This window comes from Numenius arquata, chromosome Z (assembly GCF_964106895.1).
Source record: "Numenius arquata chromosome Z, bNumArq3.hap1.1, whole genome shotgun sequence".
Taxonomy (NCBI): Eukaryota; Metazoa; Chordata; class Aves; order Charadriiformes; family Scolopacidae; genus Numenius; species Numenius arquata.
The window spans coordinates 26,716,645-27,005,002 of NC_133616.1; the positions used below are offsets into that span (position 1 = coordinate 26,716,645).

At 39.9% G+C, this 288,358-nt stretch overlaps 4 protein-coding genes across 5 annotated transcripts; 1 reads left to right on the forward strand and 3 right to left on the reverse strand.

Annotated features, from left to right (window-relative positions):
• Nucleotides 1-7,208: 7,208 nt before the first annotated feature.
• Nucleotides 7,209-15,134, reverse strand: F2R (coagulation factor II thrombin receptor). The gene is made up of 2 exons (XM_074166602.1): nucleotides 15,047-15,134; nucleotides 7,209-8,401 (listed from the first exon to the last, which is right to left on the reverse strand). Exons 1-2 carry the CDS (start codon nucleotides 15,132-15,134, stop codon nucleotides 7,209-7,211), a joined length of 1,281 nt encoding a protein of 426 aa, XP_074022703.1.
• A 5,336-nt stretch (nucleotides 15,135-20,470) lies between these two features.
• On the reverse strand, nucleotides 20,471-128,107 carry IQGAP2 (IQ motif containing GTPase activating protein 2). 2 transcript variants are annotated; one of them, XM_074166862.1, is made up of 35 exons: nucleotides 128,016-128,107; nucleotides 83,846-84,002; nucleotides 82,819-82,896; nucleotides 81,007-81,083; nucleotides 75,959-76,026; nucleotides 75,481-75,594; nucleotides 70,853-71,031; nucleotides 70,136-70,223; nucleotides 66,170-66,333; nucleotides 65,471-65,631; nucleotides 63,028-63,152; nucleotides 60,724-60,887; nucleotides 52,161-52,251; nucleotides 47,563-47,724; nucleotides 46,206-46,348; nucleotides 45,029-45,199; nucleotides 43,369-43,452; nucleotides 42,627-42,698; nucleotides 42,392-42,461; nucleotides 41,866-42,074; nucleotides 40,973-41,122; nucleotides 40,072-40,235; nucleotides 39,194-39,418; nucleotides 38,442-38,582; nucleotides 38,013-38,097; nucleotides 36,924-37,156; nucleotides 33,790-33,922; nucleotides 31,020-31,122; nucleotides 29,999-30,140; nucleotides 26,505-26,592; nucleotides 25,415-25,627; nucleotides 23,870-24,030; nucleotides 22,885-23,028; nucleotides 21,890-21,998; nucleotides 20,471-21,406 (listed from the first exon to the last, which is right to left on the reverse strand). In XM_074166862.1, exons 1-35 carry the CDS (start codon nucleotides 128,078-128,080, stop codon nucleotides 21,293-21,295), a joined length of 4,647 nt encoding a protein of 1,548 aa, XP_074022963.1. In that variant the 5' UTR covers nucleotides 128,081-128,107; the 3' UTR covers nucleotides 20,471-21,292. The 2 variants fall into 2 exon arrangements, with proteins under 2 accessions (XP_074022963.1, XP_074022964.1); XM_074166863.1 differs by having other exon boundaries at nucleotides 20,534-21,406; nucleotides 22,885-23,016; nucleotides 66,170-66,324; nucleotides 70,847-71,031.
• Nucleotides 54,326-58,376, forward strand: F2RL2 (coagulation factor II thrombin receptor like 2). The gene is made up of 2 exons (XM_074166864.1): nucleotides 54,326-54,563; nucleotides 56,187-58,376. Exons 1-2 carry the CDS (start codon nucleotides 54,506-54,508, stop codon nucleotides 57,272-57,274), a joined length of 1,146 nt encoding a protein of 381 aa, XP_074022965.1. The 5' UTR covers nucleotides 54,326-54,505; the 3' UTR covers nucleotides 57,275-58,376.
• Nucleotides 128,108-171,270: 43,163 nt separating the features above from the next.
• On the reverse strand, nucleotides 171,271-254,637 carry SV2C (synaptic vesicle glycoprotein 2C). Its single transcript, XM_074166040.1, has 12 exons — nucleotides 254,058-254,637; nucleotides 233,231-233,411; nucleotides 218,621-218,772; nucleotides 194,467-194,600; nucleotides 194,221-194,310; nucleotides 189,734-189,844; nucleotides 187,430-187,518; nucleotides 186,896-187,060; nucleotides 183,977-184,110; nucleotides 182,509-182,712; nucleotides 181,436-181,595; nucleotides 171,271-171,454 (listed from the first exon to the last, which is right to left on the reverse strand). Exons 1-12 carry the CDS (start codon nucleotides 254,635-254,637, stop codon nucleotides 171,271-171,273), a joined length of 2,184 nt encoding a protein of 727 aa, XP_074022141.1.
• Nucleotides 254,638-288,358: the final 33,721 nt, after the last annotated feature.

Here is a 288,358-nt window from a genome sequence, read left to right on the forward strand (position 1 = left end):
TTTCCAAGTTAGGAAATATTTTCACTGCTTTAACAGAACATGTCAGGAGTTGTACAGTTTGATTCACTACTGATCTTAGTTTAGAAACTAAGATAAGAAAATAAAAACCTGGAAAACTACCCGGAATGGTTTAATGTACCCAAAACACTGTCTTTTTTTTTTTTTTTCCACACAACTATGTATCAGTTGGACTAACAGAAAATAATATTCCTTTAGACAAGCTTGTCCATGTAGTTCACAGCAAATTTACAAATACGTTTCATCTAGCAAGTGAAATGCAGTAAGTCTCTCCTTTCAAAAATTTTTACTAAAGATAATATGCAAATAAAAATAGGAAAAAATGTTAAAGCAAAGTAAGAGATCTAAGCTAAATTTCAGAGCTGCTGTAAATATAATATTCAGTGGAAGGAGTACTATTTTCTTGGTCCCCTCTAGCTTGTGTTTGAGTGATAGAACGCAGAAATCTTCAGCATATTTTTCATTTCATTGGACATTAAAGCTGTGGCAACTAACTAGATATATTATATTCTTTGCTGGATAGAATTGCATGTACCTCTTAGATTCAGCAAAGGTGGAAACAAAAAAGATGTGAAAATAAATGGAAAGAAATTTTACAAGTGGCACTGATACACAGGTTTAATTCTTATGTGATCTATAGGAAAAACATGCAAGAAAAATATTCTTGGAATTAGTCTGAAGGAGGAAGATTTATTAGCACTTTAGCAGGCAGATAAAAGAATGCAAAAGTTTGCGTAGCAGTTCTCCCTCCCTCTCTGTTCTCCCCCATCTGGGACTGAGTTCTCAGTACTACATGCTTTAGGCAGCTGTAGAGCTTTATCCACAGACAGGCTATGGAATTATTCTGGTTATGCTAGCTGACCCAATTTTTGAACTTAACAAATTTCTCACTTTTTATGGTTCCTGGAAAGCATGTCAGATGTGAGTGGTATCACTTTACAAATCCACGAGTTTGATGCAGGCAAAAACACATCTTCTATTTGGGTTTGCAACAATATTGATGAGCAATGAACATTTCTAATAATCAGTAAAAATTGTTCGTTGTAAAAGAGAAAAGAGAAAAGGAAAATCACAGGAATAACCATATCAGAAAAGAAACATTTAAATCAGTGTGTTAAGTCGTAATGAGTAAAGACTAACTAGTCTTGGCAGTAAAACCCATGTGATTTGAAAGTAGGTCCCCAAGGCACTTTGCTGTGTAATTGGTGAGGAGGACCGTGTGGGATATTGTCTTGGACAAGAAATGCTGAGCGTTTAGGGATTTTTCAGTAAACAGGACATTATAGTGGGAGGTGTTAGTGACAGAACACAGCCTCCTGAGCTGGATGCCTGGTTCCAGTTAAGTGTTCTGCAGGAAAGGAAGCAGATTCCTACACCGTGTGTTTGGCAGCATAATTTCCCACCAGAGGTACCACTAGCTTCTGTACCAATGTATCCCCTTCTAGCAGGTACACAGGGTCCAAGGGAGTGTCCACACTCACTGGAGTATAAACTGAGTAGATGGACTTCGGTGCCTGGCTGAAACAGAGATTTGAAATGTTGAGTCTTAGGATCCTAATCTGCTTCCCACGTTGTTGATGCTACTTGCTCTTTCCTGTTTATAGGCCAAAAATTTGAATTATTTAAACATATATCTGGAAAAAGAGCAACACGATAAGGACCCAATAGTGATGTTTATAGATAGTCTGACTCTGAAAGTCTATTCAATTCTTTTTCCTTTTCTGTGTTCAGGCTTCTGAGAGAAGCAGCAGTGTCTTGCCTGCCATCTCTAGCTGAGTCAAAGGGAGGAACAGGGCAAGCCAGTGTAAGCAGGCTGTGAGCGCCGTGGGAGGATGACCTGGGAGAGAGTCCTGTGCCCAGGCCCATCTTTCCTGCTGCCTGAGCACATGCTGCCCCATCCACAAAGATGAAAAAACATATGTGAGAACTCCGCAAGGATTACTGCCTCTAGTACGTAACAGTGTGTCACAAAAAGACCCCAAAGACCTCAAATTTCTAACACAAAACCCAGAACTGATCAAAAAAAGGCAAGGCCAGTGACTTTCCCAGGCTTCCTATGGAATGCAGATGAATTTGACTTATTTTTATTTTGGTGAGGGCACACAAAGCCAGATTTTCATTGTAGGTTGATTTTCTCAGCTCTGACCTTGAGTTGTGTGCAATGCGTTTGAGCTTAATGCCATGCTTTAAATGTCAAACCTTGCTTTTCAGGAGAGAGGCTTGGTGGTGGTACTACAGGCACTGCTATTCTAAGGCTGGTAGCACAAAGATAAGAAAAATTATTCCCCAAAACTTTGCTGAACCTTTTTACAGGTTCTGTATAAAATAAACTCATCCACTTTTCCACTACAATTCCAATACTTTTTCACTTTTCCAAGTCCACATTTCTTTAGAGGGCTAATCAGTACTTCGCAGTTCAGTGTGATGTTCAGATCTGGTTCCTAATGGTCTCCTCCCCAGCAAGCCAAATTAAAACAGTTCTTTTAATGCTCTCTAGTGTTGGCTTGGATTATAGCATGCTATTTGTTCAGCTTCTCCAGCTCTACTAGCTATCACTAAATCATTTCTATAGCACTTGCAAAATACCAAATGCCGTGAAAAAGCACTTAGATAGGTCATTAATTCTAAGAATGAGAGAGGTTAATTTTTTTATTTGCTCAGCATCTTGGAAGATCAAGCTGTGGTCAGATTAAAAAAGACCAATGTGATCAATAAAAAAAAGCTTTACCCAGGAATTTACTTAAATATTACACCCAGCACAACAGGCCCTTCCCTTCCCTGCCCCTCCCCCCCCCCCCCCCCCCCCATCTCATGGAGAGCTCCAGTATGAGGCCATAGCTCGTGATCTATTACCCAGCTCATACTCTCTTTCCATGTCTGGATCCCACCTCAGGTAGGGAGGGATCCGGTGGCCTGATCCAATTTGCCTGACGCAAAACATCATGAACACACTTTGCAGTCATGCTCACATTTTTGGCTAGGATTCAACTAAATAGGGCAACTGAGCTAACAGCCAGTGGACCATTCTCTGTCTGCAGTCAAGCAGCAGGGAGCAGGTTGTAAGGCAGATGCATGCTTGGCATTAACTGATAAAATGCCTCTAAGTGTGAAGACACCAATCCCTGCAAAATCCTTGCCATGCTAAATTAAGCAAACCTTCCCCTGTGAAATAAGTTTTAACCAATGACAGCCACTATTTGAGGTGTTTTGCCAATAGAAACCATGCTGATTACAAATCTTGCTCCTGCCAATATTGCCACAAGATGAAGCTGGCATATCTGGAACATTAGCAAGCTTTTGAATGCATGTTTAGTGCCTGACACCTTCTCGTCTCCAAATGTTATTTGGCACATGTTTGTTAGCTTGCTTCATACAGAAAGTAATGCAGCTTAACCTCGACATTATGAAAAAAAGAAGAAAGAATGAGGAGGAGAGGATACGGGTGAAACAGCATGTAACATCGATGGGTTTCATTTCTTTTGGTCACATTTTCACTTCTTGCCCTTCCCCCTGAAACAAGCCATTCATTTTCTTTCCTAGCTAGCCGTGCAAGGGTGCATCAAGCATGAAGAGATGGTTAGCTTTTCCTATTAGCTTAACCATGTCAGTCTAAATTGCAGCACTTCTCTGGTTCAGTTTCCTCAAAAAGGCTACCACATGCGCTTTGCTGCATGGCCATGCTCAGCAGTTACAACCTGTTTTGCAAATGCTGTTCATGCCTAAGATTGTCTCTATAAACTGCTGCTGCTTGAGCAGGTCCTGCCCTTCTTCTTGCCCTCAAATACTCCAGCAAAAGCAGACACTGAGAACTGTAGCACCTAAGTGGTTGCAAAGAAATGCCAAGTTCAGAAAGAGCTGAGCTGCCATTGCCTTGGTATGAGACTCCTCCAGTCACGTAGCAGTTTGCCTATTCTTTTGCTTATTCTTATTCTATTTTTGCAATCCAATCAGGCTGAAGCATCAACAAGATACAAACAGAAAGCAGAGATGAAACACTAGCTGTGGGATCTTAAAAGAAGGAATAACTGTTAATGCTTTATTTGGTATGAAAAGGTGGTATTTGCTGTACGTTTTAGCAAGTATTATGCTGCATGGCAATTGACTTGTTAATCACCTGTCCATATGTAGCAGAAACATGCATTTGCAGGATAGCAAGAAGCTTGCTAGAAGCACTTGCTGAGGATCAATGTAAGTAGGATGCCTATGCATGTATCATTGAATGGTTTGTGTTGGAAGGGACCCTTAAAGGTCTACTCCAACCCACCCCTGCAATGAGCAGGGACATCTTCAGCTAAGATCAGGTTACTCAGAGCTCTGTCCAACCTGACCTTGAATGTTTTCAGGGATGGGGCATCTACTACCTCTCTGGGCAATCTGTGCCAGAGTTTCACCACCCTCATCATAAAAATTTTTTTCCTTGCATCTAGTCTGAAGCCACCCTCCTTTAGTTTAAAGCCATTACCCCCTTATCCTATCGCTACAAACCCTAGTAAAAAAAAATCTGTCCCCATCTTGCTTAGAAGCCCCCTTTAAGTATTGAAAAGCTGCAATAAGGTCTCCCTGGAGTCTTCTCTTCTCCAGGCTGAACAATCCCAACTCTCTCAGCCTTTCCTCATAGCAGAGGTGCTCCAGCCCTCTGATCATTTTTGTGGCCTCCTTTGGACCCACTCCAACAGGTCCATGTCTTTCCTGTGCTCAGGGCCCCAAAGCTGGATGCAGTACTCTAGGTGGGGTCTCACCACAGTGGAGTCTTCTCTCTCGACCTGCTGGCCTTGCTTCTTTTGATGCAGCCCAGGACATGGTTGGCTTTCTGGGCTGCAGACGCACATTGTTGGCTCATGTCCAGCTTTTCATCCACCAGTATCCCCAAGTCCTTCTTGACAGGGCTGTTCCCGATCCCTTCATCCCCCAGCCTGTATTGACACTGGGGGTTGCACCAACCCAGGTGCAGGACCCTGCATTTGGCCTCATTGAACCTCATGAGGTTCACATAGGCCCACTTCTCAAGCTTGTCAAGCGTTGTGTTTTCAAACATGCTTAGGCAACATAAAAATACTTCCCAAATGCAACTTCAGCACTTTAGCTAGTTACCCAGACTTCTAGTTACCCAGAAGTCAAGAAGTCTACTTAGTTTAGTTTTGTGAGCCCTCTTTATTTCAGGGTTCTGTGTTGTAACTGCCTGTTTTTCTTTTTTTTGTGTGTGTGTGTGTTTTTTGTTTGGTTTTTTTTCTTTTCTTTTTTTTTTTTTTTCATTTGCATGCAAGCCAGCATCATCAGCAAACCCAACTTCAGCAGTGTGCATGGCAGAGCTGGGATACTGGTTTACAAACATGCATAAAATCTTTTTTAGGCATTCTTATTCAGGATCTTTGTTGATGCTCTTAGCCATGAGGATAAACAGTTGCCTTCAGCCCTCATTTTTTCACCCTACAAGGTAGGAAGAAGCTGCTTATTTGCAAATGTTCTCTAGCACACAGAAGTTCCAAGTGAAATGACCCAACCACAGAGCAAAATGAAGTAAATAATCACTGTGATTGCCGAGCTGTTTCTCACGTACATTTCCTTCCCTCTTAGCATGTAACACTGCCCCTTGCGAAGCAGACTTGTGGTCTCTTATGGCTACCTAAAAATAAACCACTATCACGAAAAGACAATTTCATGACATTGAAACAAATCCCAACTATGTAACAGACCAAAAAACCAGTTCCCCCAGTCAGTAACTACAGGACGGACAGAGGTAATTTTTGTCTGCTAGCAAGAAGCAAATGTTGATAGTTTTAAGATGCATTTGGATTTTGTTGAAAACCAAAACCACCCCTAATATGATATTAAACAAAATGAGAGTGTAACAATATGTAAGTACTTGTGGGGTTTTAGCCTTACAAACCACATATAGATACATTTTTAGTACTCATGTACTTGAAAGTGTCAAGTACTTGAGAACAAAAATCTAGAGAGACCCTGGTAATATTTCATTATGCTTAAGTCCATTAAGGAACAGACCCAAACCAGTAACAGATCATTGTTAGAAATAAGTTTTTCACTGTCACACTGTATGCAGAAAGATTAGGTTTCTTATCACTTGTGCTGGACTGAAGACAGCTTCTATCCGTTGCTGTCTTCTTGGCAGACTCCTGTGGCAAATCCTACATTAACCAAAATCCTACTTAATTTGATTTCCATTTTCCTGTACAGTGCTATTACCTACATGCTTTTTTCTAAAACTGAATTCCTGTTATTTGGCTTCAGCATCCCTTGTAAAAGCATGCTACACAGAATGGAGCTATTGGGCTCTACACCACAGAAATTTTAGTAGATGTGGAATATAAATGTAGATGTAAAATGTAAAAAACATCTAGACTTATCAGGGATAAAGAATATTCCCAAGTCCTAAAGACGTGCATGATGATTAGTCATGTGCACAAAAGCACACATTTGTGAACTACATAGCAAGATGATGAATATGTTTTCTTCAGTATATTTTCTGGAGAGTCATTCAACATTGATTTATTATGAAATAAAATTAATATCTTTTTGTGAAATTAATTGTGAAAAATACCACATTCCTAACCAAGATGCTTAGCATACACTAATGGTAGGAACAACTAAGGAGAATTATCTAGCTGCTGAGAACTATCATCTCCCCTGATACATTCCACCAATCAACACCTGATTTTCAGTTGCTCACATTCCTAAACCCATGCAGACTGTTTTGAAGTGGAATACATAAGAATGTAAAATAAACCACTGTAGTGTCCAAGATGCAAAATAATACCCACCTGGAAAGATATTTTCATTTTCTTCAGGAAGCACTGGACAGGTGGAGTGGTTCCATAAGTAAGAATTTAATCAACCTGATACAGTTCAAAATCCTAATCTGGGATTTCATAAAACCCCTGCAATAAACTGAACTAACAATGCAGAGGATTTGTCTGAAAAAAAGGAGTTTATTTGAAAAACAGTCAGGCACATTATTAAGAAATTACTTTTCCACTCTACATTAACTTATTTACATATGCTATATATATACATATACATATACAGAGTTATAATTTGACTTGTGCATTACCATAATGAATCCATAAAACTATGTATTGTACAACAACTTGGTTTAAGGTTTTGTATTTCTTGGATATAATACAGTCTTTGTTTGAAATTTTCTAAAAATTAAGCATGTGTAAGACACTATCTCAATGCATTGCTAGTAATTTCCTGTAGACACTGTTACTCACATTAGTAGAGCATGTAGCCCTTCTACTAGTGGTAGACATTGACTGGCCACTGCTGTTACTACTGTTAGGATCGAAAGTCTTTTTACAATTGAAGAGACTGAAAAGTTGTCTCTGATACTGAGAAGAAGCATAGTAGTAAATAAAGGGATCAATGCAACAGCTAATGCTGCTGATACAAACACAGAGTAGATAGGCAAAGTAGAGGTACTCTAAGCTGTTGTCGTAAGAAAAATGGATATAGTGAACTAAGAGGAGGACATTTGTTGGTCCAAAGCAAATAACAAAAACAGAAAAAACAGCCACACACAAGAGCAAGGCACGTGTCTTCTTATTTTGTTTTGCAACAATAGTAGAAGAACTAAGACATCGAATGATACACACGTAACAGACAGTAGAAATTAAAAATGGCACGACAAAAAACACAGAAGAGAAGATGGAGAAGAAGTGGAGGTAATAGCCGTGAAGTTCAGATTCTCTTAGCACATCGTGGCAAGTAGTTATATTTAACTTGGGTATTTCCATCGTTTGCTCTCTGATGAGAAAAGGTATAACCCCAGTTAATGCTACAAGCCATATGATGAAACAAGTCAGCGAGGCACGTGTTAACGTACGCCACCCAAGAGACTGCATAGGATACACTACTGCTAAGAAGCGATCGAAGCTAATGCTCGTCATAAGCATTATTGAACAGTACATGTTACAGTAGAAGGCAGCAGTGATGAAACGGCACATTTCAGGTCCAAAAACCCAGTTGTTTCCAGAAAAGTGATAAGCAATCTTAAAAGGAAGCACGCTTACGAATAGGACATCTGCAAGGGCCAAATTCAGCATGTATACTACAGCTGGCTTTTCAATTTTCATTTTTTTCAGGAACACGAGTATCGCTGTAACGTTCAGAGGGAGACTCAGGACAAGCACTAAGGTGTAAACTGAAGGAACAAAACGCGTCAGCCACGGACTAGTGAGGTATCTTGCTGTTTGCACTGACACTGTTCGTTGTTCGCGTAGGGATGATCCAGTCTGATTGGTGGCTCCTGATCCAACTTCCAAATCATCTTCAGTATCACCTTCAGTAGGTATATGGTCATCCTCATGTACGCCAAAGCTTATGAAACTTCTGATGCGTGGTATGCTGCTGTTATGTGGAGGGGCTGAAAAATAAGAAAGTACTAAGATTAATAAGAAAATATTTACATCCTATGGGGAAGTGAAAACGTATTTCAAAAAAGGAAAGATAAGATCATATTAGCCACACAAAATAATAATAAGGTTAATTCCTGCTTCAAAGTGCAGACTGCCCACAGATGTTAGTCCAGCCCTTTTTATTTTAGTTCCAAGTTTGGGTACGTCTTAGCTTGGAAGCTTTTTATGGTAGGGGCTCTATCTGTGCTTAAGGACCCAACCTCATCTGTGTTCTCTTTGGGCTACTTTAATAGAAATACAGCAGCAAATCTGCCACCCTTGATCTGCCTTTGCCAGACCCTTCATAGAGTTTGTAAAAATTGAGGTGCTGGGATAAATACTAGTATTCATACAAAAAATTCCCGTTAGAAGTACTCATCATCAAAGTAACAAAAAGTTACATTGCATCAAGTTACTGAAGTATTTCTGTGTGCTCTGGAGACACCGTACTCAACCTGATGGCTCCCATCAAGACAGATGGCAGAAGTCTATATGCAGTTTCCAAGATGGACGTGGATCAACCTTTTGCTTATATCAGCCAGGTAGCCACAGACTGCACTAAAACAATTCCTTAGTTCTACTTATCCTACCCCAGGCATGCATCATCCAGGACAGCATGTCCTGAGTGTGCCTTGGGGCACTTCTGAAACTTGACACTAGTGTTTCCTCTACAGCTGGGTCTTCTGTGGCACCTTTCAGTGACTTTGACTGAGAAGAAAGGTGTCAGGACAGGTTATCTCTGCTTTTCGAATGTAGCAAGCTACTTTAGACATTATTTCAGAAAAGTTGTTTGTATGGAGACTTACTCTGGAAGGCTGTCTTTTTCAGCTTTGGCTTATAAGTTAGGCGTAGGATAATTCAAGCGTATTATGGGCAGACAAAAGTGAGAGACTTACTACTGCTCCTTAAGTAATCAAGCATCTACACGTGCAACTGATCCCTTGTTGAATCCTAGACAACTGAAATAAAACTGAAGGTGTGTTAGCTTAAATCAGTGACCTGAAAGTACATGGCATGATTCACTAGTCTAAGATGCTACTTGCTAGACGCAAGTATTTGTTCTACAGTAATTCAGAACATTTTTTTTATGCAGATGAGAACAAAAGCATTTGAAGGACGCAGGTGGCAAGGAGTGGCTGCAGCCTTAAGCAGGCAGTTACCCCTTTGTGCACAGGCTGTGTGAGAAGGGCCCTGCCCAGCTTGAATTTTGGTGAAATGCAGACTTGAATGTGGGGGGAGATCAGAGGACTGGTAGGCAAACTTGGGGATTTTTTAAAGCTGCTGCGCTGCACGTATCATCTGTGTCACAGCAGCGTTCTGGGGTCAGAGGGGAAGTGTTTTCGTATGCAAAGTGACTAGATTGCAACCTCTGCAGACCAGAAAAAAGGGTTCTGGATGAGAATTTCAGCCTGGGAACTTGTTGCATAGACTGCAATAGGAACAATTTAACACTTTTACTGAAACACAAAAGCACAGAAGTGTGAGATTCAGTGTTTGCACAGAAAGGCATGAAACCAATTTATACGAAGATCTGTTCTACTGTCTAAAACCAAACACTAACGAAAGGCAAATCCTTAATCTTTAACTCTACTTTAAAAGTTTAGTCCAAGCAGTTGGATGGCTCAAGGAGTCAGCACCTGGTTCAGCAGGTCAGGTGCAGCACAAGTCATATTTAACACCTCTAACTTCAATCTGTGGCTGTCATCAAATAGGTTATTTTCAGTACTTAATGATCACTGCAACAGAAATCTATCACAACTGACACCATCAGTATTCATCCCTTTTTGGAGCACTGTAATTTCACTTGAATGAAAAAACCCTAATTTCTCATGCCCAGAGGCTTGCCTCCATGGTAAAGACATCAGTAAGAGTGACAAAAAAAATCTTGAACAATACCTCTGGTATCTCCCACACATACAAGTTTTATGACTTCCAAGACTTTGAATGTGGTTAATACGTATTTCTTCCACTGACATTTCTAAAATAGAAAATTTCTGAAATAGAATACAATGATGATTCTAGTCCTTCAAGGTCTACATGTCCTTCTTGGTTTCTCCACCACTGAAGGTGTGGAGAACCAAATGAAGATGTGACATTTTTTCACGTTTTGGGGGAACACAGATACGAATGAACTTGATGAGAGGGAGTGTAAACCTGTGTGTGAAGTCAGGATCTGTACTGCCCAGGTGACCTCTGCATGATGTGGTAACAGAAGTGCTTCCAGCAAACACCCCTCTCATCCCAGTATCCCCGAACTTTGAAGGGCTCCGCCCGTGCAGCCTCACTGAAGCTAGCAGTGCTGCAGTGCCTCGCTTTTTGAGGACTAGCGAGCAAACCAGTCAGACCCACTGACCCTTAGTGACTGAGGTTAAGTCACTTAATGTGGAAGTCCTTGGTGGTAACCAACCCATTTATCATCAGTGATTCCAAATTTACAACAGTAGGAAAATATGCTAAAGGAAAAAAATTATGATTGAGCCAGTTACCTTTTATTGACTACTGACCTTTGTCTTAACTATTGCTTATAGTTACTTGAACATTAGTAATAATTTTAATTATATCCTGAATTCATGCAGCTAACTTATTTACATCTTTCTTAGATGAACAGATTTATTAGAGTCTGCATTACTCCATTATCAAACTTTTCTAAAAGTAAAATCCTATTACAATAATTCAGGACAAAAACATTTCATAAATAATTTTAGTTTAGTTAAAATTCTCTGGGATAACACTTTAACTTATAGAAAATTATGTGTTCTTTGTATAAGCTTCATGCTGTTAACACCTCCCTCAAGACCCGCCTGGATGCAGTCCTGAGTAATGTGCTCTAGGCAATCCTGCTTTAGCAGGGGAGTTGGACTAGATGATCTCTAGAGGTCCCTTCCAACTCTGACAATTCCATGATGCCGTGATGCTGTGTCTTGTGCTCTCTCCATGTCCCCACCCTGAACTTAGATGACATGAGGTACTACTTGAAAACCAGTGCTATGGAAAAATGCAATGAGACCTCAAACTTGCTATTTCTTTGCACTTGATAATACAGACAGCGTGTATTTAAACTTTCTTGGTGAAATTCAATTTAATTTTAATTTAAAAAATTGATAGCCACATATCAGTTCATTTCCTTTTGCTAAGCTGCTTGTATGTTTGTATGATACCATGTCTGTGTATTATTAAACAAAACAATCGCGCACGTCATGCTTTCTAAAACAGAAAGGAAGATAGTTACTGCCCTGAGGTTCTGGATTCCTTTTGTGTCAGTGTTTATTTGAAAAAGCCAACGATAAGAGATTTATACACAGAAGTGAAGAGGATGAAATGATGTTATATTATTTCAAAAGATCTTAATGAACTTTGACAATAAGCACAGAGGTCAGTAATGGGAAACAGGCATTACCTACAAGCTGAGATAGTACAAGACAGCAAATACAGTAGTTCTAAGGAAAGATTTTAAAACTACTGTTACATAGCTACAGCTATACCAGAATCTGTCCGATGTTCCTTTCTAGCTGTTTTAAAGCTGTAGATATCACTTGTCTAAAGCATATTTCACTACAGCTTATGTAATTTTTAATAGTACAAATAATCCGTTAGGAAAAGAAAGGTAAAGCTTGTATAATGATCATAAATGTTCAAACAGTCATCCTGTTTTTGCTAGGCTGTTATACGATCCTTTTGGAAGAGGTCAAACCTGGTAGATCACTATTTTTATGACTAATAATATTCTCATTGCTGTTATGATGAAGTTAACAGATCTATCAAACATAAAATATAAATAGGTATGAAAGAACAGGACTAAGAAATCAAGAACAAAGAAAGAACAGGATAAAGCATTGAGGTTTTATCCTTGTAGTGTGCAGTAAGGACACTGAACAGTATATGTAAAGTCTTTTCTTTGCTTCCAGTAAGGAAATTGAAAGGCAAAACCTAGGTAGAATCCATACGATACTCAAATTGCCTGAAGTTTTCTTTTATTGCCTGTGGTCTTTGCACTGAGTCTCCAACAAGGACATAGAGAAATGGTATAGAAAGCTCAGTAAGTTTGGGATTGTTTGATTTTAACAATCTATACTGTGCTGTTTTCCATCAAGTACTACATATTGTTGGTCTCATGATCAGCACATGTATATACTGCTTACCCTGAAAGACACTGTTGTGTTTTTTTCATAGAGCTATAGTTTCCTTTTACGTCACCTTTCATATGCAAAGGGCTACTGCACATACTGTTCTGTGAAAGAAGTAGAGAGCAAAAAATACAACAGCTTCAATCACTCTTAAAAAGCACCCTTGAGCTCCAGAAGAAAATTTCAAAGTATTTCTGTAGACCCATAAATCTGGACAGGATGTTACAAACTGGCAATGTTCATGTCCCAAAGGATATCTTTGTGAGGCGGAAAGCTAAAGAATAGTCTCCTACTCAAGCCAATTAAATAGGTTACAAATTTGCTTCTGGACAACAATTAATCCCAATTTCTGGGCATTAGTGATGACAGCTGCACCGACACTGATGGCTTATAACAAAAAGTTGGTTTTTCTTATCTCCCCTCTGTATAATCCATAGTGATAAGCATCTAAAATCTAAATTACTCAGTGGGCCATAAATTAGATACACTCAGAATGTGACATGCGCGACAGACACTTCTATAAACAACCTAAGACATAATCAGTGTCCCAACACAGGAAAGTTGGGGCGGGTTCAGACCTCAGCCAGCCACCTCAGCAGCACCCGGTCAGCTAATCCGCAAGCACCCAGTGACAACCCACTGCCAAGCTGTTGCTTTTTCACCTGTCCACAGGACCAGCACACGCCAGTAATGTGATAACTGTGGATATGGAAGGACCAAGGGAAAAGCAGGGGAGAAGCCACAGGTCCAAGGGCAGACAGCAGTGCATGGGCAATGGGAATCAAGTATGTTGTGGTCAAAACAGGGAAGGCTATCCAGGACAGTGGGGAAATGGCATTATTACAGGGGGAGCACGCACAAGGACAGCAGAAGACATGTTCCGATAGCCAGGCTTTATTAGTTCTACTGCACATGAAGTAACTTGCTTTGAATTTTTCTTTTCCTAGTGATGTAATACAGTAACTATTTCAATCATTATTTCCTAAGGAAGTACCAAATAAATAGAGTAATTCAGAGTGCACTTTAGTGAAGACTGTAATTGCAAAAGGCAGGAAAACAAGTTTGAATGTTTCCATAAACTGGAAGAATAGCACCCAACAGTACAGTACAATCTTTTTTCTAGCATTAACACATGTAGTTTGTCTTTTACACCACCCCCCTCTTTTTTTTTTTTATAAAGACATTTTCTCTAGACTTCCAATACGAACATGACTGCGATCTCTTCAAGGACAGTTGTCCTTGTGCTAAAAAGTTGTTTAGCCAAAATTATTTGCCCTCTCTGATACTTCCCCTCCAACATAATTATAAACACTAGCTCTGTCCCCTTTCAGCCTTCATTTTAGCAGTCAAAGTATGCCATGCTCTGAAATTTCCCTTTAGCTGTTCCTCAAATGAGCCCTTCTCTGTATGCAGAGCTTGAACTGAGTCTTCCCAGCAGGCACTGCATGTGGCTCAGCTATTTGTACAGCAGCATTATGATTGCTATGTGATTGAAAGAAACGTTAAACTGAATTTAACAGATAAAAACGTTGCTAATCTCTAAATGCATAATGCACCGTTGTACCTCTACCAGAAACTGGGAGGTTACATGCATGCATGTCTTCTTACCTTCCTTCCCTCAGCATCCGCAGTCAGACAAGCTCTGAGCTAGATGGAACCATGGTCTCGCCAGTTATAGCACTGCTATTAGTGCTATTTCTAATTGAATAACCATGAAGATCATCTACTTGAGGTGCAAATTCTGAACTATTTTGCGTTGGTAGATCTTCCAAACTTTGCGCTACCTACAAATGCAGCTGGCACTCTATTTTCTGAAGTTGTTAATGAAAGGCAATGCTAGCTTTTTAAGGAAGTCCACCAGCACCAGTCTTGCCTGCCTGGTTCACTCTTTTCCATCATAACTTGCTATTGCCCAGCCGCCTCCTTAGCCATAGGATAACTGTAAACCTTTCTTCACCATCGATAACCTTTACCCATGGCATTGCATCTTTCTCAGATCTATGTATTTCAGATCTATGGCATTTCCTATATTAAAAAAAAAATAATTCTCAAAAAGTATCTGTCAGACGTTGCTTCTGCCGAGGCTAACTTTAGGTTGTGACCTGTTCTCTTGCCGCTGCTTGGAGAACAAGCCAAGAGCGGCGTCTCACAGAAGGCCAAGGGAAACTCCATCCCGAGCGCCAATTAAAACTTCAAAGCGGGAGCCCCTTCACCCGGCTACGTGCAGCCCAACGATGCCGTGGGCTAACGCGCATTTTGTTCATGTATTTCCCTCTGCCAAGGCGCACGGCTCCGGCCCCCCCCTGCCAAGGCAAACGGTTTGGCGGTGCCACCGCTCGACGGGGCGCCGGGTTCCTCGCTCCGTCCCCCCGGGTCGCCCGGCCACCGCCTCCCGGGGGACCCCACGCGGAACGGGGACGCTCCGCTCGCCCTCCCTTTCCCTCCCCTCCTCTCCCGACCCCCGGCAGCCCCCCAGGGGCAGGCACTCACCGGGTCGGGCGGCGGCAGCGGACGCTGGGCGCGGGCAGCTCAGGAGAGCCAGTGCGCAGAGCAGCGCGGCCAGCGCCCCCGACCCCATGGCCGCCAAACCGGGGGGGGGGGGGGGGGGCCGCCAAGCTCCCTCCGCTCCTCTGTCCGTCCGTCCGTCCAGCGCAGGGGGATGTGAGCGCAGCCGACGCGCGGCCGCTGGCGACCGTCGGGAGCCGGCGGAAGGGCCGCCCCGGGGCCGCCGAGGCTTCCTCCGGCGGCGGGGAAGAAGTGGAGGGGTGGGCGCCTTCCTGCCGCCCCGCCCCGGGGAAGGTTGGGCCTCGGCGGCATGGGCCGCGAAGGGAAGGGGAAGGTAGAGCCTGCCGCCTCCACAGCACGGCAGCCCGGCCAGCCGCCCCCCGCGCCCCCCCACCCCCCCCCCACCCCTCACCCCCGTTCCCGGCTCCGGCCGCCCTTCCCGCGGTGCCAAAACGGGAGCGGGAAGCGCCGCATCTGGGTGGGAAATGGGAGAGGGGTGGTGGGCTCGGCCGGAGTGAGAAGGCAGGATTTGCGTAACAAAGGGTTGTTCTCAAGGAATCAATCCGGGCGAAGCTTGCCAAATTGTGTTCGTGCGATCCAAATTGGTAGTGCCCCGTGGGAGGACAGTTGTGAGGCCGCGTGGAATGTCCACGTTACTTACAACTGAAAGATCACGCTCATTCAGAAAAGCGTAGACACGTAGCTACGTATCTGCATGATGTAGACAACGTCAAGCCTGCTTGTGTTGCACGGGTTCCAGAAGCTGAGTGCTCTACAAATACAGGGCAACCCAAAAGCGATTAATTACCCGCCTTTGCCATCCTCGTGTCTGTTCTTAACACGACCCGTGGGGAAGTGGTGCCACTCCTGAGCTCCAGTGGCATGTGCCTTGGCCCAGAGGAAAGCTCGTTCTGTCCTTTGGAGCTGCTCACGAATCAAGAGCTGGTTAAACTGAAACGTATGTGAAAGCTATAGAGGAAAATATTTCGCTGACTTTGCAGCTATTAATTAGGCTTTTTTTATTTGAAAATACATATTCCACTGGTGGTTTGAGTGCTCGGTATTTCTTAGGCCTATAACTCAGTCAAAAGCTTTACAAGTGGACACTTGCGTTTCCTAGGGTATGCTGTTCCTTCCTCAATGTGTATCCTCTGTTTACAGCAACACAGACAAAAAATGTGCGTGGGGAAGCTCCACTTAAAACTTGTTCATGTATTACTGACGAAGCACTGACCTTTACTCTTAACTGAGGGTGAAAACTATGGAAAATAAGTACTCCTGATCGCAAGTACTGGTTCCCAGTACATGCTAATCTTTGCTTGCTCTTTGATTTTCTTCCCACAATCCTGCCACTTGCTACATGTTACAGCACTGTGTGAGGCTGACTCCAATTTGTGTAGAGCAACGGCAAGTAATAAATACAAGTTTTACAGCTGGTCAACCTTTCCATGGCTCTGTTCCAAAACTACTAGGGAACCCACACAAAACACCTTCTGCTTAATCATCGACTACTCTATTTCAATTATTTAGAAAACACCTTAATCAGAGATAATTTCTGCTCATCTATTTGGGGAGAGAAAATGAAGCTGGTTTTGGGCATTCCTGTGGTCTCACAGCTCTATAAACATATGCAAAGGTGACACTTAAAAATTTCTAAACCCAAAATAGAAGTCATCTAAGTATCAGTCTTTCTTAAAATAAATGTCTATTTTTAAATGTTATACCAGACCTCAGAAAAGCATACATTTTCAGTATTTGTATTTCTTAAGTTTCAAGAAACCTAAACTAGTAGGCCAGTGCTTGAGGGATAGTCTACAGAATTCGTGAAAGATATAAAGGAAAACTCAGATTGTATGCAGGGGGTACCTTAGTTGCTGATACAAGGAACACCCATAGGGCTATGTCCTTTCATCTTCATAAATTAGTTTATTGTAAATGTAGCAAGTGAATAAAAAAACTTCCATGTTTGTTAAATTTTGTCTGCATATGGGAACTAAATTTAAGTTAATTTTTGTATCCTGTAGTTAGGCGAGTCAGCTTGCTACTTCCTCTCTAGATAACGATTGGAGTGGAGTTAAAGAGTTTGTGACTTCTAAAGCTTTTACCTGTTAGCACTTTCTGATTCTACTTCTTGTACCTTTTTCAGAACTTTGTTTTTTGGCAGAAGCATGTTATAGGACAAAACTTCATTCCTATTAAACACACTATGTCTACCAAAAAAAGCCTACAACTATCTAGTAAGATTGCTACATCATTACTGTTTGGGGAAGGAGCCATCTTTATGCTGTTTAATACACTGATTACCCTGGTGTGCCTGGGTTTGTAGTTACTGCTCAGACAGGATGAGGTTAGAAGCATCTCTCAGAGGCAAAATCAGGCCTCCAAGAAGAGGGTTTTGTATCTAGTTATGAACTTTTTGAAATCAGATGTGAGTGTCATTTTCTGGATTTGCTGTTAGAGGTGTGGCTTCTATATTCTTTTTAAAAAAGACAATTAAAGGAGGTTTGCAGATGAGCACAAAGGGAAACAGCACAAACCTGTCACTTGTGGTGGTGTTTCTGTCCACTCAGCCAAAGAAGATGGATGTTGTTCTCCAATTTTGTGGGTAGTTTTGGATCTTCAGAGCCTCATCAGAAAGTATAAATTCCAAAATAAACTAAGTTCGCTGCCAAGCACTCTTAGTCAACTCTAAAGACATGCAGTAGAAAAATGCAAACTGCAGGACTAACAGGCTAAGACTATTGGCTATTATAATTTCCGTTCACTATCACTGGTTAAGGAAGACAAAATTGAGAGATCGGTAAGTCTTTCAAGGAAAGATACATTTTCTCCAATGGTGACAACAATATGTGGGCTCTATTCAGCTGTACTGGCATTTTCCTCAGTATTTGCACCAGCAATGCAAGTCTTCCCACAAGACCATTTAATGAATGAAACTGGTTTCATCAAGTCCCATCTAACCTTACAGACCCTAAATTGCAGTTTACAGCAGCCTCCAAAAAGCCTTCATCTTCTCTTGTATGTAGAAGCTGTCAGCAGCACAGAACAGCAGTGGATGGGCGCAGAATTACTTTGCTCATTTGCACGGTACTTGGTACGACCCGTCAATCTTACGTTTAGGTAGGAATCATAGTGGTCAGTCCTGTTTAGCAGGGTTCATTATTGGTTCGGTGACAAGGCCCTAAACTGAGCTAGTTAATTAAGAAAAAAGCTTCTAAAGGAGTTTAAAGTAATTAAATGGAAATTACTCTTTGATGTGCACTAGAAGAGCAGGAAGCCCGAGAAATGGTTGGAAAAGGTGAGTGCTAGCACAGACTACCTTGCATACATGTCATTACCAGGGGACCAAATTAGCTTTCCTAAGGTTGTTTACATCAGGAAATAAGTGGGGAACGCACTGTTTGCGTTAGAACTGAGCAGTCACTAGATGTGTGAAGTGTGTTACACAAAACAGCCTATCCAGGAGTGATGGACTTCCACAAAGGTTGTGGGGCTCTACTATGTCTCACCAGCAGAACCCCAGGCTTTTGACACATTACTTCAAAGGTCTGGTCTCACGATCAACATCCCTCCTGTGCAGACTTAGCTGCTCAGCTAGAATTTTTATAAAAATATGTCAGGATTAGACAAATCTGTTACAAATAAAAAGGGAAACAAAAGATTGTGAGTTTAATTCATGTTGAAGTACAATTCACTTATCTCCATTGGAAGTAAAAGTAAAGTACTTGCTTTTACCTTCACAGAATCACAGAATCTTTATGGTTGGAAGGGACCTTTGAGATCATCGAGTCCAACCAACAAAAAAAACCAAACCACCACACACCACACCCACCCACAAACAGTCGCAAACCAACAATCTTGGGCACTAGAGCATGCCCTGAAGTGCCACGTCTACACGTTTCTTAAATACCTCCAGGGATGGCAACTCCACCACCTCCCTGGGCAGGCTGTTCCAGTGCCTGACCACCCTCTCAGTAAAGTAATTCTTCCTAATATCTAACCTAAACCTCCCCTGCCACAACTTCAGAACATTTCCTCTGGCCCTGTCATTATTCCCTTGGGAGAAGAGGCCAACACCCTCCTCTCTACAACCTCCTTTCAGGTAGTTGTAGAGGGCAATGAGGTCTCCCCTCAGCCTCCTCCAAACTAAACATGCCCAGTTCCCTCAGCCTCTCCTCATATGACTTGTTCTCTGGACCCCTCACCAGCTTGGTGGCTCTCCTCTGGACACGCTCCAGCACTTCAGTGTCCTTCTTGTAGTGAGGGGCCCAGAAGTGAACAAAGTACTTGAGGTGAGGCCTCACCAGTGCCGAGTACAGAGGCACCATCACTTCCCTACTCCTGCTGGCCATACTATTCCAGATACAGGCCAGGATGCTATTGGCCTTCTTGGCCACCTGGGCACACTGCTGGCACATGTTAAGCCGGCTGTCCACCAACACCCCCAGGTCCTTTTCTGCTGGGCAGCTTTCCAGCCACTTCCCCAAGCCTGTAGCGTTGCCTGCCAATGGGTAAGTGGGTGAAACTCTGTTCTTACTGTGGTCATTTTAGAACAACTAAAGATACACACAAACTAAATGTATGGGTTAATATCAAATGGGAAGTTACCTAATTTGTATCGCCATCATGGAATTTCAACAATATTGAAATAAAACCAGCAATAACTTGGTCCCATCCTCTTCCTTTGGTCCTGTCCATAGGCATTTCTCATCCAACTATTTTAAGTGAACAAGGGTATTAATATTGCAGCATTTATGTCATGTTAAAATGGTTTATAAGTCACTAGGTAGAATAAAAATGGAAGCACATAGAAGCTGTTTATCTTTTAATTCAGGATATTTGCTTTTTTAAAGTAGCCAAGAGTTTAAATTTAATGCCATGCATAAATGAATGTCTAGTAGGTGTAATCATTTTTTCAGCTTGTATAGTACCACAGGTCAGGATGCCAACTAAACTCAGAGTCTTCATATCTGCCACTGACTTTTCACCATTTTTTTCCACTTTCAGAATGAGTACTTGTTTAATACTTTCTTTTACAAGGCATTCCAGAATGCCTCACTATCCATTTTTTAAAATGTTTGTCACAAGGGAAGTGAGAGTAGGAAATATTTTCTCTTGGGTTTATGTATTTATGACATTATCAACTGTACACACTTTTGCTCTGTGGATATAAATTGGTAGTTCATCAGCAAAATCATCATCATGCTTAATGGCAAAAAGGTCATGAAATCTTCACTGCTGAACAACCTTCCCAAAGTGTACTGTGAGGACAATCAAGCTAAATTATAAAATTATATTATATTATAAAATATAATAATTTATAAAATCACTGAAAGAAGCTCTTTCACTACCATCTGAATTGCTGCTTTGACGACTCTTTTAAATGAAATTTAGGAATCAAGACAGTTTAATTAGGTAATGTTTATTTCACATAGAACAATCTCCAAAGAATATTTAAAAAAAAAAAACCAATCTAAATACTGATTTTATTGCATTTATTTTTCTTACAAAAAAGACAGACAGGCACAATTTACGTATTCAAATACTTCAAACTGAACAGCAACTGTTCACTGTTCAGATTCCCCAATACCACTCCAAAGGCTGTGAAAGTAGAAAATGTCGTTTTACATGAGGCAGTAGTGCATTTAGTAGGAATGAATCACAAAATATATTTTTGTACAGTAAAACGTTATTGTCACTTTATAATTACCTATAAAATTTTTTGAATTGCACAATACGTTTGCTTTACAATTGAAAACTGCCAGAAAATAGGCTTAGTATGTAACTAAATATTTGCCCAAACTATCCCTTAGAAACAAATTAGGATTTCTTTTGGTAAATGCTTAAAGTCTAATAAGAACTATGTTATATATTTGAGGTCATTTAGAAGTGTTTTAATAGGAAGAGGTTTATATATTCAACTAAAATTAATTTCTGCCTACCTTAAAATCCATACAACCACAATAGCTGAGTGTCCTAAGCAATATTTTGATTTGAAAGTACCAACACCAATAAAATCTGCAACTGTTTAAATTAATCTATTTCCTATTTTTCTGCTTCATTATCAATGTTGGAAAGGCACTGTGTACATTCCTCTGAACATTTGGTGTTTTAGGGATTTTTTTAAAGTTGAAATGCCTCCAATGACAAACTAAAAACAAATGTTTAAAAGAAAAAGAATACTGAATAGACTTCCCACTGATGGATGCAGTCCATAATATGTGAAGACACTCATTTTCCATAGAACTTCTTATTCAACAAGAATATGAGCAAATTCACATTCACTTTAGCCTTGTCAAACATTTTCATTACAGCCACACCTTCATACTGCATCTGAAGCAAATCCTGTAGTCAGAAATAAAATAATTAGTCTCTGTTTGAATCCATACCTTACAGCAACAAGATGGGGTCATTTTCATCACGTGATAACAAAAACTCCAGGTTCTCCACAACTGAAACAATTGCAGGCAACTCTTGGATTGGTGTAGAAAACATTACGTGTCCTCTAGATCCTGAATTGTAAACTGTCACTAACAGTAAACTAGAAGTAGTACTGTTTTCTGTGCATTTTCATTTTCTCTTGATATTTGCTGCTTGCCGCTGAACTAATGTGGCTTTTGGTTTCATGCAGTTGCTCTAATGTAAATGTTAACCTGACACAGCGCCCAGCATCCTGTGGAAGTTATATAGTTACTCCCCATAGGATCTGCTGCTCTGTGCCAACTGAATAGTTGATGAATACATATTAAAAAAAATATCTGAAATAGTTTATATTTAGAGGAAATGCAGCTGTGACTATATAGCAAAGTAATAAAATTCAAACTCTACCTGGAAATGGAGCTGCACTTTTTCCATTTCAACCCCCAAAAATTTTGCTTTGATTTCAAAGTCGCCCACTTCTTCTCCAGGTGTGATATCAAACATCACGTTCTTAAACCTTGAAAGAAAAAGAAGGGTAATTGATTATGTATGCTGTGCAGTTTTATGTAGTCCAGAGACAGTATTGGGGAAAGAGCCTGCAGAACACAAAAGAACTTTGACTGTAAGCAGTGTGAATGGTGTCAAATGATCCACTCCATCCCTACTGCAGGGCCTTTCAGAGAGGTTCTGGTGTACATACAGTATGGAATATAGAGCTCACAAGTCTTTTATATTGGAGAAAAAAAAAAAGGGGGGGGGGGGGGGCGGGGCTGTGGGAAAATTTTTGTTTTGCCATGCCCGAGTATCTCCTTGCAGGTGCGTATACACTCTTCCCTGGTTTCAGTTTACCTCATGTGGCTTCCCCTGCCTGATGAACCCACTTGGGAAGAAATTGCAGCCTGAAAAAACGTTTTTCCATGCAGAAGATGGATGGAAGGGTACAGAGGATGGAAGACTTTTTTTTCACTACAGCAGCCTCAAAATGGATAGATAAAAAAGGGATGTTAAACCACCCCATCCATCCACCTTGCTATAGTGAGGAAGCGCAGAAAACCAGGTCTTTGCTCCGTTATAGGGAAGTGATTGGTCAGTAAACGAAAAAAAAACCAAACTTCTTAACACGTCAGTCATTAGCAGTGAGTGTGCTGTCAGACTTGTACTGGTTCCATCTAAGCTAATGCCGAAACAAGCTTATTCAAATATTTTCCCAAGGTAATCATATAGCAAGGTACAAGGGAAAAAGTGAATTATGACAATAAGGCTTTATTATTCTTCTGAATGTAAAAGTCTGAGGTAATTTTAGGTGTGGTACAGGAAATTGCAAAGATTCTTTAAAGAAAAGCCAGGTCCCTTAAGAAGCTATTGATTAGAAAATGCTCTGAATTGTTTTATACTGCACTTACTGGTTGGTTTGAAGATCTTCAATTTCTAGGATGACACCTTTTTCATGCAGTCTTGCAGCCGTATACTTTAATGAGGCTTGCTTCAGTTTTTTGCTTCCCTTCACCTCCTCTTTTCCATCTAGTTTAATTGACCTCCGTGAATTTCTGGGAAGAGAACAAGAAAAATGGCTTTTGATTTATTTACCAGGTCTTTTATACTTCAGCTAGTTTTCTAGCCGTATTTAGCTTTCCTTCACTCTTTACCTTCTTGAACTCCTATTAATAAACAGAATTAACATTCAAAACAAATCTAAGAATTAGAGGGATTTTTAGCACATAGTGAATAACCTAAATATTTTGGCAATGATTTTGAATCAACGTTTTTCAGCCTTTGTTTATACTCTATTGTGAAATGCGACCCTGATCCAAGAGTCCACCATCATCACTTTAAAATAGCGATTTGTAAGCATACAGTGACATAGGTGTTAAATAAGATTGGCCATTAGGGTTTTTTTGGATCAATGAGGTATGCACTAGAAAAGCTCCTGTTAATGTCAGTGAATTGTTTTCATTTTGACACTTCAGTGGCACTGGCGTGGGAGCTTGTTCTTGAGTAACTGCATCATACCTGAAAACTAAAATTCTTTAGGCATTTATTTCCCATTTCCAATCCTGAAGACATAAGCGAATCCTTTTAATGAAGGAAGAAAATCAATAATTACTTCTGTAAGCTGCATGACTTCAAAGCGTGCTACTGGATCTGCGAAGTTACACCAATTAAATATGTTGAAAACACATATACCTCTCAGGCTTCTTTTTGTAAGGCAGCTTTAAATAATTGCTAGACTTTACTTTCCAGGTTTTGACTCGGGTCACAGTGACAACTACCATGGACTTTTTAATCTGTGGACTGTCAATCTGTTGGAATCAAAACTTTCAACTACAGAGTAACACCTGCTCTCCCTTCTGATAAAACACAATTAAAAGACAAGAAGACTCAACTCACTTTCTTGTTAAGTTGTCTAAACAAGTTTTTATATAGGTGTTGTAGTAGTTAATTTGCTCTTCATAAAATGCTGTCTTGGAGTTAAGTGCATTCAAAGTCTGCTGGAGTTTTACCAGTTCAGCTTTTCGATGATGTCTGTATCTTCTTTGATTCCGGATATCCTAAAGAAATTAATGTAATTGGTATATTCATTTGATATTTTAAAAAGTCTCAGTTTATTACCATTCAAATCTGTAATTACATAACCTGACTTAATTACTGGGGGAAAGTATGAACTGTCTTGTTAGCTCTCAGAAGCACGGTACCAGTAGTGAGTACTACAGTTTACATGACTGTACGGAAGACAACAAGCACATTGCTACTCTATACAAATGGTGGTATCTTGAACTCTACTGTCGTGTTCAGGGCAGGACAGACACAGAAGTCATAAGGAAGATGTCGTCTTCATGCTGTAAATGGAAGCTTTCTCACAGCTATTTTCTGCTGAGAGGCCCAAGAAATGAGAGCCTGGGCTTCTACTAGGTGGGAACTAGCTACTGCTAAACTAGAGCTTGGGTTGAAGGTAACAGTTGAGTTGATGGAGTCAAAAGTAAATGCAACTTCCACTCCTATGGCTCATCCCAATCTTCAGATTGCCTTAACGCCTCAAAAAAAAGCATCTGGGCTTATAGATAAGAAAAAGAAAAAAAGGAATGGGGCACTGAATACATACGTAGAATGGTTTTGTCTCAATTATAAGCAGATGCAGACACCTGAACCAAGCAGGGCTTTAAAATGGCACTTCAGAGTAGGTGCAACATGACATATTTAATTATATTAGAGACTTAACTCACATAAGTAATTTACTCATTTATATATTCAAAACATATTTGCAACTTAAAAAACCATATTTATAATATATATATCACTCGTGAGCTTATATATATATTACTCATGAGTAATTAAAGATAATCCAATATTACTTGTGAGTAACTAAAGGTAATCTAATACACTAAGGTTCTTACAGCCAGTGCTGGGTGTGGATTTGGATCAGGATCTGCTATTTGTCCACAACAGGCCTGGTGCTCTATCAACCCCAGTACGGGCACCACATTGGCCCACTTTTCTCCTTGTGTCTTGCCCAACCAGTGCAGATTTGTGAGATTAGTGTTAATACCAAGCAGGGAATGTTTTTTTAAGTCTTTTTAAACCTTACCAAGACTACGTACATTATTTATTGAAACACTGATGGGTAATTCCGATTCTTTTTAAAACATAAAAAGCTATATTGAAATACATTGTACTGGAGAAGTTGAAATAACAGCACTATCAAATCTGGATAACAAAGTCTACAGTAGTATGTTATTCAGTTCAGGTGGTTATGCATGAGAGTACTGTCTTTCACTTATTTTGTCAGCAAACAAGGATGATTTGTTTCTTATCTTGATGCTTCAGCAATTTAGCATAGTGTTCTCTGGAAAATGTATATTGTACATCTCTAGCTGAAATGGTTTTAGGCTAGATACCTAAAAGCCATCAATATACAGGGTAGCATGCTCCATTTACCTTAGCAATCTCATTTATAATTTCTTGGTACTTAGTTGCTGAAGACACTAGTCCTGCTTGTTCCAGTGTCCGGAGATTTCTCTGAATTTTTCTTTTCTTTTGTTCTATAGGTAGCTGCCCATCTTCAAAAATAGATTGACTGTGCTTCATTTTCTCTGGAGTTTTGGAATCTAAGATGGCACGTTTTTCTACAAGTTTCAAGTGAACAGATTCCTGGGTAGAAAAAAAATAATCAAGAGTAGTTATTTTCCGGCTCATAACAGTTAAGTATTCATTGAATACTCAAATTTGAACTATTGAATTCTCAAAGGAGGTTATAAAGAACCAAGGTGCAGGCCTTATTTATATCCTTCTACTACATGGTCTGGAAGTGCTTTATTTACTGTACTTTTTGACATACCTTAAGTAACTAATCACAACACATAAACATGTATTTCAGTTAATCAAAACATGTCTAAAATCAGCCAGACAACTCTATGACTTCACTTAGTTTTGAGAATACTGTCCGTACCTTACAGGTGTCCCCTACATACACACACACAGAGGAAAGCTAAAATATGTACATTATTGAGGTGTAGCTTTGTGTATCAGTATCTGCAGGGAAGTCTTCAACTGGGAGCTCTTCCCACTCAATTCCCATGGCAAGGATAGCAGTGGTTCCCCAGGCAGATGTTTGCTTGTAGTACTTAAGCAAATAAACTAGGTCTCAGGGAACTTCAGTTAAGATACTCAAGTCCGTGAGAAAAAGAAAATCTAGCAGAAGGATTCATCTCAGGCTATTTGACTGTATTATAACATAGGAGAGAAAAGACCATGTTTTCAAAAAACCTAAAGAAATAAAATATTATTCTAGTTGTGTTAGTTGATAGCAAGACTTTTCCTCTGAGGCTGTCACCAATTATTACACAGTAAAAGAAAATTTGCAAGTCTCACATTTTGAAGGCTCTAGATGTGAATATTCTAGAAACAGCAGCAATGATTTCATTGTTATAAAGTAGTGGAGAAAGCTGTCAGAGATCTGTTATGGCTTTCAGTTATCTCTAATGAAATATGTACTTTCTTCCCTATTCAGGCACAGTGTAACACTTACCTGTTGTGCAGTGGCTGGTGTTTCTAATATTTCTAAGAGTGTATCCCCTGGCTGTGTTCGTATCACATCCACAATAAGTCTTTTGGTCCTTTAAAAAAGTATTTATAGATATTACAAAACAGTTGTCATTGGATCACTTGTACATTTCATTTCTTCCACAGCAAAACTAGCAAGCTTCCCCTTTATTATGGATACTTGGTAATGTTTATGTTTCCTAGATTTTTATGTTTCAGAGCTTTCATTAATAATAATGTTGAACATCTACACAGGTCTGAACAGAGAAATACATGCATAGTTTTCTCCCTTTTATTTTAGAAAACAGTTACCAGCTAGCACAGTAAAACAGTTACTGTTAGCATAATAAAAATCCTAGAAACAACTCACACATGGGTTTAAATTACAAAACAGCATATAGGAATGTAATCTTTGCAAAGCCTGAGCTATCCACGGTCCCATTAAGGGTCATATTTACTGAATAAAGTGGAAATGCACTCAAAACTGCTGAACTTACGAAGGAATTTTACATCTGACTCAGTTCATTTAAGCACACCACTTGACAGCAGATATTTCTCTAGTGGCAATGGACATGGAGCATTTCCTTGCTAAAAAAGGGAAGCTGCTACACTCCGATATGTAAACCAGTTCTTTTTTTGGAAAGAATTTATCTCATTCCTGCTGCCTCTTCATGCATAGTGCTTCCAAGAATGTCCTGCTATAGAATTCTGTTAATTTAGAGGACACTGTTGCGAATAAGATATAGCTCATTTTTCTTAAAAATTAACAGAAACTTGAAGATACAGCTGAAGTTTCCCAGGAAAATGTCTAAATACGATGAAGACTTCTGTGAGTAAAGCCTGATGACTTGGTGTAAAATTATAGTTTACCTATGTACATTTGGGTCTTTTGTTGGCCTTTTCAGGACTAGAAGTTCTCACAAAAATTCAGTGAAATGGGGTAAAAGGTTTACTCATATACAGGCAATATTATCCAAAACCACTGAGTATTTGGGTATGATCCCAGCTTCCACAGAAGGGGCAGCAAGGTAGGAATGACTGACAGCACAGGCAGACCTAAAGCCCTGCTCGTTCCACCTTAGGAGGCAACTTGCTAAACCTCCTGGAAACTGGTTTGCTTATCCAGAGCTGCTGTTAACTGCACCGAGCAGTTCTAGAACATTCATCAGCTTCTGAAGGACTGCTGTTGAATGCATTTTTCCTTCACAAACTCTTCTTCACAAACACAAATTCCTTCCAGTTTGCCAGGGAGAAAAAATAAACCTCCCAAACAAAACAAAACCAAACCAGAGAGATTTCTTAAAATTGGTTCCCCTGGGCTACATCAACACATTGCTGGCTTTCTCTGACTCAACCTTTGCCAGTCTTTGGTGGTCACCACCACAGTCTACATTAATGTCTGTAAGAGAGCGTTATCGTTTTATGCACGGCCGTAGAAACAGGCACTGATATGGCCGATAAGACATAAGGCTTATTTCCTCTTCCTCTACTCATGTACCAAGCCTGCTCAGCTCTGCTCTTTTGCAGAAACACCCCACTTGGGGCTGGATGGCTCCCCCTTCACCTGCCGCTTGGCACCTGCGCACTCAAACCATGCAGACCGGGCTCCTCAGATAGGGTCCTCTACACAGGGGTACCAGCAAATCTTATGGCTCTTCAGAGGAGCCTTAACAAAACCATTTAAAAAACAAATGTATCTGCATTTCAATAGAAGGGGCATGTCACTTGCAGAGAAAGAAGGAACATTCAGTGAATCAGCTGTGACTTGAAATTTTAGCCAGGTGCCTAACATTTCACAGTTGCAGTAAAAGACTTCACTGCAGCTAAGGCAGGAAAGTAAGCATTTGTATTGACACATCTCTTGTGTAAAAGGTAGTGGCGAGTATTTTAACTTTTGATATTGCTGCAATTTAACACAGGTTAGTAATTATTCTTCTGTCAGTTTATTTACTAAAATTTCCTCAAAATATGAGAAATACGAGTTGAAAGCACTTATGCAGCAGCAAATTTAAATTCTTTTGTTAATTCTCATGCTACTGTTTCAACATATTTCCACACACAGTGTAAAGGATTAAAGACATTTCTTTTGGCCTTTATTTTGCATATTTTTAGAAATTCCATTCACAGGTAGCATTTTACTTGTACACAGAGGGGGAAAAAAAAAGGACAGGAAGCATAATTTTTTTTTTTTTTTTTAAAGGAACAGTGGCAGGCATGTTCTTGTTACAAAAACATCACAGGAACAGCTCTAGAGCCTGGTCTCTGGAATACCAAGTGACTAACAGAGTTTTGATTTGACATTGTCATTGCAGTCCCTTTACTTTAGATGTCAAATTATATTTGATATCAAGTTACAGGAAAACCTCAGTTTGTTCTTGTTCAAGATTCAGATCAAATATGCACACAGTGGAAAAACTCCTCTTCCTTTTGGGGTAAATAGTAAGAGTTTTCTTGCACTCAAAATTAGATAGTTTTTTTCCCAGACCTTTAACAGTCATTTATGGCTTTTATAGAAGTTGCACTACTTACTATAGACATTAGCTAAGAACTTTCTTCAGAAGTAAAACTTCACATGTTACCCAATGAATTCAGTTTACTGATGTTTGATTTGGAAAACAAAGTAGTAACAGATTAGAGTTGAATTACAGCCTGTATCTGCACTGCTATTGCTTGCAAAAGTGTAAAATTCTTATGCTGTGTTTCCCTTTAAAGTGGGCTTCTAACCTTCACACTGGTAGGGTAAAAATAAGCATAGTAATAGGGGAGAGCAGCACCCTATTCCCTAACTTGATCAGGAAGCACCAGGATTTAAATATTCCAATCTTTATTCTGGACAGCTAGAAATAACTTCAAAAGAGAGGTGCAAATACTTTCATACTAACTGCTTTTATAAAAATATTTTTGACTATAAAGTAACCTATACCCCAGGGTATTCCAGTAGCCGTTTCTTAATTTGCTCACCAAATAAAACAAACGTAATTTTCTTCCCCTGGATAAAAGCTTATACTGTTCCTGCTGAAGTGACAGTCACATCCTGTCCAAAGGCCTGATGGCACGGAAGTGTTTTCCTTTGAGGGAGAGGAGAGGACAGTGTGACACTTTCCATCCCTTACATGGCTAGACTGCTTTTCTTCTCTGTTTTCCCAAGGCTATGGTGTTTTAAAGCAGGATGCTTTTACAGCTTCATGGAAAAGCACTTGCTAGGTTAGATAATGATCCAGTCACAGCCCAAAACGCAAGTGGCACTATGATTATCTTTCTGTAAGCTTTTTGGAAGAATCAACGGTTTCTCTGACTTTTGCAAAGATTTGGGTAGGACTGAACACAAACTGGCTTTTGAAAGTTGAGTGCACTCAGTGACTCAAAAATATACATAAGCAGGGCAGCAGGGTGGAAGCAACTTTTTTTTTTTTAAACCAAACCAAAACCAAACCAAACCTGAAAAGCATCACCAGAATATAGGTTTTGAGCAAAACTTACTTTATCATCAGGCTTTTGAGATCCTGATCTTCACCTTCTCGTAACTCATATTTGCTTGTTAGAGACAGTGAAATCTCTGTTTTTGCAAGTTGATTCAGTGTACTTTCCCTGTTGGGGTCATTGGGATCAACAGCTCCTTCCCCTGTAAGGAAACATCTTTTACTCAAGTTTGCCAACTTTCCCATGATCAATGCATGAACCAAACAAGAACCCACATAATATTTCTGCTGATTTACAGTGATTTAAGTTTATTAAATAGCACACCCATTCCTACCATTTAGAAGCAGTCTTTTTTTGGACATGGAACAATCAAAACCGTAAACTGGGAATTTATAAGCCCAGTTCGAATATTTTGGAAATGCCACCAATTCTTGCTTTTCAAGCTACTGATGTGCGAGAGACTCACATATCTTCTTCGCAAAGAAGAATACAAACAACTTAACATCTTTTGTCTTAACATGCAGTGATAGTGAAAAGTGAAGGAGTAGCAGCTACGTTAATAGGCTGTTCACTTGGAGGCTGGTATTATACATGACATCCTAGCTACTTTGTAAACAGTTCACATCTTCCTACAGTTAAGGCAAATCAGTCACATTTGTTTCTTATAACTTTCTAATAAATTTGTGTTATTTTTAAAACCTCGTTTTAATTTGGATAATTAAGTGTCAAAAAATGTCTGTTTTAAGAATTCTTTGTGCGCTTTTTGTAAGTTTCTAGGCAATGCTAGCAAATCTTAAGATCAGGTTATTAAAAGTCACTTGTTTTCTGTCTGCAATTTGAGCACAACTGGATCATTCAGCTCAAAATGTTTTTAAAGTTTTGATTTTGAATCACACCGTTAGTCTTTAGAGTGACATGCAGTTAGAAGAATGTTCAACTGTAAGAATGTTCAAATGTTTCAAGTCTTCAGAAAATAATTCTACAGTAAATGAAGCTGTCAGTATGAGAGACATTTAAATCAAGCCTCCATTTAATCCTGCCCCTAGAGTGAAGTTAACCATAAAGACAAAGAACAGCGTACCAAGGAATGACTCCACATCAGGAACAGGCCCCAGCCCTTCCAGCAGTTCATTCAGCAGGTCATTCGGCTCAGTGGCAATGGCATCCTGGTGTTCTAATAATAGCTGTAAACAGGTGTAAATGAAATCATCGTCCAGAAAAAAAGCATTCCCAGTATCTTTATACTTTAAATCTGGAGACTAAATGCTGAAAAACACAGACCTAGCGTGATCAGGATTATGGAGGGCCCAGAGGGAGGAAGCATTCTCAGTTCTGGACTATGAGTTTAGAATTGCTCTCGCTGTAAGACAGCTTGCCAGGCTCCTCTGGCAATCATCTCTGGAGTGCTGAGCACCACAGCTGAGCATAAGTGTAAGATTTTCCTTAAGGACTAACAAAGCATTACAGAGTAAAGGACAATAATCCTAAACAGAGCATTTCAGTGATCTATCTTGAACTGTGCACACAGGAATGAAGAGAGGGTCCATAGAAAGATACCTGTTTTCTGCATATCCATTCCAGTAGCTTACAATAGCATCAGTGGTACCTTTGTAAGTGAGAAACTAGGTTTGCAACACCTCCAGCACAATTTCAAGTAGACATGGAAGTTGCAGGAGATTTGTGAACATATTCATAACAACTTCCACTGCACCTGGGCACATTCTCGAGGCTTTAAGCCACAAAAATACTGGTAAGCCAGGTTAATAAGAAGCATGAACAGGGCAATAACATTTTCTTGAGAACAGGCCCTTTCTATCTCTGAGAAAAGTAACTGCATGCTGTGTTAGATAAAGCCAGCAGCATAAGTGACTGCTAGATTCAACAGTCCACTCCCCATAGAAGCAATATCCCTTAACTTGGGGGATTGATGGAAAGACAGTGTCACCAAGCTTTATTGAAATTTAGCTACAGCAAAGCATGGACAGTAGCCAAAAATTCCAGGATTCCAAGTATTTTAAACACTGCAAGTTACAGTCAGTCAAAAGTTCCTGGTTTCTAGAAACTTACTGAAAACTAAAAAACCTATATCCAGTAAAGAAAGGCATTTCAGATGTACTTACAAGACAGAAGTTAACATTATAATCCCATAGCCATTAATTTGTTTAAAACAAGTTTCTCTTAGATGCAGCAGCTACCCCACATGGTATGTAATGTTGACTATGATACTGTCAGAACTGCTGAGATGAATTATGTGTACTGATTAAAACTCCACTGTGCTTCGTGCTATACAAGCATAGACTGAAAAAGACATTCACAGGACGAATTCTTTGGAGCAAAGGCAAGAGGTACATGGGGAAGCACCAAAACACAAAGTTAATGAATCCAACAGATCCCTCATTCCAGTTACAGCCTACAGAGATGTGCAATGAAAATTAAGCTTAGGCAAGTGCCACAGGATATGATGACTGAGGGCAGACTTGAGAACTTTTTCTGAAGCTGAACTGCAAATGACAACAGAAAAAATATTTATGCATCTCCTGTTATTCTAGCTATTTTCTTTATTTTTTTAAGCTGTATGACCAGAATGGAATGTTTAATTTACAGTTGCAGAGAACATGCAGTGGGGGAAGACAACTCAGATGAAGGCTCAGGCTCTCAGAGGAAGTTCGGTGGCAGAGGTGGCATGGGACAAGGAGGATCACCTGGTACGTATGCTGCATGTAGACAATGTACAGTCTTCAGACATAATTGCTTGCTTCCTCTAGGCAGGCAAGTGTGCATAGTCATGTTATTTAAAAAAAAAAAAAAAAAGACTATCTCCTTGACCTCCTTTGTTTGGCAATTCATTTTCATTAAATTGCTTCATATTTTGTAGTGTATTTTATTGGCTATTGTAAAATTGCATAGTAATATTTAGTCATATTAGGATCAAATAACATATTAGACATGCAACAAACTGACTAAACAGAATATTTGACCAAGACTGGTGTTTAAATTTAACCACTGATCATAAGCATGCAGGCACAGGACTGTGCCTTAAAAAATTAAAAGGAGGAAATAGGCAGAGACAATCCAGCAAATATGTTTTTAGCAGATTAGGCTATTAGTTTTTCACTTGAATAAAGCTAACTTGTAATGTGGTGTACTGAGAGCTGGGTATTCTACCTTTTTCATAGTGCATCTGACAATATTTGTGGGAGGTTCGTTGTGGGGTTTGTGGTTTTTTTTGTGGGGTGTTTTTTTCTGGGGGTAAAGGGGGGAAGGGCAGGGGGCAGTTTGCAAGCCAGGAAACAGATAGTAATATCCCAGCTTTAGGAGGACCATGTGGTAGACATTTAACTTACACCCTAATGAGTCATACTGCAGACTGAAGTTAATCTGTTCTTTACCCACGATAAACAACTGGCAGGATGCCACGGCTTCAGTCCTTCTAAATCAGACCTTGGCATCTGCTTCCAACAGAACATATGACAGAATGCCACAGTCATGAAATACACTGAATCTTCCTCTATTCTCAAAGAAGCTTCTTCAAATTGGTGTCACTTTCTTAGCCAAGACAGGAGAGTATTTGTAGGTATAAATAAGCTAGAAATGTCATGAGGAAAAAAAAACACATTCATCCCTCCCATCAGAAAATGTTATATTCTAATTGTTATTTAAGATGATGATTTTTCATGGAAACTGTCTTCTGGGAAAAATGAAATCTAATACTCAAGTCCAGACCATTTCAGAGATGAACTGAAGAAATTATTTTGAAAGGAAGAAAAAACACTAAGCCTTCTCCAGAGACAGCTTGTTGCCAGTATTTCATAATCTTTAGTCTGATGACTAGTATATTTTCATTGACTTACTGAATGGGTATTGATAATTTCTTCAATGGAGATATATATGACAGGTTTGCTAAGGGTCACCATGTCAGAGTATTCATCGATATTGAATTTCTCCTCTGGTTCAGGAACATCACATGCTGCTTGAAAAAAATTCCTAAGAGAAAATGAGAAAGACTTCAATAATTGTCCCTTGTAAAATCACTTTAGTTAGGCTGTATAAAAAACCCACAAGTCTTTGACATACATTATGTTTCTCTTATAATCTGCAATCTACACTTAGTGTTTGAAGGAGCCTTTTGGAGGCAATGCATTTACACATTAATACAAATGATGAAGCGCTCCATCTTTCCTGGACACCTAGTGGAAGATTACTTTAAAGGTAAACTTTTTTCTTATTCAACAAGAAGCAATTACTTGTGAATTTTAAACACTTAGGAAGTCTATACTTAATGCTTTAAAGTTCCAAAAGGATTTTCACAGACTCTCAGATTTTATTAAGGGAGTTTATTATAAAGCGTGCAGAGAAGAAATTATTTGAAATAGCTGTACAAAATTACCACTTGGCCTACAAATGTTTAAATCACTGTCTCAGAAATTGAGCTGCTCAGAATGACAGAAAATGTGGTATTCTTTATAAATGCAAGAATCTTGAGGGGAAAAAATGCAAACGATGGTTGAATGTCACTTCGACATGACTAGCACATACATGAAGAGCTGAGACCTGCTCCCAAGACAACAAAGGGTGTCTCTCCAAGCTACTGACAGCTTCAAGGATGTACACACACAACTGAGAAACAGCAAGGTCCTCCTATCCAAAGAGGACCACTGTTTTCCAAAGTGACAGGACCTGAATTGGAGCAGCTGCGAGAAACGGGTTTTTTCAATGAGACCTACATGGATGCTACAGGAGCCATGCTGCCTTCACTGTGGCAACCCTGTGCTATTTAGGAAGGTGCACATTTCAGGCTCAGAGGACTTTTACAGTTGATATTAGAGGAGAAAAAAAGAAAGAAAAAGAAGAGGTCTGAGATTCCTCAGTTTGGAGAGGAAAAGCTAGGGGTTATGTTCAAGTTGTACAAAATCACAGTGGTGTTGCATAAGATGGGTGCAGAATTTATTCATCAAATCCCATAATAAGGGGACAAGGAGGTATGCAATGAAACTAGCAGGAAAATACTAATTTAAAATAAATGAAAGGAAGCACTGTTTTAACTGTCAGGTAGCAAACTTTTGAATATTGCTACAGGAGGTGGCTGTGGAGGTAGACGATCTCAAAGGTTTAAGAAGGGCTTGGACAAATTTCTGCACAACTTTGTAAATGCACAGTAAAAGGTCTAAGTAGGGCTAACAGCTTTTAACGTAGCTAACATTGCAATTGCAGTTGCTGGGTGAGTACAAGGGGAACAGGCGGTGGAGCACAGCCACCACTGGTGTCTAAGGAAGGTTTAGTTAAAGGATGCAGAGCACAGTCACCCAGAGACTCAGTTTTGTATAAATTTAGCTTAATTAGAAGAGGGATTGTTCCTTTCATAGTGATCAAAGGGTCAACTAGAGTAGGCTCTCTTATTAGCTTTTGTTATTCTTGCTATAACACTTTCTACCCTGTTGTTTCTTCATGTTTATGTCATGCCCTTAAATACTCCAATAGACAGAATGACTAAGTTTAAGTATCTTTGTGTTCATGGCTCATCTCTCATTATATGAGCAGTGCATTTACTTTCATGGAGGGCAGACACTAAAGATAGAAGTTCTGAAAGTGAGTTTGTCACAAGACTCAATAATACTTCAAGCTAATAACAGCAATCACCAAAAAAAATGGGCAATAATCCCAAAGAACTTGCGTCCTGGAGTGTAGCAAAACATGCAATTTCCTATGACTGTGCAAGATGAAAGAATAAAATCTGTGTGGAATCTCTTGGCAAAGATGAAAGAATAAAAATGAAAAACACAACTTTTCTCTGACCAATAAGTTTTTCCTCAGACAAAACATTCAGCTGCCCTCCTGACCCAAAGAACGTATTGTTACTCCTGGATAATGTATCTCCCCACACTGTTCTCACAATCTATGACTGCAGTAAGGAAGTCTTACTGCAACCAAGCCAGCAGAGATGATCAGTTTTCAAAGTAGTGTTCAAGCAGAAATGCAGCCTGTTACCCCTGCTTCAACTTCCTCAGCAGTGAGGATTGAATTGAATTTCACTGAATTGAATTTCGCTGTATTTTTTTTAGAGTTGGAAGGGACCATAGAGATCATCTAGTCCAACTCCCCTGCTGAAGCAGGATTGCCTGGAGCATGTTAGAGCATGTTACTCAAGACTGCATCCAGGAGGGTCTTGAAAATCTCCAAAGAAGGGGACTCTACAACCTCCCTTGGGCAGCCTGTTTCAGGGCTCTGTCACCCTCACGGTGAAGAAGTTTTTCCTCAAATTTGACTGGAACCTCCTATGTTCCAGCTTGTGCCTGTTGCCCCTTGTCCTCTCACTGGCAACCACTGAAAAGAGTCTGGCTCCATCCTCCTTCAACCCACCCTTTAGATCTTATAAGCATAGATAAGGTCTCCCCTCAGCCTTCTCTTCTCCAGACTAAAGAGTCCCAGCTCTCTCAGCCTTTCTTCATAAGGGAGATGCTCCAATCCTTGAATCATCCTCGTTGCCCTTCGCTGGACTCTGCAGTAGTTCCCTATCCCTCTTGAATTGGGGAGCCCAGAACTGGATGCAATACTCCAGTTGTGGCCTCACCAGTGCAGAGTAGAGGGGCAGAATGACTTCCCTTGACCTACTGGCCACACTCTTCCCTATGCAGCCCAGGATTCCGTTGGCCTTCCTGGCCACAAGAGCACACTGCTTGCTCATTGTCATTTTGCTGCCTACCAGGACCCCCAGATCTTTCTCTTCAGAACTTGACTCCAGCAGGTCCACGCCTAACCTGTACTGGTGCCTGACATTCTTCTTGCCCAGGTGCAGGACCCTACACTTTTCCCTGTTGAACCTCATGAGGTTCTTCCTTGCCCAGCTCTCCAACCTCCTGAAATTCTCCTGAATTTCCCAATATTTTTGACTCTGAGCAGGTAATTCCTATAAATGAGGAGTCCACCTGCCTTACTTATCCTTGAGAGGAGCCCTTACTGTGTAGGTATTTGTGAGGGCTTTACATACCTGAACTTCTGGTATGTCTGTGAGAGGTAAGTGTTCATAGATGACAGATGTTCGCTCTCTCCTTCGAAGAGTTTGTTAGAAGCAGCGTGCTGAAGGACTTTTGCCACACAACCTAGGTTCCTCCTCTGGTCCGGGTGTATCTGGCCGCCGGCTGTCATATCAATTATATCAAAACCATCAGGAGCGACAATGGCGGGGTTCATGTAGCGATAGTACAGGAGGTTGCCGACAATCTAAGAGAAAAAATTAAGAGATCTTCCTTTTGCATACAGTAATTACATTATACAAAACAAGAACAATCATTTTTACTTCTGAATTAGACCACAGGAACCAGTGCTAGAAGCACTCTTAAGATATACATGTTAATTATGTGGCTACTTAAGGAGCCTGTGGTCTTTTTTAAGGTGTGCCTCTTACAACACCTTTGTGAACACCAGTTACGGACTTTTACAACCACATTTCAATTTGGGACTGGCTTTAAGTCAGCTAATGCAAGGCATTGAGTTGAACACTAAGACAAATACAACTCTTCTTTCTTCTAGATTTTGCAAGATTCAGCTCTAGAGACTCATTTTTTGAAGTGCTACAGATACCTGCCAGCGTGTAATGCATTCATTGACAAGGGACCATTGTTTCTCATGAGGGTCCCATGCAGCCCTAAAAGACTAGAGAGCAGATTTTCCAAACTGCATTTTTTATAATGGATTCTAGTAACTTGTATTGTGCAGACAGTGGCAACAAAAACCAACCACAGGGTTCTCCATGAAAGGATTGCTGGTGCTAAGGACCATAGTACAAAACCAAAACCCAGGCTGATTCAGATAAACTCCAATCCTCTAACATTTACTAGCCAAAACAGGTTGATCACTGTTTTCCATAAGAGTTGCTGAGCACCCAGATTAAGATAGCTAGGCTGTGGCAACAGAGTTCCCTTCTCCTCCCTTTCCACCACCCCTTTGCAACCCAGTAAGTGCCAAATTCCATCAGTAAATGATGGTGTTCTCAGTTCCTTAGAATGCTTAGCGTCAATAAAAATCCCCTTTGGCATTAAAAGAACAAGATATTGGAAGTTTGCCCTCAGAAGTCTACCTTTAACAGTTCATCTTCTGTTGCATCTGGGAATTTCTCATGGAGTGAGCTCTTCAGAACTTTGGCTATATATCTCATTCCGTAACTACACGTAGAACAAATGAAAAGGAAAAATATTGGAAAAACTTAGATGAAACACAAAACAATCATTCTAGCCAGCCAAGTTATTGGCTTTTCCCCCAGCCACTTAAAAAAGAAAACAAGATGATAATGGAAAATACAAAAAGTTTCAAGTACAGGAGTTTCAAGTACAGGGAGACACATTCGTGAGGCTGCTAATGCAGAGTAGGAAAGGTGGGGACACTACTCCCTCTACTGGGAAGTCATTCAAGACGCACGTATCACAAGCCGTGTAATTTGAAAGCATCTCCATCACTGAGTTTCAAGTGAAGTTTCACTATGCACAGAGAGTCCAAACTCAGCACTTACGGCATCATATTGAGAGAAGAGAATATGGTCGTGAGAACTTTGTCAGTTACTGCTCGCAAACTCTGAATTGATGATTCCAGTTTATTGACCACTTCTGTGTGTGTTAATGCTTGTTCTGTGGTTACATCATATGGCAATTTGCTGCAAAGCAAACAAATATTAAACCAGGCTAAAAATATTTGAGAATAAAATACAATTTCTTTTTTTTTTTTGCTTCATAAGGGCCATCAGTGAACAGAAAAAAACCTTTAGACAAATACAGCTGAAGTCGTCTGTAACAGAAGTCTCAGATGCATTAGCTTCCCTTTTTTTTGAGGGGAGCAGTTTGTTTGAGTAGGGGTGCACATGCCATCACGTGCCTTCCTTTAATTACAAAAGGGAATCCTAATTTAAAGCATGCATCTCCACATCCCAAGCCCAGCGTAAATTCTCAGGAGCACAATACACTACTAACTCGCTGTTATAAAACCTGAGAAAAAGGCTATGAGTTCTTCCAGTCTACTACACTTGTAAAGACTAAGTGATCAACTTTTGAAGTTCATTACCGGAAAAAGTGATCACTTTGTTATTCAGAACAGGCTAAAGTACCTGTGTTTCAAGCATCTCTCCCCAAAAAGTCTCATTGTGCTGCAGGAAGATGGGGAAGGGATGCATGGGCACAAGTACAATTTGTCAGAGAAGGAAAGGGAGAGCAGAACTGAGGGATCCCTCAAGTATTTAAATGCTGCAGTATGTCCAGCTTCCTCACTCACCTGGCCTCACCGGTCTGCATCTCTAGCTGGTTTACCCATGACTTGTACACATCCACAGGACTAGTGTTGATTATGAGGGATTTGTCCTCCATGATCTCCTTCACCACTGGGGACAGGAGCTGGCGCAGAGTGTTCTGTCCACGGGCACCTCGATTGAAGCTGACCACCATCTTAATGACGGTAGGGTTTCCAGTAACAATATCCTGTATCTGGTCTACTTTAGAGCTGTATCAAGAAGAGAAGAGTTCTCAGATCTGACATATAGGCAGTTATCCATGCTGTCAAAACACACACTTTTAAAATTACCCTATTTCTATGTTAAAACATGTTTATGCAGTCCATTTCTTAGGCTTTAGTATAAAAAAGATTCTAGAAACTACTACCTGAATTTTATGTGTGTTATAATAACACCCCCGGAACATAGCACAGTTAGTGGCAGTGAGTATATACCTGGTTCAGGCCCAAATATCTGTTCAACAAATACCTGCTAAGGGCATAAAACAAGATTTTATTGTTTCAGGATAAACCACTATTCTGCACTTACAGAACAGATATTTACATAGAGAAAGAAAAGACTTTCTCCGCCCTTAAATACTCAAGCACAGAAGCAAGAAATCCTAGTATCTATTTTTTTGCAAGCAATTTTTCATACAAAAATATTGTTCACCATAGAAATATTTTCTTTTTTTTTCTGAAATGGAAGTAGCTTGAGTTAACGAATAAGTTACCCTGAAAACTAATTTCTCTAGTAACAAAAAAAATACATCCAATTTTACAGCAGTTTAAAGATTAACCATCAAATTCTTTTAGGTATGAAGTATTCATTTAACAATCTGCAACATAAATTAACTAAAAAGTCTTCTTGTGAGTGCACATACTTTATCTCCTCTTCTAGAGCAGTTTTGAAGAGTTTGAGAAGCAGATACTCTTCTCGTTGATTGGAGGCATAGTTGTATAGAGTGAAGATGACTGTATCCATAAACTTGGTTGATTTGTTTTGTGGCATCTGGAAAATCAGCTTTGCCAGATACGTGGGATTAGTCTACAAAACAAACAAATGACTTAAATTCTATTGTCCAGGACAGACTACCCCAACTTGGGGGGTAGCTCTCTCTACATTTCTGTTAATACCAAAAGCATTTATGTTGATTCCCATATATGTCACTTTCCACATTGGCTTTGCTTTTTTCCAAATCCTAATGCATAAGAAACAGTGAATACTGCACAATTAAGTATCTTTGAGTAGCACCAGTAAGGATTTCATTTGTAGTGTCCAAACAGTACCTCTGTGCATCAGGTCTACGTATCCAATCACAATGACAGTTTACCAAATGACAATGGCTATCTAGCAACAAGATGTTGCATACTACACGTCCACTTAAACTTCAGGGAGATAAGATAAAAAGGAAACAGAACAGATGCGCTGTATGCTGTCAGCTGCATAACAGACATCTTCCTTTCCACCATATACAATGAGCAGTAACAGTGACAGTAATTTACAAGGACTAAAAGATATATGGAGGAAAACATTTATCTTTGGCTTCAGTACAGACTGAAGTTATTCTCAAGAAAAACACAGCTATATTTCTTGCACAGTTTGAAGACAGTAGGGATTTTCTCAATGACAGGAAATATTAAAAGTTGATCATGGTATTGCAGTCTGGATATGACTTCAAAAATCTTTTAATAATCACTACTACAATCACTAAAACAAAGCAATATATTTCCAGTTTTCCTGTAGCAATTTGCTGCCATGATAATTTTTACATTTAGATTTACCTGTAAAAGGTAGAATAAATGTTGATAAGCCTCCAGTTTTTTCCTTCTCTCTTTACTCAAAGCTTTTATACCTTGTTTGTCAACCATAACCATCTCTTCCAGCTGAGTTTTACTCTTTTTGTTAAGTTTCTTACTGTGCAGTACCACATCCTGCAGACAGATGACCAAAAGTCTAGATTACATACTCACAAAAAGGTAAATTGAAAAAATTAACATTTTCCCAACCATCTTAAATGCAATGTTCTTCCAATGACCTTTATTAGAAATGTTGTATATTTTGCGGCTCTATTGACTAAGCAGTTTTTTAAACCTCTTTATCTTGTCACCAGTATGGCTTGCCAGCAGTGACCATCAGGGAAACCTTATCTCATGTACAGACTCATTCATCATTTACTTAACAGTGAACAAGCTTTTAAGTATGATGAGAAGCCTACTACCTTCTACCACAGAAATGATGCTTAAAATCTGCCAAGCAATTACTATTGTCCACAAGTAGCAAAACAGAGTGTGACATTCAGTAGCAAAATGACATACCACTCAGGACAACAGAACAACCTCTACCACAAGGTATTTTGACAAGATTACTTAACACATACAAAGAACGCACTTAATTTACCAGGAGTATTTTAACTACTTGAGGGTGACCAAGTGCTGGCACAGGTTGCTCAGAGAGGTTGTGGAGTCTCCACCTTTAGAGATATTCAAAAGCCACCTGGACATGGTCCTGGACAACCTGTTCTAAGTGGCACTGCTTGAGCAGGGGGGTTGGACCTAATGACCTCCAGAGGTCCATTCAGCTTCAACTGTGCTATTATTGTGTAATCCTGAGCTCCTTCAACACACGGAACTGATCAACACATTCTACCAAGGGAGCCTGAACAGACACTGCTGACCTGAAGAGTGATTCTGTTTTTCACCAGCAGTCCAATCTTTATATCCATTAAGTTCAAGTCCTTCTCCAGCTGTTGATTGGATCGAATTTTTGTAACCACTTCTTCCCTTAACCTTGTAACTTCTAGCTCTTCTTGAAAATCTAAGTCACTTTGGTCCAAGAGGTAGGCAAATTTGCGCAGGACAGTCAAGGGTGGATTTTCAGCACCAACTATAGTTGAAGTAAACAGGCTTGTTAGTTGACATAATACTAAAACCCTCAGGAAACTAATCACTGTGCAGAAAATTTTGGAACTGCAGAGAGAAGTTTATGCCAGTTAGAGCAATATTTGTGTTATACTGTGTAAGTACAGCTATGCAAAATAGTTTCAGCTGTAAAACAATGGGTTTACAAACACTTGCACCTGCTTTTGATGGGCAATAGGAGGCTAAGAAATCCCAAATGAAAGTTTAAAGAAAAAAAAAAAAAGACTGAACACAGTAACATACTTCTCCCCAAATATACAGCATTCAAATGTTACCACTTACTTAGTGTTCTGTAGTCCTCCCTGGCTTTGTTTGCTCTGAGAAATGCTTGTATCTTCACAATTTCATCATTCTGGAAGGAACCAAGATTAGGCAAAATAATCTATTTATGACACATTTCTGCTCAGAAACATACTGCAGAACCTGCACCCTCTTTCCTGAGATTCACAAAACTGCCCGTGCAGTCATAGTGCCCTATTTTAATGCTTCACGTTCAAAATAGAGAAAAGAGACTTACGTGATCCTTGAAGTATTGTAGCCGTTTCCTGTAAGCTCTCTTTGCTAGCCACATTTTGACCCATGACTGAATCTGAAAATTAGAAAAAATTAAATAAAAACTTAACAGACACTGCACAAAATGGTATGTGTACATTTTAAACTCCCTTCTGACAGTCCTCTTCTGCAGGCATGCTGTTCTCACATGCTCAGTGCCATAGATGACTGTGCCACTGGGCTCCTACAGTCCAGTGACCAGATTAATGGGCTTTGACTGAAATAGCATGGTAAATTCAAGGCTCTACCACCCGAAGTCTTTTCTACCTTCAGGTCTCAGCTATCGGTTGTAAACCAGTGTCCTTCAGAGACAGGAGATCAACATCCCATCTGTGATCTACTCATGACATAGTATCCCACTAGCATCTCACAAAAGTGAACAATATTCAGACAGATAGACTTGACAGCTTTTAATGAAATGATAACACACTGTCATCTCAATTTTTTTCTAATTCCTTTCCGCAAAGGGTGCATAAGGAACTCTCCATTATCAGCCACTCAAGTTCAGCAAAGCCTGATAAAAGTCAAAACCAGAGCTTTCAAGAAGCAATTCACTTAAGCTGCCAATGAAACAACTCTCAACAACATGCAAATTTCTGGAGCACAAGTCCCTCCAGTTTGTGTTCCTAGTTTCTGATTCCCAGGTGGTGGGGGACCAAGCCAAGGGATAAAGCATACTCAGGCCCCGTAACAAAATGTGATCTTACCTTAATAATAGCAGCAACATTGCCTTGAAGCACCTTTAATCTGTCAACATAGCTTTTCCTTTGTTTGAATCCTTTCCAGAAAGCCTGTTTTATGAAAAGCAGGAGACCATAATTACTAATAAGAAACTAGTATTTATTAAAATCTACATATACACACTAAAATAAATTACAGTGTTTATTTTATAGACGAAAAACTGTCATTGTAATAAAAAGATAACTAAGGTGTAAGTAAGCTTGCCTCTATATTTGTAAGGTGTCCTGATACATTTCATGTTAATTTTGGCCAATCTCAGCACAAAAACTTTGTTGTCCACTACCATTTCCTTCCTTCCCCTGAAGCCATCCTTACTGTTATTGCCAGTATACCCACATCCTTTAACGTTCCAGTCACTGGCTTCTTCCCACACAAGGAACAGTCAGCCACATCTTGCCCATTACATGCAAAAGCTGTACCCTGTCTAGCTGGACCCACATTGTTCTTGGCCAGGCCTCCTTCTCAAGTCTCTGGTCTTCCAGAGTCACTCAGGATCATCTTCTACCACAGATAACAGCCTCCCAGTTCCCTCACTTGCCTGTCTCTTTGCGAGCTCAGAAGCAAACTCTTGGCAAGGAACCCAATGACAGGGACAACACAGGTACTCTCACCGCCTTTGCCATATTTTGCCTTTCATCTCTATCCAGCTAGCAACACCAGCCTTGTCCCTACTTGTCTTTTTACAAGTCATTTCTATTTTAATGCCCATAGAAAACAGAGAAAAAACTTTATTTGCCTACATTTCTCCCTATTTTTGAACCTCTTCATAGACCCTGAATTCCTCAAAGAAAAATACAGTCCTTTACTGGGCTCAGGCACCATGCCAGAAAATGAAAAGCCAATTCCAATGCCAGCTGCTAGTGGTAAAGGTATTGATCATCATGAATTATTAAATTAAGTTACCATAGATTAAACAAATCAGTTGTACATTTTTTCTATAATTTTTTTTGGGGGGGTTGATTGATTATTTTTCAAGACTGGAATAAATTGCTAACAGGACGTGGGTATTTCACCATTTAAAACCAGTGTGCATGCATTTGTCAGTGTTCACACTCTCAGCAGAAAGTTTCCTTTATACTCCTTTTGGAGTTCAGCAAACTGAAGACATCCAAGAAATACTGCCAGAGCCTCAGAACACCAAGGCAGCTGCCACTCCCTACCCAGCTATGACTTCATGGAGCAGAAGCAAACCACTTCCAAGTGGGGATAGTCTAGAAAGGAATGTATTTCTTAAGTTATGCTTTGCCAAGGAATTTTTGCTTCAATATTCAACAAGTATCTTCTGATCTTGTACTGTGCGTAGTTAGGTGCACCATGCAAAGCCTGACCACCTCAGAATAAAGCCAGGGCTACGCATTTCTGAGCTTCCCCCACTGAAGTAACTTAGACTGCAGTTGGATATGAACCATTGTTTTAAAACTGGATATTAGCTATTTAAAAGCACAATTACTGCAATGAGGACAAGAACATATTTGCAGCTGTAGAAGTTGGAAATGCTGCTGAAATGAATGAAAACAGTGAGACAGACCTATTTGAGAATTTTATTAGTGGTAGTAATCAGTCACATTGCTTGTCACATGCAGAAAGTTGCCCGAGCCACATTACCTACTTGTTCTAGAACAATACCTGTATTTTGATGGCAGATGGTTCCTGGTTTTGAAGGTATGCTTTTCTCTCCCGATAATTTTTTCTGACTAAGAATCCCCTTGCTCGGGCTTGCAGCTGAACAATCAGATTTTCATTAGCAAGCCACAGCTGCTCTCGATTGTAATCTGCTGTAACTTGCCCAACAATGTTCTGTTAAGAGATCATGGAAAAAGGTCATTTAAAAGCAAAAAACCTCAAACCAAAACCATCGTGGAATTTGGTCTATTGCTGCATCATCTGCACAGTTTATGTTCATCCTATCCAAGCCCCTCTGATTTACCCATAAATTTTAATCAGTGTGAAGGAAGAGCTACTTTGTTACCACTGAATGTTGTATGAAGGGTAACTGAACTCTTCAAGCCTCAGTTGTTCAGTTGGATATGCTATTTTGACAGATTTTTTTTTTTTTTGATACTTTAGGAGAGTTCTGCTTTCCTAATACTTGCAAGTTTTTTGTAAAGTCAGACATATAGAAATACTAACTGAACCAGGGACCTCTACAGAGAAGCAAACTCAACTGTTGCTGCAGTCAGGATTTCAGAAGGGCCTACACTGTGACTTGAGCTGTTTGTGCAGAAGAGTAAACCTGTAACTTAGATGGGCTGCATCAGAATAAAAGAAAATAAAACAAATTGTACATTAGCTTGTGTAATCTAATTTGTTCTAAGTTATAATTCGTGCTAATGAAAAACCTCTGGATTAAAGAAGTTTAAGTATCACACTCATCCTATTGAACTTGGAGATACAAGAATGCTGTCAGATGGTTAGATTTAAACATAAAACAGTGCTTCCACCTGCCCCCAAATATGTCATGAAATTCTTTGTCATAGGCCAATGTGAAGTCCAAAAAATATAAAAGGATATGAAAGCAATCAAACTTTCCTCTATTGGCATCTGCTGATGGCCGTTAAAAGGAATGCCGTAACTTCCAGTTAGGAAGTCCCTGAATCTTTGTCAGGCATCAGACCGGAGGCTATGCTATCACTGTCTGCTTAGACTTAGGTTGCTGCCATTGTCAGAAGCAGATACTGAGCTAAAGTGGTATTCAGTCTAACCAAGAACAACCTCTTCCCTTGATATTGCCGTATCTTGCTGTCTCTTTCTCTAAAATGTTTATGCTACATGCACAATAAAAGCAAACATTTCAGACACCTACCTGGATTTCTTCACCAGTTAACCATGAACTTTTTGGTACAGCTCCTTCAGGGGCAACACAGGTACCTTCCTCGGTGTCCACATTGTAATAGTAAGCATACATGTTTTTCATTACAAGTTTAATCCATGGACTTCCATTAGAATCTAAAAGCAACACATGCCATTACTACACATTTGTGCCCTGTTTCACTGATAAATTACAGCTCTTTCTACCCATTTCCCATCTCCACATTTTCTACAAAGCTGTTTTACATGCAAAGTCCCTATATATGTTGGGCCAGTTGGTAGTAAGAATCTTTTAAAAATATCCTGTTAGATGGATCAGGACCATTGTTCTAGAATGAAAGAGCTATGAGGTTGGCACAGATCCACTGGCAGCTTCTCCAAACCCCAATGTGCCAAGTTAATGCTTACTCCTGAAGCAGTGTGTGCTACATCTTTCATCACTCACATAAGTGGAACTGAGACTGTGTAAAAAAAATGTTGTTTTTGTCTTCTGGCCAAATGTTGGCCTTATTGACACTTAGCTCACATGGGACATTTCCTACATCCACATCATTGTCTTCTTTAGTGCTTTGGTAAACAAGGCTGTATCCGGACAGGCAGGAAAAGGCTCATTTCCTCATGGACAAAAGGCCCCCAAGGTAAAGCTAAGGTCAGTTGTGCAAAATGCCCTCTCAAAACTCCTGTTGCAGGATGAAACATGCCCGTCTTCTGTAGGAGAGTGTACTACATTGATGGTAACTTTTTTTGGGTATAATTGTTAGCTAATCTTGGCTGCATTAGCTATGACCAGCTTGCAGCTCTAATATGACAAAACATCCCATCCTTTTGCTATGGGCAGATTCTAGCCCCAGCTTTTCCTGATACCTGCCGCTCTGGCAACACGCAAGGACCTTAAGTTGGCCATGGACACTCTGGCAGAGCCTGGCTTGATCTTTGACAGTAACCCATAAGGCTGAAGTGTGCAACCTAACCCTTCTCTGCATCTGCTAACAGAAAAAAAAAAGTATAAATCACAGTAATATGCTTTTCTGAGAGGATGTACTAGTCTACCAACAGTCACAGCGAAGCTGCCCTAAATTCACTCAGAGTCTAGTTTGAGACTTTGGAAAGACCTAGCTAGACTGGAAGTAGCTAGACTCATTTCTCAGCAGGTACTATGGTCTGGATGATGTGTGCAACAGTTCAGCATCATGTAAAAAACACTTGGCCAAGTATAGCATTTCCCAAAAGATTTTAAACGAGCAGCTGTCTTCCTCAGTTTAAAATAATTTTAGGTAAGCTTTCTGTATTAGTTTTCTAGTTGCCTTGGTGATATGGACATATGGAACTGTCCTATTCAGGAGGGTTTTCACCTTCTCTAGTTTTCAGGTTCTTGGCTTCAGAGAGGTTCCTGAAGTAGGTTTCAGCACACTCAGGAATGACTCGTAATCCAAACTTGGACTGCAGTATCATCAGGATTGGCTGTGAATCACCCTTCTCCAAGCTCTTGTTAATCATTGATGTTCCAACAGCCACTAGGGTAAAATAACGACATAGAAAATTAAGTGGTTTATACTCCATGTACCCAGAACTCTGGCCTCCAGCGACTTTGATAATGGACAGCATGACATACACAGCAATTCAGTGCTTCACCCATTTGCAGCCTCCTTCATGCTTGTAAGAACAAGTATTTTAGAGAACAGCAAGCTTGTTAGATAGAAAGTGTACACTCCTTCCAGGCTGGGAAGTGTACACTTCCTTCCACAGCACAACCCAGAGCGGTCTGAGGGCATAACTTCTCCTCCATCAAAGAGACACACCAGATGACACCAGGGCAGAGGCTGAGGATGGCAGGTACCACCCCCACACGGCCTGCCCTAAAAGATGGGCCATCACCTGCTGATCATGTGGGAGCCTCCTAGAGATGCATGAAGTTTTTAGGTTACAAGCTGTAAACCTTAACATTCACTTTTACTGTTGAAAATAGAAATAAAAGCTGGTTGCCTTGAGCAAAATCTTGTAACACTAACAGCATTCTAGTTGGGATCCTGAAGGGACCCTTTCTTGTCCTCACCCACTGGGAGCTTACTTAAAGCCGATGCAGCAAATTCATGCTCTTGAATTTGCCGGAGATGAAACTCTTGCTTCCAGGGCACGTAAAAGTGCCCTGAGAGGTGATGCTAAGAAACATGTTCAAACTTTGAGGTTATACACCATTGCTCACACTCTGATTCAGGACTTCCTAAGCGTCTTTTGCTTTATGTAGGTCCCACCATCACTGAAGAAGCTGATACCACCACCTGACCGCATGTAGCAGCACACACCACTTCAGAGTACCTTACACACTAGAGGTATATGCTGCTTTAGGGACTGCTGCTCTGGACTTTAACGGTGTTCCTTCACATCTAAATTCAAAATCCATGCACAGAGGAATAAGTGACTAGACATATGGCTAGAACATATACATTACATACTGGCTTTGGTCAGCCTGGGTACCTTTGCATCCCACAGCTGCTCTTCACGCTGCAACACCAAACACTTTTCCTTATCTTGTGTATATCTAGATCGATACAAAAAATGTCCCTCCTCACACTCAGTGCTCTGCCTACAAAGCTGGCCCAAAAGGTGCTCAGTATTAGGAGCTTACATACAGGAGCTAGCAGCGAGGAACTGCATGATTCTGAGCTAGCGAGAGAAACAGGTTTCCTTTCTGGTTAGTTTGACTAAGGGGGAACGGGTAGCTTTGCCTAGACTGCAACAGATCAATCACCAAATATATTGGCAGCTAGCTGAGAAACAAAGTGAATGCACAGCACCACACCACCACCGTCTGGATTGCAACCAGATAGCATCCTGCTATTTTTCTCTGCTTTGCAAGAGACCCCTGCCAAGCACACACGTGCTCCCCATGAAACTGGAGATGTTTTGTATAACAGCTGTGGTACCATGATGCCCAGGCATCCAGCCTCAGCATGGAAGAAGCAGGAAGGACTGGGAAGCCACAGATTACCAGCTTGCTGCTGCAGGCCCAGGTGGCTCTGGGGGCTCAGCCCTGCTCATACACAGACCCATGTGCCTCCAACTCCAGTCACCAGTATTTGAATGCTTTTCTTCCTCCTTGTCATCTTATAGTTATGGGTGCTGGAAGCTATTGTTATAAAGACAAAAGAGCACACAACCTAGCTAAAAGACATTTCTGTGGGTCCCCTGCTACCTGGCTTTTTCTCATCTTTTAATTAATTATCAATTTTCTTTTGAAGGAAAGTGTAAGAAAAATGTTCAGTAGGAAAAAAAAAAAATTCAGCAGAAATTCTTTCCTTTGAAGTGCTAACAATTACTACTGAGGCTGTTGCTTTGAAGAAGGCCCATGTGAACCCTATAAAATTATAAGCTAAACAGAGCTTAGCCGTCTCCAGCTGCAGGAGAACTATTGGGATGCCAGTACCAGCTCAACACTGTGAAGGGCCCTTTTCCACACCAATTGTCCCTTCAAACAGCTATCATATACAAAGTTGCAGCTGTCTGGTGTGATAATGGGGCCAAAGATCAGCTTTTTCCTATAACGTGGACTCTGTCATGACAAATGCAGCTTTGACAGATGGACTCTTCCTGTGCACGACTAAGGTTGGTATTAATGTCTATTCCTGAAGGCTGTACAGCTGATATTTGGCCAATCTCATTTTGTCCTCCATGCAGATAAGGAGTACAATGGTTGAACTGATTCAAGAAGTGAAGCAAGGTGATGCAAACTACACAGCAAGCATCAAAGAGAATTAGGAAGTGCACCAGCATTTACTGAACACATCTTCCTAAATGAAGATATAAGACAGAGTCCTTTAGTGACAGGGAAACTGTGTGTAAAAGTCTTTCAAAATTTTAATAATGTAGTATTTAACATGTATATAAGGCATAAAAATTATGGTTGGGAAGGAATCAAGACTGTTTCAGTACAGCTGTCAGTACTTTCTCTTATTTTACTGTTTATTTTATTGCCATCACTGTAGCAATCTCAAAAATACACTTTCTTCTTACTGAAAAATAAATCTTTGACTACCTTACAAAAGTTTTGGAGTGGGATGTTCGGATTTGTTTGCCTTTCAAAAATAGTGTCTCTGAGATAGATCAAAATGAAAGTTCATTTCCAAGTTATGATCAAGCTGAACTTTAAGTTTAGACTGCGTGAACACAACATACTAACTTCCTGAGACAGGATATGTTTGTTATAGGAAATATCAGGTTCTGTGCTGTGGGGAAATTTTAGATCTCAGTTTTTAGCTGCAAAACCCTAGAGCTCTTCTGAAGAATGTGCTGTGCTGACACTGCTTCCTTTCAACCCAGAGGGCAGAGTACAGGAGATTAGTAGTTATTTCCACAGGTGACTTGTTCAAACAGTTCTACTGATCATACTTGATAGTGAAAAGCTGTGCATCTACTACAAACACAGTTTATATGAAAAGATTTTACTACAACGATTAGCTAGTGGATGGAGCAGTGGCCTATCGTTAGCAACATCATATGGTATCGGTATATGGATAATGCTGTGCTAATTTCTGCAGGCCATTTATGAGATACATACTTAATGCTTTTACTCCAGTGGGCACAAATGAGGAGGTTTTCAAGTTGCTTTTTAACTTTAACTTACATCTGTTTATAAGCTATGCATTTCCTTCCCTTCTCTGCACTCAGATGTTTCCTCATACCTCTGGGTGGCATTGATGGGAAGCAGTTTTTGTCCACAAAAGAAGGTATCAGCATTCCAGAGTACCAGAGCTCATTTGGGACAATTTGTGTATGTCTGACCCCAGTCTCAGAAAACACAAACCAGGTGCTTTTCACTACAGATGCATGATTTAGAAAAATAGTTCAAGTGTCTTCAGTGTATCTGACTGGTTACATTAAGCCTGTATTAATTGATTAAATAAATCCTAAAGTAACAGTAACACTAAATGCAATATATCTGTAGCAGGGATAGGAGATTTTGTAATAGCTAGCTGTGTTTGTTTTCTTCCATCCACAACTTCCCAAGGACTAACTACGGACATGGCCTGCCTGTAAGCAAACAGGCTGCTGCACTTCACTAACGAAGGCTGAATGCAGCACTGCAGGAATGCACCGACTTCAGCAGTTGTATTCACAAGCTCCTAGGGTGCAGAAGACGGTGACACTGACTCACCCAAAGCCAAGTCAAGCAGAAGATGAACCAATACCCAAATGCCACGTGAACAGCCTCGGCTGGTCTGTGCTGGTCCCAGGCAGGAGCAGGTAGGAACACCACCATGCTGCCCAGTGTGCCCCATACACCCAGCTACACTTGCTTCTGCATTACTTGCCAAAGTTTATTATGTGTTATGGATATTTTTCTAAAATTATTGTATTCAATCCAAACTTTGACAGAAGGTGTTGAGTGCATTCAGCACACAGTGCTCTGACAGGATAAGCCTCAGCATTTTTCCTGCAGATTTTCTCCTCTTCACATATTGGAAGAGCATACACCTCTCCAAAAAGCCCGTGTGTTCTTTTTGCACTATTTTTAACTTTTGTTTGTTTGCATTCAATAAAAGACATTACAATGAAATAGGAATAAGCAAAGCTATAAACATATAAGAATTTGCTCTTACAACATGCATCAAGATTCTAGTCTTATATAAGCAAAATAAGTTCCTGAACAGTATATCCCTTCTCATTCACATATCTTTCTGTTTCACCAGTTATGTCAAGACACACTGACACCAGAAGTCTTGGTCATGGTGCTACCTTTATATAATCAAATCCACTAAATTATTAGCCAAGCCTTAAGAATTACCACTTTAGATAAAACCAACACCACCCCTGGAGATTTAAGCCACCCTAACTTCAATATGACAAAGAACATGCATTTATTTATTTCCTGAAGTGGAAAAAATAAATTACCAATTTCAGTTTTTCAAGACTAAGAAAAACAAGAGCAATGCAGACGCAGGTTAATGCTTACAGATTGTTGCTTCTTTTATATTGTTATTGGCATCACTGATTCCTTTTTGTATTTCATCTAGCCACAGAAGCGCTGATTCATCTTGGGATTCCTGGAAAAAGGATAGAGAAAAGCCTTGAAAAAACTGAATTATAACAAAAGTTGTCTGAACATACCAGAAGAGTTCCAATATACAACCTCCTCTCATAAAGCCCTTGGACACTAAAAAGAATTTGACTGCTTAAAATCAGCAACAAAACATGTCAATATTCTATTTACTTGAATAAATACCTGTTCAAATGCAAAGTTATGAAAGTTTTTATCTATAGAAGCCACTGCCCTGCTAAAGATCAATAAAAATTTTGAGCAAACGTAGAAACGTTTTCATTTCCATGATACAGAGACAGAGTAACCTGAATGTCAAATAAAATCACACATTATCAAGCAGCTCTGTGACAGTGCATAAAGAACACAAAACAGAAGACTGAAGGGAGCTGGCTTTCAGAATCCCTTATTTGGAAACGATCCAGATGTACACCTGGGTATACATTACTCAGAAAATAACAACGAAAACCGACGTAGAAAGACAGCTCAGTTTTAGTAATGATGACTTAGCTCAAATGTGGTGAACATTTCAGGAATTAAGCAGAGCAGGTCTCACTCTTTCTACAGGTTAACAGTGTGTGGAATTAAACCCAAGTTAAAATAGAAAGTGAAGGAAAGTGGGCTCAGCATCCCCCACTAACCAGTCCTTGGCTGCCCAGGTTCACGTTGAGAAAACACCTCCGCTGAGAAAATAGGGTTTTGAAGCTAAAGTGACTTTCAAAATCTAATCCAGTAGGTGGGGAAACAAAACTCATTCTAAAGAGGAAATAGGAGTGCCAGGTCTATAATAGACTAATGATGAGACAAACCGGAATGTAGTAATTCGATAAAGATCTAGGATTACATGCACACAAATATTACAAGGGAAAAAAAAGCCACAGAAACTCACTCAAGCTAAAAAAGTACGGACAAAGCACCAGCTTTGCAATGAATATCCCTGGTTTTGCACCCAATTCTAGGCTAAAAAAAACCCAATAAATCTGTTATCAGCAGAAATTATGAAGAGAAAACAGGGTAAAAACACCCTAAAGACAAACTCTTGGGTTTGTATCATATATGTAAACAAGGTAGCAAAATATGTAAATAAAATCAAGTAGGGTCAGGTAATCACATGACAGTGAATACACACTACAAGATTTTCTAACAAGAAAGTTAGAGTTAACACTAGAGACGGCATATACTAAATTCCCAAACTACAGCTGTTGATTTTGAGAAAAGGATTGAGAAACTGAAAAGAATTCCTTATCTGGTGTCCAGCTTTTGCACACTAAATACAAGAACAGAGACAAATACTGCTCTGGAGCTAAGTACAGCTTATGCTGAGCCTTGCTGCTAGCTTGGAATCTGGACCAAGACTTGGGGCTAGTTTTGTCTGCTGAAGCAAGCTATTATTTGGCATTGAAGGGAAGAAAAAAGAAAAAGAAAAAGAGAAAAAAGAAAAAAGCAGAAAAAAGCAGAAAAAAGCAGAAAAAAGCAGAAAAAAGCAGAAAAAAGAAGAAAAAAGAAGAAAAAAGAAGAAAAAAGCAGAAAAAAGAAAAAAGCCAGGCAGAAAAAAAGGAAGGGATCAACAAAAGAGCAGATGAAAATAGGGGAAAGGTTTTAGAGGCTGCAGTCTGTGAAGGGGTGGGAACTGTCTGAGCGGAGCCAGCAGCCGGATTGAAGGAGCACAGACAGCCTAACAGTGGGCAGGGATGTAGAAGGCAAAGCAGAGCACAGTTTTCTTCAGGCATGTTTGCATGTGTGGCTTGCTTTCACCTTTGCATTTGCTAAACCCAGATCACTACACTCTTCTCCAAGCCTTGCTTCTTCCTCGAGAAAGGGACAGAGTTCAGCAACTTGGCATTTTGGTCTGTGGATGAGATCCTTGAGGATTTACTAAACACGGCCTTTGATTTTTCCAGAAAACACCTCTTTACCCCAAATATCTGAAGCACAAATTCCAGTAGAAACCCCTACATCGGCTTCAGGCTTGTGGTAAACTAGGAGTTAAACTGCTGCTGTAAAGCAGTTTTATCTCTGTGTTGGGCAGAGGCTGAAACTGAGTCATGTGTGCATATTTGGATACGTCACACCCTCTTGCTGTAGTAGACAAAGAACAAACTAGCTCCTTACCATAAACCTCATGCCTACAGGATGCTTCTGGAGGACAGATCAATCATTCTTTAGTCCTTACAGAGGGGAAAAGAACCCCCCACAAAACACCTCTTGAGATGAACTAGAACAGTGTCGTTTTTTTGGCTAGCTAGATTTCACATACTACAATGAAGATACTGGTTTTCACTGGACTGCTCTCTCTTACCTCCAATCTTTTCACAACAGGTGAGTCTTCCTTACTGTATTTACTCCATATTTTGGTCAATAACATAGGCTTTTTGATAATGTTGGCACTTTGTCAGCTTAAATGGGTCATACATGCATAAAATTACAGAAAACTATACTCTAGGGAAGTCTCACTTAAGGCAGATTTTTATTGCTCCGTTTCAGTGACACCTTACCTCCCCCCAGTCACTTTCTATGAAAAATTTTATTTACGGGATCTTTCTTCTCTCTAGTATTTCTGTAGTGTATGATAATCATAAACCTGTAGAGTCTTGTTCTTTCTGCTTTAAGAGGTTCAGTAGAATTACTTCATAGACGGTGCTATTAGAAGGAAATGCTCAGATAACTATTGTGACAAAAATAACCAAAGGAAATGGTCAAATAAGGCCATTTTTTTCCTCACTAGGATTAAAGCTGTTTTCAAACCAAACTCATTTTCAAAAGCTGTTTTATATATATATAAAAAATACATGTATGCACATGCATGCACATATATGTCATTAAAAAAATGACTAAAATTCATTTTCTGGATTAACCATCCAGAAAATTACTAAAAGTGATTTCAAAACATTCTGTGGTAAATCTGGCAGTGAGCACTGATAAAACTGTTTTCCATATTTAATGCCAATATGGAAAAGTGAAAGAAAAACCCACAGGTTTTCACACGAATTTCAGTTTGCCTCTGAAATTGTTTCAAGACGCATGTTCTAAACTTTACTCTAATTCTTTTTGCATTAAAGAAAGCTAAGATTTTAAAATGAAAATTAGTTACACAGATATTAGAAAGTATTTTGAACACATTCGTTCTTTATCTGGAAATGTCAATGTCTCTACATTCTCTACTAAAGACTGAGGAAAAGACATTAATAAAAGTTGTGCCGTTGGTTTTGTCCAAATGCTAACAGTATTTACTCACTGTAAATTTTCCTGCTGCATGAAAAGTTTTATTCACCCAGCAATAAATTTTATCTAATATCAGGCCAAGCATGTGTCTTCATTTCTCAAGACTAACAGCCTTTCCTTGTGAATGAGAAGTTGAAAAGATCTAGTTTGCTTTAGTCAGAAGCTGAAGAATAACATTAGATATGACACCAAAAAGTTGTGGGATATTTCAATTTTGTAATTTGAAAGTTTCAGCCTGTGTTAGGCAAGACAGTGCTTTTTACATCTTTTATAGTCGTGCATTTCATCATGAAATGACAAGGATAGTACTGCTGTTTGCTTTGGAAATTCTGATCAAGCTCAGACCAAGGCTGCTGCGTGTAAAATGAATTGCCAACATTGCTACTACAGGGAAAAAACCCTCTACAGGTGATAAACATTACACAAGTGTCTGATATTTTTTTGCCAAAGATTACTGAAAACATACAAAATGTGGAAAGATCAGCTTAACACTAAATCCATGCTAAATTTTCAAGATTGAGTATAAGGTGGCAAATAAAGTGAAGATTGCACTTTAGCACCTTCGATAGGAACACTCAAAGCAAAGGCAAATGCCACCAAATCTTTTAAACATATATTACTTTTCGCATGGAGATGTTTACCTTTTTCTGTACTTGAAGGTGAATTATATTGCTAATCCGGTAGTTTGCCTTTTTTAACAATCTTAACTTTTTTTTTAAGCTTCACAATTTTCACTGAATGGCTCTGCAATCAAAACCGTGTCTCTTATCAAGACTTTCCGTGGAATTTCAGCAAGAGACTACGATTACATCCCCCCTTATGCTATAGAAGGGGAGACAACGACCATCCATATCAGAGAACACAAATGCTCTTCAAAAAATCCAAATGACTCCACTTTAACAGAAGTGAACAACACCACACTGAAGTACCTGACCAGTTCTCTGAGCACCAAGCTAATACCCACCGTCTACCTCAGTGCTGTTTTATTGGGTGTACCATCTAATGCCATCATTTTGTGGATGCTGCTCTTCAGGATCCGGTCTGTGTGCACTGCCATCCTCTACACAAACTTGGCAGTTTCAGATCTGCTCTTCTGCATCATGCTGCCCTTCAAAATAGCATACCACATCAATGGGAACAACTGGATTTTTGGGGAAATGATGTGCCGAACTACCACTGCGGTGTTTTACGGCAACATGTACTGCTCCATTCTGCTGCTCACATGCATCAGCGTCAGCCGCTACGTGGCCATCGTTCACCCCTTCACCTACAAGAGCCTGCCAAAACGTGCCTACGCCATCGCAGTCTGCGCTGCCGTGTGGACCATCGTCTTCTTGTACATGCTCCCACTTTGCATAATGCAGCAAAGCTATTATGTAAAACAACTGGGCATTTATACTTGCCATGATGTGCACAATGCCTGTGAAACGGTATCTTCCTTCCAGTTCTACTACTATGTTTCTTTGGCTATCTTTGGGTTTTTAATACCTCTTGCAACTATTGTTTTCTGCTATGTCTCAATTATACGAGCACTCAAGACTCATGAATGGTTCTGGTACGTCAAAGTCAGCCTTTTGATCCTTACCATCTTTGCTATTTGCTTTGTGCCAAGCAATATTATTCTTATCATCCATCACATCAAGTATTACTATTACAATACAGATGGCTTGTATTCTTATTATCTAATTGCTTTATGCCTTAGCAGCTTAAACAGTTGTCTTGATCCTTTTCTTTATTTTCTGATGTCGAAAATTAGAAGTCAATCCAATATTTATCTAACCATGGTTAAAATATCCAGGGAAAAATGAATTTATTCCCATATTATTGGATTTATGATTTTGTACACTATTAACCGAGGCAGCAATAAACCTCAGGTGCAACAATTAAACTTAAAAAATTAGAATGTGTTAAGAAACACAATCTCAGTAAAATTTACTTTCTTGCACACACCACACAAGGAAAATCTTCAGAAATACACTTCTCCAGCTCTATAATTTTATCATGCATATTGCAACATCTGGTGTACCTAGACTTAGGGAAGTGGCTCTGCACCTCCATTTCCTTCTGAGAAGATCATTTTCATGGCCACGGAGAAAAAAAATGGCGTATCAGTCACCACAGCCTCTGAACACCAGAAGAGGAATCAATATCAGAGCAGCACTTTTAGGCCCATGCATGATTTCCAAATACTTCAAATTAGCTATCAGCCCACCATCACTGCAGGAACAGTGATGTGAAAACAAGTTTTTGACCGAGTGGAAATGGGGAATAAGTAAAAGCACTTTCTATATGCCCAGGAGCTGTCGAGCTTTGCAGAAGCTCCCTGTCACATAGCCAAGAGCAAATACTGCCCTGAATGTTGGGAATAAAGAGACTGAATCCCCATAGATTCAAGGAGCAGTAAAATCTACAGCCGTAGACACTGAGCCTGACACTTCCAAGGCAGCTTCTCCTATGAGGCTGTTTAACCAGCTTTGCACTAGAGACTTGTTCTTCCACTTCATCAGCGCCTGCACTCCTCTAGCCCATGAGGATTGCTAGGAGCTACCCCTTATCAGTGTGAATCCAGGCATGTATTATTCTTGCTTGGTAAGCAAAACAGGGAAGCTGTTTTGTAGTATTCTCTATTTCCACATCCTTACAGGAAATACCTACAGTGTTACAAATACTGAAGCTAGTTATGATTGATTGTCCATGTTAAGAAAGCAAAGGGTCAGCTTTTATGTTTACAGCAACCCAAAAGATACCTATATACTGAGTGTAATTTCCTAGAAAATGAGCTCAGTGGTTTGCATTTGTATTTGTAACTGCAGCATGTAAGACAGTGAAGAGAAAAAAAAAATAAATGTATTGCATCAGTTTGATAATAGCATTGTAAAATCTTTACTTAAATAAAATCATTTGCACTTGAAAATGTTTTCAATGAATTTAAGTTTGTTCTAATCATGCCATTCCCTCAACATGCACAAGAACAGATTTTAAAGATAATTTTAAAGTAATCCGGATGTTTTACTGCTATTATACATATAAAAACTGTGAACCTAACTGTAAAACCTGGGTGCCTATCACTCAAAAAGTTAAACAACACAGGAACCATTTCAGAGTTCGGCACATCTGTTTAACTTTTCAGGTATCCACAAGCACTTGCTAAACACAGGGTTTCTCTTCACTGGGACCTGAATGCACTTAGTTTTAAATGGCCTTGAGAAGCTGTGGTTTAAGATTACAGGAATAAATAAATTCCAGGTTTGCATTCTCAATTTCAAGCTAGTAACAAGTAGGTGGATCTGAGATTAAGACGTGTAACAGGTAGTGGAAGATTTGGGTGCAGACTACTTCCTCAAAGCCACCACAGCTACAGGGACGTGACAGCAGGCTGGTTAGAACAGTGAGCAGGTTTGACCCATATGTTTTTCCAGATGCTGGGGAACACAGGAAGTTCACAGGCAGACCTGTCTGATCCTTGTAAATCAAATACTTCCTTTTACTATGCCTCACTTTTAAAACATGCTACATGCAATTGAAGGCAGATCTGCTTTATAAACAAGGCTCAGAAAAAGTAAGGAATAGACAGACTTTAGACATTGCACTATCTAGTCCATTTTGTTTGGATTTTTTTTTTTTTTTTTTAAGGAAAGTTCAATCTAAATCATAACTTTACCCAAAGAATGGTGATATCTGTGTGATTGACCAACATAGACAGCGAGTCAGACTAACGCATATGAGAGTTTCTTTTGGGAGCACACATAGTACAGTGTCTTGCTCTCTTCCTAAGTAGGAACAATGCTCCTGTTTACAGAGGAGATGTTTTAAGTCATCGTCAAAGGACTGCATAAACAAAATACCTCATGAGGGAAAGGACAGCGGAAGTCTCTAGGAACATGACAAGTTTTTCAATGAGAAGATTTCAAAGAGATTGCACAATCTTTGTTCCAAAACGTGGAGACACATGTTTGCTTCCTATCCGCCCATTCACACAGGGACAGGAGTAGGCACTAGGTTTGTGCCTGGGGAGGAGGGTGGCTGCTGGTGGGAGCGAGCTAGAACAGGGCTGCTGTGAGCAGGCACATGGGTGACTGACTGTAGGGTAGTATCTGCCTTGGGGACATGCACACATGCACAAAGGGTCTGACATGTCTTGGGTCAGCACTGTGTGGCCACCCACATGCACGGACACTCTCTGCACGCAAATAACAAGCCTGGCCCTTCCAGGACAGGTGAGGTAGTCAGCATGCACTCAACTCTCCCCAGCACACATGGCAAGGGAGGATGTTTTTCAGGATCCAGGGCACAGTGAAACCAGCCCTCACCGGGCGAAAAATCAAGATGTGCACACACCTTTTAAAAGCTCTAACAGTGAATTGCAGAAACACACTGTTTCACAGCCAGTACCACAGGTGAGGTGGCAAGATAGCTGGAAGATATTTCTACAAACCAAAGTTCAGGGACTTTCTCCAGTTGACCATATTACTTTAGGAACACATTATGTGAATTTTAAGCATCTTTTTCAGGCAGTGAGCGTTTTAAGTGCTGTGCTAGCAGCTTTAGCTAATCTTGTGTTCAGTCACATCCTGCAAACTGTTAGGCTGATCTTTGTTTATGCTTCCCTGAGCTGTGATGCTAACCAGGGCACTGTTTTTGGGGAAGCAGATAACAATATCCTGCTGAGATAGGTTTAAACTGAAGGCACATACAGGATGGCTAGTATGTTATTGCGTGATAAAGTCAGAACAGAAATATGTGCAAAATTCCACTATTATAGAGCACCAGATTCAAGTAACTGAGACTCCTTAAAGTATGTCCCAGAGGTTTGTTAATGAACACCATGACTCCTTCAGAATGACTATGACTCCTTTCTGGCAAAAATCTCAGTTCCGGACTATATTGTAACTACCTACCCGACACAGACTAGTAACTAGATTCTTGCACAAATTCATAACTATGTAAGGGCTGCTGTTGCCTACGTTTTGTAATAGTTGCAGCAACCTAGTAGAATTAAAAATAAGCAAAGTTACATCAAGTCAGTAATGACGTGCAGAATATGGCTTATTATTGATACACTGAGCATTAATCCCTTTTGCCAGTCAGAATAAACTGCAGTGGAAAAGTTCTTAGTGCCAGTTTGTCGCCATTGGCTTATTTACAACCTCATTGGCACAGCTAATCCAAACATTGGGGGAACAGGATAGGGACGCACATGTAAGTGAAAAGAATTGGTATTCAGGTTCTTTCAAACAGCAACAGTCAAAGCTCTAACCTTGCGTTTCTGTGCTTTGGCATGGTGCAGAACATCCTGATAATGCCTTGCATTTACTGGTCTCACGTCTTGCAGCTTGGCTGTGGGCAACAGTAGGGTTTCTAGAGTTTTCTCAGGATTTCCTTGGTCAATTGCTTCATTAATGTGGCCAATTGCAATGATTCCTATGAAATGGAAAAGTTATTAAAGACGTAGTTATCAAAGAAATATGCAACATACCAAGTATGAGGTACAAACAAAGCAGTAACATGAAGAACAGAAAAATCAAGAAACAAGAAGCAGAGGCAGCAACAGCAGATGATTTAAAATTATTTTTGCTCAAATAGTCATGTGAAACTATTAAGTTGTACAGTTTTCCTTTCTGCCACAGTTATTGATTTATTGATTCACATGAATCTATCACTTCATAAAAATTGAATTTATCATTGCCGAAAAAAGGAAACCAGACTTCCCTGCTTTAAGGGCAGGAGTGTCTACATGAAGCTTATGGAAAGTTTGGGCATCATATCTAAATATATTCACCTACATATTAGCTCGCAGTTCTGAAAGACTTATTTTCAGATGATTTCAGACCATATTACTTGACACCCTGATTTGGACAAATACTTACATACTGACCTTTCAGCAACAGCATTACATAGCAGCTTAACCTCATTTCTTTAAATTTCTCCTTAAATAACCAATCTGATAATGTTGACCTTATGAAAAATCACTTGATTGTTCAGACCAGTGGTACTCAGCACTTCAGTCAGCAAGTAACGTGGCCTGGTATATCTAATAAAATCTCTAACTCATTTTCTTCAGACTGGTCTCAACGTTTTAAAAATCAGTTTCCTCCTACCACCAAACAGTGGTGAAACACACTTCTTGGGGTATTCTCTCCTTAAGGCCACCCTAGAAGGGTGTCAGCCAAGGGCTTCTTCCCTATCACCTGTGAGGGATGGCATCCCTGCTGGCAGCAAATCCTTTCTCACCAAGTCTCTCCCAGACCCACCACAGCCCAGCTGGAGGGGGTCACAGATCCATGGCCTCATAAGGCTTTGGGAATGAGCCTTTTTTCTGGGGTGCTACCAAAGAGGGACCATGCAGACATATGGGCTTGCTTATGGAAACAGGGGCCACCCTTCATTCTCTCTTCTCTGCCCCAAATAACCATCCCCAGGCAGAGGTCAGTGTCACTGAAACCAAATGCAGCTATTTCAGCACTAAAGACAGACTCTCCTAACGTAAGACCACCTTTCTGAAGGCCTGTGTCAACTCCTAGTGACTGCAGAGATTCAGACAAAAAAGTGACAATATCAGTCACACAAGCCAGCATCCCACCCTGCCTGAGGGCACATTTTGTGAGCAAGCCACAAGGGTCCATGGCAGTTGCTTAACTAGATTTAGGAAACAACAATCCAGGCAGTTTTAGTATTTCTGTAATATAAACCTTCACTTGCCAGTATGAAACATAACACGCACGACACTGATGGCAGCGCGGATAGGGCACATGCACCATGCATCAGTGTCACCCTAGAAACACCTTGCGCCTTACGAAGGTTCTCAAACTGTACTCCAGACGGCTTCCCAAAGGGCAAGCAGTCTGAAAGCTGCCCTCTCCTTTCCTTGCTCCAGCAAATCAGATGAAACTTGACAGCCCCAAATTTAAGTAAAAAAAAAATAAAAAGAGTAAAAATAATAAAAATCATACTTCTATATCCAGTGGAGAAGCTTCATCCTTTAGCATTTTCGAAGCCCAAATGACCAGCTATCACATTTAATATAACACCACCCTTTTAGGGCAACCCATTTTTATTAGAAAAGTTGGGTATAATGAACCACTCTCAGGTAGGAAATCAAGTTACCTAAAGGGAGAGTAGGACAGATAATTGCACTGCATAACTTCTTACCAACTCCTTGTGAAAAACAAGGGCTTGGAAATAATTTAACATCAAAATAACCTCATTTCCACAGGGCTCTGCCTGTCATTTCATCCCCTATCCCCCAATATGCTCTTTGCTTACAAGTTCTGCAAAATCCCCAAAGCAAAACCATCCAGTCCAAATACAGAAAGACACTGCCAAATGGGCAGAACCCTGGGATTTGTAACACTGTAGAAGGCAGGCATCCTACCATACCTTTCAGCCAGTCAGAACATAACCAGGAATACTTCAAGGACATTTAAAGACCATCAGGTGTTTGAAATTATGAAATGCTCTTCTCTCTTGAGGAGTGTCTGTATGCAGCCATTCAGCACAGAAATTTATGTACTATGGACTAGACTGTCATCTCTGTGGGTGATGTAGAGGAAGAATTACTTACTTTGATTTTCTTCTTGAATTTGCATATTAACCATGTCAATGCAGTTCTGGATATCATTCCAGCTTAAATAATCTTGGCCTTGAGATGAAGCCTCTGACTTAATAGACAATAGTGTATCAGCATAACTATAAGAAGATATAAAATACATAAGTGTGTTTCATATATAAGAAACTGACATAAAGTATTAGTCAGATCATTTAGTGCCTATTTTTTTTTTTTCAGTTAGTGAACTTCAGACAAACCTATCTGTTGCCAAAATTATGGAGACATGCAAGCTGCCTTGCTGGTTCTATGCATGCATTTCAGCATCTGAAAAAAATGACCCTGTACACCAATTCAGAGCACTTTTCTTGGCAACATGGACTGATGGCAATACATACACTGGACATACAATTTGCTGTATGACACTATGGATAAATTTGGGAGAATCTATGGTCAGCTTCTTGCTACACTAAGTCAGAGACCAGAATTTCTGCCCTAGCATCGGGTAGCAGCACCTCCTGCTACTTCCATGCAGAGTATGATGGGCCATGGGCAGATGATGCTCCTCTCCCCACAAATCAGGGTCCATCTAAGCACAGGCTCTGTACCCTGTGTCTACTCTTCTTAGAAGGATGACAGATCAAGATAAGTTGGAAACCTTCACTGTAGTGTAAACTCAGGTATACATAAATGAAATAATTTTCATATTCCTGAATCAATATACAACTGCCACAATATGTCAGATCAAATACCTGTCTTTCATTTCTCAAGTTTCTGCTGGAAATAGATGATTGCCAAAAAAAAAATATTGGAGAGAATCATCATTTCCTGCTCTGATTTGCCCTTCCAGCATTCAGTAGCCTGCATTTAAGGGCTTCCCAAGCTGGAGGCTGCATATCACTTTAATAGTTGCAAACAATATTGTGCTCCTTAAATTTACCTACTCTAATTTGAAATCTTATATTCTTGAGGAATGAATCCCACTATTTGTTTTGTGAGATAGCAGTTCCTTATGTAAATTTTCAACTTCATATTTTATAGTGTCTAATCTATTCTCGCTCCAATTCTCATAAGAAAATAAAAACTAAAGATATAAGAAAAGCTAGTAACTTCCTTCCTTATAATACTCACGCTTTTGCAGACCTATGTCATATTTCCCCTAAATTCTGAAACACATTCTTAACAAGTTGATCTCTTCTGGTAGAAAGCCACTGACCACCATCTCTTTCAGTGAACTTTTTCTAGCTCTACTGTATTCCTTCTGGTATTGTGTAATCAAAGCTTCCTGCAATATTTGACATATGGGTGGCAGCACAAATTTACATAATAGCATTTTGTTTTATTCTCTACTCCAACTAATTCCTAGCGTTTCATTTTTGTTGCCTGGCAGCTTAATCTACAGCTCGGGTTGTCATAACAGCAGCCAAAAATACTGCACTTGGACACCTTGGGGCCCATTTCTGTATATTTATAACATTGCTTCTCTAGACCACAACACCGCCTCACATTAGTAGAGGCCAAGTGGCAGATTAATTTTACGCTACCTTGTGGCATTCTGCTTCCTATAACCAAAATACTGTCCTCTTATTCCTATCCTGACTGCCCTCCTTCCAGCTTTGAGACACCTAGCAAGGGCCACTCTCAGATTCCTGTCCCTGGCAGGGTGGTGAAGGTCTTCAGCCACTGCTGTCCCTTTTGCCTAGTAATGTCTTCCAGCAGCACATGGAGATTTCCACCACCCACGACCAAGAAGCAAGAAATGGCCCATGCGCCGATGCTCTCCCCCACATGCTGGGGGGTCAGGTCTCTCACAAATCATAGTGTTGCCTGATATTTTTTGCAGGTACACAGAAGAGCGCAGAGGTAGCAGCCATGTGCTGCTACAAATAGGGCATGTGGCAGTGCAAGCAGCTAGCAGCTGATTGAAGTTTATAATTTAGTGTTGAACGAGCATGTGTGCCACAGCATTGTACTCAGATTTTTAGCAAGCAGGACTGTGCTACATTCTTCAGACCTTTACAATTCTCAAGCTAAAAAGGGGTCAGCTGTGGTTTTAGGGAACTCCTGGACCTTAAGGCATTAAACACTACCTCATTCCAAAGTTCTTTCAGTATTGCAGAGAGGTTACTGATTAACAGTTTCCAGCTACAGTTGGTTCGTGTTTTAGTGCCTGAAAAAATTCTAGTCAGATCTTAATGTTTACTTTCCAAGGATATTTTCCCTGCACCTCACACATCCTCTGCCCTCAAACATCTGGGGTTGCGTGCTTGCTTATACTTAGATACACAACTAGTTCAGCAATTGTCACATTATCCCTTATTAACTTGGAACACAGATGTTTATCTTGTAGCTCTTTCGACTTCATAGCCACAACACAAGACAGCCCACCTAGCAAAATGCCTACTTATCCTATTGCAGAAGTTGCCAAGTCTCATCCAGACAACACAAAATGAACCTTTACCGTTGAAAGTTTTCTTCTTCCAGATTATTGAAGCCAATGCATGGGTTACTAAGATGACTCTTTATCATTAGGATGTCCTTATTTTCCAAGGCCTGGTTTAGCAACACAACAGCTGACAACATTTCTACTGCAATAGACAGTTCATCATGTGCCAGGTAGTTCTGTAGGACGATAACGTACTGCAGTCAGGAAACTAAATAAGCAGTGTAACGAATCTGAGTTACACAGTCTAGATACCATCAAGGAGATGGCCTTGATTTAAAAACCTGGCAAATTTCCAAGTCACAGGCATGTCAGATTAACACAACACTGGTGGTAGAGATTACTGGGTTTGCTACATATCCCTTCAGCTTTTCCTTCTTTTTCCCCACAATCCCATCTATTCTGGTTTTACCCTCATAGCAGGGAACTACTTTTCTACACAATATATAGAACGGAGTTAGTCCTCATTAAGGGCATGCAACAATTAAAAAATGTCAGTTGATTTGTTGTGACACAAAAGCTCAGCCAGAGCAAAGTGTGTCAAGAAACAAGTTCTGTGATTCAATATTGCTTATCCAACCAAAACCATTCATGCAATATGTAACACTATGGCAAGAGAATTAAGTCTGGTTTTACACAACAACATGCTATGTTTGTGCTCTTTCATGGTTTGACTACATAACATCAGCGAGCAGGTTGTAATCTTTTCACTCTTACCACAGCATTCTGTTGTTGGAGGTTGAACAGCTCAGTCTGATAGACAGCAGCAGCAAATGAGTGAACAACAGGCAGCTGTGCCTCCGGTTTCATCAGTGCAACCAGTGTTTTACTAGGATCACAGTTACGAATTGCAGTATTGATATTGTCAACTGCTATAAGTTCTAGAGAACAGCAGGGAAAGAAAATCCTATTAATTTTCATATGCCGTTTGCTCTTTATGCCATATAGATGACAATTAGGTTATTCCAAAGAGTATCATTTACTGTCATTAGAGAAAAAAAACCAACCACGTTTGTGTGAGATTCTTCAAGACACAACTGCTGAATGTTGCAAAACCAGTGTCTGTTCAAAGGTATGCAGCAAATAATTTTCTGGATATTTGGATATTAGAGAATGCTTATTGTACCTTTAACTCAAACCCAAGGAGCTGACCTTATCCTAGCACTGAGAAAGCCCCAACATCCCTCCTGGATTTGCTTGCAGCAAGTACTGCTGGATATGTCAGATCCAGTGCCTCAGTCTTGTTTCACCCCAAGTGCTCCTTTTCTTCTGGGCCGTATTTCCTTCCTTGCCTCCTCCTTTTGCCAGGATCTAACTCAGCTAGCTAGAACAAGCCTGTCCTGACACACCAATGACATTTTTATTGTGCATTTCAGGTATAAATTAGCCTGGCAGAAAGTAGCCAAATGTGTTGGGGGGTTGGGATTTTCAGTAGCTGGTGGAAAACCACATGCTACAGCATCTACAACTTCCTCTGTATGCAACCTGTTTGTTTCTCTAACAGCGTGGAAGATCAGTCCTCACAAGCACAGCCATTTAGAAATGGCAGCTTCTCTACAGCTCGAATTTCAAATTAAACACACCACCATAGAGGAGTACGCGTGTAACCCTTTTTGGTACCTGAACAACTCGCCTGTTCTGCTTTTTGCTGAACTGACTTCAGCAGAGGTTTGAATCCCCGCAGAAAAGTGCTGAAAAACACTTCCCACTTGGGCAGCTGCAGAAACCTTACAACACCCCTTAGCTTAGTCACAGCCACCGTAATTGCACACCTGGAAGAGCCAACTCGGAAGAAACCCAGGCCAGGACACACCCAGGAACACGTTGCACAAGGGACCGCTCTGGTCTTGCGCAAAGGGAAACAACCTTGAAAGTCCGAGTGCATGTGGCAGAGTAAAGAATGACAATTATGTAAATGTCATTTCCATCAGCAAAATAACCCCTATCTCCTCCGCCTTATCTTATGGCTTTTCTGTATACTATTATCCAGGGAATGTTTTTAGTCACCGCTGACTGCTCAAGTTTGTACAACACTGCTTGTACAGCAGACACCATCCACAGTTCATGCATGCAGAAGCACTGAGATATTGTACAATGCAAAGACTTAGACAACCTTTCTAAGTAACCAGCCCCACCTAAATAAGCCTCTCGCTTCTCATTTCAGTTGCTCTGAAGCGTGGTCATATGGGGCCATGTTGTTCTTGAAGGGTTTGGCTGTTCCTGAGGTTAGAAAAAGGAAAGGCTCTCAAAGCTGTGACGTGCATGCTTTTTTAAAGAAAAGAGCAGAGGAAAGGAGTCATAGCCCACAAACGGACTAGACTAGCTCTGAAGTCAATAACCAAGCTACTGGTTTCTAATTCAGGAACTGAGCATGCAACTGGCAAAACACATTTTACATTGTTCACATTCCAATAACAAAACCTACTATTTTTTCCCTTTAAAACCAAATACAAGAAATAAGTTGCTCTCCAGATCACCGTTACTGCTTTTCATACATCATGTCTTCCCTCCTCATTTCCTTTACCAAGGAGCAACTCTTTTAGAGAAAGTACTGCTTACCATGCCTAACAAATCTAAAATAGTCTAACCTTTGAGGTAGCAAGTTAGACTTATTTTCCGACTTCAGTTCACCTCACAGTACAGCCTTTAAGTCACATTACAAAAGCAGTCAGCCCAGATTCAAGGCACCAAAATAATACCAGAGATGAAACATCCATTAAGCCATGCCCAGACGTAGCACGAAATGACAGCAGTTTAACCAAAGCTGAACTTCCTAGCAAAGAAGTTTCCAGTCAAAAGCAGCAATACATGCACTGCAAATTTAGATCCCCCTTAACTATATTTTTTTATAAACTGTAACGTGTCTTGTGACATTCTTAGCAGAGTAAAAACAGGTTGGATTTAGATACATGTTACAAAGTGAGAGTAATTTTCCTCTGTGGTAGAATGATCACATGGAAGAATATTTTGTAATCCTATTTTAATTCTACAAGGATGGTCATCGTTCCCAAGTGAGGATTAATACTGCTCTGATTAATGTTTGTTCAAGCCATCAAGGCATGCATTGTCTTCCATTTTAGCCAGCGTGTTTACCAGTGACTCAAGTTATTCAAAGAAAAAAAAAAATACCTCAGATAAGAGTATATACAATGCAGCACAGATTGGTGACTTGGCAATTGTGTCACTGAGAAGAACAGTTACAAAAATAAAATGCAATGCATGTGGTTTCAGTTTGAGAAACCTTGTTGACGTTCAAGAAATGGTGGATTCAATTAATCAGCTTAACATAATTAAACAATGATAGTAAAAAACGAGTATTAAAACAGTTACTCACTAAGCTTGTGAGCCTCAGCTTCTGCATTGGCAACACTAACTTCTTTCTGTATTTCACTTTTGTCGAGCATATTTGGAACCCCTGCTATCTAACAGATCAGAAAAAAAGATTTAATTATGCTTTTAAGTTTGATGGGAGATAAGGGATAAAACCTTTTGATGGGACACTAGGATTTGATTGTACTATCACCTGTGCATCAAACACAATGTCACAGTAACCATAGCATTAATCTTACCCTGTGATTTTCATCTTACTCAAAATGATGGATTTTCTCCTTAAAACCCAATTGAGTCTTTAATTTGCTGTTAATGATTCGATATTACCTTTTGTTGGACTCAAATTATAATTAATTTTCAAAGCAAACATAGGGGCTGCATGCTATAACTCAAATTTTCTTCTTAAGTCTTAATAACTACTTATAAGAGCATCATGCTCTTTAGTGCAAATGCAACCACTTTGGTGTCAATTAGTACATCAATTATTCTAAAACTTTTATAGAACAGTTCCATAAGTGTTGCTGAAGGCAGAGTAAAGGCAATTTCCCTCTGGATTAAATTCAGCTAAAAAAATGTCAACTGATGCATAATGCCTGTTTCATTCAATTACCTGCATTTTCTGTTCTTTAGAATCACACAATTGCAATAGGTACCATGAGGAATTTTGTGGCAGAACTTCAAGTAGGCTCAGAGCAGGACGGTTCAGACCTGCCATCAGTGCCACTTCATCTTGCCGGCCAATAGCCTCATTCACTTGGACTAAAGCTATGTGAACTGAAATGAAAACAATGTTTATAAAACAGCAAATACGCTTTCGCAAAAAAAAAAAAAAAAAAAAAAAAAAAAAAGTCCATCGCTGTCAGCATCTCACTATTTGTAAAAGCCAGCTAGGGCAGCAATCATTGTCCAGCAGAGGATTGTCTACTTCAAGACCAAATCCTACAAAGGGAGACTCTGTGCTGTGCAAGCCCATGTGGGAGCAGTTCAGCCACAGCTAACTGAAAGCTTATGAATTAATTTTGGCTCTATATAGAAGAGGGGGTCAAAATTTACAGTATTCTGCACACAAAAGGAACTCAAACGTAAGAAAACAGAGCAGGCAATAAATGATTTGATTCTGAACCAAGGAATCCTCACAGCAAAAACCACAAACACAGACATTAGCCCCGCAAAAGATTAGTAGAAAAGGAGCAGCAAGAAAAAACTGTTGTAGACAAACATTAACTACTTTTGCATATTTTAAAAGTTTTCACAGAAATATTTGTTTTGTTCATGTGGATTCAAGTCGCATTCAGCTGGAATCTGGGAGATCACGTTATGTGCAGACTTCTATAAGGATCCAGAATGTCTTACTGTTTATCTTATTGATATTGCCTTGAATCTCAGCTTGTGTCAGCAACTCCTCGTAGACGTCTCTCTCTTCTTCAGAGATCGTGCCATTCTAAGAAAACAAAATTGTTGCTAGTACACACAAAAACTTTGCAGAGAGAAAAGCTATTAGTGGGAGTTATTAAAACTGTATCAGCTGAAATATTTACTGGAGGTATTTGTAAAGGAATTTGTTGACCACATGAACTAAAGTTATTAGTACTTCGCGGTAACTGGCTGACCAATATTTTCTGCTTCCCGTAAAATAGCCATGTAAATACAGTGTAGCATTTTTCAACTACAAAAAGCATTAGCTGTCATGTAAAAAACAAAGCAAATAATTTTACATTAAAGCTCTGTGGCAGAGGTTATACTTAAAGGTATAATTCTTTTTGCAACTTTTTAAACAGAAAATTTGTATTTTCTAAAGCAGTTGATAGGGGAAATATTTTTTTCTTTCTGTCTTCTGATATTTTATCCAGTTAAGCTACATCACACTCCTAGTAATCATTTTCTTATGAAATTGGCTGTCAGCTTGTTGTATTACCATTATTTCTCTTATTTATCTTAAAAGTGTTTTTTCCCCCTAATTGCACTAATTTTTAAAATTAATTTAAGTTAATTTTTAAAACAGTAATACCACAACATGGAAAGCAACATGAAGGAATACGTACACTAGGAGTGCTAATAAAATACCACTACCTTAAGTCTTGCATTTGATTCTTTTCTCCGTTTAGCTTCAAGGAGTTCATTCTGATAGTCCTGTGCAAGTTCCTCGTCCACGTTTAGCAACATTGCATTTGGGTTCCTCAGAGTTGCAATGGTTTGCTCAGCTATTCCCTTCTCAATAGCTTCATTAATTGCTATTACTGCTGCATGCACTAGAATTAAAAGCACACTCCTAAGTGTCAGGAAGCAAAACATATTCAAAACTGTTGCTCTTTCCACTGATTTATTTGAAATGTGGGTTTAATATATGTAGAACAATTTACATATTCCCCTTCAAATATCCCACTCCTAGTGTTTCCCCTACACTGCAGCAACAGAAGCACTCAACGCTTGTTTGAAGGTGACACATTGCTCTCTGTTCCATGTTCACCCTTCGCCCAACTAGGGGTTACTATTTTACTGACAGAAAATAAAACATGAGTTGCATTTTATTGTTGAAGTCCTATGTCATTTAAAAGGTGATTACGTGCAGGAACTGAAAGCATTTTTGGTAGTTTTTCTCTTAAAGCTGCTCTTGTGTCCATAAAGATACGAGACATATGAAAGTATTGTCTAAAGTAACTATATCTGAAAGATGCAACACAAGAATAAGGAAATTCAAATGCCATGAAACTTGTCCTCCAGAAAATATAGTTAAGACTCCCCAGGCAGGGTGCTGCCCTATACGCCACATCTAAGCCTGCCTGGAATGAACCAGCTCCTATCCTAACTGAGGATCTCCATGAGCAGTTGAGGAACCAGAGAGGTAGTGATGTAACGGTCCCTACTTCTATCACCTGCAAAGCCACAGGACAGCAAACTTTAAATGGGGGGGGTGGGGGGGAGGAAGAACACCAAAAGGGCCTTGCAGGGTTCTCAAAATGTTATTGCACAGGAGAAGGGGAAAAAGTGCCGTAAGACCCACTACAGTCATTGACCAGCTGAAGTTTCCTTTTGACCTTTCCTTTGAGAAAACAAGAAAACTTCGACTACTAAGCAAATGCTTGACTTTAAGAGTCATAGAATCATCGAATGGTCTGGGTTGGAAGGGATCTTAAAGATCATCTAGTTCCAACCCACCTGCCATGGGCAGGGACACCTCCCACTAGACCACTAGAGTCAGAAAAGTCAGCAAATTTCCATGAATGCACAAAATCAAACCCTCTTCCAACTGAATTAGGAGTCAAGTAACAGCTAACACCCTTCCCAGGTATTCCCTGCACACATTTGGCCCTAAGATCACTCTAGATGAAGGACTTTCACTAGAGCTACTGTTTATCTGAACCTTCATGCCACATAGAGACTCTAATGACTGGTGGCATAGTTATCTCAAAGATTTTACAGGCATTACTGTATACAATGTGATTCCCGATCAATGTTTATCTAGATCTTACCCCAAAGGAGGAGCACAGCAGCTCCCCATTTATCATCACAGCAGCTTGTCTAGGTTTTATTTTCATGCTGCAAATGAGATGTGCAAGGCAAAACACAAATGCCATTTTTCCTTATTCTATCAGTATTTACTTGCTACATGGCCCTGCATGGTTTTGCTAAAGTGGAGAATAGCATTCAGTAAAAAGCACTTTTTTGAATTAAGCTTGACTGAGGGTCTATATATCTCAGTTTAGAGCCTTCCGTTTCTTCCAGTATATGAAAGAAATGAAAGATGCTTGTCAATGATCAGGAAATTTCAGTTTTTAGAAAAACAAAGAGTTATACTAACGTAGAACTGAAGAGCGGACCATTGGAAACTCAAGATAGGCAAATAAAGCATGAAGTGTAGCTATATATTCTCAGAGACAGAAATTACTGGAACAACTTGTCTAACTGTTGGTGAATAACCCATTGCCTAGCATTAAATTCATGCTAGAAAGTTGTTCTAAAATGCTTTTGCTCTAGCTCAGTTCAGCACAGCATCAGATGGGAAACACAAACAGCAGGTATGGTGGAGGAGAAGCAAGCAGAGAGAAACACTGGTTCTTTTGACACTGAATTTTACAGAGGAAGTTCAGATTGGACATTAAGAAAAGATTCTTCACGGGGAGGGTGATCGGTCACTGAAGCAGGGTCCCCAGGGAAGTGGTTGCAGAGCCAAGCCTGTCAGTTCAAGGAGCCTCTGGACAACACTCTTAGTCCTATGGTTTAGTTTTAAGTCATCCTGTGAGGAGCAGGGGAGGTGGACCCAATGACCCTTTATGGGTCCCTTCCAAGTTGAAATATTTGGTGATAATATGAAGACCCAAACCAGCATGAGGAGATAAGAGAAGACTGCCATTCTTAGACACACAAGTCACACCCACATCCTCATATAACAAAACACATAGGAAGGATGTAATCTCTTCCACAGCTGTGTAAGAGGCCTCACTGATGTAAGCAGAGCTAGCAAAAAAATAGTAGGTTCAAGGTTAGGAGAAATGTGAACAGGTATTGGTGGATGTTGTGAACCCATCTACCAAGAGAAACAGTGAGAATCATAGAACGGTTAGAGTTGGGGAAGGGACCTTAAAGATCATTGAGTTCCAACCCCCCTGCCATGGGCAGGGACACCTCCACTAGAGCAGGTTGCCCAAAGCCCCATCCAGCCTGGCCTTAAACACTTCCAGGGATGGGGCATCCACAACTTCCTTGGGCAACCTGTTCCAGTGCTTCACCACCCTCACAGTAAAGAATTTCCTCCTAAGATCTAATCTAAATCTCCCCTCTTCCAATTTAAAACCATTACCCATGTCCTGTCACTACATTTCCTGGCAAAGAGTCCCTCTCCGGCTGCCCTGTAGGCTCCCTTCAGATATTGGAAGGCTGCTATGAGGTCTCCCCAGAGCCTTCTCTTCTCCAGGCTGAACAACCCCAGCTCTCTCAGCCTGACTGGACTTGAAAGAGTAGCCTGGAGGCATGGAATAACAGAGAGGGTTACTTGCCAAATAAGCTCACTCTGAAAGTGCTCAAGCTTACTCTTTGCATGCTGATTCCTACTACTGCTGACAGCACAGCAGGAGTCATCAGCAGCCGTTTCGCTTCCTATCTCCATTTTCTTACTCCATTTCGCAGGCAGAGTGGTAGAACCTTTCCTCCAGCAGGATCTCCGTGTCCAGTCTCACTAGTGTGTGAGGGTTCCCATAGCAGACGTTTCCTGTTCTGGGGCAGGGCACGTTATCTGCAGCACACTCCTTGCCCAAAGGGACACCAGCTAGCATCAGCAAACCCTGCTTTTCTATGGAAGACTGAAAACACTTCAGAAGTTAAAGGAAAACCTACACACACTATAAACAGCTTTCAGAGAAGGAAGTTGCAGCCCTTTCATCTTCCAGGGAGCTTCCTTCCTTCCATGAAAAGTGCTTGGGAGACACTAAATTTCTGAAAACTTGCTAAAAAAGGAGACAAACTACCCTGACTTCCAAAAGCAGTATTTTAAGAGCTAGCTTTGCAGAAGCGTGCACGTATTAAGCTACAGCAGGCTCAAAAATATACAACACAGACAATGTAAAACAACATGAAGTGTGTTTTAAGTTAAGGTCTGGAAATTTCAGCACACTAAATAACATCATGAATCAGCTTGTTTCAATTATACTACTTTGCAAGGTTTAACAAAGTTGCAATGGAATTTAATTATAAGGCAGCCTTTATTCCTCCCACCTCCCGGTGTACAGTCTGCAGTACTGTTACTGGTTTGTATCAACGACCTACTGTGCCAGCCCCTCTGATTTTCAGTTTGCCCCTCTGAAAAAGGCTAGGATTTTGAACAAAATATCTAGAGCTCGTGTGGATTTAAGTGGACACACTTCATTTCAAGTCATTTAAGTTCAAGCAATTATATTTTTTAAATTATTTTTAAAATTTATCACTTCATTCCACAAAAAAACCAAAACAAAACAAACCAACCAACCAAACAAAAAAACAAACCTGAAATGGAGAAAAAAAACCCACCCAGATTTACAGATGGATAGGCTCGGGCAGCAAAAAAAACCCATTTAATTTTGTTTTTGAGTGGATGTTGTTCAAGACAGACTCAAAAGGACCATAAATGCGCATCAGTCCCCCCAGAAAGGAAAGCTTCTTTTGGATGCACCAGCAGCATGTGCCCTTCAAGCAGGGTTCTACCTGGTGTGTGAGCTACAGCATGCAGTTAGAGAGACTGAAAACTGCCCACAGAGGCAAGCGGTTGCACTGCCATACATAAGAGAGTTGCTTGTCTGGAACAGTGCCTTGTCCTCACAGCAACCTGATCGGAAGTATGAGGAAAACTGCAAGAGCCCAACAGAGGGATGAGGCTCAAAAAAGAAACCTTGTTCCCGTGGCTATCTCCGTCGTACCCTCTATGGTGCAGAAGCAATTTGTCACTCTAGAGGAGCACTAGCTACCAGAACATTAGATCCATGCAAAAGATTGTAAGAAATCTTTGTTCCTGGTAGCACTTCCTATGGTTCAATGGAGATGCTTGAAAGTGCAGACTGAAAAACTGCAAGAGGTCTTGTAATGATGAAGTGTGATAGCCAATGAAAACTTGCTTGCTTTTCCTCTTATTTATCAATAGGTGGCAAACTAGGTGAATTGAAATACAGACAATATTTTGTTAGGATTCTGTCATATTTTCAAGTAGAAAAGAAAACAAGAGCCACACTTACATGCAGCTTCATCCACTGATAATTCACTGGCCAGAATCCCACCAATTTTACTAAAAGATGGCATCTGTATACCGTATTTCTCTAGCTCCTTTCGCATGTTGCTGATTTCTTCCTCTGTTCACACACACAAAAAAGAAATATTATCAGAATAAAGTCGTAACAATTTAATTATGAATCACCATACTTACAAATATGGGTGCAATGTTTTTGAAAGTGCTTGTGGCCAGGGATTCTTAGCAGTTTTTCCTCCCCATTTTGAAGGAATCTAAGATACGACAAGTATTCCATGCAAATTCACTCCCTTCTGTCCTTCAGGGACTGATATTCATTAAAAATAGCTGCCTCCTACCTATTTAATTAGGATGTGTCCAGAACACCCTTGCAGGAGGAGAAAGACCATAATAGAAAATATGTACAATGTTAGCAGATTTACTGGGTGAAGAAACCATCTAACGTGATTAGATAAGCAGTTTATTACCTGTGAAGTCTACTTTTCCCAGTAGGTCCTGGATCTGTGGTGCTAATCCTAGTTTGAACAGATATAAACTGCAAAGAAGAAAATTAGAATTTAAGTCCTGCATGTGGTTGAGGTGTTTGCTTTCCGTACAAGAGAAAAGTGCTTTTATGAAGCTTGTCCTTTAACCCTTGACTTTCATGGGCCAATATGGAATAAATTAACCCTACAGTTTCCTTAATACTGTATTTTTAAGTCTTACAGAAAGAAAAGTCTTTTTTGACATGATGTTTCAAAGAAGCATCTCTAAGAGGGGCACTGTAAGTGTATCTCAGATCACAGAAAGTATGTAAACAAATAGAAAACCTCAGTGGAAGACAGTTAAAGAAATTCAAAAGTAAATATTGGGGTGGGATGGGGGAAATCAAGATGTGAATGCACTTTAGTACAGCTTATAGCTTTGGATCTATGTACTGTTTTGACTTGCATTATTACATCCCTGTAATTAATAGCTGAAGACACAGAAATCACTGATGCTCTTCTTACTAAGTCTAGAGGAACAAGGACCTGTAAGTCTATCCAAGCCCATTTCAAGTGTATTTGCCATTAGCTATTTAGTTTTGGAAAACAAAGAAAGCTCAATTTAAAGTGCTACCCAGGAACTAATTTTTTTTTTTATTCAATATAGCATGAAAAATAGCACCCCAGAACTCTAGGAATGATAAGTATAGCTATCTGAAAAACATCTAAGTTCATACATATTTTCTCAATTTTTCCAAACACAAGGTATGTATTTATGTACAAAAGACTGGTGTCTCTATAATTTATCAGTGAAATTCAATAAGCTCATGAATTTTGAAGCAGGGATCAAAAAGGTAAATATTAAAAACAAGACTTAAGTAAAGCATTCCTCCAAAAGGATTATTTTGCACCTCTTCTAAATTACTTCACCCCAACTTCATACGTTGCAAATGTGCATTGTGGCTTGTTTTTTTGTGTTTCAAGAAGGGCACATTTCTCTCTTGTGTTTTGTTGTTGTGGTTTTTTTTACTGTTAGAAAATTATGGGATGATATTTCAAAGCAAGTGTTTGCAGCTGTCACGTTTGTTTCAGAGCACACAGAGTCACCATTTCATCTTCCATGTTACCACAGCTTCTCCTCTGCCCTGTCATAACCTGGATGCACACAACAGCACATCTCATGTAGGTTGACACTGTTTTGACTGCTGCAGCCCCTCAAAATCATTGCCGCTGCCATTCCCGCCTTTCAAAGTTTTAAATGCAAGTTGCTATAGCAGGAAAAAGAGCCACATGACTATAGTAATGAACCAGGTTACTCTGTTACCCTGATCTACCTAAGTGTCTTTCCCTGTGTGCTTTTGAAGAGATTTTAGTTTAAGTTTGAGATAGGGGACACAGTCCTGGGTGAAGCGCTGTGCATCAAGCAAACAGTTACGGGGATCAGCAGCATTGTGACCATCAGCCAGCTATGCTGGCTTTTCAGGGAGTCACCACAACAAAAGACAGAGGAAGAAAAAGTTATATAAGCATGAAAGACTCACATTTTTGCTGTTGAGCACTTCCAGAAGGATATTGAGCCATGTGCGTTAATTCCTAGGCTCCTTTGTTTGGATAAACTTATTAACCACCAGGTGGTGCTGAAAATGTGTTTTAAGTCTTGCAGGGAACACAAAGACTCTTCTACTCTTTATTTTGGTATAATTTCACTTGAAACAGCTTGCTTAATGCTTTTACAGTGTAACTTGAACCTCAGGGAACCCACATAAAGCCAAAACCAGGGAGTCTTGGCATTAAGAAAGCTGGATATGAGACATCAGGAGCAGGACAGAAACAAAGGGGAAAGAGCAGTTCCCAGGTGAAGTTCCCTGTGCACCGCCCACACAGAGCTGCAGTTCATATCAGGCAGAGCTTCCTGGGTCTTGTTTTATACTTAGGTCATGTATAACATGCTGTAAGAAACACATCTGAAAATAACATGTTTTTTTAAAAAAAAACAAACCAACAAACAAAAAACAAAAACCACAACAAAAACAAATCACGTGCTTGTTATTCTACTGATTCTTAGGAAAACAATGTTTTGAAGCTATTCAACTTCAGAGGGATAGTTTGTCTAGGATGTAGCAGTAATCTCCTTGCAGATCATGCGAAAACTAAATTTTTCAGGGAAAATAAAAATCTCGTAAGCACTACTATTTATGAACAAGAATCACTGTTAACATCTTAATTTACATGAAACAGTTCTTAACTTTGTTTAGTCCAGGAAGATGTGCAAATAGGCTTTCACAAGAGAAATGGTGCAAGAAGTGAGACCTTTGTCTTTGTATTTTTCAAGTTAGGCTTTAAGTATTTGTGTTTCAACAGGAGAAAAGCATTATAATATAATAATTATATTCAACAGGAGTCTAGAAATTGTTTGCTAAGTCAATCCTTTCTGGCCAGAGTAGTGCTGTATTTGACAGTACAAGTTGTTCCAAGTACTGTAAGTGCAATGGTCTTCATTTCAGACTTGAACCAGGACATATCCATCAATTTTAAGCACTTAAATTATGTACACTGACTGTGCATAAATGAATTCATGTAGGAAAAATCTCAACTAAAGATGGATTCAGGATTTCCACAAATGAGAATAAGAAAATATTTTTGTTGAAAGTTGTTTTGTTGGAAAGCTCAATAATCATGTTGCTTTGGAGTAATGACTTCGTAACAACTAAGGAAGAATGGGAAGTAGGTCAACCCCACACCTCTCTGAGAAAGCGCTCAGTTTTCCCAAGTTATAAGCCCTTGAAATTTGAGCATGTGCTCCAAGATGCATTAGAATTCAGCATTTAAACCCAATGGTGATTCTTCATGCAGCAGTCATGTGCATACGCTACAGCTGCAGAGGTGAAAAGCCTGCTTGCAATTTCTGTTTCCAGATCCTGTGATGCTGGACCCTGAGAACAGGGACATGGACTTTTCCAGGGTCAGTGAACCCTGTACTGACTTCCTGGAGAGGATCCTCTGACTATCCCTGTATCCCAGAGGGTAGAGTGGGTAGATGCACAGCATGGAGCTCTGGGGACAGACACCAGCAAGGTCAGTAGCTACAACCAGAGCAGAAGGGGAACAGAAATGGACTCCTGCAGCTTATTGTTCCTTTGACGTCAACCCAACTGGGAATGCCGCTAGCCAAGTAAGCACCCTGTCCTTAATTTTTTTGTTTCCCAGACTGCTTTCAATGTAGGCTGTGTGCCGTTCAATACTGACACTGGAGTTTGTTTTGAAAAACTCCAGTGCAGGACTAATGACATATATTTTTGGAAAGGGCATGGAAATAAATGAAGATCAACAATTGTTTCTTCAATTCTTATATCCTGTGTGGGATACAGGCACAGGGCCCTACACTTTCATGGGAAAGCATCATTAGTGAAAGCATTGCAGGCCTATTCCCCTTTAGTATGGCATGACACATGACACATACAAAGTCAAGTTCTAAAGTAATAGGTTGTAAGTACAGAGTTATAGCTGTGTGTTGATATACAGCAAGAAAAAGTAATTTAAACAAGACAAATTTGGAAGTGAAAGCTGAGACAACCAGACTAATTCTGATACTGGCATAAAACCTTGGGGCGTGTTCAAGAGGAACAAAGGAAAACTTCTATCAGAGGTCAAATCATGGCAGAATTCAGCTCAAGATGAAAAGACTTATTGCCATTGCAACAATTAGGCAGATCTTAAAAAAATACCTATCTGATGGGCTCATAGTTCATGTAGCATTCAAATCTGTAGTTTATAAATTCCTCCTCCATACACGAGGAAGCAAATATAGAAAAACCTCATTGTGTTCTTCCACCTACTGCAAAACATCTGAGCAGGTCCATAACATGGCCAGAGGGGAACGCAGACCACCATGTCAGCCTGAGCTGGTTAACATCAGTCCCATGCAGGCACTTCAGGAAATCACTTCAAGCTTATGCAAGACACTTGCTGACAGAACAGATTGCATTACCAAGTTTTAGGTGACAGCTACCTTCAGACAGTCCCGGTGATACTGTCCAGTAAATATTAAACCAGACATAATAATCTCAAGTGGCAAAACTTGTGAAAAATGACAAAAAATACTAGGGCTGTCAACTCTGGACACCTAGCATTTGAAAGAAATATGATGAGTTTTGGTAGTTTAACCTATTTCTTGGCAGTGAGTGCACATAGAGTGCAAGAGTGGGCACATCATTTCAAGGATTAGACCTTAAAACATTTCAATTACAGCATGTATTGAATAGTTCCTGATCTATAGTGCTGGATGGAGCAGCAGACGTGCCTTTGAACACCATTAGGAACATAGAAGAGAGTTTTGGGACATAAGTTAATTACGTTCTCTGCTGGCTTAGTTAAAAGAAAGTAACGAAAGGAAAAGGTCTCTGCGTGCAAGAAATGAGCTAGGAGAGCCACAAGAAGGAGGATCTGTCTGCCTTACACTAGGGACACTACAAGGTAGATGTTAGTTCCTTGTAGTGCTAAACATCAAGAAAATTCTAAAGGCAGAACATAAAAATTTAAGCTCTACCTTCAGTGATGAGGCCAAAACCTTCCTGACTTTACATTCAAAATCAAGTTGCTCAGAACTTTAAAATCTTGGAAAATTTGAATTTTTACATGGATAGCCTCAGAATACAGTAATTATTTGCACTTTTGGAACAGAAAGGTGTCAGTTAATCATTTTCACTCTGATTAGCATATTTTACCACAGTTATACTAGTATTTTGCCAAGTTTTTGTTCATTTATTTGGTTTCTGATGCAGTATGTGTTTTGAAATGGTATGTGCACTTTGTGAGGGTGCTGTACTCATTGAGAGGAGGATGTCTACACTAAATTCAGCAGTCCTTCATTTCTATTTTGAAAATAATTTGTTCAATAATCCTGAAAAAGTTGGACCTTTTTTCTCCAACTTCAGATTAATGAACTTGTAAATTCTGACAGATTTTGATATACTGGTTACCCTAAAGCCATTTTAAGACTTACACTCCTATATTTGGCAGTTACTTTGACATTTACTCCCGTCACCAGTTACCTTAGAGCGTGAATGCAATATATCATCCTAGGGATGTTTTTCCTATCGTAGACATCTGTAGTCTCTGGATAAAAGATCTAAAAAACAAAGAGCACACAGTTAAAGGAGAAGACATATTACTGAGCAGAAAAGTAGCTAAAATGAGCTCTCTGCAGACCATACCTTAAACTTACATAATTTTAACTGTTACTTCTATACAGTTATGAATCAAGTCTCTTCTGATGTTATTTTAGCTTTATCAGTAGTTTTCATTAGGAAGAATTTAATAAAGAATAACAACTACTAAATAAAAAGGAGGGAAAAAGGAAGATAAGCAGACAGCATTTCAGCAAGATTTTTAGAAAAGTTCCTTTGGCACAAGCTCAGTCAGTAGGGCTTGTCCTCTTACAGATGCCCAAAATCTGGGATGCAGTTACAATTTGCAAAGACTCATTTGCCAACCAAACCTATCAAATGTGGTTTAAAAATGTAAAATTCTATTTGCCAACACCCTTAACTTCATGAATACATCATTTACAGAGAGGAATATTAAACAATTTAGCCAAAGAGTCACATCATAAGTTCCAATTCTGGTTCGACCACTAATTTGTTTCTGGCTTTCATCCCAGTCACTAAACACTGCTTCTCCACAAAAATAAAATAAAAGACCTAGCTAACTGTGAGAGTTGGCAGTGTGCTTCCAGCCTAGGCTGGGCATTCAGGGCTGCACCATCCCACGGTTAATAGGACAAGAATAAGTAAGTCAGGAGCACAGTGCCCTGTGGGGACCATCCTCCGCAACAGAATCGAAACCTTTCAGAGGAGAGATGGCAGGGTGGAAATCAGCCAGCCAAACAGAGGACTCAAGTTAGACTGAAAAAACGGCCTGACCTGGGAAAGGCAGAACCCTTCCCATCTCTATGTCATTTCTGATGGCAGTCATGGGTGCCCTTTTCTGCTTATGGGCACCTGCGCCAAGTTTGCCCTCAGTAACTGGCCAGTAGTCCCTGCAGCCCTTCAGGTAGCCGTCTGAGCATCCCTGTTGTGCTGAACCACAGCGCATGGGGCAGTGCTGGGGGTGTCCCCACCCAGGCACCCTGGGGTGGTTTCTGGGCAGCCTGGGAAAAGGGAGTACTAGCCACAGGCTGTATGCAGGTGCCGAAATGTCCAAACAAGCAGAGTAGGTGTTTCCACACAGTCCTTTCTTAAAGGATTTTCATCCAAAAAAAGACTCACTGGTACCCAGAAACAGCAGCAGAGGGGGGAGATGGCAAGCGAAGACCCACAAGGAAGATAAATATGAGAGGTGACCCAAGAAAGCAGCTGGTGGAAGAGGAGCAGCAGCATAGCCACGTAGAGGCACTGGAGTGTGCAAGGACAGTCTGGAAACATGGTAGAGACAGAGAAACTAGGACGTACATTAAGAGGAAAAGGCAGCAAGAGACACGGTGAAGGTAGTAACCTAAAGGAAGCAAATATTTAAATTTTGTGGTTTAAACCATATTCCTTTCAGGCCCCCACAGAGACTGTACTAGCAATAAGATCTAGGTAAAACACTGCTAGCACTCTTGTTTGTCTTCCCACAGGAGAAGCACCCTGAGCATTTTCACGCAAGCACTCATCCACAGCAGCCTCAGTCCGATCACACCGACAACAGTAGCTCAACTGACACTCCCACTGCTTTCAGCATTACTTTCTCTTCAGATTTGTTTCCTGAATTACCCCTTCCCTGTAGACCTACTGTAAGCAACCATTTATGCTCAAGCAGATGAAAGGGAATCTCAGTGAGTAAGTGTCTTGAGCCAGTTTCTTCGCTAAAATTTAAAGGCTTACCTTAGGCAGACCAATGGACTCCATTGCTCTTAACCACTGCACAGTGTTGTCAGTGTGACGGAAATGAAGCCCAGATCTCTATTGGAAACACAAAGAAAAAATGATAAAAATCACAAAGAAAATTCTCTAATTATTGATCCTCCTGTTGCTGCTCTACCAGAATACCTGACCTTCCCTACTGCCTATGCAAACAGCAGTTAAAAGAGCAAAGTGGGAACGTATGGGGTTTTTTTCATTTTTAAAGAGTCAGGGTAAAGGGGAAAAAGAAGCCTGAACTCAAGTTTTGGAGGTTTTCTAGAGAAGCATTTAAATGTAGCCATTCTTAACCATGTTTCTCTTAACCATATGGGACCTAGAACAGCTTAATTTCTCAACTCCCAAACAACAGCCAGTGATTACACCTTAGAAATGTTCATTTAAAATTTTTTCTCTGCCCTCTACACGGTGAGATTATACATTCCATAGTGGGACTACTGCATATGCATGTATATATTTCTATAGTATTGTATATCTTGGAGTAAATGAACAGCTCACACAGGTAGCAAGCTAAGTTTAACCACTAGTAGTTTGGGGGGGGTGTGTGTGTGTGTTTGAATCTTTTTTTTCTTTTTGCTTCTCAGTGTTAAGTTTGGTAAAATAAACACACAGATCTAATGAAGTGAATGTCCTTCCATACAAGATGAGGAAAATTTGTAATAGTTATCAATTTTAATTACTGAATTGCTTTTGGCTCCTATTCCTAATGAGAAATAATTGTGTAAATGTTAAAACTCATGTTTTCCCTGGAGCCAGAAGTGTAATTTGCTTAGCTTTAAAAACATTAGGTGACACTAACATAGTTTTTCTAAGGGTAAGACATTTCTAACTTATCATGTTGGCTTTAGTGCTGTGTGTCTTCTGTCTAGTTCTGACAGTCTTATGAAAGATGCAGAAATGTAACTAACTATGCTCGGATAGCCTTGAGCGTTGGAAGACAGACATTACAATTTTTTTGTCTAGTTGGTGAGAGAACTGAAAAAGTTATTACCTTATAGCGTTCCTGCTTCACATCATAGATCTTTTTGTCTGACACCACATTAGGGGCAAAGAATTTTGCTAGCTTGGCAAGGTAAACACCGTTTCTTAAGCCTTCCTCCAGCTCCGTAGTCGGGGGCAGCTCTTCGTCCAAGCAGACCTCCATCCATCTACAGAGACATCATTTGCCAAACATTGTTATTTGTGATTTTAATAGAAGCCACACCTTTCACCCACAATCATTGTACTTTTAATGTCACTACCACAACATAATCATAAGAGGAAAGGGTGCAAGCTAAGGAGAAAATTCTTTAATTCATTCAAATGGCAGATCAAAATGACTAGAGAATAGTATCTGCACTGTGTGGTCGTGACCCATGAATAACCAAACAACATGCTTTGAAGTATACAAACCCTAAGGGGTTCGGACTCAGATCTTATGAACAGCACTAGGCTTTTACACAGGCAGTAATTTAAGATGAAACTAGAAAAAAAACAGAGTGCTGTGCATTATTGATGTTTGCATTCAAAAATTTCTGTGATAACTATGCCAGGGCTGAACCTCAACATCCTCAAGGCCAGCAATGTGCTGGGTGAGGCTGGTTCCTGCAGCTGATGTGCTTGCAATCCAAACTTGCAGCAGTGTTCATCTCAGTATGACACTGAGCTCATCCTCCTCCCACAACACACAGCAGCTCTCCACATTCACCCGTGACACACACTTTATGCATTTGAGATCTGCCTGGCAGTGAGTTGGCTGAAACATTCCTGCTGCCCCATCAAGTGAGACGGCTTCTAGTCCAACAGTCACTAAATCCTTCAAGGTGGTAAATTAGTGATGTTATGTTTTTGAGACTTTGATGTGATAGATATGGTATGATAGATAGATAGAAAACAGTAATTATCAAATATATAACCAGTTCAGAAGGCCAGTAACTGACATAAAACCATATTATCCACTATGTCTATGTTGAGTAGCCAAGAGAAACTGCTACCAAAGCACTCCTGAAAAAGTTTACTATCCTAATCACTGGACCAGAAGTTCCTTACATGGGTGGTCTAAATGTTTCAGTCCTGTGATATTATCCTTATTCCTAGCAGCTAAATTACATTACGAGAGCTATAAAACTGGTTAGTTCTTTCCTTTTTCTTTTTTTTTTGGTGCTTATGCAGTCTCTGCTGTTCTTAGGACATTAAATACCATTACAAATGGACAAGAACAAAGCTGAAGACATTGGTTCACTTTACTTACTGTCACTAAGGCAGCATTGCTGCATGCTGCTTGAGACAGCATTACAAATCTAACATCACCTCCACAGGGGTGACTTCAGAAACCAGAAAGCTGGGATTCAAGTTGAAATTGAGCCAGTTTTTCCCTTACCACAGAGAAGAAAAAAGTTCACTACATCATTTTGTTCCATGTTAAAACTCAAGACAAATTACCTACCCCATTACACTTTTGGATTTGTTACAGGACATATGAAAGTTGTTTCACTGAAGCACAGACTACCCAAATAGCTCTTCAGGAAACCGTCGGCCATAAATCTGCAATAATATCACACAAGACTGCACAGAGCGAATGTCATTAAGAGAACTGTAATTGGCAGTATAAAAGCTGGTTCGGTGAGGAGAATCGTACCCCTGACAAGTTTTCCTTCTCTATCCTGCTTTGCATGTTCATGTGTTATGGGTCCATGCCAAGGGTCACAAAAGTCATCCTTATTGATGACATTTTATAGGCTAAATAGATATACACACTAAGGCAAAACATCACAACATCTGTCTTTTCCAAAACAGAGAAGAAGGAAGAATAAACAAAAAATGTGTACTCCCAGCAAATGTGGGTTTCACCTGAGCCAGTTAGCTCTTTATAGAATTTATTTCCTAAAATGTGTCTTCTAGAGAAAGAGTTGCATGGATAGGAGGAGGAGCTTGCTGAGCCACAGGAGGTATTCACCATGAGCTGAAGCTGAACCTATTGTCCAGTGGACCCTCGCCAGTGAGATGAACTGTACGTCCTCAGAGCAGCATTTGGTAATTTGCACTGGATCATTTACACTTCTAATTCTCAATTTTCTTGTGAAAACATTTTTCTGACATCCTCAGTCCAGGGCACCAAAAAACCAATTACACTGAAACTGTCTTTGAAGATACACACGTGTCCTCCAAAATAGCTTTTCTCTGCTCTGGTACAAAAATTTGTTACTTAGAGTCCACTTTCCCACGGCCCAAAATTAGCTGGTGCAGGAGCTCCCCATGAAAGCCAGCCATGCCTTGCTATTTGCCATTTCATCACAAGCAGCTCTTCCTCAGGCTTTTCTTCACCATACAACTGAGGTTCACCAGCAGAAGGACCTCTGTGTGTCAGCACTGGCCCAGGTATTAGATTTAGCAGCCTTACAGGTCCATTAGCAAGGCATCCCTTAGTGCTAGGAAGGAAGGGCTAATAGCAACCCGAGCACGACAGCAGGACAGAACGGCAGCCTTCAGAGCAGGTCTAGGTTATAATTTATAACCCTCCAAGTTCCTCTTCTGGGGACACAAAGAGCTGGTTTGGGGAGGAAAGGATGCATTTGGGTGGGTAGGGTCTGGTTTTATAAAAGGGTCCACGCAAAACTGAGTTGTTCCCTAAGCTCTAAATGAGATGCTGATCCAAGGTGAAAACTACTCCTCAGCTTTTTAAACCTCCTGTTACTCAACAGCAGCAAAGCTGGTTTGGATTTGTTTCCACCGTGATGATGAGCCTTTAAGATTAATCTGGAACCATCCTGTTCTGGATAGGGTAGGGAAGCTACACTGTCCAGTGGGTAACTGCAATACACTGAGGAACAAACAGGAAACAGTATGAGGAAGCAAAGAAACCAGCAAAAAAAAAAAAAAAAAAAAAAAAGGGCAATAAAGAATACAATTGCCAAACCAACAAGTCCAGATAAACATATAAGCAAACAAGCCTCTTTTTAAAAGAATACTAGCAAATCAGTGGGGAAAAAAGGAAAAACATAGAGAGGGGTAAATGGAACAGACCTAGAAGATGCAAGGAGTTTCTTTCCATTTATAGCTAAAAAAAAAAAAAATAAAAAATCTGTGATACACATTCTAGAAAAAGTCACAGGTCTGCAATAGGGCAACTGTAACTTTCATTTTTTGTGAATCAGTCTCCAAGACTGAGAACACAGTTACAAATGCATTATATACAAGACAGGTTTTACGAATATCCGGAAGTTGCAGAACTTAACTACTGCAAGATCTACTGTGAAAGTATTTACTCCATTTTGCACAAGTTTAATCAGAGGAAGGAAAAGCCTCAGGATTTTCATGAAATCCTGCAAATATACAAACAACCTTGTAAGTTTTAGTTATGCATACAGCTGCCCAACTCTGTTACTCACTGTCCTAGTATTTATTGAGATATCTGTAGTACTTTTCTCCCCAGTGCTTGAAATTACAGTAGTTTTGTTCCCTTTACACTGATTCAGTTAAAAGGGAATTGTGGTTTTAAACAGAAAGAAGCATTACTTTAAGGTTGTGAGGTTCTGCTTTTTAAGATACAGTTCAGTAAGTTTATGAGAATTATTATATGACATGGTGCCAACAACAGGAGTACACTGGGCTGGAAAAAAAAAAAAAAAAAGATAAATCCTTCTACTTCTGTTTCTTTAAGTGAAACAGAGAATATCCACCTGACAATAAGGATTTATAGGTACCTTTAGAGCAATTTATTTTTCTTCAGAGCTAAAAAAGCAGCATTGCCTTTGGCTCACCCACTGTTTTCCTGAGCACACTGTACTGCAACATCAGCATCGGATTTTAAGTCTGTTGTAGAAACCGTTCCGCAAAAAAACTGGTTAATACCATGGCTATACAAGAGGAAGAGCCTATAACTCAATGTTAGAGAGTATGGTTTTTCTTCAGTATGAAGCTTATGGAATAAGACCATTGTAGCTATGAAATGTGCATGTGCGTTTCCACTATTTCTTTTTCTACAATGCAATCCTATAACTAATAGTGTATTCTTAACAATCCTCACTGACAGATGTATGCCACGAAAAACTGCTACAGTGGTGAACGTGATGGTTGCCTTTAGCTGATTACAGCTAACCCCAAACCCCACCCCATGGTAGAGGGACAAAAGGCAATCTCAGCAAGCAGACCAAAACATGCAACATCCCAGAAGTGCTGGGCAGCACCATCAAAAATTAGTTATTATTAGAACAATCCCAGAGCTACCCATGCCAGTTTTGGTCTTGTCGTTTGGGTTCAAACATGCCTTGTTTAAACAGGTGTTTTCCTGAAGGGACATACTTGAGATCATACAGCAGTATGCATAAATACAGCTTGCTTTTATTTTCATAATAATGCAGTATTATGCACAGAAACAAAGCATTTGCCTTAGAAAAAAAACCCAAGTCCAGACCTGATCAATGGAAATATATCTCCAAACTTTAATTCCAATACATAGAACTGGAAAGCCTGCCAGGAGCGAGTATTGAGGTACAATTTTCTTTTGCTTTGCTCAATTCTGGTTTGACTCCTGGCAATTTGAGGCAGAGCAGTTCAGCAGTGAATTTCTGGCAAGATAACAATGATGACTTCTGTGCCAGATGGACGAACAGTAAACAGCATGCTGCTCACCAAGAGATTCCAGTTTCCACATTCGACCATGTGAAACAGCAGCAGTACGATGAGTTCAGGCTTGCACTTTAAAAACATAAAAAAACCTGAATCTCATTCAAGGCAAGGGTCAAGCGAACTGGAAGCACCAGCGTTGCACTATGAACTTAACCAGTTATGAAGCTGTCATTGACAGTCTGTGTGGTCAGCAAAGCACACATGGCTGGCTAAGGGACTGAAAATGCTAGAGCCAGCTTTCAGCAGAGAAGAGAGAATACATTGTATGACCCACCCAAAGCCCATCACATTTGGCACACACTGGATTTTGCAGCAAGATTTATACTTGCTCTAAGCTGCCCTTTCAGATTTATGCTGCAAGATGTGGATTCAAGGGCACCGAGTTTTCACCTCCTGGGAAGCAGTCCTTTGGAGAAGCAAAGAAGGGACTCCAGAGCAAAAGCTCAGACCGCTAGATGCTGCTATGAAAAAGGTATAGTGAAGACACGGTAAAGTTAAGTTACCACGTTTTTACTGCCTCCCTGGCTCTCAACCACAGCCTTTCAGTCTGGTTCAGCACACACATACTGTGGGGAAGTGAAACAGACTGTTGACCTAGAGATTACAATACAGGTATCTTATTCCAAACAAAGGGTGAAAAAGTCTTGTTGCTAGAAAATAAGAGTAACAACAATCAGTCCCAAAACAAAGTGTTAGATTCTAACTTTAAAAGTCTGTGAAGTGATGGGATTATTTTCAAGTCAAAACTTTTATTTGAAGATATGCAGAAATATACAATAGTCTGAAGCATGAGAACTCACCACTTTACTTCCACATTATTATGCTTCTAGTTTCTGAATTTAAAGATTTAAGAAGACTCGGCTCTTAACTCTTCATTTGCTTTTGTTTTTTAACACACACAAAAAAAAATATGTTTTCACCCACCAACAGTCCCATAAATACTGATTTAAAAAGGAGAGCAAGAGTGGCAGAAGCAAGAAAGGTGAGTTGCTTGGCTGGGCAGGAGTGGCGGTGGCACTGATCTATTTATCAAGAAAGACTGTGTGTTAACTTTGAAATTTGTTCTCTTTAGACTGCAAGTTTAGCATGATACATCTCCTAAACCAGAAGTCTTAGGAAAAGACTGTTCCACAAACTGTAACAGGCTATTTCCAGAGCAAACGCAGAGAAATGTTCCAGCCATTCCATGAAAATAGGTAAAGACAATTTGAATACAATGACAGCAAAAAGTGAGTTGTATAAAAAACTGCAGAAGCTTGGACACCCTACTAAAAGGCTGTGGAGAACAGTGACAGAGCAGGCAGCTAAGAAAACTACTTTCTTCAGACATTTTTTTCCTCACATTCTGGTGCATTCAGGCTCAAATCACTTGGGAGCCTTGGCTGAAGTCTGGGCTAGAGCCCTCTGCTGCCAACTTACTCCTGGAGCCAGACACCCTGGAAATATCAGCTTCTAAATCTGAGGCTTTAGGTTCACACTCCAGTGATAGGCTCTACTGAATCTCAAGTTTTACTCTTTGTTGGGAAGAACTTAATATTTTGTCATCATGGGTCACCAGAGAATTGTGGGGAAGGAAGGCCTGATGCAGGTCATTTCAGTCACCCCTTCTCTTATGTTGCATACAAGAAGTAACGTGAAGAAAGAGTCACGGATGACACTGTGAATCCCTTGGTTGCACAAGATCTCTGAACTTCAGCACATAAAATGAGCCTCATTTCATTTAGCAAGAGATTTTGGATTAACTTGTAGTGCTCTAATTTTTTTTTTACGCTTCCATAAGTCAGTTCAAATTTGAAGTTGCAGACCTCTGGGTCTCCAGCTAGCATTAGATTTAGCAGCATCTCAACTAATTTTTATGATTATGATTGCACCGGGGAGGATACTGACTTTCAGTAATAACTACACTGCAAACTATGAAACATTCATATATGGATTCTTTGTGCATAAGTATTACAATAATATGAGTCTCACTGCACATTACTACATTTTGTTGAGTTGTGCACACCTGCATGAAGTTTATTGGAATATTAGTTTCCCTGATCGAAGTTCTTCTTTCTGATGCACTTCATATTCAACTTAGATGAGTAGAAGCAAGCAGCAGTGATAACTTGCCCACCCTGTATAGTGCACTAAATCAGCAATAAATCATTTCAGCAACATTTTTCCACACCAGATTTCTGCTGCCATGGCAACACTGCCATATTTACAAAATAACCTTAAAGGTGTTATAAGATTCTGGTTCACAAGATGGCAGCACAGATACTATTTGTTGTTTTAATCTGTTTTATTCCAGTCTTCCCTTATGTGGGTTAATCAGTGATTAGAGTCCACAAGGCAAGGTGCTGCTCAGGAAACCCTCTCTGGAGCCCCGTCATTGCCCCACAGCCATCGCAGGCTGCTGGACACCTAGCAGCAGCTAAGTCCTGTTTCCTCAACACTGCTACAATTGGGAAAAAAGTAGTTACAGACTCTCCAGCAGCACCCCAACAGGCAACAACAGCACACCCACCTGTGTTTTGTGACAGCCCCAACCTTTGCAATCAGAAAAGCTTTATTTTGCTGTCTTCTCTGTTTGCAGATACATTAAGATTTAGCACCTAGTATCAACCACAAACCCAACAACTGCTCTGCGAGATAATGAGGTCAATGCTAACAAAGCCCAGGCTGATGGTGAGAGGGATGCCTCACCTTATCCCCCTGCTCTTGGCCTGGCGCTCCAAGCTGCCACGGGCTGGGGACAAATGCTGAAGAGGCAGGAGAGAAAGCAGTTTGGGGAAGGGAGCTCACTCCCCTGGTGAAGACTGAGTAGCCACAGCAAGTGTCTTTCCCTAAGAAACCTCACCTAATTCTTCTCAGAAAAAAGAACAGTATCCAACAGATTACCTGAGCAAATGAGGCAGAAATATTAAGTCAGTGTTCAAATGTCTCGGGGGTGGTGGTGGTGGGGTGTATCTGGGGAAGGTATGGTCTGAGTCTGAAGTATCCCTTTTTACAGGAGGAATTCTTTTTTCATTTGGATGAAAAGGGGAAGGAGGATGAAACGGAGTAGTCCTCTCCTAAAAACCTTGCAAATTCTGTGCGACTAAATTAACACAATTCAGATTGATGTGCATCATCCAGCTGCAGAATATCAACCTGTTTTAATAACCCCCTTTCCAACAGCCAGCAGAGACCACAGCAACAGAAGTATAAGTCTTTCCTGTGTTAGTCTGGCAGTGGTGGCTCAGTAGCTCCTGGAAAGCTTAATTTCAGCTATACGACAAACTCAAACCACCAACGAAATTTCTGGTAGTGCAGACACAAGCTCCATAGCAAGTCCCATACACAAGCAAAGGGTCTCCCTCCAACCCTACAAATCAAATACTGCTTTTACCTGAAGAGGAGGCAATCCAAATTTGGAATGTGAATTTATCTAACCTTAGTATTTCACCAGTCTGTATAGACACCGATTTGATAAACAGAAGCAGATACAGCAATAAAAGCACTTTTATATAGTAGAACATTTGTTGGTGTGGAAATGTTGCAAAACAAGTTATTCCCCCGAACCCATGATATTTACTTTAGAAAAAACACTGTGATTGCAGACTCCAAGATCATAGTTTAGACTTGCACATTATACTGTCTTGCTACATGCTACTGCAGTTTGCTTTGGTCTATTATGTTTGCTGCAGCTGCAGTAAGGTAATATAGTTTAAGGTCCCCTCTCAAAAAACCCAGAATATGGTATTTCAGATTTACCATTTTAAAGGTTTCTGGCCTGGCATAATCTAATAGTCCTCTAAGCACTTCCCCACTTGAGAGGAAGAGTAGCAGAAAATATGTGCCCTTGGTAAGCCACAAGAATGTTACAGCCAAATAACCAGTAATGGGCCCTTCAGATAACCTTCACACTTTCGTCACACAGTAGCCCTACTAACGTTGTCATAGTTGCAGCAAGTCTTTACCCAAAGTCTTCACACTGCCATGGCCGTAACTACTATCCAAATCCACGGAAAACAGAGCTGGAGTCTCTACAAACTGATCTATCCAACAGTGACTTTGATGAAGCTACTGCTACCCTGTCTATCAGGGAACTTGCATCTTTTGTTCACCCGCTTGCAAAGTCCCGTGCATTTTCAGACATACTATTTGTAGCAGCTGTCAAGCTAGCCGCCCATGGAAGGGCAGCTAAAGAAACATCAAAACAACACAAGTCATTTTTACATCAAGATCTGGTATTTTATGTGTTTGCCCATTACCACTGCACAGTGCCTTCCATGTAACTACTAGTCCTCAGCTGCTCAGAGGCATATACTATTACCTTTCTTTGCAGATAAGATGACAGGCACAAACATTACCACCATGTCTATAATCAATGCACTTTTTCTAGGACAGAAAACTGACCCTGGGGAAGTACCTCTACTCTAGATCCAGCATAAAAGTTTGTACGTTGTGTGAGTGTTAAAGTCAAGCCCATGATTCAAGACCAGCAACAGAGAGACACAGCTCTACCTGCAGGTCTGTGTATTTACTTGGCAACTGATGCAGCTGGGTCAGCAGAAACCCTAAAAGGAACGTGCAGACTAAACAGCATGTTGAGGCCACATGGGATACTTATGGTAGAGCAAGAAATCAAACTCAAGCATGGCAGGATGCTGTTCTGACTCCTTGGACCAGTTCAAGTCCACTGGATCAGATTTGAGTATTTGTATTTTAGTGTGTAACATCTGACAGGTTATTTTGTGAAAGTAACTAGCAGCAAGTGTGCAGGTACAGAAACCACAAAAAGGTCCCAAGAAGTACATCTACTAGACAGGCAGCTGAGACTCTTCAGGAAAGGTGCAGGACAGCAGCCAAGTAAGAATTAAAAGACATGGATGAGAGAACAAGATGTTAAAGAAGTGAAAAGACTGAAACAGCCAGCTTGTGAAAGGCTGAGCTGTCGTTAAAAGCATTTAGTGTTATGTAAACACTGCAAAACAGCAGCAAGAGGGAGTTTGCAGTTTAAACTTTGTCCTGTGTCAAAAAGAAACACAAGACAGAGAACAAAGGTAAAACGAAGGCATTTAGGTGAGAAACTCCATGCACAACACCAACAGTTACCTTTTTCTGTTTTCTTCTTCCTATAGTTATCCAAGTAATGTTCTCCATTTTCACTTTCAGTGGCTGGAAAGACAGTACTCTCCTACCTACTCAATAACAATCTATAAAATTTTGAAAAGTGCATGCATACAGATCAGGACTGCAGTAGATGAGAGAAATGCAGGCAGCACTATAACAGCATTTAATAATACACAAAAAAATTAAAACCCGAGAAACTCATGGTATTGCTTTATACTGGTGGAGATAAAAAGTCTTTCTATAACAGAGAACATTAAAAAAAATTACAAGTGCTCTGCAGCCTGACATTTATCATCAGAACATAAACCCAGAATTGTTGAACAAAGCTTTGGATCCTCCAGGACCATATCATTATCCCAGTTTCAAAACTACATAGTGTTTTCTACAGAGAGTTGAGGCAGCCAGTTAACACCAATATATACTAAGGGCAATATGTAAAATTTCTATATGATATGTAGATAGGAGATCTTGATGAAGACCTGACTACAATTTTATCAGTTCAAGTTGGAATTTTTATTGAGGACATACAACTAAAAGCTGCCTAAAATAGTCATGGGCATCTCAAACACATCTTTCTAGGCAGTATTTAAGAGTCAGCAATAAAACCATTCCTTTAAGAAAATGGACTTGAGAACAAGCTGCAGAACTCTAAAATCTTCCTTTGGAACAGCTTATATTAATGCACTAAGGTAGCAATAGGACCAAGTGAAAGCGAAGCTGTAGTTTGAAGACTACGCTAGGGAGAAAAAAAATGATTGGGATCAGTGTAGTAAAAATTTAACAGTGTAATTAATAGTATCTCATGCAACAAATACCCAGTGTCTGGTGACAGCACTTCAGTCTAAGGGTTTTTGAGATCACCATTCCCAACAGTTGTGCACAGAAGACAATCTCGTCTCCAGGAACAAACAGTAAAATATCCCTATCAATCCAAGTAATCACCAAGTGATAAAAACCTACCATCCATGCGCAGTGTTCAGGTTACTCGAGACAGTAAGATAGGTTCAAGAAATACTTAATCAGCTAAGAGCCTGCTAGTCACCAGACAAGACATTAGACATTGGCAAAAGCGAGCTACCAGGACACCACTCGATTCAAAGGCAACAAACAGGTCAACGGTATATCAAGTCTGGCTTATGGCACCTAGCACCAACCAAGAACCCCCACACCACATGACTTAAAGTATCAGTGCATAAAAATATCTTCTTTTATTCTGCTGGAAAAAGAAAAAAAGAAAAAAGCTGTTTTTCAATAATTTGAATGGGCAAACCAGCTATCAGCATCTATGACACTGCTGACTTCCCCCAGCCAGCCACATGCTCTGGCTATCTCACCCTGTAACACAACCACTGCTTGTCCACAGCTGACTCAGGCCCTGCTGCCCTGTAACACCATTCCCAGATATCCAGATGCCTCTGGATATTCAGTGATATTATGTCAACCACCAGCAAAAAAGCAAAGAGACAGGCTACCCCTTGCCAGTGGTACCCCAAGCCAAAAGTATTGCATTACTGGTCACCCTGTTTAAACACAAGATGCCATATGCATGAACAGTCTCATTGAACCCACTTTTGGATGTTTAAGACTACTTACGGGAAACCTCAGTGGTTTACGCTAAGTGGTAAATGTAAAACAAAGTGCTCCTTTGTTTCCTTCTTTGTGCATGAAGAGGAAATAAATACAGAAGAAATTTAAAATCAGAAGGAAAAACTTGACAAGTTTTAGAGACTGTTTCAAACTAGTTATCGAGCTTATGTCCTACAACAACTGTGTTTCCAGAGAGATTTCAGCTTGCACTAACCCTCTAGCAAACCTTTAGGTGCATGAACCCTGGAGAATGGTTTGCTCATTGATTTCTCTAGCAGCTGTTTCTCTGAAAAAACAACTACAGAGAAGCTCAATGGAAACAAATCTTCAACCAATACAGTGCCCTATTTAGAAATACTCCTGTACCACCTACTCCAAGATCTCCAAGTGCTTTCAGGCACAAGAATTAACATAAAAATCTCCACATTAGAAGATGGAAGTAGCACCAGTCATTTTTATTTTGAAACCACCAAAGCGAAACATAGAACAGGCACCCAGGCATCCTGATTAGCCCCCTTTTATTAGGAAACTAATTTTTAGGCTGGTAAAGCCCACTTAACTATTGCCACAAAAAAATTACTCCATATTAAAAAGTCATAAGGGGCTACCATACAATTTCACATTAAAAAGATGACACGTTACTGTTATACTGAGACTCCTCCAAAGACACTTAGTGCAACCGTGTTTACTGAATTGGAAATTAATAGGACAAGAGAAACGATATTAAAATGCTTTACAGGAGAAATGTTTTGATCTTCTTAATAAAGAACAGTTAACTCGAGGTTTCTGATCCTCAGTCAGACAACAATTTAACACAACAACAACAAAAAAATTAATCCCCTGCACTGGTGAACTTGAACCAAAAAAATATATTAAGTCTATTTACCTCACCGCCAAGCCTATTAATGACCTAGATACTTTGATCAACTTAATCAGTGAACCATCACAGCTTGTTAGCTCTCAGCCCTACACCGAGGCCTAAGTGACTTAGGTTGCTATTTTGACCTGCAAATTTGCTCCTCCTTTTTTCTTTTCCCATTTCTCTGCACTTCATCCCAAGCAAGTACAGCACCTGCACAGTGCTGGTCACAGAGACTGGGAGGATGCTGCTGCAGTTACAGCCAGAAACCACACAACCCTAAAACTAGATCCCCACTTCCCCCTACCATTTTTTAGGGCAATTTTTTTTATAATTTTAGCACGGCTTGCATATTTTGAGCTACTGGTAGTTGCAGCCTGCAGAGCCTGACTGTCATGGGCAGTATGAGTGTTCGTATAAGAGATGGCCACAGAGATGCTACTAGCTTTCACAGCAATCTCTCCTGCAACATGCTGAAAGCTTAGCAGAGAACATTAAAAAAACAATACAATAACAAAGCGACCAGCCTGCACAGTGGCAGGCAAGGCAGCAACGGAGAGCTTGGAGACGCTAGTGACCCACCAGTGCTGGGAAAGCAACTGCCATGGGGGAGAGGAAGAGGAGTACAACTGTCACCATGCCACACAGTTCCTGTTAACAAGAGAAAATGGGCAGGAAGAGCCGACCGCAACAGCGGAGACATAAGGGGGACCAGCAGGATGGATGCCAGGATAGCAAGATTTACAGTGGGGAAGAGAAAGCTTGGTAGACAATGTTGACAGAGGTCTGAAAGGGGGTGTGGAGGGGTGGTGTCCCTTAGCCCAGGTCAAGAACAAGGAGAGTTGCCTGTGGTCACAGTAGATTTTGCTGAAATATTGAATCTAAAATTGCTCAAGAAATTCTTATGAAAAGAGAGGGAAGAGCCTAAAAAAGAACATAAGAGTATGTGCACAATTACACTAACAGATACAACTTGAAACTAAGGAACACACAACTCTGACACAGAGCGCCTTCATCCTTAGGCATTTGCCTTCATCTAAGATTTAAAAAGTATGTCTTGCAGAACTTCTGCACACTTCCTTTGATACCCAGCCAAATCCTTAAACAGCATGTTTTACTTCAGCTTTCCATATGAAGATGCAACATAATCAAAATGTCTCCATACTTTCCTCTTCCTCCTCAAGAAAACTAACATGTATATTCAAAGAAACTTAACAGCCCAGTTGCTCCTAATTTTGAACATGAGGGTTACACTCCAAGACTGCATTTCAGGATTGCAAGTGTTCTTGCAACGAAATGAAAAGCCCAGCTGAAGTTCTGTGTCCACAGATACAGATATTTTCATGTTCAGAGACGCAAGTCATTTTTTCTCACTAGGCTGCAAAACCACCCGAAGTCTCTCACAACAACTTCCTTCTAATTCAAATGGAAAAAAGAGAATGAGCATAGTTCTCTTACCATTCTTGCTCCCTCATAACAGCTTCAGCCACTTAAAACTTCAACTGCTTCTAGTACCAGCTTACAAGCAGAATACATTTCTGGAGACAGCCATTTCCAAGTTACCTAGATTGGTGGTGTATTTTCATCACCACACTACAGTAAGTAGTTTCTCCAAAGTGGAAAAGCAGATCTCCATCTCGTTGCCAAGTCGTATCTCGACCAAAGGCAAAGTGACCCCAACTCCCACGGCATCAAGTCCTCATACAAACCAAAGCTTTGCAACAAAATCCAAACTTAAAATTAAGCATTCAGCTACTTTCAACATATTTGCTATCAGAGGACTGTAGGTTTATCCTAGTGTCAAATTCCCAGCCCCTTGAAATTTAAAAGCTGTGTTCTGAAGATAGCTGCGTGTGTCCTTCTTTGTACCCTCCTGCCTCAACACTGCACATAGATTAACACCTATTGAGTCTATGCAGTAGCATGCTAAAAGCTTCATTAAAAAATAAAAAATCAAACCCACTTTTCAGGTGTTATGGATCTGTCAGACATAGGCTTCTCACAAAGGGAATGAACAAGCATTCATACAGAAGAAACCAAAACCAGCACTAATGAATTCTTTAAGGTAACTTGAAAATCCAGTATCTAGGTGGGAATATTGTTTATAGATGTATACATAGAGACATCTGAGGAATTTTGATGCCAGCGTACAAGACAAGTGTCTGAGGCATGGCAGTCAAGCAAACCAAGTGGCTGGGCAAAGGGCATTCAAGATCCAAGCAAACCCCAAGTGTTGCCCACCCGGTGACTCAATATCTGACCAACACCTGCCACTCATACCATACCTCTGCTGGGCACTGCTGTGAGGAACAGGCAGTCTGCAAGCACATCAAGGTGACAGTTTAAGGTGGGAGGCACGGAAAGCCTATGAAAGTAAAACAAAACATACATCCAACCTAATGAGCTAAACGCTCTTGGGAAATAAATAGGCTTGATAAGATATGCACAGCTCCTACCGAGGCAGCAAGTTTGATGAACTCACTTCATAGCTGTTGGAAACCAAAGTATTTAACAGCAACTGTTTTTCCACTAATAAATACTCTTATAGCTTATATTGTTATTCAACAAGCCTGATTTACGTTTATGCACAGTAACAGACAGTGAACCTGGTATTGAGAAAAATCCCAGACTAATTCTTTTGTCCATCAACTGATCGCTGCAAGTACATGGTCTTTACTCCTCCTATCTCTACTGAAAAATAGTAGAATGTGCCCAGCATACGCACAGCATAATGTCCTAACTCAAAGATACCCCCCCTTGCCCAGACAAAGGGCTGGGAATTTTTCTTTTCTAGATATCTGCACAAAAGTGCTTTGTGTTCAGTATGGTTGGCCAGGGAAAGAGTGTAAGCATTTGTCCTTCAGAAATAAGGGGATTTTTCTTTGCCAATTGATTCTTTTACAAACATGTTAAATGAAAAATAAGCTGCTCTTTTCAATACCACTCCAGTGGCAGATGTAGTCTTTAGATAAGAACAGCTTGTTAGCAAAATCCCACGTAACTTAATTCTACATTTATAAATATATATGTTATTCCTGAATTATAGCACACTCCTTTCACACAGCTTACTTTACATAAACACTGCCTCTCTGGTCCATTCTGGCTTGCTTTGAAAAAAACACCCAAACCTCTCCTGACACCGCAGCATTGTATGACAAACACACTACATCTCAGGCTAAAGTATTTACAAAAACTGGATAGAGAAACACTGTGTGCAGCAAGAGTGAGTCAAGGAAACTCTAGCTTTAGCGGGAAACTAAGTTCAGATTTTTCAGAAAGTTTTCAAGTATTTTTTCATGCATTGCATTTTTAAACTAATTGCAGTAAGTGTGTATTCTACTACTAGCGTGCTTTCTGGCAAATGATCAACTCAAATCTCTCTCATGTTGGGTTTTATGGTTAATTAGACCTTCCTATATGCAAATTTTTGCAGCATTTCTATGGGGTTCTGAGTCAAACAGATTTTGCATGCACAATCTTTTTAATTAAAATGAAGATATTGGCTTACTCAAGGGGCAGCACCATACATTACAGTAATTGATATATAGCAGTAACCACACATCTGCCTTTACTTTGAGGAGTTTTATTAGAAAATGATGGTAAGCAAAACCAAAACACTGTCTTTATATTGCCAAATTACCACCATTCAACAGTGGCCAGAACTCAAATGTTGCCTTTGTATTATTATGGTTGGACTCGATGATCTAAAAAGTCTCTTCCAACCCAGACAATTCTATGATTCTACTATTATTTGTTTTGTATGCATTTCTGCTATTTAGATGAAATGGCAGCACTGTACATAAGAACAAAAACTAGCCAGTAAAGAATTGTAGTTCTTTGGTTTAAAGAAATCTTTTCCAGTCTCTGCTTGGTCTTCTGTCAAAGTGACTTAATTTTCAATCACAAAATACCTGCACAAAAAAAATTTAACCCTATTTGTTTTCTTAGTTTTCAGCAATTGCCACTGCCTTCATCTTGCTTCTTCTCAAAAAGCTATAAAAGTTGAGGGGTTTTGTTTGGTTGTGTGTGTTTGGTTGGTTTTTTAACAGAATTCTCACTCAGTCTATTGCTATTTTACCAAGACTAAAAATAAATTTATATTGTTAGAGGAACTTCCATTAGTAATACATACACTGCCTAACAGCCCTGCAGCTACCCAGTGTTGGATCCACAGATCTTCTCATAGCGAAGCTTCAGTTTAAGTGTTGGAATCGTTTCAGCTCTGTTCAACACATGTGAGTTCGCATTGTCAGAGTTTTCAGAGAGGAGACTATACATGTCAAGGGAAAGCAGAGTGTTTACTGACATTCAAAAGCATATAGAAACATTGAAGTAATGTGGATGCAACTCAGGATCAGGACTTTAAATAAATGACTGAGAAACTGAATGCATTGCAACCCATTTTAGTTTTGTAGAAATTGTATCAAGTAGTTCAGTACTTTGCTCTCCTAATGCCTCACACATTTGATTTATATGTTTGGGATTTTTTTACACCTATTTAAAACCATGCGCTATGGACACCTCTTGGGCAATGCATTTCTGACCTCTGAAGAGCAAAGATCTGCATCGGGATGAGCAATGCCCGATGTTCAATGCTCTTTGATAACAGGCTGTTGGAAGAGTAACCTTTTCTGATGCTACCTGTCACATCAACGCATAAGTGGGAAATCCCACTCCAAAAGTGGAAGGCAGTGCACTAATGACCCCTTCTAACTCCTTTTAAGTTACGGGTCCAAGATGTGATCTGGGTTAGGGACAGTCAAATGGCGAAGACCTCTTTCAGAAAGAGTTTTAAATTATGATGAATTTGAGTTCAACGCTATATTTAACAGTCTTACCAGAAACATCTGTTTGTATTCTGGTTGCAATAATCAGGAGCAGCAGGAGCAGCGAAGCATACTGCTCTAAGAGGCAGAGCCAGCACTGTATCACACAGGGAAATGAAGTGCACAGGCTGAACATGTAGACTTATCTTGCTTAGTGCCGTGCTTAATACAGGTGGGTCAGTTTACATGCCAGTTTCTATTCACTGTTTAGTTTTTAATACAGAACACAGAGATGAAGTAATAAGAAACATGCTGCTCAGTTCATTTATCTTGGGGATATACTGTATACTATATTTCCAGGCCAAGATCAGACATCTGAAAGTATGATGGTTAGTAGCAAATGAAATTCCACATACATTCCCAAATACCAAAAGATACATATGTTAGTGCTTGACCAGATCAATTCCCTGGTCTGACATAGCTTGGCTGTGTGAACTACTGCTGGCACAAGGCAGACGGCAGGAGAACAGGATTACCCACCCTGTGGTCATCCGAAAACATGGTTCAAGGAACATTGCAGCTTTTCTTTATGCCTTTTGCACTACCTCTGTGTTTAATAAGCACACACAATTATACTGATTTAAAAATTGAGATATGCATCTGATATGCAGCTATTTCCTTTTTGTTCTTGTCAGCCCAATTTCTAAATAGCTTTTGGTTTGTACGTCATATATTACATTATCCAAATTACATCATTTTCTGGCAACTATGGCAGTCCTAGCCTGTGAGTCACTTTCCAAAACGAGGGGAGAGCCACACTAGGGAAGAATGCACGATTCAAAGGTTTCTATTGTTCTGATGGACCATGGGGTCCACACAAATTCAGTCACTGCTCAGTACAGAAGAGCATCTAAAAATCTCACTATCGACTTCAGTGAAAAGGAGTGCCTTAGAGACGCAAACAGGCAGATACAGTCCCCAAAACTAGACATACAAATCATGTGCTTGCACGTATTGGTTTATTAATGGTCAATGCATAGCAGGTATGTAAGCACACATTGAGCTGCAAGTTACTTTACCTTACTGGCATTTGCCAGCTGAGAGTTTCCACAGCTGTAAGCAGCAGTTTCGCCAACACTGTGCACAGGGCAGGGCTGAGAGATTACAACAAACCTTCTCTACTCAACCCTGTTCAATCCTTCAATTAATCAATCTGAGAAGTAGACCCAATAGACTATGGAAACAATTTCTCGTTACAGACTGTCTTGAGGAATAATGCTAATTATCACAGAAGTGTTTCCAGTTCTTCACCGTATCCAGACACTTATCCACCCCAAGAAGAATGTTTCCTCTTTAGTCACTAATTGGATCTTGTTTGTAAAGCCAATCTTTGTTTCAAAGTCTGACATAGTTTGGGAACCAGGGTACTATGGGGCAGAAGATTAAAATGCCTCTCCACAGCTGAGAAAGACACTAGAATCATTGTCCATACATAAAAGGATGGGGCACATTAACATATGCTCTTTTCCTTTCTGCTTCTATTTTGTAGTTTAGGTAAGATCTGACACTAACTCTCTTTGAGGTATATTGGAAGCATCTGATCTTGCACAACTGCAGAGTCTCATTTAAAGTATTTACTAACTATGAAGGGGAACTGCACACTGAATCAGTCACTTTAAGTGATAGGTTATGTAAATGACAGATTTATTAATTGCTTTAATTTGGGAAGTTTAGGAGACAGCTACTCCATGAAGGAACAAGCACTGCTCATTGAAGGTGGTGCTGCATATGGGAGCAAGATACAGATTTGCAGTACTGTCTCCCTGCTTCAGGCTCAAATGGAGGTACCTGAAAACACTAGAAATGGTGTGACCGAGTTTGCTGCATGTGTACATCTCCTTCATGTGATACCAAAACCTCAGACTTTTTCCAGTATTTGCTACCTGTGGTCACTAAAGTAATAACTACTGCTTAAAATTAACCAAGTTTATGACAATTTATATCCAACTTATGTACTCTTCATGTGGTTCCACTCTTCCTGAAGTTAACAAACCAACACAATTACCATGACAAAAAAAGCCACCCCCATGCTGCAGTATTGTATAGTGCTCTCTCTCTTTTAAGACATCTGCTACCTCACCTTTTTGACTTCTAGTCAAGAAGACGCCAAATCTACACTATGTTCTTTCAACTCTAACAAAGAGAGTTCCTGATGTATTTTGGGCTCCAGTCATAGAACACAGTGATTTCTCCCAGGCAAGCAGCACTATATCACTATTCAGACCCATGTTCCAGATCTCCTCCATGGGCCAAGAAGCCCTCAGCAGAAGAAGGGTACAAACCAAAGCAGGTGCTAAGCTAAGCCAGCTCTTCCCTGTCCCATCTCCACCCTACCGTGAATCAGTCCACCGCAGTCACTGACATGGTCTCAACCTCTCCCCTCTGCTGCAGCTGGGCTTCTGATAATGAAGCTCTTCTGCTCTTCTGCTATCAGGGCCTTTAGACCCATATACAAGAGTGAACTCTCACGTGCTAAGCTGTCACATCAACCGCAGCACCACTCTGCAGAACCTCAAAGCTGCCAGGTCACAGCCGGACCAGCAACCCTCACTGGTTACCAACACCACTTCACATTTAGTTACCAAAAGCACAGAGGCCTGCATCATGTTTTGTTGTCTGTATCGTGTTCAGCTACCAAAAGAACCTTTCAGCTCCACCTCTTGGTTTTTGTTATGCTTGTAGAATGCTACATTAACAGCACATTTCTTTTAAAAAATAGTCACAAGGAAGGCTCCTCAAACTAAGCTGGTCTACATTTAGATGCTTTTAAAGCTCTGTTTTTGAATGTTAGAAAAAAGTTATTCCATCAAGCCATGGTGGTGTGTTTTCAAGCAGGGGTGGAAAAGGCTTACCAGTGTACAGTTTGCCTTTTAACAAAAATAGAAATGAGGATTTCTGAACATTAGTCATTTCAATGACTAAGGGCCAAGAAATACTATTGGTTCCTGTATTTTATATCAAATTATTCAAAGCAAAATGCTTCAAGACAGACAAATTCAGGGTTTGTTTTCTCTCTGCTTTTCTAAAACGGAAGACCACTGCTTGTGGCTACACCCCAACACACTAAAATTGCATGGTGAGCTAAAAAGCAGTCAGATAGACCTTAACTTCTCAAAAGGATGTAAAATGGTTTTTCTCCACACCTGTGATGGAGGTAGAGGGTGAGAGGGAAGCATGACTTTCAAAGGAGCAGAGGGAAGGCTGTGCTGACTGAATTTGGGTGCAGCAATCCCCCATGCCCTTACAAAGCAGATCAGGCCTTTGATTAAAGAGCAATTTCCCCACAGGTTGCTTGCTGGCTGGAGAAGGAGCAGTAACCAATGCCCACCTGGGGGAGTCAAGTCTAATCAGTCAAATCTGTCATACTTACATACAAGTTAAAACCACATGAAGAAATCACTCTATTTCCAATTAAAAACTGGAGATCTAGGAGAGCTAGTCAGCAGTACAATTTGGGGTTTTGTCAACCAGAATAAAGTGTTGCATAGTTTTGTATGTACTGTTTATCCTTACACTCAAAAGCCAGTACTCAAGTCAAACCATTAGACTAGCCAGATCTGTTGCCTGCTTTGTTAAATCCTCTCCTCTTACAAAAGCACTTTTAGTCTGACTACATCTGAAATTGTTACTTTTAGGACCAGGTTCTCATCCACTTCTGTGAGCAAGTATCTTAATTTCATATTCCTCTTATGCCACCCTCAGCAGAGTTTGTCACCATGACTAACTGTATTGGGCTCTCAGTATCCAAAGGTGAAAGTTAATTGCATGTTTTACAGAGCAAGTCCACTGCAATGCAGTTTCCTCCTGCTATCAGGACAAGGCAGGTATACCATCAGAAGGCTCAAAGCAAATACTTTAAGACAATTCCAGTCCTGTATCTAAAAGGTTGCCTTCTGAATAGGATATGTTTGTTTTAATTTCAAACTTCATTATGAAAACCAGCCTGAATATCAGAAATATGCCAGAGAATATAAATTGGAGTGATAATAACACAGACTGGATGACAGATCCCTTAGCTCTATACTTTGCTCTCCGGCATGTTCAACACAAAGATGTGCAAATACATTTACTAATTAGTCTCCAAACCCTTCAAGTCACAATTTCTCAGAACTGAGCATTTTTTTTTAAAACATGTCATTTCTCTGAACTACCTACTTCAGAGGATCAACTCGGAAGACCTATGGACAACTTGTTGATTCAGGCATAACCAGAGCTTGAAGAAACGCAGCAGGTTTGTAACTAGCTTCAGTTCTGAGTACCATTAGCCCTAAATTTAAGGTACAACAATTCAGGCTTCTTTGCACACAAAGAGTATTGGACACTATTCAAACAGCTGTTGGAGAGTGCAGTCATTTATTCCAACAGTTGCACTCTGAGAACACACAGGTGTGTGCAGATGGTGCTCAAGAAAAGCAACGTTCCCAAGGACTGAAGCCTCAAAGTTACTTGGTTGCTTCCAAAGGCACTGAAACACAGCACTTAGAGCTATGTCAGGCAGAAATTCAATCAATACTTTAATAATTGCGTCTAGACATTTTTCTGTGCATTTACATGGAATGTACAAATGACTAAGAGGGACTAGTCTAATTATCCTTAGGAGAGTTGAGCTGCTGCTAAATTTCTTTGGCTAGAGCAACAGATGAGAACCCCTCAGTTCTGTGGAGAACGAAGTCTTTCACCAAATTATAGGTCATTACCCCAATATCTTAAAGAAGATTTATGCACCTGCTCTCTGTTGAACAGGTCAGTGTGTTTCATTAGGAGATATTCACAAGTCAGCTGTTTTATGTAATTTGAATTTTTGTTTTATATGTGCTTGCTGTTAGCATCTCCTTTACAAACATAGGAATTGCCATGAGTCTGAGGACAATGGTACTGATAATCTTTTGAAAATGCTTTACTTTCAAGACACAAATGGCCAGAACCAGCTAAGCTGTTGTGCAGCTCAAAGTAAATTTACATTCTTGCCTGAATTCTTAGCCTGGGATTTATGGGTCATATCTGGATTATTAACAAAAATGTGGAACCACATACACAGCATCTGAAGTTGACCATCTGGACGCAGCAAGTTAGATGCTACGGCTGTGTAACCCATCCACCTTTAGCAGTGAGAACAAGTACAGAAAATGTGTGCCCCTATAAGGCAGTGTGTCCCTGTCACTACTCCTTCGAGTGATGAACACGCTGACCTGCAAGGCTGCTTTCCAATAAACTGGCTCAGCACTATCACTGAACACTCCAGATATATTGCTTTTTTTATGCTTAACCTGTATTTTAAGACTTCTTTTTTTTTGGTAAATAAGTGGTATTTAATTGCATCCTGGATAGGAATAATTTTAAAACAAGAATTATTTTCCTAAGAAACCAAAGCTGATGGTTTGTTATCCCTTAAGATTGAAAAGGAGAATGTGGGTGGGCTTTTTTACTTCCTTTCAAAGCCCTGACACAACCCATTCATGATAGATTTTCATCTGCCTAATAGTGCTTGCATAGAGGTCTTCTCTAATATATCCATTTCAGAGGAAATTAATCTTGGACAGAAAGGAGTTTGGCAACTGTCTCTAACCAAGTGTGGTTACTGAACCAAACTAAAGAAACTAAGCCTAAACAATTCTGATCCAGAACAGGCTCCTACAACTGCTGAGATTCCTCCAGATCCTCACAAGTACCCTGACAGAAGAAGCAATAACCTCAAACAAGTCATTAGTACCTAGGGAGCAACTTTGGCATCCAGCAGAAAGAATGAAGCAGAAAGTTTCATTATTGCTTTTCCATGTATACCAAACCAACCTTTGACTTACTACTGTAATTTCTAGTGCTGATCTCCACTGTACCAGAGCTCTCCAGTAAAAGGGAAGCCAAACATCTCCTTTCATTGTTTGAGGTAACACTTATGAGTAAGACCAGTTGGGCCATAAATATGGGATTTCATTACACACTTCCTACTTAATCGTAACAATGTCTTATCAGCAAGTCAGTGATGGGTATGTGGACTTAAGCATATATGCATGCATAGGGAGAATCATATGAGACAACAACTTAGAAATACCAAATGCTAATTTGATTTCTAGATGCAATGAAAGCCACAGCCAGCACTATTTTTCTTCACTGCCCAGCACACTGACTGTATTGCACCACTCACCATTCCTGCATCAAATGCTAAACTGAAATACCAAGTGAATTGCAATAGCTTCCAAATTCAAGGATAAAAGGCAATCATTGTTTTAATGCCTGGAACTTGTGGGATGAAGATTAACAATGACTAACATCTGGCTACCATCAAATCACCCTTTGAGGATCAGAGGAGAGCATTAGCAGAACCAAAAGTATCTGGTGTTTATACCTTCAAGCACAGCAATTGGAAAAAATCAGTCATCAATAAAACTTCCCTTCTGCTCTCCACATTAGAGCCAAAATGTGTTGCAGGGATTAATAATCCAAGGACAGATATAAAGGAGCATTGTAGCAACAAAGAGTAAAAAGCAGATGTAATTTGACTCTGGATTTTCATTTCAGGATAACTTCCCAGCTAAAAAGAAATTCCAGGTAACTAGCAACTGATCTCTTATCCCTCCTTGACAAGGCTGCCTGCAGCAGGAATGAGGGAAACAGGAACTGCACAAACAGAAGTGAACCTAACCTGCATCTCTGCCTATTTTAAGGATGGCTACATATAGCTTACACCTTCAGTTTAGCAAGGGTTTCCCTTGCCAGAATGTATTGGTACCACCACACCAATAGTACCTGCTCCACACAAAATAATGAATGGCTGTACTGAATCCAAATCAATTCTCTTTTCCAGGGATAAAAAAAAGTGTCAGCCAGCAAGAAGCATGGTGCAGGAGCCACAGCCGTGCCAAGACAGCCGCTTCCTTCCCCAAGAGCTAGTGGCTGGAACCAGGAGGAGAAAATCTCTCCCAGGTTGCATCACAACTGCTTCTCTCCCAGGTTTCTTCACAGCTGCTAGGGTTCGACTCTGAAAGAGGATGAAAGCCATTCAGGCCAGGGAGGCTTAAGCTGTAGTGAGCATGATTTGCATGAAAAAGAAACCGTGTAAACAGACTACACCAAGGTGTAGACACATGCTTATTAATAAATAAACCAAATGTCTAGATGACTTATTTTGACAAATTTTGCACCTATTAAGCCACGGCCTGAACATCAAGTGAGAATCAACAGATGCATATCTGTTTTCCATGTCATTAAACTTGTTCTCATGTGAAAAGTGCCATACTTGAGTTGACAGCATGCAGTTGTGGGGTAGGATAGTTTAAAAGGACAAATATTGCACAATGATTCCTTTCAAGCACAGCATGTTGGCAAACCTCCATCCCTTGCAAACAAGAAGTTTGACCTGGGGGAATGAACTTTCCTAGAATTTAAGATCTCATTAAAATCTATAGTTACTGTTTCTCATTACAGCAAAAAGCTTAAAATGTGAAGGCAACGTAACTTAAAAGTATCACCAGGTTTCTGAGCATGCAAAGAGACTGCTACAGTTCTTAGTAGTCATTTACTGTCTTTACAAAACCAGGGAGATGTTATTGATTCTGTACACTGTTGCTCCTGATGCTCAGGATGAAGATAGACCCACACCTGTTGGAGGCAAAGCAGGGAACACCAGTGAAGGGTGGGAGACTAATTATCAGTTACAAGCAGGCAGCAGGTCTCTTAACCCTCCCAAAAGCAAAGCTGAGGAAGATGCAATAGTGGGAAGAAATAGGTTTCACTCTATGAAAGAGGAAATAGGAGGAAGGAAGCCAGAGCAAAAGCTCCTCTTTCTTAAACCAACATGAGGAGGCAAAATAGGAGTTAGAAAACTTTGGGAGATTTGAGCATTTTGGGTTGGGTTTTTGTGGTCACCTCCTCCTCCCCCCCAAAATATAGAAAGACACTAGCTAAACTTCATCTAGAGTTGGGAACAAGAACTGCTGAAAAATACAAGATCTCACCCCCACAGCCACCTTCCTTTTTGATGGCGCGGCATGCTTCTTAAAAAGATGCTTCCCTGAGCACGTTAATTTTTGTGTTTGACAGTGTCTAGCAAGTAGGGTTTTTTTAAATATTACTACCCAAATACTCAAGGATTTTCAGCTTGCTTTAGATCAGGCCTACTAATTTGAGGCAGATGGGAAAGACAGCATCAAGGCAAAGCCTTTGAAGCAGGTATACAGCAGGCAATGCTGTGCTTACATGGGAGTAAAACTACTTAAGTTAGTAAATGGCAAATGAGAAATACAGCTCTTGAATTTTAGGATTCCTTTAAAAATGGAAGCACAGCATAAAGAAATGCTCAGTATTCTGGCACAGATTCTATTTCTGCTTCTCAGTGTTAAGCATAACCAGTATAATTAGAATAACTGGTAAATACAACAGTAACATAGTAAAACCTATGTTTTACTCAGTAAATATTGCTTGAGTTTGCACAAGATACATCTACAGAAAGCCAAATGCTTGAAGTTCTTCTCCCATGCAAAATCAAAATACGAGAAGACAAAAACCACAGGACAAGGATTGGAATGTAAGTTTTCACATTCACTTCTCAGAGATGACAAATAGCAAATTAGGAGCTGATTCAAAGTTAAGCAGGAGGCAATGAGTGATCCTGAACAGCTGACCCATGGAACACATCACATGAGGCTTTGTCTGGCTGAGTTTTCATTCCTCCCCCCCCCCCTTTTTTTTTTTTTTTTAGACAATTCACAGGTCACAGATTTTACCAGGACGGCAGACTCCATTCATCCCCAGAATGATCGTCATCCCAAGCTTTGATGACTCCTTAGGTTTTTTCATCTCTCCCATTCCCAGACTACTTCATAAGTTTGATGGTTTATTAACTGTGCTTCTATAAACAGCACAAGTCTCCATCTTTCAAGTCCTATTTTGGTAAATGTCTTGTTTTGTTCACTTTAAGTGTCTTGGCTATTCAACCCTTGACTAAGTATCATCCACATCTTCAAAACAAACAGCAATGCCAGAAAACACATTTACATTAAGTATATTAACACCAGGGTTTTAACTGTCAAAATTACTGTAGAAAATCACCATTTGATTATCAGGTAGCTTGGTTATAGAAACTGTTTCATCTGACATGCTCAGAAATTGTTTAATTCTAGGGATCAGTGACTGTCAGGTCTTACGTACTCCAAGATATTCAAGCTAGAGATTCACTGCAAGGATAGGTAGACCTTGTTCCCCTCTCAGTAGGTAGGTCCCCTAACAAGTATATAGTTATTGTCCCCTAACAACCACATAGCGTAAATGTGTTGATAGTTAAAGCACATCTAAGCTACTTTAAGAGAGCGAGGAACACAGTGTTCTTTAGCAATTCACTATCAGATGCAAATAGTTGTTTACAGCATGAGTAGACAAAGTACAGCTCAACATTCGGATGGAGCAGAACAAAGATATTCTTATCCCTACAGAAGTGAGCGCTCATTAGCACTAGCAATGTTTGAACTGTACCTATTCAGAATTTCCAAAATTGCAATGAATTAAAAAAAAATAAAAGTAGTCAAGACTAATATCACTGTTCATAGCATTACACAAAATATTCCCACTGCAGCTGCAAAACAGAGAGGGTTCCAGTAAAACTATGTTCTGGCAGCCACCAGAAGACCACTAGGCAGCAAGCCTGCTTCACTAGGCATGCAGGCTGCCATTTCCCTGTGCACCATGTTACCTTCTGAGTCTTTGTCCATCCCTTTTATTGCAGCTCCAACCAGACAAGGTGAAGAAAGAGGGCAAGTCTCATCACTACCAACCCTTTCTACCCACTCCTCAACAGCATAGCCTCACACTCCTGTCTGTCCAACTCCTGCCTGCCTTTTTAAGACAGGGAAGGAATAACACATTTTCATTCTCTGAGGAAGCATCTTTCCTCATCCAAAAAGCCTTCATCAGGCACCCATCCTCTCCTTCACTGCTTTTCCAGCTTCTTGGACTGCTTGACTCTGATCCTGTTGGGACAGGCTCTTGGCAGAGGCTTGCAGAGTTTGCTGGAGCTGTTCCTCTGCTCCCTGCTTGGACCACCCCTACCCCCAAAAATACTATCAGCCCACATTTGCCCCTGCTCTTCATCTTTTTCCTCTCCTTCAAGCTTGCACTTCAGTTTGCCTCACATCATCCTGGTCTAATTTCTGCCATAAAGACCATTCCCAACTTTGTCAGCTATTTTCCTGCAACTCCTGACTCTGTCCTCAATCCTCAGACCCAGCTAATGGGACAGAAGAGCCCGATCAAGCCTCACACCCGGAACAGATCTTTCTCTTCCCTCCTTCACTGTTCACAAAACCATTTGGTTGCAATATCATCAGAGGGAACATCTGAATATCTTTCACCTGTTTCTTTTACCAATGCACATCCAGTCTAAGTATTGCTATTTCCTTCTCCAAATCTTATGCTTTGACACACACAATGACAGCAGTAAACCATCTGCACTGCACTGTGTTCAAAAGTTTTCATTCTCCGTCTGCCTAGCAGAAAGCCATATGTGTTACAGCAGTGCCACACTTACTGTGCAATGTCTTTTATAGATACTGAGACAGGATATTCACTGTATTCATCCCTAATCTATTCAAATAGGTCACTCAAAGTTCAGAGTTGCACATATCACTGTCAGACAGGGTATCTGGAATACAGTATTTTCTTGAGTACTCTGAAAAAGCATGACAAAGGCAGAGCTCAATCAATGTGACTGCCTATTAAAAAAAGTAGATTTAATCAACACAATAACTATGTCAAAGTCTGAACCTTTTGCCCTCCCATAGATTTATATCTTCAGTTGTAATACGGTGTTAGTGAAGTGCTTTTCTAATGAGACCTAACAGGATTGGAAGGACAGAAGTGGCAGAAAAAAAATATTTCAGCAGCTAGCATCAGGTCTGTATTAAAAAAATATTTTAGTCCCTCCAACACAAGTGATCAAGGGCAAAGACTTGCCAGCTGTAATTCTTCCACACCAGAACAGAGCTGCTACTGACTTTGATAGGGCAGACACAGAGATGAACATGTAAACGGTTAAGCCTAAGAGATTGCATTTTTTTTAAGTTTTAGAAAAAAAGTTATTAATGGGCTCCTTACCGACCTGGGTATGCACTTCTTTACCACTCACACCATGGAAAACTGTCACGCCTGCTTAATACAAGTCAAACAGAACAAAGCTATCGGTCCCCTTTCACATATCCTGACCAGGGTGAGAGGAAGAACAGGTAGGGTGCAGTACAAAGCACCTACTGAGTGTTTCTCACACAGTTTCACTTAAAGTGGCAGGAGTCCATTTTTGACTCCTGTGCAGGTATACCAAGTTTATAATTCAGAACACTTCTTCCAGTCTCCAACCTTGAAAATCCACCGTGGGACTCAAGCTATTTCACCTATTATTTGCAGCTGTTAAAAGAACACTTCTGCAGATCAACTAATAAATTGTTAATCTGTCTTGACAGGTTTGCATCAATTAATAAATTGTAGTTGAAGTCTTACCTCTAGGAAAACCCATTACAATGGGTAGCACCATAAGCCAGCATAACTAACAGAAGTGAATTACAACAAAGGCTCATTTTTATCACCAGCTCAAGCACTTTTGACCTTTAAAACATGACTTCTATTCAAGTTAGGATTGCACTTAAAACTCATTAAGCCACTTTCTAGGACATACTATGTCAGGGTACTTCATCACAATTTCTGAATGTGAGCCTTGAGAGAAACTTTCCAATAGATGATACAGCAGGAGAAAAAATGCCAGAGGCTATTCAGTTTTTTGGCTCCTTAATCAGACTCCTCAGAGTAATATAGTCATCATGAAAACATTCTGCAACACTGACTCAATAGTATTTCAACGTTTAAATGTCAGAAGTGGATGAAAGCGGTATTGTGCAAAAGCTCTAACAACTGTTATTTTAGAAAATGCTTTATCAGACGTTACCAAAGCTGTACTTCTAAACAAAGCAGTTTTCTTGTTTTACTTGCATGCTCTAATGCTCCCCAGACAGAATTTTTACTAGTAGGCAGCCATGTGAAAGGCAGCCACTGCTTCAAGGTGATAGCCGTTTTACACTAGACACATGCTTATTTTGATAGCTGCACTCAAAAAGCAGAACGCCTCATGTTAAATAATTGGACGCCTAGTTAAGCTAACAAATTTGCACATCCTTTTCCCAAATCCTTGCTCGGCCAGTCTTGAGAAGAGCAGATGTTCCTCTTCTGTAGCAGGAGGAGGAAAACCCCAGCTGTGGCTTCTTCTGCTGTATCTTCTTCTACTGCTCTGCTACAGATGCTCAAGCAAACCCATGCTATGTCTGCAAAGTGCCTGCTCTGTCAGACTGCTACATGTCCCAGAACAATTATCTGGCCAGGAACTTTGTTCACCTGCCTCTTAAAATGAAACTGAGAAGTGGGAAATCTAAAGTCTTATAAGAGTAAGTATTTCCTTCAGTGCCTTCTTAGCACAGACATCAGCCAAGACCTCAAGATTTTTGTCTTCAAAGAACTGGACTGGTTTTCTTGCCTGCCAAAAGAACAAGAAGCTGTCATAGCATTTATCGCTCTGATAAAAAAAAAAAAAAAGGGTTATTTTGGTATACTTAAAGCCTTCTGGAAGGCCAGAAAACCATTTTCATAGCAGTTTTATTTTCTTCAATTGCAGGGCAAATGGGGGGAGAAAAGTGCCAAAAGGAATTCAGTCTTCCTTGGCAATTCGCAAATGGTCCGCATACTTTCTCTCAGCCCTTTTCCCTGATTTCTATAAGCAAGAGAAAGTTAAAAGCAGATAAAAGCAAAACATTCTACAAATTTCTTGTAATGTTCTTTTTTGTTGCTGATGAACCATAAGCCTTTGGTATGTTGCAGGCAGAGACAATTTTTAATACCAGTCACCTGCTTATTCACATCCTGGGTTACTTGAAAGGCCACACAGCACACTCAGTATTAATTATTAATCTAATCATGTTATCAAAGTACCAGCTAAGCAGGACCTTCACAGAAGATACAATTTCTCCAGTGACACCCAGTTCACAGACAGCACAGAGTAACTAGAGATCCCTGCAAACTCTGCCCTGAGAAAATGGTGTCTTTTGCAACACGTGGATCCTGACATTGGTGTAAGTCAGAAGCCCTGCATGCACGCTTCATCTTTGAACTTGCTAGAAGCTAAGGGATTGATGAAAATTCTGCACTGAAATGTACGTATCAGTGTTTTTAGGAAGCCTATGAAGCAACAGCAGAGTTCAACACTGTAGTTTTAAATCTAATGAGAAGCCACAAGAACGGAAAAGACCTTAGAGATGGACAGATCCAATTCTTTCTGCACTAAAGCATAATCCAAATGAAAACTGAATCAAATGCAATCTTTTGCCAACATACAGGTTTTGGCCTGACTTTCAGAAAGCAGAAAAAATACAAATAACAGCTTTGCTGACCCCAGCAACTGCTCAGTACATCAGGAGCCCTTTACAGATTTCAGAGGAGGTCTCAATTCAGCAGCTGCAGTTTATTGCCTATTCCTTGGCATCTCAGGTTATTAAAGGTCAATCCTGTTAAATCCTCTAGTTACCCCTGCTTTCCTAGTCTTTTTTTTTTTTTTTTTACCCTGCAATGGACAGGTTCAGTCTTTTGTTAGACATCTTTACAAAGGTCTGAAAATGCTCATTAACATGTTTTCCTAAGAAGTAAAATAATTATTGTTGACATTGAAAATACCACTGCAATCTTTGCCAGTAACCAACACAGCAAATGGGTTAGTCCCTGCCAGTTTCAGGCACTGAAAACTCAAGCAGACACCATCTTTCTTACTTACAGTCTTCTCTGACAGTTAACAGCTTTTAAAAGGAATACAAGATGCTAGAAAAATATTGAGAAGTCTTCCTGTACTCCTAGTTTCTCCTTAACATAGTAAGAGTGCCTAAGCTCACAAATAAACAACACCTTCTGGAATAAATTCCCTGTTTTAAAGTATGTTCTCTCCTATTACTTCTCATTAAGGAAAAAAATATGTGCTACTAACCATCATGTGATACCACTTTGACCTTGAGGAAGTGGAGAGAATGTTGAAATTGGAATCACAACAGAAGTATATTTATTTAGCAGCAATAGATCAAGGTCTCTCTCTGTGGGGACAGAAAACAACAGAAATATTCAAAAGTGTCCATCAGCTTTATAAACCAAACACAGAAATATCCCCATATGTCATGGTTTAGGCTGAATTGGCCTATGATGGCAACAGATGCTCTTCCCCTACTTCTCGGTCCAGGAGAAAAGGAGAAGTAAAGAGATTTATGAGTTTACAACGAACTAAACCACTTTAATGAAATATTAATAATAAAATTAAAAGGAATAATGAAATACATACAATATATACAAAACTGTATCAAGCTCCCAGGATGACGTCACTGGTGGACACTAGGGAAGTCCCAGACTGGACCCAGCTATGGATGGGAACTGGATTCCAGCTCTGTATTCAGGAACACATGGATCGGGATCAAAGGCAGATGAATAGACAGGGTCCTCTTTGGACCGTTAGAGAAGCCATTGAAGAAGAGAGCTGACACTTTGATCCCTCAGGTTTTATACCGAGCATGGGGCAGATGGGATGGAATACCCTGTTGGTCAGGTTTGGGTCACCTGTCCTGTCCACTCTTCCCTGCCGGTGGGACCCCTCTACATCTTTCCATTTCCTACCTTCCAACAGGGCAAATAATGAAATTAGCTGACCTTGGTTGTTATAGCAATAAGTATAAGCAAAAGCCTCTCTGCATACCATTCCTTGGCATGAAGTACAAACATTGGTTTTATCACTCTACAAGCAAACAGTTTTCTCCACAATATGCTGTTAATTTCAGAGAGTTAGAAGAGACTTAGCTAAGATGTAAAATTACTGAACAGAAAGTTGGTTCTATTTTACCTCAAACCGGAACACCATACCATTCCATGCTTTACTCTTGCATTTACCAAGACTTCAACTAAAGTATAAGCTCTCCCCAAAAAGATTGTGTTAAGTACTAAGCTAATCACAAGGTTAGATCATTGCTCTTGGGGAGGAAAGCAAGGGGAACACAACATTAACAGAGATGTGAAAAATACTGTAAAAGCATGCTATTAAAAATCCAAAAGCCTGCAAGCACAAAGCTCTTTCAGTGACATTAATACTTTATAAAAGAAAAACCACCACATTTTCCCCCTCTCCCAACAGCTCATGTTCAACAAAGAAGTGAAGAGTTTTGATTTCTCTTTTTGAAAGCAGCCAAAGAAAGTGCGTCTCAAAAGTTACTGGGTGTATCAAGTTGACTCTTCCCTATTCTGTAGATGTTCATCAGAAAAATGGGAAGCCCTAAAACCAGACTTCAGTCACGAATTCCATTGAACTCTGTTCCAGCAAAGAGAGTGCAGCTGAGACCAAGGGCTGGCACTTTTCCAAACATGCTTTGCAAAGCAAATCCCACATGACCAAGTCTGTACATCACGTAAATGCAGACACGCTTGAGTAAAGTGCACTATTCTTTCCTTGGGCCATGGCAAAGTAGGTGATGCAATCCACAGCTTGGAAGCTGTCAGTAAAGGAAGATGTTCCAGATTTTAATGTCCACCGATGCTGTATTATTTCATTGCTTTTTTTTGTTTAACAGAGAAAAAGAAGTTTGGCACAATGTGTAAGTAGATGGTTGATATATATGATGCTATTTAACCATCTTAGAGCAGCCTGTTTTGGCAGTCATGCTTTAAAGACTCTCTTGCCACAGAGTGTGGCTTATGATGCATTTGATGCTCTGAAGCTTTCCATAAGACCAGTGACAGGGTGTCCTGTGGGGAAGCACGGCTGGCATACAGCAGCGTTCTCCATGCACCCACCCAGTCTCGCAGCCCAGGAGAAGCAGCCAGGGTCCATATCCTGCATTCAACGGTCCTCTACAAATTCCTCCCACCTTTACGCCTCCAGTGCAGGGTACTTTTTGCACGCCAGTGCATCCAGTGAACTATTCCCCTTTCTCTCCTTGTTTCCAATGCTTCTGAGAGCACTGGAAGACTGGGAGACTGTGAAACAAACATATAACTATGCCCAGGCAATTCCTGTGCAGTGAGGGATGCTTGGCTGCAGGAACCACTGCGACTTTTATTGCCTTCATGTGCAAATTCTGCCTTTGACCCTGCAACAGGCAGACTGTTAGGGAGCAGAACGATATCGGCAATGAAAAGCATTGGTTTTAAGGCAATTTAATTCGTTACAAGAGTTTCTCTTATGCTCACTGCACCAAATTTTATAACGTTCCCATCTGCTTTGATGGTGACCAAGTTTTAGAAATAGTTAACAAGCTATAGATGGCGGAAGAGCTTGAGTTGTCAGACTAGCTCTACCACTTCCCTTGCGGAACAAATGCACCACCAATAATCCAAAAGCTTTAATAACCCACATGGGAGCAAAAAGAGCCAGGATTAGAATTCGGGCCCTCATGTCCACTGCCTCAGAAGAGAGTAGAGTACTCCTGCACCACAGACTTTTATGGCACACCGTTACAATTGCAAGTCTGAGTTCTCATCCCAGGGCAGCCTAGCTGTTTGTCCTCTGAGTATCTGGAAAGTTACGCATGCAGTTAACCATCATCCTGCCAGAATAAATCTGTACTCAACGCTCTAACAACTCACTTGTCAATACTTCTCAATTCAACTTGAATAAAAACAAAAACCTGCAAGATTCTCTTCCCTTCAAGCTCGTAGAGCTGTTACACTTGCAGCTACTGGAGGTCTCTGCTTCCAAGCCAGAACCTGCGTAGCACTTATAGTCACTAGAAGTCATGTGAAATCCTTCCTATCACTTCAAGCTCAAGAGCAGCTGAATTCATTCACTTGAGAGGATTCATTCACAGGCCTTCTCCTAGACTCAAATTTGTCAGCTCAAAACCCATTCACAGCTCTCAGTCTCTACTTCTGAAACCAATTTCAGGCCTTAGTTGTCAAGAATGATGCTAGCGTGCAGCAGAAAGCGTGGAATACATTAAGCCTTCAGAGGCCATGTACTGCTGCCACTGCAGAAACAGACAACCACTATTTCACTCTTTATTTTGCAGCTAGTGGAGCTAATTCTGAATGCATGCACTATGGACAATTATAGCAAGGATACTTTGGGCTACCATTTCTCTTTTTACAAATAGAAACAGGTAACTCCATGGATTTTTTTTTTCACCTACATATGCGCTGGTATTTAAGAGGTTCTCTGACAACCTCATGTGATTGGAACTCCAACATGAAAACCTTGGCAAGGAATATTTTTTTGTTTGGGTTTTAAAGAAAACATTCCTTCATACATGCGACTGGATTAGTTTAGGTTGTACTAATTCAAGAATGCAAGCCAGTTCCTGAACTCAGCTGAAAAACAGATACATCGCTTAATTTTCCAAAGAATGGCTTTGCTAAGAGAACCTTTCCCCTGTCAGTGTTATATCTGGGATTGAAGAGATTACCCTGAAATCTCTCTTCCTATCCACTACAGAAAGTGCATAAGCGATTAGAAGAAACATGGTGTCGTCGTTTTGGCTGAATTTACCAAAACCGGACCGGCAGATGGCCCTTCCCCCCCCCTTCCCCCCCCTAAAAGAGGAGAGAGGAGGAGAAAGAGATAAGGAGATTCAGAAGTTTAGAATGAACTAAACTACTTTAATGAAAAATTAATATTAAAATAAAAATAAAGAAGAAAATAATGAAATAGATACAATATATACAAAACTGTATCAAGCTCCCAGGATGACAGTCACATCACCGGCAGGCACTGGGGAAGTCCCAGACTGGACTCAGTGACGAATGGGAACTGGATTCCAGCTCTGGAGTCAGGAACACACGGATCGGGATCAAAGGCAGATGAACAGACAGAGTCCTCTCTGGACGTCGGCCATCGCAGGAAGGGGGCTGACCCTTTGATCCCTCAGCCTTTATACTGAGCATGGGGCAGATGGGATGGAATACCCTAGTTGGTCAGGTTTGGGTCACCTGTCCTGTCCACTCCTCCCCACTGATGTGACCCCTCTACGTTTTTTCCGTTTCCGACCCTCTAAGGGGGCAAATAACGAAATTGGCTGACCTTGGTTGTTACAGCAATAAGTATAAGCAAGGGCCTCCCTGCATACCATTCCTTGGCATGGAGCACAAACATTGGGCTTATCACTCTGAGAACGAGCAGTTTTCTCCACAATATGCCGTTAATTTCAGAGAGTTAGAGGAGGCCTAGCTAGGATGTAAAGTTACAGAACAGAAAATTGGTTCGGTTTCACTTCAAACCGGGACACATGGGCAGCTAGAAAACAAATGAAGAGTGAAGCACTGAGAGCCATTTTCACAGCCCTCCCGTACCTCGAGTCAGATGGAGAGAATGTGAGGGTTTTACTTGGCCCCACGCAGAGGCCTGCACATGCTTATCTCTATGTCTATCAACAAAAATAGCAAAAACTCTTATGGGAGGCTGTCACACTGTCAGCTTCAAATGATGGTGGCTCCAGAACATCAAGAAGAGGTGATCTCACAAATATCCAAGCTCCTGCAAGGTGCATGCATGCAACTTTGGGACACTGCTGTGCCCCACCTCTTCATAAATCCCTGAATTTAAATGCATGTGAGCAGAAAGCCGTATTTCTTAAAGCACGTGAAACAGACTGACAGCAATCAGAAGCACCATGCAGTACACACACTAAAACAGACACCCGCTCTACTTAACCAGCTTGGTTATGAATCTGACCACGTGTTGCTTTAAAAAGTACCTTCCAAAATTCTGTCAGCAACCAGTTCCCTCACAGAGGGCTGCCACTGATCTCATGGTGGGGAACACTGCGGATTTTGCAATAGCTGTATCTACTAACACAGGATTCATGTGGTCTGTAGTGAGCAACACCAACAGTCAAAGCACTTTCTAGCATTACTCTATGCCTAGAGATAGGAGGTACAAACTGTGGCAGTGCTCCTTCTCCAGTCAGTGAATTGTTGAGATATTTTCACCAAATGTGATTTTTAAGGGAACCCAGACTTATATCCCTCAGCAGCTGCTTTATCCCGTTAAGTGCTTGCCTGCAGTAGCTGGTAGGCAAAAGCTAGGTGCAAGGTCACATCTACATGTTCAGTGTGCACTGACCCCTCCACTCCCTGGGTTGTTTTTCCAGTCCAGAACTGGAGGTACAGTGTCACACTGGTTACTTTGCAAATCTCAACAGTTACTGGACCAATTTTAGGATCACCAGCCTGAAAGGAGCAGCTAAGCAATTTGTAGGGACCTGAATTTCTAGCATCCACAAAACTATAGCAAAAGCCTCCTGCTCTAGAAGTGTGTTTCTTGTGAACACTCAGTTTCTTGTTTCCATCACAATGAGATCCCACCAGCGCTACCTGTGGGCTCCTCACCAGCAGCAGTGGTCTGCACAAAATAGTGTTACAAAAGTCACCAAGTAGAGTTGCTGCCTCAGCTTTTCTGATCTATGGAGAGCCATTCACATCTCCCCACAGCAGTTTCTGCAAAAGCCTGAATAAACACTTCTTCCAAAGATCAACAGCTCTCCAGGACATGGCAGTTGGGAAAGGAGGATCTCAGCATGTGAAAAGTACACTCCTGCAAGGGAGTTGTTAAAAAGCAAGTTCCATCAGCCCAGGTAATTTCCTCCTCCAGTCCACAGCAAACAGACACATGACAACATATCAAAGCTTTCTGAATGCTACACAAGAGTCATAGAACAATGGGATACATGCCAGGCAGAATGCACCACTACCAGTAGTGTAGCATGCAACCTCCCCACAGCCCACAGTCAGTACGAGTGGCGTGGGCATACAACATATGTGCCCTGGCACCCATGCTGTGATTTATTCCGTCATTAACATACAGGCAAGCAAAGGCCTTGGCTGCTCTCAGATGAATAGAATCTACACTCTGACTTACAGAGCAGAGTCCACAGTGCAGAAGGGCCTACCCAAACGTTAAAAGCAACAGTTAAGACCTTTAACATTAAGCAAAGGATGAAACAGTGACCTTCCATCCCACAGTTACTGTCACAGGTTCTTCCCAACAGCAACTTTATATGAATCCCTTAGGTAAGGTGCAAACTTCAAGTCCCTCTGCCACCTCTAATAGCCACAGCTGTATTCCTCCCTGAACAACTCAACTTCAATCTTTCCTTTGCTATCCTTCCAGATATTTAAGTTTTGGTCAGTGATGTGCAAGAATCCCTTCCAGCCTCCTCTGGTAGCCTGCTTCCCTATTCCTTGTCTTGCTCCATATGGTACCATAATGACTCAGCTACTACTGATACCTTGGTGAGGCCACCTTAGGTTACACTTATTATTCACTAGGAGCTACTCAGGGTGCAGAATGAAGCCATCTGTTTGATTGGCAAGCAGCTAGTCTTATGGGTGGAGTGTAAAGTTAAACAGGCTTTCGAGTTGCACCACGGATAATCCAAGCTCCAAAGGGGAGAGTGAAGGAAAAATGAAGATGCCATGTGCTCTCTTGGTGAAGCTGAACCTACACAATACACAAATATGAGGGCATCAGAGTATGAACTAGTTTCAAATTTGTCAATTTTCTATTAAAAGAAAAATAAGATAAAATAAAAATCACAGTTTCTTTTGCAAGAGAGTGATGCCAAAAATAAAAGTGGAAAACTTTGGGAAAAAGAACTGGCCCAGAAGTGGCTGTACTGTTAGCTTCAGTGCATGCTACGGGATAAGTGCCATATGGTTTACTCTCCAAAAACAAAGGTCACATCCATCATTACTCAGCAGCATTATTCCGCAACTATACACACTGAGCAATGACCCATAACATGTGCACAAATTACCTCAACATCCCAGTGAGCAGGTCAATGCATCCTGTACAGAAACTAGCACAAAGGTTTCTCTCTCCTTCAGGTTTTACCATTATGACTTTTCATATGCAAATACCACTCACCAAGCAGTTATCGGATTGATTGATATCACTGACACTTCCATATGAAAACTCTGGCATATCTGTACAATTGTATAACTACATGGAACAAAAAACCTGTTCAACTCAATAGCTGGCAGTCTGTCTGCTAGGTGAGTACCCTCAAGGACCAAGACATGAAACAGCAAGTATACTGGCTGATCAATACCTCTGTGCGGACTGAGTTACTTCAGGGACCTGTATACCCTGGCTAAGTATGATTCTCCCAAAAATTTCATCTCATAAAGCACCCTAATTTTAAACATTTGGCCTTTACAGACCTGCTGCCAGCTGTGTTGACTGGTGCTTTATCATGCTTAAAGCAGACAGAGGGGAAGATGAGCCAAAGTTCATAATCTACAATGTGTTAGTAGACTACCACTCTCAGAAGAATGATTTTTTTGGACAAACTCATACAAAACAGGTTCCTTAGAAGTATCTTACCATTTTCTGCCAGCTAGTTGTACAGCTATATTACAGTTTTATGTATTTACCTTTAAGCACAAAGCTTTAAAGATTTCCAGTCGTCTGAAAGAAATGGACTTAAAATAGAGCATCTGAGTGGCATTAATTCATTCATGAGCCTGCCAGGGCTGCACAGTTGCCACAACTTTGCTCATGGAGAAACAGCAGCAGGAAGCCTGGCAGAATTCACTTGTAGTACCAAGCCTTCATAAGACCCAGGTGAACAGGGTGAGCTCCAAAGCAACCCTCTATGCTCCCACGGGCTTAACAACTGGAGCAGCTTGAGCTTTCTATGGTGCTATGGTACTGCAAAACTTAACTTTAACTGAAGCCAATTAAGCATTCAGTGTTTGACCTTTTAAGTATGTTAAACTGCACGTACATTTTTACACAGCAGCTTCCAACTGTGATCTCATCAGTGACCAATACCACAACTAGCCATTGCAAACTAATTTAATAAAAAACAATTCAATGAAGCAGGCAGGGTTTGGAATGTGAAATGGATTATTTGGTTTTCTATTATAAAGATATTGGAAAAGAATGAGGTTTTATGTTTTCAAAACAAAAAATTACTTCTCAAAAAAAATTTTCCTGGATAGTTTCCTTCACTGTGTCTTCATTGTCCTAACATTGAAGTGAAAGCTTCAGTGTTTCATGAAGTTCCTATCCCGTTGAATGGCTGAGTAAGAAAAGTAAAAAGAAATAAGACAAATGCTAGCGGTTCTGGTTATGAAAACGCAGCATCTACTTTGTGAAAAAAAGTGTATTCCATTTCATGCAGAGACAAGGTTAGTAAAATGAGGCCTGCCATGGTTCAAATTCAAGCTTAACATAAGGTATAATTTCCAAGAAGCCAAGAGAAATAGTGTCTGCCTAATTATGGATGATTATAACCCTAGCCAGCCACAACAGATTTACTGTGAACTTGGTTTGAATTATATGCCAAAGCTTCAATCACAGTTTAAAACCCCTCAAATCTGTATTATCATTTACAGCACGATAATTGCATATCTGCAAAGAGACAAGCAACAACAAAAGCCAAGCTCAAGACAGAATCTGACATTCTGGGTATTACAAAAATAATCTTTGGACAGGAGGATGCTGTGGTAAATTTTGTCTATTAAAACTAACCTAATCCAATATGACATTAGGGCTTGTGTCACAGCTGTTCATATTCACCTTAAGACTTTGTTATTTAACAGAAGAATTTCGCAAGTGATACTGGAAGTGTATTGGTATGTCTGGAGAGCTTCTGTTAGAGGCACCCATGGCTACATTACTTGGGAGTGAAAAAAATCCCTACTCCTAAATGCTTGATATTGATTTTATTCTTCTCAGGAGTTCAAGGATACTGGTAACTATCCATTTTTCTCTACTTTTTTTTTTTTAATATGCAATAAATTTTCTTTAAAGACAAAAGTAATAAATCAAATTACATATATGAGCAACCAAAAACTCGATTTATCAGATGAGTGATTCTGGGGAGAAAAGGGCCAGTAATCTAATAGAACAAAATGATTTTTCTCCAATATCAAATATAACACTCTATTCAAACATTAATGACCTCTGCAGATATTACTAGCCTGCTCATTGTGTTTAAAAAACAATTTCCTATACTGTATATATACAAAAGATCCTGTGCCTAGTACAGAAGGCATTTGCAGGAGCATCAGCTACCAGTGACAGGATTCTCCTTTCATGTTAAACTTAGAAAGTTTTTATTAAAGCTGGGCTACAGAAAGTAAGTGTGCAAACAGTGGTCTGCAAAGCAGCTGAAAAGTACACATTCTTCACCCATTTAATTAACTTTGGCATTTCAAAATGCAGAGCTGCTACAGAATAATATTTCCATTACAAATACAATGAGAAAAAAAAAACATAACCCCTACTATAGTACTGTCCCAGCCAAGCTCTGCCCCAATCTTTTGCTATTTATTGCTTATTTCAATATTTATTACTCTTCAATATGGGCCACACATTGTGTTTGCACACTGTTGATTAACTGAAACTGTATTTGCTGTCATTTCAGCAGCTGCCAGCTGAATGGAAAAACTCACCTTACTCTACCCATTTCAGTCTATTTATTGTCATTGCTATCCACGGTGTTCTGAATACTAAAACATCTTCTCTGTGCATTCAAGTTTTATAGAAGCAAAAAACAAACAAAAAAAAAAGCTTGCAACTGTAAACAGAAATCAAATATGTCAGAGAGGCGTTTCTTGCCCCCAGGTTTCGCCCAGGAGGGCGCTGCTGGGAGCAAGCAGGCAGCAGCCATAGCTCAGGCAGTTCCACAACCAGCTGCCGCACCTGGAGCCAAGGGCAGCATCCTGCCTCCTCCGACCCAGCCCCGCTGCCACAATCACACAGCCAGGGAAAGGGGCCTGTGCATCCCACGAGGGCTGCTCCAGTGCTGGGGAGCAGGGGTGATCACCCAGCTGGGACCTCTCCATTCAACAGCAGCAAAAAGCTGACCCATCAGCTGGTGCCTCCTGCGAAACTGCATCCCAGTACAGCTGAAAGGCAGGACCCACCATGTGCTGCCGAGGTAGCACACCCTACACCCAAGCCTCCCAAGCTTTTGCTGGTCTTGTTTCACTGCAGTTTGAATTACAACCACCTTTCTCCCTCCAAGGCTGCTATCTTGCTTTCCAGAGTCCCCGGTTTTGTTCAGGCTCTTGTGACAAAGAAAATGCTATAAATGTACCAGTAGAGAACAGAGACTGTATGCCAACCTGTTTCACCCCTAATCAAGTACACAGAGAGGGCGATAACTGTGCAATGAGGAGAGATACAACATTTTCTCATGCTGCCATTTCGCCAGGTCAGAGCAGGGGAGAACACAACCGTGCACCTTTACCACCCCAGCCTGTCCCTGCAGCTGGCCTACCCTCCCCAGACAGCCTTACTGGCCTCCAGAGGGAGCAGGGCTAGGGGCTACACAGCCATGAGACACAAGCATTTCTGCTTGTTTCTGCAAGTTTTTTTGTACATAGAATCATAGGGACCTTAAAGATCACCAAGTTCCAACCCCCCTGCCATGGGCAGGGACACCTCACACTAGAGCAGGTTGCTCACAGCCCCATCCAGTCTGGCCTTGAACACCTCCAGGGATGTTCCGTCCACAGCTTCTCTGGGCAACATGTTCCAGTGTCTCACCACCCTCATAGGAAAAAATTTCTTCCTAGTATCTAATCTAAATCTCCCCTCTTTCAGTTTACATTTAACATGTTTGTTGCCGGGTTGTTTTAACATTAGTAAGAGTCTGTCTGAGGGCAAAGTCTCACGATGCCACTGAGTTACCCCAACAGTTTCCCTCACCCTCTCTTTACCCCTCCAGCAGCTCTGTCCACCTGAGAGCACCCGCAGAATCACCACCCACTCCTCCCTAGTGAGTGCTGGGGCTGGTGCGCTGAGGCACAGGAGGAGGACATTCAGCAGCATCAGGCTGCCACATCAGCTCCACCCATGACAACCCAACCCCTTCGTGGGGGAAGCACAAGGCTCCTTACACTACAGCACTCATCTCCACCTCGTGCAGTAGGAGGCACTGGTCATTAACATTACCAGTAAATTCCAATTTTCCAAATGAAGATCCAGAAATGCTTCCAGGTAGCTAATAGCCCTGGGAGGGACTGTTCTGGCTGCAAAGTCTCATCACCTCTAGAACACTGCTGTGGCATGACCCCATATGAAAATAAATACAAGGAAGGGGAGGGGGCTACTTATAGCAGATGTTAAGTCATTAGCTGTAAAAAGAGCTTCACATTTCCTTGTGAAACATCAAGGGAGATGCTTCAAATGAACTAGAGGACTTGACTTCGAAGTGACAAGTAGCCCTGGGAAGGAGGGAGGGTGAAAAAAGCAAGGAAGATAAATTAGTAATAATAGCAATACAAGAGAAAAAGTTGGATTTGGAGACTGAATTTCACTGAATTTTTTAGAGTTGGAAGGGACCATAGAGATCATGTAGTCCAACTCCCCTGCTGAAGCAGGATTGCCTAGAGCATGTTAGAGCATGTTACTCAGGGCTGCATCCAGGTGGGTCTTGAAAATCTCCAAAGAAGGGGACTCCACAACCTCCCTGGGCAGCCCTCACCGTGAAGAAGTTTTTTCTCATATTTGAGTGGAACCTCCTATGTTCCAACTTGTTCCAGACTAAATGTTATTCCTATCTTGCCAGAAGCCAGCAGGTAGGCAAGTTGCAAACCAAGGAGGAACCTTGAGTAAAATCAAAGCCTGACTCACTGAGGTTTCCCAAGATGGTGGAGCTGAACTAATCTCTCAGCAAGTGAGGTGGAGACTTGCTCCCTCCTCTCTCTCAAGAGTGCAGCTGCACTCCGTCCCCTTCCCAGCACTGAGTCTCCTCTGACCCCTTGATCAGACTAGTCAGCTCACTAAACCACTAGAAAACTAACTCAGCAAAAGAGGTACAAATTTCCTGCCAGCATAGTGAGCTGACTCAGCTGACCAAGGGCAATCTCGTGCAACTGCACAACGAAGGCAACAGGAACGCTCGGAGCAGGACAGCACTCTCTGGCAGCAGTAAGACACTTGCCATCTTAAATATATCAATGGGGAATCACTCTGCAGTTGAAAGAGGAAGAAAGAGCAAAGGAGGCAACGTTTGCTACAGCAAATGGGGCAGCATAGTGAATAGGAAGTAAGAATGGCTGATTTTTATAACAACAGCCATAGGACAAGATCATTGGCAGCTAGCTGACCTGTGACTGCTGAGTAGGTAATTGTCAGTGCCACACAGTGTTGGTGAATGGAGCAGTGAGGAAACAAAGCTCAGGGAACAGTTGATTCCTGACTGAAGTACGCTGGGTTGCTTCATTCTAAAGATCCTGTGATTTGTCATCACACTGAGGTTTCCCAAGCTTGTACTACGAATCAGTTTTCTTTTCTCCACAGAAATTCCTAGGAAAGTGATCTAACTAAATTTCAGGACTAAAACCACCATCAACAAATGCAGAGCAGAAGCAAAACACTTACCAGTGGTGCCCAGGGCAATAAATTGAGTACAAGAGGCATCTTTGAAAAATTCTGACCACACTGAATGTAAAATATGCTTTTACATACAACGATAGCAGCACTTCAAGCTACTCCAAAAATACAAGGATATTGCACCTTGTTTCCTCGCTCAGTAATTATGAAAATATTGTTGAATATTTGTTTTGAGAATGAAGTGTACATAGCATACAAAGGTGATAAAATCCCTATGTACTTGCAGATCTGTGACTCATGACAGATTCTCGCTTCGAGACATGAGTAGTCCTGACCAACGGGTTAGAGGTACTAAAGAAAGAGCAGAGTCCAGGTTATCTTATTGCCCTGCACTTACCATTGAAACACTGAGATGATATGGATCGTTGACCCAGTAAGAGCCCAGGTGATTTTCTGCCATCTTAGCAATCTGAGTCGTTCCACAAGCACTAGGGCCAAGGAGGGAGCACGACCACACAGTCAAGAACAAAAGACTTTCCCCAGTTAGTCACATAGGTCTGACTCAGCTTCTTACAAAACCACAGGCCTCGGTTTTAGTATCCAGCCCCTACTTTCACTGAAGATGGTCACCACAGCAACTCTGAGGAGGTTGTCTTATCTCTAAACCCTTCTTTGAATTAAATTTTTTACACTGGGCATTAGTTTCTCATATTAAATGCTATAAAATTCCAAAATTAAGTTAATCTAAGTAATTTAAGAGGTTGAATTAGAAGTTACAATGCTCAAGAACACAACAGTCCTGAACTTCCATATTTAAAGGCCAGGTATAAGTGTGCTTTCATTTACTTACCTTTTTGCTTCTTCTAAGTGGCACAGATACTCATAAGCAATGTTCTGACGCCTCCTCTCATCCATTTCCTCTGCTGAAAGCCTTTCATCATCCACAATAGCTGCAAACAGAAACCCATATCAAGTTACACATGAGTCAAGGGTGATTCTTAGAGTAATTTTCCTGAGAACCTAGGCAAATTACTGCAGAAAATAAATTAAAATATCCCTCCTCCTCAGAAGAGGCCTTTCACAACATGGTGCAGAAATATTTAGATCACCAAGAAAATGCTGTTCTCTGTATGGTGAATTCCTCGAGTTTCACTTGTTCAAAACCAGGCACGCATTGTTCTTTGTATATCGAGTGGTTTGGGGGCAGGATGGAGCACTCAGACACGTGGGACCAAGGCTGGGACCCAGCAGAGTTTCAGCTTTCGCATCCTGAGGAGTTTGAGGACTCCCATGTGGAAGCTCGAAGGAGCAGTGGGTGGAGCAGCCCTGTGCTAAGCAGAGCCTCGGCAGTAGAGATGAAGACAATAACACACTGCAGATCTATCTCAAGGGAAATTTGGGAACCAGCTGCAGCTTCAGCAACCTGTGGGACTGCAACAGACTGAGTTGACTCCCACTGACGGGGCTGATGAGGGCTGTAATCAAATGAACAAGCCGTGGTATTCACACCCTACTTACTGCTGCAACCACATCACTTCCCATAAAAACACTCTCCCAGACTATTAAGGATGACTGATTCTGTGGACATCTCCAGCTGCAAACAACCTTGGTTACTAACAACTACTACCCCACGACTGGTGTCCCTCTCTTTGTAGGGTACAGAGGACCTCTGCGAGCAAATCTACAATTCTTCAAAATGTTACTAGCAATGAAGCTGAAGGACCGTACAGTAGCACTGACTTCTGAATGAGTTTCAATCACAGCATGTGAGGCTTTGGAAAACAGCCTTCAGCATAAACCAGTTACCAAAATGACACCCTATTTGTGCTAGCAGCTGCCAAAAGGACTGTCCCTGCCCTCGTATTTCCCAGCTGTGTTCTCCCATCACCTCTCATGTCAGAGCCAGCAATCCTGCAGCTCTGTTAGTGAACCAGACCAAGGGGCAGCCCTCACCAAAGAGTGACGGCTGCAAAGAAACCTGCTTCTAGGAAGATCAGGTCCCTGATCTGAGCCACTGCACACCTGCAAGCATGCTGGTGCAGGCACAAGGGAGGGGACGGAAACGCAGGGCTGGGCCAGCCACTTTCTGTGGCAGCCCACGAGCCGGTTAGCTGACAACATCAAGATGCATCCTCAGTAAAAAAAAACATGGACCCCTCTCCTCCTAAAATGCACTGTGAGGTGCTTTTCGAGTTCAACTGCCACACAGAGTGCACATGCCACAAGCAAGTTTTCAGCATTTCCCTGACACAGCTGCCTCATGCCATGGGTAAACACCTTCAGTAGCTGCCAGGGGCAACTCAAGTAAAAGACACCATAGTTAAAGCAAGAAGCTAGGCTTTACAAGCGCATGCATACTTTGAAGGCTACACCTCAAAACAACCTCCAACACAGAAGTGATCCCACATGCATTTACTGAGGACACAAAAGAAGTTACACTGTTCACCCACATTTTGAACTGTTGCTACCACACATTTATTAACATATCATATAGCTGCTTTAAGCTTTGTAGTTTCAGTTTTAATCACCATAAGCATTGATATCTCTCATCTTCCTTTGCTTTTAAGATGGCTCTTCCTAATTACCCAGAAGTTTCATACACCGATAAAACGAATACGTGCCTTGCACTGAGTCCTTTTAAGTCTGGTAGCTCCATAAGTGTGACTCACTCTAAAACGAGCCCTTAGATACTGTAATCAGGCCATCCCTTGCTGTGAACCAAAACATTAGTTTGGAGGCAAACATGGAGATGCAGATGATAAAAATACTGAGGCTGGCAAACAGGCCATAGAGGCTGCTCTACTGCTGCTCTTGCCCATGCCACCACCAGCACGTCCACTGGTTGCTCCCACTCCCTGACAGAGCTCCTCTGCCGCAGAGGTGGCCTGGCTCTCCAGAGAAGTATTGATGAGCCACCACGCTGAAATTTAATATATCACTTTATTACTTGTGACATGGAACTCTAAAGCCACTTTTTAAACATCATATCACTCCCTCAGCTATGAGGACTCCACAGATGAAAACAAATGCCACCAGAGGAGCCCTAGCTGGCCCTATCAGCCAGGATGGGGCAGCCAATACTGGACAGAGCATTTGTCCCTCATGACACAGCTCCCATGCCCTGCTCCTGTTAGCTCATTAAACAGCCATTTACTCCTGCCTTCCAAACACAACTCACCACAGCCACAAGCAAAGCAGCAAAAAAGGCAGTTTGTCTGGAAGTAGGAGTAAGAAAACCCCACAACCCATTTGATAAGTATCAGTTTAGGAGTTTACCTGAACAAGACTAATGCTTTATAATCTAGTCCTGAATCTACACATCCACAGGCTCCTCCCATCCTCAACTGGCTAGCCGCAAGTCTGTCATTACAATTATTTGCAAAGATTGATTCAGAGGGTAGATGAAGGCACTGACAATATCGTGGGATTTTAACAGTTGTTCTGCTTAGGTAACCCTCCAATAAGGAGGGAAAAGGGCAAGAGGCAAGCAGTAGTAACTTTTTGACACTGAAAAGTGGAAAACACAGACCTTTTCTAAAAGAGGTACTGTATCCAAAAGAGGTACTGCTCACAGGTAGGAGATTAGGCTTCTTTCCTGCCACAGCCAAAGAAGCTGTTCCTGGGCTGAATACCTGAGCACAGAAAAGGCAGAGCACAGGGAGCCCCAGCACTTACAGTGCTTATGCTGGGAGGATTCTCTTGCAACACTGGCTTCTGATAAGACTGATTACACGCTTTCCCCCTCCAGCACATACTGGCTTCAAAGTGACAGTGCTATCACATCAAATAGGCAGTTACAGACACTTCTAGAAACAACAGTGACAACGTGCAGGACAGAGGTGCAGAGGAAACTACTTTGAAGGCTTGGGTCCTTAAAGACTAGTCTGCTATAATATATTTTGGCAAAGGCTTCAGTCTTTGTCTGGAGCCCTGCATATAGCTTTCCACAACTTCAGACAAACACCCTACGAGTGCATCCATCAATCCAGCCACACCAAGTTCAATATATAGATGAGCTTGGTTTGAAGAGAGAAAGCTCAGTCTTTCTGCCTAACAGGAGAAGTGTTAGTCAGAAGACTTGGAGATGGATGAAAGAACACTTACATCTCTGCTGTATCACTGACTTCTTGATAACACTCCACTCACAAGGGAAGAAGAGTGCTGCAATAAAGATGTTACAAGGCAGAGGAAGCAGGGCTGGACTTCACCTGAAGACCTCCAGCCCACTGGTAAGGCAAAGTAGGACAGAGGCAGTCACAAAATGTTGCAGCTGGAAAGATCCAAATGCCACAGAATAAGGCATGCGCACACTACGTAGAAGCTATGCAGGGAAAAAAAAAAAAAGGCATCTAAAATAACATCATTCAATTAATCAACTTTGTGACTTTTGATTTGGAAATAAGATTAAAAATATCAAATATTGCCTCAAATAAGGAATGTTAAGAGTATATCTGGACTACTAAGAAGAACTAATAAAAATGCCATGTATCTAGCGTAAAAGCTATCGATTTCAGTTCATTTCAGACGTTGCCCCCCCTGTTAGCCAACAGGCAATACTTATAGAGCATGTGAGCTAAGACACCAAGTTCCCTCATAGATATTCCTTCATGGAAAAACACTAAAGGAAAAGTGTGTAGGAAATACTGCATGGAGCAGTGAGCAGTACTAAAGCTTGTATTGCCACACCTAATTTTGAACAAACATGTGAAAAGACTTACTCTGGCACTCAGTATGATGCAGCAATTGTCTCTAAATTCTCACAATTGATTCAATAGAAATAAAAGTCATATTCTACTAGCAACTTCTTACATATTCTCATTCCACATATTTCTCACAAAAATAAGTCTCTTTAGCGAGGAATGTTAGTAACTTGAGAGACTTAGCATCTCCCATCAGCTGACGTATCACATTTACATCCACCCTCATCTTTGTGTGAAGTATTTGCCCTGTGTACCACCACCACAAAAGAAATAGAAGATCAGGCAAGGCAGTAGCTAGGACTAGTGGATGTTTGGGTTTGGTAACGGATTGTAAAAACTTTCTGATATTCCATGATCCAAGACAGTCACTCCAGTTGTTGGCAAATACTTGGAGCTCTGTCAGCTGCTGACCACAGGGCTAGCAACACAACCCATGTGCCTACAGACAACATGGCACAAGCAGCATTTACTGAGTCTGAGTCAACATTAGTAGACAACATAAAAGCATTTCAACCTTCTGGATTTGAGTAAGTTTTCAAAAATAGGGCCACCACTTTTGAAGCTGCACTATAATTACCGAAATTAGTAATCAGCCCAGGTGTGCAAAAGTCACTGGAGTCATGACCTTACTAATCTTCCAGTGTCTGGAAAGAGATCCAAAATTTCAGGTTCACACAAGATATACTCAGTTTACACAAGAATTTTGAGAACAAGTGCTGGTTGTGTAAATGTTGTCCAAGTTCAGAGTTAACCCTCTTATCACAGCCACAGCAAGGATTTTGGAGGTCCCAGGGTCACGGAGATAATCCACATCAACTCTGCGCTGACCAGATCTCTCCCATTAGTATGTTTGTACTTGAGATGACATTAAATAAGAGGTGTTTTACAGGTCTAGTTTGCAAGTTTGACAGTTTTCAAATGAGCCTGTGGATCCATGGACTGTATTTTTAAATGAAGCTAAACTTGAAACTTCTTTACTAATACGGAAGCAAAAAACGTGTAAGGAAAAGTAATGTTTGTTTTAATTCCCGAATGCAAATTTATGGAACACTTTACAAGGCATAATTCTAAGTTATTCCAGGATAACAATTCCCCAAACAAACATATTTTGTTATCTTAAAAAACTGAGGCTAGGAAAAAACCCTGCAAAACCTATAGCAGTATTTAAGGCTTCATTGTCATTCATTTGCACTCAGACATATGACTATCTGCACTAGCTCAAGAACAGCACGTGGCTGCTTCTAGCAGGCACACCCTTTAATAAGGCGTCTGCCACAGACTTACCAAAAGACTTCCTATACTGAAGGCGGCAAAGAAAGAAACAGAGGCTTTTATTTCCCAGGGCCAATCCACCTCAATTTCCTGCCATCAGAGACTTTTTCCCATGGAAAGTGAGACGTGAGCAAGGAGGAGGGCGGCCCTTTTGGCACCACAGCAAGGAAGCTCAATACACAGGACATAACAGAGTACGGAGGGAACAAAATCCTCTTAGAGTGACAGAAAAGAATTTGTAAAGTCAGGATTGAGGGAGAAGAAAAGAGATACATGAGCGAGCACTGTAAAATGTTGGAATAAAAGTTTTTCACCGGAGTATTTGAATTAAGCATTAGCTAAACCACATTTGTCAGTCCCAGCTGTTTGCCATCCTGGCCACGCAGTAGGCAAGGCAATGCAGTGCTCCAGTCTACTGGTGAGAAATTCTGCAAATTCTGCGTATCCCTCCCCACCCCCACCCCGCTGTTCCTGTCTCCCCCGCTTGAGCCCATCCCCACATCCCCAGTATTAGCACACTGAAAAGCATTTAACAGAGCTGTGCTGTAACAGCTGAAAACGCAAAAGCCGAGCCCCTCTTGCACAAAAACTGACTGACACTTTGCTGGCCATAGCCAGCCCCAGTGAAAGCTGAGCCTGGTAAAACAAGCTCTAGGCAGCATCCCATTTATGTCTGCCTGTACCATGAGGACAAGCTGCAAACGTGAAATATTTGCCTTCCACTTCAGTGATGTAGTTTCAAGGAAAAGGTAGTTGCATTTTAGATGGTCAAGGTGACTTAAAACCTTAGGTTATATGAGAGCATATAACTATTTTGTCCTAGTGTGAAAGAGGCCAATAAATTCAGTGCCATATTCTATTCCTAGTAAAATTTCTACTTTCAGGTACCCAGTAACCCAGGAGTGCCTGCCCAGGGCACTTCAGCTCTGTGGTCATTCCTAGGTTGGCAATTCAGGTGCTGCTACTGCACCAACGCAGCACCAGCCAACCCCCATAACTGGAGCGGGTCTGATCTGGTGCTTTTCTGATCCAGGCTTACTGCTGCCTGAGCTGCCCCGACTGCAGTGGGGCGGGATCTTACAGCACTGCCAGGCAGCTGGAAAAATAAGTGGACAGGATTACATGTACAGATATCAGAAAAATACTGCTCAAAGCTACAGAGGCAGAAGAAGTTCCCTCCCAAGCCTTCACTCCCAGTATCAACTCATAGGCATCTAACGCAAAAGTTTATTTAATATGCAGAAGAAAGTATGCCAACTTTAATGATGTTAACAGAGAGGCTACTAAGAAAAAATGTCTTTACAGCACTAAACACCTGTTAAAGGTGTTCTGCTATTAAGGTATTTAGTACCTAGTGGTCTGTTGTTACACTGGAAGACATTTATCTTTAAATGAAAAATTTAAGGCTTCAATCAAAAGAGCTTTCTATAGACTTCCTCTGTCAAAGAGCACAGTCACAAGCAGCTAGCGCATGTCTCACAACAATGAAACCAGATGGCCCGAGCCTTTTTCTATGGCTTCGGTTAAGGGAATTCAGTTCATTCCCTGAACATTAGCTCCAAGAAAAGGCTCTGGACAAAGGCAGACACTGCAAGCACTCAAAAACATACCACAGCTGTGAACTTGGAGGGCAAATTCACTTAGACTAATACACTTTATTAAATTATGAGGCTCTAGAATATGGCATTTTTCATATCTTTCCAACATGGAAGTACTCTCCCCCTGCCTTAAAAATGACTATGTCTCTCCTAATCTAGTTATTACATTGTCTGAAGCATACAGGCTCAGGTTTTCATACAGAAATACACACACATCTTCTGGCCAGCAGACAGACATTATCTGCTCTCAGAAAGATCATACAGGATCTACAGGACCACTGTTCTGGGGCAGATTTCCCTAACAGACAGTGCACAAACAGGGAAAACAAACAAACACTATTAGCATGGGAGTGTTGACAACAGAAATACAGTAAAAAGGCATCCTGATGTAAAATTAAAAATGTTTACTAAACCAGTCTTTCCCTTGAGCTTTCTGATGGAGCCTCATTCCTGTGCATTCACTCTCCCTAGTCGTCCTCCCTCCATTTCCTTGAAAAAGGTCTTATTTCAGCCTTATGTATCTGCTACCACAAGTCCAACCTCATCCATTTACAGAGACTGAGCATTATTACAGCATATGAACCTTAGGACTGTCATACCAAGGGGAGAGTGATGCAACAGCAACCACAGCCTGTGCTTCTGAAGCCAAGTGTCAAAACTGTTTGATTTCAGTCTGTCAAGTGCCAACACTGGCAGAAGTCTGTAGGACATCTTAAGACATGTCTTAACATACTTGAATTCCCACAAAGTTTAGGGAAAGTCTCATTTAACCTCGCAGACACAAGATAGCTTTGGCATTCAGCAAATAACCACATGTGCTAACAGAATCTTTAACATTCATTTTTCTGCTTTTAGATATACACATCCTTTACTCTACTTTTAAATTTCAGGCTTTGTACAGTCCCATCAAGTGAGATTTTAGTAGAGAAAATACGTTAAAAGGCATTAAGTCGTTCTGACAATATCTTATTGTATAATGATACCACAGCATGGCCGTCTCTACTAGTAGAGTCCTTTAACCTTGTGCAGAAAAATAATGTGGTTCATTTTATTTTAACTTTAGTATAATTGTTCTGTATGCTTGGAAGAACAAGGAGATAGAGTAATGGAGCTGAAGGAAGTACATGAAAATCCAACTCCAAACAATTCCAGTTAGATTCAAGTGTTGCTATCTGCAATCACAAACAAGAAATGCAATTTATCAGCCTATTGCCCAACCACTTCCACCTACATATAACTGCCAGTCTCACAGTTTCCAGTAATACTTTACATAACTCCTAAATGAAATTGTAACTGTTTATCTGTGCATGCTTTGCTAGTTGGTCACCTCAAGGCATAACAGGTTTCCCCGAGATTCAGGTTCTCAAAGAACACCTTTCAGATTCTAGTTCCTTTCTATGAACTATACCATTGACCTTGAAAAAGTTGCAAGCCTAAGGAAGCAGTGATGGATCCTGAAGAGGCAGTGAACACCAATTACAAGTTATTTCTTTCCCTTACAGGCCTTCCTATCTCCGCTTGCCTAGTCCAAAAAGCCATTAGCACAGCCAAGCTGAAGGTAGCTTAGAAAAGGCTACACTGGCAAGCAGTCAGTCTGGTTGGAAGATTTGCTTAGTTTCCACACGCTTACAGCAAGAATGACATTTTTCATGCAGGCTTTAAAAAAACCCAATTTTTTTAAAAGGCTAGTTGGTCAGATTAGCACATCACTGGAGGCTCGAGGCACTCAAAATAATATTGCACATTCCAGCAGGAATTTCCAACAGGCTTTCCTTCTCCAGAGGTTAATTCATGAAGAAACAAGTAGTAAAGTGTGAAAGGTTCCTCTGTCAGCTTTATACATTCAGTGCTTTCTAAAATAAAGGACTTGTGATTTGAATTCCATGTATTTTGACACATTTACCATTTGCTCTGTTCATTTCACTGGAATTACTTTAACTTGTTGGCTTTTTATTAGCAATATACATTAACAATCTTCAATAAAAGAGCCAAGATTTTTACCACATGGATTCCATTTCCTAACATTTTACCTACTGTGACCTCAGTTCAACTTAACAAAAGTGGAGTGTAAATGAAATAATGAAAAGGACAGTTTAATATTGCCAGGCTAGTAAAATACACTACTCAACTATGAAAGACATAGAAAAATGTTAGTGTCTACAGCATGTCTCAGTATCCCTGTAACTGGGTTTAATCAGAAGAAAAATTCTAAGTCTCTTGCCTACAAATGCCATTAAATTTATTTCTAGCATTAGAAAGTTTATATTTCATTCCTCTCTGAAAAGAATTGCAGGTATATCAATAAGTCAAATGCATACACACACCTACATAAGGGGAGGAGTGACTTGTGGATTGTAAAATACTTTGAAGACTACTCAAAAAGGGTGAAAAGCTCATCTGAAAGGCATTCATCCCTATGCAAGGAGCTGGAAGCAGAGACAGAACAAGTTAACAGCAAAAGGTGTGGTACCCACAGCCTTTCTGCTGAACACCAAAGGCAACTTACACTATATGTGGTCACACCACCACTGCCACCTGTGGCCACAACCCCACCCATAAACATTTGTGGATCAAGTACGGGGCAGAAAGCCACTACAGAAGCAGAGCGGAAGAACAGGAAAGAGGGGCTTGAGACCATCAGGAGGAAGGCCAGGGAGCAGACTGCACTCACCACAGTGGTGGCAGTAAAGCCAAATTCAGGTTTGTCCACCCCTCATCTGTTTGCATACGTTGATGTTGACCCACAGCTCTATCACACTCCTGCTGCTGCTGCCAGTTTAGGCACTCTGCTGTGCAAACAACGACTAAGATCACCCTAAGTTTTTTGAGACATCTTAGCCAACACGCAGGACCAGAATAAAGTACGAGGCTTACAGTGGCAAAGGGAGGGCCTAGAACTGAAGAGACAGAACATGTCTGACAAGAGCCACTGATGCTTCACCAAAAGGCAAAATAGTTGAAGTCCACAAGGAAGACCATTAACACAAAGGGGTTTGGTCACTGTTGTTATTCTTTGGTAGAAATTCAAGAGGCTGATGGACATTTAAACAGTAACCAATTAAGATATGTCCTGCAAATGCTGCACAGGATTTTTGGCTAAATCAGAATCTTGTCCCATTTCTTTTTCAATTTTGAAAGTGTCAAAAAGTTCATCTGCATTACCACCTGAGACCAGAACAGTGATTTATAGATACACTTGTAGTAAATCCGTACTACCTGGAGGCTACTCTTGGCTGTGAGAAAGGAGAAAGACAAGAGCAACAGGGATGGAGGAGTGGAAGAGAGGGGAAGGGGAGAAGCCCTTATACCTCCTGAAAAAAGTCCAACATAATATTCTATTTGGGAGAGAACACCTGCCAAATCAATTCAATATTCAGATCACTGAGAGGCTGACATCAAAAATCTTCCTACCAGCAAACTTACAGTACAGTAACCAGTTGAAAGAAACGTGGTAAGGTATAGCTTAAACAACATAAAAGGAGGATGACAAGTAAGAACACTGCAGTGGCAGACAGAGAACCTGAGAAAAAAGCTGTGTCTGAGTGTCACTGAGAACTCAGACAAGAGCTACACAAGTCTCAGGGTCTGAACCATAAGACTCAGGAGGACTGAAACACCTCTACAGGAAAAGTCATAAGCAAGAGCACCACTTAAGCACTGATTAAATTTGAAATCACCATGAGAAAGACTGCAGTATAGAAACCCTCAGCCATGGCATCTGGTCTTAATTCTTCCCTCGATAATTCATCATCCCCTACTTCTTCCCCAGCCAGTCTGTTGCAGAATCCTTCTTCTAACAAAGTCTGAAGAAATCATCTGCTTCGCTCTCTCCATACTCTGAAAGGACCTCCAGAAAGCACCAGCAACGTTGCAGCACATTTTTCCTTCAAGATACAAATACAAGCATGTGAATAAAAAAAAAAAAGTATGTATGCCATAAGGTTTGCAGCCTTAAACTTGGAGAACACATTTCCTTCTACCTGCCTTGCTTTTTGTTCCTAAATATTACTGTCATAGTATCTTTGAAGTTTGCAATTCAAATTCTTTGATTTACAGGCTCAATAGCTTTTATTATTCTCAGTGGGGAGAAAAAACTTAAGCATTAGGAATAATACATCTGAAAATTTATTTGGCACCTACAGACCCATAGCATGAAATTAAACAATTTTAATACAAAAAAAGCGCTTAAAATTCACAAAAATGTAAAGAAATGCTATAGGATGCAGAATATCAGCATATAGGTATGGTAAATTTAGGTGATGAGCAGGACCTCTGGGCACCCAGAGTCAGAGACAGAACAGAGCCATGGTGGTTCCTGCCCTCCATCTGACATTCCCAGCTCCCTTGGGAAGGCAGCTGAGCTGCTTGTGAAACAACTCCCAAAACTGCTGTGCACTCACCAGCTGTTTCTGCAGCTGAGATGACCCAGCACAAGCAGGAACCACAAAAAGTGTGGAGGTGCAGCATCAGTCTCACAAGCTAGGATCTCACCCTACAACCCACTGTGCTGCTTCACACAGGTGCAGAAAGGCACAGGGGATGGAGATATTTCTTGGTTCCTGCCTCACAGGCGAGATATGTTCTTGTAGAAAGAAGGCAAACTCAGTGTACTCATGTAGGTAACCAGTTCAGAGGCAGTCCCATGTCAGCAATGACCTGTTATCACCTGAAGCCTGCTTGGCTGCCTCCACTCCACAGTAGGCAAGCAAGTGCTTGCAGAGTTATTAGAGCTGGCACCACTGGCTCTAAGGTAACCTCATCCTAGTGCTCCCTGCTGGGTCACTTCAGGTGCACACCACACAAGGCTGGGAGATGTTGCTTGCAAGACAGTTGCTCATACTGCTTTTCAACAACTCTAGCCCTTATTTCTCATTTACATACATACCCAGTAATAAGACTTAATTCTTCCTTCATCATGAGGAGTTAGAACCATAGGAGAGAACAGACCTTTGAGCAAGGTTTGAAAAGGGCAAACCCACACCCTTTCTCTCAGTACATCCAGTACCTAAATACTGAGACTCAAAATGCTCAGAGTGACAATGACATATCTAGCATTGTAAATATCACTGCAAAATCATCAGATACATAATGAGCCAGATGTTCCTCCTAACTTATCAATAAACCGAGTACTTCCATTTCCAGAACAAGTCACTGACAGCTGCACTAACAAGATAAGTTTTCACCTAAATCATACACTCACAAGTATTAGTTCCACTAAATTCATCTTTCCTTTACACAAAAATTCATCAATCTCATTTTGAAGAACGTAATTTTTCAGGTTACTTGCTTGTGTGTGCTCCATAGCCCACTCCAAAATGTAAAGTTTGGATTAATGCATCAAGTACTGACCACAGGACAGCCACCTCCTTGCCTTGAATGCATTTCCACTAATGAAAGAACCACAGTGACAAGACTAAATACCAGTCATGAATAAAATATCAGGAGCATATCAGAAGCATTGTGTAAACATCTTGAAACAAGCATTCTGCTTGAAACAGTAATACCAAAACCACTAAAATAAAGGAAGCTTAACTAGCTTTCAGTGACTGTTATGGCAACCTTAGTACAAGCAACAGACAAACTTAACAATAAATTAAGCTATGTATTTGCAAGTTTTTAATTCTCTACCCAACAAGGAACTTCACAACCTCAAGGGCTGAGCATTAACTTTTATCATCTTTTGCATAGCTGCAGTCGGGTTCCTTTGTTGACACACTATTTTAAAAAATCAAGACTTTTGCTAGGACTTATAATACTTCTTCCCCCAAGCTTTGCCCTATTTCTCAGTTCATGCTCTTTAGCCAGCCTCCTTATAATAACACATTTACAGCTGCTACAAGAAGCAAAGCAATCTGAAAAAATAGCTACTCCATCATCAGTATCTTGCCCAGGTGAGTCTGATTCCTGTTCTATATGGGAACTATTTCTGTAGACACGCAACATCACAGCAAGCCTTGTTCATCAGCAGTATTTCTACGTCTCCTGGCCTGCACACTAACGGCTGTCAAAAGTGAGCACAAGTGAAAATACTTCTACCTAATTGGTAACAGTTTTCATTCAAATGGTGAACTTCCAAGAAAGTCTATACTTTATAAATTGAGGAAATTAAATTGAAATAACTTGATCAGATGTAAATTTGCATCTCAAATGTGCCCAAGAAGCTGGTGCAGACCAATTCTGCTACTGCTATAGGAGCCCAAAAGTCTTGGCTACTCATCCCTTCATCCTTTTAGGGAGTCCAGATAGGCCTGTCAAAAGGCAGCATTTGCAACCTGGACTGAAGCAGCCTACCAATCAGCACCCTCCCGCTATAATTTCAGGAAAAAATGGATACAGGTGGATGTCACAGAAATCCACCTGTATTTTTATCAGAAGCCTCTGTAAACATTTATGGAGCTACATAATCTTGTTCAAGTGTGGGGAAAAAAAAAAAGGAAAAAATAAAAGAAGAAAAAAAGGGAAACTGCTGACTGTTATTGCCATGGTTCAGAGTTATAGGAAACACCAGCCCTTGTTTTGCCTGTTACTAGCCACAATACTAAGAAATCAGTGAAATCTTCAGCAAAACCATGTGGTCTTACTTCTCGTGATCTGTATGAGGATAGAAATAGGAGTGCAAGCAAAGAGCTTGCTTTACATGTGATAAAATCTGAATATTTTCTGGACCATGGTAACTCCTAAACACCATTACCATAGTCAGAGGTGATGTAAATTCAAAGTGGCAAGCAGTCACATCCAATCCTTGAAGGTAAGCTGTCTACCCACCTTCAGTAGCCAGCTGCTATGCAACTTCAAATGACAAACCAAGGCTGGTTCATCTCCACGAAATCACAGTGGAGAAATCTGTGCTCTGCAGTGGCCTGAAAAGCAGTATTCAAAACAACTTCTGAGCTCAGATGTAGTGAAATCATGTTTACTGTGTGCCTGGTTTTGTAAAAGCAGCTGACCATTTTTGCTTTGTCCCAGATTCATCTAAACATAATCCGTGCTCTCCCCAGGACTCCTTCATGTTCCTTTTCAGTTACACCACCACATAGCCATGCCGATATTTCAATGCATTATTTATTCTGCTATACTGTATTGAGAACATATGGAATTTAAGACTTGTTTACCACTGAAAAGAAGCCAGGCAGCTATTGATTGGGTAAATTAGTTGGGCCTGAAAAACTAAAAATCCCAGAAATAAGCAGTGCATACCACAAGTCACATCTCATCCCTACATTTTTGAGGCCCTGCAAATCAAGAGTATTTTTATCAGCAGAAAAGGGTTGGAAAAGCATCTTTAATCTTACTTTGTGTGCATAAAAGCATTTCTTTTTCTTTCTTGCTCAGGTAGTTTAGTAGTTTCTTACAATTTTCTTTGTCATTGCCTGGCGAGCACTGCAGTGCCTTTACTGACACTTAATGGCTCTATGGAACTTCAGCGCTAGAGACGAAATTCCCTCAAAAACATTTCTGTAACTTAAAACTTCCCGGGCAGAAGGAGAGCTGAGAGTAACTCCAGCCCTGGCAGGCAGCTGGGCACCAGGGTGGCAGCAGCAGAGGCACCCATGAGGACACCACGCTGACACACACTGCTTGTTCCAGTGCACCCCAGTCCACACCCCTGTGCCACCTGCACATTTTGCTGCCTCACCGCACACACACTTTCCAGATCTGTATGTGCAGCAGTAACACAAATCCACTCAACCTGCCGTTCCCTCAACCGCTTGTGCTCATCCCTGCTCCAGCTACTACATCATGTTGGCAGACCTGCTTGCGGGTTTGTGCTATGAGCCAGACCAGGGACCTAATCCAGCCAAAAATAATCCTATCGAAGGAGTCAAGGTTGCTTCTTCCACCAGCAGATCTGACTGAAAGCATGTGCAAAACCACAGCTTCAGGGTGCGGTTCCAGAGCAATTTAAACACATTTAAATTCTGGCTGCCACAGTTCCACCTGGCCAGAAAGTCCCCTCCGCATCAGGACGGCAGGCATGGCTGTGAGATCTGCAGCCCCTGCAGAGGCCTGAAGTGACTGCAAATCCAGGAATGCAAATCAGCTCTGCAAGGAGAGATTAGCTTCCTGGAAGATTAGCTCTCCGTGCCATCATATGCACGTTGGTGAGAGGTGAAGACCGCAGCAGCCTGACAGAGCAGCTGGAGGCACCTCAGCAAGTTCAGGCTGCTGAAACCTCACCAGTTGCAACAGTCTGCAGCAAGGTGGGAACTAGGATCTCAATATAACTAACACCAGTTAAAAACAGCAGCGTCTCTCATGAAAGAAGATGACCCTAGATACAGGACCATGTTTTTGGCAAAGCAAACCCATGTGCTTGTTTAGTTTTCAAGCTTTTTACTTTGTTTCTGATCATTTCTACCAGACTCTTAGACGGAGATATCCCCTGTACTTACGTATGATTCCTCAAAATGCCTTTGAAACACACCTTTAAAAACACAAGTAAAACAATTACTGGCCTATACTTTGACATTACAACCCTGTGAAAGAGTCCTTGCCTTAATGAAGCACATTTCTGTACAGAGTTTGGGCATTTCCCATTCCAGCCACCCCTGGATTGATCTGTACTATGCTCCTGGAAGCTGTGAGGCTCTGATTATGCAAATATAACCACTGTTCTGACCACCTTTACAAACGAAGTACAAATGCAAGGAGGATACCCTTAATTTTCAGGAGGAACAGCCAGTAGAGGATGGATAGCATGAATGACTACGTATTTCCCAGCAGACTTTGGAGCCTGGTAAGAATCAGTTTAAATACCTTCTAGATGCCACAAGAGCTTTTACTGCACTTTGAAAGAAGCAGGTCAGAGTCCACAGGCGAGGACTGGCAGAGACCACATCCTTCATCACCCACTTAAGCTGAAGCCACAGACTGCTTAGCCTGATACACCCAACGCAAGAGAAGAACCCGAGATGAGGGTGGTAGTTTCAAGGCAGCTTTAGAGCCTGGCTTGGAGGCAGGGCAGGCACCACACCCTGAGGCAGCAGGTCCTTTGGGGCTTGCAGTGGTTTGCCAACAGTTGCGAGTCAGAGCTGCAAGGTGCTCCTTGAATCTGACTCCTGAAAAATTTATACCTGGCTGACCGTTTAACTTGGGCAATAAGTGATAACAAAGAACTGACATTATTCCTCCAGGTAAGTGTTCCTTGCTGGTGCATACTCATTTGAGCAAAACAGTAATTTAACACTGAAATTGGCCACCAGTACAGGTTCTTAATGGCTGTGTATTTGCTTAGACATTTCAAAAGGTATTTAGCAGCTGTGCAGAGTTTGTATGAACACCATGATTCAGTAACTCTCTTGATGGGTAGGGAAATTGATCTCCAAGGGAAAGCACCCCTTTTCTCAACTCCAAAGACCTCCATGAGAGGACCGTGGCCCCATCCCTTCCTTCTCCTGCCACATGGCCTACTCCGATGCCCTACCAAACACAGCACCCTGCTGCAGGCACTACCTGCCCCACCACTACCATGGACCAGAGTACCATTGGACAGTGTCATAGCAGCTGGCAAAACACAACTGGAGCAGTGCCAGGAGCAAGGAGCTGGTCACCAGCACAAACCTGCCTCTGTGCTAGGTGCTCAGCAGGCCCCTTCTCCCTGCAGCTGTGAAGATAAGGCAGTACATATCCTGCAGACAACCCTCCTCAAAGCCCAGATGGCACCAACCCGAAGAGGACACCGGTGTTTCTTCTGAAGGTGGATGCAAGCATTGAGATGCAGGAAGTCCTGATCCATTAGTGAGCTGTGCAGGACCCAGCTCGTGTCCCAGCCCATCTCATCAAGGATAGGCAATGTTCCCACAGCAGGAACTCCCACAGCAGGAACTCCTCCCAACTTGCCTCCCCTCCCCAGAGTGTGGGCACCCAGACCCTGTCCTCCCTGATTGTGCTCCCCAGGACAGGGTGGGCATCACTTCTCCCCCATCCAGCACCTGCTCGTTCATTCCACAACACGCAGCAGTTCAAGGATACCTGTTCCAAAAAAACACTGAAACAGCCTGAACAAGTGAAGCAAACATAGCAGGTTAATCATTTCCTGCAAGGAGCAGAGCACAGGAGAGCACAGTCGCTTATCATCCCACTGAAATATGACCCACCAGTCCTGCCTATCACTGCCAGGCATTTTTTTTTTCCACTGCACATGTAAGATTATTCCTCGTAAATCATAGTCAGCTTGAATCAGCAGCAGTATCAAGCAAATCAACAATTACATTACCAAAACGCCACTTAACAGAAGAGGCGAGCTGCAAATCTGCAAGCTTCCTATTCCCTGCCTCAAGTATTGGACTAGATCTAACACACTCATGTGTTCTATAAATCTCATTTCCAGCACAGTAATAATATTTCCTTGTTTCAACAACATTCAAGTAGCTTTAAGCATGCTGTAACATAGCTTTGTCCTTTCTTTACCAAGAGACTTCAGGGGAGATGAGCCTGCTTTGTACAAAAAGCACACAGAGAACCACTCCTACAAAATGAATTATGTACACTTGGTTAAACAAAGCAGTTAAACTTTTCAGGTTCTCATTCAGCTGTTTAATTATTAGCAACCTACAAAAGAGTGGAAGAGATAAACAGTGTATTTGGTTGCCAAATTACACCCATCAATAAAAAAAAAAAAAAGTGTTCTTATAAGCCACAAGTACTGCAAAAAAGTATACACCCAAAAGAATATATATGCATAGGATACAGTTAAGCTTTATTTCTTTAGCTTTAAAAAACCCCATCTGTTTTCACTTAGAAAAATCCTATGAAACTTTTACCAAAAGATTTTTTTTTCCCTTCTTCAGTTGAAAAATAGCCATTTGTTTCTCTGCACTTAACAGACATACAGACAAATTTATAGTTTCTGAAGTTAAGCTCTTTTTGAAAGCTGCTTTGCTAGCTTTCACATCCTGCCGAAGTAAGAAGCTATGTACAGTTTCATAGAGAGACATCAGCTGTGTTTCACTTTAGGTTTGCCCTCTCTGTCTCCACAGGCAGGGCAGCTCTACCTCACAAAGCTTCATGCTGCTTATTTGTCTCATCTCCTAACTCCTAGTGCCAAACAGAAGCAGTCCTGGGGGCTAGGACCAGAAGCACAAGCAACACCCTCATCACTGGATACCCAAGTCAAGTTTCTCCCATATTTACCCACCTATGCCCAGTGAAGCTGGCTTTTCAGCTTCAGCAAGAAAGCTGAAGATTTCTTTAGCTTCTTGTCTCCAAGTGATGTGTTTGATGATGCTGAAGCATCTAGTTTCTCTCTGACTCTCTATACAGGGACCTGGGGCATACGCTAATTCAGCTACTCTGAGCATGGAAATGCCTGAAATCCTTTACAAATCCAGGCACTCATGGCCTCACTCACTGTAGCTTTATTGCATTCCTGGAAGTGTGGTGAAGCCATTCAGACATTTCTTACAAAACTTAAGTATTCGTTTGTGCACACAGGTTTCAGGGACACCTAGCTATAAAGGACTTGAGAGTGTTTGGGAAAAGGCACTCTCCAAAATACACTGCTGTATGTTTTACTGTCTTCCGATGTTCAAAACTTTACATTTCATCTGTGAGGCACATCCAAGATTCACAGTTTTTCTCTTCATAATCTTCAACAGCACCAAGCATTTGTATTGTAAAAGTGGCTCATACCTCAAGTTGTAATACAAGTCCCAGTTCTCTGTGATTCTGTGAACCTCTGCATCTGATTGTGCTGGGATTGAGAAATAAACCAGGCAACAGCTGAAGCCAGACTGGAAGCCAGCTACATAAATTCTGTTACAGTGTGCCTGTTAACATGGTTTCTGCTGTACAAGTTGCTTTCTTGTACTTGTATGATCTCAGATGTGTTGGTGCTGGGCATTGATAACTGAAAGACTCAATGGAGCACCAACAAGAATCTCTTATGCATCGTTTTAGCTATTGACAGCGTGCAGAGTTGGAGGCACCTTTCAATAAGCAGTCCAGGAAGCCACAAGGCTAAGAGAAGACTCAACAGCTTTGCTCTGAGATCCCATTTCTCCCATGAACCATGCTTATTCTGATCTAGCACCCACCCAGAAAGACATTCTCATTTGGTTTCATTCAATCATTTCCTGACCTTAAAGATGAAAATGATCAGCTCTAAGAATGTTATCTAGATGCATATCTCTGTGTTACCACATCAAAATTTGTAATGCAAAGCTAGTTTTTATGTTAGGCATATGTCTTCCCAGTTACTCACTTTGTACTACAAGGTCTTATGCCCATGGACACTTTTTTGCCCAGTGGTATCCATCAGGCTACAAAACGTAGCCAGGATTTGCATATGTCTTCCTCTCGAGTAATCAAAATAAAATGCTACAGGTAATCGTGCACCAGTTCATATATTTCTTAGCAGACAATTATCATAGTAAAGTGCTAGCCTTCTTCAGACCAACGCGCTGTCTCTGCCAGGAGCCTGAAGCCAAAGTCAAAAGTCCAAGTTAAACGTTTAAAACAGTACTAGGTCGCTAGAGCAAGGAGTCTTAGCAATTTGATAGCCTAACTTGGACAACTTATTAACTCTTCTAGGAAATCCAGTATATATGTGGTGTTCACCATAGGGAAACATTTGCCAGTCATCCAAAGTGCAGTTTTAGTTATACAGAGAACCTACAACTTATAATGGGCTTCACAAGAACTCAGATAATGCTAGTGTAAGTTTACTAGTTCGGGAGCCTTTTCTTTTTTTTTTTTTCTTTTTAAGATGATTCTTCTCTCCTCCTCCCAAGATGGCAGGGAAATACAGTGTAGATAAAGCATATTTGGTTTTCTAGACCCAAGCTAAAAACCCAAACATGCACCCATACCTGTGATAGCACTACAGACAAGGCTATGCTTTGCTCTCTGGTGTATGGAGGTCTTAAAGATTCTTAAAATACTCTGAGCAGCTCTGGCAATAAGATAAATCATCCTCAGCACCTAGGCAGGAACCAAGGCACAACAGATGAGCCCTTTGCCTTACGTCAAAGCCTCATCTTTGGTCATATTGGACTTTATGGCAGACTAGGAAGTGCCGCATTTCCAGGCTCACATGTACCAGCCAGACCAGATCTGCACAGGAAAGCCCCTGCTGCTGGAGGGCCTGATGGGCACACCCCATACATTTGAGGAGTTCCTGTGTGTCAGGCAAGCAGACAAAGTGCCAACCTGGGGCTGGAGCACCACGCAGCACACTGCCTGGACACTGTCGTACCACACGGGCAATGGCACAGCAAGTTGAGATGACTGGGAGATTGTCTTCACAAGCAAAATATTCACCTTTGCTAACACTCCAGCATGGGCACCCAGCCTATGTCTCTAGTGACCAAAAAATGTTATCAGGAGTGACAACTGTGAGAACACCTTCAAAGTTTCTCATCCACCTACTAGGTAGTGCAAATGAAAAACATAATCTACAGGCAAGGTCCAACAACAGGCCCAACTGGCAGGCATCAATAGAGGAAAATACTCAGGAGGACACAATATCCTCCAAGCTGAAGGTGTTGCTGCCAACCACCACCTTTTCTGTCCACCCCGGGCAGAAGTGAAGTGACCCCTAACATTGCCAATGGGTTTTGTGCTTCTTTCAAGAAAGAGGTTTCAGAACCGCTTTTAAACGAAGCTGCAACGCTAACAGCTGGGAAGGTGCTCATAGGACCACAGGATGCCAGGGCTGTTGTGAGCTTTGCACATAATTTGCACGCTCACATTTTGTGATGTCTGAAGTATCAGAGACATTTCTTATAAGGATGGCAAAGCCAAGGGCTTGCACTGCTCTGCCGACAGGAACCGAGAGAGAGCAGAGCACTGCACAGGATCCCAGCACAGCACAGCAGCGCTGAGAGAGCCCTGGCAGCAGGAGGAGGGAAGGTGCTTCAGGGCTTTTCTTAAATACAGGTTTGGGAAGCAAAACACACCTCCTCTGAAAAGAGACGCCTGGTACCTGCGCTGCTTCTCGCCTCACCGTAGTTGCTATTTAAAGTTACAAAGTTCTAAACCAAAGTTATAAAATTGTAAAGCAAAGCTTTAATTTTATAATCCGAAACTCCGAAGTGATAATCCAAAGGTTAAAAAGTTACAATGCAAAAGTACAGTCACAATCTCAAGTTATACAGTTACAACCCAAAGCGATGCCTACAACACCAAGTTATAAGGTTAAACCCCGAAGCTCCAGCTCTAACCTAAAACTCCCAAGCTGCAATGCGGAATTTCAGCTACAGCCCATTCAGAAAGTTTCGGAACAAAACCCAGCCCCGTGAAAACCTGTTCAAAGCCCAACCGGAGCTCGCTCGCTGCGAGCTGACTTAAAACAAGCGGGAGCGCTGCAACAGAGTCTGCTGGGCGGCTTTTATCTTCCCTCAAGCCCCTGTTTTGATATTAAACCGAGAGTGCCGGCAAAGGGAGCGGGACAAAAAAAAAAAAAAAAAAAAAAAAAAGGAAAAAAAGGCCTGAAGCCCCCCCCCACCCCCGCTCCCCCCCCCCGCTCCCCCCCCACCCCACTCACAGCCGTAGCGGGGCCGCTGTAGGGGCGCCAGCTCCTCATGGTGCATCCTGCCGCTGCCGCCGCCGTCGGGAGGGACGGGAGGCGCCGGCTGCCGCCCGCCCTTCTTATGCGCGGCCCGGGCCCCGCTGATTTGCTGCCGCCCGCCGCTGCCACCGCCCCGCGCGGGGACGCGGCCACCCGGGGCGGCTCCGCTCCGCTCCGGGCCGCGGGGCGCCGCCGGCCGGGGAACGCGCGTCTGCCGCGGGCCGGGCAGGAACAACAGGAGGAAGGGAGAAAAAACAAAGAGAAAGGGAAGAAAGAAAGACAGGGGGAGGGGGAGGGGGAGAAGAAAAAAGGGGGGGGGGGGGGGGAAGCAAAACCCCCTAAAACGAAAAAGAAAAAAAGAAAGGAGTAAAAAAAGCAAAAAGGAGTAAAAATATCCAAAAAAGCAAAACTCCTAAAACTAAAAAAAAAAAAAAAAAAAAAGAAAAAGGCAAAAAAAATCTTAAAAAAGCAAAGCAAAACCTCTAAAACTAAAGAAAATGCCCAACTAATAATAGCAAAGAAAAGTCAAAAAGGAAAAAAAAATCCAAAAAGCAAAAATTAAAAGGCAGCTCACCCAACCACTGCCCTCAAAAAACTAAAAAAAAAGAACCCCAGCATCACAATGGAAAAGGCCAAGGCACCTTCCCTCTGGCATTTTGGCAGTGCAAGGCTGTGAAGAGGAGGGAAAAAACAAGCCCAGAAGTCACACTTGCAGGTTTGCTCTTTTGAAAAACTCTCCCCCTCCACAAGCAGTGTGTCTGTCGAGCTGGGAAGCCACTGCTGCAATCTGCAGGGCACCTTTGGAATGAGGTGCACCCACGCAGACCATGTTGGTGCCTCTTTCTGAGGGGTTTTGTGAGGGAGCAGAGCATGTGTCTATATTTGTGCTTTCCTGCAGGGTATCCCTGGTATCCTCAGAGATGACTTGATTTCGGGCAGCAGGGTAACAAATCTATGGGTCTAAGGTTCATGTTTTGTGGCCACTTGCTCCCAGGTGACATCTGAAATGCATCTGGAGATGGGCAAGGTCAGGGATTTCTTAAATGGAAGTGTATTATAGGGCAACACGCTGTCTTCCCGGCAGTCTCTAAGTCCCTGACATGAAGTTCTCTGGAAGACGGTGAGTGAAACAGTGTCTGTGCACAGCCACAACCTGCCTCACAGCCCATGAGACAGCACACCTGAGCATGTTTGTGGTTTAATGCATAGCCAGGTGACTCTCTATGGGTGTTCGCAGATTGTCTCCAAGGTTTCAGTCATTTTGGCTTCAAAATAAAACATTGCTGGATCTATAGAGTCTCCTCTGTGATTTTCCACAGGTTTGAGGACGTCTGTATGTTGTTTGCAAGGCCTTCATTTTACTCATTCTCTGTCTCTCACTTACAGATTGAAAACATGGGGGGGTGAGGGGGTGAGGAGCAGGGGAGAGAGACACTCCTGATAGTAATTAAAACATGGATTATTCAGGAGGAAGGGACTGAGAGGGTACAGGAGAAAAACGATGCCTAACAGGAAACACTGTTACTTTTCTTGAGGTCATTTTGATTTTCTCTGCTCCTGTTTCCTCCATCCCTAGAGCCCAGGGATGATGACTTACTGTAAAGGAGTGTGATGCAGGCACTGGTAGAGCCGGAGTCCACACTTGGCTTTCTGAATGCTTTCTTCAGTTTTAAACAATCACTCATTTACTTGCTACTCCTCTTATAAAAGAAAGAAAGTGGATGACCAAACCAAACATGGAGATGAAGAAATTGGCTTCTACAGTTTGAAGTGCATTTGAGTTGATCAAAACCATTACATTTGCTTTGAATGACCATTTTTACTCCCCTTTATACTGTTATGCTTCACCTAAGTCACAAAAATATTGAAGAACATTTTCTCCCTCCATTTCTTTTATTCTTTCATCAAAAACAGACACTTCAAAGTTTTCTTTAAAATACTTTTTTCTGACTAAGATCAAGTGGCCTTGTCCCCTTGAAAATATTATTTTTGACAGAGTTGCATCACGTTTTATATTACAACACTTCTCTCTTGAAAGTCTTTCAAGCTGATCTGCAGGGCATGTAGACATGGTGTGACACAGTGAGGGAGGGGGTCTCTGCGAGGTGGTGCCTGTCTCCGGTATGCTTTCTTGCTTCCTCACTCATTGTGGTTGCAAAGATGAGGGTATGTGCAGCCGTGGCATCATGTGCACGTACATTGACACTGCTGCTGAGAAAGTGTTCATCCTTCTCTCTCAGCCTCTGTACCTGCAACATGTCCTCTCCCTCCTCTGCCCCACGGTTTTCCTTGCCCTGAGCTGGCCCCGGTGTTTTTGTCACCGCACAGGGACTCAGCTAATTGATCTAGGTGAAAAACTAACTTTTTCCTTTTTTGGTAGGGTTACTTATTAGGCCAGCAGTTCCTCCATCACTTTCACCCAGACACCTCTTGAATTCAAGTGCCAGCACAGAGCAGGGGGCAGCCTGAGGGGAGAACTGAAAGGCCAGGGTAGGGAGAAGTGAGAGTGTTTTTTTGGCAGCAGTAACCTCTGTAATGCTCACAGAACAAGAGGCACGACAGGAACCAAATTCTCTCAGTGGGACACGAGACAGGTAAAAGAGTATTGGAGTAACAAGCAGCGGCCATGCAGGTCTGCTCACGACCTTTTGTATTACATTTGTTAATCCCTGGTTTTCTGACTTGAAAGGCAAGCTCCATCAGCTGTTCATGGCATGAAGATTTAGACATCTCTGGCAGGAGCAGGCGGAGGGGTGGCAGCCTGCCCCTGCAAGCACATCAGGCAAAGGGAACGGCCCCTCTGCACCTCCCTCCTCTCCTTCCTCCTCCTTCCCCTTCTGAAGCACCACTGCAGCTGTGCCCAGTGCCTGCTCGGCTGGCTGGAAAGTTTCCCTGTAAGAAAGTCAGCACGCTGTGTTCTCCCACCATCTTACAGGAAACAGAATTGCAGTAAATGATGTAAAATCAACCACAGACTTTTAGTCAGCCTACACCATATATACGGCTAAGGACCATATTCTCTTTTAAGTACTCAAGTGCTCTGCTTTTATAGTTACTAAGAAGCATGCGCTTAAGAAATCAGTGTAGCCAGTTATCTAGAGTAAATGTTTGAATGTGAACATTTCCTGTTCGCGCTCTGGGTCCTTTAATGGAGCTTAAGATCAATGTCCTCACTGTATTATCAAGGACGTTGTGCTGTACTTAACGTGTTTCCCACTGTGTTCTTGCTAACAGTCCAGCTCCAGCCTCCACACCTGCCCATGAGCAAAGCAACCCACCCCGATAGGGAGTGAATGTAGGAGCAAGCTCCAGCTGAACTGCCTGTGTTTAAATACACTGACTGTATTTTCAGAGGCAGCTATGGACTGGTCCAGATCTAACAGGGAAAAAAGCTGATGGAAACAAGCTGAGACGAAGGAGGGATGAAAATGTACCCTTCCTCCATCTCATTGCAGGCACTGGGATCAAAAAAACTGCAGAGGCCTCTGCTACTTCATGTTTCCTGACAGTCTTGTTATGTACAAAGGGATTTTATATGGCGAAGGATATTGATATTTGAAATTCTTGGGTGGCTTATGTAGTAGTGACGCAAGTACATGCAGGTAATTAGAGACACTAGGCTTTTTGTTGGAAACAGCAGCTTTACTGTCACTTTTTCTGTGACAATACCTTTATTTTATTGGTAAATCATATGCGTAGGCTGACTGCTTTTGTCCTACAGAAAGGAAAACCGCATTTGCTAATTTAAAAGAGGATGGGTTTTTTCTATTAGGTATTGCAGAGAAAGACCATATCCTTTTTATTTTCACAGGAGAGAAAGCTTGAGCTAGAGACATCATGCTGGTAAGCAGTAGTGGGGAGCTGCTCCTTCCTTGGGTGGGTCAGCCTGAATCCGTGCAGCACAACACGGAAGGAGATTAGCTCCAGGTAGGCTCCCAGTTACCACAAGGACCTTTTTGATTGTTTCCTTCACACAGCTAATTAAAGGCTGACAAGGTCAAGCTGGACTTGCCACATTGGCACTTGTATAGACCCAACAGCAGTGTGTCGTAACCAAAAACATCCTGCCACTCTTTACGTTCCCTGTGCAGCCAGCGGATCTTTCCCTGACTGGTGGGATGGACCCTGGGTGCTCAGCATGGTGGGAGGGACTCCTCAGCCCTTCTGGACATCAGAGGTAGCCAAAGGGGCAGTGACTCATGGCTGGTCTCCCAGTATGATAGCAAGGATTTCATCTGGAATGTCAGATGAACCCAGATTCATAACTTTGCATAAATTCCGGTGAAAAGGCCGTGACTGCTGTGTTTATGAATCCAGCTCAAAGGTAAAGAGGTGCTCAAAACAACATTAGGAAACACAAAATTGGGAAGTGACACAATCCCACCCAGCAAGACTGCCTCTACACTCTGCTGTGGGTCTCGCAAGCAGCCACCTCCGCGGGGACGGGGATCATCTGCAGGGATCAGCACTGGGAACCAGGCTGGGGTACAGCCTCCCCCTCAGCACGATATTTGTGTTATGCATTATTTGTTATCATGAGGTAAGTAAACAAATATGTCATCACATAATTGGCCACAGGGGTCCCTGAAAAAGCACAGCTAGCTTCAGTGGGGAGGCTGTAACTCCCCTGCTTGGGAAAAGCAAGAGAGAGACATCACTTGCCTCTGCTCCCTACCTTGTGCTTCCAGAGGGGAGAGGCGACAGTGCAGCCCAGCACTCCCCTTCCCCAATTCCCCTCTCAGCTTTTCCCTTCCAATGAGTGAGGGCCTGTGGTCACAGCAGGAACCCTAATTAAAAGAGTATATTAAGATCGAGCTAGACTGGACCTATGTCAGTCAAAGCACTCTAAAGAAATGTGAGTTTCACATATTCAAAATACTGTGGCAAACTGAATGGGCGGGTAAAATGGAAACCCGGAACAGAAGTGCTTTATCTCTCAGCAGCAACTGTTCCTTCCGATTGAGGAAGTGATTTTAACTTCTGAACTGTCCTGGGGTAGAGTCGAGGCACCACTGAATACTAAAACTCAATGTCTAGAGGAATCTGTTACTCAGATTTTATAACGGCTGCTAGGGTAACTGGAAATACACCTAAATGAACTCCACTGGGCATCAATCTAAGTAAAAAATAACAATTATGTTGACATTTATCTTGAAATCGAAAACTCAGTCTTTAAAAGCAAAAGAAATAGTTTATGGGATGGAGGGAAAACGAACATTTGGGTAACTTTGAGCCAAACTTTTAGAGAAAGAAATCAGAAGATGTGTATTAAAATGTGTACAAAAGTGGTCTTGTACAGCACTCACACCTGAAAAAGAACAGGATTAGAGAAATTACTTCAGTGTCAGAAATGTGTCATCTTTCTACCTCAAAAATTTCACATTGCTTGCCTTAAAGCTGCAGCTACCAAAGTAAGAAGGTGCTTAGGCACCTGCATTTAAGTTATTCTGAGCAAGATAGCCTTTCTAGACCCTGTGTTTTGAGGGAAAAGCTGTTGTGCTTGTGGGGCTGTCTATAGGGTCACACCATTATCTCAGTAATGGGACTGATCTGACTTGGCATTCCTCTCCCCTGCCCAAAAAACTGTGAGGTTTTTTGGTTTGGGTTTTTTTGGGTTTTTTTGTTGTTTTTTTTTTCAGAAGCCAGCTCAGGTCTCAAAGAGCTGCTTAAGTATAAAAGAGAGGGGAGTGATGTGTGCTGTGCTGTGCATTTCAGCTTTCTCACTGAAAGCGGGAAGCAGCAGTGAGATGGGAATACCAAGTTATACCATACCTTGCTGTGTCTACCTCTAATTGCTTCATTTTATGCATCCTAGCCTAAGGTGTATTTCTAAGGTGTACTTTTATATGTCCTTTCTTATCAGGTGAGAGGTCCCTCTGTTTTTACCATCCTGGCAAGATTTGGTTAAATCCTGCCTGCCAAGGTACCTAAGAAACCAGTTTCTCTGCTTGAACAGGTTTAAAAAAAAAAAGAAGTACTTGTTCAAAATGTTTGGACAAATGCCCTGGTTCCTGCAAAAGTGGCGAGTTTAACAAGACAGAGGTAGAAGTCTTTCTGCAAGAACTCTGCCAAAAAAGAGCTTTTTCCATTTGTCTGTTGGAATAAATATTTATTCATTTGACAGAGTACTTCGGAGTGGAGTGACCCTCCTTGTCTGGACATAATGAATGACCATAAAAATTAATTCAGAGCTGCTTGCAAGCAGGGAACATCTGTGCTTGGACACAGCTCGCAGATTCAGCAAAAAAGCATCGTGTTGGATGTAGCAAAAGTAAAATCTTGATTGTTTCCTCACATGTTATCCACAAAATATAAGTGGTCTGCTTGTGGCAGTGTTTCTTTTTTGGAGGGATTTTGAGGTGGGTTTGTTTGTTTGTTTGTTTTGTAATACAGCGTCTGTGTGCTTCTTTGTGACTGCATGTGCTTAGCAATGTTTCCACTCTGCTAAAAGTCTATGCATTATTCACTCATTAATGTATTATTTATTTATTATTTTCGAGGCAGAGCACTAGGAGCTTTACATTTAGAGCGTACTGAGTGACAGCTAAGGCAACCCTACAACTATTTCTTGTCTGCCAAGAGTTGCCCCACAGCTAAAGCACAGACTGAACTCCCATGGATTTCCACTAGACTAATTCTGGTCATCTTATTTCCACTACTTTTCCTCTGGCACAGCTCCAGCCTTTTGAAAAGCTCCTCATTATTCACATTAGTGTAAAAAAATGAAGAACGTGTCTAAAAGACTGAAAAATTCAGGCTCTGGGAAACTTGGCAAGGAGAGCTAATTCCAGCATCCAGGATCCTTCATAGAGAACACAGTGTCAGCAGCCTCCTCTTGTTTAAATCAAAATGGCTTCAGTTTGAATTACATTTCTAGAAGTAACTCTGTGGTAATTCTAAAGGAAAAAGAGTATTCCTCAGATAACCAGATCCCAAATCAGTTGCGGCTGTAGCTTTAAAATCAGTATGTGAAATTCTATGTAAAAATGAACCAGAAGCCTGTGTAGATTGGGGAGTGTTGGGATCCTGACGCTGGTTCATTGGGTTGTAGCAGCACCAGTTGTGGAGAGGCTCAGAGCCACCCTCTCCATTCAAGACCTGTCTGGCCAAAACACATGGCAGAGGTGACCTGGTCCCCAGCTCAGGACACTGCTCACCCATCTCACGAGGTGTGTGGTAGCCAGGCAGTGAGTTTACCCCCAAGCGAAGGCTCTCAGCCTGCTGCTGCACAATGGTAGTTTAAACTCTGTGCGAGCTTTATAATAAAGTATTTCCTGGTCTTTTCCATTAGCTATTTTTCCTACTCCACCTGTAGGTCATATTGGCAATTGCACTGTTTCAACGTGGACCTGTTTATTTTCTATAACCAGGTTACAGGCAGTAAAATATGCTCCCTTGACATGGCTAGTGTTAATGTTTCCACATAGGGAGGGTCCTGTGTCATAGCGAACAGCTATTTTTCCTTGGTTTCAACATTCATGTAATAACAACAATGCAAAGTAACATTTAATTACAGATGACTTCTTAAACAGATGTGTGCTCTTATCCACTTTTTTTTTTTTTCTTTCAGTTTATGATCTGTCAATAATTCTGATATGCTTTTGCCAGGCAAAGTCCAGAGTTTTCCCTGGGAATTGGGTTCTGTATGCCCATGTATTCCAGTCTTTAACTATTAGGTATTTTATGTGCATTTTAGCTCACAAAACACAGTATGAAAGCCTTACAAAAGACCAGTTAGAGGTCACACTAGCAGTGTAAAACTGATGTTGTTGTAACTCAAGAGTATAGCAATACCTCACTTTTCCTTGGTCCTGCTCCAACATTTTACTAATAGCAAGTGACCTCTACTTTTCTGAACAGATTCACCATTTTATTCAAATTTTAAAAGCTCTGATTTTAGCTACAGACTGAAAGGATGAAGTCAGACTCCTCCTGCATATTGAGAATTGGGCTGCCTAGTAATTGTTCTCAAGGAGCTTGAGCTTATTTTCCATATAATTTTACTAGAGAGTAGCAAAACAGTCATTTCTATAACTCCTTATGGACAGAATGGGAGCGAGGAACATATTCTTACACAGCAGTTCACCAAGGGCCCAGACTTTCTAGATGAGAAATAAACCTGGGAAAAAAGAACCTAACTGCTATGTAATCCTACATACCAGGAAAATTGCCTTTCAGATAGTCTAGCTCTACCACCAATGCTGCAATGTTGTTTGTAGGCAGAATCTGGAGTTTGCAAGAGAGTCCTTGGGGGTGTGTGTGCAAGGACAGCTGCTCAAAGCTAAATGATGTAGCAAATACAAATGTTCACTAATGGATTCACTTCCAGGATGCTGAAGAAGGTGGATTACTCTTAGTTTTATTTGATTTCTCATTCCTAGTCTCTGTAAAGTCCACTCAGACTGCAAAGTAAAGGATGTTTTTATTTAAAATCAGGAATCCCCTGAGACACTGAAGATTAAGTGGTTTGCAGTCCGTATGGGCACAAAACACAATTAAATACACAATGATACAACCTATTGTAAAGATCACAATTCAGAGCTATTGTAGTCACTGACAAAACCACTGTTGTTCTGCAATAATCCAACTCTGCATTATCATGAAACTTTTTTAATTAAAGTGCCATTTGCCTGTGGGATACTTGAGATTAGATCTGTAGCCAAACCATCTGGGTATCCAACTGACATTTTAAGGTGTTACAGTAGGCATTTCACACTTCGTTCTTGTAACTAACAGTTCTTAGGTACCAATTTTTTTTTAAGCATTGGACAGTGTGTTTGAGGAATACTTTGACAATTTCCCATTCTGTGGCTAGAAGTGTCACAGTCTGGCTTTTCTGAATGATAACAGAAGTTACTCAAGGATTGATGAGGCTGACACTGATTGGTCTTCTCATTTTTGAAACTGGAAACATTGCCTGGATTGATTAGTGTAGGCATTTCCAGAAGTAGTTTGTGCAGGCATTACCATTGATGGCCTCTAGGCCTAAATGAAGGGACAGCATTTGGCTTTCTGAGCAGAAGTCATAGAATCATATAATGTTTTGGGTTGGAAGGGACCTTAAAGACCATCTAGTTCCAACCCCCTTGCCATGGGCAGGGACACCTCCCACTAGACCAGGCTGCTCAAAGTCCCATCCAGCCAGGCCTTGAATACTTCCAGGGATGGGGCATCCACACCTTCTCTGGGCAACCTGTTCCAGTGTCTCACCACCCTCACAGGAAAGAATTTCTTCCTAATATCTAGTCTAAATCTCATCTCCCCTCTTTCAGTTTAAAACCGTTACCCCTCATCCTATCACTACACTCCCTCATAAAGAGTTGCTCCCCATCTCTCCTGTAGGGCCCCTTCAGGTACTGGAAGGCTGCTATAAGGTCTCCCTGAAGCCTTCACTTCTCCAGACTGAACAACCCCAACTCTCAGCCTGTCCTCATAGGATAGGTGCTCCAGCCCTCTGATCATCTTGGTGGCCCTCCTCTGGACTCACTCCAACAGATCCATGTCTTTCCTGTGCTGAGGACTCTAGAACTGGACGCAGTACTCCCTCACCAGACTGGAGTAGTGGGGTAGAATCACCTCCCTTGAGCTGCTGGCCACGATTCTTTTGATGCAGCCCAGGACATGGTTGGCTTTCTGGGCTGCCAGCTCCCATTGCTGGCTCATGTTGAGCTTCTCATCCACCAGCACACCCAAGTCCTTCTCTTCTCAATGGGCTGCTCTCAATCCATTCTCTGCTCAGCCTGTATTTGTGCTTGGGTTGCCATGTCCCAGGTGCAGGACCTTTCACTTGGCCTGCTTGATCTTCATGAGGTTTACACGGGCCCACATCTCAAGCCTGTCCGGGTCCCTCTGGATGGCATCACTTCCCTCCAGCGTGTCGACCACAGTACACAGCTTGGTGTTGTTGGCGATCTTGCTGAGGGTGCACTCAATCCCACTGTCCACGTCACCAACAAAGATGTTAAACAGCACTGGTCCCAGTACTGACCCCTGAGGAACGCAACTCATCACTGGTTTCCACTTGGACATCGAGACATCGAGCGCAACCCTTTGAGTGTGGTCATCTAGCCAGTTCCTGATCCACCAAGTGGTCCATCCATGAAACCATGTCTTTACAATGTAGAAACCAGGATATCATGTGGAACAGCATCAAATACTTTGTATAAGTCCAGGTAAATGACATCTGTTGCTCCCCCCTTATCTATCAATGCTGTAACCCAATCGTAGAAGGCCACCGTATTTGTCAGGTATAAAGCACTTTGAAGATGACAGTGTACCCTGGTGCAGTCAATAGCGGTACACAGATCACAGCTGATAGACCTTTGCGTTTGCATAATTCAGCAACTAATGTGGTCGGGCCCTTACTTCAAGATCTATCCTTCTCTCCCAGGAAGTCTCTCTATAATATGGCTTTGGTATCTTCTCAAACTATTTTGCACTTACAACTTTAGTCTGATATAATAATACAAAATCATTACTGCAGTCCTAATCAGACCAGTTAAGTCCTCTCTGAGACCCATAAGTAACACGATGAAAAGTGCATCTGAATGCTCTCAGCAGAAAGAGTGGATTCACTTCTATACTGTGAAAGTTACCATATGGTGCCACCAGAAAACATATAGAGTGGTATGATTTTCAGTTCAGCTTAATATTTTTAGGAAAGTCTATGAGGAACTTTAAGCCAATGTTTCTTTTCTCTGCTGTCAATGTAAAGCGCTATTAAAAAGTTCCAGAAATTAAACGGGATTAATCCAGATTAAACGGGATGGGTAGCTGTTCAGGCTAGATACTGATGTCACATCAGCCTAATTTATCACATGCATAAGTTTACAATTGCAATAGATTAAATAATAATCATAGCCTACTTGGCATCCTAGTGGAAAGCAAAGCATATGGAGGACGCACGTGATCTATTTTAACATTTGGTCTCAGGTATGCACTGTGCCAGATACCACAAGATGCCTCCTCCTCTTACATTTGCATCCACAATCTCCATGTACTTGTCTCACACAATTTATAGGCATACACACACACTCTGCTCTGAATTAAGCATCACCTTTTTGCTAGTATAACTGTGTCAGCCCAGAGCAGATGCATGTATGCTTGCAAAAGTCTTTGGCGAGATGCAGTCCTACAAGCCAAAGTGTCCTTTTTGCAGGATGATGTGCTCCAACATAAAATTCCCTGCTATTGCACGTTTTCTAGAGATTAGGTGAAGTTTCTGAAAGGTAGCTATGAAGAATAAGTGTAAATCTTCTCCCACACTCCCTTTTGGATTGTTATCTTATCTTGTGCACGAAAGAGGTTGATTTCTTCCCAGAATGAGACTAGGAAACACAAGCATAAAAGCTTCATCTCCGCTAGAGGATGAGAGCAGTGTAGTTATACTACCAATCCCCTTCAAATGCAGGTAGATGAGGGTGTACATGTAGGAGCCTTAAAATATGGATTAGTACCTCTGTTGGTTGTACTTAATAAATGGAGCAAGTTGTTTCTGTACTGTGCCACAAAAAACTCTTGGTTTTTGTGTCCTGCCAAAGGACAGTGACAAAATCATGCACGTCCTTGGTTGTTGGGTTTTTCAGATAGAGCTGTTGCATGAGCTGAGATACGCTTCAATTCACATGTAGTTTAACTTTTCCCTATTGGTGACACAGCTGAAGAGGCTCATGTGTTTTGCATATTCCATCATCTGTTTAGAATAACCTATATTTGGAAACGTATTTCCAATCTAGCTATGGAGATGGCAGAATATATATTACTCAGCAGTTTTTTGTTATTTTAAAGCTACCACATTTGATCTGTTGAACCTTTTCAGAGGCCCTTAGTGCACAAATGTGGTGAAGAACTAGTGTTATTGCAGTGCTTCTTCAGCTTTTTAGGTTTGGTTCTTGGTTTTGGGTTTGTTTTTTTTTTGTGAATACCAAATTCTTATGGAACCATAGGTTATTACATAAATTCCCATTGGCCTTTTGGATGCATGGATCATCATACCTTGCAGCAGTATGCTTTTCACATGGAGTTAGATTAGACCCTTTGGATGATAACATACCCCTGCAGTGCAGTTATGTAGTGAAAGGCCAGATGTCAATTTTGTGCAATTATGTACCATAAAAATATGAATCCCAAATGGTTAACTAAAGAACTTTGTCTCTTATAACCGTAGCAACTTTTACTGTGGCCATTTTATGGCCATTTACATTTGTTTAACTTTATTAACTTGTTCCATGTTTTCTTTTAATATGTGCTCAACCTCTATTACAAACACTACAGATGAAATACATAGAGTGCCTTTGTAAAAGAACTAATTAAGGTAAAACAACTGTTTTCAGTATTTTGTGGGCAGTGAAGAATGATGTTCTGGCTATCATCACACATGATATGTATTCATTGCAGAGAACAAATCTTTATTTGAATATAGTGAAGCAAAATATCCCCATTCATTAATTTGATGTACACTAAATAACTTTGCATTTGTTACATGGATGATAAATATTTGGCAGATAGATTTATAAACACTTCCACATTTTATAGATTTATACTGTACACATTCATCCTACACAGAGCATGCCCTTTCACAAGTATACAGACAGCTTTCCTCAGGGAACTTAATCAAAACACTTGGTCAAACATTTCGAAAGTTGGCAATCTGACACAGAGGAGCATACTGGAAAGATGAGTTCACAATTGTACCAGCTGGACTTGAAATGAAAAATTCAGAACTCCAAAAGAGAGAATTTATCAAGGCACACACATGCAAACACATATATACAATAGTGATGACTGTAACCTGCTTTACAGGAGATCACACACAGCAGTAAAGAAACAAACAAAGAAAGAAACAGAGAGGTCAGGACCATTGCCAAGATCTTGTTGCAGATTAGCAGATCTGGAAGTAAACATGTATAAATGGGAATTTGACTTCAAAGTAGCTCATTACTGTATATACAATATGTACATGTTTTCTCGCATTAAGAAATGGAGACTGTCAGAAATGGTTATGATTTTCTTGATAATATATGCACACTAGCACACCAGTGCTTTTGTACACTAAAGACAGTTTGAAAAATTGTACTCCTAGTTGGCTCAGAGCAATTGGCAATTTGAGTGGAAGTTTAGTAGGAGAAACCAGGAGCAGAAAATGGCTCACAAAAAACTAGCAAAGAATACATGTTTTCCTTCTGTTGCTCAGCATTAGAAAATGTTAACAAGTTTTTAAGAAAATCAGTAACCTGACAATGTCAATAAATTATAGGGAAGGCAAAGAGCTCTACTTTCAGTACCTCATCCTTGATGCCTGACTTTTGCACATATGTCATTACACTGCAAAGGAAACTGCCCACTTAAAAAAATACGTAGTTATGTATAGTACATTGTTGCATGTATTTGAGGCTAAGTATGAGATACAATTTAGTTGGCACAATGTAATGCAGCTGAGAGTAATACAGAAAAAAAAAATAAGTTTTAATTGGTATTTTTAGTACAATATTCTATGACAAATGGCTAAAATTAGCTGTCAGTTGATTCATCAGGTTTGCAGCATGGGATGCTATTAAAAATCCTTTTAGTGTTTGGGAAACATTGCATTCATAGGAAAAAGCCAGGTTAAAATTATTAATATTAAAAATAAGGGCTAAATGACATAGTTCTCCCACAACAGCAATTCCAGCATGACAGTATACACAATCATGTATTTAATATTTTTGAAAGAGAAAGCTGAGATCCTGATCCTGTGAATTGCTTCATTGATTTAAATAGGGGTCAGTTTACACACACAATACTAGTTTCATGTAACACTTTGTATGATCCTAAACTGCTAGGAAGAGAATAAATGCAGTCACTAGCATGTTGGGGCATTTTTTTAACTCTTTATAAATAAGCTAGCTTTCCTATATTACTAATTTCATGCCTGCTCTCCTTTTTGTTGCAAATGTCAGTAAAGACTTTCATTTCACTAGTGAAGCACTAATAAAATCAGTCACCATATCAGAAGGGGTCTATGGCAGGAAGAAACAGGAAAGGGCTGTAAGGTTTGTCCAAAAAGATGATGGCAGGCTGTGTTTTGTAAGACCGCTCTCCAAATTTTAATATTCGCTTTTTCCTTCTAAACTATTGGTTTTAATCTATGTTTAAAAACTTCCAAATAGAAGATAGTATTATCTACTGCTACTTTGAATCTGAACAGAATTTTTTTACTTTAAACTGTCTATTCATGACCACACTTAGAGACTATATGCTACAGCCTCACTCAGTGAGTATGTTTTCCTTTTGGAAAGACCCGCTGCTTTCCAAAAGTACTATTACATGAGCATCTCTACCCTTTCATAGCCTCCTCCCAAATGTTTGTTACAGACAGGTGGTATTCAGCTTATCAGCTCATAGAATACATCGGGAAAAAAAGAATTGCAGGCTGCTTGTGTGTGTATGTTTGTTTGTTTGTTTTAATGTCAGTATAGACTTGGTTTTCCTAGAGCAAATATACAATGTTAAGTCCTTTGGAAGGAATACACCCTTTCTTCTGCTGACTTTTTAGTTCTGTAGCATGTGTGCATGCCCCTACCAGAGGAAGCATGCTGGAAAGAGTGGATGTCCTGCAAAGAGGGAAGGTGAAATGTAGCAGATACCAGAGCTTTTGAAAGAGCTCTCCTACCCTCACTGCTTTGTGTGCATGTGCTGCCATTTTCACCCTGGATTTGCTCAAATTATAGCCACAATTACTTTATACTGCACTAATTACTGTAGAAGATCTTTTTGGACGTTAATCATTGATTGAAAGACACCCTGGCAATGGCTCTGTTTCAGGCTGGTCAAAGATTGCTGATAACAACAGTAGCAAACAATTGTTTTGCCACATTACTAGGACGACTGCAGCTATGTATGCAGAAACACGTACAAATGAAAAACATACAACACAGGAAGACACAGACATTTTCTTATATGTTACAAAGAAGTTAACATGTTGAAATCCACATGGAGCTTTTTGAAGGACTTCTAGTTGAATAAGACAAAATTCATAGCTTTTAGGATTTTATGTATCTGAGAGTGCTGTGTCTCTTAGTCACTGCGTGACCAGTGCCTTTGCAGGATGTGCTGTTTTGCTGTTTGGCACAGTGTGGCAGATGGGAAAAGGCTACAGCTAAGTTAGAGCTCATTTTTCAAGACCATTTCAGGAGTTCCCTTCCAATGATCAAAAGCTAATGGCCAGCTAAGATGAATCTTGGCATCCCAACAATTTTGCATATGAATAAGTAAAGGGTTCTGCACAAAGAACGGAGCAGGATGTTATTTGTGTACAAAGCATAATGCATAATGTAGAAAGTAATACTTAGTATCATTGAGAATGAGATGAGAATATGGTTTGTAAGTCTTATGTCCGCCTGTATTATAGGGCGATTTGTGTGTAGATATGTGTGTACACTCATCCACACGTGTATGTACTCACCTCTGTGTTATACTTCTTTACAATATACAATATTATATAGCTGCAGGCTAGGATTTAAGGAAAACAGCTGACAAAAATAAAAATAATTGAAACCTACTCCTTGAAAACTTACTCTTCATGGTTTGCTTTTAATTTTACTCCATTTATTATTTTTTCCTGACACTCTTCTTTCAAAGGGTCAACTTTTAACTGGGTAAGACAGGCCTACATGAAATTCACAAATGACTTTTATCACATACCCAGTGGGGAACAGGCATATATTACAAGGCAGACATTAAGAGGATAGAAGACATGTATTATAGGTTAGAAAACATGCATTATTATCGGAGAGAAATGCTAGGTGACAACGCTAAACAACAGATGAAACTGGAACACATAAGACATTGAACTCCTGCAGAGCACCATGCTTGCGATGAGTTATGTGTGCTGTCCATTAGCAGCAAGTTGCTTCAACTTGCTCAGTCAGGACTACTGGTGAAAACTGAGTGGCAGGTGGTAGATGGCCAAAATTAGAAAGTAAAAGGCTGAGCAAAAAAGCAGATCCTTAGGACCCAAAAGAAATGAGCTTAGGTAGCTAGCTGTGGAGAGAGTGATGAAAGCCAGCCTGCCAGCAATTTCTCCCTCTTACTTGCAGACTGATGTGTCTGGCTACAGCTCAGAAGTGTTGATGGCCACAGCAGGGACAAGATCTCTACAAATCTTCTTGGTTATGTGGCATTAAAATGTATATTCATGAATACTCTGGGTGGAAAGGACAATACTTTTGTGTCAGGTTATCCTCATCCAAATACTTTGCTGTTAAGTAATCTTCAGTCTTTGGTTATTGGACTGCATGGTCAGAAGCAAGCAACATATTCTAGACCTTTGTCAAGCAGGGAAGATTGTTTACCCCAGAAAGCAATTGCACCCGTATTTTTCCCCATCTTTTTCCTAAGTATTTTGGTCCTAGTAAACGTTTCTTGTGTGTATGTTGTGCGAGGAGACTGCCAATAATTGCTGCTTTATTGATTTTCAGTTAGACAGGATGTACTCCAAGGGCTAGAAAGCATGGGTACATATTACAGGCCAGCATCTTTGGACATAATTCAACCTAGTATCAAATAAGAAAAGAAAATTAATCAGGCATATTTTGTCTTTTGTCTGTTTCTGACATGCTAAGTCACTGCATCAAAGAAAGGTCCCGAATATGGATGAAGTTCTTTATAATAAACTTACACATCTAGAGTAGGAGTAAATATTAAAGGATCCTTCCTTTGCAGGAAGAGGTAGGGTATTCACCACTGCAACAAAAATAAAGAATGCAGATAACCATAATGGATCAAAAAACATTTTTCCTCACTTGGTTGAAATTATCAACATTAAAAGAAAGCAAATGAGACTGATTTCAGCATATGGACTGGTTGTAGACCAGATGACGGTAAGTGAAAGTAAGGGAAATCTGTAAGTAGCATTATAAATTGGTGCTTTGTATTTAATTCAGGTTCTGAACTGAGTTCCAGATTTTCTGGCTAACATGTCTCTGCAATTCCACACTACTGTCTGATCCCTGTCTCACCTCCAAACTGCAGGCAAAAGTCTGTCTTTTCATGCTGCATTTCCTGAACTAGCAGCATTGGAAAGTACTAATTCAGGCAAATACCTAATATTTTGCAGTGAGTTTAATGAACAAGTAGGCAGGAAATGCAGAGGAAAAGCAGTCTCTCGGACATATTTTCTTCTGGAATATGATTACTGAACATGTGTTTTCTTTCAAGACTACAGAGGAAGTGGAGCATTTCTGTTTTCACTTCTTGTGTCTCTGACCCCCTGAGTGCAAGGATTCATTTTTTAACATTGTGATTGAAATTTCAATTGTATTTCCAGGTTATTAAACAGGAAACATGGCTTGTAGGTTGTATTAGCATGATATCATCTTGTTTAGGTAAAGAGGTGCGGCTGGATGTAAACATCTTCCTCTGACTAATTAAGACAGTTTTAAAACTCACAATGGGGAAGAGAGCTAAAGCCCAGCACAGAGAGGTGGTCCATATGAGGGGATGAGGACTACATTCTATTGCTGAGAACTGGGATCAGCAATTGTGCTTCAAGAGCACTTACACAAAGATAAGGCTCCATAGTGGTAGAAAAAGAATACAAGAACAGAGAGTAACATTTCCTCCAAATGGAGCTGAGCTAAGTGCACCGATGAGAAGACTCCCCCATATCTGCACCTGCAGCAGAAGGAGCCCAACAATGGCCTCTCCGAGAGGAGATCCCTCTTTGTATTAGCTCAGCCTTCTGGATATGTAGGGAAATGTGGATTCTGGCTGCCTTAAGAGGTTGATATTGTCTGAAGGACTTTTGAATTTGCTTTCTATCTTGGTTTAAAAAGGGATGGCCAAATTGCAAAAGATAGGTGGCAAACCTTCTTACTGAATGTTACTATCAAGTCAGAAGCAAGTGAGAGCAGGAGCAGTGAATTTTGACTTTCTTTAAGATTGGCCTCTGGTGAGAAAAGCAGTTTGGAGTGGAATGAATAGAATGGCATGGAGAGAAAGAGAGCCCACTTTTCTAAGATGATGAACAAAGAATAGATTACTGGACCCATCAGGAAGGAGGACTAACACTTTTTCACCCCTGTCAAAGTTTTGTAGTATACACTTCTGCAAGGGCACTGGATAAAATCAGTCATAGAGGAAGAAAGCTTCCCAGTATATCACTGATTAGCAATCCCCTTCAGCACTCCAGAAACCACGAGCACCTAGTCCTGGTTTCCTTGCTAGGAGTCTGTATTCAGCAATCAATACAATGCATACCAAATGTAGTAGTGCGTACTCCCAATCAACAAGGTACTAACATGAATATAGCCAATCGGGTTAAAATGTACAAACACAATTAATAAGATGCTTCCAAGAAATTGGAGTCTGCTAAGTGAAGCTCTACTAACAGACAACTTGTAAGGAGTAAAACTAATAAAATAAAATTTCTTTGCCAAAAATGAAAACACGTGATCTTTTTTGCAGAGAGGTTTCAAATTTTCAAGCAGTTGACCATCATGGTTAATACTATTCTAAAAGCTGTCAGTCTTCTCTGCCTTCAGGGGGTCATTGTACTTTTTGTCAGTGCTCTCATTGGGATGAGCCTTTCAGCTTTAAGGAGAAGAGCACTAGACCTTATATCCCACTTCAATTTAGACTGAAAGGAGTTTCCAATTAGTGGTCAGTCAGTTCAGTGACCAAAACAGAAAAATAAACAGTTTTGATTTCATGCGTTTGATAGCTGACACACAAATGTTATCAAGTTCCGTTCTCTGTGGTGTATCAGGGATCTAAACAGGCCACAAAGTGACTCTTTGTGTGAGATATAACTGAACAGACACAGAAAGAAAGTGCAATTCCTACTCTGCAGTATTTATTACCTGAGTTTGCTTTTGAAGCTGCAAAAAAAGACAGATTCACTAAAGACTAGACAAATCACTTTAGCTTATAACGTAACAGATCTCCATAGGTTAAGCATTCCTGTTCCAGCCGGTGGATTGCACCTATCTAACCAAGTATTTATAGCTTGAAATTGCATTCGCTTCTTTTGTCTTTTTGAGATGAATCTTACTGCACTCAAGCCAAACAATTTATTGTTCAGTTTTGGTGCTGGCTTGTGCATTTTCAAAACTGTTAAGCCAATTGGCTCACCAGCTAGGGAGATTAGAGCTTTAGGTTTAGGTTAATATGTTGGAAATATTTGTGTGGATTTTTTTCTTTGTTTATCTTTTTCACTTACTTTTTCTTCCCTTCCCTATACACTATTTTCCTTTTTTCCTTTTCCTAGCTTGCAACTTTCCCTCTAATCCTGGACCATGCAAGGTCTGTGGAGTTGGGAATTTTGTTCATGCTTACTAATTCCTGTTGTTGCTCTATTCCATTTCATCCAAACTTAATACATGCTTATGACGTAGTCAGGATTTAGAATAAAAATCAGCATTGAAATTACCATAATTTTACATGTAATGAGATTTTAGTGTGTTAACCTTGAACCATAGCCCTCAAAAGTTGAACCTTATTTTTCTGTGGCCCATTTCCTCCACACTGGTCAGGTGGCATGAAGCATTGGATCTGGATGTTCTTCAGAATTACATACAGAAACAGACAGAATATACTACTTTTAAGTGGACAGTGCATAGCAAGACAATGTAATATTTTACCATTGTTGTTGATGTTTACTCCAAACGTGTACAGAGGCTTCAGATTTCAAAATTTTTGCAGTAAGTAAAAGGAAGTGGACACATGCTATTAACGAATGGCACAGAGAAACAGGGCTCAAATATAATTCTCATTAGAAAAAACAACCTTGAAATAATATTAAGAGTATGACTAGTGGACAAAGCCACAGATGTATAACTAAGGCTAGCATTTTGTTCTTAACCTGGAACTTTGTGAAAAATAATTCTTACTCTTTCTTTTTTCTAACAGAGTTCACAAATTTAAAAGACATGTTTAAGTCAGATTTAAATATAAAATATTTAATCCCCAATACATTGATTGTTTATATTGCAAAATAAACACACTTAATAAACTTTGTTTCTTACTATATCGTATTTAAATTATCAACATCAAAAAAATGCCCACTAGTTTTCCTTAATTATGCTTTTTTTAATTCAGCCACTTTTCTCATTTGTTAATAGCAGAAAACCACATCTTGGGCTAACGTTTTGGTGCTACAATGTGTAGCACAGGCATTTGTTAATAACTGAAAAATGCAGCTTCTAAAATCAGTAGCTTAAACAGTGAATTTTAAATCTAATGTATGATATTCTTGTTTGGACTTTTACTGATTCTTTCAATATGACTAAGATGGTGATAGACACACAATGCAGTGATAAATATTACTACCCAACTAAGTTCACATATATGAGCAAGAGAAAAAGTAACAAACAAGAAAAAAAATCTATTTTACTACTTGACACAATGACCTTATCTGAAAGCCTAATTTCTTTGGCAATGATACAACCACCTAATAAATGTTGTCAGATATAATTAGAAAAAATACTGATAAATTTTCCCTTATGTTTTATAGTAAATTTGTTCTTTGAAACTTGAAACTGCAGATAGTTCATCAGCTGATACAAATTGTTTTATTTCCACTGAAAGCAATGCCAGTTTCTCTCATCAAAGGTTCTGCCCCTTTTGTCTGCCAATTTTATGGATGTATTTCTATTTAATTTCCAATGCTAGCATTTTAAAGAGTTCTCATAGCCTTTTTCATAGTCGGAGGACCGGTGAGGAACTCTTTAATGTAATCCACAACAGTCCACAGAATATGGCTCCATCCTTGCACTTTGTCTAATAAAGACATTACTACTCCCTGCAGCCTTGGCATGGCTTCTTTCTTAATGGCCTTTCAGAGCGACATTTGAAAGTGTTAAACGGTGAGATATCTCTAGAACTATTGAAAATCAGCTGAGAAAAAGAGTATAGAAAGAAGTGTATGAACTGTGAAAATAATGGTGTTTATTATTGCTTTTCTTTGTTTTTTTTTATATTATTTAAAAAAAAAAAAAAATTTGAAATGTCTTAATTGCATTACATTTTGCATTGAAGTTACGACCAGGCTAAATTTACTAGGTAGCATTTTACAGCCACAATTTTTTATAACCATTCTGTCACAAAGAAAAATTTCTAATTTACATTAGAAATGTAAATACCAAACAAACTTTTCTGAAAGCATCTTACTTTTCATATAGTTCACCGACCTGAATTTTCCTTTATTCATACTTACAACAACATAAATATTTGCATTGATTCACTCCTAGAAGAGTGACAGATTCACTGTTTTAAAGTGGCAAAAATATACCAGATGTCGCAAATGACAAGAAAACATCTATTTTTTTTTCTGGAGGATCAGCAGTAAAGAGTTCAAGTTCTTATTTTGTTGTTCTCTTTGCTGCTTATCCACAAGGGTTTTTCATCTTGTTGTGGTAGCTGTTGCCTTCTCCTCAGCAAATATGGGGTGCAGTTGATAATCTTTACTTTAGATATTGAGTCTACCTAAAAAAAAGTTTCCCGAGAAAGAGGCATTGCCACAAGATTTTACCATCTAAGCACAGCCGTAGGTCAGTATTCTCAATATTGGTGTGGTCTGTAGATTTTCCCAATTAATGCCACATGCATTGATATATGTAATCTTAACATTCTCTGCACCAATACTGCTAGGTAATTGACTTGCATGGCTGTACTGTTACAAAAGCTCACAATGGCATGGCTAAATTCAGCACATATTTTTAAATAATATGACTGCTTGCATTTTAAATGTTTAATTATCAGTATGGTTTTTACCTTCCTGGACATGTCACTGAAAGTGTTTTAAGAGGTAGCTTTGCAGTTTGAAGTTAAGTGGTTTTGAATAGCAATGTATGCAAGCAAACAAAAGTGAAATTTATAACTTTCATCCAGAGGTTTCTAAATCTCTACCACTCCAAAATATCTTTTGAGTTTGATTTCTGACATCTGAACACTCTAATAAGCGTTGAGAATCTGAAGCCTTTGCACCATCAGTCAGGAGAGTTGACATTTGTACGAAAAAGGAAATAAATAGTAAATGGCTTTTTCCAGTTACATCAACACCTGGGTTCTTGTGTCAGGAAGCCGAAGTCCTACCAGACCTCCACATACTAGAACAGTAGAAGCAAGGAGGATAGGGATTGCTTTGGTGATACCAACAAGGGAACCAAATATTAAGTTGCCAAGTACAGCTGCTGCTTTGCATAGTGCGTTCAAAAAGCCAAAGCCTGTTGCCCTAGAAGAGAAAACAGAAGAAAGTTAAAAAATGGGTGAAAGAGTAAAGCCTTTGAGATAAATCCTTGGTAGGAATAAATCAGAATAGCCCCAATATCTTAAACAGAATTTATGACAACAAGGATTCTGTGCTTGTCTTTTTATAATATGAAATTAAAGCTCAGCTGCTACAGCACTTTATGAAGCAAATTCATTCTGCTGCCTCAGGGACCAGAACGTGAAATGAATGACTGAATAGGTAACTTTACACCTCTACAGTAGAACAAAGGACTTGCAAGTGGAAATTCAGTAACACTTAAAATGCTGGGTGGGAGACAGGAGGTGGGAAAGATTTTGAGAGCTACTTGGTGATTTGGGAAAGAAGTCATGAGAATAAAAGGATGATCATCCTGGGGTACTGAATAGAAATGGATTTCTTACAGGTGGTATACATGTTCAATCAGTGCTTTCTCAAAAGGCAAATGAGACCTCCAATAATAATGAATGTTTGTCTTTTAGAGCTAAGGAGAATAGGGCATAACAAGACCCTGCTTGGTGCAGGGTCTGGGAAACTTTGCAAAAAGGGAAAGAAAATAGATTGCCAATGGAAAGTATGACTCAGGCAACTCAGAGGGGCTTTTGCATTGCAGTGCTGTGATTTTAGTAGTCTAGATTAAATATTTCAGATGTTTGGTAACCCATGCATAGATGTATTATGCAAACTGTGATCATTTTAATAAATTGTGTTTTGACATGACTGTATAATTCATAGTTGCAGGAATAACCTTGTCCTACCAAAAGTGTCTTAACAAAAATATCTGCACAATAGTAGAATCTCTAACATTTCTCAAATCTCTTAGAAGTGAAAGAGAGAACAACTGTGCTGAGCTCACACTGTGCTCACTGGAATAAAATAATAAGAATCAGGAGGATAGAAACTTCTTTTCAGAACAAAATGTTTCTTGTTAATGTGAAATACTGCCATTAGAAGCAAAAAGCCTCCAGTCTAAACAGCAGGAATTAACAGAAATGCTAATGGTTTGAGTGAATAAAAAGAGCCCTAGTTATTGTACAGAGGTACATGTGAAGGGAAGGAAGAAGCCTTGTCCTCAGATGTAGCCTGAATTCTTAGGAACTAATTTTGACAAACTTTTACCAGAGCTCCTAAAGAGCAGCTCAGAGAACCAACTTGAAGTAAGGAGACTTGATCCCCGCTGAGAGAAAGGATGTAAACTCTCAATGATCTTCACAGAACTATTTTTTTATTCTCATAACAGCAAATCATGGAATCAAGGGAGAAGAGATCCTCTCCCTCAAGCAATGATGGACATGGCCACAGCCCAGAGTGTCATCTCTTCTGTAAATCTGGCCACTGAATCTCAATAGTGTTGATCCGTCCAGCCCTTTGGAGTTCTGTATCCAAGTCTTATACTGTGGGAGATGTAAAAGCTTCTGTCTAGTGTAGTTGACCAGGATACAGGGGGTTTCAGCACTGTCCATGTCCTGACTATCTGACATGCTGTGCTTCAGAATCATACCAGTCCTGGTATATTTGAGGACGTGCACCAGTGGAGTGGCGAAGGTAGGTCTAGATCCTTCTAGTATATTTCTAAACACTCGTTTGCTCTAAGAAGCAGAACTGTAGTTAACCCACAGTTAACTCCAGAATCTGAACAAGATTCAGAAATGTGCTAACTTAAAGTAACAGTACTTTGACTGTCAAATTCTTAAATCAGTTAAAAGGATGTTTGCAGAACAGAACTAAAACATGGAACAGATTAGTTAATATACCTTCAAAAAGTTTTTTTTTTCTGTTAATGTTAAATACTCGTTTGTCCATGGTTGCAGACCAAGTTGAAACTTCTTTGCCTAAAGCATTATGGAAGTAAAATTAGAAGAGTTAATACTTACTGTTCCAGTGTCACCTCTATGTATCGTATGCCTTTTCTGACTCCAGGAGAAGTTAGTCTCATTTGGTGGGTGATTATAATCATAAGAAATTTATTATTAGTTTGGCTATATGTCTCTTACAATTGACAGCAGTGTTTCAGTCTCTTTAAAATACCTGAGATTTAGCAAAGTAATTATTATTTTTCCTGAAGTAATCATAGTTCCTCTTTGTGCAAAATGTGGCACCTGTCCAGATATTGCATGACAGTAAGTATCAGCAATATCTAAAGAAGGAGGGACAGGTCATTCTGATGGCAGAGCAAAAACTTCTTAGAAACACTATGAAAAAGACAAGCAGAAGACTCAGATATGCCTTCTGTACATTGAAAACCCTTACTTGCCTTTTTTCTTTTTCTAAATTTGATTAAACCTGCAGTACTTTTACATATTTCTTATTGCCAAGAAAAGCTAAACTTGCACATCCTGGAGATAACCACCTACAAAGTGACGTGATCTGCTGTCCAACAGTGCAGACCAATGCTGGTTGCCTGACAGCACGCTGCTGAAAGCAGATAAGGAAATTTTGGAAGTGTTGCTTGTGAAGCTTTCTGACAGAGAGACATTTGCAGCAGCTCTTTGAAAATGCCTTCCTCAGATGAAAAAGTTTAAACTTGCTCCTTTTAAGGAAGACTTTTGGAAGAGTCAGTCCAAGGGAGGAGTGGGAGATGCACTGAAGGAAGCCACAAACAGCCACCCTGAGTCTTTCAAAGCCTATGAGAAGAAGATAAAATCTCTATCACAGAGACATCTGTACTACAAGGGCAGATAAAGTGGAACATCAGAAGAATATCTGGAGGAAGCTGACCAGGATGGGGAGAAGACAATGAGAGGCAAGGAGCTCCAGACTGCCGCATCTTCTAGGGTGAATGACAGTGCAGACAGGAAGGAGAAGCATGAAGAGGAAAAATTGTGGCAAAATAGACTTTATCACAATCTGGAAAACAGAGTTTATGGGATGGGATAATAACAGGCTGCAGCTTTTTTTAAGAAGTCACGGGAAGAAGGAAAGGAAAAGAGTCAGAACTGCTCTAATTTTGGCTTCGTTCATGCACAGAAAATATTTCTGAAGTTATGGTGGTGACTGGTTGTGATCAGTGTTTGCACATGTAAATACAATTTCTTCAGCTGCCAGGTACTGATGTAAAACCAAACTTGCCCTTAAATAACAGTAACAGGAAAAAACCTGTTCACATAGGGAAAATAGACACTTAGTCATCAACAGCTTCAGTGTATTCAGAGAGATACCAGAACTCCCCAAAGAATACATAGGTCTAGCTAAAGCAAATTTGAGTAGATACAGGGAAGAAATCTTTGGAAAGACAGTAGAACAAAACATATGGGGATGCTTTACTTACATTCAGTGTTGGTTTATGCTGTCTGAAAGAGGTAAGCTGTTTCACAGATGCTATTCACTTATATCTACTAGTTATAATAGGGGTCTGAATATTATTTTCTGAGTAATTTGGACCACTTTGATTTAGATCTATTATAAGTTATATACCCAAGATTGTGTTATTAAGGTTTAAAGTAATTTTGTAATAAAATATCTCTTATACCTGAGCAAAATTAAGGTAATTTGTTGGCACTGGAAAAACAGTTCTGCTTTCTAAAATGAACTTATTCAATTTTTCCAGTTTTAAGGGGTTATTATTAGTCTAATCCCATTAATGTTATCAAATTATAAACAAAGAAGAGTAAGACAAAGTCAGCCCATTTTTATTGCCCTTGGCTGTCCTGATGATACAAAATGAACAACGCGGCAGAAGTTCAATCTTTTGATCTTAAGCAGTTTTCAGGCATGTCCTTTTGCCTAAAATATGCACATCATTGGCAGGAACAGTAAGAGTTTTACAGGCTTATGTAAAATATTGTTGCAATCTATACCTGAAAAACTTTGTCACTGTTCAAACTTCTGCCTTCATATCCTCCAATTTTTTTTACTGTGTTTGAATGTGAATTTCTTGTTTACTAATAGGCAGAACAAAGTCATTAACTAAACTGTTGAGTTCTAGAGATAGCAAATTCAGACTTGTTCATTTTTATCTTTCTTAGAATGGTGTTCATGATTCAAATAATCTAAAATCTATACTAATTCATGCCTTTATAATTAGTTCTACTGAATCCAGGGGAGTAAAAATAGCCAGGTAACAGATATGCTGCAATTCACATGCATATAAAAGCATAGTCTTCTCTTGCAGCAGTAGTACAGTCTCTGCTACAGTGTTTCAGGGAAGTGTTAGAGTGTACGGCAAGTCTGCAAATGATCAAAGATATGTGATGTGTCATCTCACCATCATGAATGAATTACGTGAAAAAATCCAAAGACATAAGGCCACTACTATATACAACAATTTCTGTTATGTTTGTCACTTACTGGGTAAAGCACTGCCACAAAAATGGGTTTTTTGACTCCATGAGCAATCCTTATTACTGGTCAAGTGAGTTCAGTAGCAAGAATCCCTTGTCCAGCTAGAGAATGTCATTAAATCCTTCAGGCACATTAGTAAGATAATGCTGGTGAATCAATTTGACATTGCATTTAAAAAAAAAGGTACAGATTTTTGTATTGATTATAAAAGTGCCATATCTGAAATAAAGGTGGATATTAGGGAAAAATAATTTTCCCCATGTATATTACTTCTGTTGCTGGGAAAGCTGTGACAAAGAAAAAAGCTTAGCTTCCTTTCACCCAAGCCCCACATAAAAATGGCATGAGTCCAAACAGTTAAAAATAGAAGGATTATCCAAGCCTTTGGATTAAAAGAGCTTGTTTCCTAGTTGCCACATATGCTCCTTCTTAGACCAGGTGCCTATATTCCTACATAAAATACTTCAGACCCACTTTTCCACTGCTGATAGTCAGTGCATAGCACTTAAAAACTTCATTTTCCTGCACTGGAGTGCTGCTGAATGCTCAGCACAGATATTTGACAATTTTCTTGCCAGAGCTAGTGCTGAGCCTATCCAGCAAGTTACAAAAAACTATGAATATAACTTTTGTGGGCATTGATAATATGCAAAGGCTATTAAAACTGAGTTTCTGAATGTGCTATGGACACTTTTCTAATGTCCAGACATTTTAAGATCTTTTAAAAAAATTGTACAAAGATACCTATCATAGCCTGGCCAATTATAGTACTCAGTGTAAAAGTAAAGCTGTGGAATTTGCTTTTCTGCCTTGGACTACTGCCCAAGGCATTGCATAGGTTCAGCATGTCATACCTTAAAAAACTTTAACATGAAATTTCAGCAAAATGCAGTCGAACCACATCCACAGGATGGCAGTAGAAAATAGCTGTCAGGAAGTCTACTGTAAGATGATGACTGCTGTTATGACTCAAAAGAATAGAAAATGTCTCTTCTGACAGCCACAACAATACAAAGTTGGACCTAAGATAACCTGTGCATAATGTTTATTACTCTGGGGACAGCTTCTCAGGGCTAAAGAAGAAGAGAAAAAAATAAATATAATCAACTGAAGATAAGCAACTTACTTCTTAATTATGACCAAACCCTTAAGAACTTATTTCAGAGGTATTAAAAAAAGGCAAAACAGAGTGATGTCATTTTATAGCACACCTTGAATTCCAAATATTCCTGGCCAAGATTCAAACCCAAATGCCTGGCAGCTGTAGTAAAACTGATGAATTGTTCGTTATCTGATACAATCTGACCTTGATTTACTCTGTAGGAGATGACCTATTTCTGTGCCACTTGCTGTTTAGGTTTGGGTTATTTGTTGTATCCACTCCTTAACAAGAGTTTTGGCTTATAAAGCTGGTGCTTCCCAAGTTAGTTCATAAGCAGATATTTATTATTTACGTGAAGTAAATAAAGTATTTTAAAGTCATAAAAATCTCCTAAATATTACTTCTTCAGAGAATTTTAACTCTCTTCCATTCGTATTTATATTACAGGCAGAGCTAGGAAACTGTGCAATGTTATTGCAAGCCCCTTGGGCACACACATTACAACACAAGCCATAATTAACTCATCACCCAATATTTTTTTTTCCGCATCACTCTGCCAATGCACAGAACAAAGAGAGCTTGAGGTTAAAACACAAATGTTGTGAAGAAAACTTGGTTTCCCTCATTTGCTGCAGAGTTGGAGGGTGCACTGTGAATAAGGCTAGGGACTGCAAGATGAGAAAGCAGTCTCATGGTTAAGGTGTCAGCACTGCTTGTCAGGAGAAATGATACAATCCCTACCCTGCCACAGAATTCATATATGATGCTAGCAAGTCACTTAAAGCTAATCAAAAGGTCATTAAGTATGGACTTCACATTTTCTGGGTGCTCAGCCTAGCACCTTCAGGTTTGTGTTGCTGAAGTGTTGAGCACTTACAGCTACAGTGGAAGTTACACTTTCAGCCCCTTCCCTCTTCTAAAATGTGCAGTGACTGGGACTGTTGGTACCACACATGTCAAATCAGGCACCTAAAGTAATTTTTAACAATTTATTTTTCCACTGTGTCTCAATTTCTACATCACCTCCTTTCAAAGCAGTGTTTAGAAAATACAGAAAGTTTATGAAAGAGTAGGAAAGCACTCTAGGAGCACCCAAAAATGTTTGCAAGACATTTAATACTCTCTTTCAGAGCAGAACTTCCAGAGGTATGGAATAGCTTGGTTTGGCCTGCAAGAGGGTCACAACCAACCAAAGGCTTTTCAGAACTTGCTGGCTAGTCCAGAATAGCACAGGGCATTAAGAAGATAGGGCAAAAGACAAGAGCAAAGATGAGATAAAATATGAGTTAATACAAGTTCTTTACATTGTGGACCTGGGTTAATTTACTTGCTATTGGAAAACAGCTGGTTTATAGGTAGTAAGCATGAGGGTCCTTTAAAATTTGTGTATTGAAAAGTAAAAAAACCAATATTATTATCAAACAATTATTCATTATCACCATGTATCATCTAGAACCTAGCTATGACTAGCATTAGTAACATATCTTCACCATTTAACACAACTTTGTCCTCTACCAGAGAACCAATTGAAATCTATACGGCCTCTAATATCTCTTATTTTAGCAGATGTGTACCTCAGCTGAGATTTTATAAAACACATGCAAGCAAAAGTTATGCTAAAATGGCATAAAATTTGAAAGTACTCACAAAGAATATAGGTCATACTACTTAATTACCTCAAATTCAGGCATTAGTTAAATTAAAATGTAAATAGGTAGATGACTGTGAATGCATACAGAATCCAAATCTGTTAAGATTTTGAAGCAACCTAAACTCTGCCCTGCAGGCAGCTGATGAAGAGGAAACTGAAGTGTGTGCTGTGTATCATACACACTGCACATTTCCAAATTACTCACCACACCCCTACCTGGCAAAATGCCAGCATGATCCCTACATAACCTGGAGTACGATTTATGAAACACCTTTTGTATTACGCTGCCTGACACTGACAAAGCCCCAGCAGTTTGGCAACTGGCTGGTCTCCAAGAGGAGTTGTGCGGGAGGAAAAGGAGGGGCTGCCCAGCATGGTCTCTTGTGCATGGTAGTCTGAACTGGCCTCCTTCCACGCACTTTTCTTCCAGCCCAACGACAAGCTGCCCTTTGCTGCTGGTTTGTGGTCATTTCACTGATTGGGAGTAAGAAAAAAGTACACATTGGAATAGTAAAATAGCAACAGACTGAGCAAAATTGGTCTGCCTAGATTGCCTTTTGAGGGGAAACCAGAAGCCAGTTTCAGGACCAGATTCAATCTGGATTCAGCTTTGAAGTGAAAGAGGGCATCATCTTAAGTATGAAGGACCTTATGTGCAAAAAGAGATCAGGCAGCTTCGTGTACTATATATGCTTGGAAAGGCTGCTCAGCCCTACAGCTACCTGCAGAAGCTAGAAATTCCAGGCAATGCCTGGAATGCCCTTCATGCCTGACTATGGTGATCAGAGGAGTCTTAGAAGGAAAGACTGGACCACCAGAGGTGAGCAATGGTTCCTGTTAAACTGTAGTTATTCTGGATTTAAAAAAAAAAATCAGAGAAAAAATTTTGGGAAGCAAGTTACTTGAGTCCCCACAGGTATTAATTTTCAAATAGATCTATGAAACATGAAGAAGCTTTACTTCAGTTTAAAAAAAGCATGTCTAGGAAGTAACTTCTAGAATTGCTTGTTTCCTTGTAACCCAGCTGGCAAAAACCGGCAGTGATGACTCCACCACTTTTGCAACCTTTGGAAAAAAATATCATCTGCAGTATATATCAGCAATGTCTTTCCTGGCACAGGTAGATTTGGCCTATCAACCTTTTTATATGGATAATACAAAGTGACAAGTTTTCTACCGGAGTTGTTGCAAAGAACCCCAACAATTAAGCTGCAAGTAAATTTCTGAGGTGGAGTTCCAGGCAGCTATTATAGCACACACAAGCTTTTTGAAAAAGGAAAATAGGCAAGAATCTGCTACAATCCTAAAGTTAGCAGAAACTATTAAAAACAACTATTAACTAAAAATACAGATGCCCTAGAATAGATATCAGTTACATTCTGCTTATCATTCCTAATAATGATTATTTTTACTCTGGACCTGTTCCAACAGGTCCATGTCATTTCTGTGCAGAGGACTCCAGAGCTGGACACAGTATTCCAGGTGGGGTCTCACGAGCACAGAGTAGAGGGGTAGAATCACCTCTCTCAACCTGCTGGCCACAATTCTTTTGATGCAGCCCAGGATGCGGTTGGCTTTCTGGGCTGCCAGTGCACACTGCCGGCTCATGTCGAGCTTCTCATCCACAAGCACTCCCAAGTCCTTCTCCTCAGGGCTGCTCTCCAGCCATTCTCTGCCCAACCTGTGTTTGTGCCTGGGATTGCCCCGTCCCAGGTGAAGGACCTGGAATAATTCTTGCCAGAAGAGCAATTTCCTAAGGTGTAATAAAAACAGTAGCACTTGATATTAAAGCTTTGTGCTTTGGATTCATAAGTAGCTTAGTATGGTTATTTGATACAACCACAACGGACATCAATTTTTTGTGTCCATTTTGAAGAAGCATATATTTTTAAAATGCCAATGAAAAGAAAACAAAGAAGCTAGTCTACAGTCTGCCTCTTCTGATGGACAATACTAAAGCCAGTTGCACCTCTGCTCAAAAACTTAGACTTGCCAGCAAGACATCACACATTTATAAACTGGAAATATGTTTCACCATATTTGAAACTTCTGGTGAATGACATAATGAATAGCACTGTGACAGGAGAAAGGACATGCTGTCCCTTAAGTGGAGTTTGGGCAATTTTACATAAAATTTGTTTAAGGAGGAGAAGGGGAAGAAATATCCCAGTGTATTCAAGAAAACAGGGCTTTTACATTTTTACACTCAGCATGTAACAGCATATGAATTGACTGTTCTTCCTTCAGTTCATTAAGATCAGCATTAAAAAGTACCTCTTACCTGAAAAAACCCCAACCCTATGTCATCTAGCAGCAATGCTTGCAGAACATGGAAATCGTACTGAGCTTTCCTGCAAGAGTCCTGAAGAGTCAGGAGCAGTGCCCAAGACATTTTTGTATTTGCTCAGTAATGAGTATCTACACTCCTAGTCACCCTGCATACAAATTCATAGCAGACTGATTAACAGCCCAGCATGGTTCAAGCCCACAATCTCTTCCAGAAGATGATGTTCAGCTCCACACAGTGATTTTTATTATCATCCCCTCCATTTCACAGCCAACAGACAAATGCAGCTATATTGCCGTTTTGGACCAACCACTGCCTTCATAGACAGTTGCAGCAGGGGAAAACTGAAATATTCCATTACTGTTTTCAGAAATACTACTCATTAGCTGTGTTTCAAATGAGAGTAGCAGTGAGACCTTCTTTTTTCATATGAAAAAAAGTGATATTTGATGTGAAACGCATACCAAATAGCTCAAAAAAACAATCTCTTTTGTCCCCCTGTTATTCATAAGACACACTATTCATTTGGCCTACTCAAAACATCACTGCCTCTGTAAAGCTCATACATAGCCATTTCTATTTACTATTTCTGCCAGAACATAGAGATAGTGTCAGTGAGGTTAGGGGAGGTGTACCTGCACATACCTTCTGTCTGTAGGATATAGCTCCACGGTAATGACATCTAGTGAGTTCCAGGCTGAGATGGTGAGGCCGTTGTAGAGGCACAGCATACCTATCATCATGGATTCACTGGTCCCAAACCACAGGAAAAAACAGCTTATGCCAGAGAGAACCATGGAACCACCTACGTGCAAGACCAGTGAAACGAATGTGAAGTGGAGCTGTATTTAAAGAATCATTGCTTTGTCTAACGTTTCTATACACACAGTGTAGCTAAATAATTGACCTATATATTTTAATTAAAAACTAAAGAGACCTCCTCTATTGGTAAGACCAGTCAGGCAGACAATTGTGGTAAGGGTCTTAAAAAAAGCCAACAACCCATAACTTCTCAAATATTAGGATATATCATAAAGTATTAACCTGGAACCCCCTATGAACTCTCAAAGAAAGCTGCCGGGGGCGAACTACCCCCATTCTTCCCTGTTCATCATATTCTGCAATTACATGATACTCATTCATATATCGTAGCAATAAAAGCACTGAGTGGGAATTGCATTTATATAGAGATATTCTCCTAGAAAATGAATAAAATTAACTACCACATAGTTATATAAGTAAATTGAAAACAGATTTGTCATTGCAGGTAAGCCACAGAAGATATGTTTCAACTATGTTACTTTGCAAACAGCTAACGCAAAGGACTGCTGACTCCTCTGAGGAGCTGCTCCACTAGCTGAGGGCCACCTGTGTACATCTTCCTTTCCTTTTGGCTGGTGCAAAGACAAGCCAATGGTCAGCACTCTGCAAAATATCATCCCAAACGCCTAAGTAAGGGTCTTGTAATATCAGAATGGAAGAGCAATGACTGATAATGTAGCATCGCAAAACTTGTTACAGAACACTTTCTTCCTAGAGTTTCTAAATTGGGGTTTTTTTTAAATGACAGTTGTGATACCACATAAATGAAGTATCTGCAGAAGGAATGTTTTGTATATCTCTGAACGAAATTCTTTAAAAAGTGAACATGCTACTTTACTTTATCAGGAGAGATTCAGGTTTTAGTGTTGATCCCTGTTTTAAAGTGAATCTCCTACCTAGCATCGTTAACCGTCCAATTCTATCCATCAGAAGAGCAGACACAATATTCCCTGGTAACACTGCCAAAGTTCCCAGGAAATTAACAAAGTAAATCCAGTAGGCACTGTAGTCATCATCGAAAGAAATCTGGCATCCCGTCCTGATGTGGAAAAATGTGCAATTTATCAATTCGCTGTCAACAAATTTATATTGCTCAAGATCTGTGGAAAGAAGAAAAAGAAACATTTCAGCTAACAGCCAATTCCATGTGCAGCTTTTGATTAAAAACATTCCAAGTTTAGGCAACTTTAATAACTTGGAGCTTTCACTGCTTCATAAAATGGGACTAGTTATTGCTGTTAATTTTGATACCTTTTTATCTTAATAGAAAAATATGCAAAGCTCATGAAAAAGAGCAACTAAGGCCTGGAATTAGGCAAGTTATATCACTGTATTTCAACTCTGCTTGGACTGTATTTGGTTAAGACCTTTCAGCACCAGCTGGCCTTGCATAAGAAGCACTGGGTATCTGCAAGTTTCTATCACTAGGTCTTGCTTGGTATCAGATGTTCTATTTCCACACCAGACAGCCTTTCAGATGAGACTGGTGATCATGCTCAGTTTGGTTTGATGTCCTTTAAAGCAAAACATTCTTACAGAATTCATATTAAACTAATTTTCATTTCTGAGAAGGTCTCATGGTATTCAGCTCTAACACAGATGAGTTGCTACATGCAACCCATTCAGGCCATTCTTTTTCCAGTACCATTTTGGAGATGGCTACCTAAACTTCCACTTTCTTTCTGTTCCTCTTGTCAGCCTTAGAACCCTGAATCAACAATACTTTCCTTCCACGCAAAGAAAGCTGGGTGTTGCTTGCTCTGAAACCTAACTCCATTGCTATTATGATTGCTGGAGTTATGGGAAAGCAGTAAGAAGTTCCCCATCTTTCCAACAAGCTTAGCTGGCCATGTCCTACTTTCAGTTATATTTTATTAAACTGAAAAAAACCCAACCCTGTCTTTTTAAACGTATGAAAATATGCATTCCTATTTTTGTTACAGGACTTAGGAGAGTGGAAATTATTATAGATTAGGTAGTTTGAATCCTGAACTCAGATTCCCATGCCACAGCAAGCACCATGAACAAAGTATTTCACCGGTTCCATTTAGACTAAATAAAAATACACTAAAGCCACCAGTAAAGCAGTAAATATATTTCCTCTTCTCCAGACCCAATCTCTTTAGAGATTATTAAAATCAAGGAGATGTTTATAATCTGAGTCAATATTAGGCCTGTTATATTTCTAGTGCAGGTGTGATCCTTGCACTTTACTAAAATCATTACAGAGGCCTATTGCTTTTTATAGCTTTTTATTTCCTAGAAGAGGACTTCTTGTATGCCTTATTAGAAATCCAGAAATTATAAACACAAGATGAGAACACGCAGCTAAACAACGGATGTTCAGGGTTTTTCTTGTAATACCTGTGTTGTAGAAGGTGGTATTGATGAAAGTACAGTTCCTGAAGTATGTGTTCAGTGAAGTAATGTCTTCAAACACACAGTTCTTAAAAAGTGAATCTTCGAAGGTTACTGATTTAAACTTCATCATAATAAACCTGCACAATATAAATAATTTCTGTCAGTCTGCCTTCATAGGCTAGAAAGAGCAACAGATCAAGCTGATGCAGCTATACAGGTCTAAAAATTCTCAACCCTAGTAATAATGATTCCTTAAAGGCATTCTGGAGACTTAATTAATGATTAGCTGATTCTAAAATACTATAGTTCAGAAAAAACATTAATAAGACAAATAGCTCCACATAGCTACCAGCCACAACCAGTAATACAATTTCAATAGCCTTGTAAAATCACTATTACTTCTAATTTGACATTACAGTCAGAAAGTGGGACATCATGCTTCAGAAACTCAGTCTCTTGAAACAAACACCTGCTAGTACCAAGAAGCTGGAAAGAAATAATTCTTTAGGAATCTTTATCTCTCCAGATGAATACACTAGGCACTGTGTCAGGCTCAAATGCAAAACATACTGGTCCAAGTGTTAAAAAATACTTTTATAAAATGGTTTAACATAAACACAACAAGTATATTGCTAGTTATATGGCTAGATATCTAACTGGAAGTATGTGTTTGTTACTCCTGTGTCTGCAGATGCAATTGCAATTACTGTGTACATAAAACAGGTATGAACAACTTGCCAGTAGCTTTTCTTATTTCTGAACATTCTCCTTCCTATTGACTCTCATTTAACTCCTTGGTCTTTGATCATGACCGTCAATCAAGTCATTCACGGAAAAAGTCAATGACAAAGTGTATTACTAGCAGTAGCTTTCTACCTAAATGCTACTCATCTAAAACAATGCTGTAAACCTTTTTTAGTATAGTTCTACCAAATAACATCATTATACTAAAAAAAATTACAGATAGAGAAATACATAATTATTTTTGTGAAGTCTTTTATTTCACAGAAAGGCATGGGAAAAGCTACTACTAAAAAAGGGCAGTTTTTCTGGCAGACTTTATGCAAACTGGTAACAGTTTGGAAAGCAGTGCTTTAATTGTTATATAGCAGTAAGAAATGTTAAAATGGCAAAGCCTTCTGAACACAGACCTGACTCTGCTCTGCTTTAACCTGGTGTGACTAGCTAAGTATTTTTCTTATTACAAGACTCATAGTAGGAATAGGAACACACAAAATACTCTGCCTACGAAACAGTAGCATTTAAACTCACTTGCCAATAAAGTTGTTGGAACCACATATTTATGAGAAAAAAGAGCAAAAGCTAATTGATTTTATCACAGGGAAAGACTTACTAGCTAATGAATTCTGTTTGTGTATTGGTCAGAAGAATGTTTTCAGCCCATTAGTTTTAGTTACTATATCATTTCTCACTTGTGACAGACTGATTAAAATCAGGCTGGCATTCTGTGTCAACTCATTATCATTTTTCATATAGCACTTTCCACCTTAAAATGTAGCCTAATTCCAGAGGAGAACAAAGAAAATTTAGCAATTAGATTAGTCAGTTGGAACAGAAATGACAGACTGTGTGTCATACATTCTTCTGATGCACTTTTTACCTTTGGACAGGAAACATGTTGTGACTATATTAAAATTGGTGTTGCAATGATTTGAATTAAAACCCACCAGAGATGTACTGAAGTAAAAAGTCAAGCATTGATGGTTCTTCTAGTTAAAAAAGAACATGAAGGAAACACTGAGATTGAGGGTGAGTGGAATATTGAAATGTTTGTGGAGGAAGAATATCAAATGAGTTCATACTTTTGTAGAAAATGTTTTCTGAATCTCAAACAACTGTCAGAGGCCTATTAAATTTGCACATTTAAAAGAGTAAATCAGCGTTTTAGAGTAAATTAATGTTAGGTTTACTGTTCTACAAGAATTTTCAGTTCAAATTAGTAAGACCTTGATTGACAGAGTGCTGTTAGTTACTGACAGTAAACAGTTCTTTGCTTTTAGAAGAATATCTACCTCCTGGAAAGGAGTGGAACCAGGAAGCTATGGCTAGTTTAAGAAGGAGATAACTGCTATTTTTTTGTCTGCAATACATAAACCTTTAACTGTGTCAAAACTCAAGTTCTTATAAAAATAATTTTAAAAGTCCCATATTACCAATATCATTAATTTTATTCACTTAGATACAGATTTTCCTATAGAAATAATAATTACTTAGCACCAACACTTCCAGGAGACCATTCACATGGTTGTTCTATATATTTCTTAAGAGAAACCAGATACCTAAACCAGCTGTGTTTAATTTTCCGCTGTTATCTAGTTATCTGTAAAGTCCAGATAGAGCCTTAATATATTTGGATTCAGTTAAAAAACACAAAACACATTGCCAATGTGTTCTTTCACATTTCAGAGCTGTTCATACTTTTTATAGATTTACAGTAACATTTAGCTTTTATTTTTCTGTGATAAGATCCTAAACTCTCAGTGTTCAGCATTTTCACAGGCGCATCTTTCCTTGATAGGAAAAAAACCAGCAACAGAGATGAAAGTATGTCCTTCCCTGGCCCCCTACAATATGTCACATGTGTTGGATCTGAAAACCTTTGAATCCCACTGTGAAAGGAAGTATCATTAACTTAGGCTTTTTAGTCTGTTTTTCAGGATGAGAAGGAAGCTGGGTTTGCATGAAGGATCCTCACAAAGGAACCACCAGGGCATGTGCAGGTCCGCTTCTCCCCTTGCTACATGAGTTATAAGAAATCAAGAACAGAAATAAATTCCCATTAAAAAGCAACAAACCCATCTATCATTAGCAAATGGAGGAAAACATCACATTATTAGGATACGCTTTAAAACATGCAGTTGTTTATTCCAGCCAAGTCAGGATATTAGGAAATCTCTAAACCTGTCATTGATGTACTCTCCATTGCTGTGAATCTGATTTTCCAACGTGAAGTTGAAGACGAAATGGGAAACCTCCTCATTGCGGAAATGTTTCACTCGGGATGCGTACTCATCTGACTGCAGATGTTTAATGACATCGGGAAACCAGACAGATAAGCCATAGTAGCTGTGGAGAACAGAAACAGCTCAGTTGCCAATCTCATTTGTTCTGAAATCTGTGCAAGATGAGGACGAGCAGCTCCCTCGGCTGGTTACATGACAGAGCAGTTGCTCCATTGTAACAAAATCCTCCATAAAATAAAAATATTGAAAGATGCTGACACCAGAAGATGCCAGTTTTCTGAAGCAGATATTCTTGATGAGTCAGGCTTACAACCAAGAAAGACTAACTGATAAATACAACATTTTGTGGAAAGATACTGAATAAAACCTTTCCAAATAAAAAGGATAATCATAGTGACAGAAATTTGCATGCAGATGATTCTTCTGTCTGTCAAGTCTATCAAAAATGGTTTAAGATCTCAACCACTCTTACCCAAAAGACAGGGTGAACCATACAGCGGTGAGTTTGATTGTATTATCCTTCACTGGGTAGTTGAAGCATCGCATAAATGTCAACCAAATCTGTAAAACATTAGGAAAAACATTTCTTTTAAATTGTGTTTTGAACAATTTATTAAATGATAGAGGCTTTTTGATTCTGATTTCCTTGCTTCTTCAGGGCATCAGAGAGAGCAGATCAGCTCTTTGATATTGTTCATAGCTGTACTTCTCATGTAACTATGTTAATCTCCAGCTATTGCCAGATTGTGCATGTTCTGTGACTTTCTGGCTTCTTTTCATAGAATCATAGAACAGTTTGGATTGGAAAGGACCTTTAAAGATCATCTAGTCCAATCCCTCTGTGATGAGTAGGGACATCTCCCGCTAGATCAGGGTTCTCAAAGCCCTATCCAGTCTGGCCTTGAACACTTCCAGGGATGGGGCATCCACAGCTTCTCCGGGCAACCTGTGCCAGTGTTTCACCACCCTCACAGTAAAGAATTTCTTCCTAATATCTAATCTAACCTCTTTCAGTTTAAAACTGTTACCCCCTTCTTCTGTCCCTACAGGCCTTGGTAAACAGTCTCTCCCCAGCTTTCTTATAAGCTTCCTTTAAGTATCCAAAGGCCCCTATAAGGTCTCCCAGGAGCCTTCTTCAGGTTGAAAAACCCCAACTTTCTCAGCCTGTTCTCATACGAGAGGTGCTCCAGCCCTCTGATCAACTTGGTGACCCTCCTCTGGACCCGTTCCAACAGGTCCATGTCATTTCTGTGTTGAGGTCTCCAGAGCTGGACACAGTACTCCAGGTGGGGTCTCAGCAGAGCAGAGTAGAGGGGCAGAATCACCTCCCTAGACCGCTGGCCATGTTTCTTTTCATAGATATGATTGGCTTTCTGGGCTGCAATCACACACATTGCCGGCTCATATCAAATTTTTTATACATCAGTGTGTACTGTGTCCAATAATTCACCCTTGCTCTGGTAGCCTCATATTTCCCTAATCCCTAGGCAGCTTCATTTCACTATCTCAAATAAACCAGAGATCTTGTCAAAAATGTTTTCTTCTCTCTTCCCAGTACTATGCTGCTTTAAATTTAGACAAACCGTATTCCATAATTCAACAAGGATGCACTTAGAGTTTAACCTATCATAACCTACCACAGCTAGAAATTGGCACTTTAGCTATATGAGGAAAAGTTGGGACTACCCTCAGGTCACAGACACTACAGCAGATCTGACTGAGAATGATGTTTTCCTTTCTCTCTTATCTCAAGATGATCTCCTCCTTTTGAAGAGAAGAGGTAGTCTGTCTTAGGAGGTTTCAGCACACCATGCAACACAGAAGGTCGTCTGACGCAGGGGCTAGTTCAATGAAATAACAAGAATGTAACACAACCCAGCTCCTTTAAAGCTGGTTTAGTGACAAGGCCAAATCATACCATTTCAATCTTCAACTACACCAATTTTGGACAAATGCCTATAAAATAGACACATTCTGGATTATTATTTTTTTCACAGGGAAAATGCCATTTTTCCAAGCAAAGCAATTTTGTGACAAACCACGGTTTGCAACACTTCATTATAGGTCTGGAGAGATTTAAGATGCCAGATATTTAACAGCTGTGAAAAGCTACTTTTGACTTTTTTTTAATTATTGTTTTTAATTAATGAGACTTTTCTCAGTTTTCATTACAAGGTTCAAAGATATCGCATGATTTTGGTTTCACAAGAAAGGAAAAGAGATACAGAGACAGTCCCAATGAGCTTGTATTAAACTCTCTGAAAAAGCTCTGAAAAAACTAATTTTAGTTTTCTAGTAAAATATTTGACATGCCAAAAAATACATGTAGATACAAGGCCTTATAAAGGTTTTATTGACATACATTTACACAATTTATTCACGACTGCCATTTGTAAGTAATAAGGCCACCTCAAGTTCCTGCTGATAATTTTTCATCTCACAATGTGTCACCTCTTTCCATAGGTGACATTGATATATATTCACAGTACATATTATACTGTGGTGCTTGAGATTGTGGCTATGAAACTATTAGCCATCACTTGCGTGAAGATAAATGCAGCATTTTGCTCCTCAGAAGTTGGAACCAACCTCCGTGATTCACCCGCAACTCTTTCAGGAAACCAGAACCTTACACTAGTTCCCGAATCTTCCAGTTGCATGGAAAATGTAGCATTGCAGCTATTACCAGCATGAGTTCATCAATCCATCCCATTTCTGAAGGCTAATTAAAAAGAAGAAGAGTAATTACAGACTGAACAGAGAGGCTGTTACTTACACCATATAGCTCTGTGCGAATTCTAACAAAACACCTCCTGTACCAAGTTCCTGTATCGCTCTCTATTTCTATGAGTTCATCTATCTGCTTTGGAGTTTTGATTCTGTTAACCTAGAAATAAAAACAGAACAGCAAACATTTGCATTTTCTTGAATCATTAATTGCCTGTTGAGGAGTATTGGAAGGTTTTCAAAAATCCCATAAACTGAAAATGAGCAGATATTAAACCTATCTTTACACTAGAAATACTTTAGAAATATAAAGGAATAGTAGCTTACTATAATGCCAAAGTTCGTTATGGATGCAACTGTATTGGAAAAGCTCTACTTTCAAAGCATGCAGGAAATCCATTTCCTCTGACTGAAACAAGCTGTTACTGTCAGGTTCTGCTAGAGTGTTGCTGTAAGTACCCCTAATGCAACAAAGGATAAAACATTATTTAAACCCTCTATTAACCATGTCCAGAGTTTGCTATCAAGTGGTTTCTGACTTGCTATCACAACATTGTTGAACGTCTATTGATTAAAGATACAGTAATGAAAATAGAAGTATTTGAAATGTCAAGAATTAATAGCTGAATAACATTTTTCTTTTTTCTTATTGCCTGTAGCGTGAGACAGGGAACTCTCTTTGTCTTTTGGATGTTGAATTTAACTATCTTCTTTAATGAAGAGAGAAAAAGTTAGGTGAAATGATCTGGAACCACACATGTTATTGCTCTTATGAGCAATCATCTACTTCAACTAAAGTGAAATGAGATAAACAGACATCAGGGAAAAATACAGAATTACCAGTGACAAGAGAATGAGATGTTGCCTACAATGCTCATTTTCACTTGCACTCTCCTGGGTAGCAGGACAAGAATGCGTTATATGGTCTTTCCAGACACAGGACCTGACAAACTTAGAGCATTGTATGGTTTTGGTTTTGGCTTCCGCTCTGGTCCCAGGATCATAGCAGTATCACAAAAGGCAGTGTATTCACCCACAGTTCATTTAAAAAGAAGACGAATAGAGAATGGAAAGAAAATAAATAAAATGGGGAAAGCGACAGGCATATAAGGAGAGGGAGCGAGCAAGAGACTGAGCATTAAGTGTGTAGCTGCAGTTTCTGAAGCCAGCAATAGCTCCTGTTTCTTCTTAGCAGAATGAGGACACCACCACCCACAGATGTATCATAGTGGATTACAGGACATCAGGGAATAGCATTATTGGTGGCAAAGCTCTAGCTTTCAGCCCACTGCTTTTACAGACATACACTGTTTAAGGTGCACCAGCAGCCTCATCCCATGAACAAGAAAAAATAAAAGCCCACTAAGCAGTTTTGGCTATAACCACACTCGTTTCTGAAATACTGCAGCTCACTAGCTTGCCAAACCATGACTATATCGAAAGGCTGTACCCTTCACATCTTGGTTTTTCCAATAGCAATAACCCTGTCTGCATCATTCCATTGATTTAAAGCTTTTCTTAAACTGCTTTTATGAAACATGTTATACAAAAGACTGAGTTGAATCCTCCAAGATTATTTAAAACCTCGTACATACAGGCATCCTCACATGCCACACCTCCAGGCAGAAAGGGCATGCTTTTGAAATCATGCTGCATAAACCAGTACCGCTCTTGTAGGCTCAGGGGCAGCCTTTTGACTGTCCTGGCCACCTGACTCGTTTGGGGCTGTGGAGGTTGGGGGAAATGTATATATCCTAGGACCACTGCATGTGACTGGAGACAAAAAGCCCCTGGCCTTGATGGTTCTTTAACATAAGAAAAGTCCTATTGAATCAGGACAATGGTCCATCTGGACCATGCAAATTCAGCTGTCAGTATATGAAGAATGAAATAAAAACAATAAAGAATACCCATTTTAATGAAAATGGAACTTCTGTTTAAAAGCAATGGCTAGAAATAAGCAATGCTTTAAATTTTACAAAATCAAGACATGCTGCAAAGGAAAAATGTTTGCAAAAAAATATATTATTTAATACATGGCAATGAAAGAGTGGAGAGAATTTTGGTTTTAAGGATATAAAGGTTTTTTTTACTTAAGCATTTTAACCACCAGATCTAATGAATACACATTTTAAGGACCCACGAAGGTAATGAAGCATGTACATAAAAGTTTAACTTGAGTAGTCCCATAACAGAAAATACTATCGACTTACTACCATCTCTGTTAGAGTCACTGTGCTCAGGAGAGGCTTTCAAAAGTATTAAGAGCCACCACCTCCACAGTCAATAACGAGAATATGTCCCTTTTTGGAGTTCCTAACTCTAAAACAAACTGTTCCTCAACTGATGCCTTCTGTCTTCAAAAGGTTTGAAGATAAAATCCTCAGTAATATGAGTAACAAGAATAAGCATCACTTGTGAAAAAAAGCTTCTAGGAAAAGATGACATCAATATAATTAGGAAAACATGTAAAAGGAAAGCACACTAAAACTGTAGTAGTAATGGAGAAAAAGTTACATCAGCTGTAGAGTTAGAAAGCGTTGTCAAAGTGTATCATCTGATGTAACTAGTGAAGTGGAGGAAAATAGTCATAGAATGGATGAAGCAAAGGGGTTTAGCAGAGATATATGAATAAATTACTCAGACAAAATGCCACAATATCCAGGACTAACATATCTAAAAAAAAAAGGGAGACTAAAAGGATGTCCCAAACAAATTATGCCTAAGTTCTTTGCTTTTTGGGTTTTATAAGATGAAGTGCTAATATTGGCCAATGAAGAAACATTGATGTATTTCCTAATCATATTAATACAAGTTGAAAATAGAGACTTACATGTGTAACCTTCACATACAGTACAGAATTTCTAATCTTTCAACTCCTCAACAGTTTGGAGTTGAGTTTTCCCAATGTTCATGGCAGAAACTGGCAAAAATCCCCAAAAGTGGTGTTTTTTCATTATTCATGCTCTATTCATGGCTGAACAACTAATAAAATTAGCTATAAATAGGGTGCTGAGTTCAGCATGGCTCAGTGTCACATTTTAACGACTGTAGAGAGAAAGACTTGTTAGATCACAAGAACTGGAAACAACAAGCACGAGCTTTGTTTTCTTTTCCATGGCTGCTTTAGGATGTGATTACAACTACGTGAAACTGATGTGGGACTGTGGTTGATCCTTCCTCCCACTTTTTATGCCAGCACATTTTTTTCTTCTTCCTTGTACCTAAACCAACACTGTAGGGGTTGTGCTATGACACAGTCAGCTATAGTACCAACAGAGTCTGTGCTATGGCTGGCTGTGCAATCAGTCAATGAGTATCAATGCTGGTGGAAGAAAAACAAAAAGTGACCAGGGGCAGGCATACTCTGTCTGAAAACAGCTCAGATCAGCAAGAGCCGATTGTGAAATTACACCCTAGTTGTACAGTATTAGGAAAATCCCTTTACTCGTAAATGAAATCAGAAAATAAAATATTAAGTTAAATGGGATTAGGGGTAGATCACCGGTGTATCAATAAATGTGGGTTTAACATGATACATGTGCTAACCAGCCCTCTTTCAGGCTAAATATAGAAGTCATTGAGTTTCTTTGTGGAAAAAAACATAAACGGAGGCAAAGGAAAATACATCCAAGGCAATAAACTGCAAGTCTCAGTGGAATTAATTTATATGGTCAGATGGTCATTCCTCAAGACTGCCTACAAATGTGGGACCTTTAAGAGGATTTTGTAATTGAGTTATGTGTATTAAAGTAAGAAGGAAGCCTCTAGAAGAGGAAAAACATCCCACACATGGCTCTGAGAGGGAGCAGAGTACCAGTACTCCCATGGCACAGCACAAGACTGGATTTCAAAGCAAGAAAATGCCTTCTGCTGTTTGGTCCTACTGTATCCAGGAAGACAGAATTGTTGTACATATTCTTCATAAATAAGGAAGATACCATAGAAAATTCCCACATCTGAATTGCCAATTTATCCTCCCAATAGAAACAACACATCAACATTTTGACTATGGCCTTATCGTTAGACCTGTAAGTCAAGAACATGCAGCTGAGCTTCCAAGATATTTTACGAAAATTAAATGTCTGAAATTACTATTTCACAGAAGTTAAAGTGAATTTTAAAAAATTATTCTTTTAGCTGATAAAAATGAAAAAAACATCATTTCAAAAGCTTTAAAGATACAATACCCAACTAATTTGGACTTTTGTGTGCCTACTGTTGTTATTAAGGGTGAAGTAAACTTACTAAATGAAACACAGATGGAGTCTATCAAATATCTTGGTACACCAGAGAAAATGATCATACTGTACATTCATACCCTCAAGAATATGCTGGCCAAAGGGTAATATCTTAACATCTGCTGTATATATAACAATTGCAGTAGGAATTATGTTGTTATATTGAGGCATTTAGAGTGCAAATGATTGGTTTTGTCATGCCAAGTATTAATATTGATTGCTTAAGCCCTCCAGACCTTGCCAGCCAGCAAGCCCGCTAATGTGCTAAGTGATTAGCTTTAAAACCAATACTTACTGTGAAGACTTTCTCAGGCTGACCACGGGCTCGCATGTTTGTGTCATGAATTTGCTTTAGTATCATCCAAGCTTCATCATGTTTTCCAACCTAAACATTTGATCAAAAGATTTAAACAAAACATAAGTAGAGATTAAGGTATTTACTATAGTCACTGATCAATCTTAATGCTTCCTATATTGAGGTCATGATGTTAAAACAGAAATAATTTTGACTAGAATCTAAATACTGTTTGAAAAATTATACCTCCAGCAGGAACCGTGGGCTTTCTGGCATAAAGGTGAGGGCTACCACAGAAGACACACAGGGCAGTGCGCAGACAATCACAAATACTCGCCAGCTGTGGAACTGGTAGGCAGAGCCCATGCTGAAACTCCATCCTATGAAAGCAGAAATTCATAAAATGTAGAGAAATAAGGAGTATTGTATGTGGGACTCTGCAGCTTCTTGGAGATGTGAAACGATACCTGTATTTAAATGAAGCCTGATTGATCTCTTATATTTCCACAAATAGAAATGATTTTACAAATAATCTTACACTATGAATTTCAGCCTCTTGCATGTCACCAGTCATGATGGAAAATGGCCATATTTTTAAGGATGGGAGACTTCCTTACATAGGGAAGAAGAAGCCTCTGACAAGTCTCCTAGCAAAATCTGCATGAAGGTAGTTAGGTGAACCAGAGACACGATCACCATACAAAAGAATATATATACCAAGAAATAGTTTTCTATGAAGAGTGGGAAAAGGACAAATAAAAAAATCTACACTCAGATTATGTAGTTTAAGGAATTTTAGAGCCTTCCTAATTAATTATTAACTTTTTCTACAAAGAGCTAATTTCAATAATCTTAGTAAGAGTCTCCTAATATAATATAGTGCAACACATAAGGCATTTACAGAACCTAACTTCGGTTTCCATCTTGTTTCAGAGCACTATACCACTCCTTAAATTCTGTTAAATGTAAACTGACACTCATCCTCCTTGCCTCATAACTAGATGTACAGGAAAAAATACTCAGTATTTAAAATTCTGTCTGAGATGAGCAACCTTAGCACTAAAGTAGAAAGAGAATTTATGATTATTTAAAGAGATTAAGAACAACGGGAAAAGAACTCTCCTCATCTGAAAAATTGATCTTGAGTACATCTGAGTGCTGACATGCTAATAACATTGTTAAAATATACTGAGAAGAAAACAAAAGGAAATACTGGAAAACCAGTAAAATAAGTTCAGCTTTTTAATAACATCTCTGATTGTTTGGTATGTTATGACTGGAGTATTGAAAAGCTAGAATTGTAAGAAACCTAAGGGTTTCTCTGAAGAAAGAGAAAAATATTATTTGGGTAACTATCTGGCCTTTCAGTCTGGCTTCAATATAGCAGAAATTTTCAAGTAAGATTTTCAAGGATAACTTATTAAAAAGTGAATGGAAGATAAGAATAATGATAAAGGACAAAGGAGGTTACTGGAAGAAAATGGAATCCTGGTTAATGAAAGAGCTGACGCCGGATTAATCTGATATATTTCTTTGCTAACTGATTTTTCTAGACAAAAGACATTGTTAATTAAATCTGCCTGGATGGCAGTAAACAAAAGGTACAGCATGTTACCAAATGGCCTATTAAACAGTTTTTTAAAGGAGGTATTTATCTGTTAAATGTATAGTGTATTTTTTAATTTAAAGATTTCATGCTCTGGATCATAAATACATTCTTGGAAAAAAAGAAAGTCTTTTCATATTAAAGTACTTACACGTTGCCATATGAAAAATACAGTCAACCCGTGATTTACATTTGCCCCGTATCAACAGCTCAGTGAAACATTATGATCTTCAGACTTGGGAACTTGTCTTTTCTAGTCTCCTACACACTTCCTGTGTTTCTGAAATGATATCAGCTTGCTCCACAGCCTTATATAGCCCTGTCATCTTTACCCCAGAAAGACAGAGTCAAAAACAATGACAGTGTTGGCAATGATCTTAGAATGCCATTTTACTTTTTTTTAAAGTAAGGCTACAGATAAACATACCTTCCCCCTCCAAAGTTCCCTCCAACAAAAAGAGGCTCTCTAAAATTTAATGTTAAATTTAATTCCAAAATAGAATTTGGAATGAAAATATAAGATTAAAAAAAAGCAAACAAAAAAGGATGTAAAAGTGTATTAAAATTTTCTTTTTACTGATTTTTGGAAAACATCAACTTTTGATCTGATGGGATTTCAAATCCTCAATAATATGGGCATACTTTACATCTCAGTTGGGAAGGGAAGGCAATAAAGCTTTACAGTAAGTTAACGAGGCAATTGGAAACCATACCTGTAGTTTGGGTATTGTGTACACATTCTATTGTAATCACTAGAATCATATTCTTCATTATATATTTTAAAATACAGTACAAAATCACCTGATATAGAAGTCGCAAAATTATTTCCTTTTTATTAAATTAGTTTTTGGTCAGAGCAGTGAGCTGATCTGACTCTCTGGGCAGCCATGCAACTGCTAGTGCCATGGGGTAGGCTGCATAGGACCGGGTTTTCATCTTTCAGAACAGTGCAGTCAAGGTACTGCCTCTTGTTGTCACTAGAAACTGTCCCAGCAATACACACGGCCACTGGTATATTGAGACAATCTTGCCTTTCACCGCTGTGGTTTGTGTTTTATGAGACAGAGCTGCACAAAAAGCACTTCTGCGGTAAATTAACTCAGCTTGGCTTTATACCTGTTATAAAACGACAGCAACATCTTCTGTTCTGTAGCCAGTCCTGAAAAACTCTGGTGATAATTGATTTTAAGGCGTCATTTATTAACGTAAGTGAACCATACTATGCTTAATTAAAAGCTATGAGTGCACCCTTCATCCTGCTGTCATCCTGACAACCTACAAAACATTTTTTTTTACTTCTCAAAATGTCTGAACTGTATGTCAAGTGAAATATTCATTTTAGTTTTTATTGTTCTTATTCTGTCTTTTTCTCTATGCAGTGTATTAGTTGCTGCAATTTATCTTGTGATTTAACGTATCTGCTGAATTAATGATAATAATGAATGTCAGGATTATAAGAAGCAATTGGTAGAAAAAAAGCCAGCTGCAACCCATCTTTCTTGAGGCTGCTCTCCTGTCTATTTCAGCATCAGCCCCAGACCAGCAAAACAAACATGTATTTTAAATGCAGAGCAAGTTTAGATTTATTCTTACGTTTAACACATCCCATTTTCCTAGGTCATGAGCTAATCTGGAAAATGGAGCCATGAGAGTAGCTCTGAATTTGGCTCACAAAGCGGTTTTTATTCCTATTGTATGTGAGTCTTGAAACCAAATGGAGGTACGTTCTTGGCTATAACTCCATTTGCTTCCCCCTTCCCTGATGTATGACACAATAGCAAAGACAGAGCAGCTCTACACGGCTGCGTTCAGAGCACTGCACAGCAGCCCAGAGCTAAGCCACTGCTCCCTGGCTCTGCCGTATTCGAGTGTCATTAATCTTGAAAACGGTGGCAAGGCCCAATGTTTTATGAATTGCAAAACACTTGGCCCAAATGCATCTTGGGAATGGTGTGCTGTAGAGCAACAAAAAAACCTGCAAGGACAGAATCTGCAGCTGCTGCAGCAACCTTTGTGCTGAATACCACCCTCCCACTTTACTGACTGCTGGAAAAGGCCAAGTGAATCACAGACACTGCAATTACTGATTACAGAAACACAGCAGCACACAGTAGAGCAAAATCAAAATGTGTAAGATGCTAATCTATATCCAATCACCGATTTATATTTTGAATTCAGTGTCAACAAGGGAGTGTTCCCTCTCAACACAGCATTTCATCTGCTCTGTGATATTGATAAATTAAAGGATATTATAAACAAGTTCTTGCTTCAAAGGAGAGAAAGGACCATTTCTGTCATAGACTTCTTGAATAAATATAGAGGAAAACCTGTCCATATCATGCTGAATTGTATAAATGTGTATTCCCTGATAAACAGCAGGTATCTTGAAGTACAAGGATCATCTCTTATAGTGTCTAGGTTACTACAGAGCAGACTAGTGGGGACGATTTGCTTAACTTTCCAAAGTGGGGGCTGAAAGGGAATGTGACAAGTCTCTACAAACTCATAAGTGATACACTGAGGTGCAGTGTGGGCAATGAAAAATATGGATGCCTACAGGCCCTGCATAAATAGTGGTTGGCAACAGGGAGGTTTCTAAACACCAGAGGTATAAAGTTCTGAAATAACTGTCTATGAGACTAATGTGGGCAAAAAAAGCCCAAGCAAATATAGGGTTTCTATGTCATGGTTAGCTCAAGACTGACCGTTCTTGATAATTTTTGTTAGTCAATCAGTAGGAATCAGAGGAACTAGATTCATGGTAGTGACAGGAATTGTCAAAAGCCAAGTTTTCATAAACTTATGTCTTTTGGTAGATCAAAGGAGGGAGCAGATGCAAGCATATTCCTAAAATAAGGGATGGAGGAGAAAGACAGCCAAGGAATCTATAGGAATTCATAGACTCGATAGATTCTTCTGCAGAATCCTTTATAAGATTTTACAAATTTTCTTAGTTCTGTTTTACCACACAATCTTTGGTGAGATCTCAGCTTTCTAGCCTCAATTTTTAATGTTTTAAATTTGAAAAATGTGCAGTAACTAAGTTGTGTGATTGCTCTAAATTCCCACGTGGGGGCACTGTTGCTGCACGTAACACAAATACGTTTAAAACGCTTCTGCAGAAAGACTTCTACTATTAAATGTTGTTTTGTTGAGTGTTTCCCAAATCTAAGCTCAATCAAACTTATAAGGAGGACTGGAAATATTTTGCAGCTGGCAGCACCGAAACACATTATTATTGCACTTATATTTAGTCTGTCCTGGCATTACAAAGTTTAGCTGTGAGTGACATCTGGTATTCGAGCCCATATATTTTAGTGGTACTGATTACAATAATGTTAAAACATCTCTAAAATTGAAATTAAAAAAAAAAGAGTTCAGATAAGTTATATAGCTGAGGAAGCTCAGTTAGACACTTTTACAAGACTGAGTCAAATACGTGTTTTCTAACAAATGCAGAAATAATGCTTTCAGAATTACTCTGTAATTGTATCAATGTGAAATTCCAGTAACACAAATTAGAAAGCTTGTCTTTCCTGTGATTATATTATTAATATCACATGGGAAAGGCAGTGATATTTTTAGCCTGTATAGATAGTTAGACACTCTACAAACCCACTGGCTTAGCAGGTAATTTGTGAAGGAATATGGAAATAAAATAGCTGAAGTGTGGCAGGCCATGATGGAGGTACCTTAACAAAGGTGCCTGTAGAAGACTCTTTAAAAACTCTCATTTGTGTCTGCCTGGCTCTCTAGCTGATGCTATTAGTCCCTGGGAGCCGTGAGGATGAACAGTTCAATGAAAGAAGAAAGTAATACTGTTAAACAGATATATTTTACAAATACATTAAACTCAGACTTGGTCTGCTGACACTTAAGACTGTGATTAAAAGGAACAAGATATTTTCTAAACACACATTTCCTCTCCCGCAGAGGAGGGGGGTGTCAACCACTGACACTCATCACTTCCCTGTTGGCATTGATCTTCATCTGAAGATCTGAGATTATCAGGTCTCTGATCACTCCAGTAACATTATCTGCCATTCAGACAAGCCCCAGGACAGCTGCAAGCAGGGCTGACCTCTCATAGAAAATAATTTGTTCTCTGATACCATCAGACACAACTCCTCTATCCAGTGTGTGGCACTGCAGCCTGGGTGATGTCTCCAACTGTAGAGAACCCTCTGAACAGTGACATCAATAGTCCACTTTTTAAATGTTTCTAATACCTGCTGTAGTACTACCCAGTTTTACTCTTCATTGAGAAGGAAGTTTGTATATCCTCATGCTTCAGACAATGATACGGTATGATACGTACCCAAAATTTGAGGTTTAGTAATGATATGTCAGCCTTTCACTTAACCTCACATATAGTCTGCACAGGATATAGAGCTATTAGCATTTCCTTGCTATGGAAATGCTTACATATCTGTGACAGGCCTGATAGAAAAAAAAAACATAAAAAGTAGTTTCAAATTGTAATACCTAACAATGCTGGGGGAAAAAAGACAAGGGAAGCTTGTAAGTCATTGCATATGTGGATTGCAACAGTCTGTCTGAAATCTGACTTTCATTTGGCCTTAAAGTATGGCTGTATCAAGATGCTGTGACACACAGTAGCCAATACAGGCAAGAAGTTAATCTTTAAAATGGCAGAAAAGATGAACAGATGCAATCATATAAGAGAATTAAAGCAGCAATTCCTAATATGAGAACTGCAGGGACCCAACAGCCTGCTTGTGTCATCTGTTTAATCTTGGCAGATGCTAGAGGTAGAAAAGGATGTTTCATTAGTAGTCTATTTATGATTAGGAAATCAGGATCTCACTTGCCTTCCTAGCTAGATAAATATGGATACATGTAGGAACTTGAAGTAAGCTGTTGTCAGTACTGACCCTAAAAGGAATGGCATGTCTATATCTTGATTTCAACAAAGGAAGCTATTCTTGCACTTCAGTTTTCTTTATTGGGAAGGATACTGAGCCAACTAAATAAAACAGAGACATGAATAAGGCAAAATCACTCATTAGAAGTTCACATTTTATGAAGTCCTACAGGGCAGAAGAGAAGCTGTACAGAACCACAGAGAAAGGACTTGCAAATTAAATTGACGATTATAAATTTTCTCCATATCCACCCCATATTCTCTCCTTCAGTGGACTATTCCAAAGATACACTAGTTATAAAAAACAGTGGCAAAAGAGTAGAAGAGATTTCATAGGAGGCAGCTTATGGCTTTGTGGATGCCCCGTTCCTGGTAGTATTTAAGGCCAGACTGAATGGAGCTTTGTGTAACCTAGTCCACTGGGAGGTGTCCTGGCCCATGCCAGGGGGGTTGGAACTCAATGATCTTGAAGGTCCCTTCCAACTCTACCCATTCTATGATTCTATGATCCCCTGATTTTAACTATTCATTGTACCCATCGATATGATGCTGCATGAAAACAAGGGCTAAGAGCAAATTGTTCCACTTGTGGGAAAGGAACAAAGGATGTCACTGCTAAGTAGTGGAGACAACCCTGCAGTACTCCACTTCCATTTGTTTAACTTTGGCCACTTAGAATTTTCCATTCTTAAACTAGAGAAAAATAGCATTTTGCTAAGAAGTCATGCTGATGTAAATGTCTCCACCTGGCCACCACCATGCAGGATGCAATTTTGCACCTTAGCAATTCTGAATACAAAGGCAATGCAACTACCCTGTTGGGCTGGAAGCCTACCAAATCTCAAAAGCACTTCAACATACAATTGCAATGTCTTAATTTTGGTCACCATTAAGAATTTTGTCTCCATCCTGAGTCATTGTGCCAGACTTCAGACACCGGGAATCAAACCTGAATAACTTCTTTGTGGCTTCATTCTGAATGCAAATATCGTTATACTCATTGGGAAGTGGGTATATCTTCACTCATTACTCGCCCTGGATAATGAGCATGGATTTTGAAAATTTTTCCAGGGCAAACCTGTAATTTTCTGATTAGATCTTAAATCAGTGTTTCTAAAACATTCTACCTCTGTGTCTCCAAAATAGCATTCTTCCTGTCTACCTCATACTTTATAAAATATAAATCAGTGCAAGAAGTCTCTTAAAACTTATGTTAATTGTGTATTTCTGAAAGTTAAAATGAGAAACACCATGTTGCAATTGAAATTATTAACTAAGTAAATTGTGTATTTCAGCCTAGAGTCTTCTACACATCCCTTATATGAACTCATGACCCTCATTCAGAGAAAACTGCCCAAGACTACTGGAAATTAGCACCAATCAGCAAAGTCAAATTTTCTGCATGGTTTAGATGCAAAACTTGAAAAAAGCTGTGATTTGTAATCAAAAGCTCAAATGTTTAATTTCCCTACAAAAGGCTGCTTCCGTCACATTTCTGCATCTAAATTGTATTTGGTAAGTTTTCTCCTTTCAGTTAAAGATCTGATATAGATCTACTTCTACATGTAACTAGAAATATTAGGGCTCATACGCAACCCTCCTCGCGCCTGTGGAAAACAATGCTTGCTGTAAGTGCTTGGATGTAAGGTTTTTTTTATACATACATTTGCAATCTTCCCAATGCCCTTGTAGTACTATGGAGACAGGGGAAAAAAAAAAAAAAAAAAAGTAAAAGTAATGCTGGGATGCAATAGGTCAGTGGTTTGCAACCTTCCTGAATTTAATGACCACTAGACATTTTTCAAATGGATGTGTAGAGTCTTACATGGCTAAGGTCTATGGATGAAAGATTTATTTGTCTTAATTATTTTTATGGGTGTATAGCCTAGGCAGCATCTGGAAAGAAAACAGAATGGGCTAAAAATTTTCTTAGCTAAACAACCAGATTAAAAGTGAGCATAAAAATTCAAATGTATTTTTTCAATACAAGCAAAATCTATTCAATAATTACACTCAGTTTACATTGTGATCCAAAATTGAATGGAGACTGAAGATGATGTTCTAATTACACACATATAAAAAAACCAACAACCCAGAATAAGCCACCAAGGGTTAATATTTAGCTGATACCATTGAAAATCTCATTGCAAGCCCTGTGGCACATAAGTGATCTGACTGTTTGGCTGAGTGAGTCAGCAACCCCAGACATTTATATACTCATGCAGTTCTGCAGAGTCCTCACTTGGGTCTGGCTCTGTGGAGCTGTTAAGTGAAGGCGCTTCACAATCTGCAAAACAAAGTGGTAAACTCTGCTGGCCATGACTCTGACAATATTATAACTTACAGGCTTGTCAGGCTAAGAAGAAAAGGCCATGTCATTCTTTCCAGAGATGATGGATCAAGCAGATGCAACTAATGTCAAAAAAAGTGGGCGAAAACACGGGTTAAAAGATGCTGCTGTTAGAATTTAAAAATATCATGGTCAGTGTCAACATTGAGACTGTGCAATCAAATGTCATCAAAATGTGTTTCAAATTTTGTTTGTATGATTTTACTTTTGATTTCTTGTTAAGACTTCTACCTCTGGTTTCCTACATGTAGGAAATAATAAAATAAATATTAAATATAATACATATTATTATATTATTATATATAATTATATCATTATTATGATATACAATATTTAATATATAATATATAATAATTTAATATATTAAATATTAAGTATTAAGTATTAAGTATTAAATATTAAATAAAACCAAAAAAATAAAGTTTCCACTACTTTATTAGACCTCATTAAGAATTGAAAAATGGTTTGCATACAAAGTTTGAAACATCTGTTTGGACAGTGCTAAGGAGTACAATAAGAATAAATCATCAAAAGTAGACAAAATCTGCTTCTATAAATAGACAATGTAAAATTGCCAAATGCCCTGTGCAGTAGTCACTATGAACAAAGACTGAAAGAAAACAAATTGTCTGCAACAAGATCTAATCGTATCTTTGTTCTATCAATGTGCAAAATACATATACAATGATATCTACGTAATTTTGTGTGGTGCCTTCCACTGCCTACTCATAGCTCTGAGCTCACAAACTGCATTATATTTGGCGTGACAAGTTGTTGTAGACGCTATCAACAGCAGCTGTTAAATGTGGAAGCTAATTGAAAATTTAAGTGTTCCTGTCCTGGTGCAGGACTTGCAGTGATTTATGTGTATCTGGACTAAGGATATTTAAATGATGGGTTCATGGTGAAGAAGAAAAGAGAAGCAATTAATCAAAAAAGACAATCAGAAAAAGGCACAATAAACCGCTGCGGTTTATGAAAAGAAAATGGGGCCTTCTTATCTAGCCTAACTTACAAACAAAACAATCATTGAAATGTTGGAACATTTTCTGAAGAATACAGAGAGGCCATGTTTTTTACCAGTGATATACATTTTACCTTTTGCATGCTGCTGCAGTGTAACAACAGAACATCCATGTAATGAAATAAATTCTTTCAAAATTTAACTTTATTATATTTTATTTGCTTGAAAGTTGTTGCAAGAAAAATCTTTTTTAATGAACATTTCAGTGCTGTGATTTTAGTCTCATTTCCTTTGTTGCTATTTAATTTACCTCTTATTCTCTTTATTTTTTATTTTAAACAAAAAGGAGAAATATTCTATCACTAAGAGAGAGACAGATAGATTAAACAAGCAGTGTATGTGATCTAATAATGACACCATTCTAAGAATTATCTTCTAATCTAACAGCAGTCAAATAAAGAAACCTGGTTGAATACGCGGAGCTTTTCTGTACATACTGTGAACCATGGGTCAGAAGTCTTGAATTCAAACTTTGGTCAAACACTTCCAACCCAAATATTATTCATGCTCACAAATCAAGTACTGATGATCCTCAGTTATAATCTATCATAGCTATCCAAGGGACAGTGGGGTTGGGAGATGGATTTTGCCTACGGAGATGCAGTCACAGTGTTTGAAATGTAAATATCAAAGGGAAAAAAGAAAATACAGTATATTAAATAAGCAGAGCATTATATTACATTTTTCATTTTACGAAGCTTCATGACTTCCTTACAGAGTCTAGAATATCCAGATATCATGAAGGAATCTGATGCTTATATCAGATTGAAATACGTAAGGTTCCTGTGGGAAAATAAGACAATCTAAAAGCCTTGCCTTGATTTCTTAGCTGTGATTCCTCACTGTTTGATTATATGACAATGTTACCTTCAGAAAACAACTAGGAGGGGGGACAAAAATGTCAATGCCCCAAAACAAATAGCCCCTGTACTAGAAAGGAAACAAGATAATACAGACTCAAACAGCAAGAGAGAAACAGAGAATGGTAGAAAACAGCTTCTCCTTATGTCAGCCAGCCTTAAAGCTGAGGAAAGTGGGGTCTGAAACCTCAGCCCAGAGCCCTCACTATGAAATCCAGCTATTTCTCTTTGCTCATTTTGTAGGGTTTTATGCTGGTATATTTCAAAAGTATAAAAACACAGCTGTGTTTTTATGGGAATATTAAGCACACAAGCACTACAGGGAAGGTAGATCACTTTTTTTCCCATAAATTTGTACAGGTCTCTTCCACGTAAATATGTGCAAAAAAAATATAGGTAGATGCTGTATTCAGATTTTACATACTCAGATTTACATGGAAAATTGAATATACCTTGATGGAATTATTTTTGCTGAAGTACACATGATTTTCAAAAGTAACATTTAATACTTTTCTTTGAGGAAAAGTATAAATACTTTTCTTTCCTGAAAAAGAAATAATTCTGCCATTTATAGAATCATAGGATCACAGATTGCTTATAGTTGGAAGGGACGTTCAAGATCATCTACTTCCAACTCCCCTGCCACAGGTAAGGATGCTTTCTACTAGACCAGGTTGCTCAAAACCCCATCCAGCCTGGCCTTGAACACTTTCAGGGACGGGGCATCCACACCTTCTCTGGGCAACCTCTTCCAGTGTCTCACCAGCCTCACAGTAAAGAATTTCTTCCTAATAGCTAGTCTAAATCTACCCTCTTTCAGTTTAAAACCATTACTCCTTGTCTTATCACTACACTCCCTGATAAAGAGTCCCTCTCTATCTCTTCCTGTGCCCTTCAGGTACGGGAAGGCTGCTGTAAGGTCTCCATGAAACCTTCACTTCTCCAGGCTGAACAACCCCAACTCTCAGCCTGTCTTCATAGAAGAGATGTTTTAGCCTTCTGATCATTTTTGTGGCCCTTCTCTGGACTTGCTCCAACAGGTCCATGTCCTTTCTGTGTTAAGGACTCCAGAGCTCAACGCAGTACTCCAGGGGGGTCTCACCAGAGCAGAGTAGAGGGGTAGAATCACCTCCCTTGTCCTGCTGGCCACACTTCTCTTGATGCGGCCCAGGATGCAGTTGGTTTTCTGAGCTGCAAGGGCCCATTGCCAGCTCATGTTGAGCTTCACCTCTACCAACACCCCCAAGTCCTTCTCCTCTCAATGGGCTGCTCTCAGTCCATTCTCTGCCAAGCCTGTATTTGTGCCTGGGGTTGACATGACCCAGGTGCAGAACCTTGCACTTGGCCTGCTTGAACTTCATGAAGTTTGCACGTGCCCACCTCTCAAGCCTGTCCAGGTCCTTCTGGATGGCATCCCTTCCCTCTAGCGTGACAGCTGTACCACACAGGTTGGTGTCATTGGAAAACTTGCTGAGGGTGCATTCAATCCTGCTGTCCATGTCACTGACGGTGACAAAGCACCAGTACCAATACCGACCACTGAGGAATGCCACTCATCATTTGTTTCCATTTGGACATCAAGCCATTGATCGCAGCTCTTTGAGTGCAGCCATCCAGCCATTTCCTTATTCACTGAGTAGCCACCCATCAAATCCACGTCTTTCCGATTTAGAGACAAGGATGTTGTGGAAGACTGTCAAATGCTTACATAAGTCCAGGTAGATGAAGTCAGTGCTCTTCCTTATCCACCAATTCTGTAACCTTGTTGTAGGAGGCCACCAAATTTGTCAGGCATGATTTGCCCTTAGTAAAGCCATGTTGGCTGTCACTAGCCACCTCCTTATTTTCCATGTGCCTTAGCATAGTTTCCAGGAGGATCTGCTCCATGATCTTGCTGGGAACAGAGGTGAGACTGAATGGCCTGCAGTTCCCTGGGCCTTCCTTTTTTTCTCTTTTTAAAAATGAGGGCTATGTTTCCCCTTTTCCAGTCAGAGGAAACTTCACTGGACTACCATGACTTCTCAAATACGGTGGGTAGTGGCTTAGCAATTTCATCTGCCAGCTCCCTAGGACCTGTGGATACATCTCATCAGATCCCATGGACTTGTGCATCTTCAGGTTCCTTAAATAGTATCAGATCTTTTCTTCTCCTACAGCAGGTGGTTCCTCATTCTCTGCCTTTCCCTTCTGTGACTTGTATGGTGTGGCTAGAGCATTTGTCAGTGAAGATGGAGGACAAAAAGTTGTTGAGCACCTCAGCCCTGTCCATATCCTGGGTGACCAGGTTTCCCATTTCCTTCTGCAGAGGGCCCACATTTTCCCCAGTCCTCCTTTTATTGCTGACATACCTATAGAAGCTTTTCTTGTTGCCCTTGACATCCCTGACCAGATTAAATCCTATCAAGGCTTTAGCTTCCCTGACCTGGTTCCTGGCTGCTCAGACAACTATTCTGTATTCTACCCAGGCTGCCTGTCCTTGCTTCCATCCTCTTTAGGCTTCCTTTTTCTGTTTGAGATTTTCCAGGAGTAACTTGTTCATCCACGCAGGCCTCCTGATGTTTTTGCCCAACTTCCTCTTTGTTGGGAAATATCACTCCTGAGCTTGGAGGAGGTGATCCTTGAATATTAACAAGCTTCCTTGTGCCCTTCTTCCCTCCAGGCACTCTGTCAAGCAAATCCCTGAAGAAGCCAAAGTCTGATCTCCCGAAGTCCAGGAAAGCAAGCTTGCTGGGTGCCCTCCTCACCACCCTAAGGATCTTGAACTCCACTATCTCATCATCACTGCAGCCAAGGCTACCCTTGAGCTTCACATTCCCCATCAGACCCTCCTTGTTGGTGAGAACCAGGCCCAGCATGGCACCTCTCCTCCTTGGCTCCTCTATCACTTGGAGAAGGAATTTATCATTGATGCATTTTCAGGAACCTCCTGGATTGCTTATGCCCTGCTGTGTTGACCCTCCAACAGATACCACGGTGGCTGAATTCCCCCATGAGGACCAGGGTCTGTGAATGTGGGGCTGCTCCTGCCTTTCTATAGAGGGCCTCATCTGCTCAGTCTTCCTCATTGGGTAGCCTGTAGCAGACCCCCACTATATTGTCATCTGTCCCTACCCTCCCTTTAATCCTGATCCATAAACTCTCTGTTGGCTCCTCATCCATCTCCAGGCGGAGCACCATGCACTCCAGCTGGTCACTGACATAGAGGGCAACACCCGCTCTTTGTTTCCCCTGTCTGTCCTTCCTGAAGAGCCTGTATCCCTCTATTCCAGCACTCCAATCATAGGAGCCATCCCACCATGTCTCTGTGATTGATGTGTAAGATTGATGATGTTAATTTTATTTTAAAAGCAACTGCACTGTAAATTGAAAAATGATATTCCAGTTGTATAACCAGTCCATGGACAGAATATATTATTGAAGTGAAAAGAAACTGATACTAAAAGGACAATCACTAACTACTTCAGAGCAGACAGATTTAAAAGCCAGACAAAAAATATGGAAGTATGGCTGATGAATTTATACAGTTGTACTGTGTTCCAGAGAAAATTAATGCACTTATGCATCTGAATAATCATAGAGTAAGAACAGCAACATCTTCTTCTTCTTTATTCTGTACAAATCACGTGGATTTTTCATCTGTTATGGACCAATTAGGAAACGAAAATATTTTTTGTCTTTCTAACATTAAAAATTTGAACAGAGAAGAAATCTCATCAGATTAGCATCTTCTTTGTTTCTGGAAGTGAAAAGCAAGGGTTTTGCCTGACAATGCCGACATTTCTTATGATCACTGGCCAGACTTCTAAGGAAGCTTCATTAACTTGGATGTAATTTTTCTTAATTTACACTCAAGGTCAATTCATCGTGTGAAACTGATTTTTCATTAAAACTAAGGCTGAGGAGTTGCTGTTGTTTTATTGCCATAAAATGAGTGACTATTACTATGATTTCTGTGGAAAGCAATATTTCTGGCAGTAGACAGTGATGTTTATGACAACTGCCTGTTCACCTATCTGTCAGTTCCTCCACCAGCATCATTTAAAGCTATTGACGCAGTTCAGCCAAATCCGACAAGAAAAAAGAGTCTCAAAGAAATCACATTCCCCAAAGCATTGTGAAATGCACTGCCTAGGCAGAGAGGAGATACCCCATCAGAGGATGGAGAAAAAGGCATGAGACGTCAGTGGTCTCTCAGAGATGTTGCAGCCAGCCTGGGGCTGGGACCACTCTGTGGCTATGCCAACCACTGGCTCTGGCACTGGTCTGACCCAAGCCAAAATGCATTGCCTCCTCCCTGGCAGCAGCTAGGCCAGAGCAGGGCTATAAGGCAGCAGGAAGCATGGTGAGGGTGTGGGAAGCTGAGTGGTTCTTATTGCACAGTGCTAGTGATAAGAAAGGGCAATTGTAGAGACTATAGCAGAAAGGGATATGGAAAAATCAAGGAGGAACTTAAAGTACTGCAGTGGTGCCTTGTAAGGGATATAGTGGAAGAGAGGAGAGAAAGGGGTTAGCCAGCATCACAGGGACATCGACTGATACTCTAGTAATCTGGGCCTCACAACTTCTCTGCTCGCAAAAATTTGCTAGTTTTTTACTGAACCTCTCAATAAACAAACTTTCTCTTTCACTGTCAACCTAAAGAGCCCAGAAGAAGGTTATATTTGAAGCTCACTAATGAGCATCTTCAGTGCTCATTAAGTAGATGTGCTAAAAGCTACTTAAGCTTCTAAGGCTTGCAAATATAAACATTTAAATGACCATATCAAACCCTGCATTAGGGCACAGAAAATAGCAAACTGATAAACAAAGTGATTTGTTTTGCTTTCCTAGCTGGATTTGCATAAGCAGCTGTTCTAAATTCTGCTGTGTTCTGTCATTCTTGTTGTTCCTTAAGATGAAGATTTTTTTAAAGTGCATACACATCCAGTATAATCTAATTTCATAGGATTATTTCAAATGAAGAACAATTCACGAGTAGGAGTTGATAACTCAAGTTAACATTAAAACTGCCTCATACCCACTTTAATTAACTTGGATTTAAAAAGTATAGATATAGCTTCAGCCTGCAGAATACCAGACTAATAGAAGTGCATTAAGTACGAGGGGAAGCATAGCACATTGGGGATCATTTTGCCTCTTAGTGGAACGCAAAACAAATCAACAGATGTTGCATTATATAGTAGATGCCTTTATGTCTGATTTACACCATTTGTTCAGTATGACACAGTCTCATAGCAAATACAGATTGAGCCTTAACAAAGCTTCAACTTCTTCTTTTAAATCTCAAATAATAGTTTTCACTGGTTAAGGTACCCACAGATTCATGGATTCTGAAGACAGAAGATGTATCAGAAAGACAATTGTATGGGGAAGGAAAAATGGAAGAGCTGCTCTTGGTTTTAAAGTTTGGGTCAAATGTTTCCTCCAAGTTTTTTTGAAAAAAGAAAGAATATATTGATTTAAAAGTCTTCAGATTTATTGGTGGGCTTTTTACAACTGAGAAAAGACACATGCAGCTCTTCCCCAGGCCATCTTCTTTGGCATCTCTCTTTGTTCTGGACAACTAATAAAATTCAGGGATCTTCTGCAGAGAGAAGAAGCTACTGTGTAATAGAAAATGGAGTCTTGGGCTCAGCTTTTTCCAAAACAGCTGCTACCATGGCTTGGATTTCTTCTAAACTATCATGAAAGGGCAGACTATTAGGGAAATGTTTGAGAAAAATAAGATAAATAATGTTTTTTAAATAGAGAGTCCAGAGTTTTCAAGATTAGAGATGGGCTTTTTCATTTTTCTTTCTTGCAGTGCAGGGTTATTCAGCAGAGAAACCTTCTGTCTTTCTTTTGGAGCTAACAGTGAGAATAGTTTCATAAATAGGCATTTTCCTACATGTGCTGGGAATGTCCAATGCTGCTCCTATTTCTTTTGCTTTTTTCTTCTAATTTCTGAAGTTCTCTCCTCCTTTTGTCTGTTTCCTTCATTTGTTCCTTTCTGGCCTACTCCAGCATGCTCTAGAGCAACAGTATCAGTTTAACAGTTCCCTGAAGAAGAGGGATGGATGTGATCTTGAGCAGGCATCTGGTGCATCCACTCGCTCGAAATCAGAATCATCAATGACCCCTACAACATTCTCAAAATATGTTGTTAAAGACTTACAGTGCCTGAGATTTCATTACTTCCATAGCAGTTTTATTCAGATGTGTAACTAACACACCATTAGAGCCTGCTCTTGGATTTGACTAGATGATCTCTGAAGGTCCCTTCTAACCCCTACAATTCTGTGATTCTGTGATTCTGTATACTACCTCTCCTTGACAGAAATTTCAGATCATTACCTTTTGTCTTATCATCAGTAAGCATCAGTAAGTGTTCCCTTTGCAGTTCATCATGCTTTTCTCTTATTTGCCTTCTGCAAGATTAAAGAAGACATCACTGATGCACCTCTTGCATTTCTAAATCATCGATGGCATTGTACTTCAGCATGTTCCAACTTCAAACAAGGAAACCAAGCAGCCATCACATAACTGTTTTTGCTGTTTCCAGCTCACATTAGTCAGGTGTTGACGTGCAAGGAACTGCAGTAAATCACCCTTGCAGATATGACTACTGGGTATAGTTCCTTTTGCTGGTTGTTTTGGACACAGTCACCGCAGTGATGCAGCAATATGAAATCAGTCAAGTGTGGCTCTTTTTATTACAAATCATGTAAGCGCATCCCAGTCTTCTGATTGGATGGGTGCACTGCATCAGAGATAGCCAAATTCCCCTTTGGGGACTACAGCGAAGGAAGGGTGGAAGAAGGAACGCAGTGATCTTTTCCCTAAGATGAAACTATGATTTATAATAACATTTATCAGCTGCTGGGTACCTCACTGCTGAGGAAATGCTGTGAGCAGCTGGTGAAATAGCCGTGAGTGAAATCAAGCTGTTCCTCTGTTGCTCAGACCCACCTCCCACAAATGTTTCAGAATTTAGAAGTGCTACAAGAAACATTTGAAATGCAGCAATATCTGTAAAAGTAATAGCCATTTATTTACAGCACCACTGTCAATTTTGGTACTTTGAAGTTTATAGATTTGAGCAGACAAATTGTGTCTAAGGACGCTTTACAGATATTAATCTGTGCAGTCTCGACAAAGTAATTAATAGTGGGGTTTTTATAGACAAGTAATAATGAGGTTAAGACCCTAATTTTTCAAAATAGACCAAAAATTTCAAAAATAATTTTTCAAAAATTTTCTATACTCATCCAGGTACAATCCTGACCTCGACCTTGAGATACTCAAGTTCACAGGTTACTGTTGAAACAAAATGTAACCTATACAAGCTGCTAGCAAAAAATCTGGCTTCTACTGCTTCATTTTAGTAACAAAGCCATTCATCAACCTTTTAATTTCTACAAAAATAAATGCTTTTTTTCTTATATTATCTATAACATATACCATATAATACTTATGTACTGGGAAGCAATTGTTTAATGACATTCATCTTGGAATAATCATCACCACAGAGGAGCACAAACCTTTGACTCCACTTTGCTAATGCAATAAATTCTTGTCTCCCAGTAATGGGAGCAGACCAACAGACTAGGCTGAAATCTCTGTACATCCACACTGGCAGCTCCCACCACTCAGAATGATCCAGTTCTGTTCATTAGCAGTCCTGGAAGATGGATGGCTCTTAAGATCCTTCTGCTTTTATTGCTAATCAAGTACTTGCCACACCCTCTAATCCCACTGATAATACATAGCATTGGCATAGGATTTTTTGTCCCAGTACTGCTGCTGCCAGGTGCCACTGAGAAACCTTTCAACCCGTTGCAAAAACATAGAATAAGGGAGTTAAACATTTTTCTGATTTTATTGCCACTGAACAGTTTCAGTCCACCATGTTCTCAGTTTAGCCTGCTGCAGGCTGAGATACTAACTCCTCCGTTAACACATTAACACCTCCTGGTGCTGTACATGCTCTGAGTTGCACAGCGAGCCAGTAGCTCTCAATCTCTTCATCTGCATAGCTGCTGCATGCAGCTCTGCTTGCCTCCTTGCCTATTTTACTACAGTATAGTTCATAATGGTTTCATACAGAAGGGGCTTTTATTGCAGTTTTGAAGATATGTTTACCATTTTTATATCCAACTGGACGACACAAGAACAAAGCAAACATGACAATAGATAATACTACAGAAACTACTCTAGAGCCACCTACCAAAAAGGCAATAAAAAGATCTTTTTGATTGCCAGTCAAGTTAATTACTTAAGTGAATTGATCTGCTTGACCTCAACAGTCTTCTGCTACAAACTGAGAAATGTTTTTCAGGCCACTTTGCAAGTTACTTAAGAGAAAAACAGATTGGTCCACCCTAATCACAATTTCACTCAGTTAGAAACAGAAAACATTTATGTATTCTTGTGCCTATGAAAAGACTTATCTACTTATGGAAAGTAGAATTAAGAATGGGTAATATGTCTCCAGTAGTAGGTTTAGTGAATTTAGCATGGTCCTACACTATTAAGGACGGGTTGTGGTTTGATGTGCCCTTAAAAATCTCCAGTGATGGAGATTGCGTAACTGCATTTGGCAATTTGTGTTAGCACTTTATTACTCTGTATTTAAAACTTAAAAGACACATTACAGCTAGGCAAGAAATCTTCAGTTCTGAAATTAAATGCATTTTCCTTCGATTTCTTTTTCCACTTTTTTCTCCTCCAAATTTGTGTTCTCTGAATGGTGCTAAATACCTCTGTTATGAACACAAGGAGCTGGTCCTCAGTTAAGTGGAAGAAAGACTACTGATGACGAATAGTTCAGATGGAGATCTGTTATGCAATCTGTTACAGTGGTCTAAATAAAATGTTGAGGCTAAAGACATAAATCTGCTTTTTGCATTGTATTAGAAAGTAGTATGTTTCCTATTTCCTTGATTCTGTACCATTAATTTTGTAGTCTTTTAGTGAATAATCTAGCCTAATTTAATTGGAATGTGATAGATATACATGGAAGTATATGTCTCTGCCTCTGATCATACCATGGAGATTTGTTCACTAAGGCCATTCGACATGGTTGTCTCCTCTCTCTCCTGGTAATACTAGAAGTGGGGTGTTAAGGTGTGGGGAAACCTTCAGACTTCAAGTGCAGCTTATTCTGTAGCAACCTGGACACCAGCACCATCCTGTTCTCTACCTTGCAATATAATTTCTTTTCAGCCATATATTCCCCTTCTTGTTCATTGATTTGTAAGATTTACAAATCAATATGGTCAATATTTGTTACTAAGCAAAATACTCTAGGGAATGTTTTCAATTTTGAAAGGTTTTTCTGTAGTTTATGAAGCCAGAAGAGGCTTGTATGCTTCATATACGCAAAATAAAAAACTACACGGAATACCAAAATATAGGTTAAATACGCTGAAATCCTTGTCCAGCTTCCTCTGATTCTTAGTTTGGAGATATGGTATAACGTTGGTTTGGGTTTGCTTTTTTTTTTTTATTAAAGGCGTAAAATGGCTAGAGCAACTTGCATCATTCTTTTCGATTCCTGTTGTCAGACTAACACATAAACTTGGTATATCAAAAGGTAATATATCATTATCTGGATTTTAAACTGAAATGCAATTTCTCACTCTTAAGATTTTTCGTTATTTGAAAAATGAACCGTTTAAAGAATATTGTAATACCATTTGACACATTTGACAGTTTTTGAGCTAATCTATCTTGAAACATGATACTAAATTTAAAGTTGCACTTGCAAAATGATTTATAAAACAGTAATTATCCTTCCTATCCAGCCTGATCTAAGTAGTGCATAAAGCAATTTCTTTGTAGCATCCTAATCTGGGACTTTGTTAATTGGCAGCAATTAGAAGAATTTCTTTGCAGATGTTTCTTCTAATTGCTTCTCCATGACCTGAACTCCTGTTCCAGAGACCCTGAACAAGTCTGCATCTATTTTCAATTTTCTTAAAAAAGCCAACAGACATAGAATTCAAGAAGCCCCGAGACAGAGATGGTTGTCTTCCAGATAGTATTAGCCTTTCCGTATATGGTCACTGCAGTACTACATCACTCTGATTCCTCTCTTAACAACATGCTGATGCCAAGGCAACTGTCAGCTTCCCTTTATTTTGTGTTTCAGAGTGTTACTCAGGTTTCAGACACTCCTGTGCTGCTTGAACAGAAACAGAGATAAACTGTTACATATAGAGAATGTAATCTTTGTTTTTTCACAGAAAATACAGCTAAATCTTCAACTGGTAAATTTGTATAGATAGCTTCACTGGCTGCCTTGGGCTAGATAATGTATATCGGCTGTGTTTAAAGTGGCTTATATAAGAGGTAGTACAAATTTAAGGAATACATTTGTAAAAGAAGGAGGGGAAAAAAAAAAAAAAACAAACCATAAAATCATTCTGCTCCGTTGGCCTGGTATTTTTCTATTCATTTAAGAATAATTCCATGATGCTCAATGTCAGTTTATTGCTTTTCAACAGATGCAACTTCATTCACTGCTGTTGAGTAACTTCTGAGTTCAGCTGGCAAAAATCAGCTCTGTTTACTCCTCATGTGAGAAGCAGAAAGCTCCGAAATCCTTATGCACTATATAAATCAAGTGGGTGGGCTGCTTTGTTTATAATTATGTTTTGCTTCCTGGTCAGTGGAGATGTGAATAATGAGAAGGACTGGAAGGGGTTTAGAGAAAAATCTGAATCTTTGCTTAATTCTGGCAAAATAATTCCATGGAAACTATGTAGAAGTTGTAAAAGGGAAAACACCACTACAAGAGCCTCCTTGTCCATGGACGTGATACAAATGGTGCAGAGATCTGAGCTGGTATTCGCCTGCACTGGTGTGTTTCCAGAAGGGTACAGCTATGTGTGACTGTGGTCTCTTGAGTGCCAGAGCAGGGTTTGCCCTGGGAGCCCCTGGCAATGCCTGAAAGCTCGGCACAGCATCATGGCAACGAAGCAGTTTGCCCCTGCTCCTGAGCTAGGGTGGGATTCCACCTTTGTACTAGGAACTAAGACACGGTTTTACACTTCACAATATAGCGAAAAAGTCTGATTTAAAGTGAAAACAATTTTAAGACCTCATCAAACCCCATAAATACATGCTGTTTAATTTTGCCAAAAATGATATGTAAACCCACTTCTTTTCTTGTGAGAAAAGATTATCTCTGTTGTTTATAGCTTGCTTTTTAGCTATTAACTCTTTTTGGCTACTAGAACTTTCCTTAATATACTACAAGGAGAGTGATTTATATGGCTAACGCTGAAGAATACTGTCTTTTAAAATCAGTTTTAACATTCTTTTGTCTTAAGTAATTTCATATCACAGAATCACAGAATCTTCTTGGTTGGAAGGGACCTTTGAAATCATCGAGTCCAACCAAAAAAAAGCCAACCAAACAAAACAAAGCAAAACAAAACAAAAACCCCAAAAAACCAAACAAAAAAAACCACAAAAACCAAACCAAACCAAACCAAACAAACAAACAAAAAAAACCCACCCCAACACCAAACACCAAAACCAAAACCAAACCAAAATAAACACCCACAACCACACACCATACCCACCCACAAACAGACACAAACCAACAATCTCGGGCACTAGAGCATGCCACGTCTACACGTTTCTTAAATACCTCCAGGGATGGCAACTCCACCACTGCCCTGGGCAGGCTGTTCCAATGCCTGACCACTCTCTCAGTAAAGTAATTCTTCCTAATATCTAATCTAAACCTCCCCCGCCACAACTTCAGACCATTTCCTCTGGCCCTGTCATTATTCCCTTGGGAGAAGAGGCCAACACCCACCTCTCTACAACCTCCTTTCAGGTAGTTGTAGAGGGCAATGAGGTCCCCCCTCAGCCTCCTCTTCTCCAAACTAAACATGCCCAGTTCCCTCAGCCTCTCCTCATATGACTTGTTCTCTAGACCCCTCACCAGCTTGGTGGCTCTCCTCTGGACACGCTCCAGCAGCTCAATGTCCTTCCTGTAGTGAGGGGCCCAGAAGTGAACACAGTACTCGAGGTGAGGCCTCACCAGCACCGAGTAGGGCTCATGTTAAGCCGGCTGTCCACCAACACCCCCAGGTCCTTTTCTGCTGGGCAGCTTTCCAGCCACTCTTCCCCAAGCCTGTAGCGTTGCCTGGGGTTGTTGTGACCGAAATGCAGGACCCGGTACTTGGCCTTATTAAACCTCATCCCATTCGCCTTTAAATATTTCTTTTATCATAAATATTTTTGCAGAAGAACACACACACACAAAATCAATATGGCATGGCTGTTTGTTGCTGACACTATTTCACTTCTAAAGAAAGAAGAAATTTTTTCGTTCTAGTGCCACTGCTTTCGTATGAGGAAGTGCATTATTATTCATTGAGATATACTGCTGTGTGACGCTTTAAAAGTACCTCAGTAAAGGTTGTTGAGTTATTTATAAAATCTACAAAGAAATTAGAAAACCAATGTAAATCAGTCTGTCATAATGTTTGCATTTTCCACTGAAAGATAAAGAAAATAAAAATCCATAGGAAAGCAAAAAGTACTTGGCATCCAGAGCAATTTACTAATTGGAAAAAAGACAAATTATCCACACTGTGTCTTGTCAGCAAAAATTCCTCTCTTTGATTCCAGCAATTCAAAGCCAAAAGGCAAGGTTGAAGACGTAGATTCAGATTGTGTGTATTGGACTCTAAAATTAATTTTAATGCAACAGTCTAGATATTTGATTAGTCTGCATGATTATAATTTATTTCTGGACATTACTGCTTGCTAAATATTCCAATCACTTTGGGCAAACCTTATGAAGTTGTCCTCTCTTTCACAGCCCAACTGCAGAAAACCTCATTGCTTGGCTAAAGAAAACTGCCTTGGATGTCAGCTAACTCACAGTGCTGCTTTACTTGTCTTGAGGAGTGCCAGGAAGGAGTGCTTGCAGAGGCTGATTTTTAAGAACGCCTGAGCAGTGTCAGCAACCCTGGAGACCCATGAGCACTTAACTCTTCTACAGGGCAAGCCCGAGAGACTAAGAATTGAGTCTGTGCCTCCACATAATGTTTAAACCTGTTCAGGGCCGTAAAGAGCTCTTTCACAAAGTGGCTTATATTGCATGTGTATATAACATCAGCCATTGTAAGCTTTCTGTCTTTGCCCCCATTCACCCCTACAGCATTTAAGTGCAGTCTGTTCAGTTTCTCTATTTCTACATCACTAAAAAGAATGGAACATTCAGCACAACTTCATATTCAGAACTAGCACTGCAAAGGTTAAGATAGTCCTTACTCTTCTTTCTCAAGAATGTATAACTGACATTTTATCTCTGTATCAAACAAAGTGAGCACAAATTTTACATCCAGACATTTAAAATTTATTTTCTCTGATGTAAGTCTCCACATCACTTATTTTCTCCAGATTCAACAGTAATACCAGTTATATTTTCATGTGTTCAGGTTTTAAGTAATTTAAAGAATCTAACTAAACATGGGTATTGGTTAATTTTTTCACCTTTTAATACATTGTTTGCTATTAAGGGTACAACCTAGTCTCGTTATTTCCACCAAAAGGAATCAATTCTTTTCTTAACAGCAGGGTCAGTATTTTGAGAACTGACATGGAGCCACACTTCTAGAGGTTTACTTTCATACTAGAAGAGCTACAAATCACAAGAAGTTTCTCTTACCATAATGAGGAATTATTGCCCAAGCCATTGCAGAAGCGTAGATGCCACCAATCATCCAAAACATACAGAGCCAACTCAGGTGTTCACCTCGTTTCTCCCGAGCAAGCACTTCCGAAAAATAGGAGAAGACTATTGGCACGGCTCCGCCAATTCTAAAAGAGATACAGATCACGCATTAAGTGAGAGTATCAGCTAGTTGAAGTTGGAACAAGCCCTTAGCTGCAGTCGTTGAAAACCCAAACTACCAGCAGTTTTTCTGGCAAGAGCCTTTTGTCTCAAATTGCACCATGTATTGGGGAGGTCTTGAAGAAATTTTCATCATTTTGGACACAATTTTTGTCAAATATTTTCTTGAAAATCCTGTGTACAATTTGTTGCATTCAGTGTTTTGAGGGGATTGTCAATGTGCCAGCCACTGGAACAGAATCCAGCACAAAGCATTGACTTTCACCATTACAAAAATCCTGACATCACAACAGTCTACTGACAAGTGTCAAAATACATTGTTTTTACCTGAAAATATTAGTCATTTTCCCAAAAAATAATAGATATTTCTCTAAGTCTTACCTCCCATGTTTTAGGTAATCAAGAAATGACTAAACGCCAACTAATTACTAATACTTTTTATTTCACGTATATTTAAAAAGATATTCCTTTCAGTTGCACTACATGATTTGCTAAGCCCATACAGTTTTTTACTGAAGTTTTTTTACTAAAAGCCTATGCATCCATACAATATTTTTTTTTCAGATGGTAAAAATAAACACTGAAGGTTAGTTGGGCAAAAAAAGAATTCAAATTGGTTTTGCAAAAATTAGAGTAACTCAAATTAGGTATCATTTTCAGTATCAGCTTCTGGATCATCTTTTACTGTCTTTACCTCTTCAGTACCAATGCAAGCTGTCAAATGTTCCACAACAGAACAAGTCCTTGTGGATTTTACTTTTGCTGCTGAAGAAAATACCTGTGAAGCTCGAAGAGGTATTTTCGCATACCAGATTCCATACTTTAAAGCACTATCTTGCATGGTTTTAATTTTTAACTGAATTTTAATGATAAATACATATTTATGCTGTCATCTGGGAGTTGTCAAACTAAGAGCAAAAAGAAGGATGCTTAAAACAGATTAAAACAAATATCAAAAAGGAAAACATGAACACAGAAATGGTATTTCACTTCTAAGATAATTCAGTGCCATAGCAATACAGATTGTTTTTAGATGTCTTCAAGTATAGCGATGAAATACTCGATTGAGCTGTTACACTTGTTTAGGGGTCTGCTGTTTTGTCACTTGCTTCTGGACAGCTCTTCATGAAGTACCGCTGATCAACTCCTAACTTTACAATTAATGTTTCCCATAGTTGAGCCTGCTAGCTTTTTTACTCTCTGCCAGTTCTGCAAAGATTTATACCTCCATGAATTCTTGTTAGATATACAGCTAACAAGGGCAGTATCTCATTTCTTCTCATAGGTGAAAAACTAAAAGCCTTCACTAGCAAACAGCCCTGTCACAGGCAACAGAGGACATTGTCCTTGAAGCTTCTCCTGAAAGCCTGGGGTGAGGAACAGTGGAACAGGCATGGCCAAGGAGCTGTGCAATCACAGCTCATTTTGGTGTGATGGAGAAGCCCTGCTGATGCAATGGTGCTATGGACTCAGGGTTTGCCAGTTCCCAGAGTTTAAGCAGATTACAGCTATGATTTTTCAGGCATAGCTTTGAATCGCACTCCCACAATATTGCCCAAATACAGTACTCATGGGTCTAATTGGAGTTCTTTTTCTAATGTTGGAAATTCACTAGCAAAACCAGGAACAAGGTCCTCTTCTTCCTGCCTAAGCTTGAAAGTGCTGATGAGGAATTATAGGTGCCCACAGTCGAGAAGATCTAAATTAATAGATTGTTCATGGCACGTAGGACATCTCATGCAATAACACCCTGCGTAAAGAGAATAATTTTGGTAAGTCAGTCCTTTTTTCTCTGGTTGCTTCTGCTCACTAAGAAAAGCATAGAGAGTGGTAAATAAATATATATTTGGTAATTTTCCTGTTCTATTATTCAATCTGTTCTTCTAAATTTACTGTTTCCTTCATTTCATATAGAAGTATAGGATCTTCTCTTTATTTTATAATGCAGTTACTATGGTAGTAGCAAATATAGCCTGAAACCATCTGTGCTATATAGCACAATTAATAATAAATAACTTTTAACACTTCAATAGTTTTTCTATTGCCAAGTGCTTGAAAAGTTTCTCTATAAAGGGTTCATTTCAGGAAAATACTATTCTTATGCTTATGAAATTAAAAACTTAACATAAAATCTTCTTGAAATCCCCCTTAAATCTCCAAGGCGAAATTTCTAATGAAGTGGGGGTTGTGGAGGGTTTCCAACAGGTGGACTAAGTCATGAATCAGTAGGTCATACAATGTTTGTGGGATGATGGTTTAGGAAATGGGTGGATGCTTCAAGTGGAAAGAATATACCATAACTTAATGTCATAAAATGTACAGAGATCCTGACCAAAGGTAGAAAAAAGGCATCTCCTACCTGTCAGCATGAACCAACTGTACCATGAGGGATGGGAGGTTGATGCTGCTTTAGTGTTTAAAATACATCCAGGTGGGTTGACTCATAAGCTATGTCCTAAAGGTCCTCCAAGGGTACAGAAACAGCATTGTCTGTACTGGCCAATTTAATAGGGCAAGTTTTCTAACAAATAGACATTTTAGACATGTAAGAGGAATTTTATAGCCAGCAAAACAAAATGGTTTTGTAGGGTATGCAAATAAACAGAAAGAAATTAATCGGCTTTGAAGAAAACCCAGTTTTTCTGTTTTAGCTGATGTGATTAAGTTGACATTTCCAGTGAGTACACCAACAGGCTAAGAAAAGCTTAAAAGTCCAGGTGCTACGTTCATATTGATTAAACGGTGAAATAACTTGTCTATTGTCTAAAGGAGAAATAAAGGATGTATTTTCATCATACAGACAACAGCTGATATTTAGAGTTGTAGGTCTCTGTTTCACAGCAACTGTGTAGTAAAATGCGTGGTGCACTTCTTCACACCTTAAATGTGTGAATGGAAAACTTACTTCTCAGCTGGTTAAATTCTTCCTTCTGGCCTCATGTAAGTGCAAACTGATACTACTAGAGGCTTTTCAGATACCAGTACCTAAAAAGCTCTTCCTATGTCACAAAGTTATGACTAAAGAGGTCTATGAAAATCTTATAGAGGTTAATTAACAGCTGAATTGGAGAAGAGGAGGGAGATGGAGAGGAAGCATCCTGCTGTAGAAGACTGTATTTTTATGCTGGACAACCTCAGGGTGGGAGTAGCCATGCCTCCACTCCCTAAAATTTGCTCCCAAATACAAAGCAAGGGACAGCAGAAAGGCAGAGCAGGAAGCACTATAGCTGTTATCACACCAAACGACAACAAGAAAACTCATTGGAAACTGTGTGGACCTTGAGAATGTTTTCAAGGAGCAAAGACATTTCTGTCTGACTCTTGGTGAAGTTTTAATGTGAGCTTGGTATCACAGCTTGGTACCACAGTAGATCTACTGTGGTATCTGGTATACTGAACACTGCTAGCAGAAGCATGAACTTGAGCAAGAGAAGATCAGAGCAACTCTGCCTTCTTCCATCGCTCTCTTGTAAGGTTCTTTCACATACTTCAGCAGCTATTGCACTTTATGAATTAATTCATCAAATGTTCATATGAAAAAAACCACCACCATATCACCCAACAGCTGCAAGGAATAATGCACTTTCTATACTCAAAAAAATTCCACCTTGACTTACACTCATATGAGCCCTTAATAGTTCAGTGGCTCCAGTTGGGCCCTTCTATATTTGCATGGAAGGAACAGAGTTTGATCCTCAATATTTTTGTATTACAAGTTTGAAAGCAGACTGGACTGCCTCTTTGGTATCCCACCAACATTTTGTGAAATGAACTGTGGAATACACAGGAGGGAATTCCAAATAAAATCAAAGACAGAGTTGCCACTGATTTAAAAGTAGGAAGACTTCATCTTTTGTTTTATGGGAAATGCAGACACTATTTTCCCACAGGATACAGTATTAAGTCTGTTTCTGGCAATTAATTGTTTTGATACAGTGGGCTGTTTTCTCTTATTGTGTTTATAAATTATAAGGCTCATCCTCATTTATAGAAAAGAATTTGATACATGAAACTACATTCTTTTCTTCACACATCTGCCCGTGCAGATGAAAAGCCTGTGAAAACTGTACTGACTTGAGAAGAATGTTTATTCTAAAAGATGGGAAGGATTTCAACTTTCTTAAGTACAAATGATTCAAGCAAACTGAAGATTCCACGTCTTATCTGTTATTCACGTACATTATTTCTCCAGTCATCATAGCCAAACCAGTGGACATAAACTTGTTATCCACAGATCACAGAAAGGAGTCCATGCATTACTTCCTAAAGGGTCACAAAAAGTATCTATGAGGTGTAAATATATCATGAGCATGTACAAATTAACTATACGGGGTTTTTATGCCTCTGCTGGAAGACTGCGTAGAGTCTGAACACTTTTTAAAAAGATTAAACAAACAGTGGGCTAAACCTCTGGGTTGATGATCATGAGTGATAACGGCCTCCAGAATAACAGATTCTGTGATGAGGCTTAGTCGAATACCAGCAGGAGATAAAACTTTGTTGAGCTTGGCTCAAGACCATAAAATAAACTCTCTCATTCTATAAGAATCAGCCTCTGCACCTAAACCAGGATGCATTCCTTCAGTCTTGTTATTGTTTTTTTTTTAATAACTATGTAGGAATATATGTGAGAACACCATTTAATAAACAGCAGGAGCCTTTTTCTACTGCACTTATTGCTCCATATGTGGAGAGAATGGCATAAATGTCAGTCAAAAAAATGGCAAATGACACTCATCATCTTTTTCGGTTATTTTTTGTCTTCTGTAATAAATCCCATGAGAAGCAGGCAGAGCAAGAGCAGAATGCAGATTTGTTATTTCCTCAGAAACAAGTAATTCAATTGGAAGGAAATACCAACTAATCAGTATATTCTTACCCTTTTTGATGAGCCAGTTTTGGAGCCTTATGGGTTAATTCTGTTTGGAGAAAAAATTAATGACTGAACACGGTATTTCATGACATCCTGATTATAGAGAATGTACACATTCTGCCCAAAACCACTAATTTTACTCTTAATTCTTGCCCTGTTTTTTTTTTCAGGATTATTGTGGGAAAGTAACGGCAGATTGGCGAGGAGGACTGTAAATACACTCAAGTGACTCGCATGTGGGGGTGCTGGAAAACACATACATCACACTAATTGTTGCTTAGTTTTGTGTGCTCAACAAGTAGAACATCTGCACTTAGATAACACAGGCCTGGGATGGACTCAGGGGCACCTTATCGAACACGCCTGAGATTCCTGCCCTGCTGTTGAACAGATCAAAGCACAGCGGAAAACTCTGCCTGCCGGAATCCTTGAAATACAGCCCAGACAGCACGTGTGAGCTCTCTCGCTCTCTCACTCCCTTGCTAACAAGGACTCTCTTGCTAATAAGGACTCTCGCTCCACGGTGCCTGCATCCCCTGCTTGCCTGCCTCTGCCCGGGTGCTGCTTCAGAGGTTTCCTGACCCATGAGGTACCGAGATTAAATTTGTTCTTTGCCCTTAATCCAGCGTTTTGTGGTTGTTCCTGCGTCCTGCCTGCATCGGCTCACACAATTATGTTCTTAATATCTTTATATGTTTTCATTTTTAGGTTTTGGCTGCTTCTTTCTGTCTGCTTTTGCTCATATACAGACTCATACACACAGAGCCCTCCGCTGTCTAGTACCTATGTCCTGCAGCTGCATTTAGTCTCTAGTAAAAGCCACCTCCTACATTGTTCAGCTTTCATGCAGCATGCGTATGACATGTGATTTGGGTGGTAGGTCATATTTGTTCAGTTCTGTTACTTAAAAAAACCCACCTTGTACTGTTTCTTCTATTTATTCACAAAGTAAGGTGTCTCCTTATCCAATATTTTGATGCTTTTTTTTTTTTTTCCAAAATTTGTTATAGATTTGAAAATAACAACAGTTATTCAAGGGGACTGAAAATAAAGGAAACTTTTCAGGTTCAATTTCTGACCCCAGAAAATCATCCAAGCTGAAAGCTATGCTTTTATAACGTTATTTCTCTACATTCTCTGTTTATGTTTGTTCTGTGAAATTATTGGGAAGGGGAAGCTGAAAGATTTAAGTGATCTTAGCACCCTAGGAGAGTAGGATTCAGTGAAACAAACAATAAGTTAAGGTACATTGGTGTTTTCTTGGTCAACAAACAAAGATGATAAATGTCTGCTAATCTACCTTCAGAGCTGTGATTTGTCACAACAGATTTTGGCAACCGCACAGTGTGACAGCTGGGATGAAAACACTTCCGCCAGGCATTTAGGAACTTCTGGCTTCAGAGAGAAGCATTATTTTATTTGCACATTCACTAGCCAAAGGGGCTTGAAATGCAAAAGCATACAAGGAATAGACATAATTAGGAAAAAATAGTGTTACAGAATACTAAATGCACAAGGCAGGATGGTGTTCTTTTGAAATACCTTGTCTTCTTCTCTTTCAGACTTGGACAACATCCAGACTAAAAAGAAAGTGTCTGTGTGAGATGGCACTTGCAAGCTGTAACGTTGTTATTTGCAATATGTTAAAAAGCAGTAGAGCCCAAAACACAGATTCAACGTTTACACTCCTGAGATTAGGAAACAACCCACCATCCTTCGTCTTTTTGTCCAACTGCACCTTCCCTCTTCTTTTACACTTCTCTACCCCCACTACCACAAATCTCACTAAAACCCACCTGTTTTCCTTTCAGAACTGCCATTGGATAGGCAAAGTATCTAAAAGTGAGCAGCCAGATTGACTAGTTCTTACGAACTGCTGGATAAAGCCCTACAAAATTGCAGCATCGTATACACTAAGCTTTACTGACCAACTGACCCATGTTTAAATACAAATGCCTCTTCAGACTATGTATACTAGAGAAGTTGTCTTTCAGGTAAACACGTGGCCTGTATGCTATTAATAACAAGAGAGTCTCTGATAAAGGTTCACGTGGTTATTTACTGAATTCTACAGTACTGTCAATTCTGGTAGAAGCTGAACTGATGAACTGATGAGTAAATAATTCATTCCCCAAATTTACCCAACACTGTTTTAAAAGATCAAGTCAAATTTGATGTCAAATTCAAGCACAATGAATTTGCTTGCACTACTCAGCTAGATGTCAGATAAATTTTTTTCAGATCTGCCAGTATCGATAATCACAAAGTCATTGTTTATGAACACTTTCTTTTTGCAGTTTTTCTTCCTCTTCTTCCTCCTCTTCTTCTTCTTCTTCTTCTTCTTCTTCTTCTTCTTCTTCTTCTTCTTCTTCTTCTTCTTTCCAGGGGAGGTCCAAATTGGATATCAGGAAGAATTTTTACACTGAAAGGGTTATTAAGCATTGAAATGGGGTGCCCAGGGAAGTGGTTGAGGCACCATCCCTGGAGGTATTCACAAGACTGGTTGACGTAGTGCTAAGTGACATGATTTAGTGATGGTTTGTTGTTTTTAGTGATGGTTTGTTGTTTTTGTTTTGGGTGTTTGGTTGGGTTCTTTTTTGTTTGTTTTTTGTTTGTTTGTTTTTTTTTAATCAGAGTTAGGTTGATGGTTGGACTAGATGATCTTAAAGGTCCCTTCCAACCTAGACAATTCTATGATTCTGTGATTCTTCTTCTTCTTCTTCTTCCCTTTCATTGCTCTTTTCAAGTTTTCACTGGAAAGGCAGATGGAAGTCTGCTATAGACCATCCAACCAAGATGAACAGACAGGCAAAATATTCTATATATATATCCTATAACCAGCTGTGAGAAGTCTTATTTGGGGATAACTAGACACTCACTAGGGGAACTAGCCCTTGTGCCCCTGGGGGACTTCAATTTACCCAATATCTGCTGGAAATACAATACAGCAGAGAGGAAACAGTCTAGGAGGCTCCTGGACTGTATGGAAGATAACATCCTGACACAACTGGTGAGGGAGCCAACTAGGGAAGCTACCCCACTGGACCTGTTGTTTGTGAATAGAGAAGGACTTGTGGGTGATGTAATCGTTGGAGACCATCTTGGGCATAGCGATCACAAAACGATAGAATTTTTGATTCTCAGAGAAGTAAGGAGGGGTGTCAGCAGAACTGATGCCTTGGAATTCCAGAGGGCAGACTTTGGCCTGTTTAGGAGCCTGGTTGACAGAGTCCCTTGGGACACAGTCCTGAAGGACAAAGGAGTCCAGGCTTGCCATACATTTTTCAAGAAGGAAACCTTGAAGGCACAGAAGCAGCCCGTCCCCATGTACTGAAAGACAAGCCACTGGGGAAGAAGATCAGCCTGGCTGAACAGAGCGCTAAACTCGGGAAAAAAAGAAGAGTTTATGACCTTTGGAAGAAGGGGCAGGCAACTCAGGAGATCTACAAGGATGTCGTAAAGTTATGCAGGGAGAAAATTAGAAGGGCCAAAGCCCAACTAGAACTTAATCTGGCTACTGCCTTAAAAGACAACAAAAATGTTTCTATAAATACTTTAGCAACAAAAGGAGGGCTAAGGAGAGTCTCCATTCTTTATCGCATGCAGGCAAAACATAGAGACAAAAGACTGAAGAAAAGGCTGAGGTAGTTAATGCCTTCTTTGCCTCTGCCTTTAATAGTAAGATCAGTTAGAGAGTAAGATCAGTAAGATCTCTGAGTGCCCTGCTGCCTGAGCTGGAAGACAGGGATGGGGAGAAGAACAAAGCCCCCCATAACCCAAGGGAAAACGGTTAGTGACTTGCTACACAACTTAGACATACACAAGTCTGTGGGACTGGATGGGATCCACCCAACGGTACTGAGGGAGCTGGTGGAAGCACTCACCAAGCCACTTTCCATCATTTATCAGCAGTCCTGGCTGACCAGAAAGGCCCCAGTTGACTGGAGGTTAGCAAATGTGACACATATCTACAATAAGGGCCGGAAGGAGGATCTGGGGTTTTACAGGCCTGCCAGTCTGACCTCAATGCCAGGGAAGGTTACCGAGCAGGTCATCCCAAGTGCCATCACGTGGCACATACAGGACAACCAGGTGATTGGGCCCAGTCAGCACGTGTTTATGAAGGGCAGCAGTGTGCCCAGGTAGCCAAGAAGGACTTTTGACTGTTTTCTATCATATAGGCTGTCTACCTTCTTTACGTATTTCCCTTGTCTAGTCTTTCTCTTCCTTTTGTATAGTCTTCCTTTCTTTGCAGGAATACTGTCCTCTTCTCCTAACAGTCCTAGGAAAGACCACTTCTTTCCCAGCTCTCCCATGCTTATGTTAGTCAACCTGTACCCACAATTGAAACTGCAAGGGCTGGATTAAAGCTATTTGGAAAGCTCAGACCTTGCCAACTGCTTCCTTGGCTTGACTAGGAAGCATATCTACACTTTTGGCTTATGCTCTGAGCTTTGCAGCCAGTTACCTGCAGAGCCATTCATTAGCTCACAGTGTAAAAACATGCATAGCTATGGACAGGAGACAGCTGGGAGCTGGAAAGGAATTACAGGCAGCAGGATTACAACCTTTTGAGGGTGAGAGGACACAAGGTTTTTCATGAGAAGGAAGTGGAGCAAGTGGGTATAAAGAGGTAAAAGATAAATACAACATGATACTAAATACTGATGACACATAATTATAAAAGCAACCTCTTGGTCTAGGTTTGAAGTTTCTGAAGGCAACTGCCTGTGTGGGTAAATCATCCTGTGCTGTGTCCACATGGTCCATATCTCTGCTGGAACATTTTTACAGTTGTTATGCATATGGACTGCTTGCATGTCCTTCCTGTCTTGGCTGTTAAGAGAAGGGGGATGGAGCTTCTTGCCACTACACACAATCTACAATAGTGATGGTAAAAGTGTGTGTAATTTGCACAGGCAATCACCTCAAAACTGGTAGTTACAAAAAACTTAATCCACAGTTTTGGGGTTTTGCTAACTTTTGATTCCTTACGAGAGCATGAAGCGTTTGAGAAAAGATCTAAAGGATGAGTTTAGTGACACCAGCACTCTATCATAGACCCCAGTAATGTGGAAGGAGTACTGCAGGTAGCTTTAGAGATATTTTCTGAGGAAGGGTTAAGAAATCTGTCTGAAAGTGAGTCTCAGATTTGATGAAATATAGTCTAAAGTCTTCTGGAAAACAAACACTACATGATAGTACATCTTGTGAGAGACTTTTATCCACAAGGAGCAATGGGCAGAGAAAATGCTTCTTTAATAGCTTTTAGTTACATAAGGTAACCACATCTAAGCTGTATTTCCTAATATTTCTGTGAGTTTGGAGGAGAAATTGGGCCAAACTGGCAAATTTGCCAAATTAAAAGAAATCTCTGTAGTCTGGACATGATTCCAAGTTTGTAAAATTATTTAGCTATTTTTACTTTGCTCATGAAAAAGAGTCAGTTTCATCTGGGAGCAAACATATGAGGTTGGTTGAAGAATTTCTAAACTGTAGTTCACCTCAGAATATTTTTCAGCTAGCTTTTTACTGCCTGAAAACTTTCATTACTTTTAGAAAGAACATTTGGTCTGGATAAGCACAATACAATTTCCCAAATTATATCATCTTTGGTTATTTCAAAGCAACCAAAATGAAATTTGCTGGGAAAATACAAGTATATAGTGCACTTTTAAGCACCTTATTCTGAATTGAATTGTTGCACTTAGAAAAACTGCATCTAAAATTATCTAAAAGTATGAAAAATAGTAAACTAATAATTAGATTAATTTATTTATTTATTTTTTGTAACAGAGGTTAGATAAAATTCTCTAGCTGAGAATAATACTTCACAGTGATAGTGTTGAATAGGCAACAGCTCCAGTTCCATTCAAGTTAGCAGCGATGTTATGAGTCATATTCTGGTATTAGAGAAACCTTCCTTTGACAATTTCAAAGACAGATCTAACAAGGTACTTTTTGATGATAAATCTTTTCACATTCCCCCAATGGCTAAAAATGAATACAGCTCACAGTTATTTGTCTAGGTCTTTCTACTTTGTGCGAAACCATGTCTAAAGCCCTTCTATGCCTTTATCAGGCTTTTGGATTCAATTTCCTTTTTAGTTTTGATTTTGAATTAATCAATGGAAGAATCACAGTTATGATATTATTTTCCATAAAAGGAAATAATTTTGCAGACTGTCCAACATTTCTTTATTCTTTTCACTAGCTTAAGTTCACCTTTCAGACTTTCATATCCCTCAATGCCCTTTACTCAGCAATATCTTAATATTATATATACTGTTTTGTATTCCAATAACTTTTTGCATGCAAAATTTTTAGTAGCTTTGGGTAAGAAAAAATATTTAAAGGGGTTTTTTCCCAAGTGATTTACTTCTATAAACACATTTTGACTGCAAGAGAATTGGAGAAGAATCTATTTTATAGCAATTTCTATAAATGAAATCTTCTATCAGATACTGGTTTTATTTTTCATGCTTCTTAATCTATTTTTATTTTATGTAGAAGATAACAGATCAGTTTAATCTCTATACACATAAATGACATATATGTCTATATATGTCATATATATCTATACACATTAAAAGATATAAAATATCCTTTTATTAATTCTTAAAATTGTATTGAATTTTAATTATATGAAATTTCCATTTTTTAAAATATATGAAATCTGGAAAATTCTGCCTTCAAAAAGCTCTTCTGCAATGCAAGTAACAATGTTATTTTGTCTTTAAAAACACATAATTCAGTTCTTTGTTTAAAATTATTTCTATTTCATATTTGGGCTCTTTGATTTACACAAAATTACTGCAACAAAGCCTGCTCCCTTGGTAACACAGATACATATTCAGTGTTTTTCACTAAGAAAGGGGTACTGACATCTACTGTCCAAAGACAGGACTTCTAAAATGAGGAGAGGTTATGAAGAGCAATTAAGTTGATTTTCTCTTCCCATTCAACTCACACAACCTCTCTTTCATTCAAGCAAGATGTGGGATGTTGTAAAGAATGCAATAAGTGTTCACGATCTAACTCAAACCCTCTAAGCAAATTTCCTGTCATACTGCAAGAAGATATGGCTTCAAAGCTGGCAAAAACATCTGGGAGTTCTTTAGTGAGTGATACCAAAAAGAGTTTTCTTTCTTGCACAGCAACTGATGTAAAGTATCTGGAAACAGAGACCTGTAAGATTCATGCTCTAACAGTAAGTATATTTGTGCCTTGCTGTTTAAAAGTGAAAAGATTTTACTTTGCTTCCTCTAAACCTGGAACGTTCTAGCCTCTCCCTTCTTTCTTGGTGTTTGGCATATGATGTGTCTGTTGCTATTACAGCTCCTCTCAACATAAGATCATATCCAAAACAGGATCAAAAAACAGAGGAAAGGCAGATGTGACACGAATACCATCCTGAATATGGCTTTTAAGTGAAAAGTAAGCCTTCTCTGAGAATAAGTGAGCAGATGAAAAAGAAGGGCTCCAAACATGCAAAATCTGGTGGAAAAAACTGCATCATCACAGGCAAAGAGTAAGAACAGAAAAAGGAGAAGCTTTCCCTCATCTTGAGCGTATGAAGCACAGATTCAGTTCTAGAAGCCTGTGGCTTTTATGATGCAACTCTGATACCAGCTGAAGGTTATTCTGGGGAGAAATCTAGTCTTTGAAGAAAACAGCCAGTGTGAGCCAGCCATTAATCTTTCTCTGCAGTAATTGCTATGAGGAATGACTATGCAGCTCATGCTGTCTTGGGTTTTTGTTGTTGTTGTTGTTGTTTGCTTAGGGGTTTTTTGCATGTGTATGGTGTTTAAAATGTAGAACATGGTGGCAAATTATCTATGATCTATTCTCGCAGCTCTCAAAGATGAGGTAGGAAGTCTTGGGACACAGTGGTGACCCACGCAGACGTATTAGATACAGATATGAAGGGCCTACTCCTTCAAAGATCATTAATCATAAGCTGGATACAAAATAAAACATGTTTTCCGATCCAGGACATATATCTATCACAAGTAAAGTTACAGGCACTGTACGTTACTGGAAAATCTACTGCTACAGTTGAGGAGGAGACCCTGCAGGCAAATTTGGCATGAGCCATGACAAATACATATTTTGCCATATGCCCCAAGAGGGACAATCTGGGTGAATGCCAACAGTGTCACAAATCTTGTCTGCCAAAAGACAAACCTGTGTGGTACAAAGGTCCAGTACTCATGAATTGGGTATGCTAAGCAGGAATACAACAAGCTTCTGGACTTTGACAGGATCATGGAAGAGAGAAAGTGTCATGCAACATGATCAATGTTTCTCTATGGAGAGACAAAACACAACACCTGGAACTGCTAGTGACCTATGATATGAAAAACATATAAAGAAGCTGGATGGGACTTTTTAAAACAAAAAAAAATTTTTGTAAGCTTTTTTAAGAACTAGAACAGTTGCCATTTCCTCTTGATCTCTTTTAAAGTCATATCTGACAATTTGGTGACAGACTAAGGAGATTCTTCTAGCAAGAGGACTCCTCACATCTCCTTCCTCTCTCTCCTTGCCCTTCCATCCCCCTTCCTAAATCAGTTTAATAGTTCTTGGTGATATGGTAATTTCTCTTTGGTATGGGTGACCAACCTTACCCTACTTAGACCAGTTCAAGGGGTTTCTAAAGCCCCAAACAACACAAAACAGTGTTAGTGCATTACGGCTACATTAACTACCGCCAACAAACAATACAAGCAGTGGACTTCATGTGCATGGCACAGCATCCTGTGCTCTCACCAGCTCTTGTCTGCTCAGCATCCTAAAGATTGATAGTGGCCAGAAATGGAATTGTAATTCAGAGTTTTGATCTGAATCAAGCAATTACCACAAGCGCGAAGCTAACCACTCTGTGGAACAGAGCTCTTGATTATCCAAGGGTGCAATAAAAGCAGAGGCTTTGTCATAGAAATTTACTTACGTATCTCAATCTCTGCTCATGTAAGTTTAAAATTATAACTGTATCAACCATTACCAATATCTTAAACTTTTCCAACAACTGAGAAGTTATTTAAATGAAAAGCAAAACAAACACAGAGCCACAAACACCATTCTTCTGGAGAATAATAACATTTGGCACACTATAGGGCCTCGTTTTAAATTTGAGTCTTGACTGCAGCGGTATTATAAACAATATTATGCACACAAGGACATTAGAAACTCTACAAATATTACTGAAATCTTACAGTACACCTGTGAGGAGTGTATTGTTTTGCTGACCGAACAAGCAATACATAGAGAAGCTGAGGCATAACAAAATGAAGCAAGTTGATCAAATCCACAAAGCAAGTCTGTTGCAAAATAAGAACAGAACTCAATCTCACAATTTGCATTCTGTGTCTTTTCCCTAAAATCATTGTTCTTCTCCTTCAGCTTGTTATTTAGGAGTGTAGTAGCTATCTTGTTAAGTCTCCTCCCGACACAGACTATATTTCTACATTAAATAATGTGCTTTTTCAAACAGGAATGTTTTATTAACACATAGAATTGTGGAAATTAACAAAACCAGAGGAGCTTACCCAAATCCAGAAAACAAGCGACAGAAGAGGAAGAAGCCATAGCCCTGGACAAATGATGAAAGGAAGGCAAAGAATCCATTGACAGACATGCATATCAGGAGTGACTGTCTCCTTCCCACCTTGTCTGCCAAGCCTCCCCAGAAGAATGCCCCCACCATCATCCCAAGGTACACTATGCTACCTGCAATACACAAAAAAAAAGAGACGTTGTTTTGTGAGCTACATAACTGACAACAATTGACCACACCAAAACTAGTTGATTTTCTATATTTGTAAACCAAACAGTATACAGATTAATTTCTGCTTTCTCAGTGAACAGAAATCATATGCATAGCTTTGCAAACATATCTGGGGAGAACAGATTTCCTACCGTGTCTTTGTCATCTGTTACCAGACACACTGAAGTTTAATATAAATATTAAAAAAGGTGCCTCTAGCTAAAACAATTAGAATACAGGCAAATAAGACTGAATGGGAGAAAGAATGCCACTATTTCCTTTGCAATAAACCGCATTCATGTTAAATACTGCAAAAATTGTAACTTCCCCTACAGAAAAAAAAATGGTCTGAACATTTCTAGAATATAAGCAGTCCCGTAGGGTATTAATCAGTGGGAGTAAGATGTGCTAAGTCTAAAGGAAGAAGATTATGGAACAGACACTCCATAGAATTAAAGATGTCCAGCTTGACTGTTGGGTTTTTTTTCTCCCTCCTACTTCAGTGTACTACTTTATTTAAAAAGGCACTGCCTCAGAAAACCACAGGAAAGTTTTAGGGTTTGGGGTTTGGTTTTTTTTCCCAAGGAATTTTAAAAGATATATTGCAGTTTAACTACATACATTAAATGAGACAGGGAAAAATTATTTTGGGGTGATTTTTTAAAATGTTAATGATGTTTTCAATGTGAAGTACTTTCCCACAGCAAGATAAATTTAAATATTTAGCACTTTCACCATTTACATCTTAGCATATTGTACGCTATTTCCTTTCCAGGGACAAACCTTCTGTGAAATTTGGCAGATATGTACAACACATTGAGCAGACAGTCAGAAGAAAAAGTAGTTCCCAAGCTTTGGACAGAACCAACCAGACTTGTATTTTATTTGATAGTTGTAATTCTTTCTCCACCTACTTTCTTATTGAACTTCCCAAATAGGGTTTTATCTACCTAGCAGTTGCTACCATCTAATAAGTCTACTATAGGAGCAGCAATTATACATAAAGTAGCTGGAAGCAGCTAAAACAACTAGCAGTCCTTGCTCTGTGGCTCTTTTTGATCAGCCCCAAGAATGGACATGCTGGACTATTCATGTCGTGTAAAATTCTTTCCTCCAAAAGAATTACCTCTGCCCTGCGGAAGGCAGTTGGAAGGGAAAGCAAGATGCAAAAACCACTTAAATGCCTAGGCTCAGTTAACTGCATATTAACTTAGTTAGTTACAAGTTAACTTAGTTAACTTAGTAGGTCAATCATCAGTATTGCCATGCTTTGAATTCCAGATGTTAACATCGGTACTGACATCTACAGGGTCTTATGCACCCGCCCCTGTTTACCCTCATGTTTTGTACAAGTAGTTTTCACTGCTGCTTTCTTATGAGACATTGTTTTAAAACATTTAATAGAACACATGTTGTCTTAAATGTGTATTAGCAAGATAGTTATATTTTCCTTCATTAGGTGAGTATGCTGGTTTTTTCCATGCCCTTTGCCATTGATTGTGACCAATATCAACAAATCAGTCTTTTCTGCAGCTGCCCTTTTAGGTAACACAAAATAGTAACAGAATATTTCTAGACTGACTGTCTTCTCCATGAGTCCCTCAGGACAGGATAATCGATCCATTGCAGTTCATCATAGCAGCATTAACTATCTCTTTACATAAGCAAGACTAACAGGCTCCTTAAGAGCAACAGTTAAATTTCTTTTCAAAACAATTTTTGTCAATGGACATTTTTAAGTTATTACTGGGATATTAGTCTTTCATCAAAGGATATTGATGAGAATGTAGAATTTTCAAAATTACTCTTTCCTCTTAACCCGGAAAGGACACAGACACTACAATGTTCTTTTTGGTTTAGAGGTGTTTAGCAACAGTTTCCTTTTTATTTTTGGTACAACACACTTGTGCCTCTAGAGAAGTTAGCTTATTGAGCACAAGACACACACTGATTCGACATCCAGCATGATTCTAGAAACATATTTTAAAAAACTGAAGTTTTTTGAAATACAAAGACTACTAATGATACCCGTAACACAAGTCTTTTATTTTCCCCACAAAGGAATGTGTAATCTCAAACTCTGGTAAAAGGCACTGAGAAAAGGCAAGTGGCAGCTGAAAAGAAACTCACTCCATGCTAAAATTAATATTGTCCTCTATTGCTCTTTTACCAAGTTTTAACAACCTGTATTTTCTTTCCACAGCAGAAATTCTACAAACTTCAGTTATTTTTCCTGTTGTACAAATGTGCAAAATAAACACTTGCATCCTGTTGAAATGGGGGGGACCCGAGTCTGGAATTTGTTTACACCATGTACACACTTTGGCTACCAGGTTGCTAGATATTTTTTAAATGCATGTGCACTCAGCATCTTTCAGTTTCCTAGCAACAGCTTAATCTTTCACAGGAGATGACCAAGAACTCCTTCAGTATCCAAACACTAGTTATGGGCAATTTAAGCAGTGGGATAAGATTACGTGCATGATCAGTCACTGAGGTTCAGTTAAACAGTATTTTACTGCTTGTGCTGCCATAACTTCATTAATTGCACTGTCTGTTGCGATTCATAGCCTGGTATATAAATGACAGCCAAACCCTTCTGAGAAATCAGTCCGTAAGTATACACTTCTCTGGGAGAAAATAAAGCAATGAAAGTAAAGTCAGACTTCCTTGCAACAGAGAGACTCAGGCTGTGGGACTCACAGATGGTCATCTTTTGCTTTAACACTCCTGTTATGAAATAGATATAACACTAGCCTAAAGTTGTTTTTTTCCTGTTGTTTTGTTTAGGTCATTTGTCTGAGTGAGGGATGCATTTCATACAACTGGAAAAAGTACTCTCATTTTAAAAAGGCTCTACAATAAGATTAAATATTATTTATATTTTGGAAAATGAGATTATAAAAGTGGTTCTAATACAGGTCCAAGAGGAGAAAAACTTTCATAAGAATTATACTGTACTTTAATCAGTGTTTTGCATACTTGTACAGAGATCTTCCCATAGGCTATTGTTTAGAATATAACAATTTATAGTGAAGAACTCCAATGCCTGTAAGTAGCATAATGAGTAAGAATATGTAGATTTATCTTTGTTTTAACCCTGATAAACAGCATATTCAGAGGTTCAGAACTATACTTAATTATAATGTTACTAGTTTCTTTGATCAGAAAATACTTTGAAAATAATCACAACCCTTGCAGCAACTAACTTCAGTCAAACATAACACCTAACTAACTGTTTAGAATAGGAGGCAAATAAAACAAATATTTTTCCATTAGGATGACAAACATAAGAAAACTGTAATAACTCCAGAATTGACAGAACAACTCTACTGTCTTTGGATATCTAAAACCCTCTCTGTAGTTAGAATATTGGTTCTTCACTTCTTATATTATGCCGTTCACCTCCTCAGAGGTACTAACACTCCAACATAAAGAACTGCCACAAACTCATATTCCTCCATAACAACTATTTCTTCTTTTCTCTAAACACTGCTTGAAGTGGTGGAGCAACAGGCTCTATATTTATGGAATGGTAAATTTTTATGGTGTAAATCTAAGTGGTTAAAGGAGTAAAACATCAATTTTTCAATCATCTGAAAAAGTTGATGGGGCTCTTTTCCAACAAATGTGTGAGCCAGCCACCATATTAACTAAAATTAAAATTGTGCATGAGTCTTAGCAAGTTTAAGACTTCTCAAACCATGGATTTCCTTTATCTAAACACTAGCTGTTTCCCACAACAGTCATTTTCTGTCTTAACTTCAGATGTTAAATGATTGCTCTTACCTAATAATATGAAATACATGCAAATCCCCAAATGCCATAACATATCAGGCTCTTTTTCTATTACTACTATTCAGACTAATCCACTCCTCCTGCATTCCCTTTCAGGACAGCTGCAGACAGGCTTCAATCTGCAATTTGATACTCTCTAGTGCAGATGCCTATTTGCACATTCATTTTGAATATTTTTGCCGCCTAATATATATTTACAAACAGTGAAGGTTTACTTACATTATTAGAATTCTTTTTAGCAATCACGGTGATAGGGTTTTTCTCTTTAAATGCATGAAAAGTATAAAGCTATTTTAAGATGATGCTGAAGCTCTTCAATCTCAATATAAAAGTTTGTTCAGTGTCTATCACACCACAGTGATTCTTGAGTGTGACTTGCAACTAAGTAACCTGTATGCTTAGCTCTCTAATAGCCATAATTCCAAAGTGACAAAACTTCACATGACAGGCCACTAAGCTTTTGTGTGTTTTTTTAGCTGCTTAGTGCACAAGACATTTTGGATATCTTTCACAGTCCATAGAAAAAGACAACTTTATCTCTATAATAACCAAGAAAAGATACAAATTCACACTAATTAAGATGAAGGAAGATAGTGAATTCCAGTGAGATCAGTGAAAAAAACAGACAGCCTTGTCTCCTCTTCTGAAACTTGCTGAGCAATACGGAAATATTGATGTTTTCATGAAGGAAAGAAAACAAAAATATATTGTTTCAATCCAAAACAAATTTTAAAAAATGTTTATTAATTTCTAAAAGTCTGTTTCTGCAGTATTTACATAGGAAAATAACTCAGGGAAATACTCTGATACCACAAATATATAGCATATAATTCATAGCTCAAAACAATTAAATAAAACCAATACAATAAATACTCCCTCTGCTCCATCAAGAGAAAAAAAGAAAACAAGCACTTCCTTATACCACTTTCAAACATAACTAAAAACCATCTGATGACATTCAATCTGATACCAATCCAGAAACTTAACATAAATAGAAATTGAGTGAACTGTATCTGGTTCTCAGACAAAATAATCCTGTTCTCAGACAATACTGATGAACTGCAATAGAGGAACTCAACCGTGAAAGTCAGGAAAATGGAACTGAAAGCAAAGCTGAGCAAAAGCAAGATCATACTCACTTGACCAGCATAGATAGTAAAATGAAAGAGCAAGTAACTCAACAGTTCTACGTGGAAACCTATTTACAGCCTTTAAGATAATAGGGGGAAAAGCTCCATCCGCAACACAAGCAACTCAAAGAACACAGGTTTGTAATAGTATGACAGGCAAAAATTGATGATTGATTTAAACCAAGGAAAACAGCTGTGAGGTAGCCAAGCACCGTACTTCTAAAGAGAAGCCTCACAAATACGAAACAAAGAGCATAGAAAAAGTACAAAATATTAAATAGAAATCTAGAAAAAAAAAAACTGAACTCAAAAAGGGAATTAAACGTAGAAGCCTACTATAGGACCTCTAAGATAGTTGGAAGACAACTGAAACTAGGTGAATGGGACTTATGGCTTATTCAGAAAGCAGAAAGCACTTAATGCAAGACAAAGATTGACAATAAAAATTTTACATCAACCAATTTTAGATCAGCAAATACTTACAATATATTTATATTGATTTAACATTGAGACTGAAGTGAAAATGGCCTCAGAGTATGGCTCCCCAGAATCACCACCCAGCTGTGCTCTTACAAAGGTCAAAGATGATCCAGGAAGACAAGTTTTTTTCTTGGGAGGAAAGAACTGGGACCATATCTGTCCTCTCCATGAAATAGAAAATAAAAAACCCTACAGTTTTTTTCCAGATAAATAACTTGCATATATTTCTAAATCATTAATCTACTCCAGTGTATGTCCACTCTGAGGAAAATTCCAGAGATGAAAACTCATATCTAGATGGAAAGTTTTGACCCAAGCTTTTCCAGTGCTGTAACAGAAATACCACCCATGTGAAAGTTCCACAACAATCTTTCACACAAATTTCATTCAGGTATTAATTTTTTTGTTTCCTCTGGTATGATTGTATTAAATTTATATGCTCAATATGTCTACTTTTGATTTTTTTCTGATATCTCAGGTGTGAGATATACAACTTTAAGTGTTTGTGGTGTACGGCTTAATTTAATTCCAACAGGAAAAAAATGGGCATTTTGCATCCATGTTTCCTCTCATTGGGCTAATGAGACTATTTCTGATTTATGTATTAAGTGCAGAACAAGGTGATATAGCACTGGACCTTTACATTATCTATTAATTTTGAGAACTGTAACATTCTTTGTTTTAAGAGTCTGTATGCTACTAACTCTCCTTACAGTTCTGGGGATGTTCATCTTGTAACTAAAATTTACACAAACAGGTGTGCTGATACCTGTTTTTTTACTAATGAAATAATACTGTGTCTTAACAGTCTTTCCTGTGTACTCAGATATTATTTTAATTGAAACACTCTATTAACAAAAGGAATAACTGTGCCTGCTTTTCCTCAGATCCAAATTAGAGAAATTAATAAGTGCATAGAAGCAGCTCAGTAACTGTAGAGATTGTGACAGGTAATAGATTACATGCTAGGATGGGGAATTTTCTTCACAGCTGTATTTTCTGATAAGGTAGCAAAATAGACAATATGGTAAACTGGTACCTTTACAGTACATTGTCATCATCAGTTCTGCTTTAAGAACGTTATCATGTCAATAACTAAGCCTTTGAAAAAAGTGCTATCTACTACCAGACGCTAGCATCATTTTAATTTATTTTACAACAGATATCTCAGAATAAAAAACTGATCAGAGTTATTCCATTTTCTTAACTAGAATCATTTACAAACTGAATACTGGTTGTGATTATTGCAGCAAAGAGCAGCTCACTGCTGTTTCATACTGCTATTGCTTGACTAGCTAAGTCAACAATGCATTATAGAGGAAAAGAACAAAGCACTGCTTCATTGATATTTACAACAGAAATAATCAGCATTCAATTTAGCAACATGGGGCTGTAAGAACCAGCCAATATGTGGTATTTTTCTTCCCACATAAACAATATTTTTACAATATGCAATATACAGAGCCCAGACTTTATTAAAAACTTAGGTAATCCCAGGCGATGATGTGAAGTTGTTGACAGATTTCCTAGGAGCAATCACTGAATGTACTATTTTCATACTGTCTTCTCCTTTGATCCAACTGTTCCCTCTGGCATCAGAGAGAAAATCCTAACAGACAAGCTTCAGATAAAACACACCTAGTTAAGCTGTCCTAATACCCCTAATTCCTGTTTTCTTCCAGTGCAATTGTGGAGGTTCCTCTGGATTTTTCTGCTCTCAGGATTAGATGCTAAATTCAGTGCACTCTTTGCCCACCTCTGAATTGACCCTGTCATGCTAGAAATTGCTGTGACTTTGCAATTTGAAATGCACTTCCATGGCGATCTTGAGAATCAGAATGATTATAATTGCTGCATATGATTGAACAGTGCATAGCACTGTGCAACGTGCTAGGATTAATTAAATTTCAAAGCAAAAAAATGTATTTCACTAAAGCTTTACAATGCCCATGCAGTCATCTACATTAATCATCTCATTTCATATCAAAACTGTTCATTTTGGCTACATTTTTTATTGCCTGAATATTAATTTCTTATTTGCCTAGTCCTACTTCTCACTCAAAACAGAGTAAAGTCCACGAATATCACTAACTTTACTTAGTGCTGAATTAAAAAAAAAGCCCAAAGTACATACACCTACATTAGTAACAGATGCATCCAACTCACCAATTTAAAGAACGTGATACTAAGAACTAATTAATAAAACTATGTTTCTAGTGAAGGTATCTGTACAATATTAAAGCTAACAGTTGATTAATTCTTCAGCCATTAACTTTCCTTACTGTAACTATATTCCAGTACTGCGTAAACTTCTTTCCTAGAAAATGGGAGGAAATAACTTTCTTTTTTTAAATTTTGCTTCATCCATACAGTGGCTGTAACCCCCTTTGTTTCAAAACAGTGAAAAGGTGGGAGAAGAGAAATGATACTAAATAAAAAAATAAAAAAACCCAAACCCAAACCCACTGGTTTCAGCTAAAGACACTGAAATAGGCCTAACTTCATCAGGAACAGGCTACCAAAAGTAATAAGGGTCTGAAACACGCACATGTCCCAAAGATCCTGACCCAGACTACCTCACCTAGCACGCAACAGCATACGAATGAAAAAGGAAACTTCCATTGCTAATGGCTTCACATCTTCTTGCTGCTTTCCTATTTAGAGTCAATGAAATAGATTAACTAATCCAATGTCAGAATGAAGAATAACAGATCAGAATAATCCTCTGTATGGTGCCAATACACCTGCAGGTGCTGGTGATGCTAAACAGGCTTTTTAATTGCGTATTTACAATAGTGCCAGGAGGCACTGTTATAATGTCTAAATGGAAAATTATTTAGATGACTGTATCTATCCGTTCATGATCTCCATTTAACAAGACTTGCTAGTGGCAACTTCAGAACCAACCCTGAAAATCACCCTGAATTCTAGTGGATTAGAAAAATACTTGTGGTCTGTGAAAATGAGCAAGTCTGACAAATCCCAGACGAAAGCAATACACCACACAAAACTCACGCGTCACATACTCCCTCAACTTCACATGAAACTCTCCACTGCTAACCAATATACAGCAAATAATTTCAGTGCAGCTAACATGACATGAAGAAATTTATAAGTGGGCTACCTTTGCCTAATCCTCAGAATGCAGACCTTTTTTAACACTATGAATCTAAAGCCAGTGTCACTTTACACCATTTTCTTCATTTTCCTACTTTACATTACCCAACTTTCCACAATCCCCCAAAAAAGTCAGATAAACACATCTGTCTGCCTGATAAACAGGTTTCTGCGAGTCTTTGAAGACACTTTGTCAAATCACATGTTTATCCTGAGAAAAACTTACTTGTTAAGAAAAGCTAGAATAACTTGACATACATAATGTGTCATAAAAACTCTTTCCTTTGTTCCCATTATCTGGAACAAAGACTGGTAGATGTTGGGTAAAATGATCATTGGTTTAAGAGAGCCAGGGAACAACATGTTACAGTTGGTGGTGGAGAAGTGCCCATCTAGAAGTCTGAGTAGTAAGTAGAGTTAGCCAAGGTGTAAAATCTAAGATTCTTCAATGAAGAAAAATAAATGTACAGAACTTCCCAAAGTCACTCACATTTCAACTCACATAATAAACCTGTGAGTAATTCTTCCTGGACTCCTGTAGCCTGTTAGTTTGTTGTAGTATGTGAAACTGTAAAACCTTACATTTGTATCAGTCCCTCCTATCAAGCCTTCTCATTCTGTATAGGGTTGACTAAGTGTTGAAAAAATGGGTAAAATGAAAAAATAAAGTTTTTAAAAATGTCAGTAAATAACAGTGTCCTGGACAAGCTGTTATCTATCACTATAGCTGTTGTTAAAGAATAAAAAAATAAACTTTATTATAAATATCAGTAAATAACAGTGTCCTGGACAAACTGTTAACTATCACTGTAGCTGTTGTTAAACAAATTTTTCCATGACTAGTTTAAAAAATTTATGTATGTCATATTCATATATCTTCTCTAGCAGTAACGCAGTATTATTCCTTCATTTAAGCATTTATACTTGAATAGTATGGTGAATTTGATTCTGCATCAGATAGGAAAGTACATTCAGAATCAGAATCAGAATCAGAATCAGAATCAGAATCGTAGTGGTTGGAAGGGACCTCAGAGATCATCGAGTCCAACCAACAGTAAAAAAAAAAAAAAAAAAAAAAAAACAAACAAACAAACAAAAAAAAAACAACAAAAAAACACCACAAACAAAACCACCACCCACCACCTGAACACACAACAACAACAACCAAACCAAAAACCATCACCCACCCACACAGCACCCCACCGCAAACCAGTAATCTTGGACACTAGAGCATGCCCTGAAGAACCATGTCTACACGTGACATTCATACATTTAGAACCATGTCTACACGTCTACATTCATACATTTTAGACAATACAAAACTGGTACTTCAAGCAAGGGAACTAGGTGTGTACGGGGAGAACAGATGTACTCATTGCAAGGAAAGAATTACACCTGCAGTAGAAGATAGTCAGAGTAGATTAAAGAATTAATTGCGTTCCATACTTTTCAGCACTGACATTCCCTTAAGCAAACCAAAGGTCTGAAATAACTAGCTATTTCAAACTGTATCTATCACAATATACAATTTGATTCCAGTTCTTCAAAGTACTGATAGTATAAGATAAAAGACAAGTCAAAGTTTGAAAGGTTCTAAAATCCTTGATTGATTAAATCCATGGATAAAAAGCATAGGAAGACATTTACTCAGCTGTTACAAAAAGCCATTAAATTATGTTTGTTCCATGTCTTAATGAAGGTCATTAACACTTTCTCTGTGAAAATATTTCTTTTTCTTGCTGAGGAGCTCATACGTCCTCTCTTTCATTTCATAGCTCAACAGTTGATGCAAGATGAAAAATTCAGAGCTACAAATACACAGATAACGAAGCTGAACATTTCTATAAATGAGAGCTTTCAGATCATAACTCAACTACATTGCAGAATTAACCAAACAGGGACTTTGAAGAGAATGCATCATCATATTTAAGATGTTCAGTTTGGTTAAAAAAACTCAATTTGACACATTGATTTAAGAAGTGATGTGTCATTATCCAGTGATCCCATAGCAGTTGAGAGGGAGGATAAGTAGAGGTGACAGCCAAATTAAATGTGTGAAATCACCGTGGCCCTCAGGCTTTTCCTTTGGGAGGTGTTTCCTTCTTTTGGACACTTTTATAAGATTATAAATTTGTGTGACATAAATGGTAAAATCCCTGATCTGTTATGGGATAGGCAGAGCCAGAATGTAACCTGCAGTGCACAGAAAAACAGCCCAGTGATTTTTAACTATTTTAGACACAAATGATCTCCAGGATAGAGATTTGGAGATAAATACAAAAGCATAATTATTTAGCTTTATTTTTGTGTGCAAATAATGAGTACAGGCATATTTGCATATGGTGGTAATCCATCTAAGTGGTTAAGTGTACAAGTATCTCCCTGGCTACTCATACAATCTTCACAAGTACATACGTTATCCCAACTGCAGGCTGTATATTTCATCATTTAAATAAAAGCAAGTTTACCAACATCCACTGTACTCATTGACTTCAGCTGAAGCAAGCATAGCCTGAAGAAATGTTATATTCTGGCAACAAATGTCTTGCTCAAAAAGTGGCCTACTACTTGTGGTTTAACCCCAGCTGGCAACTGGGATTAAATACAGTTGCTTGCTCATCCCCCTTGCCTTTTCTCCCCCAGAAAGAGTGGGAAGAAGAGGGAAAAAAAGGAGGGGAAGTGATAAAAAAACCTCATGGGTTGAGATAAAGAAAGTTTAATAGAAACAATAGCAGAAAAGGAAAAATAACAATAATAATAACAATAATGACACGGGTCGCAGGTCACAAGTGAATTGGCCTGTCCCGAACAGTGATCATGGATTCCTGCCCCCTAGCTAACCCTCATTTATATATCGAGCATGGTATCTATGGTACGGAATATTTCATTGGCCACTCCATCATTCTGTCTATACTTCTATGCGAAGCTGAAAAAAAGTCCTTGAATAGTGTAAACATTACTTTTAACAACTAAAAACAATAGCTATTATTGACATCCTTTCACAGCAATCACTAGAAAGAAAATTAACTTTTTCCCAGATGAAACCAGGACACTACTCTACTAGCTAAATGCACACAGAATGATCTCTGAAATTATTCCAAGGTATGCAAGTGTAGTTAGGTCCATTGAACTAAAAGGTAAGTATTACATTGCTTTCAGAGCTCTCAAAAGATGAGTTAGTTAAAACCGCATTTAGCTGTGCTAAAATGGATACAAACAGCAAAGCTCTCAGCTATGAACTTCAATGCTGTCATTTCATGTTGTCTTGTATTGAGTGTGTTACTCAGTTTAAAACTGCATGACTGAAACTGGGTATTGAGTAAGGGAAATATTACATTTAACCCCAGGCTAAATGGTGAACCTCTTAAAAGCAAAGAGTGAACATGTAAGTTAACAGTGTCTGATAGCTTGTATTCCTCGGTAAAACTGCATGCAGGAATACCGTGAAAGAGGAAAAACATTTGATATCGTGATACTGTTGTCCCTGTTAGCATCAGCTTCAGTAAGGTGGTTTGGGTACATCGTCCTCAGAAAACGAGGGCAGGTGTGACCCACCTGAAATACTGGCTTATAATGGTAGCCTGATACAGCACAGAGGACTTAATACACTGCCTTTCACTAATGGTTCAAATCTGTCCTCCCAGTTCCTGTCTTGCGACAAACCCATGATATTCTGTGTGATATGGGTTTAGCCTGGTTTGTAACAGACAAAAATTGCATTGCATACTCTCTCCACTGTCCCTTTTTTCCCCTCAGAAAAGAAAAATAAACATAACAACCATCTCCACTGGTCCACATAATGTAGCTGCTTAGAACAGATAAGGATCTGTCTCTTAATTTTTCTCCCTCAAGTAATTGTGTTTGGAAGGCAAGCAGAAAAAGCACTGCAGTAGTAATGATGTCATTGAAAGGGAACTGAACTGTACCAAAGGTGAACAGCATGCATGATGGCATTTGTATTTCTGGCATCGCCTTCTGAAGAAATAAGATTTTAATCCTACCGACCAGTTTTCACCTTGCACTGGAATATTTAGCACTCATTTCAATGACTGCAGCTCTTTTTCCAAATCTTTCTATCGCTGCTAAAGATTTATTACTACTATGAACTGTAAGTGCAATGGACTCTCACTGTTATTTCAATGAGATTCCTCACACTCAAAGGTCTGCTATGGTATCAGTAAGCACTCTTAACCTAGATGCATTTCTTGTGAATACAGTAATTCTCAGACCCATGTATAAGTACCCAACACTTTGACATCTGTGTTCTCTTCAATAAAATTTATACCATGACCAAGAGTACACATTAAAAAATTAGTTCCAAATCTCTTCCTCTATCCCCAAAGTCTAAAATAATTTAAAAAAAAAAAAAAAAAAAAAGAACTTCAACATGCTTTCCATAATAAAAATATGGAACTTCCCCTGGAAGTTTCAGCTCTCTAAGACCACACCTACTAGCTGCACATAACAGTAAAATACAGAGTAGCAGAGTCTACTTTTCATTTATTTTACATCACTTGTGGTCTATTATGTCATCACAAATCTGCTACCCTGCTAAAAACTGGAATATAGCCAGAAGACACTCACTTTCTTTCTCCTAGCATATTCTATACAGGAAAACGCAATAAACCCCACCTGTATCTAATGACCTGTAGTATTATTTAACAATAAAAAAGAACAGTGGTATACACAGATGCCTACTTACAGCAGCAGAAGGAATTTTACTCACTGCTGTGTAAAGAAAATTTTGTGACAATCTATTAAAATTCAGATCTTTTAATAAGTAAAGAAGTGTCAAATATATGGTTAACTGTTCGTGTCTTCTGCATGATGGTATACAGAGGAACCATGCTGTCAGAACTAAGTATCACTGGAATTGAGTAGATAAGTGAAACCCATAATACCTGAAGTAGATTTTGTTTTGAAATAAATTATTAAATGTCTGAATTTTAAGAAGAAATGCAAAACAGAAGATGCATTGCTCAGTATTACACTTCCCCGGTTTTCAGCCTTTGAATTCTGGACTTCTCCCTGAAGATAGAATTTCAGTTAAGCCACAAGTGTAACATAACGTAGCGTAAATGAGGCTGGTTTAAAACAGTTTTAATGAATTCACAAACAGGAGTAATCTTAATTGATCATTAAGATCAATGCATTTACTTTTCATGACCTTTTTTCAAGCTTTAGAAGTACATTTATTTACAATTGGCAAAAAAGAAAAAGCTTGTGATAAAATATTTACTTAACCCCCAATTAGAAAAGACAAAATCTTTAGCTTTTATATTAAATCAGTCCTCAAAAAAGGTTAGCAATCCCGAGAAAACTCCTCCTACCCTCCAATGTCTCTAAGTATCTGGCCTACACAGAGAATTTATAGCTACTAAATAGACAGGAAAACAAAGGAATATTACAGGCACTGAACATTAAAGAAAACTGAACATAAAATTTTGCATAAGATCACTTTAGTTTGAACATCCACAACAAGAGAAATCTCTCTAAAAGGGAAGTTTGTCACATCAGCAACAAGTCATGTGAAGGAAACCTACCCAAACGTGAAAAAGGGAAACCACAGTATGAGAACTGACAATTTGATTCCAAATTTGTCCATATATTTATGTCTCTAAGAATGTGTGCAAGATGTCTAGTGATGTAGTGAGGTGCCTAGACACATTGGAGACATATAGAAGCATGGATATGTTGAAAATCGTCCTCAGACTCCGATCCTGCAGTCCTTTATTCACCAACATTTTGTTGCATGCTCTCAGATTTCTGCCAGATCCAGAGATAATCTATCAGGAGAACAAATACCTCAAGCTATGTGATCCTGCCTAAACGAATTTAGACTCTAGTCTGTGTTTAAACCAACAAGCCTGTGTATGACCCATGAGTACAGAACAGTCTTTCCTTTAAAAGTTTAGTCAAGTGTAACAACTGCAATATCTCTTTTCATTATATGAAGCTGGAAGTGTTGTATGTTTCCAGACAGTTATTTTTTAACTTACAAAATCATAAAAATTTGGATTGGGAGGACCTTTGGAGAGCACTAGTCCAAACTGCTAAAAGCAGGGTTACCTTCAGAGCTAGATCATGTTGCTTCAGTCCTTCATCAGTCAACACCACAGCTGTTCTGTGCAATGTCTCTCAGCGGTCGACCACCTCACTGTGAACTTCCTTTTATACCAGAAGTTTCCTGGTTGCGACTTCCAACCTCCTGTGCACCTCTGAGAAAAATTTGACTCCACCTTCTCTATAGCCCTCCTCAATTACATCACCAAACAGTAGAGACAGATCCCTTCCTAGACCTTTTTTTCTCTGAGCTAAACAATATATTCCAGCCCTCTAACCACCTGACTGATCCTTTACTGGATTTGCCTTAATCTGTTAATCTCTTATTTCAGGTTGCTCCACAACAAAACCGAGAATCCCACGTGTGGCCTCACTGTGTTGAGAAAGGAAAATAATCACTTCCCTGTACTTAATGGCCACTCTTGCCAATGCCGTCCAGCATGCAGTTAGCCTTTAGGGCTGCAAGGCATGGCTGATCCATGTTCAACTTGTTCCCTGCTAGGAGCCCTAGATCCTCTTCTGTTTGCTACCTAGCAGATCAGTGTCTAGTCTGTATCAGTGATCTGGGTCATTCTGTCCCAGGTGAAGGACGTTTGTCATTGGTAAATTTCATGGAGGGTTATTTGTTGAATATTAAGTTCTTTCAAATGATCAGTGCAAAACCAGAAAGAAATTAAGTAGCAAAGATCAGTCAAGCCAGTAGTTTTTTAAACTTGGGATGGGGAGGGGGGAGAATTCGGTAATCATCTGATATTCTTAGCAGAGTTTATAAGGACTTTGCATCAACTACTCAGCCTCTGGGGAGCGCTTTCTCCCATGTAAGAAGAAGAACTGTCTGGATAAGAATTATGCTGGGTTATGTTTCATAGATTTTAGTACAGAGCAGACATAAGAAGCATTGCATTAAACCAGCTAATATGCAAATTGGCAACCAATGCAGAAGTGGTAGGCATATGCCTGTTGACCCAGGCTGAAAATGACTTCAGCCAAAAAGACCTAGTTAATACCTCCAATACTATTCTTCCTAGAAAAATTATACAAAATGTGATTATTATATTCTGGTAATATCACAGAAAACTCCTACATCAAGGCATTATTTGACACTAAATGTGGAGTTTCAGAAGATGCTTTGATTTCCAAAGCTGTTTGTTGCTATTCACATTCACAATACCTGCATTATCAGCCCAGTGATTTACCACAATACTTGAGCTTTTTAGACAGAAGAAACTGTCTGTATAGCTCATCAACTAAGAATATCTTTTACATATAAAGATTATTTCTGGTTTTGTTACTGTACTATTTATAAGCCCTTACCAAGGACTTGGGTACCACATTGCTTAACACGATGGTAAGTAATACAGAACAAAAAAAGGCTGTTCATGTTCAAGAGATCATTCGGTCTAAACTTTCTAGAGAAGATGACACATGGATTCAAAATAGACTAGGCAGACTATCAGGAAGCAATAAGGAACTACTGGCCTCTGGAAAGGGTGGAAGTCAGAGTATATGGGTGGCTAACCAGTTGTCAGGTTTTGTTGGTATGAATGCAAAAAAAGTTGTAAAGAAGATAACCGGTTAATCCTGGGACCTTCATATGATTTTTTCTTTCTGGTGCTGAGGAGATAAAGTGCAAGAAAGGGATGGAGGTATCTGTCTGAAAAATGTGCCAACTGGTGCCATGAAGACTGGCATCATGGGCCAGTCAAGGAGGAGTCAACCTGTATCTACTGCTAGCAACGGTGACAGCAATGTTGCTGTCAAGTGTCTTGCCATGAAGGTGCGCACTTACAGATCCCATGGAAGAAGCGGTGAGAAGATGGTCAGCAGAGGCATGGCATCCAGAACAGATATAGCTGGGAAAGGCTAGCTTTGCCTAACTTAGGGAAAAGAATGTTTCATTATTTCGTAATTTAAATTTTATAAAAAAAAATCTATAAAACTTCATAACAATCTCTACGCAAAGACATAGAAACAAAATTATATAGAAACATACACCCAAATAGAGCCCTGAGAATTAACCTAAAACTGGTCCAGTTCTAAGCTGCATGTAAAACCAAAGGGGTAACATGCAAGCAGGAAAAGAGTTAAAACAATGTCTTTAGGTCTGAGCCTACAACCTGTCTCATGAAAGTACAATCCTGCCACATTGGTGCCAGAAACCAAGAGGTCGACATGGATCCATATACATGCAGGAGTTGCCAAGTGCAGGTTATAGAGTAGCAAAAGGAAACCTTTCCCTCACATTAGTGACACATCATTATAATCTTGGAAGAGTTTAAGCTTCCTTTTTTTTAATAAAACATTGGGTTGGAGATGAAAGAACACATTATTTTATTATTTAACTTAAAAGGCATTGAGAAACCAGTTCATGATCCTGATCAGCACTTTCATCATCTGACTTTATGGGCTCTGAAATGCTGCTGGTGATCAATCAACAGTAATATGAAGCTCACACAAGGGTCAATAGGGAGGGAATTTGGGAAACTGCCCTGGTGCAAGTAAATTAAAAAAAAAATGCAACAGGAAAGCTCTATGAATTTTGTCACATGCTTTTAATTAGCTCATGTTGCCTAGAAAACTATCATGGTATAATTTTTGAGAAATCAGTTTTTATAACTGAGTCAATGAGTCCTTTTTCAATGGCAAATTAACACGTTCTTAGTGTGTTTCTTAACAGTCTAGAAAATTGCCTGGAAAATAAATTTTGTGTATCTGTGCCAATTCCACCTTCTAATTCCTAGCACTGGTCCCATGACTTTAGTATTCTAACAACATTAAAGCCCTCTGGCTTATGGAATTATAATAATGAAAAAAAATTATGCCTGTCTGGAAGACCCCAGTTAGGATGTAATTATGATGTGAAATCACAACAGCAAAATAATTGAAATGCATGGCTGTGAGGGCCTAGTTATGACCATATAAAAATGCTTTTACTAAGCATTCACTGCCATGATGAGTATTTTGTATCACTGGAATTAAGGCTATGCTCTCTGCAAAGACTGTATGTCTACGCTGATTATAAGCAGTATGTATGTCAGTGTACTGACGAATTGCAGCCTATGATGTATTTCTATTAGCAATGGGAAAGTAATATCATTTTTATGAAATAATTGATAAAACCAACATGTGTTGCAATGCCTTCAATATGCACTTGGAAAGAAACTGCTTATCGCCGTTCTTTCATGCTTCTGTATGTTAATCTTCTAGCATAGAATCATTTCTTTGTTAATATCACAATACAAAGACTAGTGTTATATTATTACAAAAGGAAGATACAGGGATATACATTACAACTTCTATATTTGAAGCATGAAAATACATTGCTTGCATGCCTAAGCCTTCCAGAATTGTTTCCTTGATTTTGTCAGCAAGCATCGTTTACATACACACACACATATATGTATCTATCTAGGAGGTATTTAACAGCTTCTGTACTGAATTTTAGTTAAATATTGAGAGACATGAGTCTCTCAGACTGACAGAGACTCAGAACGACAGAGTCATTCCAATGTATCTGAAGAGAGCTTCATAAGAAATCTAGTGACAGGGAATTCCCCAACCCTCTTCTTGATATGTGTCAGACTTTAACAGATGGCTGCAAATCCTCATGGCCACTTGCTACTGTGCGGACAATACTTCCCACTCACAATTTCAGACCCCTCTGTAATGCTTACTGCAATTGTTTAAATGAAACACTATTTTTAGAAAATACAACGCAGTAATGTATTTTCAAATGTATTTTTCAAATTTCGATTCTATATAGAAGGTGTAACAAAGAAAAAGCATTACAGCCGTGTTCTCCACACTCATAACTTGACAATCAGAGAAGCCAGGAGTGCTAAAGTGTTCAGAATGTCTTAATTATGAAAAGATCCACTTCGCAGTTTAACATTTAATGTAAGTGGAAGGAACTGCATTTGCGGATCAGCTAGCTACTGAATGTGTAAGCATCATGAAGCTCCCTCTTAATGTTGCATAACCTTGTTCTTTCCCTTAACCCCATATGATCTAATTGCAGAGAGATTTGGTGGCTACCCACATATTGTTATCATCCTGGAGAACAAAGACAATTTTGACCATCCAATTTGTTGGGAAGGTGCCTGTGGTAAAACAAACAGTGTTATCAGTAATTAAAAAATGGGATTGAGATCCATCATTTTTGTTCTAGCAACAGAGAGGAATTATAAAAATTGATAAGTGGAGTTTAAAGATGTCCTCAACTGCCAAGTAATGGGTAACAAAATCATATTAAAAGCCATACACTGCTTTTATAAAATGTATTTTGTGTTGCTGTCTGCACTAACATGGTGACATTCACCTAGAGATACCTTTCTGGGTTGTTTCAGTTTCTCTTCTTTCTCTTTACTCTTTGAATTACTTATAGAGCTCCAAAGTGGCTATAAATAGACATGTTTATGTACCTTCTTTCTGTAAGAAATAGATCTGAAAACCCACAACTCCAAGCATGAAAAATATGATGTTTGTAAATTTGTATAAACAAGCAGTACCAAACAGATTATTTGTATGCAGCCTCCTTAACAATAAAAACTTAGATAATTTAATTTCTTTTATTAGAAGTTTAATCACTGCACTGTACAAATAGGCATAGTAGTTAATTTCTAACAACAAATGATCAAATGGCAAGGAATGCCTCAAAGGACTCAGCCACCTGAGAACACAGCTCTTGTTTCCACTCATGATCCTCTAACACGGAAGGAGGCTTAGAGATATAAATGAGGCTGACTACAGTCCATTTTATTGAAAGCTATAGAGCCAAACTCCTAGTATTGATATGTCAGGAATCCAACCTGCCATGGTCTTAATAGTCTACCAAGAAAGCTTCTGTGTAATTTAAATAGGACAAATAGCCTTGTGCTGTTTAAAATTCTGAATCTAATTTTGATGCAGTTGGCGTCTTAGGGTCCTTCTAATTGATGGTGACGAAAGGAATAAAATCAGGAAAATGAGCTAAGCTAAAATGAGACTGTTGCAACAGAACTATGCACTGTAAAGAAGCAAGGAACAAACAGTACATCTGCCAAGAGACAAAGGTTCCTAAATATTTTATAAGAAGCCTCCCTTTTCTGTAATAGCCTGGATCCTTCAGGCCCAAGCTGCTTATCTACATACATATATTCAATTTTCCAACACATTCCAAGCCCCCACAGTCTCATGTCCCCTCTTCCTCGGGGAAGCATTTCTACACCCTTTCTCCACAGCTCTTCCCCGTGAAAGCCTTGCTTTATCTGCTGCGCCCAAGCATATCCAGAGAGGGCAAGCACGGACCTGCTCGCAAGGCTGCTGCTCTCCCCGAGTCCCACAGGGCTGACTCAGCCAGCCTGCCTGCCGCACCACACCACAGGACGGGAGACGCAACAGAATGAGACACAGCCCATCCCCATCAATAGATCAGGTGCAAAAAGACATACCCCAAGCTCACCTTCAGCCTTTTGTCCTGCTGGCTTCTGTCCCCTCCCCCACTCAAAATAAACATTATACTTTTTGGATGGCTAGAGAACTGTCATTGGGATAAGAAGAGTAAAAGGCAAAAGGAGGGGAAAAGCTAAACAGCATTTTCCCCAGATTTCCTGTGTTTCCCAGATTGCATCCAGCTTGCCGTTGGGAACGTTTCCATGCAGTGTGACAATGTTGCTGGACAGTTGTATCATCTATTCTTTCTTATGCCTTTATAAATCCTGTATAATTCTTTTTATTAGTTCATATGGATGCCTACTCTTGTATATGAAAACAAAATGTATCCCTCTCCTCTTAAGTGTTACCATGTAGTCTTCCACTTCAGTTATTTATTTATACTTACTGACTGAAAAAGAAAACAATTATCTAAAAAAAAAAATTATCTTCATTAAATCCATATCAACTGTTAATGCGTTTTGTGGATTGCTTATTTTTAGTCAATACAAACATATTCTTATGTAAGCATTGGTGTTGACATACACATATTCAGGCATACTGTAAGCAACACTTGTAATAGCACCAAGACAGAGCAAAGACTTTACTCACCAAGCCATCCTGATCCAGAATTGGGTATACACATATCAGTTTCAGCACTGGGCAAAACAAATCCAACTACAAAAACTTCAACCCCATCAGCCATTAGGGCCATTCCCAGCACAAAGAAGAGTGCCCACTGGAAACGACCATGGCCACATTCTTGTATTATCAGTTCATACTGCTGCGCTAGCTCTTCTTCATCAGCTTTCCTCTCTGTTTCCAGTTCATGGCGATCCTTATATTCGTCACGCATAGGCTGACCTAAGGCCACCATGCCATCCTTGCCCTGCCCCATGTTGGGGATTCCTTGATATTCCCCTTCATAAATTTCATCATCTTCATCATGCCCTTCAGTCGCTTCACTTGAGCCTTCATCATCATTAGCTTCTACACCATAATTTCCTCCTTGGACATAGTAATCATCGTCATCTTCCTCATCCTGGAACCGGCTGTAGGACCTCTGCGTGTAGCCATCCTGAGCTTTGTCAACAGCTTTATTCACTTTTTTCACTGCTTGCCTCTTCACTTCTTTGGCAATATCTTTTGCTCCTTTCACTAATGAAGTCCTGTCTTTGTACGTTTCCTCCATCTTGTCTCAAAGGATTGTTTTTATGCTGCAGAGGGACCTGTTGAGTACTGTTTAGAGTATCTATTGTGTGTTGGACATCAGCAGAAGTTGTCCAAATACACGTGAAGCCGTAATATTCAACCTGCAAAATATGAGAGGAAAAAGTTTATACTTTTCTCCTTCTTAGTTGCTTCTTCACACTGATATGGTATCATACCAATCCTTCATTTAAGCACCAGACAACACAGTTCAGGGTTTCAAATATACAAACCTGGATTTTCTTCAGAGATGGAAATATCCCAGATTACAAGGAAAATACTCTGAAGAGAAATTTAATATCTCTACTGGTTTTCAGAATGAAATTTATTACACTCTAGTTTTTCAATGGATACCAGGTTTTATTCTGAAAGAAAACAAACAATTCCATACACCATACATCATATCAACTCTTTCTATAGTGTCTTTCCCTATTTGAACTCCCTCCTATGAAATAAAAGGCTAAAAATATTAGCTTTTCTCCCAGTGAATTAACATGACATACCTGTTCTCTGCCTAGGCTTTCACTTACACAAACCTTGTAGGGAGTTAATATTCCTGAATCTGTACCAGTCTCTCAAAGCTTACTGAACTTGGCCAATGCATTCACAGTGCATTCACACTGAGTCTTAGCAATATGTAGTCTCACTCTAAAAAGTCTCAGTAGAGGGAGCTGAGTGGATGGAAGTGGTGTCACCTTCAGGCTTTGGAGATTTCTAATACCTAAATCACGGACGGACACATCTCACTCTCCCCTGCCCACAGTGACAGTAGAGGCAGCCTGGAGCAACTGTGCATCATCAGAGAATTCATCCCAGAGCGTTAATCTGGCATGAGTTTACGCCAGTCTAGCTGCGTCAAAGCACCAAGACATTTCGTCCCAGTCCCTCTCCCTGCTCCCCTGCTGTACCTTTCCATCTCTTCCTTTAGGCAGCCCCAGTACCCCAAGTGCAGACACAAGTCAGGAGCAGCTAGCCTATTTGACCAAAGACTAGTCATTCCCTTCTTTTCTGGGCAGTTTTCAGACATATCAGCAAGGCAATTTGCTCATGACATTTCAACACAATCCCTAGGGGTAGTAGAAAAAAATGGCAGCAGCTTGCAAGCAGAGGGAGGGAAGAAATGCAGGATCCTTCTTTGGCAACAGTCCATAGTCGGAACAGCTGAAATCAATTACGAAACTGCACCATTACTTATGAGTCTGAAGTTAAGAGGAAGTGAATCTGGGCACTGCAACAGGATTGCAGAAGCCTCACCTCTGGGAGAAAATAAGATAAATTTTATGTAGCAGTGCTTCCAAGAAAACACTGCCTGCTTCCAGCTTGGGGAAAAGGTTATTTTTAACTATGATCATTTTAATGATCTTTTCCAGCATAATCTCAGAAAAATCTGCAGTACTACAACTAAGGAGGCAGTGAGACGTACCACAGGAATAAGAATTAATGGCTGGAAATCTCTGAATTTCCTATTCCCCTTGCTAAAGTAGTGTGAACTGACCCCCATCAAGCTCCATGGAAGAAGACCAGGGTAGAGCTTTGAGAAGCCGTCCTTTACTCATTCAGTTGTAAACACTGTCCCCAGAAGTATATTCCAGGCACCAGTTTTAAGACTGATACTGTGCTGAGGGATAGGTGGAATTACAGACTGCATTAGATAAACTAAACCAACCCTAAAATCACACAGACATGCAGGTAATATGACTTAAGAAGCTAAAAGATATTTCCCTAGTTTTCTTTATGATGATGTAGAAATTCAGCTACAGTGGAAAATGTCTTTATTTTTAGTCCCTTCCTCTAGACTAATTTCATAGACTCTGGATGTTTCTCAAAGAAATCAGATGTGATGGCACTATTCAACTATTCAATGCAAACCGAAGCATTTACTGGAAGAGAAATGCAGCCTTAAAAAAGCCAGGATGTAATATTTATGACTGAAAATTGTAGCCTGATTTTAGGTACATGACGATCCTTCTAAGTAGGTCACCCTGGTGAATCTTTTATGTTAAGGCAGTTTCTCTAATTACACCTTTTCAGTTTTCAAGGGGCTCCTTTGAAGTTATTCTTTTTGCACGGAATTAGGCATCTGGTCCTTACTGTTACCTGTGTGTGACTACAATATCTGTCAGCTGTTATTGAACATGATGAACAACATTCATGGGGGCTGCTGTATTCTTCTACAAATGCTTTCAAGAACTTCATGCACCCTTAACAGGTACTCTTCTGAGGGTTAATGATTACAAAGCATTCCTAGATTTTGACTGTTTTAGATTATTTTAGAGTACGCATGCACCCTATTTAACCTAAACTCTGAATTCTTCTAATTCTTAAATTACTGTTTGTTGGTTTTGTTTGGTTTGTTGGGTTTTTTTTTTTTCCAGTGAGTACAGTATTCTTTTAAGGATTTTTAGTTGTTTAATTCCATTTTACTATAGGGTATGTCTATGGACAGAAGACAGCAGAAGTTTATGAATACTGAATGAACATAAAGTCAAAGTGTTTTGCCAACGCTGTCAAAACCGTGCTTTGCACTCCTATAGTACACCTACCTCGTGCGTTCAGCTGACTTTAAAAACACAAATTTGCAAAAGCAACTGGGCTTACCCTGTAGGTTATGATAGACCAGGTATGTCAATAAGGAATTACATCTGTTCAAACTCATTAACAGCATAACTCTGCCAGCAAAAACCTGCACATAGACCAAGCCCAATTTCTGCCTGGGCAGACAGAAAGATGTACTGAGTATGAAAACAGAAGTTTCTCTTTATCTTGCCAAAGTTTCCAAGCAGCACACCTAATTTGAACAATGTTCTCTTAAACAGCTTTGCTTTCTCAATGAACTGAAATCCCTGCCTAAGGGTGGTAAGTACAAAGAGGAATTATTTACAACCCATGCATGATAGCTCCCCACCCTTTTAATTATGTTAGACTGATTGACTACAAGTAAGTAACTGGAAAGTCTGTAAGAGTGAGGATTACTGACTACCTGAGTAGCATAAAGCAGCAAAAGCACAGATGAGAGTCTAGCCGTTTACTCAACCGTCTTACCCAACAGGCCTGCTCACTTCCACTAAACTAAACACCATATTCCTATTCAATTCCCTCAATTAAAAAAAAAAAAATCCCATATAAATGCTGATTTCACCTGAAATAAAAATACTGTTTCAAGAAATATCTACAAAAATTTTTTTCCAAAACATTTAAAGATTCATGCACCAAGAAAAAATCAAATTATTTGTTAGCTCTAATGTTTATTCTTTCCCATTCTATTATACAAATTTCAGTATAGTGACCACTTTGTACACATTGTGTTACATCTGAAATAAGGGTCAGACATTACAAAATAAATCAGTGAGGTCCCAAGAAGATGTAAATCTATGAGAGGTCAGAAAACTCACTCTCCAAAGACTTACATCTTTGCTTAACAAAAGCCATGAGAAGACTCACTAAATACTAATGACACAGGATACTAACTATATGCATCTCTTCAGATAACAAATTTTTCAGAATACACCTGGAAGTCACACTCAAATGGAGCTATGGCATTTCAGATACACTTGGGGACCTAGTATAGCATACTTCCTACTTTTCTTTTGAACCTGTAATTCCTTTTCAAAGAAAAAGAAAATACTAAAAAACATTTCTTATTTAAGTTGATGCCTTTTTAAATGCATATTTTACCCAACATTTTGATTCTGGTTTGATTTCTGTTTTACTATCTTCATTTATTATTGTCAATGACCTTTGCATGAATACAAGTGTTTTAGTTCTTCTGAGTTTATCTGTTGCTCCAAGTTAGTCTTCATCTGACGGTATAATCTTCTGTTAGATCATAACTACTTCCAGTTATACTACTCTGATATGTCAAATGACTTTATTTCAAGGTGAAATATAGGCATCTGAACTATGTAAACTCACAAACAGATGATGCTTTTTTTTTGCATACACTCTCAGTTATAAAAAAAAAAGGTAAGAAAAAATAGAAAAGTATTGCCCATTGCTGTGTCATGACAAAGAACAATGGTATTCAAATTTTACTAAAGTTCTCCAACAATTTTTGCACGGTACAGTTCAAATAACAGAAAGGATGCAGTCCTGCAGGTCACCACAGACATGAGCCATATGCATAGGCACAACCTATCCTTGAATTTGCTGGAATACCTGCAAACTTCCTCCCCATCTCTTCAGGCACAAAACTGTTATAGAAAAGCTGTTCTTTTATTGTTCCAGCGTAATACTTGCTTCAGTACGCCCTGATAAAGAATTGATACCTCAATAAAAGGTATTTATTTATAGAGGTACTTATTTATTTATAAGAAAAAAGAGCTGGTACCAAAGCTGGTGAGTGTGATTCTTTTTGGGTAATGTTAGCACATTAAAAAATAAGCTAAGTAAATTTTCTTCCTCTCGTGTGGAAAGTAAAACACCCAGGCTGCAACTCTTCTAAATCAGACTGCACTTGCCAAAGACATGAAAATCACTGCAAGGCTGCAACGCCACTAACAGTGGCAGTCCCCAACCCTCTCCCTGTCTGGACGGCATTCTCACCACTTGTCCTATACCAGCACTTTTCGCTAGTCATCCTCAATGTAGTCACAAAACATGTATACAAGATGAGCCTGGGAGTTCATTAGTTTAGTACACATCAAAGATCCTGAGCTCAGTAGAGGCAGGGGTTTCATGAGACATTGCAGTCTCCTCCTTCCAGTTTTATTCCTTTCCTTTCTCGTCAAACCAGCATAGATAACTGTTTCTCTCTCTGCACTGTATGATCTACCAGCCCAGCGTTTCATAAACTATTTAACTAATAGAATTAGTTAAAATAACCTATTAGAATAAAACCAGAGGAATTCCTTTTAAGTTGTTTTTGCTTGAAATTTGATAACCTTTATCAGAAAAAAAGGACATTTTCCCCTGAAAGCGTGTTCATTTTTCCTGTGTACATCAGCCGTAAACAAAGAAGACTATCTTTAAGTGCCTCTTCGGGCTTTAAAGTATCGCCAAAACCAAATAACTCTACGAATTCTTTTCTTGCAGTGTTTTTGATCTCAGGCCTAATTCTTCCTCACTTACAGCTAGACACATAAGCACAGAAACAGGATCTGCAAAAGCTCTTTTTAAAGGAGTACAAACCCAAAAAGCCAATGGTACAATGAAATAAGACTAAATGCATATTTAAGATTAAAAATGACAAACTGTCCAGTGAAAATTGGGAAATCTTAACTGAATCATCTCTGATAAAAGTTCAATAAAATTGTAAAAAGGAATTTTCCTTTAACTTCTTTCTCCTTTCTACTTTCCAGAGTAGAAAATGATAGGTGCAAAGTTAGGAGGTGGACCATTCTTCATTTTATGCTTGCATTAAATTACTCCTCCTTGCATTACGTCTGTGGTCTAAATATCTTCCAAGGAGTATCTTGAAGTAGGGCACCACAATGCTGATTACTCTGCACAAATCTGTGATGCACAGGTACTACGAAACAGCAGCTGTACAAATACTAGACCTACAGATGCTACAGAACAGTGCTGAAGCTTAGGGAAAATGTGGGAAGGTTGAAGGGCATCTCGTAGGGCAAACTGTATCATAAACTGGAATTAAGTGTTTTTCCTTTCTTCCTGGAATAAAACAGGCAAACATTCTTTACATTTCAGGAGGAAATACAGGGTCACAGTCTCAGCTTCCACTGGAAAAAACTTTCTGAAAAGAATCAGCTTTCCTGCTGCTGGCTTTCTGCCAGGACATGTCATCCCTGAGCCTGCAGAATCAGAGTCCCAAGACTCTTCTCAGTTCTGAGCTCATATGGCCTGCCAACTCCCTCCTTTTCTGCTGCTGGTTTATATTGGCTTCCTCATGGGGAATCAGCTGCTGCAGCCAATAAGCCTTGGTAAGAGAGTAGTGGTTCCTTGGCATAATGTTAAAAGATACTTTAACACCCTGGTTTTTGACCCAGGCTGTCTTCCAGGCATTTTGCTGTTCACTCAAAGCACATATTCTTCCTTTTTTATCTCTAACACCTGTTCCTTTTTATTGTTTGTAACAGGAAATGAAAAGTTGGAAAATAAAATCCTTTTTTACAATTCATAGTTCTCATCTCCTAAATATTTTATTTTGCTACACTTTCAGCATGGCAACAGCTGAACTTGCTACTTCAATTTTATTTCTGTTTCACAGCTCAACATCAGATTGATGCTAGTTCTGAGAATCCCAAGCACTCATGTTAACTTGTTCCTCCTTCAGTGAAAGTTGTTTGCGTTGTCTCTCCTGAGCAAAAAAAGTAACAAACTATATATAGTGCTTTCTGTGACTGAAAGCCCGTTTCTGCATTGGCATTCAGCCAGCAACCTTGCTTAAATATCTGTGAAAATAGGCAAATAACAAAAACAAGAATGACATACCAAGCTTTTCTGGTGAGGGACTGCTTCAGCTGTGGGAATCTGAAAATAAACTGAGCATTCTTCTATTTGACCAGGGGAAAAGAGGAATAATTCCAGGTGTATAGCAAAATGAAATGAGTCTGGGTGGAGAACATGAAGTACATCAGTGAGTTTAGCTAAAAAAATAGTAATTTAAGTGTATATGTGTAGATATGTATATATCTATGAATATACACATATAATTAATATATATTCATATATTGTGTATAAAAACACATATATACAATGAAATGCTTCCCTATAAACAAATCATTAGTAACAACTAAATTTGGATGGGAAGAATTCACAAGCTCAATGAAAAAGAAGCACTTGTGCTTGGTGGCTGTATTGGGTTTCTGTGGCAAGGTTTTGGTAGCAGGGAGCTACAGAAGTGGCTTCTGTGAGGAGGCGCCAGAAGCTTCTTCTGTGTCCGATAGAGCCAATGCCAGCCAGCTCCAAGACAGACTTGCTGCTGGCCAAACCTAAGCCAATCAATGATGGTGGTAGTTCCTCTGTGATCACGTATTTATGAAGGGAAAAAACCTGTGCAATGGCAGGTGGGAGAGAGGAGTGAGAATACATAGGAAAAATAACTCTGCAGACACCAAAGTCAGTGAAGAAGGAATGAGAGGAGGTGTTCCGGGTGCCGGAGCAGATTATCACAGAATCATAGAATGGTTTGTGTTGGAAGAGACCTAATGATCATCTAGTTACAACCCCCCTGCCATGGGCAGGGACACCTCCCACTAGACCAGGCTGCTCAAAGTCCCATCCAGCCTGGCCTTGAACACCTCCAGGGATGGGACATCCACAGCTTATCTAGACAATCTGTTCCAGTGCCTCATGACCTTCACAGTAAAGAATTTCTTCCTAATATCTAGTCTAAATCTCCCCTCTTTCAGTTTAAAACTATTACCCCTCGTCCTATTGCTACACTCCCTGATAAAGAGTTGCTCCCCATCTCTCCTGCAGGCCCCCTTCAGATACTGGAAGGCTGCTATAAGGTCTCCCTGAAGCCTTCTCTTCTCCAGGCTGAACAACCCCAACTCTTTCAGCCTTTCCTCACAGGAGAGGTGCTCCAGCCTTTTAATCATCTTCGTGGCCCTCCTCTGGACCCATTCCAACAGGTCCGTGTCCTTCCTGTGCTGAGGACTCATAGATTCATAGATTCATAGATTGGTCCAGGCCGGAAGGGACCTCCAAAGGTCATCTAGTCTGACCTCCCCGCAGTCAGCAGGGACACCCCCAACTAGACCAGGTTGCCCAGGGCCTCGTCGAGCTTCACCTTGAATATCTCAAGGGAAGGGGCCTCAACCACCTCCCTGGGCAACCTGTTCCAGTGTTCCACCACCCTCATGGTAAAGAATTTTTTCCTAATATCCAATCTAAATCTCCCCTTCTCCAGCTTAAAACCATTGCCCCTCGTCCTGTCGCTGCAGGCCTTTGTAAACAGACCCTCCCCAGCCTTCCTGTAGGCCCCCCTCAGGTACTGGAAGGCCGCTATGAGGTCTCCCCGGAGCCTCCTTTTCTCCAAGCTAAACAACCCCAGCTCCCTCAGTCTGTCCTCATAGGAGAGGTGCTCCAGCCCCCTGATCATTTTGGTGGCCCTCCTCTGGACCCGCTCCATCAGGTCCATGTCCTTTCTATATTGAGGGCTCCAGACCTGCACACAGTACTCCAGGTGAGGTCTCACCAGAGCAGAGTAAAGTGGCAGAATCACCTCTCTGGATCTGCTGGCAACACTTCTCTTGATGCAGCCCAGGATGTGATTGGCCTTTTGGGCTGCGAGAGCACATTGCCTGCTCATGTCCAGCTTCTCGTCAATCAGCACCCCCAAGTCCCTTTCCTTAGGGCTGCTTTCTAATACCTCATCCCCCAGTCTGTATTTATACTGAGGATTGTTTCTTCCCAGGTGCAGAATCCTGCACTTGCTTTTGTTGAACCTCATGAGGTTCATCTGGGCCCACCTCTCCAGCCTGTCCAGGTCCCTCTGAATGACATCCCGTCCCTCCGGTGTATCGACAACACCACACAGCTTGGTGTCATCTGCAAACTTGCTGATGGTGCTCTCAATCCCTCTGTCTTTGTCTTTGATAAAAATGTTAAACAGTACTGGTCCCAGGACGGACCCTTAAGGGACACCACTAGTCACTGCTCTCCATCTGGACTTAAAGCCATTGAGTACCACCCTCTGGGTGCGACCATTCAGCCAATTCCTTATCCACCGAACTGTCCACCCATCAAATCCGTATCCCTCCAATTTGGCAAGTAGAATGTTGTGAGGAACTGTGTCAAAGGCCTTACAGAAGTCCAGATAGATTACATCCATAGGTCGCCCTTTGTCTACTGACCTAGTCACTTCATCATAGAAGGCCACTAGGTTAGTCAGGCAGGACTTGCCCCTAGTAAAGCCATGTTGGCTGTCCTGAATCATCCCCCTGTCCTCCATGTGCCCAAGCATGGCGTCCAGAAGGATCTGTTCCATGATCTTCCCAGGCACAGAGGTGAGGCTGACAGGTCGGTAGTTCCCAGGGTCCTCCTTTCTTCCCTTTTTAAAAATGGGTGTGATGTTTCCTTTCTTCCAGTCTGCAGGGACTTCACCTGACTGCCATGACTTTTCGAATATCATGGAAAGTGGTTTTGCAACTTCATCAGCCAGTTCCTTCAGGACTCTGGGATGGATTTCATCAGGTCCCATGGACTTGTATGTCTTTAGAGTCCTTAGGTGATCACGTACCATGCCTTCAGTTATAGTGGGATGGACTTTGTCACCTGGATCCTCAACTTGTGGGCCATCAATACAAGAGCTAGGAGGAGAGGGGTTGCCAGTGAAGACTGAGGCAAAAAAATTATTGAGAACTTCTGCCTTCTCTTCCTCCATTGATACAAGTTCCCCATTGCTGCTCTTTAGGGAGGGTACATTTTCTTTAACCTTCCTTTTCTGGTTAATGTACCTGTAGAAGCCTTTCTTGTTTTCCTTTATGTCCCTTGCCAAGTCCAATTCTAGCTGTGCCTTGGCCTCCCTGACCTCATTCCTACACAGCCAGGCAACATCCCTATACTCTTCCCAGGTTGCCTGTCCCTTCTTCCATTTCCTGTGTAGCCCCATCTTACCCCTTAGTTTGACCAGCAGGTCCCGGCTCAACCATGGTGGTTTCTTGCCTTCCTTACCGAATTTCCTACATGTTGGGATTGAGATCTTTTGTGCTCTATGGAGAGCATCCTTAAAGATCTGCCAGCTTTGTTCTGCTCCCTTGTCCCTAAGGGCAGTTTCCCATGGGGTCCTATTTACTAACTCCTTGAAGAGTTGGAAGTTCGCTTTCTTAAAATTTAGTGTCCTGATGGTGTTCCTCTTGGGCTTCAAACTTCTTAAGAGAGTGAACTTCTTAAGAGGACACCACAGCCGGACACAGTACTCCATGGAGGCTCTCATGAGAGCAGAGTAGAGGGGCAGAATCACCTCCCGCGACCTGCTGGCCACACTTCTTTTGGTGTAGCCCACGATACACTTGGCTTTCTGGGCTGCCAGCGCACATTGACAGCTCATATCAAGCTTCTCATCCACGAGCACTCCCAAGTCCTTCTCCTCAGGGCTGCTCTCAATTCATTCTCCATCCAGCCTGTATTTGTGCTTGGGATTGCCATGACCCAGGTGCAGGACCTTGCACTTGGCCTGGTTGAATTTCATGAGGTTCTCACAGGTCCATCTCAAGCATGTCCAGGTCCCTCTGGATAGCGTCCCTTCCCTCCAGCACGTTGACCACACCACACAGCTCGGTGGTGTTGGGAAACTTGCTGAGGGTGCACTCAATCCCACTGTCCATGTCTCTGACAAAGATGTTAAACAGCACCTGTCCCAGTACTGACCCCTGAGGAACGCCACTCATCACTGGCTTCCACTTTTTGAGTGTGGCCGCCTAGCCAGTTCTTTATCCACCGAGTGGTCCATCTATCAAATCCAAGCCTTTCCAATTTAGAGACCAGGATGTCATGTGGGACAGTGTCAAACGCTTTGCCTAAGTCCAGGTAAATGATGTCTGTTGGTCTCCCCTTATCTATCAATGCTGTAGCACCACTTGCCCTTCAGCCCATTGTGAAGACCATGGTGAGGCAGGCTATCCCCCTGAAACCCATGATGGTCCATGGTGGAGCAGATATCCACCTGCAGCCCATGGAGGATCCCACACCAGAGCAGGTGGATGTGCCAGAAGGAGGCTGTGTCCCCATGGGAAGCCCACGTTGGAGCAGGCTTCTGGCAGGACCTGTGAACCTGTGGAAAGAGGAGCCCACACAGGAACAGATTTGCTGGTAGGACTTGTCACCCCAGGTAGAATAAAACTGGAGCAGTCCATTCCTTAAGGACTATACTTCATGAAAAGGACCCACGCTGCAGCAGTTTGTGAAGAACTGCAGCCTGTGGGAAGGACTTATGTTGGAGAAGTTTGTGGAGGGCTGTCTCCTGTGGGAGAAACCCCATGCTGGAGCAGGGATAGAGCATGAGGAGGAAGGAGCCACAGACACAATGTGTTATGAACTGAACACAACCCCTATCCCCCATCCCCCTGAGGCATTTTGGGGGAGAAGGTAGAGAAAATCAGGAGTGAATTTCAGCTGGGGAAGAAGAGAGGGGTTGGGGGAAGGTTTTGTTTTAAGATTTAGTTTTTATTTCTCATTACCTTACTCTGATTTCATTGGTAAGAAATTACATTACTTTTCCCCAAGTCAAGTCTGTTCTGCCCGTGACGGTAATTGTTGAGTGATCCCTCTGTCCTCATCCTTTTGTTATATTTTCTCTCCCCTGTCCAGATGAGGAGGGGAGTGACAGAGCTGCTTTGGTGGACACGGCTGATGTCCAGCCAGGGTAAACCTACCACGGTGGCATAGACTATGTTGTTTCGAGTTTGTTATCCCACTAGTGCTACAAACCAAGGCAGGAAACAAAGTATTCTCTGATATGTCTTTCAATACAGAGGTGTATCATTGCTATATCTCATTAAGCTGGTTACAACAAAGTGCAAATTAAGGATGGAGAATGTATTCCCTGAGCTGAATCAATATTTACATAGCTTAGATTTAAGCCACTGCATTAAGTCTGTAGAAATGGACCTGAGGGTCTAGGTGAATAACAGGCTGAACATGTACCCGCGGAGTGCACTTTCCACCATGAGAGATGCGTTGTGTTCTGGGTTGCATTAGCAGGAGTGCTGCCTGCTGGCTGGAGGGAGTTTTTCCCCTCTACCTGTGTAGCTACACCTAGATTACACCACCTCCCTCCCTACCACCACAATCCAAAAAAGACAATGACAAACTGCAGAAGGAGAGGGTCACCAGAGTGGTTAGAGGCCTGCGATGTGTGACATACAAGGAGCTGTGTTTGCTCAGCTTCCAGAGGAGAAGTCTTAAGGAGGAATCTAATCACCACCTTCCACCATCTAATGAGGCCAGAAGGCTGTGCAGCCATTCAGTGAGAAGCTAGAGAGTTGGGCGGAGAGGAATTTAATGAAGTTCACAAAGGATAAGTGTAGGGTGCTGCACCTAGGGAGGAATAATCCCATACACCCATACAAGTTAAGGCTTGACCTACTGGAAAGCAGATGCAGAGGGGCATGGGAGTCCTGGTGGACAATAAGTTGACCATGAGCCAGCAAGGTGCCCTTGTGGCCAAGAAGGCCAATGGTATCCTGGGGTGCATTAAAAAGAGCAGGGCCAGCGGGTTGAGGGAGGTCATCCTCCCCCTCCACTCTGCCCTGGTGAGACCACATCTGGAGCACTGTGCCCAGCTGTGGGGTCCCAAGCTCAAGACAAGGAACTACTGGAGAGAGTCCAGTGGAGGGCTACAAAGATGATCAAGGGACTGGAGTACCTATCTTATGAAGAAAGGCTGAGAGATCTGGGTCTGGTTAGCCTGGATAAGACTCAGAGGGGATCTCATAAATGTTTATAAATATCTGAAGGGTGGGTGTCAGAAGGATGGAGCCAGAGTCTTTTCAGTGGCCCCCAGTGACAGGACAAGAGGCAACGAGCACAAACTGGAACACAGTAAATACCATCTGAACATAAGGAAAAATGTTTTTACTTTGAGGGTGGCAGAGCACTGGAACAGGCTGCCCAGAGAGACTGTGGAGTCTCCTTCTCTGGAAATATTCAAAACCCACCTGGATGGGTACCTGTTCAGCCTGCTCTAGGTGACCCTACTTCGGCAGGGGGGTTGGATTAGATGATCTCCTAAGGTTCCTTCCAACCCCTACCATTCTGTCATTCTGTGTTTCTGTGATTATAAAGACAATGGAGTCAGGCTCTTTTCAGAGGTAAAGAATAAAAAGGAAAGAAGAAACAGCTGCAAGTTGCAGCAAGGCCTTCATTAAAAGTCTGGAAAACCAGAGAGAGAGTCAGGGACACCTCAGTGGACTCTGGAGGACAGGTGGAACATACACACTCAAAGGTCACAAAGCCTAAATGGTTAGCTAAAACTGGTGAAAAAAACATTGCCCATATGAGAAAAGAAAAGTAGTCTTCTCCTTTCATACAAATTTGATTTTGGAGAAGCATTTGGCAAAGATGTCAGATGTGAACAGTAACTAAATATGGACCAGGTATTTATGAAGTCCCTGTCACATGATATAACAATACCAACATTTTTACTATTTTGTTCCAGTTCAAAAGGTCTCATCTCCAGTAATTTCGAAAACAAAAAAAAAAGTCACTTTGGTGAATGTGCCTTCTATTTTTGCTCTGTTTTGAAAACCAAGACTAGACGGCATATAGCCTTTATGTTTCTTGCTGAAAATGAATTAGGATATACAGGAACAGATATAACAAATGCTTTAGACTATACATGTTAAGAAGCACAAGAATTTGCTTTTAAACCAGTACCTGAGATAAATTACACAGACAGGTTATTTAATAATTTTCTCTTTCCTGCTTTGAAATAGTGGCAATTGAAGCACAGAAAGTTGGTCACTTGCCAAATTTAACATGGGCAGATATCAAAATAGGTCTTAAAATTAATATTTGCTAATTTGCACACATTGGTCTTTGAATTATAGATCACTTTTTCCTTAAGTTTTTCCATAAACTTGCTACCTCTGAGAGAAAACAACTCAAAAAACCCCAAACTTAAAATAGAAATCTGCCTAACTACAGAAGTAAAAGCTGTACACACCAGGTACAGATAATTACGCAGAATAAGGCAATAACAGAGTTGATAAGAAGTGTACTTGCACATAAGTAACAATGACTTTCAGAGTCTGTGACATAGAAATTCATCAATATGGGAACCCAGCTATAATCAAGAATGACGGGAAGAACATTCATAAAGAGCTGTAATAAAAACAGTTTGATAATATGCAGATAACAGGTACCTTGGTGAAATGTATTTTCAATGCTTTCAAAATAGATTGATAAATAAAAAAAAAATCCTGCATATTTAAGTAGGATTTAAATTTAAAAGCTTTATATAGTTTTACCTTATTTTTAATTCTGAAATACAAGTTGATGATCTGTCTCAAAATATCTTGGCATCTCATGTGAAAGAGAAAGGAGGTTAATGAACAGATTACTGTTTTTCAAAAGTACCCTGCAAACCTAATTCCTTCTCAAACATTTTTGTAAAAATGCAACTAAGACTGATAGGTTCCTTCTTGCAAACAAAGTGATTTGGTTTTACATACACCTGAGTTTTTTTCTGTCATTCTTAAAGAACAAGGTACTTTCTAAATCATTTGGCTGAAAAAAACTGCACAGTGTGTATTTCAGATGATGTACCCCAATATTTTTTATTTCATTCTGTTTCTTTAGGGTTTTCCTAGGAGTGTTTTCTGCACTGTGCCGGATACTGGAAGCCTGTGATCACAGTAACATATCCCTCTGCTTCAGATATACCCCGGCTATTAAAGATTATGGAACATGATATCCAAATACAGCAGTAGTTCTGCTGCATTAAAAAAAGTCATTCTGCACACTCATAAAGTCTTACCTCTCCCTGGGGAAAAATTTAACAGTTTCAGGTAGAAATTACTTTTTTCACAATTAAGGCTGACTCATTGTCTTCCAGGCCTTAACTGGGTAAGGTAGAGAAATCAGGAGTGCTCTAAGCTCCCCAAATAAAAATGCTGCTACTAAAAATTAAATTGCATTTTTTAAGGCTGCACTGACTTACAATTGTACAAATTGTTTACATAATTTTATTCCACAATGGAAAACAAAGACTTCTTAAACTCAGGTTTTAGCCATATTCAAACTGCACCATTTGCTGACAACACGTATCATTAGGTCTCTTCAGTTTGTTAACCTGAACCACGCTATTACTGCAAGTTGCTCAGTCCACGTTTCTTAGCACATTCAGTTTTTCAGCGAGTGTAAGAAAACTTCAGCCCTAAAGTAAATAAATCCAAGTGGCTGCAGGTGTGTGGCTTCCATTAAACCACAAATTTCATATTTTTGTGGCTTATATTTTATATCTCTACCTGGTTCACTAAACTTCATAAGCCTTTATTTTGTAGATTTGTTAACATAGGTGAGAAGGGAGCACAGAAAGAGACTAAAATAATGGACTGATGAACGGAATCTGTATGGAAAATGCAGCAATCCCTAGCTTTTCAGATTCTGCCACTTAGATCTCTGAAAAAAAGGGATTTTTACGTATCTTGGAGGGCATTATGCAACCTGAGCACTACCTCAGTGTGGCTTTCTTTCCTTGGTTAGAATATGTAGAGGTGGATAACACAACTGGACAAACACAGTGCTCTGTCATTGAAAGAACAGAATAGGCAGCAAAATGAAGATAGAACTGGTGAACACTTTTTTCAGTAAGCTTCCTGCACCTTATTTTGAAAACCTACTTGGCAACCTGAAAAAAATGTTCAGTTCCTTGTGTTTGACCCTGCACAGCGACAAGGTGTGGTGAGCTGAAATATCTCAGAAATGAATTCTGCCATATGAAACCATTTCTATTTTATTCTAAAGCAGAATGACACAACAGCCTTTTTTCTCAGTGAGTGCTTTATGGACACGGATAACTCTCCAATTCACTAAGATTCTCAGTCTTCCCACTTATTCTTAGCCAAATTCTTAGTATGGTTCTTAAAATGCTTGACATCCAACACAAGTTGACCATGTTCCTGCAGTTCTCTGCTTTGAAATTGTTTTTCCTTCTTCTCTTGGAGAGTTTTAGCTGACTGTCAGGCCCTCAAATGCCTCAACAGGCCTTAACCACCCTGACCAGCCTCACCTGGGACCTGCGTCATCCTTGGCCACGGACTCAAGCTCCCTTCAAGCTCAGACCTGGGCACTGCAGCTCTGCCTGAGCTACACCATAGGGTACCTATCTCCTGTCCCTTGCTGTTCCTGAATCTCAGACTGTATTTCCCTGACTGATCTTGGACATAACACTGCCCTACCTTATCTCATGAGCACCAGACTGTTGATGGAAAGCTGTTGCTCTCCCCATCTCTGTACACCCTGCCTGAGGACTGTGTTCCATCAGCAAAGGTGCTGCCCTGCCTGCACAGTGGTCCCCCTTAGCTCCTGCCTTCTCTTCCCTTCTGTAGCAGTCTCATGGTTGCTGCTCCCTGGTAGCTCTAACAAGGGCTGAAGCCTGGGCTGAAATAGAGCTCCTGAACCAGCACGCAGAAGGTGCTTGAGTGAGAGGTCCAGGAGAGCTTCATCAGGGCAAATAATGTCTTTCAGGGCACTCAGCATCCTCACAGAGACTGAGGGTATATGTCTGACTTGCATACTACCCTTAGGACTGTGAAAAATCACTAAAACCAGTGAGACTGCTGGCAACAGGCTGAAATTCTCTACACATGCCTTCTTACCTCCAGTGGAAAATCTGAAGGCATCTCTAAACTCCGCAAGTTTGAAAACTGCTTTATGCTTTATTTTAGGTATACAGAACAGTATACCTAAAACTATGAAGCCTGTTGTGACCAAAACTATGATCTGGAAGAGCACCGGTAACCACCAGAGAAAGACACACACTGGAAAATGTGGCAATATTTTTCATTAGCAATCACTGATTGTAGCTGTTATCAGAATAGTTAGTAGAAATCTCACTTTTGGCATATGTAGCAAGTCTAGTCTACAAACAGACATCGGCTTAGTTCTCTTTTCTGGCAAGACCTGAGGAACATACACTGCATTTCAGCTGCCAAACTGCCAGTTTTGGCATCAAGCCTCTGTTATCTGTCTGTGATCTCATTTTTCTGTTCTGCCACATGAAGCAGCAACACATTCTTCAAGTCCGAAGAGGCTGTTTGCAAGGAACATTAAGGATGAACATTTGGGACTGGATAAGAATTCATTAAAACGCTCACACTGGAGCCAGTGGGATTTGGAGTGCCACCTTTTATGGATGGGTTATCTTCAGCAGTTTACTGGGAGTATATACTAAAAACACATAAGAAACAAACAAAAATTCTGCACAACTTTTAACATTGCCAAGAATTACGAATTCATAGAAAATCATCAATTTTTATGTCATGAGTGAATACAAAAGGAGAAAAACACTATTGAAAGAAATCTTTGAAAGGAGAGAAGGCTGAAAGAACAGGATCTTTTAGACACTGCTGCACTCAGAGGCCATGGGCTTGATTTCCTGTACTGCCACTCAAGTAGCATAACAGAAATATTATCAAAGCAGAATGTATTCTTACATATATAAAGACAGGAGTAGGAGCAATTAGATGTTTTCAGGAGGAGGTTGTGTCAAAAGTCTTAAGATGGTTGAGTCTTAGGCTTGGACCATGCTGAGAAAAACTGTTAACCTCACAGTTCTGAAGAGGAGATGACATACTACCACTGCCAGTTGCTGAGATTGAATGTATTAATTCCTCTCCTTTCTTAATTTACCTGAAAAGGGTTTTCATGAAAAGGAACTGGAATGAAAACATGGAGAAAAAAGTCAAAATTATTCTTTGCAGATTGAAAAATGAGTAATAGTTGCTTAATAATGAAAAATAACCTTCTTATCATATATCTTTCTGCTGAAATATGTACTTTTTTATGATAGCACTGTGGACTGTAGCATGTAGGTGCTACACAGTCACATTAACGGTTTTCTTCTAACCCCCAAGGTTCAATATAATCTGAAAAATCAAACCATTAAGAGAGAGAATGCACAGCAGCCGTACTTAATTTTTCATGTCACCTCCACGTTTTAAAACATGGAATATCGGTGATATTTAGAACACTTAATGTGTCAGAATACATGTTACAAAATTAAAAGTATCCAGCAGTTTCCTGAAGTCTAACCTCAGACTGGCTCAATCCCTAATAAACATACATTCTCCAAGAGGTGAGAATTACTTAAGTTTTTCACTAACTTAGTTTTATCTTTGCTAGACTTTTAGCAACAACGTTCTTGCTCTCTGACTCTGCAAAGGTCAATAAGATGCCACCCTGGCCTGGCTGTGTTCTAAAGTAATCTCCCTTGAATTTCTGTCTTCAAGCTGATTAATCATTATCCCTATTTTGCACCCTGGCTCTTTCCTGATACTGCTGTTGAACAAAACCAATCATGACTCTTCTGCAGGTAAATGAGTACAAAAGCCTGCATTGTGGTACCATGTTCACAAGTGCTTTTTGTGAAACTAAAGATATTCTTACTATTAGGGAATCAGGAAAGCGCTGTCACATCAATAATGTCCCCTGAATGCCACAGATAAGGTGGGCCACCCCCTTATTGGCACTTCAATTACACACATTCACAAAGCATGTTGAAGGACCGCTATCCACACTTGGCAGGCTCCTCCAGTGGGTTCACATTTACTCTCAGGCTTGGGCAGCAAACTAAGTATTCCACATTACTAATGGGCATTCATAAGTATTTCCATTTTTTTGTCTTCAGACTTGGCCTATTAGTATCACTTTTCTTATTAAAAAGAAACATTAGGGCTCCTCTTACCCATCCAGAAGGGATGCCCTGGGTGACTCATATCAGATAATTTTTGGTTCAAGCCAGAAAATGATCTGTTTGCCACCAGTGCCGGCTGACTAATGAAGGAAATTGGTGTTACACTCCAAGCAGCTCTCTTGCCTGCTCTGTGGCTGGGGAAGTATGAAGTGACTATAAGAAGAAACAATCCACTCGTGTGTGTAGAGGCATAGGTCAAAAGCAGGCAAAATAAACAACAAATTAAGTCCCAGTAAAACACAGCAGCTAAGCTCTAAAAGTAATTTTACTTTTCTAGCAAAAAAAGAGAAAAAAAAATCAGACATTGTAAATGTTTAAATTTAATAAGCAAAGCAATTTTAGAAAAGAAATCCTTGCTTCATCAGTCAATTAGTTCTCGATTATAGCTTCCAATTAGCTTTTTAAAAGCATCACATTGTGGTGGCCTCAGGATATACATCACATTGATTAAGTGCTTAGTTCCTAGAATGTATGTGTATCAGCTTTCACTGAAAATACTTTTGCAGATTGCATAGCTGATGTACTGTTCAGTGCTTGCATCCCTAGAGCAAGGGGCATTCTTGTTAAGTAAAGGCAGTTTTTAATTTAATCCAAAATTTCACAGGAATTTGAATCAGGATATCTCTTCTGTCCACTGCATGTGGTCTGCCTCTCCCTACTCGTCCACAGCTTTCAGTGGTAGAGGTCAGACACACAGTATATTACCCTTGCATTCTACGCTGTTATAGCACTGTTAAACCATCAGGTAACAGGTTTTCTTAATTGTGTTTTTAACACTTACTTGGATCTTTTTTAAAACCTCTACAGGTTTCCAGACCCCTTAAGAAGTACAGCAACAGTTCCCTTTGAATCAAGCCTATTCTAGTGTCAATACACTTTCTTAGAAAGTTTTATTGAATTAAAATATCTTCCTAATTAAAGATGCACATTTCTGGAATATTAAAGACCAAAGGCATCACAGAGTTATGAATTCCACTGTTTTAGAACCTTAAATAACATTTAATTTAATATTTTAACAAAAGCCATAGTTTAAAGAAAATTGCTGGCATAGATTTCAGCCAACAAAAAGATACTTCTGCTCACAGAAATTAGTTTTCCCAGTCACAGGAGTGGAGGAAGGCAATTTATTGGAACCTGTAGCTCACTCTTGTCCCTAGATATTGAAATACATAACGGCTTCCATTTATTTCATGTGTAAGAGGTACAATATAAAACAACTTCTCCCATCTAGGAAAAAATACTTTTTTACCCAATAATCAAAAATAAAATAGAGCCAAAAAACACATTGCATGTTTAATAAAGAATCATCAACGTTTGACTGAAAATGTTTTAATTGGTAATTCAGTTCCATTTCCTACCTGTCTCCTGGCAGGGACTGACACTGTCAGCACTTATTTGCCGCAAGATTTCCACTTTATCAGCCAACTGATCTTATTCCATATGAACTTATGCCCTTGAGTAAAATAATTCATATAAACAACCCTATTGCAGTAAATTAGATCATATATTTATAAAAATATTTGGAAGAACAGCAATGTATTCCTCTATCCTCCTCTGGGATAGGAGCTAAGTGCGCAAACCACAAGAAAGCACTCCTGTAAATCACCCAGCCTCAGGGAGAGCAATGTCGGGGAACAACTTCCACTAGATGTTTTTTAGGAACGACATTTTTGTGTTTTGAATTCTCACAGTCTGCTTCTGTACAATATTGGCCATAGAACTAGTAAAAGTCAATAGTGGTGAAAATGAAATAGTGCATCTGACTGCATTATTTTTAAGATAAATTATATGAGAAAATCTCAGGGAAAATATGCCAAAGCTCTTGTGCCCCTAAAAGTCAGGAAAAACTCAGCAGCCCAGAATGAAAAACATTTATGCATTTCCAAGAAAAGGAAAGAATTAACTGTACCTGTCAGATGTGAACTTGGATACTGCAGGTAAACTCTGTATCTCATGAGCAAGCACTAACACAAAGCGGCTCAGGCTGGTAAAAAAAGCCCTAAAGCATCCATGTTTTCTGATCCCATACGAGGAGATTCATTCAACATATTTTAATATTTTGGCCTTAGAATAACTATATTTAACTAGAGAGTGCAGTAACTTTTATTCAAATACTTTCTGTGTACTCCAACTACAGTTCCCTAGGAAGAGAAAATTGGCCGGAAAGTCAAATCATGGCCAACTATGAGCTACTGCATTTTCATATATAAATAGAGAATGAAAAGATTCATACAGTTTGGCCCTTTAACAATAGACCAAATAACCTCATTTTTTGATCAAGGCAATTATTTGATTTTGCCTCTAAGTCTGTGCCAGTACAAGAATTTTTAGCCAAATAAGAGAGATTTTACAGAATACAGTTTAACAGGACAGAGAATTTTACTGTTAGTAACCATAGTCCCGTTCAGATTGTAAATTTTTCACTCGTAGGTGTACATGCTCTGAATTTGTAAGTAACTGTAAAAAGAGGCTCTGATCTTTACCAGATACTGTTCTGATGTGAGTAAAAGGACTCACAGGAGAGGAAGGCTGAATTTGATGATTTATTAACTTTCAGTAGTATCATAGAATCGTTTAGGTTGAAAAAGGCCTTCAAGATCATTGAGTCCAACTGTTAACCTAACACTGCCAAGTCCACCACTAAACCGTGTCCTTAAGCACCACATCTACACATCTTTTAAAAACCTCCAGGGATGGTGACTCAACCACTTCCCTGGGCAGCCTGTCCCAATGCTTGACAACCCTGCCAGTGAAGACATTTTCCTAATACCCAATCTAAACCTCCCCTGGCGCAACTTGAGGCCATTTCCTCTTGTCCTATCACTTATTACTTAGGAGAACAGACCGACACCCACCTCACTACAACCTCTTTTAAGGTAGTTGTAGAGAGCGATAAGGTCTCCCCTCACCCTCCCTTTCTCCAGGCTAAACACCACCACTTCCCTCAGCTGTTCCTCATAAGACTTGTACTTGAGACCCCTCATCAGCTTTGTTGGTCTTCCTTGGACACTCTCTAGCATCTCAATGTCTTTCTTGTAGTGAGGAGCCCAAAAGTGGACACAGTATTCGAGGTGGGGCCTTACCAGTCCTGAGTATAGGGCAATGGTCACTTCCCTAGTCCTGCTGGCCACATTATTTCTAATACAAGCCAGGATGCTATAGGCTGCCTTGGCCACCTGGGCACACTGCTGGCTCATATTCATCCAGCTGTCGACCAACACCACCAGGTCTTTTTCTGCTGGACATCTTTCCAGGCACCCTTCCCCAAGCCTGGGGGAAGGCTTGTTGCATAGGGTTGTTTGCAATACTTTCCCAAAAACTGGAAAATACATTTTCTTCCTTTGGACTACGGAGCAGGGAGTCACCATACTCATTTGTTACTATAATACAGAAATTAGCAAGCAATTTCTCCAGTGAAAATTTGTTCCGCTCAGAGATACCTGTTTTCCCAGAAAGAAACAGTTTTCCCATCTACTAAATGATTAAGTAGAATGGCAGCAGAGTGCCCTTCTACTTAACAACTTTTTACAGCTGGTCATAGCAAGGAATATTCTATATTGGGCTCCAAGGCCACATGAATGATAAAAATTCACTAAATACTTGAGGGGAAAAAAAAAAAAAGAACTTAAATGAATTCTGTGAGTTTTGGTAGTTTTCTCCCATAAAACTGTAGCTGGAATGAAACAAAAAAATTTAGTTTTAGTAACTATTTTAAAGTAATTATGAAGTCATAGAAAGTTTCCTATGCTATATGGGAGAGCAAACATCACACAGGAGACAATTTGGTCATCTTCGTAGCCAAGAGGGTGAGCCAGATATGAGAAATAACCATTACTCAAACTTTTTATTAGTTTCAATCCCAGACAGGTATTTGAGAAACATTACCTGAATTTTCACAAATCCAAGTACACTAATATTTTCTAAAGTGATTGATAAGCTCAAGAGTGGCTTTGATACAATAAAGGAAAGCACCCTGAATGGATTACTCTTGAGTTGGTCCTTCCTTAGTCACTTCAGTCAAAAGGTATCTCAGAGAAATTCTCAGTATTTTTCTTTTTAATGCCTTACTTTTATTGGCTGTTCCAGTTTTGTAATTAAAACTGTAATGTCATTTTACAACAGAAAAAAACACTCATTGTTTTAACCACTGAACAAACGTGAACCAAGAGAATTTCTAGGAGTCTCTTTATTTATACAAAGCAAGCTAGTCCAAATCAAGCAGCACTCCAGGCAAAACTGCCTTGAGGCAGTAAGATGTCCAGTACTAAAGCATTAGGGTTGCTTCTAGGTTGCTAATGACTAATGCCACACCTTGGCTGGCTACTTTTTCCTTGGACAGACACGGAAAGACAGTTGAGAACCAAGTCATAATTCCAAAAAGTACCATATGACATGTTTATATTTTGTTCATTTTGATTTTAGCTGTTAAGGGTCTTAAGGTAGGAGCAAGTTTTCCTCTGTTCCTAATAATAGTTGCCTTTGACAAGGACTTGTTTTAGTCAATTAACACCCATTTTCTAAGCATCCATTTGCTAAAATGTGTTTGGACAATTGATTAGCAGTTTTGGGTTTTTCTTCCCTTCCTCGTAGTTTTTTGAGCAAATACACAGAAGACCCTGATGGCATCATCCTTTAATCCCTGGGAGTTTGCTCTATTGTTCGGTCATTCAAAGTATACAAGGAGTGGTATCTTAATTAATTTTAAATACAGATATCTACTGCATTCAACTGGAATATGTCTTCTTGTGAGAGAATTTTCAGGATCTCTGAAAGTTAGGCCATGATATTTATTATTATAAATACAGACCTAAATCTTTCTGATTTAAATTAAATTAAATTAAAACCTAAATTCAAAGTTTAAGGAATGTGTCTATAGAGTAGAAGATGGCTCAGATCCTTAGCACCAGGTACTAAGCAAAACTTTTAAAAGCTTTACAATTAATAAGTGCTTGGACTCTCCCAAGTTCATATGTGAACCGAACATGGAATTTTATTTGAAGAAATGAAAATTAAACAAAAATTAATTCATTTTAGCAGACAAATGCTAGATGTTCCTACATGTTGTCTAACACATATAATCTTTTTGTGTTTTCTAGTGAAAGCATCCTCACTTCTCCATGTCCCAGTTGTTTCCTTTTTTCTTTTCAGGACTTCATTTGAAGGCAAGAAGAAAACTGGAAAGGATTCCAGCTAAATGGACCAAAGAAACTATCAAAGACTCACTTACAACTTTTCCAGTTTTCCCAATAAACGGGCTGAATTTTTGCTGCATCAGTCTTAGCCTACCCAACTTGGAAAGTCCTATGAGATATATTGAACTTAGGAATCTGTTTGATAGTTCAGAACACCAAAGAATGCACTTTAAGTGTACACTTGCTGTTGCAACAGAGACTATCCCCTCAATAGGCAAATGTAGTGACCTAAACTTATTTAGAAATCTGAATGTCGTACACTTACAGTAGTTGTATATTTTTTTCAGTCAGATTGTGGTTTGGTTTGATATTTTTCTGTTCATTACACAGTAAGTATGTATATACACTTAAAAAACCAAATAAAATTCCTCATTTACATTGTGTATACTAACATTTAAAAACTGGAATACTACAAAACATTTATTCTTCTGACTACTCACTCCATATAGAGGTTACACTGTAGGGAAAAGCTTTGTTCTGAATTTTACATGTAAATAGTCAAATTATGCAACTGATAGGAGCAACACTTCATAAATTCTAATGAGACTAGATGTGACCATGATGATAAATGGGACTAAAGAGATGCCATCAACTAGAAAAACACTCTGATTTAAAAAGTATTTGAAAGCAATTGGAGGTATAACACTGATTTTCCTAGCATTTTGTGTGACATTACTACCACAATATATGTACACTACTCTCTCCTGGTTTTAATTCAGATCCATGTGAGTGCACAACCCTTCTGAATTACAAGATACGTAGGGGAAATCTGTGAGAGCAGCTATATAGGAAGTGCTGTGCAATGCATAAAATATATGGGAAAAGGCATTTAATTTCTTAAAAGTCATTTTTCCTTTGCTCATTTTCAACTTTAGTCCTTTTAGGGGTAATAAATAACTATAAAAGGATTAAAAGGAATGTACAGAAAAGATAGTTCTTTCTCTTTAAAGCTGTAGGTATGCCTTTATAACCTTAATAAGCTTTTATAAGGTACGTATACACCCACAAAGAAGACATGACTTTTTTTCATTTGGGTACTGACAAACACATCCATCTGAATTTTTCCAGGCTAATTAACATGACAATATCTGGCAAGGTTAACCATGTAATTAAATACAAATTTTAGATATCTCTGGATATGTTGAATTCTAGAAGGATACATATTTTCTGGTTTTCTGCTTTTTTATTTATCAATGTAGTTAAGACCATTTAAAATCAAAGAGAAATAGTTATCAGAGAAAAAAGACCAATGACTTACGTAGCCCTTTTTCTACAACAAAACCTCTAGACTGACAGATTCTGAGCCAAATTCCCACTGAATGCAATTCCATTCACTTCATTTGAATTACAGTGGGCTGTACTGGGACCTAAACTAGTCAATATATGTATGTATGTAGATCTGTAATAATCTGCGGTGTCCCTCCTCTCACAACTGAGGTGAAGCCTCCTGTGGAGGACATCTTTGTTAACTGACACTTGAGCCCCTGCATAATACTTGATAGCTCAGTGGGACACTTACCTTCATGTTGTTTATAGGCAGTCATGTCTCAAAATATTTTTCATGGATTACCACACTTCAGAAATCGTGCACAGTTGCATATTTCTAAGAGATAATGGAAATGTTTTCTACAAGAAAAATCAGAGCCTCAGTACCAATGCCAGCATTATGCCAAAGGGACCCCATTTTGACTTATGCTGCTATACACCAGAGTGTACCCTGTGGTAATGAAGGATAACCACATACTGGGATGCATTAGCAAAAGTTTTACCTGCAGTAATTATTCTTCTCTGCTTATGAAGCTGCACCTCAATTAGTATGTCCAGTTTTGCTCCCCTTACCAATACCAAGTTATAAGGAAGAAACTCCTTGTGATGAAGCCAGTGAAGCACGGGAATGGTTGCATAGAGAAGCTTCAAGGTCCCCATTCCTCAAGATATTCAAACTTTGACTGGGCAATACCCTGAGCAACCCAATCTAACTATAAAAGTTGGCCCTGCTTTTAGAAGGGGATTGGATGAAATTACTTCAAGGGGTCCCTTCAAACGTACATTATTATTCCATTATTCTGTTGCATTGCAGCAGTGTTGTGCAGAAACCTTATTGCAATTTCTAAACTAGTTACATTTGAATGGAGGGTAGTCTCTGCATCATGGTCTGCACTGTAGAATAACCTCAAGCATTTCTGTGGTTTGTTCAGAGCATCATACTGGTGCACCAGACTACAACAGAAACTAGCTATTTTAAACATCTTCATCATGTCTACAGTATACTGAAGCCAGTAATGAGAAGGCATACTGAGGAAAAGACAGACTCCATCTGCATAGCAGAGACTTCCACAAGCCTTAATATTCTTTTTTTTTTTCTTTTTTTCCCTGAACAGATCAGCCTTACAAGATTTTCAGATACAGTAATGAGTTTGTTTGTTAGTTATATAACTTACATCATTATTCACTTACAACATTTTTCACTGATACTTACCCTTTTGCCAGAACTTGATTTGTTTAACAAAGCTGAGAGGGAATAACAGTTAAGTTATATGAAAATAAGGTGCTGCGTGCACACTGAGAAAGAATATTAAAAGGATAGTGAATACAGCATCAGTGGCAGTCTGTGCACCAACTAGAGTGAGTGTTACTCACGTTATGCCTTGACACCAAGAATACTGTCCAAAAGCAAAAGCCACTGTCAATTGCCCAGCTACCTGCCAATATGAAAAGTAGGAGGCCAACACAGATGAAATGTTAACATTCAATACCTTCACCTACTGCATTTAGAATTATCTCCTTTTAACTGTTAATTAAAATCAACTCAAATGCAGCTCAGTAAAAACTGAGGAGAACTTTGCTCTGTAAAGCCAAGAAAATGCATTTTGTAGATTCATAGAAGATCATGGTAGCAGTTGGTCTTACCTTTCCTTTCAGGACCAGCCTTGTATGATACGAAGAAGCACCCCAATCATTCACAGATCCACAAATCCCCTCAAAAAGCACTAGTAAGTTATCACTATAGTATCTTCCATAATCTGTACCAAGCAATTTACTTTGTTGATTTGAGAGTTAAAAAGGAACATGCCAAACAGTATCTGGTGTTTTCATATCTGTACAGGAAAGTTATCACAAGTGCACTGGAAAGAGCTTTCAATGTGATCAGGAAATGGAAAAATACACTGTTGATCTTGTCTTTTTTGTTTGGTGTTTGGTTATACTTTGTGATAGAATTTTCAAGTGCATTCTTTCTAATGAAAATAGATATGCATTTTGTACAATTTTTATAGACAGCACGGTTGTGAGATGTACCATCAGCTGTCCAAGAGGCAGGATTTCAAGAATCTGCACAGATAAAAGAGAAACAACAAAAAGCTACGTGTTTAAGAATGACTTCCAAGTGGAAGTTCTGCTCCAAGGACTCACTCATTTCTCAGCCTTAGGAGCAGTTCAGAGGACCACTTCATTTGTAAGGCTGTGACAATGGCTGGGATTCCTGAATAAAAGCAAAATCTGCCATGATTTGGGCAGGGGAGGTGGGGGAAAAGGTGGTATCCATTTTGCAAAACCAGCTTCTTGGAGTTAGCAGGTGTTACTCTTACAGAATGGGAAGCTTATCCTCCAGCTCTATATGGCATGAAAATGGTGTCACTTAAATGACCCAGAGGCCCTTTGAGACGCTATGAGCAAAGTCACCTCTCAGTTCCACAGTTACCTGTATTTCTAAATAATCAGTTACCATGATGATGATCATGAAGCTTTTCCCTATACAAACCCTCATATAATCATTAAAGGGAAAAAAAAGCCTGCAGAGTGCTTTAATGCTGCTATGAACTGTATTCGTTGTAATGTGGATTTTCAGTCAAAAAATTAGACTTGCTTGTGAGACACAGATTACCTTCCTAGAACAAAGCATGTAACTAGACCCACATGCCATGACCATAAAAATAACCGGCTGAGAAGGACAGAGCAAGCTACAGGGATGCTGCTTTAGCTTAAAAAAAAAAAAATCTTGTTGCTGGCAAGGAAACATGAAGCTGCAGCAACCATGAGTCTCAGATCAATATACAGCTATATGCCTTGTGTGCTGAAACAGCTACATTATGTGGCAGGCGCCATTCGTATTTTCAATATGGTGCATTTTTTAGTTGAACTAGAAATATTTGGATGGAATGCCCACCTAACCACGAAAGTCTGATGTTTTGTTGATGGATGGCAAGTCCTTACTGTCAGCAACCAGCCAGTGGAAATGTAGACAAACAGAGGTTAAGAATTCAGTCTTAAAAGTGAAAGGACATTATGACACCTTAATCGTATTATACTGTATTACACCTTAAGCAATTTCATTGTTGTGTCTGCAACATTTAAACTTTTATTAGCTTCTCTGGATAAGAAAGCGACTGAGAGTTCAAACCACAGAGAAGGAAAAGACATGTTTGGTGTTGTTTTACTCCCTCTGTTTGTTTTTTTAATGAGGACAACAGCTTCAGTAATAATCGCTCTAAACAAAACTGAATTTGATTACATTTAATGCACACTCACTGACATAAAAATGTTAATTTGAAACCAAACCTGACTAACATATCACAGACCAACAACATATATACATTTACAGAACAGGTACTCTGCATGTTTAGAATGTCTCTAGAAGAACCAGGTAGCAATACACAAAAACAAAGATAAATTAGAAACCTGTAAGGGTATCAATCAGTGTTTTATGGAAAAAGAAAAAGGCCCACCATATTTTGTAACATAGTTATTAGAGAATATATATATGTAATATATATATAATTTAAAACTGAAACAGTTTTCTAATTTGAAAGAAAAATTTAACTACTTTATTCTTCCCAGTGTCAATACTTTGTGCATATTTTCAATTAAATTTTCCATTTTATTGCTGACAAACACGTAAAAGAAGACAAGCTCCAAATCCAGTCCTCTGAATCATTTTTAAAAGGACTCCACTCTGTTTTAATAGGAAAATGTTATGCACTACATAATATGAAGGCGGTAGCAGCAGCTGTGGGTTCCCTATCACAGGTTTGCAAACACATTTAATCTAATTGATGAGCTTTTGTTTAAACAAGCATTGATATGCATCATGTGATGCATATGGGTTGCAAAGATTCACGGCAACATACAGCCCAAGCGATCTGCCTGTGACGCTGAACCAACTTTTATATGACCGAGAATGTGAAATATCTTCATTAATGCTCTTTTAACACAAAAAATCCTGGACAATTATATAGCTAGATTCATTCTGGTTCCCACTGAAATCTACAATACAATTTGCAGCGATTTTAACAGGACAATCAGGACCACTGTGGGTAAATGTTTGTCCTGTGTGCTTTGGAACACGTAATTTAAAAAATGAATTTAAAATCCGCCATTACTGCGAGCAACTTGTACAAGCTTATACACTCAGGCACATATAAACTCCATTATAGGTTCCACAGTGTCACCTGAGGTAACACCATGTTTTGCAAACACAACTGAAAGCTTCATGTAATTTTCTTTTGTTGCAAATATCTTTCTTTCTCAGAATTGAGAAAAAAGCTATCGTCTTTGCTTTACTGTTATTAAAATCAATTAGATATGTCAAATATACAATCAGAAAACATTTGGTTTCATCTCAGTTGGCCAAATACAAATCTATTTTTGCAGAATGCAATAACATGCAATTTTACATCAAGTTGCCATCAGAGAAAGTCTATGTCGAATCTGTACCACTGATATTCAGGGTCATCTTTATTGAATAAGCAGTAGGAATACAGCTTCAGAAATATAGACAGTAAAAGATTGTTTCTTCTTTTTCTTCGAGTATAATTTGAAGATGTTCAGAGGCTCAATGTGTGTCAATAATTTTAATTGACAGACTGTCTTTTTGTCAATATTTGGCATATGCAAAGCTTTTCTCCAAATATAAATAAAAGTCCACTTGGAACTTACTGTGACTACATTTTAGTGAATTCTGAATTTCTCTGATATACAGAAAAGCAATGCTTCTTGCTCTCCCATTATGGAAGCAGATTTAAAAAACAAACAAAACCAAAAAAAGCACCTAAACAGTAAGTTTTAATGCATGTTATCATTTAGTAAAATTGCAGAAAATGGGGGTAGGTGAGAAGGAAGGAATGGGATCTCCTGTTTACCACAGTGCCTTGTTTTCTGCGAAAATGCTGAATAAATGCTTAATTACAGGGAAAATTATGAATATTGCACAAAACAGTGCAATGGTAGTTTTCATTCCCACAGGGACCTCAATCCATGAAAAGAAGACCCACTGTAAACGTCAATAATTCAGGAGAACATATGGGATAGTTAAAACAGGGCTCTTTTCCATGGAGAACTCAGAGGAAAACAATATCCAACAGAAGTATACTGTTTACAATTATTCTAGTCAGAGAAGTTTATTTGGTTTGGGTGTTCGTTCTTTTTCCTAAAATCCCCTGTGGTTCATTGTAAATTCATTGGGAAGGTCCTTCCAAAATCCCCTTACAGCTCTACTTCCAGTTCTTTCTGCAATTCCCTCACAAAGCAGTAATTTTTGGCATAGTTTGTGCCACCTCTACAGATCAATTCAGCATCTCCCTCTCTCTCTTAAGGCAGAAGTTGCTGTGAGCTCCCTGCACTGCAGCGCAATGCAGCCCAAGTACCAGCAGTACCAATTGTGTTTGTCTGAGTAGGTTTTCCTTGTGTTGTTCTAACCTCTGCAATCCGCCTCCCCCTCTCCCACCCCCCCGCCCCCTCCTCCCTATCAGAGATACACTCATCAGCCTCCTAACCCTTTACGGGAAGGAGAGCAGGATGCTATCAATCACGGAGGAACCTCTGGATGATCTCAGCATCTTTCGATGAGGTGATCTCCCTCCTCCCTGCTTATCTTTATATGCTTCTTCCTCATCTTTTCCTTCTCTCCTTGGCCCCCTCTTTCTGTACAGATGTGCTGTGGCCGCCCCAGCCAGCATGACTCAGCTCCCACCCTCGCCCCCCACTCTCACTGCACCCACAGTGCTTTGCAGAATCAGGCTCCCAAGACTCATCATTGACCTCCATGCTCAATTACCCTCATGTCACCCACCCCTCAGGTCCCTGGGGTGTCCTGCCTCCGCTCAAGACTGCCAGACGAACTCCTCTGCCTCTTTGCATCCCTCAGACTCTTCTGCTCTGCAATCCTCTTTAAATTAGACGGGGTTACCTCAAAAAACCTCACCATCCCACAGCTCTTCCTAAACCTGGGACTTGCACTATAATTTTCCCCCCTGTGACTTCTCCATGCTCCCCTCCCCATATACTGCCAGAGGCATCTTGGGATCTAAATCCCCAAAGCACCAGGAAGGCAGTAACTCAGTGTATTTTCGGAAAAGTCCTTTCCTGAAGCTTATAAGGAAGGGAGTCCCTCTTTCCCTGAATGGGTCATGAATGCTAAACTATTCCCTCAACGTAGTCAATGCGAGTTATAATCCTTGAAAGGATTCTACAGTGGGAAAGGCAACACGATTTTCAAAACCACTGAAATTGATTATTTTCTTTGTTTTCTTTCTTTTTTTTTTTTTTCTTTTTCTTTTTCAGGGTCTGAAACCCTGCCTGTTCTCTTCTAAACACATCTTAGAAAGTATCAGTTCCATAAGGAGCTGGAATCCCAACACCCTTCCTGCATCTTTGACTTTCCTCGCTATCCTTACCTTTAGGGCATCTGCAGGCTTGTTTTCTTCAAACATCTGCAGCCTGCGAACCTCAACACCTCTGTTTTTTGCTTCCCTAGCGTGCAAAAGTTCTGCCAGCCTTAATATGCCAGTCAGCTTCAAAAGCAGAAATTAGAGGCTCACACCGCTTCGGATCTGTGCAACCTGCTCTCTCTGTGCAAGTGGGGGTGCGAGCTCCGGATAGAGCTGGAGTGAGCAGCAGCCGAGCAAAGACTGCTCCCGCTCACCGCCGAGATGCGAGGGAACCCCGCGCTCCCTGTAACGCTCGACCTGCGCCGAAGAGACCTCTTCCCCCTCCCCGGCGACCAAACCCCCAGTAAGTCCCGTGGAAAAGTTGAAGTCCTCCGCCGCCGCAAGCATGCAAAAATAAACAAACAAACAAACAAAAAAAAAAATTAAAAAGGGAAAAGTTGCTCGGAAGCGGCAGCGGCCGCCTGACTGCCTGGAACATCACTTACCGGTGCGGCCGGCTGCCGGGCGTTCCCGGCTCCCTCCGCTCCCGCTGCCGCCTGCTCCCGGCGTGGGGCTGCGGGGAGGGAGCGAGGAGACTCCCGGAGGAGCCGCCGAGCGTGACAGACCAGAGGAGGGGCGGACCGGAGTGGCTTGTGTGGGCTTCGCGTTGCGGTGAAGCCTCTGCTGCAGTGCCGGGGAGAGAGAGGGGGAGCGGGCGAGGCGCGGAGGCGCGGCGCGGTGCGGCGCGGAGGGAGGCACGGCGCGGGCGGCGGCCGCCACCATCAATAACTGGAGGCGTGGGAGTGCGGGGAAGGCGATCCCCGCCGCAGGCAGCGGCCGGAGACAACGAGGGGGAGGCACAGAACCGCCCCCCCTTATCCCTCCCCCCCGCGAGCAAGGCTGGGAAGCCTCTGCGAAAACAAGACTCCTTTTATCCCGATAGAAGGGAAAAATAAAAATAGTGATACCCACGCACACACTTTATTTCAGAAGAGAGTGTTTTAAGAGAGGTGGCGACAGGGGAGAGCGCATGAAATGGCTTGTTTCGAAATGGGTTGCAACAGGCCCTATGACCACCCAGAGACCACTGCATCCATCCTCCTTACGGTCCTGCCTGCAGCATCAGTGCAAAGCTGCCTGCGCTCCACAGGCAAAGACTGCAAGTGAAGATCAGGGTGACAAGAAGTGAAGATGGTGTAGGAAGTCCCAAAAGGGAGGTTCGCTTTCCTGAGTGGAGAAATTCCTGACTAGGAGAAGACTGAAGCATTAGAAGGGATTGCCTTGAGTGATGGTGGAATCCCCATCATCCATGGCTTTTAAGAAAACATCAGGAAAACATATGTTTAAAGATGATTGATTTGTCTTGGGACAAATGGATAAACTAGATTATCATGCAAAGTCTTTTTTTGGACTCAGGTTCTATGAACAGTAGAAGGTTATGGTTATTACCAACAATATTTTTAAGTGGCGTCAAGGACTGAAAGTGATCTTACAGTAGGTGTTAACAGCCACGGTAGAACAAAGAACATGAAGACAGTTCTTCCTTTAAGACTATATACATTTGCCTGCAATTGCACTGGCAAAGTGTGTAATGTGACAAACTTGGGGGTATCGCCAAAGTGAAGACATGAGAGAAAGTGAAGAGAGCAGGTAGGACTCCGTATTAAAACTACTTTTTAAAATCAGCAAATATTCCACCAGTTTTATTAAGAAACGTGGGACTTGGGTTCACCTGTCAAAAATGTGTTAAATCATGAATTATTCCTGCAGCAGGAAGGCAGGGTAACGGGTAGATACCAGCACCAACCCTGCCCTATACTCTGCACATGCCTAGGGTAGGACTTCTACAGACCTGTAATTTCTGATAGCTCATCTGCCTTTGAATCTTCCTTTCAATATTTGTGAGCTTATACCCATGTTTTCCTACACTCTGAAATGCTTTTCTTTTTCTCTGTTGTTGAGCAAAAGACTCAAACAGCAAAGGAAACTGGCTTATTGACTGGCTACCCAGGGGAAAAGCTGAATGAACTATGCATGGAGTGCTGTCAAGTGTGAAACACAAGCAGAGAAACAGAAAAGAAATACCTATTACTTTTCTGTCCCTTTCATTAATCCTAGCATTTGAAAATTGCACCTGGTGTTAGAAAACACCACCTCCTTGCTAATACACTAAACTTGCCATGTACAATATACAAGAAAAACAGATTCCAAAATTTTCCTATGGCATCAAAAGAAAAGGCTGTGCTACACAGAGAAGAATGATGGTAAAATGTTATTTGCATCCATTTACTGTTGACTATCTAACAGGAATATTTCTGTATATAAAATGCAACTTAAAACAACCCCACTGTATTTTACTGAAATAAATTGATTAGGACAGAAGACTTGCTCCTTGTGAGTTCTTGAGCAAATATAGCAACTAACTCTGAAAGGAAAACCACCACCACAGTTAGGTTTTGAATACATAGGACTAAAATGCTAATAAAAATAAATCAGTGTGATAAAAGCACAATGGCCAGACTCAAGATTTTTTTAACCTTACCTTCG

Coding starts and splice junctions, on each gene's coding strand:
- F2R (XM_074166602.1), bottom strand. CDS start 15,134: ATGGGGTCGGGGGCGCTGGCCGCGCTGCTCTGCGCACTGGCTCTCCTG. Junction 8,402..15,046: donor CGCTGCCGCCGCCCGACCCG/GTGAGTGCCTGC, acceptor CTTATTTTTCAG/CCCCTCCACATAACAGCAGC.
- F2RL2 (XM_074166864.1), top strand. CDS start 54,506: ATGAAGATACTGGTTTTCACTGGACTGCTCTCTCTTACCTCCAATCTT. Junction 54,564..56,186: donor CTCCAATCTTTTCACAACAG/GTGAGTCTTCCT, acceptor TTTTTTTTTAAG/CTTCACAATTTTCACTGAAT.
- IQGAP2 (XM_074166862.1), bottom strand. CDS start 128,080: ATGGATGAGAGGAGGCGTCAGAACATTGCTTATGAGTATCTGTGCCAC. Junction 43,453..45,028: donor CATCTGCCATCAAAATACAG/GTATTGTTCTAG, acceptor TTCATAAAACAG/GCTTTCTGGAAAGGATTCAA. Junction 24,031..25,414: donor TTATAAATGAGATTGCTAAG/GTAAATGGAGCA, acceptor TAATTTCTTTAG/GATATCCGGAATCAAAGAAG.
- SV2C (XM_074166040.1), bottom strand. CDS start 254,637: ATGGAGGAAACGTACAAAGACAGGACTTCATTAGTGAAAGGAGCAAAA. Junction 194,601..218,620: donor GGCAATAATTCCTCATTATG/GTAAGAGAAACT, acceptor CTGCTTTCATAG/GATGGAGTTTCAGCATGGGC. Junction 194,311..194,466: donor GCCCACGGTTCCTGCTGGAG/GTATAATTTTTC, acceptor TCAAATGTTTAG/GTTGGAAAACATGATGAAGC.